The sequence below is a fragment of the Rhopalosiphum padi genome, chromosome 4, assembly GCF_020882245.1.
Source record: "Rhopalosiphum padi isolate XX-2018 chromosome 4, ASM2088224v1, whole genome shotgun sequence".
In the NCBI taxonomy this organism is placed as follows: Eukaryota; Metazoa; Arthropoda; class Insecta; order Hemiptera; family Aphididae; genus Rhopalosiphum; species Rhopalosiphum padi.
The window spans coordinates 21,936,629-22,144,441 of record NC_083600.1 but is presented as its reverse complement, the minus strand read 5'-3'; the positions used below and the strand labels follow the sequence as shown (position 1 = coordinate 22,144,441).

Below are 207,813 nucleotides of genomic sequence, written 5' to 3'. Positions count from 1 at the left end.
TATATACGTGTATTAGTCATATTATTATAGTCATTATAATTATTATACTCGTGCATTGTATTATTCCGGCCATTTCGTCGCGTGTCGCTTACAATATTATTTTGATTATTGTATTTTGTACTATATTATGAGTAGGCAAAGCATGCGTGTAGGTAGACACTAAACACAATATACGAATACAAGTGAAAACAGTAAAGACCGTGTAAAAGAGAAAAAATAATAATCTGACACGTCACAACATTTGTCCGAGTATAAAGGTTTGGATTGTGTGTGTATATATAGGTTATGTTTGACCGTCATCTATACCTCGACACCGAATTAAGTCAATTGAAATATATTTTAACGTGCGCGTATTAAACATATACCTATGAACTCCAGGTTGATGGTAATTTGTGTACCTGGAGCTCAGGTGATAAAAAAATAAAATAAACGAGGTTCACAGTAAAATTCGTGCGAAGCTGCACGCTGCTGTATATCAGATATCCATAGGTGTAGGAGGGATCATGCATAAATATCCGCTAGCATAAAACCTAGAGCTCGGTGTGCTTTACAATAAATTTACCAATAAAATAATTTTAACCGAAAAACTACATTCTTTCCTAATAATTAATTAAAAATATTATTAATATTTATTATTTAGTATAATTATAACACAATACAATCACTACTTTAAAATAATATTTGTTTTCTATAGTTAGAAAATGTTTAAAATTATTTTATCAGTAGACTCTATTCTAAAGAACCTGAAAATTTCTATTTGGCTCTGTTCAGAATATAATATTATTTTGAATATGATATGCCCCCGTAAACGTTTTTTTCCAGATCACCACCTATTGATCTATGCATTACGTATATCGTCATATCGATCAGGCTATCATCGTCGCTGTTTATCTTTGGGAATTTCTGTGAAGATTGTTTCAGGCACGTTAATTTGAAATAATAATATTCCTATAACTCGAGAAGTGGTGTATTTTAGATGATTTTGCAGAGGTTTCCAACATTTCCTTTTATGACCTGACAAAATTTGAATAATTCCTGGTTATTCTAGATAAACTGAAAATTTAGTTTAAAAATATACTTCAAAACATGTCGTCAAATCTAATAAAATTAGGGTATATTCTGTATTTACGGAAAATTGTTTTTACTTGATTAGAGTAATACATATGTAACCGTTCGTTGTTCACTTAAAAACAAATTGAGTTCCTATTTGAAAAACATATCGATTTAAATAGTGTAGGTAATACATATATTATATATTATAATAGGCTTTGAAATTATATACTCGAGTGAATTTCAGTTAACAGGTGTAATTATGTGTACAGCAGTATTCCTTTTTAGTAACAAAACCTATGTACTTACTTAACCTACTATCAGAGACTAAAATTGTGTGTAGTACAAAATTCTAAGTGTAAAATATTATGAAATTAAAAAATGTGTAATGGTCTAACTGTTTTTTTTATAGTTTTTCGATTAATTAATTTATATAATATAATATATATATATATATATATATCAATACATTTTGACATATTTTGTAAAAATATTTTTTTTTTCATAATAATATAATATATGTTAAAGAAAAAAATCAAAATCGGGCAAAGATCAGAAATGCCCGGTAAAAACGATAATTACTCGCGATATTTGGGAAAAATGTCATATTTCGGCTTTTTCCTTGATAAACCTAATTATGAATTATGACCAACCTTATTTGGGCAAAACCATAGTGACTTTTATCATAATAAGATTTTATTATGGTTATTAATGACCACTATCTATACTCTATAGTGATATTAATCTATGCGTATTATAATAAGTTGTTCAAATTTAAAACTATAGAAAATAGACAATTTATTTTTTAGACTTTAGAACAGAGATATAGGACCTATTATTATTTACGATACAGTCGATACACAATGAATTTAATTTAAAAAATATACGCACGGATATTGTAAAAACATAAGTTAGGTATAATATAAAACATATTATCTATCATTGACTACCTAGTTAAATGGCTAACATAAATTACGATTTATATAATAATTAGTAACTATACTTTCGCGGACATCAATTATTTATGAATAATGTTACATCGTATACATGTATAAAAACAGCTATATAGCTAAAAATATGTACCAATTCAACTAGTTAATAAGTAGGCGACAAGGAAGTAAGTGTACGCTGCATTAGGAGTCAAAATCTTCTCGACCCACCATTTACTACAGTGGATTACTGTTTTACATTTTGCATTAGAATTGCCTATATCAAACCCCTTAAAAACAATTATTGCCGTAAATTATTTTTTTTGTTAGTGATGACTGAGGCTACATATAAACTTCAAACTTGGAGATTAAAAAATTTTATTTTATACATATCACTTGAGTGTTTAAAATTTAGTCTTATGTATGGAAGAGGTACGATCATTGATCACGCATAATGAAGCGGAAGTGAGGATTTGAGGACTTATATAGGAATATGTATTAAATAAATAATTAACTGACACATGATGTTAAAGATAATAAAAAATATAGACTGGATAATTTTGTGATAAGTAAATATCCCATTGACACGACTGCAGTGCTGCACGAGAACAACTCGACATTTAACTAGTTGCGCCTTCGATAATTCAATATGTTTATGCTAATTATAGGTAATTTTGTCATTGATGATGATAACAAATCACAAATTATAGGAAATCGAAAATTATTCATGTGATAAAAAATAATACGGGCGATTAGTGTGACATCATATTATACGTTAACAATCCTTATCGAAATTTTATTTTGGATTTAAGCAAGACATAACACACATTTAAAATGTATATAAAATAAAATAAGTTCGTAAGTTATAGTCTTTTAAACAGCTATAAATCTATTAAATCTATTCACAAAATAAAAAAATGCATTAAACTGTTTTAAATTGTTTTAACATACAAAATTAATTTAATAATTTATTTTGTATACATTTTAAATACGCATCTTATAATTTGTTTGGTTCCAAATAACGTGTATGACGTAGGCACTAATCGAGCGTATTATTGACTTTATAAATTAGTGATATACTTGAGATTTAACATCAGCATTAATTTACTTTATGTTACTATGCCCCTTTTTCTCATGAGAAAAAAAAATTAACCTGTAACAGTCTGTATTAGCTACAAATTACAATATTTTACTTTTAGACTTCGATGATAATAATACTAATAATAATATTAATATTATAAAAATATGTCTGTAATAGTCATGAATTAAGATATTTATCTTAATTCGTAGTAATAGTTAATAAGTATTCAAATATAAAATACAGTGATGTAATAATAATGTCCAATAAAAAATATGTGTTCACTGTAGAATACGTATAGATAGCAGCTATAGTTTACTTTGATATTTCCTTGTTAGCCATAAATTGCCGAATTAATATCTTTGTATTTCGATATGCACCTCATGTATATATAAATACAATTATATCTATGTTGAGTATTAAAAAATTAAATAAGGTTTAAAAGTTTGTTGTAAATGAATTTATTTTTTGTATTTTAATGAAAATTTTTTTTTAAAATTTTGACTAAATAATTATAAGTGTTTTAAACTAAAAATGTGTGCTATTTAAACCGAAGTAACGATAGATTTATTCGCTGAAAAAGTATATTCCTGTTTGGAGACCTAATTTAAATTAACAGATTTTCAGATTTATAATAACAAATGTCAATGTGAGACGGTAAAGCCTCATTCATATGAAATATTCGAATTTAAACCATAATAGTATTCAAAGTTTATAAATATGTTGATACATGACTGTATGTATGAGTAAGTATAGTACATATAAAAACAATTACAATTATAATTTATAACACAAATGTCATAAATGGAGTAAAAAGACTCACGGAAAGAGGCGATAGATTTTCAGGTCATATTATTTTTTCAAAATCAGTTTTGCACAATGTTTAATGAAATTGAAAACGTCAAATCCTATCCTCCGCAAAACTATATGGTGTCATAACGATCCGAGGTTATTGCCCTTTACGTCTGGTATGTATCTGCCTAATATCCGTATCTTGTTCCGCTTTTTTAACACGACGACATGCTACTATAATTTCGACGACACTTGAAATCATTTTCAAGATAATATTTTAAAGTGTGCATTTAATAATTATAACTTGGTTATTCTTATTTATCGATTTGATATACTTATATAAATTATATTTTTGCGCAGATTACAATTAAATAAAAGTATTTTTTTTTTTTATATATATATATAACGTATATCTACTTTACCTATACATTTTACTGATAATTGAGTTTATTTGCTTTTTATTATTTTTTTCTTCGGTTTCATTGTAATTGAACCTAATAATGTAACGTCTAATTTCAACGTTTATGTTAAATTATCTATATTCTAAACAATACAGTCCATTAATAAACATATAATATTTGAAAACAACTCAATCGATAAGTCAAAGGTACGTAATAAACTAACACATTTAAACATATAAATGCGATATTGAATGTCAATAGGTATGAAATCAATATTGAATTTATATTTGTTATAATTTAATTATATTAATGCCTTACTAGTTATTACACTACCTACATATTAAATAAACTAAAAAGTAAATGTTAACATTTAGCATACTTGTATGATTTTATGTTTTTTAAATGTATTTACTATAATAATAATTCAGCGTTCGAGTATGTCGATTTCTTTTTTAACCGAGTAAAATTTGATTAATTATAAATTTTAAATAACACGGTATTGACTTTTACACAAAAACAGAATAGTGTCAAATTTTAATGGCCTTGTAATAATGATATTAATAAAAAATATAGTTTAAGGACATAGGGAAATAATTTATTTGAACAACAACTGCTTCTGCGAGTATATAACCTATGGATTGTAACATAATTTTGAATTTCGGTACAAGGTTTTTTTAAGGTCACTAAGAAAATAACAAAAATATATTATATATTTATTAGTGTTATGCTGCGACTTATAAATATAAAATTATAATAAAATATAAGTACCTACATCAAAAATATTATATTAGGTATGTCAAATGGTCTAAACATTAGAACATTTTTATTACTAAGACATTCAATTAAAATACGCATGTTATTTTATCAAAGGACTAAACATTCCAAAATATTAAATAATAATCAAATATAATACACCGTTATATACTTCATTGTTCTTTGAGAATATTATCTATGGCAGTTTCCAAAGTAATCATTTTATTTCAACACTACTATTTACTCAAAAAATGGGCGTATGTAATTTACGCCACATCTGAAAATTAATTTTTGTAATTTGCGCCACTTTTAAGGTTGTAGTTTGCGCTACATAAAACTAAATAAAAGGGCATTATGTAATCTACGTTATCTTGTACCTTCAAAAATGGTAATTTGTGCCATTATTCGCTTTATTCAAATTGTAATTTGCGCCACTTTTAAATAACTAAACAATTTTTTTTTACAGATTAACATATTGTATTTTTAATCATTGATCAATCAAGTTCATTTTAAGAGTTATACATTTCTCGAAAAATATTGAAAATAATTTGACTTGTATTTGTATTTACATTCAAATTATTCAAAAATAAAATGGAATAAAACTAGATATTTATATAATTTATATTAGGTATATCATTTTTATAGAGTTTTATTTAATTTAATAATAACATATCATAACATTATCATGACATTATATTCATAGGTAACAAATTATAAAATAATGTTATTAATTCAAATTTCAGCCTTGAACACCTAGTTATTGATTGTTTATTATCTCACTTAAAGACTTAATTATAGTCATGTGAATCGTGAATGTATTTATAGTTTATATAAATTACAAAGGATAAATTGTATGAGCGTATATGTGATTTTAATGATTATTGATAAGTATACAGGATGATTCATCACACATGCTCACCCTCATTTTTTTCTTTAATAAGGCAGTTATTCAAAATCCGATTTTTAGAATTTTTAAATATACTTACTGGCCGTATTTTCAAATTCTTGAGACTTTTTTTAGTCTTTTAGATTTAAGAATTGTCCTGTGGAGATATACATTATATATTATATATTATGTTTTTCAAATTACAACCCACTTTTCTACAATTTAATATTTAGTAGATAATTTTTCTGAAATTGTGGATACGTCATAATTAAAACCTGAACGAGTCGTTTTTGATTTTTAACTTTATATACTAAGAATGATTGGTCTATGTTCCAGTGGAGTTTCTACACCCTTAAACCCTTTTATAGAGTGAACAAACTTTATACGCAATATATAATATGTATATGTATATATAAACATACAAATTACTAGGTAGTGATATAAATTACGAAAAATTGAAGGAAATAAGCCCATGGGAGAAGTGACCACCCCTCTTGCCGAGAACGCCCCTACTATGTCCTAATGGGTTAGAAAATATGTGGGATATGCGGTAAATTGAAAATTTTTCTAATTTATAATAATCTATCAATATTTATAATTTATAAAAATGAGGTCCATGTATAATAAATATTATAGATCCGATATAACAGCATATTATGTACTTTATATTTTTGTAAAGCCATTTTTAAGAATTATTATACTTAATATAAACATATTTATGATTGAAAGACTACTGATTTGAATTTCGAATAAGAATTTTAAAATACATCAACATTTTTATGTTTCGAATAATGGTTACAGTGCAAGTATTAACCCGTTATTATACAGAAGGGATTCGAATTCAAGGTTGCGTCATCTACTATACGTTAATCGATTTAGGCCTTAGGGATATCTTGGTGTCATTTATGTATGCAATAAATCATCGTAAGAACGTGTTGGAATTCAAAAAATATACAATTTCATAGTATTGCGTCGTAAGTTTCGGGAGACTCGTAGTTTAATGGGACCGACGAAAAACACTTTTAATAAAAAATTACGTCTTGATATTACCTTCACAATAGTAATAAGCCGTTTTATCGCGCTATAAATATATATATATATATATATTACTGTATAAATCATGGAATACTATATGATATACGAATGTAGGTACTATATCGATGGAATACTTTTTACATTCGATCAGCCGTACAATGTAAAAACCTTTTAAATTTGTCTTTAAATGTCTTATCGAGTCAGTTGTATTATTCACTGTTTTTGTTGAAAAAATAACATATACACGCTATACACAAACATAACGGCTATACAAAGTTGAAGATTTGACTTGTGTGAAAAACAAAAATACCTTCTGGCCATCTGTATAGAGTTCAAATATATATTATAATGTCGAGCGTGCAGGTACAACAGTATAGACACTATTATATGGCGTATAAGAATGTTTACAATTGTCTGAAATAATAATTAAATAGCGAAGACCATAAGTTTTACGAACGGAACATCTGTATTATATTAAAATCCTATGAATTATTTAATCAGTTTTATACAAGTATAATATGAAGACAATTAAACACTTGCGGGTGATTATTTATGTGTACTCGCACCTACTCAATGGTTGTTTGTCAACATTGTCGTCGATTAAAAACGCAGTTTATTAGAGTTTTTTCTTTTTTTTTTTGATTATACTGATATAATGTATATGTTTATAGTAGACACAAAAATATGATTTCAATTTTGATGCCAGTTGGCAGTATACTAAGTTTAAGGCAGTAACACTTTAAATACCTTACTAGTATTGTACTGTAAAGTTAAAATAAAGAACGATGTTGGGCCACAATTCAACAATTTATAAAATTTTAAAATGTATACAAATTTAAATTAATATTATGTTGGAAAATAGAAACATAATTTCTTAAATGTATAGAAAAACCACACTTTAGAAAAATGTTATCGCATTAATGTGATTTCGTAATAAAAAAACAGAATTTAAATAGATAATTAAGTTGAATGTTTATGAGATAAAATATTAAAATATTTGTACAATAACAAGATATTACGTACTTACATGTAAACAAATAAAAACAATTTTTTTTTCTAAAAAACTGTATAACAAGTTCAACAAGTTCGTCACAATAATATATACTCACATACTACTCGCACAGATAGTTTTAAAATCGTTTTAATTAATAAAAAATATATACATATTGGTTATTAAATTGAACTATAAATTAAACATTAAACATTTAATTTTTCAAAAATGAACTAAAACCGGGAAGGAAAGATTAAAATTTAATAAAGTTAAGAAATATTTAGTCACCTGATATAGTGAGGTTTACGTTGAGGCTACAATTTCAATATAAACATAGACACGGAGTAGGTACACAGCACTACTACAGAACACAGCTAGCTTTATCATAAGAGGATATTATTATAACATTTTTTTTTTCATTATTATCTGTTAAGCTTCAACAACGATAGTTATTACTTTATTAGCATATTTTTAAATTAGATAAAGGTTATGAGTAAAACTAAAAAAAAAAAATTATGGGAAAATAAATATTATTATTATAACTTTTGTGTTTTCTTTATTAAGTGAATGTTCCAATAAGGCTTAATACAGATTTTTCATGCTTTGGTGTATTTTGTGCGTTTCGTTACAATGTGATTGGCTGTAGGTTTTCCTCATGTTGTGACTAGTTCTTTGATGATGTGGAAAGAATACGTTAAATGTGTGTATTTTATTCCGAATCGGGTGGTTATTAAAAAAAAAAATTGATTTGAAATACTCAATAACTTTTTAAATTATTTTAAATTTGTTTATAATATAATACTTATAATATATTATGTATATATTTTTAATATTCATGTTATTGAAACTATTTAAATTTTTAATGTATTGGTTTTATTAAATTTGAAGAATAGTTCTAAATACCTATTAAAATATGTAATTTTTACATTTAAATGCTGTGCAGTATAAAAAATTTTTCAAGAAATTAATGATATAATATTATGTCTTATATATGAAATATGAATATTTTTTATGTGGTCCATATAAAAATATTAGGAATTACATTAATAAAATTGGTACATTAAATCTTGTGCACCTTAGTTCCGATCATTTTTCGATTTTTATACTAAAATTATAATGATTATTACGATCAAATAATAAGTATTTTAAGTCTTACAACACACTTTTGGTTTTATTTTTATTGCCTTATTAGAATTTATACTTGAAAGTTCAATAACCCAATAGAATTTTAAAATCTTTGTATATTATTATATTTTATTTATCATTTAAACATTACCAAACTACTTTAAACTTAATATTTGAACTATTCCGATAAAATTTGGGAAACAACCAATATGATGTATTAGTCGTATTATAATATAATTTACAGTTGTTGAATTTTTAAAGTGACAATATTATTATATTAGCAAGCGAAGCGACCCGTAAATTATTTCACTTGTACACAATAAATGTGATGCAGCTTTAAGATTTTTTTAGCATAGGCTCTGGAATAATATCTCTTACTTAATTCCACGAAATATCACACAAATCACAAAAAGTATTGGGTACTTATTTATAATTAACAATTATTATGTATTTTGAAATACAATTAATATAAATATTAAATACATTACAAATAGGTACCTACTATATTTCTTTTTCACTGAAATGTTAAAATGTTAATTTGAATTTAATGTCACGCGAATAAAGGAAATCACATTATGAATGTTATGTTTGAATTGACTACGAATTCATGAATATGATGTTACTTGGTTTTTTTCCGGCAAAAATACTGAAAATACGGTTACAACAGCTGGTATACGCTCTATTTTGAATCGTTTCCCATTCTGGGATAATTTATGGCCTCAGATTTTAAATTTCAAACGACAACACACACCACAGCTTATATCTGCAGAAGGCAAAAACAATAGTTATTAATCATTGCCTAAAAAAATAGTGTGGCGTGAAACTATAATACCTACAGGTGAAGTATAGGTAGTTATATAATATGAGAGTCTTCCTGCACGTTCCCAGCCTTCGTCGTACAATGCGACCTAGCTAGGATTTATTTAAAAGCATATAAAAACTAATATCATATGTAATTACTAATTGGTATAATAACAATAAATAACAATTGATATTATGGTAAAATGTAATTTCAGAGCAATTATTCGTTTATCGTAAATATCTGTCACAAAAACACGCAAGTTCATTTAAAATCATTTGTTAAAAAAAAAAAATCAGTCGTAAACAGACGATTTCACTAGCGAAGGAGATTTTATATTTTGGGGTATACTTCATGTACATATATTTATACGCGGGTGTATAATAAATTTGGTGGAGGTATATTGTTTTGAATTCGAAAACAATGAATCATCGAGTTCGAAAAACTGTTCTGAACGGATCTTGTGTCGGCGCGGCGGGCGTGTAGTATTTATTTTAGTGTATGTTTAAAAGTATAAAATAATAATAAATTTTATTTTCAATTATACTTATGGTTGCCACTCAACTCGATTTCAAAAATATTTATGAATTAATGAACATAAAAATAAAATTTGACAAATTTCAGCCCCGAATAGCTCATATAAGCAAGTAGTATGATATAATATTTTTTAAATGTATATTTTTATACACTTTATACTTAAATAATTATTATTATTGAAAAATATATAGGTATTAATAGGTACTATTTACTTCAAAAGTAGTTTTGATTATAGTATGCACGCATTATAATCATAAATGTTTTTTTATTGAAATATAATAATTATAATATTCCACGCGCTATCGAAATATTCGTCTTATAATAAAAAAATTTTGCCCGTGGGAATTTTTATTGTGTATAGTGTACATAATATAATATAATATAATTTAATATTAGTATATATAATATTAATACACAACTATACGTCATATTATTATGTTATATGCGTATTGTTTCCATATTATTAGATGAGTTTCGTTTTTTTTTTTATTTATTCAAATTTCAATTTAACATTATATACTTATTGACATGCTTAAACCGTAATTTATTGACATACTGGAGTATCATATAGGCAGTTGTCAGAAATTTGCTAAAAATACATCTTCGCGAAACTCGAATATACACGTTGTTCTCGACGTTAATGAAATTTAACACTCGACCAAGCATATTTTTAACGCAATATCATATGGCGATGAATTATTGTGTGCGTTTTTTTTTTAAATTCTTTATAATAACACTGAATACTCAAACACTTTTTGATCGTCGGTCGTATTACATTTGAATACGTTATTTTGTTGTTATCAACCACGCAGTTCCATATTTTAGGATTTATAAGACATATTTTGTCGTTATTATGTCTGTTGCAACTTTGGATAATTATTTACGCGTTACATATTGTATTCTATTTTCTATAATCATCTGTAATAGGTACTGCAGTTCTATATAAATAGTAACATTAAACTTATATAAACGAGAGCATTAACGCGCGTGCAGGCATGTCGAATAATTGACGTACAGCTCATTTTATTCAAATCTGGCGTATAAAATGCTTTTGTTAAAAACGAGTTCTTGCGTTTACTCATCAGTTGTTTTTTTTTTTTTTTTAGTTTTTTTATGACTTTTTCGAAAACAATGAAAAAAACAAAAAATTATCTGCGCAATTCGCAGATGGTTTCTGAGGTACATGTGCTGTATTTAATGAGCATTTTATTACCACAAAAAAAAAAAAACGTTTTTGTGAAAATAAAATAAATAGTTATAAGGATAATATATTATATTATTGTACTTGCAGTAAAACGATAATTTTAGCTCCCTCGTTATATTCCAAATGTGATTGCGGACAGATGGGCGATCGTGTCCGCGGAGTAATCGGTGTAATTAGTAATCACAAATAACTTAACCCGTATAGTCTGTATACTTGCAGTATAGACATTTTTGAAGGTTGTGATTAAGCCGAATTGCCCGAATTAAAAAAAAATTGTCCAATCGTTGCTTGAATAGGTATATGCGAATAAATAGTGAATAATAATATCGTATAGGTACAAGCAATTCTATAAAAAAAAAACCAATTTTCAGCGCTTTCTTAAAATCTTAAAATCTCCATGAACGCGATCAATATAACTCTTAAATAACCATATTATATTGTTATAATATACCTAATAATAACTAATAAGACATTATGAGCAACGAAACGCACTTGATTTATTAGCACGAATAGAATTCTAAGCTTCGCCCAGAAGCTAAAACTTAAAATATAATGTAGTATTAGTATAATATACTTAGTATAATGCAATATAAACAGCGCTTATTATATACGCCGCGATAAGCTGAAATAATTTATTATAATATGTTCTTTTGTAAAGTTGTTAACATTAAGTCAACAGTTGTTTACGCTACTATTTTTATTGTCGGTGATTTTTCAAAAGCGCATTTTATATTTATCTATGTACGAATAACTGCAATACTCAATACGCAATACAAAATAATATTATAATGTAATATTGTCACGTCGGGACACGTCATATAATAATTGAATACGAAAAACAAAATCGATTAATATACGCTAAAATATAATTTAATATCGCGTAATAAAGTTACGAATAATAATAACAGTAATGCCGTATATACACCGGCCGTTGAGAAGTTTTACGAAGGGTCCCCGCGGTATAAATATTATTATAGAAGACATATTATTACTATTACACCCGTGTATGATGTGTATGCGTACAGAAGGGTGCCAAACCCTCCCCACAGTACATATAATAATAATCTTTAACGGACATTTTCCGTTTATTATTATTATTATTATAATTCCACGCACACAGCGACCCGGCTTGCAATAAAATTCAAACATCTAATTATTATAATATTATACAGTCGCGAAATCACTTTATCGTTAAATTTTTCAAAGCCGAGCAACATGTGGTCTGGTATCAGCACACACGATAATAATAATAATAATTTCTCACTAATCATTATAAATCGGATTTCGCACGTTTTTTAATATGTACATTGTACACACAGACGAAAATGTGGGTTTAGGACGCGTTTAGGTACTCTGTCCGGTATATTATGCTGTGTGTAGTGCAGTATATGTGTTATACTTGGCGGGACCATTATTTTTTCCAAAAATGAGATACTGTTTCCCACTAAATATTATAGTCATATATTAGTTTTTTTTAATATTAAAGTTATTTATTTTATGTAGAAAATGTTAAACGATAACAAATTATTTTATTTGTATCCTTATAATGTAAATGTATATAACACTCTTAATATTTATAATATATACCTGTACATAATTTATATAAATCGTCAATTAAACAATTGACGATAATTCGATAATATATATTTTTTGTATGACATAATATTTTAATTTGAAGTTACTAGTAATCTTAATTTTATTTTATCCAATTTGAATTGATTATTTGATGTTTCAAACTCGTTACTTGAACCCGCGGAGAGCAGCGTTGCGACAGGCAGTTATAATTAATCTATTGTGACTATAATTTCATATTAAATTATAGTTACCACAGAGACGTTTAAATTCTACCCATAATATCGCAGGTATACCGTATCCGATTTGGCTAAATGTACTTAAATGTTATACATTTTACTCCAATTTAAACAGTAAAAAAAAAACACTAAATCCAAATTATCGATTCATACGAAATTCTTGTTAGGATCTTTTTGGGCTTGTGGTATGCAAATGAGGTACAGCCCCAGGACGGTATCCTAAATCCATACCACTCAGTATTCACAATAATCAATCACTGCCCGTTTTATTTCCTCAGCTCCCTTGACATTAGGTATATACATGCGACTAATCACATGGTTCACTCAACACAGATTTACAAATAAAAATTGTAGATTAACTAGCCAAAAATGACTGGATCGATTTTCGTTTTAGATTTTATCTCCCTGCCCTTTATGTATAGTTGTTTGTCATCTATTCTCACTGTTTTCGGAAACCCGAATATAGCAAAAGGACAAGCTTGATTATGTGCAGATTAATAGTTCTTAAATATATGTGGACCTTGTTAGTTAAATAATGACACGCGTACGTGAAACTTTCGACTTATATGTTCGCGATTTTTACACGTTGCAGCGCGAGCAAAGGAATAATTCGTGGTGTATAAAACATAAAGCTAAACGCGAATTAACTTCTACAGAATATAATAAAATATGAAATAAGCTGTTCCAATCGCGCAGCGAGACTATAAAAATGTAAATACAGACGATATAAAATCAAATAAAAAACAAAACACGAAATATACGAAACGTTATAAGTAATTCGGAACGGGCGAAATTGTAACTATGAACACTTCGCGTACTGCATATATTCGTTGGCGACTATTTAATATTATTAATTACTAAATATTACACACGTACCGGTACGTCTTATTGCCAATTGGAACGTTCTACAAATGTGCACAATATTTTTATTAAAATTTAGGGCTTTGGCGTTATGTTCAGTCGAATTATACTCATTACTAGAAGGCCGCGAGTGACGTAAGTGATACGTTTTGAAACATTTAAAAAAAAAATCGCTCACATTTAACAGCTATACGCATACGTGATTATAATAATTGTCTATTGTAATAAATAATACCTACTATATAGTAGACGAGTCTGACGAGAACTAATTAAATCGGTAAATTATTGCAGGAAACATAATATTTGTTATAATGTTATTGACGTACGTGTCATCTACTCGTATCTAACTTAGAATCGATGGAAAAGTTAGCCGAATATTTTGAGATTAAAAAAATTGAAGAGACGAATATCAATATCCATTATTATGTACAAATATTGACACACGGATACTACACGTACTGAAGCAAATACACGTGTACACAGATTTCAACGTTCATTTACCCTCTAGTACCTCATCGGTGTAATGGTGTAGCCGCTGCATCCCATGCCTTTTTTATACTTTACTCTTATATCTAAATACTCGTCTTAAACAATATTCTACGAATCAAAGTTATCAGGTACAGAGAGAATGTCTGACAGCGGACAGTTATATCTTCTAACAAGTGAAACATATATTGAAAATGTCCACAAAATTAAAATGTATGTCCTCGACAGATATCCCATCCCATACTTTACATCAATGCAGTCCGAGACTGCAGGTAACGCAAATGCGAATCACATACTATAATTATATATATATATATATATATATATATACGCTATGCAGAGCCGGGTTTAAGGCTAATAACTTTACAAATATACATAATGCACATACTATAATTAACTTATACATATATATATCGTAATAACTATGGTATGATCGAACTTTGCAACACAAAGACTATTGTCGCCGCATTGTGTATTATATATATACATAGTATATACGTCATATATACACATATTATAAACGTGCACGGCTATCCGGCCTTGTCGTTGTAAAAATACTATGTAGATGTGTGTATAATTGTTGTCACGTGGAAATTACGGAACTATGTGTACGTTAAAACGAGCTTATACTAATCAGTGACCAGCGTGTTTACTTACTCATCCACCGCATTTACTCTTAGCAAAGCTACGATAACCTTATACACACGAATATTATGCGCGTATACCTATATACTCGCGAATAAGGTTTCGTATTTACGATGATAACGACTGTTATACGTGTCTATACACAAATAATAAATCACGATAAATAATAATTTAGCACTGTAAACAATGTAGTAAGTAATGATATCAATACATAGTTATTGTAATCAATATCATTGGTAAGCGCCAAGCATACTTTGATATTAATCGTCGTGCGTATACTGTTCTGACTCGAACATTTTGCACATACCTTCTCAATATTAATCTACATTTTGTGGTATGGTACACCTATCTCTGCAAATGATTATAATTTATAAATTTTATTTGAGCGTCAAATCACTACAGCAAATTTGAATAATTGCTATGTCAAATACCTATACTCATACACATTTAATATCTATACTCGAATGTATATATAAATTTCCTGAATGTTTTAGTAGATACTTTCCGGATTACCCCGTATTAATCACCATTAGAAAACGCAGCCCGAGGAAATTGTTGGCATATAAATTATTCGAGAAATATACAATGACTTTTTATATTAATTCAGCACTTGAAGTGGCTCAAAATAAATTGTGGGGGAGACGAGGAGTGGTAGCTAAAAATTTGATAAATATCAACAAATTGCTTCTTAAGTGCACTATATAACGTACTCGTATATAATTTATGTGTGTGATTTGTCTTATGACAGCTTAAACTTTGATCACAGGGTCTAAACGATAAATTTATAAGTATATTTTAATATCTGTTAAGTACCTATGTATACTATATTATAATTTTATAAAATAAACATAATTTATAGTTAATGGTATCTGAATTAATAGACGCATATAGATAACTGCATCGATTGAACATAAGACTTACTATGTACACACTGTATTACTCTATACCTACTTAAATACTACCAGAAGTCTTGCGCCTCAACGAGTATAATTTATAATTTATTATAATTTACAGATCTACGACACACACACAAACGTTTCGACATTTTGATGTAAATGGTCAATCAAATAACATACGTATCAATATATTAATTTATTATTATTGATTTCCATATCCATCGACCTTTTATGTTTTTCCTAGAATATGGTAGAGTAAACGATCACTGAATACATATTATTAATATATTAATGTAGACAATATAGTCATCCGGTATAATTCAATATATTATATATTAAACTATTTGAATCAAAAATATACCAAATAGACTGTCATTTTGGTGATATATTCTAAACTGAAAACATATTGAGGTGCCGAAATCGCATATAATAGTATCAAATATTTATACTTTACAACATAAACTTTTCAGCATTCAGCGCATTAAACGACGCGCGACACAATGCGTATATGAATATAATATGGTTAGTATTTACAGTTGTTATATTATATACTATTTAGTATATATAATATAGATAGTACAAGATTTCCTTAAAAAACGATTACTAAATACCATTGAAATGAGTAAGTAATATTTTATATTTCATTAAAACTAGTTCACGACAAAAAAAAAAAAAACCATATAAGGTCAAATTAATTAAAACATAATTGTTTTTATTTTTGTTAGAAACGCGTCCAATACAATATATAATATAATGTATGGTATTCGTATATCTAAATATACGAATACCATATTATTGTAAGTCTAGTCATTGCATTTTAGTGATAAGTTGTAAAGATGATAAGTTTCAAAGTTAAACGTACTATTTTTTCAAATTCTGTTTCTATAGTACTCCAGTCTCATTTCACTTTCTTTTTAGTTTTTTTTAAATTTAATATTACAAGATAGTTTCTTCTTTTTGTCTAATAATAATTGTATTCATTTTTCTCACTGTTTCGCGTTCAACATTTTGGAAAACACTGTCTCAAAATTATTTACATTTTATTTTTTCTTATAGTGTGTATGGAATTGGATTGTGACAATCTTGTCTGTGTATAAATCTGATATCGGAGTCTTTAACGGAAGTCATTATCTTTACGGACAATGTAATAAATTATTTTAGATGACGTGTGTTATCAATATAATTCGAAATTAAAATAATGTGAATATATTAATATAATATCAATTTATTTCAGTTATAGTACATCGTTCGCTTTTGTGCCAAATATTATACTTGCTTATTTTCTTTCCGTTGTTTTATGGTGATAATTTTACTAAAGACTAACAAAAAATATAAATTTACCCATCGGATATGTGTAACAAGGGCACGCAATGTACAAATTACACCGGATAAAAATAATGAATTTACTTCAGCAGTTGAAGACATAATCAAAATTAATTTTTCAATTAATAAATCGTATATTAAATTTAGAATGTATAAATAAAAATCTATTGAAAATATAAGAACAAACAAAATTATATTAAAATAAATTGTTCAAAACACTAATGTTAAGTAGCTTTGAGCAGTTTGAGCTGAATTTGAGGCATTACTTTCCGAAATGTTTAAAGTGAAATCTTGGACAAAATGAATGCAATTATTTTTAGGCAAAAAAAAAAAAACTATTTTATCATATTTGGATGAAATGATGACGAGGGCAAAAAGAGGAAAGTCGTTTTTGGATATAAAGATGAGTTATGTCCGAATAAAACGTTGTTTTTCAAAATAATCTAATCTGTTGGATTTATTATTAAAGCGAACTACTGCTTTAATGTAAATGCCGTATAGGGTGACGCAGCGTTTACAATTTATTTGAATATTTAAATTTTATTAAGTCTAAGAGTTTCATTTTTCATTTTTCCTAGTCGAGTCATGTATGTGGGCTAACGCATGATGCCGGTATATCGTATACATACATCAGGTGACACTGTGTAATAACTTTTTAAGACAATTATTAAAATTGTCAAGGGTAATTGTTCCCTACAATTTTCGGATCATTATTTTTTTGTGATAAAAATGGTTACTATGGTTCTTAAATTAAAATTTTAAAAATAATATGTTGAACAATAATTTTTAATTTTTTTATAAATGTACGGTTTAAACTTACTATACCGATAGTATTATACTCGTACTGTCTATACTGACTTTTTTTTGTACACAAACGGAGTTAATAATTTATGTAAATGTGTAAAAGTCGAATTATTCAGTTGCTTTAATTGCTGAAAAGTGATAATAATATGTTAGATTATCAGGACCCCTACCCTCCCTCCCCTAGAAAAATGTTTAAAATCCGCTACTGCTGCAGATTAGTGTATGCGATAATATATAGTGTCGTATCTGCCGGTTTAGTGACTAATTCTTTGTGCTCATTATAAATGCCAATATTATATTTATATTATCGCATCATTATTATAACGATATGCAGAAAACAATTAAAGAGACTGTTGAGTATCAGTGGACGGTGGTTGTTATCAGTAATGACGGTACGATATTATATTTCATGCGGCGGTTACTAAATGTCAACACGTAATCTCGGAATACTAAAAAATTTAATATCATAACAATACAGCATCGTTCACGAGAATATTAGCTCCAAAAGTCTACGCATATATCCGTGTACAAGATATTATAGCAAAACAGTCCCCCCCTACATTATAATGCAACACATAATATCGTTATAAATTGTATTATATATTATTATAATAATATTGACGGTGTTATTCAGGACGGATTTCACAATCAAAACGACGACGAGCAATACATGTTTGTGTATTATAATACCGATAAGTCGATAACCCAACCACGTAGACGGTGCACGATTAAAACGGTATTATTACTATCGGGTCCGACATGTGATGTATATATTACTATAAGCAATACGCATGTATATAGTTTAATAACACTATGGTAGTACGTGAAATATCAAAAACGTGTTAAATATTATTAAAAATAATAATAATATACCTATACGTCATAATGTAATACTGTAATAGTCCTGCAGGGATCCCCAATAGGAATTTGAGAAGTTTTTGGGTACCATAAAAATTGAATGTACCTATTTGTTTGTCCTAAGAAATAAAGACAAAATCAAAAAATAAAATGAAAACCTCATTTATTGATTTACAACAGAAAAATTATATTAAATATAATGTATATACTATCGATAGAAGGCCGTGGCTAAGACACGTCCTTACCTTAACACACTACCTATATATAATATAAAAACATAACGAAATTTCCAACGACTATCGCAATAATAATAATAAAAATTTTATATTTGTTCTATTATATGAATATATAATAATGACTATAGCTGACTCTGCAGCGGCAAAAGGGGAAGTCGCATGAGCAATACTCGCACATTTCGAATCGTCACGGTGAAATCGATGTACTTACCAATACTGTAATGGCACATGCACAAAAATATGTCGTCAGAATAAAATATAACAGACATTTAATTATAGTATAATAATGCATAATATACATAACTCGAATTCAATAATAATCAATATAATAGCTAGTAAACAATATGGTATAACAATTAATAATATAAAAATATAGCTGCAATATAAATATACTATATGAGTGTACAGTATACATAACTATAAAACTCAAGCATAATTATAATATTTAATAGTTACATTAATTATTTTTAATTTTAAACTCTAGAAATAATATTATTACTAATTTTATAATATTTGTATACTATTAAATATTAATTATACTTGAATTCGATTTATATATTATAATGATATCGCTGTTAAATTTAATACTGACGACATTTCGTTTACGCGTACTCACTACTCTGGCGTATCAAATTGTGGCGCCACGCGTTATACTGTAGTTGTTATTTGATAAATATTATATTATATTTAGAGCGATTTATTTATACGAGCTGCCGGTGTTTCGTGGATTTGATTTGAGATAGCTCTGAAGTTGCAATAAAAAAACCTAAGTTTTCTTTTGACTAGAGCTTAGATTTATATGTAAATACTCATACATATTTCTACTGTGACTTCATAAATTAATTTAGACACGTGATACATTCGTTCGTCATAAAATTCAATTTAATTAACTATATTTGATTTTACATTGTATCTTGTCATCAATACGTGACTTACATATATTACAATAATTCCGTTTTTTTAGGTATTTAGACGGGTTCTACAATTAAGACCAATATATTTTTATATATTTGTTAACTTATTTTTAGATAACACTTTATCGACTAAGATACTAACTATCTTATCGAAATTAAATTAATAATCAATGCATTGCAATCGAGATGACTAAATTGTATTTAATATGAATAAATGTGTATCTATTTTTTAGTATATTACTTTACCACTTTATCTTTGAATTTTAAGTTAAACATAAGAAAAATTTCAAATTCAATAAATGAATCATATTTTGGTAATTAGTATATTATTATTAGATATTTTTATTGTAAATTTATCAACACATATTTTGATATTAAATTATTAAATATTAATTGGTAGTAAAAATGTTAGAATACATTACAATTTCAGGACTATTTAAAACATTGATCGAATTAAATATTATCTCCACTACTTTAATCTAATTTATCTGTTAACTATGTATGTATATTCTTGAATTATTTTTGCTATTTAATTATATTGTCTTATGAATATTTTTTGTGTGGTAATCTATTGTTCCTAGATACTCACACACATCTAATTATAATTAGAACTATAACTTATTTGTTACTATAGAAAAGATTGTCGCTTGGCGTTTAATAAATAAATAAATATGGACATTCAATATATTATATATTCCGCAAAGCTACTTTTTGGTCTCTGGTTTCCTAATTATGCCGGTTTGCTTAATGTTAGGTAACAATATCCATTAATACAAGACTTCAGTTATGTGTTGAAACACTATAGATTCGAGCCCCGAGACCTATACATTTTGCTGTAGAATGATATCCATTATTCAGCTGGTCACAATGAGTGATGACACTTGTAAAATATAAACTACAGCAGTAAGGCAACATACGCATTACACGTAGATTATTATACTAAGATTATGAATTTACACGTGTACATTACTATATGAGCCGCAAATAGCAAGTCTACAGATTCTCTCTTGTATTTTTATATATACAGTAGTCTAGAATTGAGCATTTTATGTATGCATTGCAAAATAGGCTTTGTTTACAGAAAATAATATTCTGAAGTGTATACTGCATTTCACTATACCTGTTATTTTGTGTGGTTATGATGACTCCTGGATAATTTAAACTCCAGGATATTCGCTCAAAAGAAATAGTGGCCGTCTACTATTTTAAAGCCGCCTTGTCAACCACATCATGTCTAGACATCACTGTATAGGTAGTTACTAATTAGTTAAGGTTCATTTCGTGGCTAGACTCAATTAGTTTGTCTGTCGTCTGTGATCTAAACTACCTACATCGTTTTTGGAATCTACTAAAATATTATGATGTCTGCTGTGCACGCGAGTATTATATACGTTGTTATTACCATTCAACTCCGTTTCGTGGGTTTCCGATCTGATTATGTTTTCGAGTGCTAAGTTAAATAGTATATATACGAGATATTGCGTTTTCCTGTCCAAGTCCAGATTTAATCTCATATTATGATATCAACTTCTCTTAATATTTTACAATATGTGTTTGAATTATATATTTCAATTATTTTCACAATTTTTTTCGTAATTCTAAAGTTTCTTAACGATGTTTATACACATATATTAGTATTAGATGTCACATATATTTTTTCTCCACATATTCAGTAACAACACATAAAAAGTGACTATCACGCCTATATATAGGTAATATATAAATTAAAATGTCGTTTTTACAATGGTGGTTGATAACGAGTTGAATTACATATGTACAATGCAGTTGTAGATAACTATTACTTAGAATACCTACAAGATTAAATTCGTCGATATATGTACGAAATCATTAAAATTACAGCAGTTACGGCAATGACGAATTATTATATTTTCATCGATAGTCGTACATTTTTTAGATCCCGTAATAACGTATTTATAAAAATAGACATTGACCGTGTGAATCACATCGTCCGACTGATCGAATCATATTACGCGAGTGTAATACATATATGTGTATAGTAATACCATGAAGACAATATTATATACAGGTATATAATTATTATATTATAATACCTATGTATGTCGCGTGTGCACAACTCATTACGTCACTCTTGATACGTAAAAAAGTGTAGGTATATATACATATCACGACACAAATCAATTTGATGACCACGTCAACGGCTGACGACGAATGTCATATATAGTAATGAGAAATTTTTAACACGTAAAATAACAAATATTACGTACGCTAATGTACTCGTGTATGTTATGATATAATGCCGTGTGCGGTGTGCATTATACCTACATATAATATATATATAGTCATACGGATGATATTTGTAATATGGCACGTGTCTCGTTGGTCTTCGAAAAGTTTACATATGGCCGGACAGTCAACAATATATGTTTATATAGGTATGTATGTATAATGCATATTATATATATATATATAGGTGTATAGTATATTGTTATTGTATATAGTAATAATCTGAATATGTTTGCGTTTAAATATTTATAGTTTCAAATATCTAAGATATTACATATTTTATACACGAGGTGTCTATGGCGGATTGATGAGCGTCACAAAAAATATAGGTGGAAAAATGTGCTCGATGACGCCAACATTATTATTATAATAACGATTGAACACGATGGATAAATGATAATTTTTGCGCTCCGTACTACAGTATTGGGATTCTTTTCTTCATATCTACTATAAAACATTCCTGGCTTATGAGCAATTTACACCTGCGTTGTATATAAATATATAGACTCTATAGATAGAACCATAGTGGCGTTTGGTGAATATGCGATATAGGCACCTATTTATATAATTATTAAAAAAATTATGTCATTTTTTTCTTTACTAAACTGGTGGCCTAGTTAATTTAGGAACATTTTTTAATTATCATTTATGCATTATGCATGTGATTTTTTGCAATGGTTATTAAAAAACGTTTTAGAAATAATTATCAGTAATCTCGTAACATAAATATACCTAAATATATATACATATGTTTAAAAATATTTATGTTACCTTCTTCAAAATATAGTATTACAAAAAAAAATTTGATGACGAATACATTTGACTTTAGGGGTAGTAAAAAAACTATTTTCTAGGGGTGGATATCACGCCGTAAATCAGTCGATGTACATTGTATATTACATACGTATTATTATGGTCTAGCGCGTCCCGTGTACTAGAAATATTATATGCATATTACATTATTACATGTTATAGTCATCTAAGGCTTAAAGATACTCCGCTTGCAGAGAACTTGATACGTAACGTAATATAGCTGAGCAAAAGCTACTGTATTTTCGCGATTTTTAAACGGTCACGCGATCGCCGTACCGGTCGCCGCCATCGGTTCAGGTTCAAAAAATCCGAAAACAATAAAAAAAAAAAACATAATTAATATATCCGTTATCTAGAGAGAAGTCACGTATACATGTCGGAAAATATAATCTCGACACGGAATAATAACCATCAATCAAAAACCGATTAATTGTCGAAATATTAATACAACACCGTCGGTTTAAGGCCTTGGGTACGTTTATTTATGTGAGAAGACGAGCGCTGTACTATGCGACACACCAACGGCGTACGGTAATAAATTGACAGAACAACGTCCAAAACAATTAAATCTGTCGTGTTATTTTAATTTGTATTTATAGGTATATTTACGATTTGCACACCAAACGTAAACATTTTATTATTTTTATCTAAACGACGTAGTCATTTTTTTTTTTTTTTATATAACCATCGTAAGTCAATAATATAAGTAATATAACGTGACATATTATTAGGTCTAGGAACTTCCAGCATTTCCACGTTTTTTTGAATAGTTAAAAAATAATTTGAGTAAAAATAATCTTACTGTTAAGATACAAAGAATCTAAATCCAAAACTGTATTTCGCATATTTTTAAGTTTTCGTTTATTAGAGCATATTTACGTATTATTTTGCTTTTATCGCTTTTACTTTGACTACCTTGACTATTCTACTAGAAAAAAATTGTTTATATTATTTATAATAAATAAATAACAATTTAATATTAATAATAATTTTTTTTTTTAATTATTATTTTTACATTGCTATTGCCTATAGAATCCCAACATTGTGTAAATATTTATGTGCCCCTCACTGCTAATTGATTTGGAATAGTGATATATATAATTAAATAAAAAGAAAAAAATTAACAATACGAATAAATATGAAATACAAATTTCAATAATTTAGTGAACATTTTGTTTTTGTTTTAGTGCATATTTAAAATTTTGATTGAATTTTTTGGAGAATATATGTTTTCACCTTTTTAGAACTAATATATCCTTAATAATCCTACATATTATATTGTATTACGTTCGTATTATAAACTCGGGATAATATGTAATACCATCCTATATCTATAATCTATACCGATTGGTGTCAACCGATACAACATCGAATCAAAACGTATATCAAATATAGAAGTTTGTTTTTTGAATCAATTGAATATGAAAATATACGAACGTATAATAAATTATATGTAATAAAAATTATTAAGCCTCATGCGAGTATAATTTAATTGAATCCAATTAAGTTGTGTGTACTTAATAATAATTCGATGTACGCACAACCCACATTAAAAATTAGTCTAGTTATTAAATAAAATCACGTTCCTATTCATAGATGAAAGGCGAAGAAGGGTTTAAAATGTTTAGATGTCATAAGTTTTATTAAAGTGCGATTTCGAAGGGAAACCGGGCAAGTATATTATTATAGCTCTGCTGTGTAGTATGTCTCGAGTGCATACCTCATCGTCAGTCGTCATTGAGCAGTATTTACTGAAATGGATGTATTAAATTCAAATTCAACGACGAATCATTATATACAAAAAACGATTCTCAGCTACGATGACGATATGTCAACCTTGCTGATCTATCTAATTTTTTTTCGAGGACTTAGTAATGTTTTCCCGTCTCAAATTAAATCGTTTAGTTGAAAATTTTCATTTACCATAATATTTTACATTAGTACATATAGTATAGGTTTATATACATACAAGTATACAACTACTACATACTTAATATTATAAACACATATTATGTATATGTCGAATACATTTATTACGTAAAATGAAATTACACGAATTAGTTAATATTATATATTGCGCAATAATAATAAGAGAGTTTAGCCAACACGATAATTATTTAACGACCAGCACGACGCAATTTCCCTAGAACAACAGATTTGCCAACGTCGAAGTTGCTGCTGCACCGACATTATATTGCACTTGTGATTGTTGCCGCAGCTTACGAAAACGGCTTGGACACAGATATATTATATTGGTCGAGTGGCGGGGGGGGAGGTCTTCAATCGCCTCCCCGTGGAAGTTTCTAATCGATGAGCATATAATATAATAATAAGTAGTTACCTACTAAGATTAATTATATATAATTTGAACATCAAGATATTATATTATGTAGATATAACATACATAGTGTAAGGACAAGTTTTTCAACATAATACTAATACATCATGTATTTTTCGCTTTCCGATAAAAAAAAACCGGCTGCAGACTTACGCGTAGTATATACATATAATATTAGAATTGACAAAAATGGTGTAATGATAAATTTTGTCACGAAAAACGTAAAAGACGTAAAAATGATATATTATTAAAGATATATATCTGTCAACAGCTAAAATCGCAATTTATCGCAAGTACGCAGGCTCGTTTATAGGCATAACTAGCGTAACTGCACGTGTGACGCGGAACTGAAATTACTATTACGCGTATATTTTCAGCCCAATACGATGCAATAATACGAACGCGGATGGCGGCGCTTAAAGCGTATAATTTACGAGTAAAATGATTATTATTATTGATTTTTTTTTTTTTAAACGACACATTTTAGTTCTGTGACGTATTGACAACGACTTTTCGATATCGTTCACCGCGCACTGCGTGTATATACGAGGTATTGAGTAAACCTATACTTATACGTATATTAGTAGGTATAATATGCATCGTGTGATCAGTGGTGCACACTAAGTTTATGTGATGGCTGTATAGAACATTTTTCAAAGACATACACTCACGACACCCTACGCTTATGTACAGACAAATTAAGCCAACCATACTTTTTTCACTTTGGTTACATCGTTTTAAGTGGAATATATTATTATGAGCGTCGCAGTACGGGTTTTTTTTACGACATTCTATAATTTCACGCGTGGCACACCGAAAGTGAAGCCTAACATGTTTGACACATTACAAGTTTTTTGCTGTCTTTATTTGTCAAGAATAATAATTTAGGGACTGTTTTTTTTTAAATTGGTTTTTTCCCGTTATATACACATTAAAATCGTGTTTTGGTTTTCGGCAATATCGGTTAGACAGCTAGAGAACTTTGGCTACATAAAATCAGTTTTTTTATTCGCGCTGATGATTTTATACAAACATATCACTAATAATACTCGTAGTAATATATATACAATCGTATCCAATAAATTTGTAATTTATATGTTATTGTAATTTATATGGTAAAAGCATCACTATAACAGCCATAAGGAACCCTTGGGGGGGAGGGGGTGCAATTTCATTCGGGTATTAATGTATTATTATTTATTAGTTATTACTACAGTCTACACAGGCAGCTTTCCGCCACCCGATTCGCGCGTCGAATAAAGATCACGAGTGGTTTGTACAGATTGGACAAAGGAACCTGCGAATTCGTGTCTATTCCTATTACATCATAATATTATACTTTTACAATATTATTGCAGATACTGAACGATTATAATAGGTCGGGGGCAAGTCCATTCGCATAAAACGTTGTATTTTATTCGAATAACTGCCCTAAACTGGCGTAAACTATACGAAAGAAATTATTCAAGTCCATCCCAATAAACATTTTCTTGGCACCGCCGATTATTTATTATCCGATAGCGACACGCGCCTCAACGTTGTATTCTGTAGATTTACACAATAATTTACTGATACACTTTTTAGATTTTTAGATAATTGATAATTATATTATGACGTGTACATACCTAATATCCGCACAATACCGCGCATACACAGTCAGCGGCTTTAAGTCGGACCGTGTGTCAGTCTCTTGCGATTTATCGTCATTAGTCATATTATTTTCTTATGTATATTTTCGCCCTCCCGGCTTTGTACGCTGCAACACACACGCACACATAATATATCTACTGCATGCATGTAGTCGACGCGCGGCGGATGATGTCATTCAATCCGCTGCCCCGTATATACAACCGACTATATATATAATGCGCCGTTGAAGTGTACTCATAATAATAATAATAATAATAATAATAAAGAGGAAAGCTGCAAGATGACTAATAGCCCGTACAAAGGGTAAAAAATATAACGCCGCTCGCACGGTTGTTTGAAAAGGGATTTTTGGTTTGACTCATCATCTCCCCTGCAATGATTCGCCGCCGCAGACCCCCTCGCGGCGACGGCGGCGGCTGTGCACCGGCCTGTAAACGCGGGATTAAAACCTGTCGAAAATCAATCGCCGGGGACTTTTGTGTACGTATAATGTATAAATCCGCCGTGAAAATTCGGAGGGCCAAACATCGCTGACATTGTACACACACACAACTTAAATACTCGACATGTGATGTATATATTGTGTTTATTGCGGTGCGTTAAGGAAATGAATCGCGAATCGTGTATCATAATAATATATTATGCATCACGTGATACGTTAAGGTTAGCGTGTAAATCGGTTACTTATATGGGTACACTATATGTACACAATAATATTATGGTAGTTATGATGTAATATATTTTGTGGCTGAGTTCATTGTATAGTATAAATATATGACATATTATGCATACGTATAGTTCATTCAATATACGTGTGAGGTTGCTTTAAGTGCAAGGCTCGTATATTTTATTTTCGAAGCTAAGCCGTTACCATCTGAGGAGAGTTTCTATAGGCTTTCCAGACGATGGTACCTATGTCATACCGCCAGAAAATCGCACGAAGCATTTGTCAATGTTGTCCGGCTTATTTTTTATTTTAGCCGAAAGTTAATGATAATAATAGTCGAACCTATCACAGTAATGTTAACAAACTGTGTATAATATCTGTCAAACGACTAAAAATGTTCCGTGGTCAATTATATTATATAGGTTTAAGTACAAATAAACAATATAAAATATAGGAGTATAGATATTCAAAACTGTTAATTATCAACTAGGATGATTAATGCCATTCAAAACAAATTAAGCAATATCTATAATATACTCGTAGTATTATTTAACCGTTATTTGAAGTAATTATTTTTAGGAAATCATTCAAGGAACGCACCAGTGTGCCACATACAATTTTTCAAAGCAAGCTTTATTTTTTCCAATACCTATTTGTTTCTAAAATACTATAAAACCAATTTTGCCAAGACTGCACTCTCGGGAAAAATATATCGATAAACGACTACAAAGTACCAATAGTTATTATTACACGTAATAAGAGTATCTGCCCTTATTTGAATTTCCAAAATTCTTATTATGAGACATTCATAGTTTCTGTAAGTAATAGAAACTTTTAAATTATCAACACCTTCCCCCCAATTAATTATCTATACCTACGTCTCTAAGATACCCCAACAAGTTCAATCAAACAATTGTTGTGAAATAATGATATACTGATTCATGTAGGGGGCTTACACAGTTGCATAATGTAGTTGAAATATTAGATGATGCAAACTCTTTTTGTTATAATGTATGTGTATAAGATTCCCCTTTTCTGCCCTACAATGGCCTTAGTCATACCTATAATATAAAAATGTGTATATAGAGGCACCAATTTTTTTTTATAACAATATTGTTGAAACAAAAGCCAAGACTCATTCTGAACTGAATACAAATTAACTTAAACTAGTGTATAATTGTACCATAATACAATTACATTGATACAAATTAACTAATATAAAAAATTAAAATTAAATATAAACATTTTAAAACTGTAATATACTAATACTCGTATATACTTTTAAAACACCCCAATCAGGCCACTAGACTATAATATAAAAGAATTATAATAGTACAGATGATTTTAAAAATGCATGGGTACATGCGCTTTGTTAGAAAATTGTGAACAAGGATTTACTGTATCACGTGGGCGCGTTTTCGGGTAAAATGAAAAACTGGGCGGGATTTGCACGCGTCATGATGCGCGCGAATTTCTCCTGGAAACGTTCGGGGGCGGCGGAATATCGACTGCGACTGCCCACCACCACGAATCGCTTATAAATATTAATAAAGGCGCTCAAACGCTGAACAATTCTGTTTTATTTAAACTTTTGATACGTATAATTTATGGAAAAACTTTTTGTTTTATTTTAATAATTTTACATAATTCATATTTTTGAAAATTATTCCACCCCAGATTATGAAATTAAAATTATAGGTATACGAGTTGTAATTTGAAATATGGATAACAGTTTCAATTATACACGATTAAAGATAAAAAATTAAATAAATGCAGAATAAAATGTTCAATTTAAAGTAGGTACCTACTTACATCAGATATTTTTAATGTCCCAAAAAGTAAAAAAGTAAATTTCGAAAAAAATAACTGATATTTTTCGAAATAATTAATGGCGTTCGCTGCAGCAGTTGGTACTCGTATACTATATTAATACAAAGTATATACGATATAATATATACATTTTTATCATTTTATAATTTAAATAGGTAGGTATGAATTATTTAAAACAACATTTTAGTAGGTACACAACGTAATATGTTATAATGTGGTTGTATTAAGTTGTCATTACCGTTATCGGATTCGTAGCTGATTAAAAAAATTTTGAATAGATCTAGAATTCAATGTCCAAAAAGTAATCTTTTGGTGGTTTAGTTCCGCGATAATATATAATCTGTGACTTTTATCTCAATATCTCAACATTTTATTGCTGAGTGAGTCATAATGGACTTGCGGTGCAAATAATATGAGTATTGCTATATACGAGAAAATGGGTCTTAATCGCATAACCTTAAAAACTATTCTTCTCGCCGGATAATATGAATGTATAAGACTGTTAAGTCTCGTATTCATCCTGCAATGGGACGGTGACGGGATGAATCCGAGCCGAAATTGTATCCGTACACGCACTTGCATTCACGCTTACGTGAAGTTGGTAGAACTTAAAAAAAATAAGATATATATTTAGAAAAATCAAGTCAAAATATTTTTACTAAGGAATAGGTATTAATTGTGATTAAGTTTTCTTTCCATAGTCACATCGTATCCACACGCATATTATAACTTAATAGTATTACGTTAATAAATAGTACATATTACATTATTATCTACTGCACGGTAGCGCCAATATAGGTCACGATTGGCGTGTGTATGCGGTCCAATCACGATGTTGTATTGATGTAACCATAAGCGAACATACGCGCCGCGATAGAAGACAATCGTTCGTCACAAATTTGATTTTGATAAGTGAAAAGGGATACAGAGCCTCAACACGGACCATAATCACAAGGTTAGAGTTGTGTACTATAATAATTTACTCGTAAGCTAAATGATTTCGACGAAAAATTTCAACTGATGTCATCACTCGCTGCTCGAAGAAAAACTATGAATAATCTGCAACGTTGTAAATAACAATATTTATTATTACGACAATAAATTATAAAATATACGGCGTATCTTATTTGTTTAAGTTTACCGATTTGAATTGACGATTTCACGGGCATGTCCGATGTCAGTGTCAGTGTACCTCGTTTTATGGACAAATCCGACAGAGATTATTGGAAATTTGACAGCGGATTCATAATCTAATCGGCTTAGGCGTAGCTCCATCTGCGTATAAATAAACAATTTTAAAATACAAAAATATAGCACTTGTTTTAATTATTAGATTATATTTTAATATATGATATAATATGATCAACAAAAATATTTAAAAAACAACTTTCAACACCAACAAGGACGTATTTCTGTTACTCTCTACATTTTTATGGGTGACTCTTATAGAACGATCTTCGACATTTTTGTGTAAGTCGATCGAGTAGTTTTTGAGTCCATCGCAATAACTACACACACGTACACGTTGTTTTTTTATATATTAGAATACATAGACCGAATAAGCCACCCTTCTTCTCCCCGCACATAATAATCGGAGTAGCGATACCACTCGAACACAATATGACGACTATATTATTCTATTATATTATCTATAAGTTGTAACTGAATCAAAGTATTAAGTAGTAACTACAGACTACAGTGAGTAGGAATACGTATACCTATGTTTTTGATTTTTTGATCCATAATAAATTGTTATTGTAATTGTGCAATTGGTTCGTTAAGAGTAAACATTATTTATTATATACGAATATAGGTACCAATAATAATAATTATTTATACGAAAAATTGTTGTTTTTAAAAGTTAATGATTTATAATATTCAAGCGACACGATAATCCAATGTAAATTATGGATATTTTGCAGATTTAATGTACAATTAAAACAATAATAATAACACGTTCTTCATAATAGCGATTTAACTTAACAGTATATTATGTATACGGTTGTCCGACATTACTGTATCATATTCGCCGCGGATGTTTGGGCATGATTATTGCGCAAGATGTGTGTGACCGTCATCACAGCACGCGTCTCGAATAACCACAACGCATTGCGCGTTAAATATTGAAAATACGATTTTATCAATAACAAATAGAAAAAATATATATTTGTGCTCATTAAATTGTACGTATATGTATGTATAAGTGCATGCTTACCGAGTACCTTTTTATTTATACGCGTATTAAAATAAAATAAATAATTAGGTAACCGCTCTACTGTACAAATGGGTGTCGAGTGTACCTATATAGTCATTGAAGAGTAAGTCACAGTTATGTATATGTATTAATCGTTGCATACGAAAAACGCTGCTGAACAAAGACTAGCTATATATATTACGTACTAAGTATATTTTATGAACATATTGCTATTAAAGTAATAGAGTAATACGAACGATTGAATTAGATTTTGCCAAAAACATTGTAACGAATCCCATGAATTTCGCCAAAATACTAACTTTAAATGTTCGTAAAAGAATATTGTGGCTATTTGTACGTATTTTTGATATTTTAGTATGTTGTAAGTATGTGAAAAACTCTTGAAGAAATTTGCATTAAATTAATAAGTAACATTTAATTAAATAACGCCCAGCAAATTATTTTTTTATTGATATTAACAGAAAAAAAGAATAGAAAGAAATTTAAAATGTTAAATGTCTATGAATAGTTTTCTTACACAAAAAAAACAAAATCGATTTCGATTTTGAGTAAAAATCCCTGTTTTTTCTTAATATTTTTTTTTGCTTTTCTCGATTATTTTGAAAATGAATGGGAATTTATGACTTTTGATCCTTCAAAGTAGGTACCAACTAGCAACGTGATAAAATCCCGATATTTGAAAATAAAAGCATTTTTTCAGTTTCAAAAGATAACGACAGACGGAAAAACACACATCATATTCTCCGTTCAGAATAGGAAAATATTCACTATTTGTCATGCTAAAAAATTGCATATAATTGGTTACGTTAACAATTATTTTAAGTCTTTCATATGTTCATGTGATTATCCCACGTCATAATACTTGTAATTGTCTATTTAAATTATGTTTTAAAAATTATGCACGCAGTAATGAATTACTCGCCACCTCTATATTATCTAATACAAGTTCAATTTAATGCTTAAAAGATATCGTCATTAAATTGTATTAAAAGTATTTTGTGTTGTGTAAATTATGAAATGATTTTAATGAAATGTTATATAAAATTATTAATTAATAATTTTCATGAATAAATTATATAAACATGTTTACATATATACTTACTAGTTTCTATACCTACCTATATAGTACGATTCAGGATCATAACACACATGTATTACAATTACAATAATGTTCAAGATAAATGTGTATACTCTATAGTATTTTGTATAGACGCTTTATGTATACCAATCTAGACTAATAAAAATAGAAATATTATGAACGCTAAATGCTAACACATAGTCAAAGACAATAATATATACAAGGAATGATTATAAAAAACATTGTTTTTCGAAACTACCTATTCAAAACATCAGCGTGTTATGCAATATTATGAAATATATGCGTTTCAAATTTAAAAACCTTATTAATGTTGTCTGAAACTGCTCATGTCCGGTTGTGTGTTTTGTTTTTGTTTTTGGGAGTGCTATAATAATCGTCCATCTAACACACCTTTTACTAGTTCCTAGTTGAGTCCATCGTAGGGACTCTCAACGATTATATTGTTGTACAGCAGTACGTCGTACATCGTACATTATGAGTTACGAGTGTTACGACTAGGTATATCAAAAACGATAGGCGAACGAATAATGTAACGAAATAACGAATATGCTGTGCTATAGCCATCATGTATGAGAGAAGGGCAAAGGAACATGTTCTCCCACTATTATTTGTACTATGCCTACTGTATAGTAGGTACTATGTATCAAATTTAAAAAAGTTCATTCAAAAACTATAGAGAAGTATAGAGAAGTTCAGCAGTTGACCTTGATAAGTATAAGCTAAAAAATATCAGCGAACTAAAAATGATTCAAATTTTTGCCAAAAAAGCTCCAGCGTCTTCAATTTGTGGACCGAGAAAAAAAATCATAAAAATTAAAATCTTTTGACCAAACAACAAGTTGATACCATTATAGGTAACCTTTAGATTAAAAAAAAAACTATCAAAAAGAGATATAAAAAAGTAAAACTAAACACGAATAATGACTTGTTTACTACCGAGTATTTTATATTTCCCCCCTCACTGTTCCATTAAAAATTCTAACTACGCCGTTGAACGCGTACACACACACACACACACATATATATATATATATATTTACATAATATATTGAAATCATTACTCGTACACACTCAACCGTTCATACACACACGCAGTTTAAGGCGCCCCATTACGCACACCCATACATGTTATAACATTATTAATTATAATGTGATGCACACATATGATTCACCGTCTACGGAGTGATTGTGTGATTCATGCGCAGTTTGCGCATGCTTGTATGCGTGTTTTTCTCGCGGTGTTGTGCCGCGTGTATTGTGTAGACGTACCTATATATATTATTATAGAGGTACCTATTTAGACGACATCAGCGCGGTCGCGAAAAAAATAACAATAATTTCCAACGTAGTTCAATAATTTAACAACAATGCAATATATATTTTTGTTTTCAACGATTTCGTTTTGTATTTAGACGGTCAAATATAAAATACAAATCATTTTGCTACATATTGACTCAATTTTAAAAAATATGTGGGGGGGTACATGATCATCATCAGTTATAAATATTCTATGATTATATCTACAAACACAGCCTTTAATTTTTGTTAAAAAAAAAACATAATTTTTACATCAATTTTTCTTTTTACATTTCATACATAATATATATATATATATATATATATATACATATTATATATATATATAATAATAATAATAATAATTAAAATGGTGTAATTAAAAAAAAATAGTAGTCTCAGCGAGTAATAATACGTATATTATATCATACTATATCTTATGTACAAAGTTTGCAAGACTAGATAATGCTCGTTTTTTCGAATCGTGTCAAATCTGCACCAGTATATGATGCAGTGGTGTCATCACATCGTGTCTAAAAGTTTATATATATTTATATATATATATATTATACTATGCGTAGCTGCGAAGAAATCGCCGTACGATAATAATATTTGATGTACCTACCGCGAATTCACGCAGACAGTTCTTTAATTTTTTTATTTATAACATTACAAACAACAATATAATAATAATAATGATGATGATGATGATATTAATAATAATAATAGGCACATACGTTATAATATACAAACATATATGTATATATATACTTTCACATTCTTAAACGGATACGTACGCAAGTTTATATATACACATAGATATAGGTACTTTTATATTATTACTATCATTTCGTTTTAATCATTTATTTAATATATATAGATATTTTTTTTTTTTACATACATTTGCGCGAGAATGGAAAAACTAATTATTAGGAACACATTATATAGGTTGGAATATCTCGAACGCAATTGACACAAACAAATATTATACAGATACTTAATACGTATATATATATTATACATATACCAATATTATAATATTATCTTAGCATGCCCGAAGCGGGGACATGGTACCTTGTCTCTGTCCTGCGCACGCGCGCAAGCACACACGTACACACAAAAACCCGTAAACTTGAGCACGTGTGTGCGTGCGTACAGTCGTCGGGCGCGGCGGCCTTTTTTTTTTATGTACTACATCCGGGCGACAGTTCGTCTGCGGCGGATTGGGCGGTGACCCAAGACTGGCCGCAACGCGGTTGCTGTTGTTGCTGTTGCTGTTGTTGCTGTTGCTGCTGCTGGTGTTGCTGTTCGTACTGCTGCAAGCTCTGCTCGAGCTCCAACAGCTGGCCCATAAAGTTTAGGTTCGGCGATATGATCGGCCGGGCTGCTTTGACCATCTTGTATGCGTCCACCATGGACGTATTCCGGTGGCGCATCACGTACGCGATGGCTATGGTCGGCGACCGGGATATGCCGGCCTGGCAGTGTATCAGAACACTTCCGCCAGACTTCCGAGCGCCTTCTGTGAAAACCAAAAAAATAGATCGCGATCAGTACAAATAAACACGAAGGCACGACTATAACGGTCAGTGGTGATGGTGGAACTTGGGCGGGGTATTACCGGTGGTAGGTACGTGATTTATGCTATTATAATATATCGGTTTGCTGTCGATCAAACATATTTATATAACGTTGGCGCGTGGTTGTGTTGTACGTTTAATCCCGACAAATCAATATTGGCAGATATTATCAATATTTTTAACACACGGCAGTAGCCATCATTTGTACACAAACTACACCACATCCATCTCTGCGAGACATGACTCACCGTATCGATAAATGGCGTTATAGCGTGTGTTTTGAGGTTAATTTTAGCAGACAACCGAGCCAGAAATAAACAAGTCGCGAGCGGCACCCGAATTTGGCTATAAAAGTACAACCGCGGTCAGAGATCTGGTAGACGTCCAGCTTAAATCAAATCTCGGTGTGCGTCCAAACTGACGGTTTTAATTTTGGCTCTAGACGCACTTCTAAACGCGTGAGTCTATTTCGAGTTGTACGTACGTTATAACCAACATAACACACCTACACACTCATCCCCCTACCCGTCGCACGACACTTCGCTTATGGTGTCATAATCGTATGGGTCGCACAAGCGGACGATCTAATTTTGAAATTTCCACGCTCAAGTCGCCGCCACCACAGGATCCCACGGTTTTATTGAAATTAATAGTCCTGCAGGACTATATAGCTACTGCTGTATATTAAGCGTGAGGGCAACAGGAGAGCTTCCGTGACGTCATCTATTGTGACATCAACGGGTCTAGTACCCTCACAAATATCACATAGGGGTTGTCGCCGCGTGTGCACCGCAGAAAGGGGTGACAATCACGGGGCAATTACATTACGTCCAAGAACATATATGAGTCATTAGCAGTAATAGTTTTAGGGGGACAGGGGAAAGTGGTGCATCGATGACGGGTAATTGGGAATAACCTAATATATTTATAGATACGTAAACGTATATGGTTCACACAGCGAAAAACGATGACCAAAACATAACGAATAACGTTTATTTGTAGTCTGGACGTTCACAACTTCATAAGACGTACGGAAATATATTTTACGAGCGCGTGCAACTCGAATAATATCATAACAGCAGTGATATCGGTGTGAACAGCTCCGCCGCAAATACGGCGGATACGTCGTATATATATAATAACACGACGTGACTCACGCGAGAGGTCGTGCGCCGATGAGCTATAAATGGCTAAACACAACCGCACCGGTGCGCTCGTCTAGAAATCCGCTCGCACTAACATTTCCCCGGTCTCGTGTAAAAACAATATAAACATCACCGACGTGTGTCGGTCGTCGGAGGTTCCACTTATATGAAAAAGGGATTCTGGGCGCACCCTACAGTACACCTAATAATACACGTAATTGTGTTTGCCGTTAATAGTTTCCAAGTACGGGTTTTAAATACCGGTCGGACCGATGTTATTGTTTTGTCAAAATAGGAATCGGAAGGGCGGGGGTGGGTGGCGTGTTTCCGGACGGGTGTCCGCGGACGACGTCGTTGTCAACACGATACATAGAGGGAACCACCACCGCCGCTGTCGCTGAAAACAATACAAACAATAAAACTCGGTCAAACGCGGGCGATGACGTCATTCATACGTGTGCTATCGTTGAGTCTTGTACGATACAGCTGCCACCGTACTTTGACGTGACTCACAGGTCCACGGAAACATAGGGGAAACGGCTTCTGTTTTCCCGCCCTTTTTTCGCGGGAAAAAAAGCGACCCCCTATGAATATGACTACCTACAACCTATACCACTACCGTTTAACAACAATGACGAACACTGTGTATAGTATAAATTATATTCGTTTGATGCGCAATTACGTTTCACAAACGGCAGTATCCTGCAGCAGTTAAATACACAGCGAAAAGATAATTTAGATATCGATATGGACGGCGAATCGTTATGTCGAAAACTATACATTGATAATGAATTAGGTATAATAATAATCACATAAACCAGAGATGATGGGTATGTGTATAGGGCCCTGAATATTATATGGTAATCTGCAGTGACTTACCGATGAATTCGAACGCTTCCTCGAAGTACTGTTTAAGGTTGGCATGCCCGTTATCTAAGACGGAAAGCCGCTTATACACGACGCCGGAAGCGCGGTGGTCCATAGTCGGGGATGGTGACTGTTGGCTTGTAGTCACGTTCAACACACGTGTCACCCCGATGGCAGTCATACCATCCCGGTCGTCAGCATCCTTGCTGTTACCCAGGTACAAGAACGGCAGCACCTTGGTCAGAGGGTGGGTATCCATAGACTCTCGGTCCACATCTGGAGGACAGCTGGCGCTCAGCGGCGCCGGCAACAGGGAGTTCTCGCACATGTCCTTATGCCGGGAATGGAATTCTTTGTGGCCACCTAAATAGAAAAATAAACGTGTTAAAAAGACCATCTGATGCTTAATACCTCAAATGGTGGAACCGTTAAGACTGTTGAAAGCAATGATAATATTATTAGAATACGAGAAAATAATATTTCTGTTGGATTAGCGTGTATCGATTATAATAGGTAGGTTAAGTACACTATAGTGCTATAATAATACGGGATACGTATCATTTGCGGTGTCTATCAATAGACATAATACTAAATGTATAGCCAAATTTTATAACAATTGACTGATATATGTATATATATATATATATATATATATATATATATATATATCATTGATCGTTCGGATTGATCTGGATGATAATTATTGTGTATTCTATAAACAACATCGACATGTTTGTATACTCGATATAACATGGAATCGCTTTATTTACAAACACGGAATAAAAGTTTTAAAAACAATCAAGTAGTTAAAATATGTTTATGTAGAGTTAAAGTAAACAGTCTCGGTTTTCGAGTTATATTTCGTTTGGGTAAACAAGGAAATTGTAATTTGATTAGTCAAAAGAGTAACATTAAATATGTAATGGTATTAATAAGTAAAAGAGTTAATAAATATTTCAATATAAAACAAAGTATTATTATCTGTACATTATTTTTAGTGAAATACGAGTACTATTAATACTATAGTAACTATGAGTTGACTTGTAACTTTCTTTTTGATTATTTAAATTATCCTGCATGTGAAGTGTGTAAACAGTTCTAAATATATTTTCGTTTTATAATACCGTACACGATTACCCACTGATTACTAACCGTTGTTAGTGGTAAATACCTTCATAAAATACCAGTAAAATAAAAGAAATCAAACAGATTTATGTATTATCACTAGTCAGATGGGTTGAATAATATAAATATATATATATATATATATATTGCAATAGAATGCAATATGATAAGACCGTGATTACTCGCACATAACATTAGGGGGGGTGATTCGAAATGATCGTCGTCGATCCGTTATCACATAGTGATTTGCGTACCTGAACGGATTCTGCTCCAAGTGGGACAAGCGTCCAGGGAAAGCTTGAGCTTAAGCGTGAGTTTCTTGTGTCCTATTGCAGCGGTCATCTTTGCGCTTTTCCGTAAAAGTAGGTTGTAGACGATATTACAAAAATCGGAAACGCGAACACAAAATACTTATGATAGTATTATAATTATTGTTATTTTTAATTATCGTATTGTAAATAATCGTTGGTCGAAACACGAAACGGTATTCAATAAATATGACTGTTGATAATGTATATATGTAAACTTATTAAACGTGTACGATAATATTATAATATATTATTATATTATTATAAAAAAAAATATTACTGAGATGCACAATAACAATGTTTTTTTATTATATTATATTATATTAAACTGTGCGAAACCACCGGAAAAAGGTCGGGAACGAAGAAGGAAAACGTTTGCCCACGGAAGGCTACGCACGATATATTTGTACCACACACATTTTTTCGGATACGCGGTAAACGGTTACGATCAGCTACGTGCGACGCGTTACACGACTACGAGTCGAATGATGGCAACTAGCGACGTTCGGATCTGCGAGCGCGGTCGCACGCGGTCTCTGGAATACGGAAGGCGCACGGGCTGGGAGGGGCGAATAGTCACACGGTGAGGGACCAGAGAGGGGTAACGCATAAACACATCGTACTACGCGACGGACAAACCGGCTGGTATAATATAATATCGTATGCCTCTCTCGCTGTGCATTAGTCATCCGACCTTGTCTCCTCCCCTTCGGCTCGCCTTCCCCTCGGTCCCACCAACGCCGCCGCCGTCGTGAATGAGAGAGAGTGTACACATGACATCCCCCGCGCGCAAATTATATTATTATTATTATTATTATTATTATGCTTTTCGTAAACAAGCGCCACGCCGTCGCCGATATATTTTTCGCGTTTCAACCGCCGTAATTAAAATAATTAAATAATATTTCTATTAATTACTATGAATAATAATACTGCGTATTGCACGTTGCGCATGATGTATCACCGTCAAGATAGTACACTCATCAAATTCGAAAAAAAAAATCGTTTTCGCAATTCATTATTATTGTTATTAATAACATAATAATACAATGCCTATTACTGAAACTCGCTGCAATTCCGTGTGTAATATGTATTATAATACTACGATGATGATAGCACATATTATAAATAAGTTAAATGGTGAAAAATCCGAATAAATGGAAAAAAGTATTTAAAATGAATATTTTGTTTTATTATAAATTACGTACACAATTATTTGTTGTTAAGTCATTATTATTAATAACCAATTAACTGCAAAGGTAACAAATATGTCCCTTTAAATTCTTAGGTACCTATAATATAATTTTTATAGTCATGAAAAATATTTAGGACTTGGAAAAAAAACAATCATTGGCATCAGCGATAAAACGCATTGTCCAATACAAAAATAATCGTTCATTAGAGCTAAGTCCACTATAAAAAGGGTTGATTTTAAATCTAAGCCCTAGTATCAGTAATACTAAATTCAGGTTAACTTTTTAGGATATGCTCGATTTTTAAAATTCACAATTCGGCAAAAATGTTCTTTTTCCTCGTCAAACTTTTTTTTAGGTAAATATTTTGTCTAGAAATAGAAATGTTCAATGTTATATCAATGTTTCGATAGTCCGAATATATCGATGACTTGAGAATTTGAGAATACATTAATTTTTACTTACTATTTAGTATTTAGTATTTAATTTAATTTACTTGTTTAGTTTTATATGATATACCATATGGTACACACTACATACTACGAGTATTATAAATTATAATCGAGTATTATAATATTTAAATGTTTGCGTTATGTCTACTCTACTGTGTAAACTACTCGTATATTAAACTATTAACTACCTTTGTAATTTTTTTTTATTTTAATTCCATATTCATCACGCCCTACGGTGTAAATAATTGCTTACAAACATTATTGTATACTATGATAATATTAACTTACAATTTATTTAGGTATAAAATATATTTTTATCCACTGGACATTTTGTTAGTGTATCGTTACGAATGCACGCCAAAAACCGGGAACGATTTTTTGATTTTTCCGCCCTATTTGACAAACCGACGAAGTGTGAAATCAAATTTTGTCTGTAATGTCAAACGCCGCTGCCGCGTCATATCATAATTTAATATTATTATATTTGTGAAACAGATCGCCACCCTTCAACTTATTACCAGTTGTGTTCGCATAAGTGCAACGTATACGATACTATGGTCTGTTTCACTTATCGAAATTTGATCTTTATCGTGCGAAATGCGAATACGAATAATAATTAATAATCAAATCGACGAATGGACCGATATTCTGATTTTTAATCGAACCGTTTACACCATTCGTCGGCGTGGCACAAGGAAAGTACCTAAGAGATATACGCTAGTAAAACGATATTATTTATTTGTCGGGACAAAGTTTAATACTGTAATCGAATAATATATATACAACGACGATTTATGCATTACATTACTCGTCGGATATTTAATGGGCCTATATAATATATTGAATATACACGAATACGGGTACTTAACAACTGACGTTTTTTGATATATGAAACTACTTAACGATAAATAAAAATAAATTGGTATAGTATTTTCGTATAATATATTATATTGTTATAAAATAATATATCCTCTATATTATACGCGTCGAACCCTACAAATGACGACATCGTACTTAAAACACTGCGGTATTGGTTTTCATCTGGACTGTATAACGGCCATTGCATTGACGTATTTTATTTTCAATATAATATAATTTTTAGTCATTCTGAATTCGTTGTATTTAAATCATAATTTATAACATATTAATATACAAATGATCATTAATTAATAGATAATATCGATAAAATTAAATACTATTAAACGATTATACCATAACATACAATTATTTGAATTTCAGTAAACTAATTATAAAAACATAATAATCACAATAGTGCATAAAATGACGAATTCAAAAATATTAAGTATTTATCATAATATCAGTATGTTCCAGATATTTAGATAATATAATAATAAGACGATGACATTAAACAAATATTGTATCTTTATCTATATTATTGACAATTTAATCAGATTGAGTTCAATTATAATATTTGTCATTTACTGTACTTAATCAATTTATACATTAGGTACATTAAGTATGAGTCATTCAATTATGGATGAGACGTACTGCTTCAGTATAGGAACACACATATATACATAATATAACAATTATTTTCATATGAAGAAAAAAAAGTACTTGCGAGTTGCTTATATGATATTATTAATATTTTTCATTTTCGTCGTATGTCATGAAAATATTTCTCCCGAGCAAAATTATTAATTATCGCCGGCTGAGTAAACGCTAATATGCATCACTAAATCTCATCTCGCGTATATAATAGTATTAGTTAACAACGATCGAAAAACCGGTTATGCGATGGAATGACAAAATTGTTTGGCCTTGATATGCTGCGAGACCTTTATGATACGTGCGCGTTTCCTCATTTCTTCCTAGTTGAATCAGAATGACCAATCATATCGGAAGAACAACGAAACTAAATTTACTCAAAATATCAGCTATATACGGTACTAAGTACTAGTGTTGTGATACGGTGCGGAATCCTACCTAATATGTATTACGTGCCCGTATAAGCAGATTCCTGGGAAAATGGTTCGTATAACTTGTGAGCATTTATGTGTTTAGGAACGCAAGGAAAATATGACGAGGACTACGGCATAATATGATATGATGACATACGATATACTTTTTATTTATGGTATAAATATTATGTTATCTCAAAAACTTTCGATTGCAGTTCAAATAGTAAACTGCAGAACGAGAGAGTTGGCACAGGTAACTTGAGATAAAATTACGCATATTGACATGTTAAACGATGATTATAATATTTAAATAGTATCATACGATTTTATAAGAGCACAACGCAAAAGAAAATTCATCTAAAATTTATATATATTCTAAAAAAATGTATGAATGTGCACCACCAACTATATTTAATTCATGATCAACCACTTTGTACAACAATTATATTGTAATATTATATATTTATAGAGTGCAGTAAATCGATTGTGTGAAAATCATTGAAGTCGGGTGCGGCATTTCGCGTAATATTATTATTATTCAATCGAATTTACTATGGATAAATGTATTATGTATAATATATTGTTATTATATAACAATGTATTTTGCATACAACTATGATAAAATATTTTGAAATACGTTATTTTTTCCATAATTTATTATACCATCTAATTTAAATGCAAATTTATTTCTCAGACACTGACACGCGCTAGTATAATAGTTGATATCTATACCATATTATAGATCCGATCTAGTGTACCCAAGTTATACAATATAACATAACTATACCTATAACTTATAAGATATTATTTTCTTCGCTCGAGTAGCACAAATGATTCGTACGCTTAAGCATATTTGTGAGAAATTATCTATTAGACAACAGAGACTGAGCAGTCATCGCCCTCAAACGGAAAATGTCTATAGGCCACTATAGGTAGATACTATTCTTAAATTCATCAAAATAACTTGTAAAAAAAATTAAAATAATAATTATCGCTAAAATGTGTATGCATCGCAGGTATGTTTTTTTTACAGTGCACTTTTATAAATTAGGCTAAGGTATCTACAAATCACCTCGTATCGATACATATGGTTAATATATTGCGTTGCATACTTTATGTATAATGCATATTATTGCATACTAACATATCGATATATATTTGAAATATAAGCTCAATAAATATATGTTTTATGGTATATTTAAGCAAAATAAGTGTACAAGGCTAGATGACACATCATATTACGCTCATAATTTTAATTTCATTAAAAAATTATGTAAAATACCGGTAAATTAATATTTTATCTATATTCTATAATACCTATCTATATTTTATTATAATTTTTTTTGCATATTTTACCATACCTTTACAAAATTAAATACACGTATTTTATTATTTTATACAGTGCATATATAAATACTAGCCCCAATAAAAATCATTGTTATTAGTCCTTAATTATGGTTAATCTGACCAATCAAAAAACAAATACTAAACTTTAATCTTTAAAATATAAACTCATTGACTCATCGTACTCACTTTAATTGTTACTTTTTTCTTGGATACATCATCACCGCATGATATTATTTACAATAGTATGCATTGTTCGACTTCAACAACTACGAACCTACGATGATAATTGATAATTTGATATCGATTACGATTAGAAAATAATTTTCTATAGTTATAATTGTATAATTAATATATTACTGTAAATGTTTACTGTCCATAAGTACTACGTTGTCCATTATAGCCTATAGGTATATAACGTGTTATTTTTGAGCTGTAATACTTTAAAAGAGAATGGTTGTTATTATGGTTAATTTTTAATTTCGGCATAATATTAATATTAAGCCTTTAGTGTTTTGTGTTTTTAACTAATACTATGATTATATTCGATTTTAATAAAGATATTTACTTTATGTTATTAGGCAATGAATAAAAAATAAATCTAATTTATTCGATTTCTGTTATAATTCACGAGTCGACTGTTGTATATTTCCAAATAAAACTAAATAGAACTATAGAAAATATATATTATATAATGGTTAAAAATGTGGCATTATATTGACGTTTCGAGGACCGATATACTAATAAGTACAGCTGAGTATATGTCGACCCAAATAAAAAGTTTATTCGACAGAATGAACAATAGTGTTTGACGTATTGCAACAGGAAATAGGAAATCAACAAAAATTGCAAATATATAATATATGAATACTATAATATAAGGTGCTGCGTCTGAACTAAACGTAGAACGATTCAAACTGTACAGTGTAGGTACACATCACATATTTTATTTGATTTGAACAAAATATAGTGTGGGCGAAACTGGCGTAGAAAAAATATCATCAAAAATCTATGAGTGTGATTTTTCACACAGAAAAGTATAACTTACACGAGTGATTACAATAAAAATAATTTTTTCTAATTTGATTTTTCCCATGCAAAACTACTGCGACGGACGTAAAATTGAAAAAAGGTCGTTATTTTTCGTCTCACCAGCGTATTGTATTTTATAATGTGTGTATGTGTACAAAATTTGTAAAGAAGTTCCCTCATGACGTAATATTTCCAGCATGATATCATGTTCACTATTTTTACACCGTTACTGCATTTCATTATTTGCCACGATCGTCATTGTGTGTATAAGCGTGTATCTTTTATCAGTGTACTGAATGTATAGAGTACATCGCAGATATAGGTAAATATCCCGAATAAGAGTATTTTGACACTTTCGTTACCGAATTACCAAAATAATTTTACACACATAATTTATAAATGTCAAAAATCATAAATCTCTAAGCGATCACTATTGTTTGCACATGTGCAACCATTTGAATATAAATTTATTTTTCACGTATTTAATGTATCATTCGTTATATTTAGATAATGATTACATTTATATATATAAATAATAAAACAATTATGCATAGTAGTGTGGAAAAAAATGATGTCATCTAATAAAAAACAAATGAGTATTATTGACACTTTTTTTGAAGTGTTTACACGAATGACTGTTTTGGAACGGTTAGGAATAGACTACCTACATGTGATTATATGTTCTACTTGATTTTAAAAGGTAAATACCCAAACCCCAATTAAGAGGGATGGCCGATCTCTAGTTGTCAACCTAAAATTATATCATGTTCATTTTTTTAACAAAACAATTACTAAAAAATTAGTTAAAATTTTAAAATATATGTTAAATACAATATTATATAAAATAATGATGTTACCTATACATTTTATTTTAGGAAAAAAAAACTAAATGGGATTGAAATAAGTGGCCAAATTACACATGGTAAGGTTGATAGGTATTTGGTAACAGGCAATCGTAATAAATATAATACGTAATGTCGAATCTCGCGAATATACGAATCTTTAGGACCATCACTACGATTTGAAGTTTATAGTTTTTTTTTATATCGTCGTATGTAGAAGTAAAACTTTTGTTTTTCCTGTATTTGGTATTAAGTAAAACTATTTAAACGCGTTATAACCCAAATTTCTGAAAATTGCACCCACAGTATTTGTGAAAAACCATTTTCTGTGTTTGGCCTAGTGCACAGGTAATGTAGTACTTATAGAAAAAATGAATAATTAATATTTCTGAAGACATATTCGTAATATTTTAGTGTTTCACACAGCATTTTACCATCGAATATGGATGTCAATTGTTCGTTTACACAATAAATATGGTTGTAAAACATAAATTACTTAAATAATTATAATTGATTAAGTATTCTATTATTTTATTTAATGTAAGGGCTACAATTATTATCAACTTAAAGATTCATTTTTTACGACTATTTTAATTATACATCATATACATTCTGTACTCATTACTCAGCCATCAACCAAAATAAAAACGATGACTATTATTTTATTTATTATTTACCACATTTTGAGAAACTCCCAGAAAATATGTCAACGGAAATACGGATCTCCGGCTCCCAGATACAAACCCAACCTGACCTATAAATTGTAATTAATAAATATTTTTAATACGTCTACCCAAAATATACGTGCTTTAATATAAAAGTCATACACTCATCCGACGTTCTATTCTCAGGCTGCAAAACTTGTTACAGCGGTCATTCGATCGTACGGATACCGTGTACTTAAAACAATACGCACGCAGGAGACTGCAGGAGGTACAATAATGTAATAACATACACACACACACACACTATCTATATAATTTAATAGCCGTACTTGCGACTATTATTCTGTTCGTTCTTATTCGAACCGCTTTCACGACGCCGAGCGGCTATCGGTAACAGTAATAATAAGGATACTTTTGTAACAAACAGAGGTATGGTATATATACGAGTGTATGTATACAATAACCCTCGTTATTGAAAACACTACAGCCTTTCACCTCGATCCTCGCCGTGATTTACAAAATATTATTTACAATAATACACTGTAGCGTGGACCGAGTGGAAAGTGGAAACTGCAGGTATACACCTGTATGAGCATTATTCTACGCGTTAGATAGTGTTTATAGGTAGGCACTGATAAAGTGTATTGAAAAAAGAGCGAGTAATTATTGTCGTCTTAATAATCGGCGTTGTGCAGTAATATCGGGATAGTATGGTCATTTCCCAGAAAACCTATTAATACATAGACAGTCGTTTCATAGACAATTTCTTGCCACTCCTTGCAGTTCTGCGACACTGAATCATCCTTAGGTAATAATTTAATGTGGATAATAACGTATGAATCACAACGTTTGTCATTAATGATGTATATAGGTGTCCGCTGCAATGTAATAAACATTAACGACATAGGTATTTGTTACGACGTTAGACGCAAATATCACCTATGTTAAATCTGTACATACATAAAGCATACATAATATATTATTATATTAGATCTTATCGAATACAAAAAAACAAAAAAATGTAAAACAAAATCATTTGAAATCGCTCGACAATAGAACGGGGTTGAAAAAATTCAATTTCGAAACGAGCACATTATGTATAGAGAGGGCTTTCTTATTTCGTGTTTATATTCAATAATGTTATGGTAATTTTTTAACTCTTATACCTCATGTGATATACATATGACGTACGTATAATACCTTTCGTATATATTGTAGTATTGTACCTATATAGCTTTCGTGTTGAATCTGTTTTAGTCACTGTGCATAACAAAACGTCTACGTTTTGTTCAGCAAAAACCATTAGAATAAACACAAAACGTCTTTTTTTTTCTCACAATCTATAATCTGGAAAACATTATATTATGTCGTTTACAATAAACATGAGTCAACCGCGTGTTCGGTATATATTATATTATTCTTAAAGCATTTGGAGCACTCACAAAGCATGTAATATGAAAAGTCCGATAAATTTAAAATCTGTATGACTCATGCATGTTAATGAATCGATTAAAATGATTAACTCGGCAAACGCATTATGTGTTTAGGATAACCCTTCCGAGTCCGAGCAATAAAAAAATATAGAAATCTAAGATAGTTGAATTGCGTTTTAATGACATTATAATTAATTTGAATGACTGTGACTCTGTTGTACCAAACATTCATTCAAATTTTCATATTAAAAACTAATTTAAATATATCAATTTTGAATTCATACATAAAATATGAAAATCGGCTTTAATCAGTGATATTAAGAAACCATTAACATTGTGTGATGAATAATAAATTTAACAGTCGATACAGATTAGGTTAAGTAACAATAATGAGTACCTATTTTCAATATTATTTTTTAATTTTACAATTCATGCTTTATAGAAACGATAAATAAAGATGATTTTAGTTTCAAAATCAAATAGTATTTAAATAAATTCAAGTAAGTACATCAATGTTTATTTATTCGGACAGATTTATTTTAGTGCAGTCGTACGTGATTTGATTTCACATTAAATTATGTACCTATATATTATTATTATCATAGTTTATTATTAATGTGTAAATACTGTATAATTTACAGTACTGTTTTGATCCTGCTTATTATTTCACTTAAATACAAATAATAGTTTAATGATAATAATTCTGACCCGTTTAACGTTATTAATTGGCTCTATTGAAATAGATTTGGACGGTAGTTACTGGCTTTACCACATGATATAGTTAAGGGCAGAAAATAAAAGGGATACTGTATCGTTAGTCATCATTGTATACGTGAGAGTATAATCCATTGGGATTTTTCAATTAGGGACGCACACCACGAACGCGACAACCCTCGTACAACAAACCAGATGTTTTAAGTTATATAAAAGCCGATGGTTTGAATAATTTATAAATCTGAAACAACATTTTTCGCATAATAGTTGAATAGTATAATAGACCGTTCCCTTTCCCTCGATTATAATGCACTAATATCACGGTATCTATAACAATTTGGATTACATTTTTTTTTCAATAAATTTTATTGTCAACATTTTATAATATGTTCGATAGCAAATTTATTTATTTTCTAGTCGTAAATTGTAATTAGCATTATAGTTGTACGTATATTGCGTTTAGCTATTCAGAACACTGAATATTATAATTACTTGATAAAACAATAATAATGTCATCGTAGTCTAGGTTGTTTTAGACTAATAACTATATAGGTGGTGTAAAGTAATTATACGTTTCATGCTACCGAGCAATTTATTTATTTCAAGGATATTTAAATGATTCAGCTTTTTAAGGCGATACCCGTGCGCCTTGTGGATATAAAAATTGCAATTACCCAATCGGCCATTCTTCAAAAACAACATTAAATATAGTTAAATGCACATGTGGCAAAAGTATAACAACAATACGATGTATACCCTCCGCGAACACTCGATGACACATACACAACACTTGTAAGAAATCAGAAGGGTTGCTGGTTGGGTAACTATTGTTTATTGTTTCCAGAACAAAATACAGAGCACTCATCTAGGAAACCCCACGGCAAAAGAAAGCTACCCCCTAGGGTAGGTCTTTTTTATATTATTTCCCCTCAGTTTTTTTTCAAATAAATCTGTAACATTACGGAGATTAATATATTTAAATAGTCCGTGCTTCTAATACAAATAACATGGGGTATTACAGTAGCCTTTAGAAAAATAATGTAGTTAATACTTTTTTGAAAAATAATTGACGATTCTTCGCTGTTAAAAATGACCCTATATATATTATAATTATCTAGTGTTATTGTAATTTAATAGTAGGTATATGCTAATTAATTTTTTTTAAATATAGTTTAGTAACTTTACACGGTTTTGTATTTATGTCAATAATGATATGGATGAAAAAAAATAGCGTATAGTAACTACATACATCCGAAAACGTGTTCTTGTGCTCACTGCTCAGATTTACATATTACATAAATAATATTACAAATTATGAAACAGCTGATACTACTCAGCAGTCACGCGTTGGTGTGGATTTACAGGGACTGCAGTGTTGGGTATTATCTACGGAATTTCTTTGTACGATGGTAATATGAATAAGGTTATATATATATATGTATATATATATATACATATATATTATGTGTATCGCGTCGCGATGTCTGATGTTGTTCAAATCATATGTATTCCACCTGGTAAGGACGATCTTTGTCTGCGTACCGGATGGCAGATGCTTCACTTCGCTGTGACAATGGTTTCTCAAAATAAACCATATTTTAATTCAACTGTCAATATTGATGTCAAAGTGCGTAGACAACTAGTAGGTGCAAGTGGCAACAAAGTTCACTAAAATTTTTTTTTTTTTCATTTGGTCTTATTGCGCATACATATTAGGTAGTTTATGTTCATTATTCAATCACCACTAGTCTTTCGACCAAACTTGTAACGAAATTAATATGTGCAATCGCTTATGATAAGTAGTAAATATAATACATAACACGCGCGATGGTCCAACAAAAAACCACTGTTGTAGTAAGTTTATAAGTTTTAGGATTGTATCAGTTAAAGTTTTGCCTACAGGAAACAACGAAATAAAGTTCCTATCTACATAATATTATATAGCAAGTCATACCAATTACCTATAACGGCTATAGCTATAATAATCGATAATATTTTCAGTATTATGGGTTTGTCGAGAATATAAAGTTCAATATATTGATTCGTGTATAAACGCATAATGAACAATTACGTCATACTATATGTTTTTCACCTAAACATTATTTTATTACTATTTTTTTTTTTTTGTAATTATTACATATCATATGTTTGATTATACTGATAATTGTATGATGTTTTATTAAATTGTTAATATATTTATTAATAGGAAAAAATAATAAGATGTAAAATGTGAATGCGATAATATTGTTAATAAACAAATAAACTCAATTTCACAATTGTAAGTTGTAAATACATTTTTTATACGAATGATTATGTCATATTTTGATTTTATTCCAGACAATTTCTAGAGGTTGACTGATGATGTTAACAACTTCTATGCGACAATTTTTAGAACACAATTTACAGGTACGTATAATTTAAAAATATTTCTTCATAATTCATAATAATAAATTTGATAGAATGTAAGTATATGTAACTAAAATATATTAAGGATTGGCGAATATACCGCGAATAATGACCGAACACAGATTGACGAATATAATGACAGTATAATAATATAATATATATTCACCACTCCCACCATCCCCTAAGGCCTAAGAGGACGCAACACCAGCATGTGTTGTCTCCGTATGACACATACGAACAACAAGCACATTTATGTTTAAGCAATTGTGTAGTAATGGCTTTAATAACAGAGTGGATAAAAATAACACAATAATTATATTTATATGTATATATAAATATAATCTACTATCAAACTTAAAAATAAAAAAATTATCCGTGTTTTTTGTGGTTTTTTTAAGTTATTTTAATTTTTAAGCAAGTAAGCTATGAGAATTTTTAAATTTTAATATTTTACATACTCATAACTTGCTTAAAATTTGAATGTGTTATAAAACTCTCGGATTCTCTTATTAATATATAATTGAGATAGTAATTTGCTTTAATTTGCCTGATGCGTGTAGATTTATTATAATTTATATTCTATAAATCTACAACAAAACAAAATATTTTTAACAAAAGCTTAAGTAATTATCCATTATTAGTTCTCATAGCAATTCGGTAATTTTTAATAATTGTATTTATTGATCATAAAACGCAATGAAATATATTATTGTATTATTACGTGATAGAAATTAGGTCAAAGATAAAATTCAGTGACAATATACGAATAACTAAATTATAAACAATAATACAATATAGCATCATCATTCCACACTTCTATAATAAAGTTATATTATATTGTTCATTATTAGATCTCCCCAAGTTGTTTAATGCTATTAAAACAACAAACAATTTATTATATCTGTTAGGATGTTTAGTGCAAGGATACCCGCAGAAATACAAACGGGGGGGGAAGTCTAAAGTATAAATATTTAAGCCATGTAAGTAGGTAATAAAACAATTAATATTTAATATTAACTAAGATAGCAGAGATGCCCCCCCCCCCCCCCGAGCACCATTGGTTTAGTGTCAGAACTCAGTGAAATATTTTAATATATATAAATATTTATAATATATTTTAACAACAGTAGGTGCACATTACATAGTATAGTAGTTGATTATAACTTATAAGCAAGACCAAAATAACTAGTTATTTTCGTTCAAATATCTTATTTTGTCAAAATTTGAATTTGTAATGTCGTTTATACGTATTTTGGATATTTAAAATTTCTATAAGAATAATTTATAAGATGTTTTGTATTAAATTGTGAGCTTTTTATCTGAGTATAAACATTTTTATCGAATTTCGCAGAGAAGAAAATTGGAAATTTTCAAGTACGTATAAATACTCGTAGCTTAGTATTACTTTAAACACTTGGAAAATTGGATTTTGTACCTAAAGAAAATAATAATTTAAGAAATAGTGAAGTATTTTAGTATCTACGATTAATATTTTTTGAATCACAACTAATGAACCAAATAATAAAAATCATTTGAGGAAAACCCGTTATAAAAGCCTATGATTTATTATGAGGTACACTTGAAAATCTAATGCCAAAAATGTTATCTTCAAACGCCCATGAAAAATTATGAAGGTATGTGATTTTCCGTTTAATTGCTTCTATAACTACCGTAAAAAACTAATAAGAAATGTAGATACAATAGAAAATAGTAGAGTTAGATAGTTAGTGTATCTTATAGTAACAAACTTTTAATCTACGATATTTAATCTCGTATAGTGTAAAGCACGTTTATACAAAAAAATTATTATAACCATTCAGTGAGAAAAAAAATTTTTAGAAACTGTGGTCCTACGTGCGCCATTCCTATCTATGAACAATATTGTATATTTTGTGTGTTCACAAATATAAAAAATAGCATCATTAAATGAGTCTAGCTAAACACTCTATACGGTTTTACGGGTTAACACCTTTTAAATATAATCGTTTAAGCTAGGAGAAATCGTTATTTTATGCTTGAATATCCAATTTTATCTACATTTTAATTTTAAATGCACATAAAAAACCGTATTTGAATTGAAACGTCGAAATATTTAGTCAGAATTGTTATTAGTCATAATGTTGAAAAAATACATTAACATAAAAATCCTGACCCTAGATTATGTTTTTAAATTTTATATGAGCCGAATGGACTGGTAAGTGGCATACAGATACTCCACAAAATGGTCTACTACTCTGCTCGTCTAAATGTTAAATACTTATAATTGATTATTTTTTCAAAGTGAATTTATACTATTTTATGGTAATTTATGTTGTAAAAATGTCTTATATTTTTAAGAACTATTGTTTTCGAGTATTCATTCAAATTATTTAAAAATACAAGTAGTATTTTGAAAAACATTGATAATTTTGAGATTATGAGTATTAGTTGTTAAAAGAATCCCATTGTATATGTATAATTTTTTAATAATATTTTATCTAACAATCTAAGATCATTACTATAAATTAATAACCCTAAAGTACTAACCTAGTTAATATATATTTTTTTAATGATGGTATAAAATAGTTACAATAATAATTATCAAATTAACATAATACATATACACGTATATATGCATATATCTATTATATCCAAATACTATACACATATTGACAATAATGACAATTAATCATAATAATCATATAAATGTAGTATGTACTCAGAAAACCATTTAAATAAAAATGAAAACGTTGTAAAAATGTAAATGTTTGAATATTTTACTAGACAATTTTTTTTTAATTTAGGTAGTAGATTAAAATCATTTGTTTAAAGCAAAATATAAGACTCACGGGCAACATAGATAAAACGCATTTACATAAAATCATTTTTAATGATAAGTAATCTATGATAAGTAATATTAGAGTTAAATCACTTATCAAAAAAAATGATAGAGGATAATATTTTTAAGTTTTTTTTTAGTAAATTTAAATTGTTTTGAGACGACAATATTTATATAAACTATGTTTCCCTTAAAAATGTTATTCTTTTTAATTTTTGTAATGGTTAATTTAATTTTAAGATTATTTAAAAATGTAAACAAAATTATTTTGCGTGAACGCTTTTTGTCCATGTTGCACGTGGGCCAGTAAGAGAAAACAAACAGTGCGCTGATATCCTCACAACGATATCTTATGTTATACTCATACAATTTTTTTTTTTTTTTTTTTTTGATAAGTATAAATATTAATACAATATTAACTTATAATTAATAATAAGTCAAGATAGCTTAATTTAATGTGACTATTATTGCCACTTGTCAAGAGTTGATTTTAAATATATTTATTTGCTCTTCATATTTTATACTACCTACCTACGGCTCTTGTATTTATTTAATGTGTCGGTTTAGTATATTGAAACAGATAATTTCACGAATAGTTTATAATATAAAAATAACAAGTGTATAAAATCTTTACTCTTACAGGTGGGGTTTGAATTACAATGTATAGTGTATACACACAGGTGCATGCAATTTAAAATTATTCAAAATAAATATGTAATATACTATATAGTCTAAGTCCTCGAGACTCAAAGTCTTGTAACTATGCTTTACAGTTTAATGACTTACCGATAAGAAACGACGGTTCTCTTTCATCATCCACTAATGAAGCAAGGATTAGCATCAGAGGATGATTATGGGGCACTCTGTCTAAGTCTGTAGTCGAGTCATCATACACCACAATTTCTCTGTACCCACGCCTCCTTAGAGCGTCTTTGGCATCCCTGGAAGACGCCAACTCTACCAAAGTTGCTTTTCCTGTTTGCAATCTCCGTCTGTTAATCCGATCAGCAACGTTCACGTTCACAGCACCCCTGACATGGCTGACGTTGTAGCACACGAAAGACCGACAGTCAATGGCCAAGACCGCCGGACCAAAAAGTTCCAGTTTTTGTCTAAAATAATCACTGCTCATTCGTTTTACCTATATTATAATAATACAATAATTATCTCTGATACAAGCAACGATAATAACGATAATAAATAATTATAATAATACAAAATGTAATAGTAAATAAAAAACGAATGACGTGCCATTTTGCTGAGGTATAACATTGCAGCAGAAAGCAAATCTAACCCGACTAGATATATTCAACCTTTTGACATTATTATACAGAGATAACATAATAAAACGTTATATTATGATATAGCTAGGTGCCTAGAGGTATCAAGTTTTATAATATTTATAAATATGGCATATTAAGTCATTCCTCGGTGAGTCAGTTTATAGCTGTGGATATAGATCAGCGATTGGTCGGCAAGAATAAATACTTGATAAAATATAATATAATAGGTTTATATTATACCTACACGATTACTATATACAATATAAATGTATGCAATACTTGAATATACATACCTTGTTGAGTATTAGAGCACTGCTTAAATTTGTACCGTCAGAATTGGGGCTAGCAGGTAAACTAACGGGTAGACTAGGTATCGATTCCAATCGAAATCGTTTTGAGGTTGTTGGTGTAGAAACAGTAATTGGTGTTGCTGGGCCCGGCTCACTGATACTCCTGTTCAGGCTGAGCCTAAGCCCAGCTCGGGATCTACCGCCGACTCCACCCTCGTAACAAACGGCCGACATGGAGCAACGTTGTTGGTGAGCTTTCAAACTGCAAACTGATTCACAACAATTCACATAAATACTATAGTTTACTGAGTAGTATAATAAGCCTTAAACGTAATATTAAAAAATAACTATACGCTTGTAAAATGTTTGTATCTATTTACTCACACAGGCGATTATAATAATACCACAAATATATATTATTTTGAAGAAATCATTCAAATTGAATATATTAAATATGTGTACCCATGTATATTTACGATGCTTATATATTTACATGATAGAAAATTATAAATTGTAATTACGTCAACTACAAGGCATAAATTAGAATAAAATAACCATATAACATGTACTGTCAGTTTAAATGTTTTAAACTGTGGCATTAAAAATCAATATTACTTAAATTTCAAATAACATCTATAAAAATTAATTTTAAATAATAATAATTATTCAACAATTATGTATAATAAAAATTAATTAATTGATGCGTTAATGGGATAGCTCACAATAACCGACTTTGTTTTATATTTTCCTAATAAATATTGGTGTAAATGCACAAATATATGCAAAAAAATAATAATTTTCCAAAATTATAAACTTGCAATCAATTAACTATGTTGATAGAATATTTTTGATGAATATGAGAGCAGTGATTTGTATGTTTTAAAAATATAAACGTTTATTCTTAATATTATATATATAAATAAATAAAATAATAAATATATACATATAAATGATATAAACTATTACATTAAATTAGACACTTATAATTAATAATTTTAATATTAACTGTTAAGAATCGTGGTTAGACGACAGAAAAAAAATATTATATTTATATAAATGATTTATTGATTTGTAAAATTGAAAATTATCGTATTTTCAGAAAAAACTATGGTTAATTAATAAGCATTTTAATAATTCATTTTGAATTAAAGATATTTGTATTTTTGATTTAAGAGTAAGACTGTTAGTAGAAACGTGTTTAGATTACTTGTGTATTTTTATTTTTATTTTTATTTATTGTAACGCGGTTGTAATTTTTTTTTTTTTTTTTGTAAAATATACATACTTACAAAAGTAAGACGAAATAATGTTAATTACGTTTCAGATGATAACGACCGGTGAAGCGATGAACTTACTATCTTTGAAACAGAAAATATTTTATTTCTATACATAAATAAGAGTAAGTGTGGTATAAGTACTTGTACTTGAATGATTGGAGGGAGCAACTAATATAACTTAAATTTGGTGATATAGGTAATTATATAAATGACACCATAATAAATTATACATATTATGTACTTTTTCGAGATAACACACAATTCTCAACTTTTTATCTGCTTATTAATATTTTATTTTTTTTAAACAAAAAGTATTAATAAATGGATTAATCGTCAAATACATTTTATACTTTAAAACTTTAAAACAGTATTTTTACACTAAATTAAAATAAACCTATTGGTTCCGTCATTAGATACCATACTCCAATTTTTTATACGATTATTTTAATAATTTGCAAGAAAACCTAAATTATCAACAGTTTCTTACAGAGTTGGAATACAAATTAAAAGATCGAAGGAAAACTAGCAATGATTTAACCACTTAATTTCTTGTTAAATCTTATGTTATGTAATATATTATATAATAATGTTATTTTCATGTATAAATCAATAAATTATTGGCAATATTTTAATTTTTTGAGATATTAGCCTTATGCCTTATTGTTAACTTAATATTCTACTATATGTCTATATATTTAGCTTTGCACACTACTATCCCTTCTGATTTTAACTCCCATTCCACAAACAATACTCACCATCAAAGATCATAATTTAATTGTAACACAAGAATTTCGTTTTAAATTATTATTAATATTTTTAATTTCTACGCAAGTAAAAATGATATTTTATTGTTAAAAACATGAAAATAATCTTTTACTCATCGGTCATATCTACTATATACTTTATATAATGTAAAAATAATAATTAAACTATATAAACAAATAATTAATAGCGATAAATGCAATTACTGATTAGCAATTAGCTTATTAATACTGATAATTCAATGTATACATATATTAAACAGTATAATGTATTTATGATTATATTATATTTTATTAATATTTATCGGGTTCTAATTTTCAAAATGATCTGCAAAACTATAATATCATAATAATTATTAATTTTGCTGCTGATATTGCAAATGTTGAACATTTTGGTATGTATTGATTCAGAGTTATAATGCTGCGTGTTATATAAACGACCATTTCAAAACTCCTTCAAACGAAACACCTACACTAGAAATGTATGAGTCACCTTATTAATATAAATTATAACGTGTTGAGTGAAGTAAAAAATCATCCGATAAACAATAATAAAAAAATAAGATACTTAAGAAACCTGATGCACCGGACGATATCAGTTTTGTTCGAGTCGCAATTAAACAAAAATAATGAAAAATATGCAAATTTGTTTAAAATTGCACGGGTCACGTGAAAATTTTGAAATGTTGCCAACGGTTACTGCATGAACTTAACATATATGTGTAAGAGTATAAAAATAAAAACAGTTTGAAAATTCTCGAAGGCAAAGATAAGTGTATTATATTCACAGGTCGAGCGTTATTATTTGGTCAGTCGTCACAGCCGAAGAGATCGAGCGTGTTGCATCGGTTGTTGCAATAACGCAGAAACGTGAGGTTTACGTCGATCGACGGCCGTACCTATATAATAATAAATATATAGGTAGTGCAGGTGTACGCAGGTACAAAACGAAGAATCTGAGGAGGAGGCATACGATTTTTTTCTCGTGTCGTCCTAAAGAATTTCTATACGTACGTCGAATGTCATCGCATGGCGTGCGATTGCGTAAAAATCTAATGAAATATTTAAGCGAACGGACGACACCTGCAGTAGGTACCTGTACGACGGCAGCGTATAACACTATATTATTATTATATTATTATAACGACGTCGGGAGATTTCGCGGTGAAAGTCGACTGACCGAAAACCGTTTCGAAAAAAAAACATATCCTCACGCTAATGCAGGTACCTACGATTACACACTCGTACACGCACGCACACACGCACACACACACACACACACGCACGCACTCGTAGGCATACGTAGTGATATGGGCACACACGCTCAACGCACTTACCCCAGTCATCCGGTCAGTGGGAATTCGATCAGTTTCCATAGGAATATTCCCGGCAGCGGTCGACGGCACCCATCATGTCTCGTCGTGTGCGCTGGCCGATAGATAAATGATTTTGATATCGAATCGCGTATAAAACCGACAGCGAAGACTTACGAAAACGACAAACTGTTTACGGTGTTTGCGCGATGTTTACACACCAAAACTCACTAGATATAATATTGTGCGTGGGTCACAGCCGAGGGCCGGTGATAAAAATTCAAAAACCTTTTAAAATTTGTAACATCGTAATATACAATATCATGTACGTTGCGGTGCGCGGCGGACCTTACGCGACGAACCCGTGTGTGGATGGCGCGCACGAGTTTCGTACAGTGTCCGTGTATCGGTATTAGTCGTGGTCTCGGCGGCGGCGGCGGTGGTGGTAGTAGTAGTAGTATAGTAATAGTAGTGTTGTAGTAGTAGTAGTAGTAGTAGTGGTGGTGTAGTAGTGGTAGTAGTGGTAGTAGTGTGGCGGCGGTGTAAAAAAACTCGCCGAGAGCACGACGGCGCGGGCGCGCTCGCCATCAATCGATGTTACAGTCACGCTTGGCGTCGACGTCGATTTCGCGTCGTACGCGATTTAATATCATTATAACGACGCGGAAACAGTAATGCGGCGGCGATATCGTCGCGGCAAACATCGAGCGCGCACGCACTCGGCCAGGCACCACGATCAACCCCGCCACACGGGGCGGTCGTCTTCGACGGGGGTTGGCGTCTTGGTGGTGGATCGTCGTCGGATAAAAGGTGAAGGGGATGATTGGTACGTCGTGTATACGACGCTATTTACCCTTTTTGCCCGGGTCCCCCTCCTCCCCGTCCATTCTCGTTCGTCGTGTGCCGGCGACCCGAAAGGTATTTCGTCCACGGTCGACCGACGGCGGACAGGTGCGACAAACATCGATATCAATACTACGCGGTCACCGGCGGCGGCGGCGGCGGCGATAGTTGTGCGTCGTGACGATGCGGCAGAGCGAGGCGTACGGCGGCGGCGGCGGTCTCTACGATGAGTCATGCGATCACATGCCTATACACACACTCTCGCACACGGACACGCTCACGCAAACGCACACGCACACGCGGCCCGAATCGACCTTACGAAACCGCTGCGGTGGCACTATTATAATACAACTTTACGTGCACACGCGCACACAGAGCGGGTCGGATGGGGGGTGGGAGGGGTTGCGAGCGGGGGGACGGTCCGACTGCAACCTTGCTCACGGGCCGCCGTGCAATAGTGTGGTGCATTGTATAATAATGATAATAATAATAATAATAATAATATGCTAATGTATAAAAATAAATATTATGATTATTATTATTATTATTATGTAGCACGTAGCAGTCGAGCGGGAGGTTTTGCCGAATGAAAATTGTTCGAAAAAAAAAAAAACCGTATCCGCACTGTGGTTCGTATTATACAGGACGAGTTATGTGCTTATCGCATAACATAATAATCATAATGTTATATTGTAATATAATATTCGACGATTAGTCGAAAATATGAAATCATTCGGGAACATTAATTGTTGAACATTGTTGCTGCAAAACGCGGATAATTTTTTATTTAAACGGACTGGAAAAGTATATTTTCAAAAAAAGAAAAACCGGACTTAAAATATTATTATTTTGATGTGTGCAGTAAGCCTGCAAAGCGACGACGACGACGAATAATTTATAGACTTTTTATCGTGTTCAATCGCGAGTCACGAGACTATGTCTCATGCTAATGCATTATTATTTTTATACCGCCGAAGTACCGGGTGAAGTCGGCCGTTTCACAATGTTGTTTAATTCGTGCTATATACGTAATACGCGATGCTGTACCTAATTTCCCTCCGTATAGTATCGAATATTCGAATATTTTTCGTGACGATGATGGTTGTCGGCTGACTGTATAACACAGAAAATGTATTATTATTATTATTATTACCATTACTCGATTTATGATATAATATATCGTCGTTCAAGTACTCGTGTTCAACGTCCCTGCTCGTTTGTTTCGAATTTAAGTAGGTAGTGTTTATCTTATTTTTTTTTTATTAATATAGGTAAGGTGCCGTAAATGATGTCATCGGCCGTTATGAAATAGAAGTAAATCGTATAGGTACATTTAGATACGGTGGTAACATTAATTCAAGATTTATGACTATATATACAGTTTTTTCGTTCTTAATTCTTATCGAATGTATAAACAAAAGGTCAACAGTTCGTATAAATGACGATGCGAGACCACAACATTATACACGAGTAATGAATTTGTTCTATTCGCTAAACAATTTATTTTGATTATCATTTCCAATAAGTACTATTAATATCCTGCTACAATTCGAACACAAACGAGGTATTATTTTTTTGCTTACCACGCAAATTATTTCAAATAATTTGTTTTTTATGAACATTTATTTTTAGTAGATATTTTAATAACATTTTAGGTTAGTATGATATTGTAGTTTTATTAAAAAAAAAAAAAAAAGAAAGAAAAGATTATGAAAATAAATATCAACAAATTACTAGACAATAGACATAGATAAAGTTATGAATTTATTATGTATAATAATTATCAATAATTCAATATCAATGAATACATTAATTATTACATAATATAATACAACTGGTAGGTGGGTATGATGCTTAATAATAATTGTCTGTTATTAGGTTCCGTTATTTTATTAAAGAAGTTAAAGAATTTGAATTTTAGTAAATGATTAAATGTCGAATGACTTTAAATGTTCAAAAAAAAAAAAAAAATAAACAGTTTAAAATGAATATGAAAAATAATATTTAAAACAAATTAAAATTGGTTTTAAAAATAACCTAATTTATGTATTATTTTATGATTCAATAAAATAAGTATAGAATTTTACGTTTTATAGGTGATAACATCTATTAAAACAAAATCAAAAAATGTTTTAGACGTTTTTGAAAATTCGACAAACATAAATGTTAAATAATATTATACATTTGAGCGCGTATATTGTAAAAGCAGCATATGACGGTCATAAAGGGGGTAAGAGAATATGGCGCATGACTCACCTGTGACTGTGTATATTGATCTTTTGTTTTGGGGAGGTGTCTTTTTGGGTTTCTCTCTATCGTATCGTCAGACGATTGGTAAACTTTTACATATTACCCCGTGTAATATAATGGATTAAATAGCGTATATGGACGTACAAATTGTATGAACGCGTACAATAATTTTAAATACAACGCAAAATATGTACTTTATTGTAGCAGACACAAGCGACAAAATACTAGCGAATTTTCAAGGTCCAACTTTACATTATATACTCATGCCGTTACGCTGCAGCAGTGTATACTGTACAAACCTCGTTTGTATATATGAATTTGAACGTATAAATTATGACTCACACCAAGAACTGACGTACAGCGGGTAACTTCTGATTGGTCGATAAAATACGTACAAAATTAAAAAAAAAAAAATAATAAAGATGAACATCGTAAGTTATTGCATTTTGAAAGTTTGATCCTAATTTTATCATCTTACGGCAGACTCGTACTCTTAAAGGGGTATTGTGTATGCAATTTAATAGCACGACGATGGTGTTTTTTTTTAATTCAAAGCATGAACTGTTATTTATTCAAACGATTATGTTTTCACGTATAAAAATTATCGTGTTCTCTTACATTAAAATAAATTGAGATATAAAATTTTACGACTTCAAAAATCACACTTAAAACATATACTTCAACAAAAAGTACTTAAATTACTATAATTTTAAATTGAAAAGTTTCATATGACCGAGCATACACACGTACGCTATCATATAACCACAGTAAGTTAGCTATGTGTATAATGTAGAACAATTTGAAATACACAATAATTAAATTTAAAATCAGATACCTAATATTATATGATACTATTTATAGCAACACGAAACATTAGAGCCACTCTGCTATATAATATAATACGAGATCAGCTCTAAAACAATAATATATAGTAATTAACTCACTATGTATTATATTTGCCACGGTGCACCACAATTATACCCATTACACCACATTATATTGTATAATATATATGAGACTCTGAAGTCTCACTATGTTATACATTTATACGTAATAGTTTTAGTAAAATTATAATTTCAAATGAATTGAATACATAATTTATACCAAAATATTTTACTTACAGCGGTCGTGCGTACCGTTGGTAGTTGGCATGGAACGTTTTCTGGATGGCGAACGAACATTTAATCTAGGTACGGCTATTCCCATCATGCTCAAGTCTGAAAATATTTACAATAACTGAATAACGGTGGTTTAAAAATTGCCACTTTATTAAAATACAAAATGTGCTAGAAAAAGGGATTTATTAAAATAATAGAATTTATAACGTTAATCGATGTTATTATAATATTAAGTATAAATAGTATAATATATGGTAAATAATAATGAATGCGATATGGCCACATTAGATTGAATTACTTACTATAATTATTAATTAACTATACAATAAAAATCATCATCAAAACTTAAAAATACCTGCTTTTGCCAAATTAGCTAAAACACAATATTCTTCATTTCATATTAAATAAAACTTTTATAGAAACTCGTCAATAAAACAATCATTCTCCTTCTCTAATTTTTTTTTTTTATATATATATAATGTACAGATAGTAAATATATAATATTAAGAGAATGGAGGATGACTACCTGTATGTACTTATCATTGTCTTGAAATGTAATTATATTTTGTCACTTGAACGGAAACACTCAATATGATTTATTTTTAGTTATAATTTTATTAATTTGTTCAATAGTCTTAATTCTAATTGAATATAATATGTTTTTAAAAAAATTGGTTAGATAAATATTAAAGCAAGTAGATATAGGTACATAGATAATTTTAAAGTTGATAAACAATGAAATATTTATGTAATTCAAAAAGTTAAAAAGTTAAAATTAAAACTATATTTTATTGTTCAGATATTAAATTAATGCAAGAAAACAGAATAATTCAAATTAGTTTGTGAGATTTCAGTTTTATTATTTTAGAATTCTAGAATTTGTTTTACGATTGTGAGCCATACTATAATAGCTCGCATAAGAAACCTTATAAATGGAAAAAGGTCATAATGCACTTTAGGTCCAGTATTATTGATTTCTATTACTGGTCGATATTTATTATAACCCTATTTTATTATTACTATAACAGTTTTAACAAACGTATAAGTATGACACATAAATAATAAAATTATAACAAAAAAAAAATAATAATAATAAACTTATTTATAAACTATTATAAATTATAATAGAAAGATCAAACGCATAATTAAATTGTTACCGTCAAAATGAAGAAAAATTTTCAAGCATATAATTTTGAGCCAAATTGTAGTTTAGCTTAAAAAAGCCGTAAATATGTAGATACAATCATTGGGTTGACGTTTCACCCTACGCATTCACTCATGTTCGAAGTCAAGGACGTTCGTTTTTTAAATAGAACAGACAGAAAATGTGTTTGAATTTGTAACACAAGATAAATTTACACTTAAATTTTTTGTACAGAATTATACAATGACTTAATTTTAAAATCATATTCATTTTATTATTGAATGTTAGTTGTATTCATGAATAGAATATAATAACATTTAGTATTATAGTAATAATACTATTTATGCATAATTTTGTTTTTCGCCATAATACAATACCAATAAAATATAATAAGTATAAATAAATGTGATTCAATAGGAATGGAATTTTAAGCTGGAACTGGAATATATTACTTTTAGTCTTATAGAACATACGAACGATGTGTCGATACGCGTATGCATTCCTTTTATATTAGTGTCGTACATTGTTCATACTTATTATTATAAATCAACTAATCGATCAAAGAACTATAGCAACCCTTTACAGAAAATCCATAAGCTAAGTAAATACACTAAAATAAACAAAAAGTTAATTAAAAATCAAATAGGTACCATAATCTTAATTCTTCTTAGTCCATAAAATATTCGATTTTGAGTAAAATAAAAATAAAAATCATGATACATTTTAGTTAAATTATAATATTTTTATGGGTAAGAAACTCTGGAGTAACTAAAAACACGGGGTGAAAAGTTGAACGTACAAACAAATTGTATCTTATTGAATGATACTTTAAATTTTTATACTTGATAATTAATAAGTAAAATTATTTTGTAATTAAACATGAATATTTTATTTCGTGTTAAATGTGTATCGTTTTGCTTCTATGGCTATTTTTAACAGTTTTATAACGGTTTATTATAAATACATTTCATATTTATGTTAAAAATAAGTTAAAATAAACTAGTTAGAACAAAAATTTACATAATTTACTATTGATATTCTCATTATCAGTACGCGTGGTTATTTATAAGTGTTTACCTAGTAGGTATACCTTTTTTTAGATAAAAAAAATCGACGACATTCAATTATTTTTAATCATGAATAAGAATGTTGTCATACTTTAAAATTATTTTTAAAAGTTTATAATAATTCTTCAAAATAAAATCAATAAAAGTTAGTTGAAACTTGAATTATAATATTGCTAAGTACACTAAACTAAAAGGCATAAGAATAACTTTGGGTCAAAAATAAATTATTATTTAGTTCTTACTTTAGTTTGACTGGTAACTGGTTTGAGATGCACTCAAATAAAACCAATAGGGATCGCGGTGGATTGAATGACGTGATGAAGAATATATCACAAGACACAAACAATAATTATTGCACTTTACTAAAACATTAACCCGTCCGGCAGTCACTGTAGTGTTTAACAGCATAAAAAGAAATGACGCTGATTTTTCCGTCACCATTACCGCGTGAATACGCGGACTAGTCTATAATAACCTTGAGACGACTGCACCACAGTAATAATTGACCTTATTGTTATAAAAATAAGATTGTTAATATTATAACCATATTAAAGGCGGAAGGACGAGCTTTATTTAAACACAATATTCATACGTAATATAGTCTTTCGTTTTTATTCCCTTTTTTCCTTTTTTTGCTGTCATACTTAAATCTGAGCACAATCTAATTTCGTCCAAGTAGTATAATAATAATATGTGGAGGGTGCTTAGAACGTCATAACATGTATATATTTCGAAAAAGAGTAGAAATCATAAAAAAAAAATACCTAATAATATAATAATATATAGCATACACACCGTGTATTACACAGTATCGCCTAAATTTCGTGTGACAAATATCGTGTGGATAATGTGTTAGATTCACGCGATCCGCACCATTTTGTCACACAACATTTGAAAGACCCTATATAACAGCATTATATATTTATTTTAATATTTAACGGGCAAACGCCCAGATACATAAAGTATATATACATTACATAATAGATGCCTATAACAGTTATGTAACAATTTTAAACATTATATGTATACATTTATTTTTTAAACTTAAATCTATTACACTATACGTATAGGTACTTAAAACAGTATCTCTCAATATCCGATAACTAGCTCACGTTAAAAAATATACGAGTGTATTCTGTTGAATTAGACGAATGGAAACAAACGGTAATGCAAACATGATACATTTAAAATTTGAATAGATCCACTGTCCACAACAATATAATAATATAATATTTTTAGTTGAATTTAATACTTAATAAATTATTAATACATCTTTTGATCGTAATACTTTGCACAATACTAATATTTACCAATAATAAATGTTTGTGTTTAATATATTCCATGTTCTAGTATATCAATATTTGATGAAAAGCAATTTTACGTAATAATGTGTAATTGTATTCGTGATTACATACTCATTACCGTAAGCTATTTACTACAATAATATTACAGTATATTACTCTGGCTATATACACAATATAATAATATTATATTAGATAGTACGGCTGCGTGTGTCGTTTAACTCATGCGCGTCTATTTATGTCTCGTATTAGGTACTGATTCTCACGCAATTTGACATGTATAGGTACGCAAATAATATTAATCGGTATTCTAATACGCTAGGAATATCGTGTCATTAACCTTACAAGTTGTACCCAATATAAAATAATGAATTAGGTAATTTACAAGTATTATTTTTTTTCTAAATAATAGTAGACCAACATAATGCATCTTGTTCCGTGTAGTGTTTATTGTTATTATCATTATACTAAATGTACCGATTTAAGACAATTTATTTAATGTTAAATAATAATAATAATATTCGATTTTGTATATTATATAAGCTAAAAAATTTGAATGAAACCAAGAAGGAAATCACACTCCATATGCATAATGTAATAATATTAACTTCCAGGTTTATTTATACACAAGTAATTAATGAGTCTTTAATGGAATACCTGTGTAGTGTGTATGTAAATAAACCTATAATCGTCATAAGTCATAACCAATTCCATCCAAGCCTAATCGAGTTCAGATTTGTTCAAAATAATATTACAGTAGTATTACAGTAAAGCGGTTACTGCTAAGTATTAACCTTCACGTTGAAATAACGCTAGATAAATACCTGCTATATGTATATCATATACATGATGTATATTGTATACACATTATATTTCATGAAGTGGTGTGATATACCTACTAGTATGGCGTATACATTTATGAACATTGGTGGTTATAATTAACTATGTATTATATTAATTCAAATTTCAATAACGACAATAAAATAGTAAATTACAAATAATGATACGAATCATGAAGTGAATAATCAACAAATAATAACTGTATGAAAATCAATGCAATATTGCAATGGTATTGATACATTTATTTGCATGTAGATACAAACTTTCAAGTGGAAACCACTAAATTATTAAAATATACTGTAGAATGTTAAGGTATTATTTATACGAAACTACCTAATTGTATGAAAGCCAGCTAACATTATTCTTTTACGACCACAAGCAGTCCCCATTTAACAACTTAACAAAAACAATTGAAAATATCTTTAAATTTAGAATATTTAGATTACTACACCTGTTGAAAATATTAACATGGTAAAAAATATTACGTTTATTGTATTATCTCTGTTTTCTATATACTATATAGTATAACTAAAATATGAATTCAGATTGTCCCCAAACCATTCGCATAATGTCTTATAGACTGGAAATTCATAAATATTTGTAACTTAATTTATTATAAACTATCAACCTAAATAAAACATTAAAACAACATCGAATTCAAATATCATTGATTCAAAAAAAAATATTATCCGATGATTCATAATATAAGTTATACTAATGACATTGATTAATCATTATTCATTAGGCTTATTCATATAGTCTAATAATTATTGTCTATAAAAGGTAAAGCGAATATAATATATATATATATATATATATATGCATTGCGATAAAAATATCGTTTTAAATATTTTTATTTTTTACACAATTTTAAGACGATAAGATTTTTTTTAGTCTTTATTTGAAGATTGACAGATTTTGTTGTCAATATTTCATTGCTCAACTTTCGTAACAATAATACTTGTGTTATTTTAAATAATTACACATCATTCGGTGATGCAACGATTTATAAACAATAACATCGCATGCTATACATAGAAACAATATTTATTATACATCATAGTCCATATGATTATACATATTGAATAATATATATTTTTATCCAATAAAACAAATAAATTAATAAATAATAATTAAATAATTACTCTTTACACAAGTTATGTAAAACCAAAATACCCGAAAAAAATATATTTCAATCATATTTAAAAACATAGAAGTTAACAATAGAAAATAAATAAATGGGTAACAACCGACCAATATTTAATATTTTGTTTTATAAGTTTAATAAGGGAATAATATTAATATCGGTTAAATATTTTAGAATTCATCAAGTTTCAGTATTATATAAATCTGAATGATAATAAACCTACACTTTGATAGCTTATTAGAAAAATGTATCTATTACCCCACCTAAATTTGAAATTTGGAAACTTAACAGTCAACATTAAATTTAAAAAAAACCTATGAAATTAATTACTAATTAGTATATTATTATTTTTAATTTAAACTTGACGATAGTTGATTCATCACTAAAAATACATCACATTTTTTATATTTGCTATTTTATACAACCTGTTTAAGTAATTGGTCACACCCCCATGTGTTGTCTCCGTCTTACAAATGTACACATAGTTAATTTACGTTCGACAGAATTTCGTGTTGTTAGTTTTCATACAAGAATGAATTGACCTATTATAATATTAAAATACATACTTATAAAATATTACATCTGTGTTTGTAAGACGGTGACAACATATGCGGGCAAGACATTAAGACGTCATATAACGTAAAATTAAAAAAACAAATAACTTTATTTGAAGTCAAGACAAAAGCAATATTGTAATAAGCATCTTCCATAAATAAACAAGTAAATAATTGTTTTCTCCTTCAAGTGTTATAAATAATTGATAATACGCATTGTATATTTAAATAATTATAGCGTATATCATCAAAATTAAAAGAACTAATAAATTAATAATACGATGACTATTTAAATTAAGACTATATTACTATTATTATTATTAATTACTATTTACCTTTAAATATTCAAAAAGTATGATTTCGAATCCTTCAGGATCTTTAATATTAAACTTGATAGCAATTTTTCAATTTCTATTCATTAAATTATTAGTATATTATATTATTACCTATTATAATTATAATTTGTTATTCTAAATCGGTCGAAATACTCAAAATGTTATACATTTATAATCAATGAACAATTTGTCAACAATCAATATTACATTTTTTCTATAGCCAAATTGTATAATGTAGTATGGTATCGTTCATGCATTCGTGGTAGCTATAAATAATAATTCAATAACATATATAACAACTATAACAATAATCGTATTTCAATGTATGTAAAATATTTCAATATTTAAATTATTATATACCTTTGTAACATTTGGATAATTGATTGTTTAAATCAGTGTTTAAAATTCATTAATTAATATTAATCACATTATTTTACACATGAGAGACCATAATATATAACAATAAACTTTCACGGTTATTAAGATAATTCAATTTTTCATTATAAATATGATGTATTATTATTATTATTACCTTGTTCAATAGTTTCACGTGGTTTTAAACGACTCTTGCCAAAACACATTTTTAACGTCTTCATTCCCCAAGTATTTCTGTGCTTATTTCGAATTGTACACGGTGCATCACAATGCATTTTCATGAAAAAAAAAGTTATTATAATCTGTGTTTATTCTCAACGACGCAATAACATACGTAGTAAGGTCATATATGTAAATAATATCTTAGAAAAAAAACTTTGTAAAAAATTACAAAAGAAAAAAAAGGAACGTTCATGCGTTCTAAAGTCGGTTAGGTTAAGTTTTTAAATCGGTTTTAGCTAAACGTTGTAAAGACAAACCGGCACGATTCACTTCTCATCGTGCTGACTGTTCGATCCACATTAAGCTATTATAATTTCACGTACCCACCTATCTACCTAACAAATTTAACCAGTCTATAAATTAGCGATAAGATAACACTACAAGAAGATTAATAAAATTACCCAGATTATTTAGGTTTTTATTCAGGTGTTAAAAATAAGTTTTAATAGAAAACAAATTTGTTGGATACTTTTAAAAGTTTAAAATGTTATAGTATTATAGTCTATATAAAATATTGTGGCTATGATATACCTAGGTAAATATGGCCAGTTTAGTAATATTTTTATAATTAATTAGTTAAAATATTTATCGTTCAAACATATGTTTATTTTATATGTTTATTTGTTTATTTTACTTTTAATGAACTGTGGTAAATTGTATAACATTCAATTTCAAAATAAGTGTAGTATTAGTGGTAATATTCTGTTTGGTGGGTAACTGGAATGAGTTGAATGGTTGTATTATTAAATTTAAAAGCAAAAATAAAGCACTATTTTTGGAAAAATGATTCGAAAATTAGAAAAAGAATTAGCATCATTCAAAATGTTGGTTTTAGTATAGATTTATAGAAAAACAATATATAATTTGAAAACCAATAATACTAAGAGTCTAAAATAAAATAATATACCTAATATAATTTAAAATATTTCAATCAATATTTTATTGACAAAATATGTATATATTTTTATTTACATTTGATTATTGTATAGTGAACAGTAACTAACGAGCAATTAGCTCTCCTAATTTACCATTATATATGAACACGAAACTAAAGAATTTTTAAAGAGAACAAAAAAAGACTTGTGTACATAAATTAATAACCATATATCTTCCCTTGTCATTATAAGTCACTGCAGATGGTAATTTTCAACCAGTTATGTTTTATGTATCTACATTAGCCGAGATAATAATTAGTATACCTATGTTTAATAATATTTGTACCAATGTGCCTGTAAAATAGAAAACTAAACCAATTGTATGGTACCTATATAAATATATAATATTATTTAAAAATATATTGTTAATTATGATAAATAACATTTAATAATTAAATAATTTAATAAAGTAATATAGTTGTTTGATTGATAAAAACGAAATTGTTAAAATAAAAAGTAGTCAATAAAGGTAAATATTAATAATATTATAATCCAATAAAACTTTAATATTTAGAAACTATTTAATTGCATCAATTTGTATGTAAATATATATTATACAACATATCTTGACGAATATAGCCCAGTAAAATTATTAAATAGATTTTGATATAAAATTGTATTGTTCAAAATTACAAAATTAAAGCGTGCGTCTATACATATTCATAATTATTTATTTTGTTTTTGGGTTTATTAGTCATCTGTATTTTCCATATATTTAGGTATTAGGTGTAAGCGCAGAGATAATTAATCAATAATACATAACGTCAAATTTAATAATTATAATTCAAATATTAATGTTTCGTGAACAGTGCATTATCAACCGATAAAAGATAAAAACTATGGAATTCACTTTGCTGTATCAACTAAATGGGTTCTTAAATGACGTAGTAACAAAAAAATATGATTTTTCTGACGTAGTAGATTCTAGAAGCATTATTTTATTATTAATTAAGATTTTGAGAAGTTTGAATATTACCTATTTGATTCATATATACTTCTGTATTTGTAAGGGAATAAAAATCCCTAGTATTTATTCTTTTTTTCGGTAGGTATAGATTTTTGAACCCCACCTTGGACATAAAATATAATTTTGAAAATTGTAAACTTTATTATTGTTTAAACAAACATTTCATTGATATAATTTTGACTATTTTATTTTGTAGTGTAATTTTCACCTTTATTTTGTAGTTGGTAAATAATAAACTGTCTTAGTACATTTTTTTACGTTTAATTTGATTATGCCTCTTTCTGGTACATTTATCGCGGGCGGACATAATATGGGTAGAGTATTGCTAATGTATTGTATTATATTATATGATTCATACAACTATATAAGTCTAATTCTCCTAATACTAAAATAATGTTTTTGAATTATAAGAAAATAATGAATATCGTTATCCAAAGTTCCAACTATGAATTTCAAATGCTTACATATTTTTTGTTTGTTTTTCCAATTATTAAGTAAAGTAATAAAAATTGTTTAATTTTGAATCCCCCCTCCCTCATTAAAGATTACCTAAAAAGATTAATTAAATTCACTTTTCTACTATAGATACAAGACGAAGTTAAAAATCTAAACATTTTTATTACTCCAAAATATGATGACGTAGAAAAATAAAGGAACACAAATTATTGTAAATAAAATACATATATTGTCTTTCCACTTAAAATCCAAAATTAATATTTTAAATTTTCACTAAGGCACTAGGGACACTCAACCCTAACGTGAGACTTCTGGACTCTGGGCGGTAGTATCATATTATGGATATATTGTGCGTTACGTACAAATCATTATAAATTATAATACAACGTTCGTACAGCTTAAGGCGACGTTTAAAAATTAGAATGACAAACGAAAATCGCACTCGAAGGGTATGCTAACCTATATACATATTATATAGTATATGGGGGGAAACATATTTAAGCTTAATGCGCTGTGTTTATCTTTAACCGGCGGCAGTCGGCGGTGTTGTTGTTTTTCCAGCCCCTTGTTTTCCGCGGGATCAGATCGCGGATTTGGGAGGGATGGTTGTTGTGTGATACACTTTATATAGCCGTGCGCGTGTGTATACGATAAAAAAAACGACACCGGCAGAGAGGGGTGGACGTCCAAAATAAGATGGAAATATCGTGAGTCATCGAACGCTGTGCCGACGGCCTGCCGGTCTGCGTATTAATAGAGAGCGAGCGCGCAGGGACCTCCCACACACGTACATGCATACTACGCAAGACACAGTGCGACGTGCACATAAATGGACCTCTTCCGGCCGGTCCCTCGGTGACAAAAACAAAAGGTTTTCACAGCCGGACAACAATGTTTTCTACTTTTCTGTTTAGATCCCTATTCACACGCCCCATTTATATTATTTTAGCAATATATGGTTATTGGTCACCGTACGTATTAATATTTATTTGAGCGTGATTAATCTACATACTGCAGTATAGAGTTCGGAAGCAGCTGCCCTATAAAACACGTCCTCAGTCTAAAAATACAAAAAATTTCATAATAATTTAATACAGAAATTCCCTTAAAAAACTATTTAATGATCTAAGAACATTAAAAAAATACTTTTAAGGTTTTAAAATTATTATACTCCAGTTATTTGTTTATTCGTGTTTTTAATTAATAATAATTGACACTTGTGAACATACACGATATATGCAAAGAAAATTTTTGGGTGAGTAAACAATCTTCGAGAAAACTTTTGAAATTTAATTAGTCCGATCTGTAACTATAATGGTTAAATTTAAACAGTTATTTAGAAAACGGTACCTATATAAAAACATTTATTTGTATGTTTGTTATTTTCTTAAAACATCTGCTTTCAAATAAATAAAATTAAATATACATGATAATCTAATACAAATAACAACCAAACAGATATTTCAGACTACTGAGCACTAGGTATCACATACGTTCTATAGGAATACGTAATATATATCTACCTATATATTATGAAGAGATAGCTTAGCTACTTTGGTTCGCGTTATTTAGGAGAATAAAAATCAGATCATAACATTCATAGAGCTTGTGTGAAATATCTACACCCGTTCTAATAATTGAGTCACCTATATTATTATAGTATTGTTTATATTTGTAGGTATCAATGTATTACGTTTACAATTAAATTAATGTTTAAAAAGTTTTTGAAAAAAGTAATATTATGGGAAATTAAATGTAAATTAATATAATGTTTGCTTTACACTTTTACAGTCTTAAGCAACATAATATGTTTTTTAATATGAAAAATCTGAACCAAAATGTTGTACAAAGATAAAAAAAAATTGTATGATATAATATATTATATTCATTACAAATAGACAAATAAACATCCAATATCTATAGTAGTATTGCAATATTTATATAATAATATTATGTATAGTTATAGTACACAGTTAGTTGGTGTATAGAGTGTAATTATTAGTTTGTACAGTTTGTCGATGTGTCACTCTCATTGTTTTATTTTAATAAATTCTGAGAATAGAACATTCGTTATTGGTTATAATTAAGTAGGTATTTAGAAATTATGCGTATGTAAACGTTAATAGTATGGTTATTATTTATTAAGTTATTTCTGCAACGTAGGTATTATAAATTATAAGCTAGATTAATACTTTTTTTTCCTATTAATTCGACTACATTTCGAAAACTGCTTGCACATTACTTCCACAACTTACAAGTTAGGCTAATAAATACTACTATAAGTACTTATAAATTATAATTACAACTTAAATAAAATATTACTCTAATAGTATTTAACTTTTTAATTTATAGATATTTTTAACTGTTTAATAACTTGATTATTTTTTCTTGATCATACTCAATTACGTGTTTGACAATTTCTGAATCTTTGCAATCAAAAATCACATTTAAAAAACAAACATAACAATATAAAACTAATTCGTTAAAAACACCCAGAAGTCAAAAAAATTTAAGTATTTTTAAACATTACTTATAACTTTATAAGTAATCACTTTTTGCCATGAACATGAATACAAGTAGGTATAGATTAATACGATATATTGTATTGAATTATATTACTCTTATAAAAAATTTCTGAAACGAATCGAGGGAGACACGAGTCTGCACTTAACACCAACCCCAACTCTTACTTGTATCTAATTGAATCGTTGGACGGAAAACTCCCATAAGCGATTTTTTCATCTCAGTGGTTTTAAAATTTTAAAGAGAACCTTTAGGAATTTGATTTGATACTAATGAGCTATGGATTGTATTAAAATGTATTATATTATGTTATTATAGTTATTATTTATTACATACATATTATTTTTTTCCATACATAATTCATGTTTAAATTTTTAATAATGTAATATTTTTATTACATAAACAAATCCCATTACTCTATAATAAAACTGTAAAATTATTTGAGTTTTTTATTTAGCTCAGTAAGGTTAAGAGTGATTCAGAATCTTAAATAATAGATATAAATTAAAACATAGCTTTTACAAAAATTTAGGCAGATACCTACGTATTGATAACTATTTAATACTATATTTATCTTGCTCAACGTTGTCACAAACTTAAAGGTTAAAATATATTTACCTACCTATTGGCTACAACGCATAATTTAACATAAATGTGTATCTTATATATATATACTCTTATCAACTTCTATGCATTACAAAATAACTACATATAAATATTGTAATGTATCTTGTAGTGTTATTATAAATATTTTATTACATTTTCATGAAAGTTTATTGACCATATTCTAGGTCATACAGGCTATATAGGCTATAGACATAAAGCTAAAGACTAAAGTGAAACTAATTAATTTGAGTAGATTACTAAACATATAATTGAACAAAAGTAACACTTTTTATTTTTTATTATTAAACTTAAATACCAATGAACTCATTTAATGCATTAATAATTAATTTGATTTTAATGAAATGGATTAAGAAATGTCATTAAACTTAGATGTTTTAGGAGGCGGGTTGAGTAATATTATAATGTCTTGCTACGGCGAGAAAAAAATTCTTTGGCGCCTGTGTGCCCGCGGGTATGTTACAAATATCAAAATTAAAACAGTTATCGGAAGTCAACAAAATAATATAACAAGCGCTCAACCATGCCCATCATGCGTGGACTGCGTTTTTAATCGAATTATTCCCTCTACGCACTATGCATAATATTATCTACTATTTTACAACAATAATATATATATTTTTATCCCCGGTGAAGTGTGCGCAGACTCGTATTTATACGAAATGCGCAATACATGCAGAAAAAATGTACCTATATATCGTGTGTGTGTTTATCTGCGGTCGGATAAAACATTAAAGTGACACGACAGCTTTTTATCGCAAATCGTTCTTTGTGTACACCGGCGGCGGTGGTGTTGAATACACGCGCACGTGCCAGTTTGTCTGCACGTGTAAGCTCTTCGCCGCCAGGCGACAAATAATACGAGCCAGCCGATGATAATGAGTCATCCTGCACACTGCTGGGTGTGTGTAAATAGGGAGGTTCGACTTTTAAAAATATCCTCAGCGCATGTGGCATGTAAAATATAATTGTTGTATATAATATATATATATATATATATTTATAACATCCTAGTTAGGTTGAAAGGAAACGTGTGTATAATAATGAATAATGATATATATATTATTAATATGTTATATTGTTTCGAATACGATTGAAAAATTTCTTCCTTATGTCGGACTCTGAAATCTATTTTTCGACTGCAAGTCTGCAGTTCTATATTTGAAATAAGTTGAATACTGTAACGATAAGTGCAGCGATGTTGGCCGAAAAAAATTATGAGATTTCCAATCCGCTATATGTTCTAGTTAAATATGTACAAAGGAGTAGCTAGGTAAGTTAGTTTAAAAAAAATAATAACTTGAATTTGTTAAGTTAACTTTCCGTGCGTTAAGTTAATAATTAATAAATAATAATATACGTATATCGTATATTATTTAACTAAGAATTTAAAGATAATACAGAGAAAATATATTATTAACTTTATTCAGTTAAAATAAAGTTTATCGGTTTTTTCGTGATCAAGCAACTCAAAATTATTTTTTTTTAATAACTTACAGTTTTATTAAAAATTTATCCTACTATTCCTTCTTAGTAATTTTAGAATACACGAGTAGAATATTATAAATTACTTTATTTAAACTTTACAAAGGAGTATCTACCCAATATTGGCTGGGTATATTAAAAGCATAATATGTATTTCCAATATAATTCATAAACTAAGCTAAAGAATGTTGTTTATAATGATAATAGTTAGAAGTTTCAAGTTGCTAATAATATAGGTATACTCACAGAATATATTGCGATTATTAAAAATGTAATACCATACATAATAACGTTCCAACAAAAAGATACCTTAGATATATAACAGTGATTAATTTTATAACTACCATTACTCGGAGTACTCGGACTTTCTCAAGTACTCTATCAAGTAAAGGTTAGCTGCTATACTCCTACACACACACACATACACACACAAAGGTTGTCATTAACTAAGTAAACATTGATTACTATAAACTTTTTAATTTATCTAGTTAATGCAATTAATTTTCTAATTAACTTAATAACTTATAACTATAGATTAATATTGTCTATCATTAAAATAACTTGAGTTTTTTTCTATTAGATTAAAAAATAATAATAGCAACTATACTAAGTTAAAAATTTAAATTATGTTCATAAAAAAATCTGTAACTATGTTTAAAGATAAAAAAACGAATGCTATATTATTTTATTTTATATTTTCTCAGTATTAAATTTAAATTGTTAAAGTTAAATATATTGATATTTGGTAACCATAAACTTAAAACTTAACGTCCAATTTATTGAGAAAAATACTGGAAATTTCCCATTTTTGTCTCTCTTTGCTACCAAAAACTACCTTCAATACGTCTAAAATTAAAGTATATTTTCTTCTCCAAAACGTGATGACTCCAGATAAAAAGACATATTATTAAAAAAACATGACTAATCCTGCTCAAAATCTAAACATTTAAACAATTTATATCTATAGGTTATTAAAACATACTTTACTATATAATACTACGATTTACGAAGTTACGACTATTATAGGTACGAGCGTTGATTTAGTCATTTAGATGATATTTTGTTAAAGTTACTAAACTGCAAACAATTTAGTCGAAAACAAGCGATTTAAAGGTTGAACGATCATTTTAATGTAAATACAAATATTTTCGATTTTATAAATAATGTAATAATAAAAAAATTGTTTAAAACTGTATTATAAATACCTATATATATTTTTGGAAAACTAAGATAGAAATCTACTTATAAAGTCGATAGAGTTAATCCAAAATTATATAAATCATAACTAATTTTGCTAAGTATACAGTATATCGCGTTTTTTGCTGGTAATTCCAAGGTTAACCAGTAACGCTCATATCATATAAACAAGATTATTTCATATTTATCTATTAAAATCTTAAAATTTATAACATAATATATAATAATTCAACCTAAGAATTTAACAATTACATAATGTTATGAAATTCTCGATCTACACCTAATTGTTAGACTATTTGTTAAGCCCGCAATCTATACAGCTCGGTAAAATATGTTGTTCAAGCGTTCAGAAATCCTTTAATATTTAGGTACGCGTATCATATGCTAGTAATCAAGTGTAATCAATGCTCCTTTGGTAGATTATAGAGCACTTATATTTTTATTATTTTATTTTTTCCGCGCCATCTCCCTATTGCTTTACTGCTTGTCCATTAATCATATATACGTTTCTGTGGTTGATTTTTTGTAATTTAAAAGCTGTACATTTTTTTACGAGCACCATATCTTTCTTTATATATAGCTCGGGGGTCATAATTCTATTATGAAGTCATCCACCCCTTCTATTCGATGGTGCCATAGTTTGATAAGGGTGAATAATCCCGCGAAGCAAGGCATATGACTAATGGGCTATGTTAACACCCACGAAACCCCAACAACTGAGCCCTAATTTTTAAACACTCCATTAATATGGCCGAACTATATAGCGGTGCATATCTCTTACCACCGGGAATCATCCCTGGAGAATTGAACCATTTATTCAACATACGAATACCGGATTTGTTTGCATGGAATATAATCTGGACATTTAAATGTAGATTTATGCATATGCAAAATACACTGTCCCAATTATTTAGGTACATTAATTCTTTACATTATTTTAAGTTTATAAAGTTATTTCATTTGACTGTATATTACATTTTTATTTTTTTTATATAATTGAATATTTAGTTTCAATTAAAAATTATAATTGCATTCGTATAACTTTTATGTATTATACTTATACTAAATAATAGTTAACTTTATATAATTATATTTTAATATTGTTGTTTATTGTATACTAATGCAGTAATGCCACAACAGCTTATTCGTTGTATTTTTTATGTATACCTACATAGTATATAACTATTATAATATCGCCAAACATAACATTACATAACATCTAAAAAATTGTTTTATTAATTTTAAAAGCACATTGGTGGAGTCCACGTGCTACCATGGATACAGGGATTGCCACACATAAAAAAAACTTATAATGGGCAGTGTCCACAGCGGAACACTGCTTATAAATCAATTAAATAATTATCAATAATCTCACTTAAAAGGGAAATTGTGTGATAAATCTCTCAGAGTAATGTTATCAATTAAAAAATAATTGCATATTGAAAGTAAATTTTCATTTACAAAACATTTTGGCTTTCACATTTTTTTTGCACAATATTACTTCTATAATAAATTATAAGTTACAAGACCATGTTATATATCTAAATTATATGAAAAAATATGAATTATATATATATAGCTAGATTTTTTCAATAATGTAAATTATAAAAAAAAATATTTGGGGATAAATTGACTATTATTTACAAAATTCGTCAAAATCACAAAAAATCACAAAAAATTACAAACTATTTTGTAGTTAAAAATTAATAAAAACTTTTCATTTTGTATCTAAGTTTTGAAAAATGAATGCAAGATTCTTCATAAATTCTACAATTATTTTAGACGTTTTACTTAAAAAATAGTTATTGCAATAAGTAACCACATATTAATTAATTTGTTATAATTTAAAAACACGATTCGTGGAAACCTAAACTTTTATGTATTTTAGGTTATTATACATTTTAATAATTTAATAAAATGTTTGATTTATTTTAAAATATGATATGATCTATTTGTAAGTTACTATAAAAATCTGTTTTTATTGTTTTACAGTATTTACGGAAAGATGTTATTAAATTTTGAATTATATAAGTTGATATAATATAGTATAAATATATATTATTTTAATAATTTTATTTAATATTAATAAATAATAATATAAAATATGCAATATTCTCTGCAAAAATTACATCAACTTACTACCGTGTGTTTCTAAACTCAGAAGATTGGTCAGTCGTTAGAATCAACTGAATCAAGACGTGTTCTTAATTTCAACTTTCTTAAGTCCAGTGGAGGGTATAGGTTACTATTTACTTTATCAGGAATCCGTAATTATCCGGCTGAACAAGTAAAAAGCCAGACGGATTTGTCGGATTTGATAAATACTCTATTTAACCATAATACCATAATAATTATTGATATTGAATATTTATACAAGACATATCACATATTCATACTATCGTGTTAGTCGACTGCGTTGTTGAGATATAGTTTTTTCATTATTTTTTGTATTACAGTTTTTATTTGTTTTGTTTAATTTATTGCAACTTTGAATTATAATGTATATTTCAGTTCGAAAATGATGATCCGGGAGAGCTATTACCATCGGGAGAGTTTACTATTTTTAAAAATCGGGAGAGTTTACCACTACCCAAAAAAATATGCAATGAGATAGGTCTTGAAGATTTAATTCACAATTTTCAAAAATAATAATAATAAATTAACTTTTAAAGCAGTCTTTATTCAATAATTAATAATTACAATTTACATTTGGTAAATAAGTTAATTCGTATAGGTAATCTACCGATTCTACTGTAATAAAAAATATATGATTAAATGTAATTCATGGTTGTTTGATAAAAAAAAATAATTCTACCCGTGATGGATTTTATTATACCAAACAACCTTTTTCGATATTATATTAAATTAACCGTTACTAAACTCCAATCAATCTGCCGGATAAGCCACTGGATTGGGTGATGAATTTAGGAACACTGCACGGTTATACTACTAAAAGTAAAATGATTAGCTTTAATAACTATATCAAAAAAAAAACATTATCACTTGGTAGTTGGTGACATTGACTGATTGATCGTTTCCGCTCAGAATCATTTTTCGTGATGTATAATGGTGTATCATATAGAATTCAAATTTAACCCACCCACTCGACACCTAATGTACAGTAGAACGGTACTCAATTACCTACCATTTTTAATATTAAAATTAATTTTCTGTTATTAAAAAAAAATGCAGTTACATATTTTTGCGCATATTTTGGTTATTTTATTTTTACTACGTACCTAAGTACTTATTTTTGAGTTTTATAATTTTATGGTTTTAATATATTTTATTTTAAGAAATAAAATAAAATATTAGTTACATATTTTTAATCATATTTTGATCATCTTTAATGCAACAAGTCCCGAACCTTACTGATAAGTGATACTGCCAGAGAAGCAGAGACTCTCCTAATTGTAATTACATTACGTTTTTCCCTTAATTCCCTAGATAATAAATGGGTAATCCAATCAGAAAAATTATGTAGTAGTTTTTAGTAATAAACTGATAATAAATAAATATATACATATTATTTGTCTAACTTATTACTTTCATAATACACGTCAAATGGTTAAAATGCTTTTTATAATTTCAAAACGTTAACATAATATTACATCCAATCGTCATTCGTCATAAACACAGATTTAAATCAAATTGCTTGTTACTAATTAATTTTTATTCTATAATATAATGTTAAACTTTGACCTTAAAAATTAATATACATATGCGAGTACATAACTATATATTGACTAAATATAATTTTTTTTTAAATAGTAATGTATATTGTATTTGTATATATTATACATATTATTTAGTTTTTTTAAAATATAATTGAACACGGCTTCAGCTTAGTGCCCGAAAAAAAATTAAATTTTTTCCAAAATAAATTATAATATATTGTTGTTCCGATTTATGTAAAATAGCATTTAGTTTAGAGATGTATATTATTAGATATTAATAGATATTTTTTTGAAAATCTATATAATAATTCGAAACTGAACATTAAATTATTGAATAAAAAATAAATAGTAATAAGTAATTTAAATTAAATCAGAACTTATAGCCACTGACTTGTACTTGGTATATGTATGAATATAACTATGAAATTTAAACATAAAACAAATGTAACCTGTTAGCTATTAGGTATATTTTAAGTTGAAACCTTCACACATGACTGATAATTTTCTATCTATAAATAGTATGTCATATTATTAAATATTATTAAAAACTTGTTTAGTAATAACAAAAAGGTAATAACCGGACAAAATTAAATTAATTTTAAATTTCAGCGTACTTAAAATAGACTATATATAGTATTTACTACAGTTTCATTGTATCTCTAATTACTGATTCATAATTTTGAGTAACTAGATTTGAGGAACGGCAAACAATTAATAGAAACACTGGCCTTCGAAAAGTTTTTACATGGGAATATTACACTTAATTATCCTAAAATATCATTTCAAATGTATAATGACTTAACAAATAGACAGATTATAATATTTACAACAGTATTAATTATAATAAAACTACAGGTCCAAAAATATGCAAACACGCGATCAGTTTGTCTATAAATATGTAGGTTGTTTCAAATTTTCATACAGTTTCAATTTTCGTACAGTTACTCGTAAGATTTTTGAACGTTTGCAAAAATGGCATTCAATATACACATATCTGGACCAAAAATCATTATGCATAATAAAACAATAGCAGAAATGTTTGTAGATCAATTGAATAACAATGAAGGTCTTTTTGGTGTAAGATATTTGATATTGTACGATGATGCTTATACGCATCATGTACAGTTGTTTACATACATTAATAATATAATATAATATATTCCTATTATCATGTATTTTAGTATTAATATATTTATCAAATCCATGTATACAGATCGACTGTTCTACCGGTAAAGAGTATGGTTATCCAAAATTGAAAAAAGACGTTTTAGCAATGGCTACTGCATTTAAAAAACATGATCTTGGACACGGAGACGTCGTGATGATTACAGACTACGGCTCGTACGAAGCGCAAGTAGTTCTGTTAGCTGGGATTTTGATCGGAGCAACTATAGCTGCGCTGGATCACAGTTTAAGAAAAAGTAATAGTAATGATTTGATTCCGTACAATATTATAGCTTTATTTGTTTCGTTTTATTTATCATTAACGATGTTTTATAGGTGTCTTGATAGCGCTAATTGACGAGTCCAAACCAAGCGTATTATTTTGTAATACGTTGAGTATAAGTACAATAACAGATGCTTTAAATAATATTACGCATCAACCGATATTGAAGATTTCTACTATGATTCGTGACGGCTTTACTACCTATTCGAGTATCGTTGTTGCGGCGGAAGAAATTTTGTTTGTCCGTCCGATAAAATCAAAAAATCCAATTGGCCCATGTGCTATTATATATTCGAGTGGTACTACAGGAACTCCGAAAGGAATTTATTTGTCGGACGACGCTTTAAAATCAGCTTTAATATCGTTCAAGCAGTGAGTACTTAAATTAAATAACTCGGTCGATCAGTGCATCAGTTTAAAAAAAAATATTGTTAAAATGTAACGCGGTTAGGTGATTTATCATGATTATATGATAACATTAAATGTTTTAAGGTCATTAATGGAAGAACCTATTGAAAACAAATTTATGATGACTTCTCCTATATTTTGGTACACGGGAATTTTATTAATGATGCTCGGTATTCATTTTGGCAAACCAAGACTATTTTTTTCGACAAAATCGACCACTGAACAAATACTTAGTTCAATAGACAAATTTAAAGTAAACAGTAAACACTATTATTTTTTCTTACTAAACTATAAATATTATTTGAATGCTTATATTTTTTAAGTTATAAAATATATTTAACTATAAACTTATAACTTATAGATTACGCTAAATCAAATACATACTATATATCAGTGGCGTAGACATGATTTCTGAAAGGGGGAGGATCAAAAAAAAAAAAAGCTAAATGGGAGGTGAAAATTGAAAATGCCTTCCTAAATGTAAGTTTTTTTTTTAGCCCTTGTTTCATATTTTGAACAGATACTTATTTTTAAGGTACTTATTTTTACCTATATTTTTATTGTCATATCCCCCTGACACCCCCCCCCCCCCTTGCGTACGCCGCTGCGTGAGTGTCTTTTTTTATATTTCAGATAAATAAATAGTAGGTACGTACTATGTACTAGTGTACTACGTATACGCGGTGAACTAAACCCGTAGCGATAATGATCTCATTAGTCATTTATCAAAATTTAATAACAACGATAATATATGATAATATTTTAAACACAGGCTCACAGTGGAAGCATAGACCATTTAGTCGAGCCTACATACATATTATTATATATAAAGTATTGTGTCTATAAAAAATAAGATAAGGTATAATAAAGACAATAAATTATAAACATAGTCGTCATTGACCATTTCGACTAAATAAACATTACTTTGCTACAAACAAAAAAAAATAAAATTATAATGATATTTAGTATTTACAAAATTGTCAAAATTCAATAGATCTTAATATCACAAAACATTACATTATAATGCATATTGCATATTGTAAGCAAAAACAAAAAAATAATAAAAAACCAATGGAAAGAATCTGACCCGCACGTTGCTCCTTGTATACGCCACTGCTATATATACAAGATTAAACGCATAGTATAATATAATAGTGCATTATAGAATATATCATATTAAACAATATGATTTACCTAGCTAATTTGATGTGATATAGCCAACATTTTTGATGACTGGTGTAGCTGCAATCAATGAAATGATGTCCTGTCAAATGGCAAATGGCCACAAGTATAATATCCAGAGTTTAAGGACATGCGTAGTTGGTGGGTCTCCGATGAGAGCTGATTTACAAAAGACAGTGGTAAGCAATTTACTGCGGGGAAAGATACCGATCAAACAAGGGTACGGTGCATCTGAACAAGGTATTATAGCGGTTTGGTCGATGGATTCGGGTATAGGTACCGTCAGAGACGGATCTGTCGGTAGACCAGCAGCTGGTATAAAAATCAAAGTTAGTCCAATAAAAAATTGTTTGTCATGGTTTTTACTAAATAATTATATTTAAACATCGTTTTTAGATCGTTAGTTTGGAAACTGGCGAATGTGTTGGCCCCAATACTGAAGGCGAAATTCGTATTAAATCGGTGTCCAACATGATGGGATATGTCAACGATATGAAAAAAACGATTTGTTCGTACGACGAGGACGGTTGGTTCAGGAGCGGTGATGTTGGATACTATACGGACGATTGCTGTTTGTTCATTGTCGGTCGGATTAAAGAGCTGATGATTTACAAGGACCAGAGGGTACGATGAGATATTCGATTTAGTGTTTTGATCGAAAAACCGTTTGATATTCTTAACATCACTCTATTACATGTATAAATACATAATAATTAATAATATATATTATATAAATGTTCATAGATCGCTCCGATCGACATAGAAACTGTTTTATTAAGTCATCCTGCCGTACTCGATGCCGGAGTTACGGGTAAATACAGTGTTCACGGAGATTTGTTGGTAGGAGTTGTCAAAGTCAAATCTGGTCAAAATGTCGCACCCGACGTACTCGTATCGTATGTCAATGGTAAGATTCTACAGTCATGGATAATAATATGTTCCGCTGAAATGTGTTTATAGCTTCTTGTTGTCAAGATTTTGGTAAATATTTTTCAGATAGAGTGAAAGACCACGAGAAACTGCGTGGCGGTATTATATTCGTAAACGATGTGCCTAGATCTCCGGCCGGTAAATTGAAACGAGAAGAACTTCTTAAGCTCGTACAGTAAATGTATTAGCATACAATTCAATATTATCAATAAAAAGAACATAACAGTATATATAAATATTAATATATATAAGTTTAATAAATTTTAATTTTGAGGTAAACCTATACAATTATTTTGAAGTCTAATTTAGTTTAAAAATGTATTGTTTTATGTTAATCATATTATTTTGAATGTTTTTATAAAAATTTTACTAATAATATTCGAAAAAAAAACTTTATTAATGTATAAAAATTGTATAATAGTCATAAAGTCTGAAAAAGAACTTAAAATGTCCTAAATAATGTTTTATCATTATTCAATATAGTATATAAGTTGTATCATGTCCAAAAATATTACCATTTAGTAAAAAGATTAGTGATGTTTAACATAAAACTTATTTTGTACAAAAATATCTTGTATCCATTAAAATGGTTTTTTTATTGACTTGTCTTGGTTAACTAGTAGTTTACTTTTGACTCTTCCCCTCCTATACTACCTATAAACTAGATCCTGTTTTTGACCCAAATCACTCTCAAAATTGAATATTGAAGTATTTTTACTAATTCAAAAGGTGATGACAAGGGTTTGGAAGTTGATGACCTTAAAAACCTTAAAAAAATGGCCTAAAAAAAAATGCAAATATTTGTTTTGAATTACCATGACCATTATTACTGCATTGTTAACTATCATAGTATCATCAGTTATCATATTGACGCATAATTTCCCACAGACAAGGATGAAATAATAATTTATTTCATCATGACTAGGGCTCGGAAGTTCATGCACTAAAAACTATCAAAATATGAATGCAAATATGTGCTTAAAATCATTAAAATATACTCTAATTATAAATTAAATTTTTTTTTACGTTAAGTTTCTTTTGTTTTTGGTAAAAATAATACTTAAAATTAAAAAATGGGGAAAAATATGCACAATTTTAGTATGAAATATTTTTTATTATTTACTTCAAGAATTAAAATTTACAACTAAGGATTTGGATAGGTTTTCAAGAATAAATGAACGGCAATTATCAGTCCGATCAAGTAACGACCTTTAATTTTAATCAAGTTTTATTTTATATTGGCAACGTCTTTTAAGGACATATTTTTCAACGAATACATTTTGAAATATATTCAAAATTCGACATTATTATGGAATATTAATAAAAAAAATAATTAAATAATACACTAAAATGCAATTTTATTTTAAAATATGCATACCTTTTAAAAAAATTCAAAATATACAAAAATATGCTAACATTTAATTTTTGAAGTCGTTAGATTGTGATTCGAATGTTTTTATCACATCCAGCAACTTTTTGATGAACTCTGAAAAAACTTGCAAAGTTATGGACTTCCTGGCCCTAATTCATAACTCAATACGGATAATACGAATTAAACATCTTAAAATCGATGAAAATAAAATTATAAATATAACTATATATATATAACATAAAATAAGTATTATCAATACTACATAAATTTAAAAAAAAAACTATACGTAAAAACTATCAAAATCAATAAATTAATATTAATATCGAAAAATAAAAAATTTTACACATTGTTCTATTACACACACGTATATAGGTATAACACGTATGTATATTGTATATATTACGATGTTTATATCACTTAGAACAATTCTTAATTTACTATAGTGAAATCATGTATCTGGAATATTGGATTACATTTGGTTACAAAATAGTTACAAAATTTTGTGAAAATTTTGAATCAATCGAATCAATTTGAACGGTACCAGGGTGCTGGCATGATATCATGCTAGCGCCTGGAATTAAAGTTTGAAATTCTGAACTTCCTTGTAAGTTACAAAAAAAGTTTTTGTGGTTACATTTCGTTACATAATGATTACATAATCTTGTGAAATTTTTGTGTAAAAAACACAACCTGGGGTGCTGGGTTGACGGACCTGGGAAAATGACTTGAAAAGTAATACACCAAAAAATACAAAAAAATGCAAAATAAAAATTAGTTGTTCTGATGCACATGCTAATGAAACACATTTGTGGCCAAGAAAGCATAGTCTAAAAATTTCCAAAAAAATTTGCAAACCGCATCAACTACCAAGCCCTAATTATAATTAATATTGTTGCAAATATTTGAATCTGTCTATTTGTTAAGTCATTATACATTTACAAAAATTTTACTTTTAGTAGTAATCAGATTCTGCAGAGCAAAGTAACGAATGTATTGATTTTATAATGATGTTCTTTTTTAGTTTTTACGTGTCTGTCATCATCATTAAGGCTCGGAAGTGGATGCATTTTGCATTTTTTTTTGGAACTTTTTAGACGATGCTTTCCTGGTCACAAATGTGTTTCATTAGCATGTGAATCTGATCAATTAATTTTTATTTTGCATTTTTTTTTTTTTGGATTTTATGGTGTATTACTTTTTAAGACATTTTTTGACATTTTTAGGTCATTTTCCCACATTTTTAGTCATTTTTACTGACTTCACATTAGTTCACTTCTTATTATATCTTGTCGATTGCTATTATGCCAATAACTTACTTAAAACCTTGAAATTACAACGGACTAATCTTAGTAACTATCCGATTTTATCTCACCGATTACAGTCGTCGTTGTTGTGTTGTAGTGAATTTTATTGTACCTAAATTTTATTATTTTTTTCGTAATATTTTCATAATGCCCAAATTAAAACTAGGTTTATGCTCATCTACGTCTACTATATTTGTAAATTTTTTATTTAATTTTTAAGGTAATTTTTTAGTCATTTTTGAGTAATTTGTAAGCTTTGATAAATGTATACAGAATTTTATAGTAAAAAAAAAACAATTTAAAAAAAAATTTATTTTAATTAATTCAAAACAAATATTCGCATTTTTTTTTTAGGTCATATTTTAAGGACTTTCTAAGTCATATTTGCATGTTATTTTTATCATATTTTTATGTTTTTAAGGTCATCAACTTCCGAACTCTAATAATAATAAAACTACAGATTCAATAATGTATAAACAAGCGATCAGTTTGTCTATAAATATGTAAGTTGTTTCAAATTTTCGCACAGTTACTCGTAAGCTTTTTGAACGTTTGCAAAAATGGCATTCAATATACACATATCTGGACCGAAAATGATTATGCATAATAAAACAATAGCAGAAATGTTTGAAGATCAATTGAATAACAATGAAGGTCTTTTTGGTGTAAGATATTTGATATTGTACGATGATGCTTATACGCATCATGTACAGTTGTTTACATACATTAATAATATAATATAATATATTCCTATTATCATGTATTTTAGTATTAATATATTTATCAAATCCATGTATACAGATCGACTGTTCTACCGGTAAAGAGTTCGGTTATCCAAAATTGAAAAAAGACGTTTTAGCAATGGCTACTGCATTTAAAAAACATGATCTTGGACTCGGAGACGTCGTGATGATTACAGACAATGGCTCATACGAAGCGCAAGTAGTTCTATTAGCTGGGATTTTGATCGGAGCAACTATAGCTGCGTTGGATCACACTTTAAGAAAAAGTAAGAGTAATGATTTGAATTCGAACAATATTATAGCTTTATTTGTTTCGTTTTATTTATCATTAACGATGTTTTATAGGTGTCTTGATAGCGCTAATTGACGAGTCCAAACCAAGCGTATTATTTTGTAATACGTTGAGTATAAGTACAATAACAGATGTTTTAAATAATATTACGCATCAACCGATATTGAAGATTTCTACTATGGTTCGTGACGGCTTTACTACCTATTCGAGTATCGTTGTTGCGGCGGAAGAAATTTTGTTTGTCCGTCCGATAAAATCAAAAAATCCAATTGGACCATGTGCTATTATATATTCGAGTGGTACTACCGGAACCCCGAAAGGAATTTATTTGTCGGACGACGCTTTAAAATCAGCTTTAATATCGTTCAAACAGTGAGTACTTAAATTAAATAACTAGGTCGATCAGTGCATCAGTTTAAAAAAAAAATATTGTTAAAATGTTACGCGGTTAGGTGATTTATCATGAATATATGATGACATTAAATGTTTTAAGGTCATTTATGGAAGAACCTATTGAAAACAAATTTATGACGACTTCTCCTATATTTTGGTACGGGGGAATTTTATTTATGATGATCGGTATTCATTTTGGCAAACCAAGACTATTTTTTTCGACAAAACCGACCACTGAACAAATACTTAGTTCAATAGACAAATTTAAAGTAAACAGTAAACACTATTATTTTTTCTTACTAAACTATAAATATTATATGACTGCTTATATTTTTTAAGATACAATATATTTTATGTGTAAAATTAAGTTATACATAACGCTAATTCAAATACATACTATATATACAAGACTAAACGCAAAATATAATAGTGTGCTATAATGTAGTATACGATAGGTTTTAGCTAATTTTATGTGTCATAGCCAACATTTTTGACGACTGGTGTAGCTGCAATCAATGATATGATGACTTATCAAATGGCAAATGACCATAAGTATAATATCCAGGGTTTAACGACATGCGTAATTAGTGGGTCTTCGATGCGAGCTGATTTACAAAAGACAGTGGTAAACAATTTACTGCAGGGAAGGATACCTATCAAACAAGGGTACGGTGCATCTGAACAGGGTGTTATAGCGGTTTGTTCGATGGATTCGGGTATAGGTACCATCAGAGACGGATCTGTCGGTAGACCAGCAGCTGGTATAAAAATCAAAGTAAGTCGAATAACAAAGTGTTTGTCGTGGTTTTTACTTAATAATTATTAATAATTTTAAACATCATTTTTAGATCGTTAGCTTGGAAACTGGCGAATGTGTTGGCCCCAATACTGAAGGCGAAATTCGTATTAAATCGGTGTCCAACATGATGGGATATGTCAACGATATGAAAAAAACGATTTGTTCGTACGACGAGGACGGTTGGTTCAGGAGCGGTGATGTTGGATACTATACGGACGATTGCTGTTTGTTCATTGTCGGTCGGATTAAAGAGCTGATGATTTACAAGGACCAGAGGGTACGATGAGATATTCGATTTAGAGTTTTGATCGAAAAACCGTTTGATATTCTTAACATCACTCTATTACATGTATAAATACATAATAATTAATAATATATATTATATAAATGTTCATAGATCGCTCCGATCGACATAGAAACTGTTTTATTAAGTCATCCTGCCGTACTCGATGCCGGAGTTACGGGTAAATACAGTGTTCACGGAGATTTGTTGGTAGGAGTTGTCAAAGTCAAATCTGGTCAAAATGTCGCACCCGACGTACTCGTATCGTATGTCAATGGTAAGATTCTACAGTCATGGATAATAATATGTTCCGCTGAAATGTGTTTATAGCTTCTTGTTGTCAAGATTTTGGTAAATATTTTTCAGATAGAGTGAAAGACCACGAGAAACTGCGTGGCGGTATTATATTCGTAAACGATGTGCCTAGATCTCCGGCCGGTAAATTGAAACGAGAAGAACTTCTTAAGCTCGTACAGTAAATGTATTAGCATACAATTCAATATTATCAATAAAAAGAACATAACAGTATATAATATGAAATTTTTTACGCGGTTCATAGATAGTTAACAGTTTACGTATATACACACAAATAAAAAGAATATAGGTAGTCTTGACAGTCCTGTACGATTATACGAACTGTAGGTATTAAGTAGATATACTGAATAATAAACTGAATATAGTATAAGTATTCCATACTTGTATTTTCATATTTTAGTGGAGTAATTAAAAAAATACAAGCCCAAAAGTGTAAGAAAATTCAACATTGTAGAAAGTCTATGATATTGGTCTTAAAACAATTTATTAATTTAGTAAAAAAGAAACAAAATTAAATAATTAAATATACATTAGTAAGTTATAACTGGAGTATGTAGTTTGGTGGTAGTGAAAATATAAGACGATTCATTAAAAATTAAGCAACATTTAACCAAGTTAAAAAAAGCGATATTTGCACATTTGTGGATATTTCAGGGGTTAGGGAATACTATATGTACTTAGCATAGTATCTTGGAATATTTTATAAATTTTGACAAGAAAATTATAATTAATTTTAATTTTAATTAATATTTAATATTATAAATTTAATAAATTTTAATTTTGAGGTATACCTATACAATTATTTTGAAGTCTAATTTAGTTTAAAAATGTATTGTTTTATGTTAAACATATTATTTTGAATGTTTTTATAAAAATGTTACTAATAATATTCGAAAAAAAAACTTTATAAATGTATAAAAATTGTATAATAGTCATAAAGTCTGAAAAAGAACTTAAAATGTCCTAAATAATGTTTTATCATTATTCAATATAGTATATAAGTTGTATCATGTCCAAAAATATTAACATTTAGTAAAAAGATTAGTGATGTTTAACATAAAACTTATTTTGTACAACAATATCTTGTATCCATTAAAATGGTTTTTTTGTTGTTTTGTCTTGCTTAACTAGTAGTTTACTTTTGACTTTTCCCCTCCTATACTACCTATAAACTAGATCCTGTTTTTGACCCAAACCACTCTCAAAATTGAATATTGAAGTATTTTTACTAATTCAAAAGGTGATGACAAGGGTTTGGAAGTTGATGACCTTAAAAACCTTTAAAAAAAATGGCCTAAAAAAAATGCAAACATTTGTTTTGAATTAATTAATATAAATTGTTTTAAAATGGAAGTTGATGTGTTTTGTAATTTTTTTTGGAAATTTTTAGACTATGCTTTCTTGGCCACAAATGTGTTTCATTAGCATGTGCATCAGAACAACTAATTTTTATTTGCATTTTTTTGTATTTTTTGGTGTATTACTTTTTAAGTCATTTTTTGACATTTTTAGGTCATTTTCCCAGGTCCGTCAACCCAGCATCCCAGGTTGTGATTTTTTACACAAAAATTTCACAAGATTATGTAATCATTATGTAACGAAATGTAACCACAAAAACTTTTTTTGTAACTTACAAGGAAGTTCAGAATTTCAAACTTTAATTCCAGGCGCTGGCATGATATCATACCCTGGTACCGTTCAAATTGATTCGATTGATTCGAAATTTTCACAAAATTTTGTAACTATTTTGTAACCAAATGTAACCAATATTCCAGATACATGATTTCACTATAGTAAATTAAGAATTGTTCTAAGTGATATAAACATCGTAATATATACAATATACATACGTGTTATACCTATATACGTGTGTATAATAGAACAATGTGTAAAATTTTTTATTTTTCGATATTAATATTAATTTATTGATTTTGATAGTTTTTACGTATAGTTTTTTTTTTAAATTTATGTAGTATTGATAATACTTATTTTATGTTATATATATATAGTTATATTTATAATTTTATTTTCATCGATTTTAAGATGTTTAATTCGTATTATCCGTATTGAGTTATAAATTAGGGCCAGGAAGTCCATAACTTTGCAAGTTTTTTCAGAGTTCATCAAAAAGTTGCTGGATGTGATAAAAACATTCGAATCACAATCTAACGACTTCAAAAATTAAATGTTAGCATATTTTTGTATATTTTGAATTTTTTTAAAAGGTATGCATATTTTAAAATAAAATTGCATTTTAGTGTATTATTTAATTATTTTTTTTATTAATATTCCATAATAATGTCGAATTTTGAATATATTTCAAAATGTATTCGTTGAAAAATATGTCCTTAAAAGACGTTGCCAATATAAAATAAAACTTGATTAAAATTAAAGGTCGTTACTTGATCGGACTGATAATTGCCGTTCATTTATTCTTGAAAACCTATCCAAATCCTTAGTTGTAAATTTTAATTCTTGAAGTAAATAATAAAAAATATTTCATACTAAAATTGTGCATATTTTTCCCCATTTTTTAATTTTAAGTATTATTTTTACCAAAAACAAAAGAAACTTAACGTAAAAAAAAATTTAATTTATAATTAGAGTATATTTTAATGATTTTAAGCACATATTTGCATTCATATTTTGATAGTTTTTAGTGCATGAACTTCCGAGCCCTAGTCATGATGAAATAAATTATTATTTCATCCTTGTCTGTGGGAAATTATGCGTCAATATGATAACTGATGATACTATGATAGTTAATAATGCAGTAATAATGGTCATGGTAATTCAAAACAAATATTTGCATTTTTTTTTAGGCCATTTTTTTAAGGTTTTTAAGGTCATCAACTTCCAAACCCTTGTCATCACCTTTTGAATTAGTAAAAATACTTCAATATTCAATTTTGAGAGTGATTTGGGTCAAAAACAGGATCTAGTTTATAGGTAGTATAGGAGGGGAAGAGTCAAAAGTAAACTACTAGTTAACCAAGACAAGTCAATAAAAAAACCATTTTAATGGATACAAGATATTTTTGTACAAAATAAGTTTTATGTTAAACATCACTAATCTTTTTACTAAATGGTAATATTTTTGGACATGATACAACTTATATACTATATTGAATAATGATAAAACATTATTTAGGACATTTTAAGTTCTTTTTCAGACTTTATGACTATTATACAATTTTTATACATTAATAAAGTTTTTTTTTCGAATATTATTAGTAAAATTTTTATAAAAACATTCAAAATAATATGATTAACATAAAACAATACATTTTTAAACTAAATTAGACTTCAAAATAATTGTATAGGTTTACCTCAAAATTAAAATTTATTAAACTTATATATATTAATATTTATATATACTGTTATGTTCTTTTTATTGATAATATTGAATTGTATGCTAATACATTTACTGTACGAGCTTAAGAAGTTCTTCTCGTTTCAATTTACCGGTCGGAGATCTAGGCACATCGTCTACGAATATAATACTGCCACGCAGTTTCTCGTGGTCTTTCACTCTATCTGAAAAATATTTACCAAAATCTTGACAACAAGAAACTACAAACACATTTCGGCGGAACATATTATTATCCATGACTGTAGAATCTTACCATTGACATACGATACGAGTACGTCGAGTGTGACATTTTGACCAGATTTGACTTCGACAACTCCTACCAACAAATCTCCGTAACTCCGGCATCGAGCACGGCAGGATGACTTAATAAAACGGTTTCTTTGGCGACCGGAGAAATCTATGAACATTTATATAATATTTATTATTATGTAATTATATATGAAATAGCGTGATGTTAAGAATATCACAAGGTTTTTCTATTGTAATTCTTATTCGAATATCGTACCTGCTCGTCCATGTAAATCATCATCTTTTTATTCCGACCGACAATGAACAAACAGCAATCGTCCGTATAGTATCCAACATCACCGCTCCTGAACCAACCGTCCTCGTCGTACGAACAAATCGTTTTTTTCAATTCGTTGACATATCCCTTTATATTAGACACCGATTTAATAAGGATTTCGCCTTCAATATTGGGGCTAACACATTCGCAGTTTCCAAGCTAACGATCTAAAAACGATGTTTAAAATACATATAATTATTAAGTAAAAACAACGACAAACACTTTTTTATTCGAATAACTTTTATTTTTATTACCTAACCGCATAACATTTTAACAATATTTTTTTTTAAACTGATGCACTGATCGACCGAGTTATTTAATTTAAGTACTCACTGTTTGAACGATATTAAAGCTGATTTTAAAGCGTTGTTCGACAAATAAATTCCTTTCGGGGTTCCTGTAGTACCACTCGAATATATAATAGCACATGGTCCAATTGGATTTTTTGATTTTATCGGACGGACAAACAAAATTTCTTCCGCCGCAACAACGATACTCGAATAGGTAGTAAAGCCGTCACGAACCATAGTAGAAATCTTCAATATCGGTTGATGCGTAATATTATTTAAAACATCTGTTATTGTACTTATACTCAACGTATTACAAAATAATACGCTTGGTTTGGACTCGTCAATTAGCGCTATCAAGACACCTATAAAACATCGTTAATGATAAATAAAACGAAACAAATAAAGCTATAATATTGTTCGAATTCAAATCATTACTCTTACTTTTTCTTAAAGTGTGATCCAACGCAGCTATAGTTGCCCAGCTAATAGAACTACTTGCGCTTCGTACGAGCCATTGTCTGTAATCATCACGACGTCTCCGAGTCCAAGATCATGTTTTTTAAATGCAGTAGCCATTGCTAAAACGTCTTTTTTCAATTTAGGATAACCATACTCTTTACCGGTAGAACAGTCGATCTGTATACATGGATTTGATAAATATATTAATACTAAAATACATGATAATAGGTATATATTATATTATATTACTAATGTATGTAAACAACTGTATATGATGCGAATATCAAATATCTTACACCACAGTTTATAATATAGTTTATATAATCATCGATTTTAAGATGTTTAATACCTATTGAGTCATGAATAACCTTGGGGAGTTTTTCGGCATAAAATATATATTATAGTATATGGCAGGGCATTTAAATATTTTTATACTAAAAAAAAAAATCATATAATATATGATACAAAATAATGTTGTAGTGCAAGAATAGTAAAATATTTACATGTGTGTGTCACAGTGATGTGTGGAAAAATAATTAAAAGTATTGAAAACATAGGTACTGCAGATGACCATTATTACTACATTATTAACTATCATAGTATCATCAGTTATCATATTGACGCATAATTTCCCACAGACAAGGATGAAATAATAATTTATTTCATCATGACTAGGGCTCGGAAGTTCATGCACTAAAAACTATCAAAATATGAATGCAAATATGTGCTTAAAATCATTAAAATATACTCTAATTATAAATTAAATTTTTTTTTACGTTAAGTTTCTTTTGTTTTTGGTAAAAATAATACTTAAAATTAAAAAATGGGGAAAAATATGCACAATTTTAGTATGAAATATTTTTTATTATTTACTTCAAGAATTAAAATTTACAACTAAGGATTTGGATAGGTTTTCAAGAACAAATGAACGGCAATTATCAGTCCGATCAAGTAACGACCTTTAATTTTAATCAAGTTTTATTTTATATTGGCAACGTCTTTTAAGGACATATTTTTCAACGAATACATTTTGAAATATATTCAAAATTCGACATTTTTATGGAATATTAATAAAAAAAATAAATAAATAATACACTAAAATGCAATTTTATTTTAAAATATGCATACCTTTTAAAAAAAGTTCAAAATATACGAAAATATGCTAACATTTAATTTTTGAAGTCGTTAGATTGTGATTCAAATGTTTATATCACATTGTGACGTCTCGCACAATCTTGTACCCAGGTTCGGCTTGTGGAGCGTCCATTATTGACGTGGTAAGGTCGCCAACCCACAGCCGAGATTTTTAAACCGGAGCGTGTGGGATTTTATAATATTAGATGGATGAAGAAAATAAAACAAATAAGGAAGAATAAATAATCATGAACGCATTGTTTTTGGGGATAGTTATTTTTGCGGAATTTATTATTAATTAAAAGAATAAGATGTAAGTTATGGCCAAGAAAAGCTATACGGCATAAAAACATCGCCCCAAATAAAGGTCACACCAAAATAATAATAATAATAATAATAGTAAAAAGGCACTACGGCATAATAATAATTCAATAAGGCACGGCTCCGGTCATCAGTTACCGGCACGTATACCAATAATAATAAATAATAAATATATATATATATATCACAATATTTAATGCCTGTTGGGCAACAACAATATGATTACTCTGTGCATAAATGTAGTGCCATTGAGCACCAGCATCATAGAATAATATAATATATAATAACACCAATAGATAATAATGAAAAAATATAAAATAATAATAGTTATATAAAAATATAACTTAACAATTTATACCGGCCAAGGCATTTGTTGGTAACATACGTACGCTCTAATATAAAACATATTACCAAATTTATTGCGTTATGGTCCGGAGCGCCGTCCCCGAGACGCCCTCGGCGATCGGTTTTTTTCTCTACTCCGATATGTTGTCCGGTGAAGTGGAAAAACAAAAGTGAAGAGGTATAAGGCTGTTGGACATATCATATCGGACAAAGTACGTCGACGACGTTACCTAATGGTTATATTATAATATTGTTGGCCGGTATAAAATGTTATATTTATATTTTAATTGGTGGCATCTAATTAATATCTTAACGTCCGATCACTCCGGACCACAGGTACTGGGAAATAGATGGTGTGTGTGTGTGCACGTCCTTGTAGATTGGTGTCGTCTTCGGGCTGTGGCAGAGGGGCCCACGGGTCAGAGAGCACAATCGCATCATATAATATATTAGAAAATAAAAATATTTGACATACAATACAAATATTTGTCCGATACAACACAACATAAATTAAAAAAAAAAAAACTCTATACGTAAAAACTATCAAAATTAATAAATTAATATTAATATCGAAAAATAAAAAAATTTACACATTGTACTATTTACAGACATATAGGTATAACACGTATATATATTGTATATATTACGATGTTTAGGTCATTTAGAACAATTCTTAATTGATTAAAGTGAAATCAGGTATCTGGAATATTGGTTACATTTGGTTACAAAATAGTTACAAAATTTTGTGAAAATTTCGAATCAATCGAATGAATTTGAAGGGTACCGGGGTGATGGCGTGATATCTCGCCAGCACCCGGAATTAAAGTTTGAAATTCTGAACTTCCTTGTAAGTTACAAAAAAAGTTTTTGTGGTTACATTTCGTTACATAATGATAACATAATCTTGTGAAATTTTTGTGTAAAAAATCACAACCTGGGGTGCTGGTGTGACGGACCTGGGAAAATGAGCTAAAAATGTCTTAAAAAGTAATATACCAAAAATAAAAATAAATGCAAAATAAAAATTAGTTGTTCTGATGCACATGCTAATGAAACACATTTGTGGCCAAGAAAGCATAGTCTAAAAATTTCCAAAAAAATTTGCAAACCGCATCAACTACCAAGCCCTAATTATAATTAATATTGTTGCAAATATTTGAATCTGTCTATTTGTTAAGTCATTATACATTTACAAAAATTTTACTTTTAGTAGTAATCAGATTCTGCAGAGCAAAGTAACGAATGTATTGATTTTATAATGATGTTCTTTTTTAGTTTTTACGTGTCTGTCATCATTAAGGATCGGAAGTGGATGCATTTTGCATTTTGCATTTTTGGAACTTTTTAGACGATGCTTTCCTGGTCACAAATGTGTTTCATTAGCATGTGAATCTGATCAATTAATTTTTATTTTGCATTTTTTTTTTTTGCATTTTATGGTGTATTACTATTTAAGACATTTTTTGACATTTTTAGGTCATTTTCTTACATTTTTAGTCATTTTTACCGATTTCACATTAGTTCACTTCTTATTGTTTCTTGTCGATTGCTATTATGTCAATAACTTACTTAAAACTTTGAAATTACCACGGAAGAATCTTAGTAACTATCCGATTTTATCTCACCGATTATAGTCGTCGTTATCGTGTTGTAGTGAATATTATTGTACCTAAATTTTATTGTTTTTTCATAATATTTTCGAAATGCCAAAATTAAAACTCGTTAATGCTTGTCTACGTATATTTTATTAGTAATTTTTTAATTTAACTTTAAGGACATTTTTGAGTAATTTGTAAGCTTTGATAAATGTATATAGAATTTTAGTAAAATAGAGTACAATTTAAAAAAAAATTTATTTTAATTAATTTAAAACAAAGTTTTGTAATTTTTTAGGTCATTTATAAAGGACTTTTTAAGTCATATTTGCATATTTTTTTTGTCATTTTTTTTTATGTTTTTAAGGTCATCAACTTCCGAACTCTAATAATAATAAAACTATAGATTCAATAATGAGTAAACACGCGATCAGTTTGTCTATAAATATGTAAGTTGTTTCAAATTTTCGTACAGTTACTTGTAAGCTTTTTGAACGTTTGCAAAAATGGCATTCAATATACACATATCTGGACCGAAAATTATTATGCATAATAAAACAATAGCAGAAATGTTTGAAGATCAATTGAATAACAATAAAGGTCTTTTTGGTGTAAGATATTTGATATTGTACTATGATGCATATACGCATCATATACAGTTCTTTACATACATTATATAATATATACTTATTATCATGTATTTTAGTATTAATATATTTATCAAATCCATGTATACAGATCGACTGTTCTACCGGTAATGAGTACGGTTATCCAAAATTGAAAAAAGACGTTTTAGCAATGGCTACTGCATTTAAAAAACATGATCTTGGACTCGGAGACGTCGTGATGATTACAGACAATGGCTCATACGAAGCGCAAGTAGTTCTGTTAGCTGGGATTTTGATCGGAGCAACTATCGCTGCGTTGGATCACACTTTAAGAAAAAGTAATAATAATGATTTGAATTCGTACAATATTATAGCTTTATTTGTTTCGTTTTATTTATCATTAACGATGTTATATAGGTGTCTTGATAGCGCTAATTGACGAGTCCAAACCAAGCGTATTGTTTTGTAATACGTGTAGTATAAGTACAATAACAGATGTTTTAAATAATATTACGCATCAACCGATATTGAAGATTTCTACTATGGTTCGTGATGGCTTTACTACCTATTCGAGTATCGTTGTTGCGGCGGAAGAAATTTTGTTTGTCCGTCCGATAAAATCAAAAAATCCAATTGGCCCATGTGCTATTATATATTCGAGTGGTACTACAGGAACCCCGAAAGGAATTTATTTGTCGGACGACGCTTTAAAATCAGCTTTAATATCGTTCAAGCAGTGAGTACTTAAATTAAATAACTCGGTCAATCAGTGCATCAGTTTATAAAAAATATTGTTAAAATTTAACGCGGTTACATGATTTATCATGATTATATCATTACATTGAATGTTTTAAGGTCATTAATGGAAGAACCTATTGAAAACAAATTTATGACGGCTTCTGCTATATGTTGGTACACGGGAATTTTATTAATGATGCTCGGTATTCATTTTGGCAAACCAAGACTATTTTTTTCGACAATACCGACCAGTGAACAAATACTTAGTTCAATAGACAAATTTAAAGTAAACAATAAAATAAACACTATAATATTTTTTCTTACTAAACTATAAATATTATATGACTGCTTATATTTTTTAAGTTACAATATATTTTATATTTAAAATTAGGTATTTAGGTTATAGATAACGCTAAATCAAATACATACTATTACTATATACACAAGACTAAACGCACATAATATAATAGAGCGTTATAGAATGTATCATATTATACGATATTATTTAGCTAATTTTACGTGATATAGCCAACATTTTTAATGACTGGAGTAGCTGTAATCAATGAAATGATGTCCTGTCAAATGGCAAATGGGCACAAGTATAATATCCAGAGTTTAAAGACATGCAGAGTTAGTGGGTCTCCGATGCGGGCTGATTTACAAAAGACAGTGGTAAACAATTTACTGCAGGGAAGGATACCGATCAAACAAGGGTACGGTGCAACTGAACAGGGTATGATAGCGGTTTGGTCGATGGATTCGGGTATAGGTACAGTCAGAGACGGATCTGTCGGGAGACCAGCAGCTGGTATAAAAATCAAAGTTAGTCGAATAAAAAATTGTTTGTCGTGGTTTTTACTTAATAATTATATTTTAAACATCATTTTTAGATCGTTAGCTTGGAAACTGGCGAATGTGTTGGCCCCAATATTGAAGGCGAAATTCGTATTAAATCGGTGTCCAACATGATGGGATATGTCAACGACATGAAAAAAACGATTTGTTCGTATGACGAGGACGGTTGGTTCAGGAGCGGTGATGTCGGATACTATACGGACGATTGCTGTTTATTCATTGTCGGTCGGATTAAAGAGCTGTTGATTTACAAGGACGAGCATGTACGATATTCGATTTAGAATTTTGATAGAAAAACCTTGTGATATTCTTAACATCACGCTATTACATATATAAATACATAATAATATATATTATATAAATGTTCATAGATCGCTCCGGTCGACATAGAAACCGTTTTATTATGTCATCCTGCCGTTCTCGATGCCGGAGTTACGGGTAAATACAGTGTTCACGGAGATTTGTTGGTAGGAGTTGTCAAAGTCAAATCTGGTCAAAATGTCGCACCCGACGTACTCGTATCGTATGTCAATGGTAAGATTCTACGGTCATGGATAATAATATGTTCCGCTGAAATGTGTTTGTAGTTTCTTGTTGTAAAAATTCTGGTAAATATTTTTCAGATAGAGTGAAAGACTACGAGAAACTGCGTGGTGGTATTATCTTCGTAGATGATGTGCCTAGATCTCCGGCCGGTAAATTGAAACGAAAAGAACTTCTTAAGCTCGTACAGTAATTGTATTAGCATACAATTCAATATTATCAATAAAAAGAACATAACAGTATATTATATGGAATTTTTTACGCGATTCACAGATAGGTAACGGTTTACGTATATACACAAAAATAAAAAGAATATAGGTAGTCTTGACAGTCCTGTACGGTTATAAGAACTGTAGGTATTAAGTAGATATACTGAATTATAAACTGAATATAGTATAAGTATTCCATATTTGTATTTTCATATTTTAGTGGAGTAAATACTAAGCAATACTCAAATTTTGAATTCAAAAACAATTAAAAAAATAAAAGCGCAAAAGTGTAAGAAAATTCAACAATGTAGAAAGTCTATGATATTGGTCTTAAAACAATTTATTAATTAAGTAAAAAAGAAATAAAATTAAATAATTAAATATACATTAGTAAGTTATAACTGGAGTATGTAGTTTGGTGGTAGTGAAAATATAAGACAATTCATTAAAAATTAAGCAACATTTAACCAAGTTAAAAAAAGCGATATTTGCACATTTGTGGATATTTCAGGGGTTAGGGAATACTATGTGTACTTAGCATAGTATCTTGGAATATTTTATAAATTTTGACAAGAAAATTATAATTAATTTTAATTTTAATTAATATTTAATATTATAAATTTAATAAATTTTAATTTTGAGGTATACCTATATAATTATTTTGAAGTCTAATTTAGTTTAAAAATGTATTGTTTTATGTTAATCATATTATTTTGAATGTTTTTATAAAAATGTTACTAATAATATTCGAAAAAAAAACTTTAAAAATGTTTAAAAATTGTAATACTCAAAAAGTTTCAAAAAGAACTTAAAATGTCCTAAATAATGTTTTATCATTATTCAATAAAGTATATAAATTGTATCATGTCCAAAAATATTAACATTTTGTAAAAAGATTAGTGATGTACTGATGTTTAACATAAAACTTATTTTGTAAAAAAATATCTTGTATCCATAAAAATGGTTTTTTTTATTGACTTGAAGAACATCATTGTAAAATCAATACATTCGTTGTTTTGCTCATAATCTGAATTCAATAAAAAATCCAATATTGTATATAGCTATGCCATCTAGCGACGAAAGTCTACAACCTGCGATATGAAAATCCAAAACCGTACTAGGTTTGAAACATCTCAATATCGTACAATATAACAGTTGTTAGGACCAGGGGTGTAATTTATGTAGGGGCTATGGATCCCGTTGCCCAGAGCGGCAAATTTTTATAGATTTAGAGGGGTGGCAAATTTTTATTTCGTATTTTACATACTGAGTACTGACGTCAATCACTAAGAGTGTTGAAAGCATGTCGTTTTTTCGTCATTTTTTCGTGCGTTTAGACCAATAAGCGAAAGTAAAATTCACCCAGTACCAAAAGTCCAATTTTAATTTTAAAAACATATTTGAATTCCTTATTCTCTTTTCTAGGTTATGTAGGAAATAGATTTAAATTTTTTTTTAGTAACACTAAAGTAAGGTGAATTTTGAAAAAAATGTATATATAAATATAATTCATTTGTTACTATATAGTAATTAAGAGGACGCTCTACCCGCATGTGTTGTCTCTGTCTTATACATAGTTAAAAACTATTTTGCGCGGGACAACTTTACTCCCTCGATATTTATATCAAAATTACCAACATTTTAAATCGCATTGAGAAGAACTTTACCTGTGTTGTAGCATTTTAATTTTGTTGATAGTGGTAACCAATAATTTTTAATAATTAAATGAAAAAAACCTAAAGTTCTCAAACCGATAACTTTAATTGCATATGCATTCATGTTATCAAAAAAATTAAAATGCTACGACAGTACGACATAGGTAAAGTTCTTCCCAATGGGATTTATAATTTTGGTTGTTTTGATTAAAATATCGAGGGAGTAAAGTGGTCCCGCGCAAAACAGTTTTTAACTGTTACGCGTGTATAAGACAGAGACAACACATGCGGTTATAGCGTCCTCTTAAACAATACAATAAATCGAAAATCCATTTCCTACATAATCTAGAAAAGAGAATAATGAATTCAAATATGTTTTTAAAATTAAAAACGACTTTTGGTACTAGGTGATTTTTCTTCCTCTTTTTGGGATTTTTATGTAAAAAGTAAAAACTTTTTTTAATCGTAAAATGTAGTGACGTGTGACTGCGCGTATGTACGATATTGATTTCCAAAAATCTTCGCCGTAGTTTATTTTCATAAAATGTACAACATAATTCCTCAACACTTAACAGGATATCCAATACTCAATAGGATGTTATGTGAACGTTTAAATTTCATGTAAGATTTTTGTATTGTAAATTTATAATAAAATTAATTTAAAATGATTGAGTTATACGATGATATTTTATAGCGACAACGTTTTGTATATGCCGTTAAATAATTTTAAAGTGTTTATATACATCTTTTTTAATAAATATTACAATAAAAGTGTAAGCAGGTAGCGAAACCAAGGAGGTGCAGGTAGCGAAACCCTCTGAAAGTCGATAATTACTGTTTTTTATTATGAAGTAACTACATATTATTTTGAATTTTGATAAGTATATTCTACGTCATTTACATTTCTCTCTGGACAACATGAATGGTCAGAGGTCAACTGATCTATTAGTTATTACTTATTACTATGCGTAACCAAGGTCCAAGATGTAACATAACGATCTGATTCAAATAAATTAACTCAAAAACCAATATAGTGTCTTATATAAGATGTAACATAAAATTATACAGTGAGTTTTGCTTAATGTAATCACATTGGTTCAGATCATTTTGGTTCTATTAACCAGTTGATTCCATAAAACATTTTATTTTTATTGATGAGTTTATATTTGTATGTATGTTTAAAATAAAGTTAAGAAACTAGCTTTTTTTTATTGTACTTGAGAATTTACTAATTTCATTTTCATATTAGCCTGAAATTAAAATTCATACTCAATTAATATAATATATACATAATTTTTAATTATTTAGGTAGATTGAGGCATGGGGCGCTTTGGCCCATGAAAAATCACAGGTCGTGCTAGGGCACACCCTGTGCGCACGCCTATGAACATTAGTAACATAAGATCTGGTTTGGGATTTTCAATTTTGATTCCAATAAACAGTTGATTCTATAAACCAGCGATCACATTAAACGGAACTCACTGTATTAAAATAAATATTAACGTGACATAATTTGATAAATATAAGAGAATGATGATTTAATCTTAGTAATCAATGTAATAAAATGTAAATTGTAATACATGAACGCATATTACAACAAAATGATATATTACTACACTAGTTTTGTCCCAAAGATAGCAGAAACAGAGTGTGTACATCCAATATTCAACATTAGGTATTTATTTTTTTAATTTACTATTGTCATACCTATAATATATACAAACATTTTTTCTAAAAGTTCACATTTACCTACGATAAATTAATCACATTTTATATTGCCTGGGCAATAAAGAAATTGTTTAAATAATTATTTATATTAGTAAAAAATGATTCCACATTATTGTATCTTAATAATAACAGTGGTAATTAAAAAAATTCATAAATGTATTTAAAAATAAAATTACAGTACTAGTGTAGACGTGTAGTATGATTGAAATGTATAATTTTCATATTATGATATTACACATTTTTAATATTATGTTATGTAATATTTTTATTTCATTTTATTATGAAAAAGTACTTGCTATTTGAGTCATTGTGATAAACAACATTAACGGTTATATAATACAATGCTATATAGTAAATGGATAATAGTAATTTTATTATGATACCTGATAATTGATAAATATCCATCATGATTGACGCACTATACTAAGACGTAACTATACTTTTAGATTTGTGTTAAATATATTCAAGTAATAATTGTTAAACTTGTGGCTGTAATTTGACAGTTGTTCTAAATTACATGATGTTTGCTTTTATATGTAAACCAGAAGCATATTGAAATAATATAAAAAAAATAAATCACTAAGACTCAAACACTATTCTATTAAGAACTATTCATTTACGATGTCAAAAATTTTCATTTTTTTTTAAATATATTACGATAAAATCGACAAAAGTTTATGCAAAAATTAGTATTTTTATTAGAAATTGAAGAACTATTATGTATTGTGATTCATTTATCAGTTTTAATGACCAGAACATTGTAATAACTTTCCTCTATTTTTTATGAATCGTGATTAAAATAACTCTAAAATTATTCTTTTAACAAATTTTATAATTCACTCATTTATTAAAAAAAAAATCACAAAATAACTTATTAGTTTTGTTAAGATTCAGTAATATTTTATATACAATTATACAATTGATTTTTTGTTTAGGGCTAAAAACTACATAACAAAATTGCATATTTTAAATAAATCAAGAAAACAATTTTTAGAAATAAAAATCTGAAGTGTTGCTTATATTTTGAATCGTAGAATAGGCATAATAATTATTTTTATTCTAATAAAGCTTAAAATTCATATTTAGTTTATTTAACTATTTTTGGATAATGTATGAAGTTTATTCCTATATACAGGATGTAACAGATACTTGACAAAAAAAAAAAAAAAATTATGCTTCTAAAACGTATGACAAAAATTGTTAATATTATATGATGAATTGATGAGTAAATAATTTAAGAAATATACTCATGTCAGCAAATTCTCAAAAATCATATTTTTAAAAATGTTATTATGTTCCAAATTAAATTAATCGAAAAATATTGATATTTTTAAAAAAATCTAAAAAATAAACTACTTGACTTAGGAAACCCTTTTTACCATCAAAATTGTTCTTATAATCAGATTCACAAATTGGGCTATTTAAATTTATTTAAGAAAATTAAATTTTTTTTTTTTAGTACTAAAAAATAAACATAAAAATTATATTATACATGTAGCGCTTGGGTCTCTTATTGATAAATAAAAAAAGAATTGAAAATATTAATTAGAACAAAAGTTATTCCAAAAGTCAGTTCTATCTGTTACCTGTATATTTTGTAAAGAACAAATTGCATATTTTGATGATGTTTTTAGTGCATCAATTTTTAAGGGCTGGTCACATATATTGTTTTTTTTATATCTTATCAATGAGCAAAAATAATATGTTTTTCTATATTCAATTTTCATTAAAACTATGATTCATTTTTTTAAAGGAAGAAATTAGTGTTTCAAACATAAGATCAAAATCAAAATTTCAAGAAGTTAAATATATAAAATCAGCAATAATATGTACTAATCCGTCTAATCTGGATTGGAGTCCTAACCTTGATAAATAACTAACATGTAATACAATTCAAATTCTTTTTGAAAATATTGACAGTTTTAAACCATAACACAAAACTATGTTTTAGTTCTTTTGAATTATAATCGGCCTTACAATGAAATAGTTAAAAAAAGTAATTTTAATTCTTTAAAGTGAAATAAATGAAATATTATTACACAACAAATGAATCAAACAATAAATTTATATTATTTCAAATGTACAAAAATAGATGTTTTTAAACAAATAATTACTTCCTTTTCTTTTTTAGTTTATTCATTTTCCTATTTTCTTTTCTTATTTTAGATGCCATTTTAGGATTAGCCATTAATATATTCTTGTAACGTTTTTTAGTAGTTTGCTTGAATTCTGCATCTGCTAAAAGTTCATCGACCATTGTATGTTTTCGTTCCTTATTAGTGAGACGACCAGATTTACTTTCAAATGGTGAATCTACTACAGTACCAATCTAAAAGTAAATAACAAAAATCCATTTGAGAAAAAATAATTTTTGAAATAAATATTTTATAAATTTACTTGGAAATATTTGGGATATGCTTCAGTTTCATTCTTCTTATAAAAACGTTTAGTATCTAATGCTGATCTCATACGGATTAAGTCGAGATCGTGTCGAACATTGTCAGTCAATTTAGTTGCTGGTAAATTAAACCAACCTTTGCCTTTAGTTTTTGCTTCTTCTTTCTAAACAAAAAATATATAATATACATGTAATTATAAATTTTAGCAAAATAAAGTATTTTTTATAAATAGTAAATGCATTTTATTATATACAATTTTCTACCCATTAATTGAATATTATTTAAATATTAATTGTAGTAAATTTTAAGATCAGGTACTAACAATATGTTAGTTGATGTCATACTACCATACTTTCTATCACTCAATTTAAAGTATAAAGTGAAACTGCTGTAAAATGTTTAATGGAAGATCTAAAAAATAAAAGCCTTCTGCAATACAGGATTAGAGAATATTATATTAATATTACAATGTTTTTAACTTTTAGATACAAGCTTTTTTTGTTGATTATAAATTACAAATAGTCTTTAATTTATATTACAATATGTTATAATAGGAATTTAACTTTATAATATATTTTTTAAAATATGATGAGTATAATACCAACAAATAACACAATCATAGACCATAATCAATACAAATATAATTGATTAAGTGTATATATTTATTAAGTCATTAAATTATTATTAATTGTGAGTACTGAGTTTTTAAAATGAATGGCATTATTGATTTCAATTTTTCAAACCAACGTTGTATTGAATTTTTAAGTAGATTATTAATTATTAAATTAACGAAACCATACGACCATATGCAATAAACAACTGAAATACCTTTTTATTTCTTTTGATGACCTTTGAGCTTTTTTCATTAACTGGAACCTTGTAATTTTTTTGGAAACCAGGTTTCAAAACGCTCTGACTCAGCAGTGCGTCGACAGCATCCATGGTTTTATCAAAATAACGACTATCTGTTGTAATAATGTTGTAAATAACAATAATTATTTGATTTTACTACTAAATAGAAATCATTTTAATTTCTATACTATAGTATGGTTTGGGTCTATACTCTATACACTATACAGTAAGTTAGTACTGCCTTTGTAGTCACATACTCACATGTCGGAAAATCAGTATTATTGTTTTTGGATTTTGTGATAACTGATAACGATAAGAGCTAACTACATAGACCACGGTTGATATATAATATTATTCTAACCAAAGACCTTCAAATACAAAACTACGAATTGTTGTATGCACGGCATGGTTTAAGATATATCTACAACCATGATGCACGGTAAACAGAAAGTTGTTGTCGAAGCACTGCAGCTAACCTAACCTATAGCTGTGATCGAAACATTGAGTAACTATGGTAACTTAGTACTTACTCTATAGGTCGAAAGATATTGTATATTAATGTGTTTTTCGAGGAAGGTAACACTTTTTATTTTCTCGTTTCCATTTATTCAGCTAAATAGGGAGACTTTTGGGCGCGAATTAAAAAACAAAAACAAGATATGCGCCGAAACAAGAATAATTGCCAATTAAAATGTTGTTTTTATACTACCAATTTGTATAATTAATACATAGTTCAATCACGATTTAAGGTATATAAACATACAGACATAAAAGACCGTGGCACAAATTAAGATCTACCTTTTTTCAAGTATTTACTTATACTTAATTCTGTTTTATAAATTACTCATTTAAAGCATTTGATTATAACGGCCGGGTTCGATATTTTTCTTAGTCCGTGGGTTTATTTTAAATCGTAATTTCAATACTATTATTTTATATTTTTAAGCAAAAATATAGTATGGTAATACCTTGACAAACAATTAGTTTGTTTCCTCCATGGTTAGGAAACAAAATGGTAGACCAGTCAGACCAGTCACCGGTGTATTCGGTGTAATAATTTTGTCAATTTTTTTAAAAAACTTATAACAATAAAATATGCAAACCATTTATGATCCTCGTTTCTTTTTAGTACTTCAGACCTAATTATATCAATTTTTCATCCTACTTCCGATTAAATTACTTAATATATAATGAGTAATGAATAGCAAGATATCAATTTTAGGAAATTTTGAACGTTATTACAATTAATCGCCTATCGGCTATCATAACGGTTAGGTAAATACTATGAAAACGATTAATTTAATGATGTATTTCAAATATAATAGTCTTTCACCATAGAACTGCAAAAAATCAATAATTCAGTCTATAGACTAACTCGAACGTCCAGCCCGAAAATATTCAGTTAGATGAAAACGTAAATATTTTGTGTATTGAATAAATATTTTTTGTACCTATTAATTTATATAAATTAATTTTTCAAACTGATTAATACATTAATATATTTTTGGTATTAAACGCGCGATATAATTTAATAGTAATAAAGTATACAATAGTCTATAATAATGAAGAATGCCTTTATTGTGAATTTGTGTTAGTCACGACTCACGAGTAGTGGCGACCATAGAAAAATAATATAATAATATATTGGTATGCTTCAGCATGAAATCTTCTTGTCGCCGATAGGCGATAACGCCGCACTCTGTCAGCACCGTCTAATAATATGATCTATATAGAATCGCTATAGTATTATTAATTATTATTCTTGCTTACGACGTGAAAATAAAATGCGATTACAACTACACATCTTATGTCAACCGTTCTTCTGCCGATACGATTATAAATTATAATGATATAATACCTTTAAGTAATATGTGTTCGAAAAAATATGAAACATTTTCTCGCTAAACGCTGCCAAGGCGTGATCCGAACCAAGTCTGACGGTCTCGTTGCGTCGGCGTGTCAGGATCACATAAATTGTGGAACGTCGAGCGTACTTCAATAAATATATAATATTATTTTATTATAAATTTAAACATTAACATTACGTGTTGCCTAATGCAATTACAGTCAAGTAAAAAAAACTTGTGGAATGTGGGCGTTTAAAGAATATGCCGAACATTGTCAGAATATGATTGAAGGGTTTTGGAGAGAAAATAACTAAAAACAAAACCAAAATACCAAATCGGAAGAATAGCGCTTACATAGTTGTGTGGAGACCGATATTTGATATTCGTCGAGAAAATATTTAGTCGAAATACGTATAAAATATATTTATAATTATAATGCAACATGGATCTAGATACAATTCTGAGAATCGTATTCTCTTCGATTTGATTTTTTGTGCTGTTCCATTTATGTATACTATAAGGTATACAACTGAGTAATGTACCGACGCACAATGGCCGCGTAATCGTCGTCGTTCTCCTCAATGGATTTCTATGCCATTGTGCACCTACTATTCTATATATTTTATACTTATATAGTTATGAATACACTTTCGTGAACTCTATTCTCTAAATTGTTAAAACACATACATTTCGTTAATTTTGTTCATCAGACAGTCCAGTATATTATATTACCATTATATTGTACAAGTTAACAATGAATTCTTTTCGTTTGCCAGTCAACTGTCCGCGTCATACCGTGTGAGATACTTTGGTTTATTCTGTTTATTACGTTAAATGAATTATTAATATGCTTCTGAGTACTAAGACTAACTACCAACCCCGCTACATTTTATAGTTTTATACGTATGAAAATGGAAATTGTGTAGTGTAATATTATTTTGTACTTCGTAGGTTAGGAATTAGGATACAAAAATGTGTTTCACCGTTTCAGCTTTCGGGGAGGGTGCTCTGTAGTCTGTACGGGCAGAGCACCCTCTATCAGTTAATCAGTTGTCGGCACCCCTCGAAAACGTGCTGAACTTGTACTATACTGTATTTATTTGTATAGCCGTAATATAGGTATAATATTTTCGGTATTAGATGATAATATTCGTTTGAAACAGCATTTCAGTCGGAGAATCGCATTTCTTTGCTCGAAAAATTGGAATTATCAAGACGCAGAAAAAATACCCTATCTTCCGGGTTTTCCGAATTATTATTTTTACTTTTGAGGAATAATATAATTGTAGCAGTCATCAATGATCATCACAACATTTTTTGATTTTCTTATCTGAATAGTTAATAATCTAATGGCATAATATTGAAATATAGCCGCCTAGCGTAGTAGCCTAAAATAATAATATAATAATGTTTGGTTATTTCCGTTAATAAATCGATCGTCGGCGTTCATGTGGCGTCCTTTGTGGTTTTTATATTATTATTACACCGCCGGCATCTGGCACGCGTCCTGCAGCTGCTCTGCCAAAGAACACGGTGTCGGTGTGTGTCACGAACACTTGAAAGACGAAAAAAAATTTATTAAAAATATTGTAGATGTTACGACGATCGTGTGTCGAATAATCGGCAGCACAGTGGGGATGGGCAGGAGGATATTTACTTTCTCGTTCGTTTCGTTATTTTGTATACCATACAAGCATTAACGTATACGGTTACTGTAGGTATCAACATCAATTACCAATATAATTGAAACAGTGAGCAACAGATTAGCTTGAACTCGGGAGTTCCGAACAAAACTTTAAACTACCTATTTAATAGCTAGTCAATAGAAAAACGCGTTCGGTTATCAAAGTATTAGGAACTATATTATAAGATGCTAATAACTAATAATTTTGTACAAACTATAAAATAATAACATATATTTATTGGAAGTGACTGAGGATGCAAAAGTTGTGAAAATTCGTCATGTTTTGAATTATCCTAGCATCCACTAACAATACTTTAAAACTACAGAACACTGAACAGGTACGAACTACGAATGTACGATGAAAAGCGCCAATTTCGGCCTTAATATCGTTATTATCACGACACGATGACCGTTCCTGCTTTTTTTCACCGTGCGATACTGCGATCGATGATTCGTAACCATCAACGCGCAAAATAATATAATATAAAACATATTCCGATCTTTTGGATGGAAGAAGAGATAGGTATAGCCGTAAAGGCAACCGCTTTCGTATTTCTCACATAGTTTTTAAGAATATTTTCTGAATTATATTTTACGGCGATTGCGAAAAAAGGTATGAACGGGTGATGAGGCGGCGGTGGACGACCAAAATATATATAACATGAGTCAAATGGCAAATACCATAATAAACGTTATATTGTTGGTTTTTCCTTTCCGTCATTATGGGTCGTAAACCTGTCATAAAGACCTCGATATTGTAATGTATTATTATCAGTTTATAAACGTTGAAATCGTAGGTATACATATAAATGTATAATGTACGGCTAAATAATGTGGTGAGAAAAAGAGATATGTAAAAAGCGAGCGAAATCGTCGGTTGACGGCGGAGGTGGGCGGTTGTGAACTCATGATGGTCGGAGGGGTTGCGGGTGTCGTAAAAAAATAAAAGCCGACTGGAGTTGCCAACCGTAGTGTTGTTTACCGGGCAGCCCATAAAGTTGGTCACGCTGCCCGGATGTCGCTAGTCGGATTGGCCCGACCGATCGAGGTCACTGCGCGTGCGCTCTGCCGGTTCAACGGTTTTCACCCACGCCGACCTGACCAGCGGAATCGCGATCGATAGCCGTTCGATTTTGGTGATTAGCGGCACAAAAAAATTGGCCAAAACGAAATTTTTAACGACGAAAGCCATCCAGAAGTCCATTTCCATATTCCTGAGGTGTTTGTGGTATTTTCGTTCTCCGAAACCGGCCGAATCACCGGCGGACGCGGTCCGCCGGGATATCGATAGTTTTGGAGTGATGTCGATAGTGACGGGTAAGCGTCGCGGTTGGCGTCCGGCGGCATTCCCTCCATTGTTGCCGCCGCTACCGACGCTTCTTCTCATTCGCGAAATCAAACGCCGCGTCTCTTCCCTTTGTCGTGCTCGCTCTACGGTTTATTTATTCCGAGTCCGTTACCAAACGCACAACACAGTTCCTATTCGCTTTTCGCTTGCCCTTCTGTCTACGAACTCTAAAAATACCGCACACAATGGCCGACGTTGTAGCTGATGTTAGGTAAGTCTTTATTAGCATTATTAATTATTGTTAATATTATTATTACTTACAACTATTATTACGATTATTATTATTATTATTATTATTAAGAGTTTATGTATACTATTGTTATGTATTGTCACTGCATTCGCGCCGACGCGTTGTGGCCGCGGGTGCTAACGTCGCCGCCACCAGTCGTGGGGGGGCCGTTTTTTCCCCGTTCGCCGCGATTACGCGCATACTTCGTTGGACGCCGACGCCAATGCCGCGCCGAGACGTTGGCTCGCCGCGAGTCTTTGACCGCTGTCGACGATCATCGTCTCCCTTGACCCGTGACGACTCCCTGCGCGGAGGACTCAAATCGTCTACCCACCCTACTGGTTGAACTAGGTTTACTGTTTCAACTAAAACTATTTCCAATCGGACATCCGGCTTTTAGCGGTTGTCACGGACAGGCGTGGGAATCACATGGTCGGGTGGCGTACGCGGTTGTTAATCCGAAATACATCGCTTTTCGACCTTGCCGATAGACGCCGAATCGTTTTTTTTTCTGAATCGCTAGGCGTCTGTTTGAAGCGGTTCGCTTATCTCACTATGTCGCCATCCTCGCTCATGTCAGGACCCTCGCGAAAAAAACATTTAATTTATCGATAACGTATGATGTTTTTTGCTTATGCAGTTACGCTCCATCAAATTACAATTAACAGAGGTCAGTCATGTAGCACGTTGACCCCTCATTCTTATAATCATTGCCCCTGTAATTGGCCCATTAGTCGGTGTCAATATTAGTACAGTAGTAGACAATAAAATGTTGCCCTCATATTGTGTTCACTCTTCCCTGTTTGTTATGTAAACAAATTCAATACTTGTTATAAAGTTAATGCATTTGTTGGGTATAGTATAAATTTATTATTATTTTCAAAACTAGTTAAATGAATAAAGCAGTTAAAAATAATAAAAAATAATAATAATAATAAGAATAATTCAGTTTCAACTGTGCTGTAAACACCTGGACTATATATTGTACAGTCACTGCCCACCTGCTAGAATTCTTTTATCACTTATTATAATTTCTATATCTTATTTGCTTGTAGATATATAATAATAATTGTATCAGTATGATGTTCAGTCAAATTAATGCTGTAATCATCTATATTATAGCTTTTGTAATTAGTAAACAATTTTTAAATGTTTTTTTATTTTCTTTAGTGAATCAATCACCACCCCAGAAAAGAAAGTAGTAGAATCGCCAGTGAAAGATAAGAAGGTGCCAGATTCTCCAGCCAAGAAAGTTGAATCTCCAGTGAAAGAAAAGGCTGCTGAAAATGGATCCGCAAAAGCTGAAGAGGAAGACGATGAAGTAAAAGAAAATGGTGCTTCAGAAGAAGAAGAAGAGGATGTTGAGAAAGAACAGAATGGTGACACCAAAGGTATGTGTTTTAGTTAATATATATTATATATGTATATTTGATTGAATAAAATTTATGAACTTATATTATATATATTTATTTTAGACGAAGAAGAAACTGACAGTTGTCAAAAGGGTGTTAAGAGGAAATCTGGTGCTTCTGAAGCAGCAGTTGAATCTGAAGACAGCGAGAAAAAGGCTAAATTAGAAGAAGCTGAAGAAGATCCAGCTACTGCAGAGCCCCAATTTGTCGAAGCGTAAACATATGTCCATGACATTAAATTATTCTAGACCCTGCCCTCCTTTTGTTATAATGATAACTACCATTTTGACTTCGAAGCAGATCTCTTTGATACATGAATTATAAACTCTCCATGTTCAATTTGTTAACTGCTCCAAATTATAATATGACGTACAAAATGTTTCCTTTTCTCAAAACTCGACAGCTCCGCGGTACTTTGATAATTAATTAATTTTAAACTTAATTTTAAGTTAATGGTTTTTTTTACGTCTTAATGAACTTGGTCAATTTTTATTTTATATCTTTTTACTATAGGATATGGTAAAATTATATTATACAAAAGTATAGTTTTAGACAAGGGATGGTTTCTTTTTAATATTAATATTGAAAACTATCAATATTTCTTTAAACTACAATGTAAGTAGCTAGAAAATTAGTAATACCTGTTATGGTCCCACTAGTAAGGTTTTTGTATTATATTCTACTTTAAATTTAAATAAACAATTTATCTATAAGTTCAAAGTGGAATACATTTTTAAAACTATGGTTGTAATTACAATTTACCTATTTAGGATAATACAGTTCTAGTATTAAATATATTTACCTATGGTAATTATATATATTATATAGTCTATAAAGTCCTACCTACTTTATTTTTTTTACCCTTGTATACATCCTATTTCATTCAATTTTTCTTTGCATAAAATAGGTGTAATTTTTATGATTATTTAAAAATATTTTTCAATGTCCTGTTTTGGTAATACTAAAAATTGTGTATCTTACACAGTCATAAATTGTACTGTACTGTATCTGTTTTAATTAATAAATTGTCTAGAATGTATACCTGGCATTTGTGATTTACTATATTAACTAAAATCCTATTCAACATCATTTTTTTTATTTCATAAAAATGTTTACATTAGCTATAATTTTTGATTATTAATTAATATTTAAAAAAAGGGGTAATAACAAGTTCTGCAATTAACATACTATAATTTTACTTTTTCAATCATAATTGTTTTGTCTAGTGTTATATTTTAGTTTCACTTGTAAATTAGTCAATTGTTTTTTGAAATTACATCTGTAATGAATTACATTAATGTAATTAATATTTACTTGTTAGTGTCCACTAAGTTCATTAGTATCATAATGGACTTTTTTTTTTGCATAATGCAATTATAATTGGTTAAAGATTAATCAGAAAAGGTTTTGAAGATTTATTTTTCATTAACAGTATTATTGATGAAAAAATTCATTTATAATTGTAAGCTTTTCTTACATTTTTTATTTTGCATATGGTAATTAATTTAATTGTCTGTTACTAGTTATTAACACAATAACTTTTCAATCTATTTGAAGTATAACAAATTATTGTTATTTATTATTATTATTCCACAATAGTAGAATTTCAATGTATTTAGTATTTTTTTTCTAATGATGCATTCTTGTTATAGTACAAATTTTTTTCATATCTGTTTTTAAAATGATAAATTTAATTTATTTTTATTTTGTATGATTATAAGGGTAATTTTCCAGAGTTAAATTTAAGAAAATATTTCAAGGTTCCATTGATCTATTAGAATTTTAAATATGTTCTTCCAATAAAAACAATTGCAATTGATCTTGCATTTGAAGTTTTGTGTCCAACTTATAAAATCAATGTAGGTAACATATAAATCAGTGAATATAATATATTAGAATAATACTTTTATAACAGTAGAACACAAATAAACCAAATTCGTCAAATCAAATCATTATGTATACTAGTATACTATAAGTAATTAAGATAAATTATTTCTAACTTGTATGTGTAATATAACAGGTTATGTTAAATTATAGATTTTTATACCCTATATTTTTGTTGTAATTTAAATGTTGACTGAATTATTTTAAATAGTTATATTAGTGTTATGAATTTTTTGTAGGATTTTCTCAGTTTGTTTAAGACATCAAATTTCTTGCCTTTTAATTTTTTTAAATATTTATCGTTCATTAAAATATAGTAATTGTTTTATTTTTTCGTAATTAAGTTAACTAGTTATATTGCATTGATTATTACAACATACCGCCTTAAATGTGAATTTATTAGTCTTGTAGATAATTCACTTTGTGAGTAATTTTGTATTACTGTATATTGTGTTAGTATGTATGTTCCACTTGACACTTACAGAATAATTTGAAAACAAATTAAACTATTTAATTCATCTATTATTCAAACTATGCAATTTTAAAACAATTAGGTAATAGCTATACTTAAATTATAAATATAATATGAAATTTAAATATTTAAATATTTAACAATTGATAATATTTGTATGTATATATTTTTTTCTGAAGTAATAACGTAAACATCAATTACAATAATTACATGTTAGTGGCCACTGTTTAGTGCTCAATATTTGCCACAATGAAACTTTATAATAATATAATTGTCATTTCAAAAGTTACATTAAAATGATGTCAATTAAGAAAACAATTAGTGCTACAATTTTTTTCGGAAATCTAGGTACTAGAAGTGTGCTTTAAATGCTGATTTATTTTATTTTATAAATGTAATACATTTTTATCGTGTTGACTAAAATGAAGAAAACGTACTATGCTTTGCCGATTAGTCAAGGTATGATGTCATGGAATATATTATAATGTTGTGTGTTCATTTCGAGACAAGAGCTTAGGGCCTTAGACGATATTATTATATTTACTTAATTCTTGTTAATCTCAATTTTCGATATAAGTCAGGATAAATATTGTACGTGCGTCAATACGCTGAACAACGGGTAATACTCCGCCACTCGACCGTATTATATTTTATACTTGGGCATATTTTATATTGTTGTTAGGCAATTATGTTTTATTATTATTACCAACGCTTAATCTTATAAGTCGTGTGTATGGGACACGTCAATTGCACCGGTTTTCGGGAAGACACAGAAAGATCGACGGACAAGTCTAGAGTAGCGGAGTGTGGACAGAGTAATAACTAAAAAACTGTATACAAGTACTTTTTATTTTGTTATCATAATTCTTATTTTTTTTAACACTGAACGAACTCGGTACGAGACCGGTCGCCATTATTGTCCTTGTTGTTGTTGCTATTCGGCTTTCGCCGGCGTTGGTGACGTATCACGAACGTTTAGTACTATCGTCGTGGTCGGTGGTGGGCTGGTGGCAAACGGGCGACAGCAAGTTGTTGTGCTCTCAGATGGCGGTGTGTGGAGAATTTGTGTGGTGGCGGTGCAATGCGCATTTTTTCTTCCCGGCCCCGGGACTCGTCTCTTCCACGGTTAGCCCGCAGCTGGTCGATCGGCCATTTTGAGAATTTTTGGTCGGGGGAAAAGGAAAAATTCTTTTCCTATCAATTTTTTTTATTGACCATTTTGTTTATGTATTTTCGAGATTTTAATCCCTTTACCGATTCCCGTAAGTCGTCGATTAAACAATAAATTATGACAGTGCTCGATCGTTTGCGAATATCGCCGTCGTTCCGCCGAACCAGCCTCGTCCGATTTTGAGGTAAGCCCGTGATGATACACTACAAGGCTTGATTAACTTGGCAGTACAGAGACGGTTTTGATTAAAACTTAGAGTTGACCGTGCAGCGAACGTTCGGCGCAGCACGCTAAAAAATCTGCTGTACGTCGTTGGTTAATGACAACTCGTTCGTTGGGAGCCCTGGAAGGTAAAAAAGCGAACGCAATGGGCAACGCCGCGACGGCTAACAAGAAAGGCGACTCGGCTGAGAGCGTCAAAGAGTTCCTCGACCAGGCCAAAGAGGACTTCGAGGAGAAGTGGAAAAAGAACCCTACGAATACGGCGGCCCTTGAAGACTTCGACCGTATCAAGACGTTGGGTACGGGTTCGTTTGGCCGTGTCATGATTGTACAACATAAGGCTTCCAAGGAGTATTATGCTATGAAAATACTTGACAAACAGAAAGTGGTGAAGTTGAAACAGGTAGAACACACGTTGAACGAAAAGAGAATTTTACAAGCAATTAGTTTCCCGTTCCTCGTCAGTTTGAAATACCACTTCAAGGACAATTCCAATTTATATATGGTGCTTGAATATGTGCCGGGAGGTGAAATGTTCTCTCACCTGCGAAAGGTTGGCCGTTTCAGCGAGCCACATTCGCGTTTTTACGCGGCTCAAATAGTGCTAGCATTCGAGTACCTACACTATCTTGACCTAATCTACAGAGATCTCAAGCCAGAAAACTTGCTGATCGATTCGCAGGGCTATTTGAAAGTGACTGACTTTGGTTTTGCGAAACGTGTCAAAGGGCGAACATGGACCCTGTGTGGTACGCCTGAATATTTGGCGCCCGAAATTATATTAAGCAAGGGATATAACAAAGCCGTCGACTGGTGGGCTCTTGGAGTTCTAGTATACGAGATGGCTGCTGGTTACCCACCATTCTTTGCCGACCAACCTATACAGATATACGAGAAAATTGTCTCGGGCAAAGTACGTTTCCCATCACATTTTGGTTCTGACCTAAAAGACCTACTGAGGAACTTGCTGCAAGTGGATCTAACCAAACGATTTGGAAACCTGAAGAATGGTGTCAACGATATCAAAGGACACAAGTGGTTTGCATCAACAGATTGGATTGCCGTGTTTCAGAAGAAAATTGAAGCTCCGTTCATTCCTAGGTGCAAAGGACCAGGAGATACAAGCAATTTTGATGAATATGAGGAAGAAGCATTGAGAATCTCTTCAACAGAAAAATGCGCCAAAGAGTTTGCCGAGTTTTAAGGTACGCAAACTGTCTATTTTATTTAGATACATTTATACATTTTGTTTTTGCAACCTCAGTACACAATTAATAATAAAATAGGAGGACCAAACTGTTTATGAGAAATTCTGCTTGTATCAATATTATTATGATTTAGTAGGTTTTTACTAAGATGGCTTTGTTTAGCCAGTGGCGTTCGCAGGAAATCAATTTTGTTCAAGAGTCAGAAAACTCAGAAATATTGTTATTACATCACTGTGTGAATATATATACCATGCTGAACTAAAATGACAATGGTACATTTCATACATATAAATATACTTAGGTATATTTATACAATATCAAAATCTTGCTCTACCTTAGATAAGATACAATCTCTTTTTACATTGATTATGTTCTTTTGTTAACTTGTTTACAAAATCTGAATTCATATATTTCTTTTGATCCTTTCTTGTTGTTAGATTTTGACAAATTGGGACTTTAGAGACATAATAGATAATTGAAGTATAGTTATTTGTAAAAAAATAAACATATATATATATATATATATAATATATTATAACAATAATAATAATAAAAATAAAAATAATTATTAATAATTAACTAAATTAAAATATTACTAGTTGTTACTTATATCATATTATTATTATATAGTGTATTCTGACCTCTGCGTACACCACTGCCTAAGTTTTCTCAAACCTTTTTATTTACTCAAAATAATCAAATATGGTTTAATCAACTATTAAAATGAATAGAACAATTTTTTTAGCCAATAATTTAAGTGTATACGTAAAAAATTTTCCTCATCATAATGTATTATTTTATGTTTAAAATCGGTGCCATTTGTATTGTACCACCATTTGAACAACAGGTATCTGATTTCTTTGCTTTTATTATCTGTTTAAACATTTTAAAGAGCTTGTCTAATATTAATTACTGTATAGTAATTATTATTGTTAATAATTTTTTTGTTTTTGTTTTTTTTTCGGAATCGGATAGTTCCTAGTGAAGTCACATTTTAAATCTCCAATGTTAATGCAATTTTTTGTTCATGTAATGTTGACAAAAAAAAAATTAAAAATTATTCTATGTTCTGAATGATTAAATCTATTGTGTAAAATGCTAAAATGTTGAAAACAAATTGCATTTAAATAATATAATATTTACTTTTATGTTTAGTTTAAATGTAAAGTTTCTTAAAAACAAATTTGAGTAATTGTTAATTTTTGTATAGACATTTAAAGAATTTTTTTTAACTTGTTATATGTTATCTACACTTGGATATTTTTGATGTTTTATTTGGAATTCACTAAGAACTATTCATTTTGTATTCTGTTTTGTTTTTCTTTATACATATGTATGTATTTATTTATTTATTTTTATTTTCATGTCGAGTGCAATGCTATAATGTGTTAAGTGGTTTTTTTTAATGTAGAATTCACACTGAAAATATACTACATAATATACAATAATAATTAATATAATTATAATTATAGACTTAAACAGTTAACGATATTCTAGATATTAATATTTTATTAGGTTTCTTTAAAAAAAAAAACCATTTTGTCCCATTTATTATACCTGTTTGATACATATTGTTAAATTGGCTTCCCAACATTTTGTGACAGAATACTAATATCCATGTATGTATTTTTTGTTTATATATATACTAAGCTCTAACTGATATTTCATTTTTCGTGCGGAGTTCAGGGTATGTTTCCCGGAGTTAGAAGCATCTACATATTACAACTTGTACTTAACTTAAAATTATGTTTTTCTTTAGGTATCAGTCTTGAAATGGTGTCAGCTCTTATGATTTTAAGTTATAATAAAACTAAAAATAATTTTATTAATAATCGCTTTACTTATCTACTTATTTATTACACACCTACAGTCTTTTTGTGATTTCTCCTTAATTAATTACATTAATTATGTTTTATTTTAATTATTTGTTTGTCATTTTGTAAGAAGCACAATCTATGAAATCATATTCTTGTTACCAATATTTACCATGTTTAGATTTTAAATGTGTAATAATTTAAAACTTAGTCTAAATGAGCATAAAAGATCCCTAGTCAGTATTTCAAACTAAAATAATAATTATTGTTTTATAATCTTTCACTTTATTATTGTTTAACTTTTGTTTTTCAATTGTCTATTTTTAGTTACAATTGATGAGTATTATTTTAAATTATTATGTTTTTATTATTATTAATTGTGATGTTTTTGTTTTGTGTTTTAACAAATCATTAGGCTATATGATAAAATTAAAAATAATATTTCTAATATTTTAGATGGCATTTAATATTAGGTATTGTTTGTGTATGAATTTATGTTGGTTTTATTTATATTTTATTTTGTAGTGTTCTTTTAGATCTATCATAATAATAATTATTATTATAATACTATGCTGTATATATATTATATTTTATTAAAATTATTTAAAAATAATATTTTTGTTGTTTTTATATATACAATTGTAAACATATGTGTTGTTAACCTTGTTACACTGTTAACATAGGTAGATACATCATAGTTTACTAGAAACTCAGATATTTAAGGTGTTTAATTTTAAAAACACTATTTAAAACAGGAATGTGCTGTATTTCGACATAAAATAAAATATGAGTTAAACATTTTAAGTCATTGAGTTTACAATTCAAATAGTCTAATTAAAAGAAATACGTACAGTAAGCAATTATGCTAATCTATAACATTTTATAATCTGTTAACATTCTACTGAAGGTGGGATAACATTCACAAAACAATGGATGGATTATGCTTAAAATAATCATTGACTTGTAATATGGCTATATATATATATATATATATATTTATTTATTTATTTATATTATTATATATATATAATTCATATATTTATATAATATTTAGTATATATTTGAATGTAATAGTTTGTAAATATAATTTATAACAAACTAAAAGTTTAAGGTGTAAGAAGCTTAGGAAGCATATCACTGCGACGTCGACGTCCTGGACCACCAGCAAAATTAGCTGCTGCCATGCCCATTAAATGTTTTGCCGCTTGTGTGCCTGAATAGCCTCGGCTTAAGCCCAAATCAAGCCCACGCTTATTACTGAAAAACAATTAAAATTTTTTTAAAAATTGAATTTTTACAATTTATTTTTATTAAACGTTTGAAGAGCTCAAATTGATTCACTATAGTATTGAAAGGTCAAAGTATATAACTTAGCCTTTAGAATAACTTATTATTAGTGAAATTTGCTCAACACAGGTTTCACAGGTAAGTTATATAATTATATTGTTATAAACTTTGGTTTATGGATAAAGTTGTTGTATCCCCTCAGGAAGTTTAAAAGTGTATCAATGTTATGCAATGTTGGACAATAACTGTGTACCAACCTTTGATATAACATTCAATATCTGTGTTGATTCTATACTATATACCTTGTTTTTTCTTACTTGAATATTTGAAGATACAATATAAAAGGTTTAAATAAAAAAATGTAATTCGCATATCATTTATTTAACCAAAGTAAGCATTTTTATGCATATATTTATATAGTTATATGTATCAGTTAATTAATTGTATTATATAGTCATATTAAGTTAATTTTTTTATTTTGAAACTTTAGTTGGCCTTCCTTTCTGTTATTTTCCTATACATTTCTCAAACATGCATAATTTTTAACTGTATTATATTTTTGTTTATTTTTATATTTTTATTGCATTTGCCTATTATTATACATTTGGTATAGATAGTAAATATTTAGTAAAAGAAAAAAAAATAGAACTGATTTTTAATCAAGTTGAGTGCCTTTTTTTCAATTTAACTTATAACATACAAGTTAAATACAGATAAGTAACTTTTAACTATAAACTCAACTTATAATTATTCTTATATTAATTTAACTTAATGAGTTAATAAAATAATTGATTAGTTAACTTGCCTAATGCCTAGGCTTGAGAAATAATACTTACAGATTATGATTTTGTGATTATTATAAAATTATACTTTTTAATAAATTGACAAATTGTTAAATATTTTAATCAATGTATAAAAATAAATAATAATATTAATAAACTATTTATTTTTATTTTATTAATTAGATATTGCATTTGAGTAATCGACGAAATGTAATTTATGGACAGGGAATATTGAAGGTAGGTAGGTAATAGGTGGTAGTGTAGTACTACACAATTACAATTAGGTACTTCTGCATATTTTGTGATTTGGATATTTTATACTTAGTCATGTACAGTGATTTTTATAATTTGTTTTCATGTTTAAATTAATTTTTTTTTTTAATTGTGTACCTATGTGATTTTTAGATTCGTTGTGGGAAGGGGGAGTGTTTAAATTTAATTAGTATTCACTTCAAAGTTTTTGTTTTTGCCGCATGAGTGTTGATTTGCAATCTGATTATTTGTTATTATTGCAATGAGAAAGTATGACTGAAATTGTATACTATGTTGTTAGGTACTATTGATCAGTTTATAGTTTGAGACTATGACTTATGATTGTGAGTAGTTTTAAAAAAAATATTAATTCACATAATATATTACTTGCTTACACAACTTAAATTAATGTTAATGAGCCAGAAAGTACTTTATATTTACAATTCTTATTATTGACTATGTAGATTTTTTATTATTTAATCAAGAAAAAACCGTTTACCTATATATTCTTAACAAATAATATATAGGAATACCTCTATAATATAAATTATACTATAATATATATCTATATATAGGTATACAGTCATTAATGTCTATACATACACACATTGCGTCATCACTCATGTATTTTTTACTATGTACTATTATAATGGTACCTACCTATTATAAAAACTAACAAAGCATATAAAAACAGAATATAAAAATTGTTAGCAAAAAACTATTAACTATTAGGTACCTACTCGGTAGTAAGTACTAGCATTGGTTATAGAATAGATTATTATCGTTTAACTTATATACCTAGGTAACTATTTAGAACGCTTAGTTATAACTATTTAATATTTATCATAAATGTAGTTAATAAATTATTAATTTAATGCGCTTATAATATAAGTATTAAACCTTATTATTTTTATTGGATTCAATAAACTTGATTTTTTCCGTTTGAACATTTAGGACTTCAGAAGAAAAACTCAAAAAATTGTATTTTATTTCGTAATCAATCTCAATAGATTGAAAATCAATTTATACTTTTTGAGAAATACCACAATCAACGAATAATGTACTAATGACTCAATTTTAATCCCATTTCATATATTTTTAAATACCTACCTACTCTTATATTTATTTAAATTTTAAAAGTAACGTGTAATAATATTGTTCTTGAGAATTAATTTTTTTTTAAAGGAAATAATATTTTAATTTGTTTTATGATTTATTGGTATTACATGATTTTTTCATCTTTCAATTATTTTCATTTATGTTATAGACTTACAATACATTTTTCATAATGTTAATTTATAATATTATGTTTTGCGATATTTCATGAATATTAATATATTATATTAAAGAACTGAACAGTCAACATGGAGTAATAATATTCCCGTTATGGATATTGCAAAATTGAATAGACATCTTAGTTGTTGAAGGTTAGTTGTAGATGTCTATCTGCGAAATGTAACTTTTAATGATTGACCAAACTAAGTAATTTTTCCATATAAGATAAAAATCATATTTTTCTATAAATGCTACCTATAATAACTACCTAGTTATAAGTCTATAGTACCTACTTTTTTTCCTCCGTTTGAATCGCGAAGCAATGAGGGAAATATAGAAGTCTATAGTATCTATAATTACCTACATATATTATGATATGCATTTGGCATCTGTCTAGTATTTAAGTATTTAAGCAGTATGCTTTCATAAAAAAAAAATAATAAAAATAGCCGAGTAGGTGATACCTTATACGTTTTAGCTGTAGACTTAAATTTTTTTGTAAATGTCAATTTTCAATTTTGTAAAAATAAATTAAAAAATTAGAATATTAAATGTTATTTTTTTTTAAATTTATCTCGAAATTCTTGATGTGGAGTCACGAAAACGCCAAGAAAATTAATAATAAATGTTGCTATTATATTTAGCAATATAATATATTATAATCGTTTAATCTTGAGATTTTGTTTTTTAAATAAGGTCAATGTTTTGGAACTAGGTTGGTGAATTACATGTGGTAAATTGGACCAAGTTCAATCTAAACTTAACTGGGATTCTCGTCAAGAAAAACAAGAGAAAAAAATCAAAAACTTCGGTTTAGCAAAGCTTAACTTTTTATTCTTAACCTGATAATCGAGCTAAATTGTGCTTTTACGAAATAAATGTTTAAGTTTGTGTTGAACTGATGGGAACAAGTACCTACTGAAATCATTTATTGAAAATATTTTTCTTAACTGGAACCACTACTTTATTATTATATTAGGTAATAGATTTACTGCAGTTTTTTGATTTGCATTATCTTGTAGGTACTATTTGATTAGTTCTCTTGGCGGAGAGAGTTTAGTAGATTATGTATTATAATTCACTTACCTACAATATAAAAATGATGACCAGGTGTACAATACCAATTCGCACTTAAGCTTATTTCTTAATTAATATTACTAGTTAGTAGGTAGTTTCTAATAAAACTTTTAAGTGTGTTATTTTAGATATCACGAAATATTAAAATATGATTTAAAGATATGAATATGTATTTTACGTGTGAGCTTACTTTTAAGTAGATAGGTAGATATTACCTCTACTGTTTACGATCTATACTACTTTCTATACATTCTAACATTTCTAACTATTAGTAGGTAGGTACTTTATAAAATAAAAAATTTTCAAATATACTCTGTAAGTACGATTTTAAAACTAAAACAAACCATAATTGATAATTAAAAACAAAAATTTAAAGTTGGTACCAACTACCAAGCTTTTTTTTTTATTAAATATTAAAAGATAATGGTCATTCTCAGTTGGACTGTTGTCTGTTGATACCATATATTATGTTTGCAAAGGTAATTTTTCATATCTAAGCTTTTATTAATTTAAATAGCAAGGCCGTAACTGGAAATTAATTTCGGAGGGGGGGGGGGGTAAGCTAAAAAAATTGTGGAATCATTAAATAGTAGGTGTATTAATAAATAATATTATTTTATTTTATTATAAAAAATTGATTTCGATTTGGAATTTTTAGCGTCTACAATAATTGTTACTTCTTAGTATCTCAATTTATTTAAATCGAATTTTAAACGTATACTAACTATAGTTATATAACTTATAAGTAGATACAACTAATAGCTAATATATTTGATTAGCAGAATGAAGTGGCACAATAGTACCCCGTAAAATGTTAGTCTACATATTTGCTCATATATATTTTAAATATTTTTAAGTTATAACTTATAACTAATTCACTAGTCTAGTAAATTTATTATTTTATTATGAAATCCTCAGAAAAAAGTTTTTGCTTTAGAATATGAAATTAAACAGGTCCATTGTTATACTTGTCATTGAAAAATTAAATGAATTAAAATAAAACTTTATAAATGATAACAATAAAATATAGTTATATAGGTAGGCGCAGGTAGCTACGCCCTATTTATTATTTATATTTAATAATTTAATGAGTATTATGATTGAAAATCCATAGTCATATCTTAAAATAAAAATTATTTAGGTACATAAACCAACCATATTCAATTGTATATTTAAAAAAAAAAAAAACATAAAAATGTACTGAAAAATAATATGAACTTGCTATACCCTAGGGAATAGCGCCTATTCGAATAAGTAATAATTTCATTATATCATGTCATGCTTTCCAGTTTTTTCACCGTTATTAACATGTTAATATTTTATTTTATAGTCGATCAATAATAAAAAATAACAAAAAGTTTTATTTTTTGTGTCTATTACATTCTTGGAAATATTTATGGGATATATATATATATATATATGCAGATTGTAGATTATAATATACGTTCGATTATTTCAATAATAATATTTTATTTATTTTCAAAATACTCTCAGCATTTGTATTTCCAGTAGGCAAGTATAAATACAATCTCAACGATAATAATTTTACGTCGTTGATAACTGATAAACTATTGCTGTCGAGGAGTCCATTTGTGTTGGAATTCTACTGAAATGACTTGCGTCGTATATATTATAATATACAATATAACTTCCGTGGTCCCGTTACCACGGGCGCAAATGCGCCTGAACCGTATACCGTATTAATAGAACCATATGACATATGAAACACACCCCTCAGACAACACTTTGTCAACGATGTTCACATGCAATCATCAATTGGGACACGACGTGACAACTATGCAACAATACCTTTAAATAATTTATTTGAAGTTTAGACAAGCGGGAGCAACACTGTGCACGGGGGGGGGGGGCATCCCTGTACCACTCCTTTCAAACATCAAAATTCACGAAAAAATATTCCGTTTAGCCCTTAGGTGTATGAAATTCGATATTTTTATTATCGTTTAAAAGAGAAAAAAATACTTGTAATTATTAACGCATAAAACTCGCTTAACAATTATTATACAATTATATTCAACTTTATAAAATAAAAATTAAATTATTATACATAATAATCGTGATGATAAAATACCTACCTACATAATTTTAACATTATTATCTGTTGAAGAACTTACCGATCACGCTCCGCTGTTTATTCATTTTTTGATTTTAGAAACTTCAGTTTACTTTAACTTGGTATTTTAAAATACCAGCTACAATTGTTATATAATTTAAGTAGTGTAGTCCCCGTACTACACTACTTAAATTTATGATTATCAATAAAAATTAGAACAAATAGTTACTGAATTATTAAACTTTATTTCGAGCTAAGAATAATAGTTTTTTTAAAGATCTGAGGGCTATGATGATTTTCAAAAATCGCACGCATATATAATATGTAAATAATATGTATATTTAGTAATTAATAATTTACATTAAATAATAAAAGTATAAATATTTTACGTTTGTAAAAATTATCCGAGTATAATTATTGTTGTATTACATGTATTTTATATTTGATAAAAAATATTATTACGGATTATATTATATTGTTTAATAAATCAGATATAACTTTGAATTTGAATGGAAATATATACACGGAGTAAAAAATATATATGAACCGCACGAAGTAGATAATTTAAGCAAACTAAGGACTAAGTTATGGTTTACGAGTTATCCTAAGGAGAGGATGATTGAAATCGAAGGTTGTAGAATGGTATGTGTGACGCAAAAAAAGAAAAGATAGATTAATTTAATTCCTTAGTTAATCGTAATCATAGGTAGTATTAAATATATAATCTAACTATATGTGCTGAGAAAAGGAAATGAATTGGTTTTGTACATGTTTCAATCTAATTTTGCCTTTTGTGAGCTATAGATGGCACACCACAACACCGAGCTCTAGAATTTATCACACAGGAGCGAAGTAACGAGGACGGGTAAGAGAAGATAATAACTATTAATGTTACGTTTGACAAATCCAAGTACTTTAAGGGCACGTGACACCGTGAAGTAAGTTTATGTATCTACATAACGAAAGAGAAGATGCGTAATGGATTCCCAAGTCTTTTATTTGTGTAACACGAGCAACCGAGAAGCCATATTAATATAATACGCTCGATTAGAAAGAGTATGAGATCTAGAAAAAGTAATTGAATGGTATCAGTCTAGGCGAATCCCGGATCAGTAATCCGGGCGGAGAATAAATTTAGTCCGTCCTGCGGAACAGCAGAACCAGTCGGTGACTTGATCCTGTGAAATATTTTGTTATCGTCTGCTAAAAGAATATATTTAGTCTTGCTTAAGCGCTGCGTGAAGAAATTAATAAGAAGAGCAGAGGACCGAGAACGTCCACCTCTAGGGACGCCCGAAGGGACTTCGACGACGCGACCATCGACACCAAATACCTTGACAGATTGCCTGCTGTTTATTGTGCAGGATTTAAACCGTCCGAGTGATGTGTTACTAACACCGAAATATTTTAGTTCATCGACGTGAGCAGTGATTGGTCGACAATGTCGAATGCTCTTGTAAAATCTACAGTGATAATGACGTCTAATTGATGAACAGATTCGCGCTTTAATTTTTGTACGAGTAGAAAGATACACCACTATAGTGACAGTCGATTAACTAGACCAAAAGCCGCGCTGTTCATCAATCAGAACGTGATTAAAGCCAGGTTACGTTTGATGTACAGGTAACACCAGCCTTAGACTCGACACATATCTTGGCAATACGTACAGGATAACGGAAAAAAGTCTTTAGTTGTTCATATTTTTATTTTCTGAAATGCCACCAACTGTGTTCGGGTTAAAAACGTGTAAATTATTATTATTTACTCTTACTCACTTGTAATCAATATAATGACGTAAAATTATAATGTACTTTATTCTAATGACAATATTGTAGGTGACAATCTTGTACTGCTAAAATAGTTACAAACGGTCGGTAGGTATAGGCATATCCCTACCTATCTACCACTCACTCGGTTAGAATTTGGTATCGTCACGTATTATTATAGCAGGTATCTATTATAGGTGTAGGTATATATTATTAAATCCTATTAGTATGTATTTATCAGGATGTAGTGTTAAATCAAATTTAATTGTGGGCGTAGCTGTTGAAAGTATAAGACTCGAAGATTTTTTTATATTTGTTTTGAATCCGTTAAACTAAATGTATTTGATTCTCATCGCTCGGTATACCAATTTGGCCATCTATGATTTAAGCATTATTTTAATTATAGTATTTATTATTTTCTTTATCAGTGTAGGAATCATATACTATAGGAGAGTGACGGATGTCAAAACTATAGTTTTCAAAGTCTGTATAAATGCGTTGTGTTGTAATAAGAAAATGTATTTTTGTGTTTATATACGAGTACAAAGCGATTGACCAAGTATGCTCACCATTTTTTATCCTTAATTTATTAACATTTCGATCTTAAAAATTTTTAAGTACACTTATTTAAGGACCAAGTACTAAGATTTTTATACCTTTAAAAAGGAATGTCCTGTGGTAATAAAAATTTATTATTTTTTTATGATAACCACCCCTCTTCACTATAAACTGTTTATAAAATTATTTTTATAAAAATTTATGTTTTTAAATCAAAATTAAAATAAATAGTTTTTAAGTTATTCAACTTAACGTACTTTGTATAGGTAATAGTACTATATATTAAACATAAAATAACAAAAAAAGTCTAATAGTCTAATGCTTTGATAATTTGTACAAACTACATATTTTTAATAAATTAACATTAATTATTATTATTTTAAAATCGTCATAATCCCTACACATTTCAATCATATTGTCTTAAATAAATTAAGGTTAATAACGTAGAATGTATTTTTTCGAATTTCGATTTATATCATACATAAACATTTGAATTCTCTTTGATAATGGTATAAAAAAAATCTAAGAACTTGAAAATATGTTTTTAAAGTAAAATAATAATTTAAAAAGCAAGAATTTGAATAAACGCAGTATTTAATAAAAAAAAAACAGGGTTGAGCGTACTTGACGAATCGCCCTTGCTCTGTATATATACTTTGTATGACGTTTTAGTAGCGTATACGTTGCGATATATATATTTTTTGGGGAAACCGCTTTTTAGAGCGATCGTAAACTTTTTTTTATCCATTTGACTGATGGATATTGAACACCAATATAATAAATACCAGTGACTTTACTGCAGCAGCAGAGCACATTACGTATGTCCGCATAGAGAAACGCGTGCAGGTGTGAACATATTATTATATTATATCATAGGTTTTTCGTTTGATCATAGCAGATAATATAATTGGTGAAACTCAGCTATTCCAAGTTTCTCACTCTAGTCTTACTCGGGATTAAAGGTCTGGAGGCACACACTTAGTAAAAAAAATATAAAAAAAAATATTTCGTCATTGAATTGTTGAAAAATTATTCCTGAATATCGTCAGAAAACTAATTTAAAATAAAGTAAAATTTAAATTTAAATTGAAGAAATCTAATGAAATGCCCGCGTTTGTTACATAAAATATCTGTACAACTATACTTTATTATTTTTTTTTTGTAATAAACAAATCTTTTATTTTATATTGTTACGGTTATCTGGAAACTAACAATTTGATCAAATAATATTATTCGCGTAGTGCCCTGCGGCCAGTGTTGGTATATATTATATTTTCAGTGCCCACAGTATAGAGCTATATTACCTATTTCTTTTGTACTCTTAAGATTGAAAAATAAATTCGTTTTGGCAAAAAACAAACGAATTCCACAACGTCGAAGTCTTAATACTTAATGTTGGCCTTACTTTTCCAATTCATTTGCTCTCATGATATTTTGGCCTATTCGGGCCAATAATTCCAACATGACTTCAGGGTCTCCGTCGTTTTCTGATGACAAATACGCGTTATTTTGCCTGAAATAAACAAAACGGACTGTTATAAAATATATTATTTTACGCCACAAGTTAAAAACCTAAAACTTTTAAAACAAAAAAAATAAAAAAGAAACAACAACAAAATAATATTTACATTTTATTTTTTATTATACATACATTTTCACAAAACAGACAATACTTAAGTTTTGCAAATCCACGTGCTATAAAATATGTTTCAATGCATTGCAATATCTACTCAATGATCTCGTTGTGTTCTATTAGTGAAAAGGTAGGTAATAACTACTGTAGCTTTACTGACATAACTAGTTAACTATTTATTTGACGCCGGACAAACTTTCTACGTTTTAATTGTACGGAAAAATGATCAGGGTCATGGCTGTTAGTAATTAAAAATTGAAAGTTTGCTTAGTTTCTTAGTTTGTACCAAGAAAGGCAACTGTTTCGAAAATATGAAAATAAAATGAAATAAACAAATAACGAGTCGGTAGAAAATATAAAATCTCCACGAGAAAATGTTGTTTAACTAAAAATAATGTTAGTGAATACTGATTACATTTAAAAAAGTTACCATGTATTGTATATATTTTATCATAATTTATGTTATAAATAGTATAAATATTATATTATGTACTCTTACCGTATTATAAAATATAACATTAAATTATAATTTGCGTACGTACATTTAATTTAAAATAATATTTTGTTTTTATGCGATATTTTTTGTCATGTTTTTATTATTTATTTATATCGGTGTGAGCTATTATTTTTTTTCTATGATAAAGTGTAGATAGATATCTATAGTTATTTTCTCAATATTTATGCACGTGTGTGTTTTAACTGTTTCGAGACTTCAAGAAGACAATTTTCGATTCATCGTCTGTCAGGTTATAATATGATATCTGAAGTAAACATTCAAACTGTCGAAACATTGATATTGGTCTCACGAGTTAATATATTTTATAGATTGTGTATTCAATAAATGTAAAAGAAAAAAATATTAAATAGGTAGGTAGTAAAAAGTAAAAACTTTTTAATTCTATTCATATTTAAGTTTTTATAAGATTTTTAATCATAAATTCATAATATGTTTAAAAACTTAATGTTTTAAAAAAAGCTTAGGGAAAGAAAGGTTTTTATAAGGTTTAGCGCCATGTAGGTATTATATAGATATAGGCAATTTTACACTTGATGTCGGACGAAAGTATTGGGCCAAAAACTGTAGATGGTTAACCTTCAATGATTAAATTTTGTAAGGATTGTATAGGTAATAAAGCCGTTAATTTTAATAAATATAATATTAGTGATTTTGTCACTATCTATATGGGTAAATAGAATATAATAATATTTTAAAATATATTTTATGACTAATAAAAATATATAACTAAACCAAATGAATCATCGTTAATGATTGAATTGTTTATCACGGGGTTTGATCGAGTTACACGATAATAATTATAGAAGGTTACGTACTAATCTCTGTTACGGTGCATCAGTGAAAGATTAATATCAAACGTAGGAATACGAAGGGATTTTAGTGTTTATTAAGACACTTGGTTACCTATATCGAGTAAAATGTAACGTATATATATTGAAATAAAATGGTAATATAATATATTTTACTTTACCGATAACCCGGTAGCAATACGTGGAGCAACGTGTGATGAAACGATTATTTCGGTTATGATGCTCATGTTGCAGGCCGAAAGATCATTATTTTACGTTTTGTAAAGTAATCGAAAATAGTTATAGATACCTATACAATATGCGGAGGACTCCGTGATAATACAAAACCAATGTACGATAACACACGCGTTTAGGGTATATATTATAAATCATAATAATAATATGTTCATTATATAATAATAAAAAATAAAATAGTGTAATGGTGTGAAAACGCCATTATAACAGATTTCACCGAATAGCTGTTTTCGAGTAAAATTGTGTGTCGTACCTATACCTAACCGGCTATACCTAACGTCCTATCAATCCATTTTTATATCGCAATATTCGATGAATGTTTATCTATTGAGATTTTTATCGATAATTTTAAATTAACATTGTAGCGGGTACCTCATCTCCCTATTACTTTTAATCGAATTCGGGTGATTGATTATTAACCGTCAGATTTTCCCGTTGACACGGCCTACAGCGGCAACGGCGGCAGTAAACAAACGGACGATAATAATTCACAACTTCTGATATCACGGCCAATTTCGCCCTCCCCCCGCGCGCTCTACCATCCGCGGAGGACTTCATCCCCCCCACCCCACTGCGAGCAGCGTCAAGCGATCGCAGGGCAGCGGTTCGACCCGCAGCACACGTATATTATTGGCTTATTTCCGAGTGTGGCGCGTATACACACGGCACATACGATTTGGTACTCACATAGTCAGGAAATAAATTTACAGCGCTGTTTTGCGGGCAACGGTTTGGGCCCCCGACACGCGTTATTATTGTGGACCAGAGCCATTTCCGTGATACACACACACACACACATATATATTATATATATACGCGTGTGCGACGTATACGCACGTAGTACTACTGTATATTATTATAATATCGTATCACGGTCCAGACTGCCGTGTGTGGTCGTGGTAGACTTTTAACAAAATCCGGTGACGCCCGGTGGATCGGCAATAGTTTTTCGAAACACGCCGTTGTATGGTTTTATATTAATTATACAGAATAAAAAGTTTTTTTTTTAAATTTCAAACTGTAATCTATTCATATATCTTGTATATGTACCTATATATGTTGTTTATGTCTCGATTAACCTACCTAGTTCATTATTGTATAGTGCAGGGATGGGCAACTGAAAGTTATTAGAGGACCAATTTTTAGAAAATTAAAATTTAGTGGGTCAAAGTATAGAGAGCAAAAAAAAGGTCATTCAAAATATGTATTTTAATTTAGCATAGACGTAGCATAGAGTAGGTATATAGACTTTGAAATTGTACGATGTAATTTGAAAATGTAGCGCGGGCCAGATGCCAGATTTAAAGCGGGGTAAATTTAGTTTGTAGTGATAGTACTCCAGGTATGTTATATAGTCATTTTTCTACACAATCGCCGTTCAAATCGATTGGTTGAAAAGTTAATGTACCGATTCCGTAAGCCGCTTTATCCACTCTTCATAGTTGGAAAAATATTTTGCATCTATAAACTTCTAGAATCCAATGAAAATGTGATAATTATTGCAGGGTGCATGATCTGAACTGCTTTGTGGCGGGTTTCTTTTCTTTATACGAGGTGAACAAGCGGCGATGTCACGCCGACACAAATTACATCTATTTAATCGGCGATGATGCACAAAAAAAAAACTTAATACTTGTGGACTATGGTACAATTTCTATAAATTTTACGAAAATATAATAACGTGCACTGGTTGATTTAGAACAAAAAAAATTATTGCAATTGGTACACAGTAATAATTACTATCCGGACGATCCTCATCGTGTATTCACGAATTGTTTTATAGTGGGTTATCTGTCCGTTTCGATTTCTAACATTCAAAAATCCGGAATAATCACGGTGACACGGGTATTGGTCACTCCATTTACCTCGTATGCAAAACGGTGATAACATTTTTGTCATAAACCTGAGAGATTATACTACTTATATTCTTTACGATTTATAAAAAAAAAAAAACACTAAGGTTATCGGAAAATGATTTTGTGCGTAGCTATAGTTTTGCTTTATCGTCTATAATATGCTAATTTGTTAATCGCACACGGTAATGAATTATGTATATAAATTCGAATTAAATTAAACAAGTCTTTACACATTGTAAAACGTATAAAAGCGTTCAGTTTCACTTATTTAGTCTGCGTTATATATTTGTGTATATTATAATGTTTCTTTTTTTCGTTTGTTGTTTTTTTTTTTACATTTTGTATATTTAAAAAATTGCGGTTACCCTTGTAACACTGGATAAGGTGCAGATAATGATGCTGGGATAGTGCACACAAGTATCACGACCAACAAGCCACACGCCACCGAAGCTCCCATCATCATGTTTCCTGCGAACATACTGTAAATAAATAGGTTTTATTAAGTATTCTGTAGTAAATATAATTTGACAAAATACAGTAAATAAAAACATGTGTATATTTGTATTTAAAAACTAAAATAAGTGTCAAAAGAAAGTAGAAAGTTAAATGTTATTATGCTTTACATAATACGAGTATATATGACAATGAAAAGGTAAGGAAATATAATATCTCATGGTAAATATGAAGATGAAAAATGTCATGCACATCGAAATATAACTTGGTATGCTTCGTTTTTTTTTTATATAATAATATTGTCATAGTCAATAATGACAACGTTATGCAGAAAGTAGCCACGATTTTCGTGTTTGTATTAAATAAAATATTGAAGTTTTACAAACATCATTAGAAAAAATGTTTTATGTACATACATGCATTGAAGTTTAAGTGTTTCATCTATTTTTATTTATTCGATACAATGTTTATGTTATTATTACGTATTTGAAGTATATTGTAAATTAAAATAATAAAATAGTTAAACGCGAGGTAGGATCGTTGTTTCCGCATTCGTCGTCGCGTCCGTGTAAGTGTATCACATTTGCCTATTCATGACGCCGTCTAACTTTTGTTACGAACTATTATTATTATTCATAATATCTATATTATAATAATAATATCATTATTATTCAGTTACACATACACTTTTTAGGAAAAGGTCATATTTTTATATTATAGTTGCGGCGAAGTCGAATATATTCGTTTGAAACTACTGTAGTAGAACATCGTAATTTTTTTTCTACCGTAGGTTTTAGTCTGTTTGATGTTTTTTTTGTACATAAATACATAATATATGTATATAAAAATCAATTTATACCGTTCTTCAATAAAGCGATCCCGAATACAGAAAATATGAGTTTTATACCAAACACGTACTCATACAACTTTTGAGTATATTTTAATATGTTGATGGCGTATTTTGCATAAATTTGTAATATAGAATACAGCATCATAATCACAAGCTGAAGTGGCATTTATTAAGTTAAAACTACGTATTAAATTTATGTTAAGAAATAAATCAATTAATAAATCTTAATCTAAATTCGATAAAAAAAAAAAATGCTACGTAAATTATATGCATAGCGATTCTTATAAAGTAACATTAGTTTTGTCAAAAAGTATTAACACTATATTTTTATAATAACTGAAGTCATTATAAAACAACATTTATAAAATATTTATATTATTTTGTTTTTTTAAAGTTTTACTTTTTTGAATGCCAGCATTTAATTTAGTATTTAATATTTCACAGTAAAATATATTTTTGAGAATTAAAAAAACAAAATAGAATTTTGAACGAGTATTTAATAAGTTAAGAAAATTTAAAGTTTTGAAGAACGGAGTGTTTTGATGGGTACAGTGTACTCTTGAGCCCTTCGATTCAGCTCATTTAAACTTTAAATACTTATAACTTGTAAGGTGTAAGTCTTAAGTCATAACTCATTAAATACTCGTCCAAAATTTGATTTTTATATTTTGTAATTCGTAGTATCGTAGTTATTATGTCGTTATATAAGTTTACTTGGTAAAATTGTTATTCGATATTAATGGGAAGATCTAAAGTGTTTTAGAAGTAAAATATTAATTATTATATGGTACACGATTTTTAAGAATTATTAATAGTTGGTAACTTGTATACATAATTTTGATGTACTAGTTATCTACAGTAATTTTTACCGATATACGAAATTTTGCTACAAACAATTAATAATTATTATAGTTATTACATTTATTAAATCGAGTGACAATATTACAGCATAGGTATCTATTACCTATGTATTATATTAAAATATCAAAATCTTTTTGTAATGGCCAATGGGTTGTAGTAGTTTTTTATATTGATATTATAATCTTTTTAAATTAAATTTTATAAAGTTTTGGTGACTATGACTATTGACTCTAACTATTTAACATAAGTTTACACTTTATCTTGAATTACATTATGTATATATACAAATTACAATTTATTAATTAAATTAGACTTAAATAAATTTATTATATAATGATGATTAGTGTATAAACTATAAAGTAAGAGGTTAACAATATTTTTTTCAATAAGACTAGGATCGTTAATATGAAATAGGTGATAAGACTTCAGTAAAAACTAGAAATATATTATAATATGACATGGTATTAGTCCAAAACACGCAATGAATTTATACTATTATTACGTATAAATTATAATAACATTAAAATATGACGTATTTGTTCTTAGCATTTATTTTAAAACTTTAATTAATTATTATTATTTTTTAAAGTTTCTTCAACAATACCATCCGAACTTTTAAATTTTAGTTATTAATAAAATTCTCATCTAAATTCATATGGACCTACGAACATTCAAAACAGCCCCATTTTTCACTTATAACCCGTAATACGTTTAATCAAATTTAGTTTACGAGATACTTTACTATTTAATAAGCCAAGTGGCAGTTCTACATTTTTATTTTTAAATAAAAATTAGGTACCTTTTTTATTATATATTATAATTGTTATGGAGATGATTTTTGTTGAAAACGTTGGAGGATTTAAACCGAAATATAAAGGACTAGTTTTTGAGTAGGTACTTTATTATACAACTACAAGTATTATAGATCTATATGATTGTTATACGGTGGACGGTAATTATATAGTTTAATAAGTCTGAAACTACTTATTAAAATTTCGATTTAAATATCTGAAAATGTTTAAAAAAATGAAATAAAATAAAATAAAAAATAATCTGCTTTACAACTTACACTTTAAAAAGGCAGTTCGTTAAAAATATACGAGTTTTTATTGCCACAGTACATTCTTTAAATGGTAATAAATCTAAATATTTGAAAATGATCTTTAATAGTATATTTAAAACTCTAAGAATCGTAATTTTAATGAATACATTATTTAATGATAAGATGAAGACGAACATGCCGGGTTAGTGGTTAATCACCCTGCACTCGGTTGATTGGATAAAAAATACCACCGTGGTGGTCTGAGCGCTTTGTAAATATTTATAGTGTTCATTGCGCTAATAACGTGTATAATTAGGCGATCATCAAAACTGGTGTCATATTATTTTATTCGTAATCATTATCAAAGGATTTAATATTATTCATAATATTAACGTAGGCGCACCTAATATATATCCATCGCGCTGCTCTGCTGGGTTCCGAGGGGGTCATATTTCCGAATAATTATATTTGAAGTTCGTGATTCACACGTGTACCTACCACAGCAGTTATTGCGCGTTAAACTATTGAAAAGTAAACGCGCGTAGCCGACGCATTGCACAAAGGCTTAGTCAATATCGCAGAATAATAATAATAATAATAATATTATATAATACGTCTCATGTGTTTTCCCGTTGCGCGGTTAGGCGTCTGAAAACAAAGGTCCGCTGGCTAATAACATTGTAAATATTAAAGAGCCCGAGGGATCAGTGCCGGCCACATTCGAATAATTAATATTCCGTGCAACGTATAGCTGGCTCGAAACCAGAGAGTCTGTAGATAATGTAACATTATTATATTATTACATCACACATTTTGTTGACAATATGGCTATGGTGTACTCATACGTTAAAATACGGTTGCACAGGTAGGTGGATGATGGTAATATTATTGTAAAAGATCGGATTTCATGTATAATAAAGCATTCGTGCGTTCTTAGAATTACACACCAAGAGATAATTACGCGTCTTAGTTGTATGAGCAAAAGATCAGTTTGTTCGAGGGAAAAAAATTACAATTTTAAATTTTCGATTTGTTTTTCGTAATTTCACATCAAATACAAATTTATTGGTCGCATAATTCAAGAATTTACAATTTCGTAATTTTGTATCTCGTTTTTTTCTGATTACTTATACATAAAAAAATTATTCTGTTTGTATTGTTTTTAACTTTAACCGTCAACTATCGAGCTGTTCACGCAATTGTTTAATCTATTTTTAAATACTTATATAATGTACAATTGAATTGAATTTCGTATTTTCCATTTAACTTACCGCTTATATAATTTTTATTTATTTTATTTCTATTATTTTTTCTTTTAAAAGAAATTGTTAATTTATATGTTTTGTATTTTTTATATAACTCGATAATTTTTGGAGAACATTTTTAATATTCTTATTGCGTGTTTATTATTTTTTTTATTCATACGTTAATTTGGTATGTACAAATACAACTAACATTAAGTTATTTTTACATCTTGATAAATAAAAGCTATCAAAACATATTTTCTATTCATATATATAAGTGACTCACAAAAATTAATTATTATGATACACATATCAAGCTTTCATATGACATCAGTTATTTACAACTATTTCCTCTCAAGAGTACATGCCGTTGCTTACTTGGTCTGGGTACCTCTGTGTTTAACGTGCAAAAAAGCCACTAAAGATTATGTGAAATAAGAAGGAACATAGTGTAGAAAGCATTTTTAACAAAATACTAAGTCACCGTACAATATTAATGCGTTACTTAGATTGTAATAATAAAAAAAAAAAAAATAATTAACAATTTCTTAACTCAATTAAGTTAAATTGTTTTCCATAGAAACTGTCTAATAATGTATTAAATAATTTCTAACTTTTTGAATTAAATATATAATTAATTATTGAATAATTACTGAACTCAAATGAATTGAAGTTAATGAAAATAAATTAACTTACCCACCTTCGAATTTATGCATATGAGTAGGTAACTGTATAATAATATGCATATATTGCAACATTTTTTCTTGTTACAACGATAATATGATATCAAATTGTTGTGTATGTGTAATGTTAATGACATTTGAAATGAGTATTATTTCAACAAAAGATCGTTTGGTGGCAAGTCCTTTTGTTTTATCTTATTATTTATAATATGTATTCCCTACTAAGAGAAAATAGTTGTCTTGTAAATGTTCAATGAGTAATCAAAAAGTCAACACCAACAACATAGATGTTTAATAATAATAAAGTTTTTAAAAACTAGACAACTAAAAAAATGTAGTTTTTATAATCTAGTATTGTGTTACCGATATAATTGTATATAAACAAATTAGGTCATCAATGAATAAAATGATTCACGTTGTGTATGTTTGAATATACCTACCTATGAAATGATGGAATAAAATAAAATAGATTAAAATTGAAAAACCCTGCCATAATATTTAATCGTAAATGACTGTTTTTAATTAGAATTTTAAATATTCCTATCTAAACCACATCGATATCTGATTGTTTTAAATATTTTGTTTGTATTTTAAATTTTAATACGAGTTTAAGTTATAAAAACAATTTTTATCAAAACGCATAATATTAATGAAAATCAAGTAAATGTAACGACAGAGTTATTGGTGAGGAATTACAATAGTGGTGTATATTACTTTCATATCTGTGATTAGATTTGACGTGAGTTACAACGAATTGCAGTGCAAAAAATAGTTGTGTACGGTTTACTCGGGTCAGTAAAAAAACCGAAATGTAAGTCAAACGGGACTAATAGAACATAAAAATTTAATATTAATTGAATAATTAAAAACGATTGCAGTGACTTATATTAAATGTACCTACTAATAAATTAATTGTGTAAATTATAGCAATAGATCAAATGACTACCACACGAGAGAATTAAGAGGATTATTAAGAACTTCGGAGTGCAATGTTTATTGTCGGCTTTTGTTGTAAGCATACCATGAAAACCGTGAATTAATTAGTTCTGCATTATACATATAATATATCAGTGGCGAAACCAAATGCCAAGAGAACAACCGTACCAAAGGTAGTATTATTTAAAGCTGTTACTACACGCTTGCTAGTTTGTTCACCACGCAGATAGGGTATAATATCTCTCGGAAAACAAAATAATAGGTACGTAATATTGTTGGTGTAGGTACATAGAATATTATTTTACGTTATAATTTTGCGAGAGTGGAAAAAATATCGTACAAGAACGTTTCATAAGCTGTTTAATCTTATTCGTTCATTTAAAGTACGAGTATTATAATAATAAATACTATTATAAAAGCTCGCTATTGTGTGATATTGCCCACATTACGTTTTTATGTTGTTAATAACAAAACATTTTTTTTTCTGAAACACGATTTGATAATATCTTACAAAACAATTAAGTAAACACTTTATTTATTAAATACTATTAATATTAAGTATATTATTTTAATATAACAATTTGCATACTAAAGGGATAGCTCTAAAATTTTTTTTAAATAATTAATTATAATTTGTTCTGTAGACATCAGGTTTTTTTTTTTTAAATTAAGACAAAATAAAGGTGGTGATTAATAATTTGAAACATTATAGCTTCTGTATTATTATGAATGCATATTAATATACTGCAGGACTAATGGCTTAAGAAGTTAACATTATTATTATAAATTAAAATTAAATTTATTACAATTATGATTTTTGGAATTTTGAAGTACATATGAAGATCATATTTTTAAATACTTGCTACTTTTTATACCACTTATACTCTCTGTACCTGTGCTTATACAGGCGAGTCGCGATAACTCGAAGTTAAAGGGATATGAAAATTCGCTTCGAGATATGTATTATTCGAAATATCTAATTCGAATTTATATTTATATTTCTATAAATATAAATATAACAATTTATTTTAATAAATAATTATAAATATAATTCTATAAATTATTTAATAAATAAAAATCGAATTGTCAAGTATTTTAAGTTATCGAGATTTGAGTTATCATCGTAACTCGGCTGTATGAAGTTTTTTTTTTAAATAAAGACTACACTTGTTCAATGTTTCTTATTGAGAAGATGTTGCACCCAAATCGAAATTTTTGTATGATATTTTTGAAATTTTAATACAGGTATTTCATTATTTCACTGAGAACGAGTAGTTTGTTTTTGATAAAAAAATTAAAATTTAAAAATATTACATCACAGCGCTTAACTTAAATCTAGTTTTGTGTAAGTGTGCAAACTTTATAATCACATAAAACTTAATAATCATGCGATTTAGCAATTGCGTTAATTTATCAAAGTCAATCATCGGATAATGTAGATTGACTACATTTAATTTGCTTTAGACTCTCAAACGAGTTTGACATTATTCATGTCAGATGAGATGTTTTTGACAATTTATTCACAACGAAATTACTATTGGAAATAATGTCTCGCAAGAATTTTCTTGAATACAGGTAATCCCGAGAATAATAATACTCTAAAAAACTCTTTAAATGATTTAACTAGGTATTTAGTCTCTTGTACAGAGTGGTTTGTGCTGTAATAATGATTATATTTACAGTGTCAGTAATAAATCCTTCTTGTATGTATATATATATGCATACATTTTTACACATTTAGTCTTTGTCTTGTGCCCAGTATTGAGTACTTATATTGTTTACAATTGTTGTTAGCGTGTCTTTATTTTTTTTACATTGCATTGTTAATTAATTTCTTAGACGATAGTAATAATTATTTCACTGCACCTTTCGTGAGTTAGACATGTTAAACCTTAAGTCTTACAGTATATAACATCTACATAAATAACTGTAATTTTACTTAAGTTAAAATATTCGAATATATAAATCAATTACCATTAAGTCATTTATTTTCCCAACCCTCCCTAAATAAAATATAAATGAATATTATATTATATAGCATTGATATATCATAGAAAGATTTATTACTGTTTTAAGTTATTTATAAATTTAATTTTGCTTTTGTCTCTTCTTGTAGTATTTATTTTTGGTCCTATCCGGGAGATGAAAATACATTTTTTAGAAAATAGTCTATATTTGATTATTTAACTATCATTTATGTCTTATACTTTTACGAATAAAAATACCTAAGTATTAAAACATATTTTATAATGCTCATTGTGGTTATGCGATTTTTTTTACTTATTCAAAATGCTTAATATTTAGGTGCTTATAAATAAATAGGAAACATCACCAAGCTAAAATTCGACCAAATATTCGCCTACGCATGTTGTATGCGTTATGCTTATCAACAATAATATTATATGATCGTTGTTTATAATATGTATTACTATAATACCATACTATTTAATATTTAAAATCAATAATGAACATGCGGGGCCGTTGCAGCGAAGAACATTGACGATAATAACTTTTTGAACACAAAGTACTGCGCAAATATATATAACCGACAATCATATATATTAAAACCAACGTTGTTCCACTATTATAATAATATATGGATGTATTATATCGTTTCGGAATTGTGTTTCAGACATTATTCGTACAAGCGAAATTGGTTGCTCACAATATATAGGTATATGTCTATATTAATATAATATATTATGCACGCACGCTTGCAAGAGTATCATAAACCACGTTACTTAGCTTCAATGGTATTTGAATTTTGAAATGCGCGTCCGTATGTAATAATGGACAGAAGCCGTGATCACATGACATTCTACTGATACATTTAAATTTATAAAATGCTTTTGATGTTCGATACGTATTATTTGTTATTTTATTTCAATATCTATATTTAAATTTTTTTTATCAATAATTTTAATAATTTTCATACTTTTCCTTTTGATAGTACCTTATTCATTGATAGAGAAAATTGTTCAAAATTATATTTCCGGACATTTTGCTTTGGAATAATATATTAAAAATAACTTCTGTCATTAAAGAAAGTAATAAAAAACTTAAAATTGTTAATGAAAAAAAATATTAAAAAATATAATTTTAAAATTTCGTTTTGTAAGGATTTTATATTATATTCCTAAAATAGTAATAAAGTATCGATACAATACTGTCTTAGTGTGTAAAAACAAATATGGTATCCTTTTCGTAATAATTTAATAAAAAAAATATCGAATTTATCAGCTAATTTTTAGCAATATGGATATAAACCACTTCATTTAAATGTAGTATACTAGTATATTAGGTATACGGTTTCTTTAAAACTAAAAGAATATTTAATTAATTTTTAACTAACTTACAGTTTATTATTAAATATATATTTATATAAATATAATTTTATTTAACCCAATCCAACTGAAATAGGCATCTATAATATCATCTTATTTTTAAACTTTAAACCTGCAGTTCTTCCTTTTCATCATCATAGCAATATTAGCAATATTAGCAATATAATTAGCGAGTTTTGGTTCAATATCAACCAATAATTAATTGTCGTTAATAAAATAACTATGCATGCATTGTGTGCCTAGTCTATCAGGTATCTATATAGTTATATTATACCTAGTAAACTTAACACTAATCCTCAGTTTATTGTTTCTGGTATGGTATTTGTGTAGTTTATATTGTGTTCTAAAAACTGCAGTATGCACAGTGTTTTACTCTTTATAATACCGTATTATATCGATAATATTTAAAAAATATACTCTTTCTTTTGGGTTTTTTTTTTATTATTATTAGGATAAGCTTCGGCTCCTAAGCTATTGGCTTTATTTTTTATTTTACTGACTTATATATTACATGGAAACGATTATGATACCTGTATTAACGTAATATTATTTCCATATAGGAGAGATATTATTAAAACCATACGTGATCGAGATTTTTTTTATAGTTGTGAAACGCGATGAAAAAAACAATATTGTGTAAATATAATCCCGTATTATAGTCAGTGATTGGGGAGGGGGTAGTTTGTGTGACTATTGTTAGATGATAGTAAAAACTAAATTTATATAATACAAGTATTATTCAGTAATTGCAGCAAAATACCTTCCTTCTTAAGGGGATGTAATTTTGATTGTTATTTATTAAAAGGTAAATAACTTCTACATAATTTTATATTATTTTATCAATGATGTTTGATTTCGTGTTAAAAAAACATAAGATCAATGTTTAATTTAAAAAATATTTTTAATTTATTTAATTTTTGTTCGATGTTCAAATTGCATTTTTCATGTAATTTATATAATTTCTAAACAGATGCTTGAAGATTTATTATAAATATTTTAAAACGAAAATTTTGAAATGAGTACCTACCTAGTGACCACAGCTTGTTTAATATATTATTATAGGTGGATTATCAATTATTTGTGCTTGTATCATATTAAGTTTAATACCGTATATAATTTGATCTTATCATATTATTAATAATAATCGAAGGACGGTAAAATAATACAAAGGTACTTCAGACTATTTAATGTGGAGTTTCCGTTTACCATCTTCAGGACAATATAATTTATTAAATTAATTACAATGTCTATCAAGTAGAGTCGTCCGACGTGAATTTGTATCTATTCAAATGAATGTTTTACACAACTAACTACTGTATGCCGACAAAATAATCTGATAAAAAAAAAATAAATGAAAAAAATAACATTTGCTGTCTGATTCAAATAATATTATGATACGGCGATACCTATCTATACTTATAACAGGTGTAAAAGTTTAATAATTATCGGTTTGTGTAAAATTGTACGAGTAGTGGTATTGTGGTAAGCGTTTGAAGTCTTTGGAGCATACGAAGTTTAAATGGATTTTTGCACCCGCAGAAAAGCGGCAAATCCGGTGAAAGTTTTTCGAAAATAAGTACACGCATAAGGCGGAAAACATAAGAAAACCACTGCCACAAGAACTACAGGTTCCAACCACACCGAACGAAAACCGACCGGAATTGATGTGGCCAGCTCCCCGCAGATATATACGTATTATAATATAATAGTTGTGGCCGCGTGAGTTCTCGTTGGCATTGAGGGCTTATTCTCGGACATCACAACTAGTATTTCGATTTCAGCGGCGATATTTGTTTACGCCATCCGTGATTCGGCGGTGTTTTTTTTTTTGTTCCCGAATTTTAGAACACGCCGATTTTTATCCCTCGGGATTGGCCCCGATTGTCATTGACTGATGTACCGAAAAAAGACAATACGTACCTATACGAGATATATAGAGCCCTAAAAGAAACGAAAAAAAAAAAAACAAACGTAATATGCACTGTTATTGTACTGCTGTATGTGTTCACGTAAGTACGACTGCGGTACATATATTTTCATCATCCCACCGAAAGTTTGTATTACAGAAAACTTGCCACTACAATAATGGTCGTAGAGATTTTTCTTCGATATTGTACGCGTCCGCCGATTTCGGGGTTTGTCGTGGAATTGAACGCTTATACGGATGCTGTGACCGGAATTATTTTCACACGTCATGAAAAACCATTTTTTCTCCATTATACTACGCGCGGGGGCACACATATCAAAAGTCAACGAGAAATATTACTTAAACATTGAGTTTGTTAATTTACGTCAAAGTTTAGAACATGATAAGTATTAGGTTGAAGTTCGGAGTTAATAAATATATAGTATTTTACTAAAAGCTTCAAGTTAATATGGAAAAAAATATTGACTTAACTCAGTTAAAAAAAGTTGATTGGTTTTATTTTTTATCAGAAACATCAATGAATGTGCAACTTTCAAGTTACTTAAATAATTTAACATTTCGTTAAAAATATATCCTAATATTCCTTCTAATTACAAACTGTAATGACTTAGGTAATTATAAGTTTATATTATAATATAGTATATAAGTTTATATTTATATTGTTTATAGCTCAATTGAATAAAAAACACTAAATTTAATTTTGCCCGAAGTTATAAATTTGTATTAATATATTTTTTAACTTAATACATACCTACTTGTATTATATTTTAAAATGAATTGAAAAAGACTCAGTTTAGACAATGAACAATTAATCTAGTAAAGTTATTGAGTTTATTAAAATAGAAAATAACTCGAGTAAGATGAAAAGCTTAAAAAACATTAGCTTTTTAACTTAGTTTTGACTTATGCTCACTTCTATTATCATCTCACAGAGAATTGTTTTATTTTCAGTGGCTTATACTGCTGTTTATTTTTTGATGGCTTGAATACGTTTGGTATATTGTACGTATAATATGATATTGTTGACTAAAGATACTTAAGTATCTAGTACTTTTGGTTAGGTTACTTTTCTACTTAAGTTAATGTTGTAAGTACTAATTATACAGTTCTACAATTTAAATTTATTTGCATATTCGAAGATAGTTTAAATTACTAAAATTAAAACATTTCAAAACATTTTTGTAAATGTTCTGTAGTTCTGTAGTAATGTATTATGAATAATTTTATGTATTTTTTTTTAAATTTTTATCTTTTGTTTAAAATAACCATATTTTATTTTGAATTTATAACATTGTGATGCGGTGCATATATAACCATGATAAATTATTCAAAAGTTTCTAAATCCAAGTTAAATTAAATTGACATGAAATGTTTTGAAAAATCTATCAGACCTCTAGCCTTTAAAAACACAAACATCAAACAGGAAACCTCGTAGAAGTTACTCTTCTCAGAGAACTTTAACTTTTCAGAACAGTTATTACCCGAAAACTTTTTCAATTCGCTGATGATAATTTATTTAGACGTACAATATGAAGTAAATAATTTTTACTTAAATATAAGACTGTTATTGATAACAATACGTATATGAATTGTAGCGTTCAGAACGTGACCTAACTTCTATTCCAAATTTTAATATCAATTTATTATATTAAAAAGTTGTCTTATGCATGTGAAATTAATTAAATTTAATCAACTTCAAGCCAAAGTGTTTTTTTAAATCATAACGACAAAAATAAGTCAATTATGTTTAGAATTTTTATATAAATATAGTGTAAAGATATAGATTGATACGAAGTCAAACAGTAAAACGTATTGTAATACTTGTATCTTCGTTATCGTTATCTAAAAAAACAGCAGTGGAGTGTTGACAGCAAAAAACACACAAACCATACAAAAAAAAAAATTCTCAAAATAAAATATCACTGTTCAATTTGAAATATATATTTATGTATTTTATTTAACGTTCACTTTTTATTTTGCATAATATTAAATGAAAATATGATTTATAGTGTAAATATAATTTCAATAATAATTATAGTCACAACTGAATGCATTACATATTTACATGTGGTCGTATAATTTGATTAAAAAGAAAAATTAAACTGTACAGTCATTCAATGCATTTAAATTAATAAAGTTATTCATCAAGCAATGGCTTATCTGAATTTTTAATTTAATAATTAATTTATTAAAATTTTGATATACCTATGGAGTTTGTAAAATATATGCTTAAAGACCATTTTTTAAAATTCTTGGTAGTTTTTGAACTATTCAAGGAGTGTCCTGTGACGATACAAATTTCTGCTTTTCAAACGAATATCCTATCCTTTTTACTTCAAAATATTGAGAAAATAATTTTTTTTTTATATTTGTATGTATCTTTTTAAATATATTCGAACAAATTGGTTTTCAGTTATTATTATATTACTAAGAAAAAATTGTCTTTAAAAATAGTTTAATAAATATATATTATAATTGATGTAATATTGGATAAAATATTTATTATACTTAGACAATTTAAAAAAATTTATAAATGTCAACACTTAGCTCGTCTAATATTAATAACTAGAAAATTTAAAATTACCATAGATTCTATATCTTAAAATTCCATTACCATGGGTCTATTATCCTTAATACACAAATAAATACATAACATTAATACATAAATAAATAACTCAAAAACTACTCGTTTGAATTTTGGTTTCAAATATTCTCAATATTTTAAGAAAATGTATTTGTTAAATAATTTACAGCAGAAAAAAGCAATTGTCATTTGAAAACAGAAGTTTGTACCTCCGCAGAAAACTCTTTAAGTAATACAAAAAAAAAACAGATATTAAATAATTGCATTATTAACTGTATTGTACACTATATTGTACTTTATATAGGTACGTTATTATTGTTCATTCATATATAAAGTTATTAAAAATATAGGAAACTATGTAATTAAAAGCTAATGACAAAGTCCAATTAAAGAACAAATAAAAAAAAACTGTAAGAATGTAAACTTTTTAAAAAAATATATTTTTTTCTATATTGAAAATAAAAGTTTATTTTTAATGGTCTTATTAAATTATTATAATTTTCTTTGTTATAATTTATAAATCATCTGAGTACAACAGAAAAACGAACATTCTTTTCTATTTTATGGGTAGTATGTACTAATTTAACGTTATAGAATTATTTTTAAAGTAACAAAATTAATTCTGGAAATAAATTTTATATTTAAATTTGTTTGGTATAAATTTGGTAATTGTGGATTTTCAATTAATAATTTGACGTTATCGTTACTTTGTTAACAGTCTTATAGGAATATGAGATAAGTAAGTTTAGAACGGAAGTTTTAAAATGTGTTCGTTTAATTTTGATTAAGTTTGCACTCGTGTCGTCTTTCTAAATTTTACTTCTTTTAAGTATTAACTTGTTAAAGCTCAAGACGTAAACGAAATTTTAATTAAACTACACTGTTGACTCTTTAAGTTATTTTCGATATTCAAAAAAATTAATTAGGAAGATTATATTTATTTGTTATGCGAATTAATATTGGTGTGAGCATGATGTGATGTTGGAAATTGGAATAAACGAAATTCGATTGATTATTAAATTGTTAACATGATAGAATATTGTTTCTTAAAGTTTTACAGTAATAAAAATAAAATGGAGAGACATGACATATGACGCTGTCTTACTTGATAAGCGTTTATAAATTCAAATTGTCCATCTCTTTTGCTCAGAATCATTTTTTTTAGTATACGAGTACAACAATTTATCATCGAAGTCAAAACTATACTATGCAACAAAAGCGAATTCTTCGGTTTTATAATTTATTTTTAAAATAATGACAGGCGGTTACCGTCCACTGAAGCATTTCGTGGAAAATGATGAATTTTTTTTTTTGCTCAAAATATTTCCACCTTTACCATGAACATATTCCATGTACGTAGTGGTTTCTTTGGATATTTCGTACAATATTCTTAAAGAAAAATATAACAGTTATTTTTTCATTCGTTATCAGACGGCATAGGAAGACTTACAAGCTCCCGATTTCTATAGAACGTGGCATGCAATCCACTGGTTTATGGGTAAAAACTGGTCCAGACGTTTTCTAACGAAAGACACGGCGAACACGATTTGTGTAACAAGAATAGATTAAGGATCGATGATAAAATTGTATTGTACACAACGGCAGTACCGCTGTCGTCGTTTCGTTTTATTTGATGTTTTATTCAAACGGTTACGCGTGAGTTCGTCGTCAAAAAGGTTGCCGGCTTTACTATTAAGCTATATATGTGGTACAGAATCGTTCTCGGCGCGCGCGAACGAAATTGGATTTGAGTCGGGCGCGAAAAACAAGAAAATATATTAACTATAACTACTATACAAACGGGGGAGGAGTGCTTCTGCTATATATCCGTGCAATATGAAACGTTGGCGATCATTCGAAATACAATTTATCGGACGTTTTGCAGACTACCACCTATCACGTTACACTCGCATTATATAGTAGGTAATTCCCTTTTCAGTTTACATTCTTTTTTAATTTTTGTTTGTAAATTTACGTCTTTTTAAAATTTTATATACAATTTGTAGTCATATATTACAACATAACATTTTTGAAAAAAATTCCATTTTTATCGTTATACTCTGATTCACATTTTTAAATAATAATGCGTCATACATTTTTAATATAGTACTCCGGAGTAGCACATTTTTCTGAGGATTTTGATTTATTATTCAAATCGAATTTCAAACCACTATAGTTAATTAGTTGTGTTATTTATGACCAGAATAGTATTTTGTGGGGGATAATAAAAATTTAATTTGTTTTATTAAAAATGTTGTTTTAGGAAAAATGTAAAAAATCCTTAATACCAATTTTATATAAAAAAAATATAATAATAGTTACTGTACTCACAAATTACATATATATATAATTATCTCATGATAACAGCATTAAATCAGGATAATTTTTTTTTTTTTAAATTCTCTTCTCTTTAAGCTATAGAAATTAAATTATTTCTAAGTTTTCGAATTTTAAGTCGAATAAAGACATTAAAAGATTTTTCACGACATTTTAATGATTGTTTTCTGAGTTATTTCGCTTGTATATACGTACTAACAACAATTTGTATCTTACTGAATATATAATAACATAACAATAATTTATAGTATAAGTAGTATAGCGTAGGTTAGGTATTGTATTATGTTCATGATGCTTACGGTGGACAAGAAGAGATCTTGTTGTTTCTGTAAGTTCTATTAAGTCTTTATGATAGTAATGCTTCCTCAATAGAGATAGACTAAAATGGGACCACAATAAGTGATTATTTGTTTTCTATAAAACGTGATTCAATTCTCTTTCAGTCATTGTAATAATAATAATAGATTTATAAATGCAGTGTGCACCCATTATTATTAATAATTGTAATTCGCATTATTTGCGTTGGTAAATTTGAAGTTTCGGACTGATGGGATTTGCGTGACATCTTCAAAACCGGAAGTAATAGGTTTCGATAATTGACAGATGATATATCCAGTAATAGACATTTTTTTTAAGTGTAAAAATAAAAGTAGGTACTCATCTACCAACAAAGGCAGCACCCACACATTTAGTTGTAATCACTGATTAAACTGATCAAAGCAAAAAATTAACCGATTTAGTAAAACGTTTCGTTTTTACTGAATTTAGCCTATGGTTTAACTTTGAAAATGCGGACGCCATCAAACCCATCATTAATTGCGTATATACATCGGCGTGTAGCGAAATTAAATAACAAAAATCAGACTAAAAAGCTCGTCACGTTTTACATTATTTGTAAATATTTCTCGTTATACATTATAAATTGGTTTGGGTTTTCCGTAAACGTCGCATAAATTTACTTCTACAAAATTTAAACCCAATTCGATCTTTTAATCTTTCAGATTATATTATGTTTGGTCTGATTAACACAGATCGTGTGTTCATCAGCGATATGCCAATACGAAAATCGTTACAAAATATAACGAGCAAAGAGACGTACCCAATATTATTCAGAATGAATTTTCAGCATTAATGTTTCGTTTTACCATCTCTCCATATAAATGTCGACTATTGAATATAGAAAGTTAATCGAATAAACAAATTCAACACAGAAAAATTTAAAATATTATCAACCACGTTTCAACAAGAAATAGAAATAATTATAATAACTATTGAAAAGCAGAAACAATAAAAACAATTAATGTGGTAAGAATGTATTTTCTAAAGACTAGAAAATAATATGTTTGGACTTGAACGAAGGTTAAACACTACCTTTGTATTTTATTAATATTTATTACGATAATTAAAAACACAAATATTAGATAAAAATGCAGTCAGTGTTGATAAGCCCCCACCCACAACTACTCTTAAAAACGTATATCAGGACATGCGATATAATATGTCGTATACAGTTATGTGATTGTTTTCTCACTCAAACAGTTATTTATGCACGTAATCTTACAGAAAATAATCTTGTGTGGTGCATGTTCGAAATTAAAAACGTATGTCTACATTTAAAAATCGACGAAAATTCGAGACACGATTAACGATAGTGAATATCATAATAATTATTTGCTCTCAAAATATCGATTTATCTAGAAAATATTTTAAGTAAGTGCTATTCATATAGTGACCGAAAAATCACGTAAACGGTGTACTCGCATACTATACAGAATTTCTATAATGCAATATAAGTGATGCCGCCACAACGGTGGTAAAGCCCCGAGTGAATAGTTTCGTTGTTCGAAAAATAAACTATTTTCGGCCGTTCACACGTTTTCGAAGAGGAGTCAGTCACACGTAAGTACGCACGATACGTATACACTAAATGTGTGCACATATATATACGTCTATATAAATATATATATATATATTATGTTAGGCGCGCGCGGTCCGCAGTAGGGTCGTTACCGGAAAATCTCTGGGGACCGTAAAGTGCGCACTTAGACGATCCGGTACAGACATTTTCGGTGCGATTCGCAAGCCATCGTTTAATACCGGCGGACGCGCGTATAATATTATGATATTGTAATAATATTATTATTATTACTGTATATTCGTGCCTCGGGGCCCGGGGCAAAAAAAAGATGCTCGAACACTTTGGGGGTGAGTAAAGAGGGGGTTTACGGGGAAGGAATAAACCATTTAAGACGCGCGGAATTGATTGACGGGCCTTTTAATTGGTTTCTGCAGTATAATTATACAATATGCTATGCAATTATACAGAGTCCCACGCTTGTTGCGATGCGTATGCGATTCATATCCGTACCTGTACAATATAATGTTATATAATATCATAACACGACAAATGTGCGTGGCTAAAGAGCGTATTTACCGTGTTTCGACCATCGCGCCGTGGACGCCGATAAATGTTTATGCCTTGCCCCGTCTCTCTCAAACTTGGTGGAAAATAATGTTATTTCGATTATTCAAATATTATGCGTTCCTATTATAAATCGGGTCCGACGCGAAATCTGCGCGTATTCGGACAGCTTAATCGAAAACCGCTGTGGCGTCCGTCTCCATTTGCATAATATAATACTACGTTTGACGTTCATAATATATAACGGCGATACAACACCTCGTTATAATTTAGGTAAAAAATATAATAATAGATATGTGGAATAGGTACTAAAGTAACTGAATTTTTTATACAAACACTTGCAGTAGATAGTGATATACTTATATAATAATAATGTAATATATATTATGAAAAACACTGACGAATCCTCGTCGGCAGTACCGCTGTAAATATACCAAAAATTAAATATGAAAAAAACAAATTCAATCCACATATATTATTGTTATACGTATTATACGTTGGTATAATCCGATATATTTGATTTTATCGTTTTAGACATTTCTACATAAGATTAAAAATAAATGCAAATGTGCTAATAATTGTAATTTTAATTAAATTTTTTTATAACCGTTTAAAATATAAACATAATATAATGTACTTACTTGAATTATCTACAACAATATTTAAGTCGAGTAAATATAAGTCATTGAAAAAAAATGTCTTAGACGGTGTAGAACACATAAAGCAAACTGGAAATGTAGTACAACCAAAAGTCATATCCGATTTAACCCAAAATATTAAATATGTTATTGTAATAGAAATTATTGAAAGCACAGTTCACATCGTTCGAGTCTTTAACGAAGACAGTCTATAAAAAAGTACTAACTAAACGTATGGTCTTTTATCTATTCGATGTAGTATAATATCTCCTCTCCATGTGTTTCATATAATTGTTTTTGAACTTATTATGTTATCTATGTTACTTATTGTTTATCCATGTACAACATATTGTAATATATATTTTAATGATAATAATGATAAAACAAATATATAGAATATACGATGTATCTACAGACCTTCTATCAATATTCGTATATTAAGGGTAGATAAGTACGTGAAGCTATACAGCTAAAGTAATCAACATCCATTGGTCATATATAGTTAATGTAAAGAATAGCATTTTCAAACGGTAAATTGATATGGATCACGTCTTTCGTCGACCAACTAAGTGCCTTGTAGCGAACTTTTTTGAGAATCAGGTAATAGTTAAAAATCGATATTTTATAAAAACCAAAACTTAATCTGCTAAATTATTTTATCTATATGATAATTTTTAAAACTAATCTATAAAAGAGACCAAATTATTTTCGTGAATAAAGAAAAAACAAACTGTACATTTCATAGGATACCGGATAGAATAGGTTATTTAATTTTCGAGTAAAATCATTTCTACAGCTAAAAAGATTACTTAAAAAAAGAAAACTTATTCGGCAATCTAATTATTCTGGAAAATTTAATTAAGTTCATAAACATATAATTAATGAGTTTTGAAACAGTAAATAGGTACTTTTTTTTATAATAGTGATATCAAAAAATATGAAAATTACGACAGTGTTAATACTCTCTATAACAGTGGTTGTTTCTCGAGCGGAACAGTTTTACGGAAATAATTTTTATTTAGTGTACGAAACACTACGTTATTAATAGCTATCTGCCGAGCGTGTTACAAGTGTCTAAAATTTTGCACGATTTCAAATAAATAACCAAGTTATGGAATTTAATCAGAGTTTATTACACCCTAATTTATTATGATAGTTTATAATTAATGTTTGAAAGAAATTGATTTTTTTTTTTGCAAATATAACGAATTAAACGAAATATTGCACAGGATAAGGTGGGTAAGATTATTCAAACAGACAGTGAATATTATGGTGGATTGAATGGAAATATGGATCACATATTTTGTAGTAATTGCTTACATTACCGATTAGTCCTCAAAAAGTAGAAAAAAAAAAAATATGTGTAAAATAACCGTAATACTATCACGTAAAATTCGGAATAACTCAATTATACATACCACGTGGTTGATTTGATTTTGAAAATATAATTAAAAAATAATAAAAAATGCTAAATGCTAAAACAAAAAAAAAAGCCAAAACAAAACATCTGAAATGAATAATATCCAACAACGACGGTATCAGCCTATACGAGTGTATGTTTGCATTATACAATACAATATGTACATATTTATCATAATATTTCTCCGCCATCTGACGTTTACGTTGTACAGCATCAATTCACACGCGTATAATGTAGAGGTACCTACATAATATTTGGATTCACTTCGTCTATTCCTTTATTATGCGGATTATAATAAAAAAAAAAAAATGCCAAATGTTCAAATTTATTTCGATGTTTCGGGTATAGTCGCGCATTTTATATTATAACCCGTGATCAGCCATTTATTACGACCACGAGTTTTAACATTACAATTTATAACGTTGAATTTACCATATTTAAATTAAACGGCACCGTATATAATACTGCTACGTAACTATGAACTACCGCGGTACACTACGTAGAACAAATACGAATGAATAATTCATCGGCGAGCGCACATTTCTATTCATTCAACTACGAAACATTCGTGTTGCACTTGACCCTCCGAAGATGGTTTATGATTTTTTTGATATTTTTCAATAATTTAATAAAATATTCGTCGTGCGTATAATATTTAAAATGTATATTATAATAGTACTGCTTATGTAGGAATTTTCGAAGTGACACTATGAAATATGTTTTGTATTTCGACGGTGTAATAGACTCGTTCACTGTAACTATATGTTGTATACTATATATGTAACTACGACAGATTTGTACTTTGTGAGTTTAATGTGTGCGCGAAAATAGCTTAGTAATACAAGTTAACGTAATAATAATATAATGATATAATAATATAGTTGATAATTACACTAACTAACCAACTCGCTTACACACTGCATAATATATTATATAATATAGTATCGCCCGTGCAACTAAAACACTTATAATTTTTTATTTATCTACCGATACCGTTTCCGCGGCAAGTTCAATACCACGGTTAGCTAACTATGGGGATTATATTTTCTACATTGTTCAACCCATAGACTTAGAATGTTTTAGTGTTATATATTTAATACGGTTGTTCACCAAATCAATTGATAACACGATTTTACACAAAACGCCTGTGATGTAAGTGATAAAAAATCACAGATTGAACATAGAAATAATGTATATGCAAAAAAAATGAATTTTCAATATTTATATGTAGGTGATTTAAAATAAAAATCATATACCTTTACAATATAGTATTATAAAATAATTATGATGTTAAGAGTACCACCTATCTACCTACCTACCTGTACGAGTTTAGTTATTGAAAATTATTATAATAAGTTAATTTTGTTTATCTCCGGCAAAAGGTTATATAATTACATTATACAGCCGTAAAAACTAATAACACGTTTTACATAATTACAACCCGAGCATCGCGGGTCTCTTGGAAAATGGAAAAAAAAATATATATTATATATATATATATTTATTATATTTCGAAAGTTCGGTAACAGCTTATTACTCAATAGACTAATAATAATTAATAAAATATATCCACGAAAAATCGCCTCTTTGATATTTAAAAAAATAACGCACACGCGCAAATTATGTTGGACTTTCTGCAAACATTTTTAATTACAGACTGAAACACTATACTACGGATTGATATATTTTCATAATAACGTTTTAAGCTAAACTCTAACGACATCTGCGATGTAAATATAACGATGTAAATGTGCAAAACGCTTAAATAAAATTCAGCACGAGTGGATCCTCTATCTCTCTCTCTCTCCGTCTCTCTCATTTTTCAAAAACAAATGCTTAACTAGACAGTAGATATTTTATTTTAAAAGTTCAGATTAGTTTTTTTTTACACCAAACGCACTTTTTAATCACGACGCGTTGAGTCCAATTTAATTTTGTTTATAGTTTAAATAAATGAAAACTAATGTTTGTTATTATATATACGTGTATCAGAGAAAATTTAAACGCGTGTGGAAAACTTTACCATTTAAGTCCATTGGTTTTTGTTTTCGCAAAGACTCAGACGCATCGCATATATTATTTTATGCGCATTATTGTTAGTATAATAAATTCAGATTTATTTCGGTCAACAAACTTATGCGTCTTATATCGTTTTAATCTCATAGCAATATGTTTTCTCTACTAGTGGAAAATATGTAAGATGATTAGAACCGTTCAAACTTATGAGATTAGATTTCGGAAAACAAAAACATTATGACGCTAAGGGAGTTGGATAGGAAGAAAGTTTCGAAGATCGAACGACAATGTTGACGAGAAGAGCGATTTTAGTCAAAAATATAATGTCGACCGTTTCCGCCAAAAAATGTGTGGAAACCAATGATTTTAATTTTTAGCCAATGTATAATATATTATGTCAGTCAATAGTATAAGAATGCTTTGAAATATGTAAATAATTGCAAAGTCCGTACAATAATGTAGGTACAGCGAGTCAGCGATAACCACCGATTAATTTTTGTCAGTATTAGATTATTTATCACGATCGATATCTGATTTTTTTTAAAATAATAATTTAGACATTTAGTTGTATGATATATCATGTATGCACCTATTTGAATATTAATTTCAGTGCTGTTAACTAATACTGTACTGTAATACTATTAAGATTTATTTTTATATCCATTATTATTATTTTTTCATGTTGTATTTAAAAATCCACACATGATAATGTTACATTTTTGCGCTTTAATACGATTTTCAAACATTATTTTGGTGTTAACATCTTGTAATAATAAAAAAAAAAAAATGGTTAAATTTTTGCGGAAACGGCATACTTGTAAATTAGGGAACTGGTTTTGATCCAGAAAACTTAAAGGGCTGTAATTATTAACTGAGTTATTAAACAAATTTAATAAAATATGTTATTTTTTTTACTGCACAGCTGATGCTCCGAGTTTAAGTTAATTGCAAATATTAATATTCAGTAACAAATTAGTTTATTTTTTGTAGTGTTTTAAGTGGGTGTAAAGTGTATAACTGGTATATTACATTTTTTTACTCCTGAATAAAAATTATCTGCTACTACAAATTATATTATAGTAATTTGTGCTGAAAAATAACCGCTTTCAACATGTTTTTTAAATTTAAATTTATATAATTGATAAATAAAAACAAAATAATCTCAAACGATTATTTTGGTACATAACTATTTGATTTTAGGATTTTTTTTATCACAAAATTAACTTACATTTTATCTATTATAGAATTGTATGTATAATATTATATTTTATTAATTATTATAGAAACTATTCGTTGCGAGTCTACGGATTAAATATTTATTTTTGAGTCCGGTCAAAATGTAAACTTATTTGATATATGCGCGTAAACAACTATAAATCAATTAATTAATTAATAATTAACTTCCGTCGGGCTACCTAGATCAACCTTCCTAGATTTCATTTAAATATTAACTTAGGTGAATTCTGTGTATTAAGATTGAACAGGTATGTATAATATATTATTTAAAAAATTTATGTTCGTTCAAAATCGTGTTATTATCGAGTGGTTTATTGTCGCTTTATAATTTCAACGGTAGAAGCAAAAATATGATATATATATGTATTTTTTTTAAACAGCGAGCGAGTCGTATTATAATTTCCGGCGATTATCACTCAAAATCCGAAGACTTACGGTTCATAAATACAATACGCCTAACGTTATATTTCTTAGATTTACGGCGGTGATGAGGAAATTCAATAGATCATATCATCATTATGTGATTACGACACTGTATGTTCGACAGGATAAATTATGTATTTTTGTCGATTCATCTCGATTTAGGTGTATTAATAATGTTGTCGGGACAAGTAACACATTAATCGCATACGCCCTCACATGGTTCTATAATATGCGTTTATACACGTCTAATGTTGTCGCGTCTGTCACGATTATAACGATTCAGTAAATCAAAAATCGTAACTTTACTACGAAATTATTATTATTGTTTATATAAGTATGTAGTATATATATATATATATATATATATGTTGTGTATATTGTAAAACTTAATCTTACCAAACGTTATTATGATAACTACCAAGGGATGACAACGATGCGGCAAAATCAAATTAATCGAACATAGCTGTTTTAAATAAATTAAATGCATAGAATTTAAGATTGAATTTTAGCATATTCTACACGCTATATATACAGAATTTTCTTCATAACAACTCGCAAGTTATAACTCATAGGGCGGTGGTTGTTTTATATTATTTAAAACCATTTTTTTAATAATCTAAAGATCTACACGTTTTATGCTGTAAACAAAATTGTTTTTTGTTCTCGCACGTTTTAATTCGGTTTTACGTTTTATTTTTAAAAATGTTCAATCCCAGCGTTGTACAGTGATTAGTCCAGCAATCAAACACTCGAGTCACGATCATCCGCCGTTGATTGCTGTCCTGCAGTAATTAAGCTGTAGCTGAAAAATACAAGGGATTTCCATCGTGAGTTCCGTGCGCTAGTGGCATATTATACAACCGTACAAAATGGTAAATTGAAATTTTAAGTTCACCTCCGTCAAAAATACTAAATTCAATCGGGGCGTTAATAATATTTTAGTATCATATACAATTGCGTTTTATAGCTTTTCGTGTAGAAATCGAATCCATGACCTTAAAAGCTGTCGGCTTCAGGCATCAAATGCGGACGATGTGTACTCGCTTTTATTTCTCGGACGAATATGTTGTGATTAATTTTACGATAGAAATATAATATTTTTTTTTCGTTAGTAAAAACATACAATTTTCAGCTATTTTTTAGCTATTCGTAAGACACTTATTCCACAGCAATTTATAACGCAATACAATGTGTAGAACTTATCGGTGTAGTTATGTTTAAAATGCGATATGCATATTTTTTATTTAAGCCATCTATTGCATTGGCGGTCGATGTACTATAGTCGATCTGCCGTATGGACATGGTTTTTCTGATATACCTGTATAGTAGTACACTAGCAGAAAAAAAACGAACGAAACGGTCCTCGTTCATTTTTTCCACATTGCTGCAATAATGCTTGAAAGGATTACGCGCGTGTATATGTACCATATGGCAAAATATTTTTGTCCTTTTGCCCGGAATAAATACAGCACACGTTGAATGTCATATTATTATTATTATTATAATAAAAGTTTGCCTCTCTTGTTTGACGAAATTCTTGTGAGATAACCATAGGAATGTTGCCGGTGTAGAGATCCCTCAACTACGCTTTATACATTTCTGAGGCTCTGCAGCGTGGTGGTCTCCGTGGTCTCACGTTTGGACTGTTGGTCGGTTTTTCAGAAAGAAAAAAAACGGTTGACGTCGAGTTACTTAAAATTTAATGTAGGTATTTATTAAAGCTTTTAAAATTAGTGGACAGATTCGAATTCTTATATACTCGAGGTTATAGTTAAGTCGTAATATGTACCTATCTGAACATATAACACAATATTGGCGATGGTAGGGCGTGGCTCGACGGCCAAACAAAGCCCTACAAGCTGTGATATCAAAGGCAGTCAACCAGGCGGTGTTGTTGTAAAATATCCTTCGGCTTCTTTGTGGCTCGAATTGTTATTGACGTCGAAATCGAATTTGCCAATTCTCGTAATTTATGAGCAGCGTGTTTGCTGCGAATGTTTTGTTTTTGGCAATCTGTTTTAATTCCCTAGTTAAATAGCAGGTACTGGATTCCAGGAATCTACGAGCAAGTCGTTTGCGAATGTGTTATAATAAAATAAAAGTTAAACGACACCGTTGATTTACTACACTGGGAGTACGTATTTTATGTGTGGGGAAATCCTTAAAACTTATTGGAACAACCTTGTTTCGACTGTTGTTTACATGGTTGACTTTTGTTTAAACTTACTCGTCTCACGTTTCCGTACGGGTAAATAAAATTTTTTAACTTTTGTATTGATATAAAACTCCAAATTAAAATGGTTAGGTAAACCAAAGTCTAGGTAAAATCGATGAAAAAATTTCGAATAGAATAAAATTCTACAAATAATATGTGATAACTTAAAAAAACACAAATTAACTTTAACATTTTACCGAAACCGATATTATGTGTGAATGTGTTTGTTATTAGCGTTAGGGACTTCTAGAAATTTGCATATTTATATTTTATACATATTCATAATTCCAGGGTATTAAAGTTAAACTTTTTTTTATTAAAAGTACATATTTAGTTAAAAATGCATAAACCATATTTTGTTCTATTAATTGATATTTACTATACAACCACAAAGGCTATGTATAATTTAATTTTAATTGTATTCTACGTCGGTTAGATCGGTTATTTAGAATTTCGAAGGTTCAAAATATAAATTAATAAAAATATATTAAAAATCATTAGTATAGTACAATAGTTACTATTGTTCTTGACGGGTGTACAGGAAAATAATAAATAGTTAAATGTATAATTATTAATTATTATTAAAATAAAAATAAAATATTCGATTAAACTTCGAAGACGAGGGCTGTATATTTGGAATGTAACCATAGCTCTGTATTTCGAGAAAATTTTTGATTACTTTTCTGTTTTAAAGCAAGTGCGATTTCGTTTTGAATTAGATTCTAAATGAATAACGATGTTTTAGACAAAATAATTAGACTTAAGAATTTCTGTTATAAAAATTGCGTTTCGCCCATTCGAGATTTGAGATCCAAAAATCTATTATAATAATAATAGTGTTTAGTAGTTAAACCTATTGCATCACAATAACTCTGAGTTTGAAAGTCCATATCTTCCATTATTATTTTTTTATTCAATCCAAGACATCCAACAGAAGTATACTACCCTGCGTGATAGTATTGCGAAACTTTCGATATTGTAGCAACGTTCAAATGTTAAGCGCGTTTGGATATTAACGCACCGAAATTCGACGATTCGTCCGTACCACTGTACTAATTCGGTTAACATATAGTGTAGTACGTTGTAAAAAAATAACGACCTTATGGTGATAAAATGACTATAATAGTATGTATCAGTATTTTTGCTGCTCAACTGGTTAGGTATTCCAAAAGCATTATTGTTGTTATTAATTATTATTATTATTTGTGACGACTAATGAGTATATAAACTGAATACAATAATCATATTAATATGTTGTTCGGATGAGAATTACACACACCAACATACAACTATCGCGTCACCGAATATTCAATTAAACGTTAAACTGTAATAATGATTTGGCTTCGCAGTATGTGCACAGTGGTACAGGCTGCGTAGATTTTCCCACTCTACGTACATCACGATCTCACCGCAGAGTGTCATTTCAAAAATAATCATTTCGCGCCAAAACCATTACTAAGGCACGTATCCGTGATCCCGACGAACCAATAGTATAAACAATTTCCTAAGCCGTTATACTATGTTATTAGATGGCAGATACTGCGTGCTAGTGTGCTTGTGTGTGTGTCTCGTGCGTGTGGTGTGTGCAATGTGCAATGTGCAATGTGCACGGTGCACACCAAATCCGTGTGCCTATAACAGGTTAACTTAGGTTATGCCATATCTGTATAGCACATAAATATGCACAAAATAAACAATAAATAAAGGTACCGCAATGACTTTAAAATATTTTTTATTGAAATACCTATCTAAGGTGCTGCGAAGTTACCTAAATATTTATTTGTCAGAATAAAATAATATACACTGTCGATTATTTAGCACGGAAAACGATAATATTTAAAATATGTGCAAAAGTGTACACTCCAGTCTTTAAATATTGAGCTGATCATTGGTCATAATTACGATTAATATTTCAATGAACTTGCGTCTTTTTGTTTTTGGAACGTTTAACACGTTTTTAATCAATCTACAAATGTGTTTCAAGTGCATATTATAAATTAATAACAAATACATTTTAAGTTTCCGGGTATTCTTAATATTTTTATGGATTTTTTTAATTTTTAGATATTTTTAAGAACACGACAAAAATGATGTATTTTTAAAGTATTCTTTAAAATTGAAACGTAATAGTCAAAAAACATATTTTTAGTTCAAGTTCCAAATGTACCAATTATTACCTCACTTATATCCTTCATCAACCAGACTGGTTTAAAAATTTAATTTATTTGTAATATTATTTTTGTTGTTAATATTGTTTTCTATGTAATATTTATAATCATAATTGTCGAAGCTAATTGTTTACAAAGTTTCTTTTAATAAAAAAAAAAAAAAAAATAGTTCAAGTTGTGCAATATTGTTTTAATAAAATATAATAGTGAAATTATTGAAGTATTAAAATAAAAATATATTTCTAGTTCATTTTATTTAGTGGAATTATTTGGAGTTAAGGTCATAAATGAGTTTTTTATGGGAATTAAAATTGTTTAAAGCATTAAAATTTAATCCCTAGTCATAGCATACCCTTTTTTTTTTATAAATTCACAATAGTCGATTAATAAAACTGCCTGTCGATTGGTAATAAATAGGGTTTGGAATTTGAATTAATATAAGTTAAAAAAAAACCCCTTTAATGTAAAATAAAAATATTATTTTTATTTATTTAATTCTTTAGTAACCTCAATTGTTAAAAAAAATTGTATACTTATACCTATATTTTGATAAACTGTTTTCCAAAGAACATTGATGATTAGCTGCTAAAATATTTTTATACATGCAAATATACCTTTAAAATACACTCTTGTTACCGATGTATATTTCATAGACAAATAATTATCTATTTTACCAGTAAAATATTACCATAAAAAATACGTTACCGTGAGTACATATAGGTATATCACATTTATATTTTACATGAACTATATTATATTATATGAAAAAATATCAAGATAAAAAAGATAAATTAAGATTATTTAATCAAAATTAAGTTAAATATATCTGTAGGTATATTATAATAATATATTAAATTTCCATATAAATATATATTTCGAAAAACAAATACTTTCAAATCAGCCCTATTAATAAATAATTAAGTGCTGCTTATACTTAAATACTGTTACTCGATTAAAGTAAACGCTGGATTAAGAATACTTTAATCTATACCCATTTTAAAAGAAGTATAATATAAAAAAGAAATATGTATTGATTATATTGTACCCAGTAATATCATTTAACGGATCAAAACACGCGATGTAGTGATCGTCTAAGAAAAATATTTTTCTAGTCGAATTTCAACAGAATGAAATATGTTTTGGTCGATCGAATATATAGACAAAACGTCTATATCTCTTTCAGTTCAAGCATTGCGAAAATAACATACTCGAGAAATATCACATTTTTATTTGATTAAAAATACCTACTGTTTTTTAATTAATGATTTTTGTTTTTGTTGAAACGTATTTTGGTAGTTTCTCGGAGATATATTCCCCAATTATATTATACCTAATATATATTATAAAGCCATAGAATTCAACACACTGTTAAGTTCCAAACAGTATATTATCTCATTTGATCTTTTCTAATTACAAACATTTAACGTACCTATCCAAAGCATTTATGAATTAGTGAATTACATCGAAACATTGAATACTGACTACTGAGCTTACAACGTTAATTGAAAATAACTAATTAAAAACCAAAAATCCTCACTGTTATTATATTATTATATCTCGCGTATTGTTTATTAAAATCTATTATTGAAACAAAATTCCTAAAACTTAAATTCTTATTTCAATATCTTTGTTCGTGGATTATTTTTCCAACGATATTAATGATTTTTTATACTCATACGGGCAAGCTCTACCCAATATAATATTTTTTCAGGATGTGAAATATTTTGATAAGATTTACAATATTTAGATTTACGATTCAAACTGTTATAAATTATGATATTATGTATGCGTGAAGGTAGTATAAATTGTAGGAAACCTTTATCGGGGCCGCACTTAATGAGTAAATTATTAATTTATGTACCGGAATATATAATATAATTATTATTTATACACGCGTATTGTTACGCCCGTGTGGATTTAATTCGATAGCGAAATCTGTTCACCAGGGATTTTGATTACTTTCTAATACATAGGTAATAATAACACTGACCCACTGTCTCTTTAACAGTATACTAAAAATCTTTGAAAATAAAATGTTAACGTTATTATCGTTGTTTGTGATAATTTATTCGTTCGTTTTAATAAGTTTTGCTCGATTATAATTTGTAATTTAATGAAACCCCAACAAATATCCAAAATCAATTGACCGCGCTCACTCGGCCGGCACACTTATAATTTTAAATGTACATTTATATATTTACCACTGTTCAAATGTAATTTTAATCGAATAATATACATTTGAGCATGTAATACTTGTATGAAATCTGAATCAACCACACAAATATTATTATTCCTGTGAATTATAAACGAAAAATTAACACCATCATACAAATAATTAAAGATTTCTACGTATTTTCTTTTATGTAACTGAAACACAGGTATAAACAGGCGATCCATTCATGTTTGTACAATAAATAGTATATATTATACACCGTTAGCAAAAATTTTGTTTGGCTGTTTTTAATCACAAACAAAACAATTTAAAATATAAAAATAATAAATTTAACAATCGGTCAAAATATTAAGAGCTAATTTAGCTCTTTGACTAATACAATATATAGCTGTTTATGTTTTTGTTTTATTAAATTATAATTAATTGTATTATACAAAAAAGTACACGGAATTCTATTTTATGTCTATTTATAATCGGTAACTAAAAATATTTTAATTGCGTAAAAAATTAAATTAAACATTTTTTTTTTTTTTATAATAGACTTTTTTTTGCCAGATTAATTGAGAGAATTTATTTTAACAGTGGTTTTTTGTGTGATTTACAATGTGATATAAGACGTAAAATTAAAGTATTTTTATTATATAATACATTTGAGTATTGTACATATAAATTATTGTATATGGACATGAAAATAAAAATATATTGGATGCTTGACGGTAAATAATTTATATTTCTAGTAAAAATGAGGTAGAAAAATTGGTTTGATTTATAACACAAAGTCATGAAATCGTAGATTTTATAAAATGACTAAACAATATTAAATACATCCTAAGAAAAATTCGGAAACACGTCTCTACTAGATAATCTTCTATACTTTAATAATTTCTATAATCTGATGTCTGTAATAATACTATATAATAATAATTATTATCGGTTAATGTATTTATGTATTTAGATACAAAAATACTTTTCAAACACTTTTTTTAAAGTAGCATGTATTTTCAGCTTTTTAATGTAACATAAAGGTAAAAATATTAAAATAATCTAATATCGATAATTCTTAGACTACCTATCTCTATTAAAACTAGTTCTAATATAAAAATACTTATGCAATGTTCCAATTTTGTGTATTAATCTAAGTACATTATTATCATGCAATAAAATCATACTAGAAAAACTAATGATAATAACGGAGCCACAATATGTCTATACTTGGATGTCACATGGCCAAATATTTAAATGTATATTTGGTTTAAGAATTATTTTAATACAATCACTCGAATACTTTACATGGCTAATAACAATATCGAAACGTAAAATATAATTTGTTGGGTCATCTTCATGATGGTCATAGCGTTTTTTTTTTTGTAAGTATAGTAGTTTTATATTATTATCTATAAGTTGGGAAGATATGGCTTTGCATATTATTTGATTGATTAACAGAAAAGATAATTCATACAAAATTATATTCTGTGATCTAACGACCAAGTATGTACAATTTCAATTTTAATATTTAGTATTTGAAATTGAGTACTAAAAGAAATACAAATTTAAGCGTTTTGAAAAATATCATTAAACGTTCTATTTAATTTTTGGATTAAAAAAGCACAACTTACTAGACGCCGAAGAAGTATTTTTACTTAGGGTACTTATTATTTCGGTTTTTATTCTAAAAATGACATTTTTAGTGAATGTACGACACGAGTTATAAATATCTATTTCAAAACTATATCATTTAATGTCAAAATTTGGTTTTAAAATACCGTAGCTACTACGCGACAATTCATTTCCGTCCTCGAGAGCATATCATATTGTTTATTTTTTGTTCGTCACGACGTCATCATTCAGCATGTACATGATAATATTATATTTTATTTGGCTTTCTGGGTGCACGATTACCTGTCTTAGCTATGTAATATATACAGAAGCGGGTACTTACCGATGATATCCCGACTGAAAGCGAAGTCCGCTGCAGTAGGAGGTATACGTGGTACAGTGGCTGTTGCTCCAACGACCGTGATACTTGTGAAATGCCGATCAACTTGTGGCGCTCGTTTATACTCCGCGCGCTGAAACTCGATGGGACTTCGGGGGGTCGGTCGGGCGGACCGTCCGCGGCGGTCGGGTAGCGATTGCAGGGGGGGATGCTTTTCGTCTACGCCACAACGACAACGCCGCCCGACCAATCGGAAACCGTTGTCGGACGATTCATCCGCACCCGCGTACAACACGTTAAACCTCCTACACTCGGGTACGCGTCTACGTCACCGGTCGACTCGGCTAATAATAATTATATATTAATATTTTTTTTATCGTATTATAACGGTACATAGGTACCCGATAAATAAATGAGGACAAATAATACACGGTCTGCATTTGAATTCGTTAAGGAAGAAAAAAGAATGTATTTATATAATCAAAATATACTAAAATTAAAATATATAAACAATTGTTTTTAAGTGCTCCGATATTATTTTATGTTTAAAAATAGTTTTAAAAATTTAAAACAATATTATGATTTAATTATTATTATTATTATTCGCCGTATTGAATCACTATTACCGTGGTTTATGGCAGCTATATAGGCTATAACTAAAGACTAAACACTAGTGGAAATTGCGGATACGTTTTGATTTTTATGCAAGACTTGTGAAAATATTATAGTAAACGATACCTTAAGAGTTAAGAAATAGAAGTTCACGTTTTAAATCCTCTGACGAGTTGAATAATTTTTTCATTTTAAAAATATGTATGTTATAATAATACCTATATATTATACGATATAATATGTACAAAGCTTACATATATTACTTACTATATTATTATGTTTACAAAGATAAATTAGAAAAATGTTAATACTTTTGGTAATAAGGCAATATCATAAAAAATAAAATCCGTGCCTTATCTTAAAAAAAATTATATTGTGCTCGTCCTTAACTTCGTTGTACACATTCATTATTGCAGCTCGAGACGTTTCTTGGGGAGTGCAGAGGCGCCTCGTAACCTTCCAGGTGTTATATCGCACGCGATTTTTTGTGAATTGCGTCAAAAACTATTGTTTTCTTTCCATTAACTCGTGTTTACACGTATTAGACATTTAATACGCCTACTCGACGGGCAAGAAAGTATTCCACAGTATATACATACATGACATGTTTATTGTCGTATACTTACCTGATGTAAAGTGCTTTAATCCTATCGGGGATCATATGTATATATTGTATGTACAAGATTATCGCTGCAATACGAAAACATGATTCTGCCGCTATATTATTGTAGCGAGTGTTGTCGAGGATTTCCAAAAACATACTTATTGTATAATGTATACAATTATTGTATAATGTAACAGTTAACTGCTAATAATGAGTCCCCTGTATGTTTCATATAACATAAGTAATTAATTACAATTTTTTTTTACCTATAATGGTAGTAATTATTAGTGTGTGCTGTTATACGAATAAAATAATTTATCACAAATTATAAAAAAAAAAAAAAAATAAAGAAAGTAATTGATATTTATTCCTTTCAAAACTTATCATTACGGCTATAAATTTGTAAAAAATATCATTTTTAAAGCTTATTGTATAGCATAATATTTGATAACATAATTTGAATAATGTAACAATGGATTATATTATATAATTATATATATATATATATATATATGTGTGTGTATTTTTTTCTTTTCAATAAGACTCGATAGTTTTAGAAATTTTTAAAAATATTGAATGATAGTATAGTGCATTGGTGAGAATTATTTTAAACTGAGTTTTTTTAGAATTTTTAATACATTTTTTTAAGGTTTGAAATTGATTGGTAGTTTATAATTTTGTATCAATTGATATTTTAAAGCATATGACGTGTATAAAGATACAATAATTACAGTATATTGTGCTTTAACATACCTATTTTAACTTTTAACCATTAAAGTAAATAAATTAATATATTAACAATTTTCATATTTATGTATATACGAGTACTTACACAGGAATACATGAAATTTTAAAACCGAGAATTCGAAATAATTATTACCTTTACATTAAACATTTTTAATTTAAATATAATCAATAGTACGAAATGTATTACATTTAAAACTAATTAAAACTATTAATTTAGCTTTTATAATTTTGTCTTTTAGTGCTGAAAGCAAAAATTAAGACGAACAGATAATATAGTGAACACACATAACACGCATAACACACTTAATAACTATACGAACAATAGCATATAGCGCTGTATGAACACTTATTTTAGAAAAATGTATTTAGGTGAAATCTTTGTTCAATATTCTATTTATCTTTAAATAATTAAATATGATCTATTTGAATAATATAAACTAATTTTAACGATTTGGAAATCAGCTGACTGCGCGAGCATAATCTAATCTAATAAAATATATACAAGTATGGCGTTGAAAAAATATAAAAACACAATCGCTAAGCAAATAGGTAGGTGCTTATTCACTTGGAACGACAAAAATCGATTGAAAAAATTCTTATACATGTAAGTTACTTTTAAGATATTACATTAAGAGCGATATATTTTCAAAATTCCAAACGTTGTTTAATATTTATTATTTTTATTATTACAAAGTTCAATATAATCAATAGTACAAAAAAAAAAAATAAGGTTCAAATGCAAAAATGCACTCATAAGTAGGCAGAGTTTTGATTATCAGTTACTCTGTGATTTGCTTTAGTATTGTATTAATAAATACAATAAAGATATTGTATGTTAATATTATGTAATCTATGTAAATAATTATTGGTATTTGTATGTCAACAATTTTAGTTTATGTGTGAGACTACGTAGTAGTACCTAAAAAAAATCTTTATTAAGATGGAAGCTTCCCCTTAAAAAAAAAAAAAAAATAATGTTGGCTATACTAATGGTGAACCGTGTACGAGTCGTTTAATTTAATAACAGTTCATTGTGTTCAACTGTTGACCCAGAGTTTTGCGGAAGGATTAAGTTTCGGGTAGAATAAAATGTTATTATGATTTCGGACTAGGGCCTGAATAAATTCACTTAATATTTATATAATAATTCAAATAATAATAATACTATAAACTATACGCCAAACGCGTCTGATTCACACGGGTCGCCTGATATTATCGTCGTGAAAAGGATACGTTGTATTACGAGCTGCAGACTACAGCGATGTATCGAAGTGTTACAATAATTCTTATTTACTGAGTGAAAACGTCTACAGACAATAAGTTTAATTGTACGATGAGAAGAATAACGCATATGCATGTATGACGAATTTTATCACTTGTATTAAAATAATATAATATTACAATCAAACTGTTATCGATGTATCGTACGAACATTTATTACGTCTATAGATAAATACGACATAATAGTTACTATCGTTAATCAGATTTTATTACATAGAACAAATGAAACAAAATAAAAACACTAAAATTGATCGTGAGAAAGTTAAACCAATAACTCGGATAAAACACCGTAATATATATTAATGTTATACATAATATTAAAAGGAATTTTATTATAGGTAAAAACTATTTTTCTCGAATAGCTTATTGAAATATATTTTTATTTACATGATTTAAAGTCATTACAAAATAACAGTTTTAAAAAGAAATTATAGTTTTTTACCGGTTTATTATTAATTTTTTAGTTTTTACATTTTTGAATGAATATTTTCCTAATAATTTTATTAATATATAAAAATCGATTTTTTAATGAGTTATTAATAAGTTTATAAGTTATATTTTAAGTTTAGATGTGTAGAGAGGAGCGTGTCTCTGGGGTGTGCTGCAAAATTTAAATTCACTACTTTGCTCATCTAAATTTGAAATAACTATTATCTAATTAACAGCAACACGATCACTCATATACATGTATAACTAGGTCTGAAGATCAATATAATTATAATATAATACTAGAAATTCTCTAAAATATTCCGTGAATTACTTAAAAAAATTGATAACGATATAAATAGTAAATAATTTATTTTTAAGAATATTGTAAATAATATGTTTTGCACACACACACACACACACACACACACACATATATATATATATATATATATATATATATTGAAATATCTCAACAATATATTAGTGTTATAGACTTATAAATAACTATTAAATGCTTTTTTTCTCGTTTTATATTATCCGTTATTCATACGGCTGCAATAATTGATAGCTTATTAATAATTTAATATTATTATTAAAATTAAAATGTAACTTTATGCAGTAGCAGTATTAAATCGTGTATGTTATAGTTATAGTAATATCAAAGTGTTTACGTATTGTTCAATAATTATTAAAAGGAATCTATATAGTATTTATTATTTTATTATCCATAAATTTGTATAAACTCTATTTCCTCAGTCGTAAAATAATTGAATATAATAATATAATTATAACACAACACTAAACATGTTATTTTGTGTTCACAAATAGAAGTATTTAAAGATCGTGGTTACAATTAAATAAAACTGATATGAATATTACATAATGTGAGTGACACCGACAAACAAAAGATAATGAGGAATTATATTTATAATAAAAATGTCATAATTAGAGATCTTATTTATATTTTTACTTTTGATTGAAAATTATTAAAATTGATTAAATATAGTGTCAATATTCAACATAAATATCTATGATCATAGACAGTGTAATAATAATTGAAGATTATTTTTCTATATCGTTTTTTTATTATATTAAACGATTAAATGACAGAAAAATAAACAGTAACTTCTATTATTTGTATACTATTTTATCATCATGTATTTGGATATTTTTATTAATATAAATCGGAGGTCAGAAACAAATTTAAAATTTAATTTTGTATTATTTTGTAATGACGAGGATTTGAGTGGAATATCGATGTAGGGTTGACATGGGGTGTATAATAGACACAAGCGAGACTGATCTCATTGGTCAATTTAAATTGGCAATATGTAGTTAGCGTTGGCTGTGGTCCATGAGAATGTTTTTTTGTTCGTGATGTACAAAATATCGTTACATTAAATTGTATTATTTACACGTTTAATAAAAGTTTTAAATATATTTAAAAAAAATCAAGGGAATTTTTGTGCTGTATCGTAGGTATCGTCGTCAGTAGTGACTAGGTCGTTAGGTAAATGTAATCATTATTGTGTAATGGACGTTAATTATACTATAATAGTGATCCTACTGTTCCACTGAATGATTAGTTATGTTTACGTACAATCAAAATTTATTAAAGAGTAGATCAACATAATTTCCTTGGTTATAAAATATCGTATTAAACGAAGTCGGAAGTACCTATTATCAAATATCAATTAAATGATGAACATCGTCGATTTAAATAATATTAAGCATATAATATTATGTATTTATGCATATAAGTATATTTTGGTTTAAATTTATTTGACATTTTCAAATAAATATAAAAACATTTAAATCTATAGTATCATTTGTAGTATATATATAAACATTTTAGATAAATTATTATAGTATTATTTCCCGTAAGAAAAACGTGTGAACTTGTATCAATTTTTCAAGTTTTAAGCTTAAAAATTAAAAAATGTATGAATTTTTATAGAAAAATAATTGATATCTTTTCGTAGATTTTATGAATTTCATAAACATGTTAACTTTAAACGCTTTTCGTCAAAAATAAACCTATATCGGCTATATCTATATAAATAGAGTCACAAAGAGTCAAAATACCACAAAAATAATTTTAAATTGTACGATATTTAATATAATGCTATTTGTTGAAAATTTCAAGTATCTACGGACTACGGTTATTGAATTCCAACAAAATAACAGAAAAATTGTTATTGCGTGAATATTCCATTTTTCCATATTTTTTTCAATTGCTGAAAGAAGTATGGGGACTATTTGACCTCAAAAAGTAGACAAATTAGATCCAATTTGCTACATACGTAAAACCACTCTCAAGGTGAAAATTAGAGAAATTTTACTGCTTCAAAAGGTAATGATAGTGATAGAAACAAAAAAGTAATATGTATCATTGATTTTACATCAATACATTTAAAATTTCGTCAGAATCCAAAATAAATATAGTAGATACAATAAGATCTCGCTAGACTGACAACCTCAGTAATCTGACATTTTTTTTACCTTCTTCTTTCTCAAAGTGCCATTTGTAAACTTGACTTTACAACGTACACTTTATTATGGTTTGAAAACAAAAGTGATAAAAAATTTACAAACTAAAAAAGGAAAAGAAAATCATATATTATTACCGTTATATTTTTTATGAACTATAAATTAAATATACAAACATATTTTTACATTAATAATATATTTTCTTTTCTTTTTCAAGCACACAATAATTCGATAAACACTTTCAATCTGATAATTCCTAGTAGCCTAGTCGCATACAAATAGGACTGGCGAAGCCTTAACCTTAGTAAATAAAACAAATATATATATACATATGTAGTTTGTATGAAAATGACATTTTTAAAGATAATTAAAAGGTCTCTCTGTATATTAAATTGTCAAACGAAATCAACATATTATCTAATTATACGTATGTATAGTACAATTTTTGAATAATAATGATGTAGATATTTATAAATAATTTTACATACTTGTCAGATACGCGAACTGTGGACGTCTAAGGATGTCATTCATCTCTCGGAAGACTTTATTTTTCAATTAAATATATTTGTCTATTAAAGACGAAGTTCGTAATAGGTAATAATTTATTAAAATTTAAACTTAGGTATGTTTACTGTAGCAATACCGTAGCCGAAATTATAGAAAACATTAATGTTTAATATCTTTGCTCAAAATCGAGATATCTAATAATTTGAATTTAAAAAGCAAAGACAAATATTCTGGGACTCCAAAGTTTGTATAGGTAATTTAATATTACACAGTATTGAATTTTACTCGAGATTATACGAATTGCCAGTATATAATACTGGTTAATAATAATAACAGAGATTATAGGAAACAATATTATTTGTGAATGTGTAATTAAATTTATTGTGTACCTAATTCAACTATACAGTAACACGTGAACGGTAATAATAAACCCTAAATTTATAACAAATGGCGTATAAAGGTTATGTTATAAGCTTTAGAATATACGATATATTATAAATTATATAATTGTATAAATCAAGAATTCATCCAGCCTTTGAACCAGCGTGCACTTTTGGAATTTTAATGTAGCTCATATCATCAGTTTTATAACAAGTATAATTTATTATTTTATGTATTTATTAATTACTTACTTCAAGTATCTGATTAAAATAATATTAGATCTGAGAACCAAGATGTTTGCTATTAATTAACCTATGGTTATCACCGGGATTAGTCTTTTTTTTTGCACGTATTTAAGTTTTATAATGTATAGATATATATACATATAAATTGATATAATGTTTACACATACATATTTTTTTTAATGATTGGTAGGGCACTTGAACTTATGTCGTGATCCAGTACCAATTAAATTTAAATACTCATTATATTAAAACGCACGCATTACGTATTATTAAAACAATTTTCGATAATTTTCGACAATTTTCATTCATCATTATTTCGTTTCATGCAAATTTAAAATGATTATACTATTATGTACATACAGTAGTAAACAACAGTCTTAAAGCTTGAATGAAACGAAACGACGTTTCAATATTCAGTATCTGTATCCTTTCTGTAATATTTTCATCGTACTTGTAGTGTTATTTTTTTTGTTTTTCATGTGTATGAACATATTTTTACCATATTATGTTTTTTACTTTATTAAATATTAAAAGTCTACTTCAAAACTTAAATTATGTAAAGATCGCGTCGCCAACAATGGTTTTTTCTTTGACACAATAATTTAATTCTTGTATATATCATAGTATTATATACCTGTAGATACCTGTGTCGTATCCGACGGTGTATTATGATATGTATCAACTTGGGATTTAAATTTTTTAAGAAGATTTATTATTAAAATCTCTAGAGAAATACATTTTTTTCATACAATTTAACAAAATGTAAAGCAACATGTGTCAATCAGAACTACAAAAACTTTCACGGGTTATCGAATTGTTTTTGTTAATTTACACAAAATAATATAATATTTATATTCACATGCTATCTGCGTGTATAATATTATTGTATTTTAAAAAATTGATAATATTCGTTTAACCCATCTTTGCACATATTTACTGAAAAAAAAGAAACCTTGTCGAAGGAATAAGACATTCGAGTTACAGCTTCAACAGATCTAGATGTATTATTAAGTTGAACGCTAAATTACAAATACTGCTCGTCGGTTCATATCTAAGTTACAATATTCCGGTGCATTTAACTTTTGAAATAGCGTTTAAGCCAAACGGGTTTATCAATCGTTGTTATGAAATTAAAACGGGATACGACATATTTAGTGTTAAAATTAAAATAAGTTGATAAAAAAAAAAAAAAAAAAAACAGCGTATTAGTCTAATATTTATGATCGTTAAACTATTTATTACAAATTATTCTGTACGTTTCGTAATAACACCATGTATTGGTGGTTTGCTATTCACACAATATATAAATTATAATATAAACATTTACAGTTATTACTTCGAAAATTACATTACCAAACATTTGTGTCAAACCCTCCTAATTAATAGACATTATTTGTGCGCTGTATAAATTATTGTGGTGCTACAAACGCGTATGAATATGCACTCATTTTTACTGCTTTCCGGCGGCTTAACACGGTCACCGCTGTATCGTAAGGCCATTATGCTCTATACGCTCCCGTTTTCGGATATATCTAAACGAGTCAATATACATAACATACCTACCCATAATAACTCGTAGATCTGAGTAAGTCGGACGAGTTTTAATCGTCTCACCGGTCTATTATAATATGTATAATATTATTATGACCACGCGCCTACAAATGCTTATTACTGGTAATTTATTACGTGATTTTAATGTATACGTATGTGTTTACATACAATGTACGATTGGTCGCCGCGGTGCCGAACGATAATCGGTTACGCGCATATTATTTATAACGCGCCCCTAAACGGCCTAAGCACGTCATACTTCATTCACCAAGTACACGATCCATCCGGTTTTTTTTTTAATGTGCGTTTAGTACAATTCTGATTTTGGAAATTTTCAAATTAATTCAAAGAGTTAAAGGACCATATTTTAAAATATTTCGATGATTTTAAAACGAACGTTCATAATTAATATTAATCGTTGACGTAGCATTATTTATAAAAGTTATTCGACGGTTTTAAGACTGAGTATTTATGTTTATTTTATGTTTTATGTAAAACCATAGACGATAGGCTATTTTACTTAAAAATGTTATCCTTATTTAATAATTTAGAAACTAATTGTTTTTTTTTTCGATGAAGATAAATCAACATCTTTGAAAAAAACATCTGCCTTAAAGCTTGGGTACATTATAAAAAGGAAATTCGTAATTTAAAAAGGTAATTTTTATCAACACAGGACATTTTTTTAATGTTAGTACCTATTTATTTTAAAATATAGTTTTAAAGTAATCTTAGAAATTCAAACACTATATATTATTGAATAAATGCACAATTAAAGGATAAATTAGGTATGAGTGCTGTTTAGTGAATCACTTTATATATTGTAAAGTATTAAACATAGGCGCATAGCAGGATGAAGTGTAACGGACCAAAGTTTAATCGTCTGCCAACCCAGTTCAGTTTCATATCTTCAGTCGTATATTATATGAACATAATATTTATACATTAGGCTAGGTCAGGTGCAATGATGAACTTCAAACTTAAATATGTATTGAAAATAATATCAATCAATATGTGATTACCTATTGCAACACATTGTAAATAGTACAAACTGATTGCCACATAACTGTATAAGACTCGTATTAATAATTATATATAATATATTAAAATCAGTTGAAAAAATATGACTTTTTGTTCGAGGCTAAATAGGTGAGTAATATTTTTGAACGGTTTTCAATTATTTAATTTTTGATAATTAATTCACGTTCAACACGAGCGAAATCTTTAAAATGTTATTCAATATAAAATTACGTATTTAAATTATTTGTAATTTCTAACATACTTTATTGCACTCTGCAATACTACAGATATGTGTCCAACCCAAATCACACGAGTCACGTACCCCGAGTTTTAGTGTTTATAATCGTTTGGTATTTTTTTTTTTCGTACAGTTTCGCTTGTTTGATCGTGTGCGATGGTAATAAACAACGGATATTCACACCGGACATACATTTTTAAGCATAAAAGTTTATAACGCCATTCCGGAAAAACACACAAAATGATTTAGCGAGTGTACCTACTCAAGGAGGGAAAATCACTCGTTCCTAAAGTGTTGGTCCTTATATTATATAGTTATATATATCGTGTGTGTAATGCACACTAGTAGAGTTATTATAATTATATGTGATAACGGACGGCCTGTGTTTATTGCATGGTGACGTGCGTGCAATGCGCTCTTTCCTTGCTGTACATGCTTTCATGATAATAGATGTGGCGTGTTGATAATGTTTTACGCTGTTGCGTTGTCCAGACTCCAGAACAATGGTTTAGACAATGAAGTCGGCTAGGATGGTAGAAACTGCAGTTAATAATAAATACCAAAAACGTTATTTTAATATTTTTTACGGCACAGTAGTACATGGTTGTCCGTGATCACTGATAAAATAGTTCCAAGAATATTTTTACCTTTGTCTTTTAATTAGTTAATTATTGTCGACAATTGCAATGCTTTTACGATTTAAAATTAATTTATTTACTTGAGATACTATGATTTTGAGATCAAACACAATATATCTCTAGGTTAGGTTAAGTTTTCAGAGCACGCTCACTCATATCGTTTTACAATTATGTAGTTATTCAAATCTGATTTTTGGAACATTTAAACATACCTACTTAAAGATCGTATATTTTTAAATTCTTGAGATTTTTTTTGTGTTATTTATAGATTGCTCTGTGAAGATATAAACTTCTATTTTTCAAATAAAAAAATCCTCTTTCGACTGTAAATTATTTAGTAAATATTTTTCCTGAAAATTGTTATGTATCAAAATCAAAATTCGATTAGTTATTTATAATTGTATAAAAAGAATAATAAAGTCTATGGTAATGAGCTTAAAAAAAGATATGGGGGCTATGGTGATTTAAATATTTTAGTGATTAATATTATCTATTAATATAATCAACATTAATAATATGTAAAATGGCCCAAATATACTACATCCAGTATTATATATATTTTATGTTTTTGTAAAATAATTTTTAAAGACTATTATTTTTAATAATTAAGATACCACTAAGACTAAGTACTAGTTTGAATAAGGCACATCAAAATGTTCAACAAAAAAAAAAATAATAACTACTAAATAATTTATAGTGAAAAATCAGGATTTTCATTTGAAAACAGATATTTCAATATTTGTTTCTCTAAATGATACTCATTAAGCAAAAATTTGAAATTTTGTCTTTGTGAATATTTATAAATTATAAAAATTATAATTTGAATAAACTTTTTATTTAAGGAAAAAATGGTGAACGAACATGCTAAGTGAATCTACCTGTTCGTTGGTGGTATATTTATTACTTATGGGGTACATAATAAATCATATGAAATTATGTTTCAAATAATTTGCATTAAATACGGTTCTATAATATTTTTAGTAATTATTTTATTAAACTTTTAAATTCAACAATTTTAAGACTAATTTGTTTGTTATTTTCGTTCATAAATTGCGTTTCCTTTGTTTTCAATAAATGGTCGATTAATTTTCCAACAATGACACTACATAAAATTATTAGCAACCAACAATAGCTAAGTCAATAAATATTAAATTTGTTTCCGTTTCATTAATAATTGGATGGACAATTTAGAGATTTTATATATAGAGTAATTAATTAGGTAGGTAATCATATTTGGTCACTCATCACATCAATTTCACTCAAATGATTTTCACTGGTCCTATTGAAGCATGTTTTAGAGTAGGATTTAAAATATTATTCTAAGTTCTGATGCTTCTGAAAATAATCAAAGTGATTTACCTATCTATTTCAACAATTTGTCTTTGTATTAGAGTTACTTAAAAACATATTTAGTGGTTTATTTGTTACAACTTTGTTTTCAGTTATCGGAATACAGTAAATAATAGTACATATAACGTCATATATGCGTAAAAATTAATTTTTAATTATATTCGTATAATTATTACATTGTTATAAGTTTATAACTAATATATTTTATTTTCCACAGTAATTTCACGACGTTGTTAACGAAAACAGTTCAAAAAAATCTAAAAATAAAATACTAATAAATAATAATAAATACACATAATAAATGGCACCTATAAGGAAGTATTTAATAAAATAAATTGTGTATATACGTACTCAACCATTTTATTTTAATCGTGTTATTTCAATGAAAATATTCCATAATAATTATATTTGTTTTTACACACTATGTGTAATTTTACCAATCAAATCAGTTTAAATTTAATTTAAACTCTTAAATAATAAATACTCAATCATATAGAAATATGAAGAAAAATAAAAAAAATCAATTTGTATTATTAGTGAAAATATATACAAATACAATCGAACTATTTATAGTTAATATTTTGATTCTTCTATTTTTCTTTCTTTTTTTTTTTGATAAAAAAATTGATTCCGTTATGCTCATTGATATGGAAAGAATTATTAAAATAAACTATCCTTGTTGATATACAAATTATATGCACATTTCCAAAATCTTGAAACTATTGTAATTGCGTTAAGTAATTAGTAATAATTAAATTGTGGATACGAAGTGATCGTTAAAATAATAAAATTACTTTATGGGTCTTAAAGTCACATCGTATTTTAATTTAAAATGAATAAAGTAACCGGTATACATTTTGGGTTACTGTATGGAGTTTATTGAGTGAAAGAAAGCGTTGAAAAATACCTACATACGTATTACTATAGGATTTTATATTTAAGAAAACTGCCGAAATCAGACTAAATGTACACATTAGACTAGGTTTTTATACTTTATATAGTAAATATGAACTATATTAACCAAATAAATGTCAATCGATCTTATTACAGCGATAAACCGGTAGATACAATTTTATTATATGTAAAATTATAAAATAACATACAGAAACCGAATAATCTGAAGAGCACCCTTTTTTTAAATCGTCTCTTTTTAAAAAAACACGGGAATAACGTGTCGCCGTGGTATACGTATTACATAGGTATTATATTTTAAAAGGGCTCTGCTTCGAATCGCAGACAGGGATTTATCTTGGACCATTATTTGTTTAATTAATTTAGCGTCTTAGTATAATCGTATATATCCTCGTATACTCCATAAAGGAAATTTGTAAGCCGAGCACTCTTTCACGGCGCTACTGCAGCAGGCTGAGCGCATTATATAAGCAATTCGAAAAACGTAGGTACTTGACGTAATTACTCGGTTATTTCATTTAGTATGAAACAAACGTATACGGTACATTTGTAAAGAATATTATATTCAACTTAAATTCAACGCTATCTCACGACATTAGATAAAATATTAATAATTACAGTTGTTTTGTATTTGTGTTATATTTAAATATGTATTATTTGAATATTATCAAGTATAAATTAATATTTCTGGAATTTAGAGTTATATATTTTGTTACTGATTGAAAGTTGAACTCTAAACTTTTTAAGTATCACGTACAATTAATTTTAAATTTTTACATACATTATTCGAATCGTACGAGTATAGTGAAAATGATAAAAAAAAAAAATATACAAATATAAATAATATGTGTATGACATTTTCATATTAATTCAGAGTTGCCAAAATACGTAAAATCATATCGTATTGATGTGTTTATAAAATATATTTGTACACTTTGAACTGTACAAAATTAACAAATAAAATATAAGTCGGTATTAAATATATACTAAAAGTATCTACAACATAATAAAATACTAATTTTTACAAATCTTTAACTTGTTATATATTATTGTTTTTTTTTAAACATTCACCTTTTTGAATATAATATTTAGCTATTTTATGAGCATCGATATATCATTTTTTTTTATACATTTTTGGATATATTTATAGTATGTCTTATCTGATAGTAACTTATTCTATGTTGGATACGTGTTTGGAGTTATCCTTTGCACATAGGCCATATTGTGTCCATAGCCAATATTTTAAAAATAATTTTAAAGTAAAGATTAGCATTTTCTCATATAGTAATTTTTCACTAATTATAAAATAAATATTTTTGCTCAGTGAACTGTATTTTTCAAAAGAGGTTTATAATATGTGCCACATAGAAATTCTTAGAATTCTTGTATTTCATCTTCGAAGAGTTTGAATTGAACCTATATGACCAACTGTACTTGAGATACTTCAATATCCTTGAACAAATTAAAGTCTGCTAAGTACTGATGAAAATTTGATATCATCCGTGGGCTGCGTAAAGTTAATTTTCCTTAAAATAGAAAAAAATTCTTACTTCGAAAATCAGAATTTAAAAATGTTTAATTAGATTTAAAATATTACAATTGTTTTCAAAGTATTGGAAAAGATTAGATGTTAATCGAATAACACGGAAGTGGAGTGGAATTAGTAGAAACTTCATTCAAGTGTGCAGGAAACGTAGAATCACATTGTAGATGCATCAATAGAAATCGTTGTAATATTTTTTATTAATAAGTCTATAATGCAATGTGTTATTTTGTTTAATCAAGACATTTTTACTATTTTTTTTTCGTATATTTTATGAATTGCAAGGAACCCGCCTTGAGTCCCTAAAATATATAGTCGAATTTTTTTTTTTTTTAATTAATCGTAAATAAATAAATAATATAGTGTATATTGAAGAATAGAACTTATTATTTAAATATAGATAATATTTACGCAAAAATATATCTAGATAAATTACAGTAGATGACTGAAGTTTTCATCTAAGTCAAACTAATATTGATAACGAGTAGGTTTTTATCTAGATAAGTCTCAACGCTGTTTGTTTATAGGAATTTGAGTGTAATGTTGTATGAGTACCCGCGTCTAATGCACGGAGAGTGCGTCAAAGAGTATATCAAAGTCGACCTAAAGTCAGCTTACATTTGGCGCAAAACTTTTTACTTTACCGTTCGCAGACCCTCGAGCTGTCTCTTTAATCCACCGGATGACAGTGGTTATGCGCGCATCTAAAGTTTTGTTACTGCTGTGCGTTATTTTCGGACAAAGAGTGAAACATTTTGGCGGTTATGTAGCAAAACGCACACATAATAATATATTGCACTCAAAAAGGTCTAACACGCGAGCTTGTTCACAATAAGATTATTACCCGCAAATTTTGTCTCGCGTGTTTATGTTGTAGCGGCCTATTATTATACATTATACAGATAAACCGAATATATATATTTTATATCAAAGAACGTAATACAAAAAAAAAAAAAATATAGTTTTAATATAATAATAAATCACATAGCCTAAGTATCTGTTATGATATTAGAGTATGTGTTGTAGTTGATCCTCAAAAGTATATAATGGAATTGAAAATATTATATTCTCTCCACTTATATTTAAGATATTTAAATAATAATAATCATATTATTATGATGGTTAATTCTTTTAAAACGGATACGAAAATAAAACACTGTGCGATAGATGTTTATATTTAACAAGAAATTGAAATAGTAAGTCAAGTACATATATTAAATAACTTTGAAAAAAACCCATTTTCTCCTCAAGTTCAATACTAGATTTTTCATCGTTTGCATAACCTTATAAATAGGTAAAAAACCGTACAAATAATATATTCTATAGAATAAACTAGATTATCATGTTAACACGAGATATTAAATATTTCACATGTTATACATAATTTATATTACTTTTGCCTTCATACATTTGTAATAAAAATTAAATTAATGTTAAGAAGCCATTTTCATAATCATAAGTACAATATATATATACTTAATTTAACTATATCGTTATACGATATGCCTATGTAGTATAATTATACAATAACCACTACAGTGTTTTTTATTTTAAATATTAATAATACATTTTTATGTTATCGCGTTATGTTTATTTATCATGTATTAATGCCAAGGTAAATCATATTATTCATGGTCAGTATAGGAATAATATTTAAAAATCTCTGGTTGTCTTTGGAAATTCAGTGTATAGAATAGCTCAAGCGTTTGTTATAAGCGTTAAATACTAAGGTAATCGATTCTTGATTTTAGAGAGATTATTAATTTATCGTTCGATGTTTGTTAATTAAATATAGTAATCCACTTTAACTTACCTTGGTTGGTGGAAGCTTCGATCTCACTGTTGGATTAAGTTAGTTTAGATTATGGTCAGTGTTTGGCAAAACAAATCATCTATAATTAACGGATAATTGAAGTTTAGTAAGATAATATCAATAACTTAAAGTTCATAAATTTCAATAAATATACTAATAATATTGGTTAATATTATACTATAATATGTACATTTTAATGGCCAAGGGGTAACTTCTGGAGCCATCTCAAAAGTCTCACAAACAATTTTTCTGCTATATCTATCTGTCTCAAAAATCTTTTATTCTGATCCACTAAAGATTTCACATTAACATTTACTACATATTTCCGCCTCAGTCTTTTAAACAGTATTTTCTTATCGGATTCTGTTTTGGCAACGTGTGCAGTATCTACTATATAGTAATTTTTGGCTTCTTCAGGCCACAGTACTGACATTGTTTTCGATAAAATCTTTTTTCATCTACCTATATCTACATTATATTTAGCTTTCTTTTTTTTCTTCGGTTTATATTTTGATGTAATAAAATAACGACTAAAAATATATTGTATTATTAATACAAATAAAGCTAATCGAAATAAATTCTTTATAATGATTGAATTTAGAATTGTGAAGTATGAGTACTCAAACTCTGTATATCACTGACTTATACCAACGAATAATTTTCATGTTTTTTACAACAAACCTGTTGCATAACCGTTCACAATCAATATACTATTAATAAACAAATATGTATAGTCAACTATAGCAATATATAGCAATTTTCACTCAGATTATACACTATAATAGAACTGTAACATTATTAAGTCTACCGTGACTGTTGAAATATGTCACGATAATTATGATCAATGGTCAAATGGTCAAATGTCTAAGTGCATCATGAACTTCATCAATAACAATGCATAATAGTTAACGTTTGTTAATTTTTTTAATAGGCACATTTTTATATGATATTTTTGAACTTGAACCAATATTTATACGCAATGCATACAAAATTATCTTAAAAAATCAGTTAAGATTCATTCCCCGATTTCAGCTACATTGAAGCTTAAAACAAATTGTTTGGTAGTTAAAACCTATGTAATATACAAATTTAAATATGGTTCTCGGTTTTAAACCAAATTGAAATAATAAAAAAAAATTAAATTAATTAATACCTCTTACCTGCTAAAAATAAAAACGAGGTAATTATTTAGAGTGATTTTTTAAGTATACCTAATCCATTTATTTTTCGACGAGGTTATAGCGGTTACTTAGTTTATCATTATTCTGCCACAAAAGGTCTGACGCACTTTATGAACAGCACTTTATATATTTTATAGTAGATAATTTATATCATAATGTATCTAAATGATAGAAAATGTATATTTATTTTCACGTGTATGCTTGTTAAAAAAATGTTCTACAATCAAGGTTTCACGAAATATTTTAAACACACGTCTTTAAATTTGACATGAATTTTTTTTTACTACATAAGGACTAAATATTACATGTAAATTACTAGGAAAGTTTAAATCATTAACCTTTTTCTGTGTTGCAATCCCTTCTTCGAGTTAAAATGTAGTATTTTTTGTGTTAAGAATGTACAAATTAAGAATTAGTTTAACTTTAAATGTATATGAACGTATTTATTTACTATAGTAATTTTTTACTGTTAACTTACGATTTTAAAAATTTCAATGCGATTTAATATGATCTATTGAAATTTTCACGCTCTTAAGCAATTTTTAAACTTAAATTTGTTTAAAAAATAATACTATTACCCAAACTCATATTATTGTATAAAGTATTTAACCGTCTTTTAAAATCAGAATACTTAATAAAATTAAATTCTTTTGAGTTTAAATTTAATATTTTTGTAAATCATATACCTATATATATATATATATATTATAAATAATGATACATATTTTGTTGTTTGTGTTTTTAGTACCCAAACTTGTTGTATTTTTTTTTATTTCAATTTTATACAACGTACCTACTATGTATCATTTCAGTTTATCAAGTTATTTCATATTTTAAAAAATGAACATACAACTACAAATCTTTTATTATCTAAACTGAAATGAACCACTGCATGAGATTATAATAAATACATTTTTTAAAGTATAAATTTAGGTTTATAAATTATATTTTGGTAATTTGTATACCATTAGTTGTTTTTGTAGGTTTTATTTAAAAATCGAGACATAAAAAAAACAAAAATAAATATGCCATATTATTTCTAAAGCAAGTACATTTATTTTTTCTATACATTCTTTCCTTAAAAATCTTCGACTTTTCTTACTCTCGTGAAATTGCATGTTGCAGTTGATAAAAAAATGAAAATACATACAAATCGGACTCTATAATAGCATAAATATATGCTACTTTTTTATGCCTCGATATTGTGTATATTTTATTCACCATTTTTTAATGTTTAATTTTATGAATTCTATAGTTTTGCTAAGAAATATTAAAATAGAAAAAACTACCAAAACGACAGAACAAAAGAACATGGTAGGTATTTTTATAGATTCAACCCCACGAACCCTAGAAAAACCTAAAATTTATTGTACTACTCCAAGAGTTAATGTATTGTGTATGAAATACACAATAGTTATGGAACAATATTACAGTGAATCGTGACATTTCGTATAACTAAAATTTTGTCACAGATCCGACCCGCAGGATTTTGTCATCATTTTTTATATAAATAAAAAAACACCAGAGTTTAAATAACGTCAAATATTGAATCCAATGACGACGAGAACACGTGCCATCAAACAATTTTTGGTATTCAATTTTAGTAGTTATCCATCATTCTAGACACTCCGCCGACTGCATGGTTTCGGGATTATTATATCTCGTGATCAAAGGTTTCTGGTGAAATATTTCTAGCTGTCGTCGGATTTTCTTCTTTTTTTTATCTAGGATCTACTCCATTTAATCAGTGTCCAATGTGGCAATGTATATGTATATATATGTGGATAATAGAATGGTCGTTTCTCTAAAAAGAGACAGGGAGGTCCAATCAAATCACTTAAAGCACGCCAAAACGATTATTGAATTTTAGAACTATACATTAACGGTGGATATATTAATCTCCCTTAGTTATCTGACTTTCTTCTCTTTCCTTTTGCTTTTGTGATTTATTCGTTCTCATCAATAGTGTGCCAATATATTATTGTTTTTCTAGCAGTATAAATTCGACGTAACCCTAACGACATTTTGAGTGAGTTTCATTTAGATAATGTGGTAGGTATGTATTACTGTAACTGTACAGTATTATTGTACAACATATTATTATTTTACGTAATAAAATCGTGATTTACCGATTATCAAAACGCATTACACAATTTATGTTCAAGACACATTAACAGCACACGGATGACTATTATAGAGTTGCCTTACAATCGTAATATTATATTATACCTACAAATGATCGACATAGATTATCATTAGCAAATTATACGCTGAAGGTATAGAATAGTACGGACCTACAATTTTATAGTTATCAGAAATTATACTGCGCGTAAAAACCAAATAGGAAAGTAATATCGTGTTTCAGGTACCTACCTATCTATAAATTGGTATTTTGTATTACTGCAAACGGCGCAACTAAAATTATACTAATAGGAGGTAGGTCTGCAGGTACCGTATGTGTATTGTGCGGTATATGTGCACTCTGAAACATTAACGTCATCGTAAATTAAGTTACCCGAAGACCGAAGGTTTCACATATTATATATTACACTGTATATATATATATATATATATATATGAATACAACACGTATTATTATATTAAAGGTAGATAGTGGCTGCGTATATATGTATTGACTATTGGAAAACCATACGTTGGAAGTAATCTGCAGCAATGCGTCGGATGCGCGGTGTGTCGGTCGAGTTCTGTACCCGTTTATAGGTATTTGCAACACTGTAAATATCGAAATGTCACATATAGTATGATTTTTGCACTGGAAATAGAACACAGTATTGGGGATTTTTTAAATTTTAGACACAGCTACAACTGTTAAACGACTTAGGCGGTAGTCGTATACAGAACATCATAAAACGGTATACGTTTGCAATAATCAAAAAACTCGGTTGTGTTTAGCGACATATTGGCCGGTTCACCACATATAAAATAACTTCGCCCTGTGTACATACCAGACAGTAAACTGCCGTATTAGATTGACGGCAATATATACTACGAGAACGGACGCATCGACCGAGCGCAGACACGTATATTCCAACGCCCACCGACGTTCTAATATTTTCGGTACACATGCGGAATAATATTATGACGTATAACAATATTATTATTTTTATTGCTTATTATATTTGTTTGTGTATACCTATGAAAATCGTACTTACGCGTAATATATAATATAATATATATTACATGACGTACGTATAAAATATATGAGTGATACGGCGCGGGGCGGATTTTGTTTTATTGACTTTGTGGAAATATGGTCTGTTACTCGCGGTCATAGCTGCAGCATATTATTAATATAATATATTATTGTTCAATACGTGCGAGGCCACGTGGAAATGATTTAGGTACGGATTTTTTTTCCACCAACCTATCGTTTGCAAACTTGGTTTTCAATGCTTTCATGTGCATTTAATTCAAAAATTGCTCAATTTAGGGTATTTATATACATCGTGATATGATGATTTTAATATTATAATATTATAGATTGCAATGAGCCCGCGAAAGTTACACCAGTAAATGAGTTGTTTCCAATAAACTGCTAGTATAAGGAAATATATATTTTTTGTAATAACTGATTTATTAAAAAAAAAAAATTAATATCTTAAGTTAGTTAGGTAGTTAAAATACATAAGTTATTTAGTTATTGAACATTGAACATTTAGATAATATATAATACAATAAACGCATTAATGTTGTTCCGTTAACACATATGCATAAATGTTCACTATAAACTTATTTCTATATTATCTGCTAAAAACTCGTTGACATTGAAGATCGAACTGCATAATATTAAAAAAAATATATAAAAATACATATGAACAGAGACTTTATAATTTTCATAATTTTAAAATACTTCTTAGTGTTTCCGATATTCGATAATATTTATGTACCCCTGTTTAATGTTCGATTTGATCGGACCTGTTGTTATTTTAAGAAAATAAAATAGAAAAATCTACTCATCTTATAGGTATTTAGATTATACTAGTTAGTTTAAAATATTCAGGCTGGACATAATATAATAAGAATAAGTATGAATACAATATTATAAAATACAAGACTATTGCCCACTTCACTTTCCACTATTTTTTTTTCTGTAATATAATTATCTGATAATATTTCTGAGATAAAATTGTTAATACTTAACGAAAATTACCTAAAAACGACTTATTCTTACATTTTTAATCTAATAAAGTTCAATATAAAGTACAATTTAAAATTCTTAGTACATATTAAAAATTTGAAAAATGAAATAGTTGCTTCCAAATTAGCTTCCGAGATGAATTCAAATATTTTCAGAAGTTTTATCCGATTATTAAAACAGTTGGTGGTCATAAGATAGACATATTTTGGCAAAAAAACGATGTTAAAATTATCGAATCTCATAATACAATATTAATACATACTTATTATAGGTATCGAAGTAGGTAATATATAACTATAATATTGTAATAATACTAATTAACAAATATTTTTTTTTGATCGATAACAGTGGTGATTGTAGATATTATTATAAATAAAGTCTAAAGCTGGTGCTAAAATTATAACTTATGTGTAAACAATAAAATTATACCCAAATCAAAACGCCGCTCAATCTTCATAGCTAAACAGTAATATTTAAGCATATAATATTTTTAATTTTTATTTAAGAGCATTTTGGCAATAAACAATAATCATAAACAGCTGGATCATTAATAAAATACTACTAAAAGGTAAGGTATAAAAACATAAAATTATTAATTACTAAAGTTAGTATAATATTATAATGTATATTGTACATTGTATAATATGCATAATGTAATCGAGATTGCCCATCGTGGCCGTGGGAGTGAAACAATTAATTCTAATTTTATTTTTATTTGAATTTAGCGTTATTGCTATTATATTCTTTTACAGTTATTACGGCCGGATTATATACTTATCCGATAATGGAATTCATACAGAGCGATGTGGTGCATCTTGTATATCGGATGGATATTCGGAGTAGATATACATTTTATTTCTTTTTTTTCACCAAAGGTTTCTTATTGTATTGCATAAAATTATAAATGTTAACATTTTTTTTTATGCATGGCGTCGAATTTAAATAGTAACGATTCTCGTAACCGTTTCCAACTTGTGGTTTTAACATAATTATAAAAATATAATAACTAGATTTAGTCAATTATTACAAGAGAATTAAAATGTATTTTAAAAATTATGGAAAAAATATTTTAAAATGCATTTTTAATCAAAAAGATATATTTAAAAAAAAAATTCAAAAATAGTGCGGTTAATTAAAAAATGTAATGTGTATATTAATTTTACCCCTTCTCATGTGAAAATTTAAGTGTGTACGATAAGTGTGACTTAAAAAAATATTAAATTTGAAAAGTTTTATTGGATTTTATGTATATTATAATATGTATTTTAATTAATCATTTTTTAAATGTTATTAAAAAGTTTAATTCATTAAAATAATTCAATTTAATAGAATATAAAAAATAAGTTAAAAAAAAATCCGTCGAGTCGGTAACCACTCTACTATGCAATAGGTGTTGAGTGAACTTTATTCTTGAGTAGGTTACTGTAATGGCATATGTAAAACTTAAATTCAATGATTTATTGTATACGATGAAAAATGATTCAATGATACGATGGTATAACTTTTTGTTTATCAAGGTTTGCTTCCAAAAATCTCCATCGAACTTTATGATCAGAACATTTTTTTCTGCTAAAAAGTGTTTTCGAAAACAAAAATTCATTTAAAATAAACCATCATTGTAAAATCAATAGATTCTTCGCTTCACAAGAATCTAAAATAAGTTATTTATTACCGCACAGATTTGTCATCTGAGAACATAATGTTTACTGACAATATTACTGGTCAGATAAATTAATGGGATTGCTATTAGGTATAACACTATATTTATATTTCCACAAATTTCACTTAATCAAAATCGATTTCTCGTATGTGACAATAAAAATGCTTTACGACTCGCGTCCGTTTTATGTTGACGTGTATTGACATGCATAAATTCAACAGGAAATCGTCAACGTACGTCATTATATTATATACGTATTGACACAATTATAATATAACGACTGACGCTTGGCGATGTGCAATTACACACGGGTACACGCAAATTAGGTACTCTTCTGCTGTGCTCTGGGGCAGCGTGGCCTCTCCAGTGGAAGTGTATTGTTCTATACGTGCCGGCAACGATAACAATAAATAATGATGTATAGTCTCCGGAAGTTTTGTCTATGTCACATTAAGTTTCGCGCTGTCGGTTATACGCACTCGAACAACGACGACGGTCGAATCTACGAACTCGTACCTAACGTGGGAAGTACACGGCACCTCGACGGAGTCTGTTCGACGATAATCGAGTGTTGATAAACAGATACACGCGACGAGAAACAGATAGATGGGTACATAATAATATTCTACGAAAACGGAAATCGAAAAGAATAAATCATTCGTCTTGACGTTTTCGACAGTTTCCGAGTGGTGCCTATTTAACTACTATACTATTATTCTCATGGGACATTTCGAATTTGTTTTTTAGTTTATAAAAAACCGAGTAGGAATTGATGCTGCGGAGGAGAAAATAGGAAATTAATTTTTAAACTATTATTACATTTCAATACCGAATTGCGATTTTACCGAAAGTTATACTACGCTTATAATACGATCGAAACTTTATTTTTTTTTCAATTCGCCTGCAGCTGTACACGTATCGTTCTATGCTGAAATTTCATGGTAACAGTAAGTTTTTCACAAAAGTTTTCCGATTGCGTGGTGGATTTCATATTTTCATTTTGACCTCAACTTATATGCTTGTTCGCTCTCATTGTACCGGGTGATCATTTCAAAAGTAAATACGTATAATTTTTTTAAATACTCTTTGTTGACATTTTTCAAAATAATAATAAAAAAATTAAATATAATATTATGAGAATTTAGAATTTATTTTTATTTGTATTTTTTTTTTTTTGCTATGCTTGATAAATCAAAATCTATAAAATAATATTGTACATTGGAATATGAAATTGAAAATTTATGTTATTTAATTTAAAGTATTTACAAACTTAAGAAACTATAATAATAGTGAACAAAAAGAGTAAAAACAATTATTTTCAAAAATAAATACTTTTCGAGATAAAGAATATATTTTATTGTCAAAATACACATCACCCTATATAATAATTTTTACAAGAGTTTTGCACGAGTCAAAAACCGTGACGCTTAACGAAACCGTCGATGTAATATTTTTATATGACATGCGAGAGCGATCAGTGCTACGTGATATTTCCCAGGTGGAAACTCTTATAAAACAATACCAATAAATATAGATATCGGCATTTCGCCATTTCAAGTTGTTCGGGGTTTCAAGTGGATTCTGTAGAAAATTGTAAATTGCATGGTATTATAAAAGGCGGTTTTTTTATCACTAAAACAGTAATTTTCTAGACGAATTTCTGTGTTTTGTTTTGGAAATAAAAACAATTATGTATGGCCATAATATCGATTTTTATCGTTATTTGTTATCTATATAAATGACCACATACAATTATAATTTCAAAAAATTACTTTAGTGATCAAAAATTACAGAGTTATGGTAGCATTTTCATACACACTCTCTGATAGCATTTCGGCCATCATATACACTGCGTATAGTACGAGTATCGGCTAAAACTTGAAAGAAGAAAAAATATAATATATTTTCTGAACCGATGATTCGTAACGTGAAAATAACATAGGTACGTACGCGTTGCCGCAAAGTCTTACATTTTTATTGATGGTTAAATTTTAACACTGTTGATGTTATTCACGGACACGCATAAGCAATAAAAAAAAAGTATACAAATATATAAAATACTTTATACCATATTATACGAAACAACTTAAGATAACATTTTATTACAAACCTTAAAATGTAGTTTTTTAATTATTTCTATAGACCTTTAAAAAAATGTATAACTTAGCTTTAAACGCGAGTTTATTACACCTATTCATTTTAATAACAGATATGATTACAATTATATGTACAATGCACATATTTATAATATTCTATCGCGAATTATGAGAACTGCTTGTGAAAAGTATAGTAAACATCGTGTGGCGCGTAGGTATATGAAATCGTTTTTCCGTGTGACAAATATACACACAAAAACAAAAATATAAATTGAATAAATAAATTGAAAATGTAAATAAACAAGTAATTAAATCACAAATTAGTTTAGAAAAATGATTTTTTTTACAGTTTTATAAATAAATTGAAACCGAATGAAAATTGATTGATTGATATTCACAATCAAAATAAAAAAAAAATAAATACGCAATACGCAATTCATTCATATACAATAACTATAAACATATTTTAGTTTGATTTTATAATTATATAAAATATAAGGAAGCATAAACGTGTTTATACGAGTGAAATAATCGACCGTATGACAATAATAATTTTTTTGATTGATTTATGTTTGAAACGAGTGTTAAGTGTTTTTAATAATATTGCATAATGTAAATAATACGAACGGACATAAAATATAAAATATTTGATGGAAAATATTTTATTTCAAAATTATTTGATAATAATCATAATATACCAATGTGTAATATTTTATTAAACCATTGCTCTACAGATTCTTTTAAGTACTTTCAATAATATATTAAGTTTTAATTTTTAGACACTTACCATGGTTTGGCCACTTTTATATTTCAAAAGCCATGCAGCCTAGTAGTTATTTTCTTTAGTTTTCGCCTTGAATACATATTAATATAATTTTATTTTGATCTTTAACGATAAATCATTATCAAAATATAATATAATCGCCATCACTCATCTCATACCGCTTATCAGAATAAATGTAGGTATATGTTATACATAATATATTATAGATTATTGTAATGCTAACGACTGCATCTTTGTGACGAGTTCATAATATTATGATATTCTGCGTAATATAGTAAAACGTGATCTGCTGCGATTTTTGAATATTTATTATTTTCATCTATGTATTTTTTTTTTTAAGTTGTGCAGGGTTTTCTGTATAATTTTGCTAGGAGTATTACAAATAAAATGTTTAATGTATAGTAAGTTATATTAAATAGTATCTTAGAAAAAGTAAAATTTATATAAATAATGCATTTTTATTTACAAAATATAGTTGAAATTATTTTATCGACCCCTCTCATCACGTAAACCAATTTTTTGTTAGTTTATTATTGTTATCATAAAATGTATTTATTGTATTGAATTTTTAGATTTTTAAATTTATATTTATCTATTTATATATATAAAAAAACATTATTTTTACAATAACTTAAATTAAATAGAAGAAAATAAATTTAAACAAGCAATTCTACAGGGCTATTTCTTACAGTACATAACGTACGTTTTTCTAGCTTCCCCATAAAATTGTATAATGATTTTGATTACTATATATTTAAATAAACTTACAACTTAACTGTTTGTATGAAAATTATATATTTATATATAATATTAGATTAAATAAGTAAGATTTATTATTAAACAAAGTCTTTATGTGCGAGGTTAAAATAAAATTAATTTTTAAAAACGAAGCATAAACGTTTTTATACGAGTGAAATAATATACCGTATGACAATAATAATTTTTCTGATTAATTTATGTTTGAAACTAGTGATTGGTATATAGTATAGAATATGAATGGACATAAAATATAATGAAAATTGTATGATAATAATCATAATATAATAATCTGTAATCTTGCATTATACTATTGTACTACAGATTCTTTTAGGTACTTTCTATAATAGGTATATTAAAACTTAATTTTTAGGTAGCTCCCATGGTCTTACCGCTTCTACTTCATAAGCCATGCAGCCTAGTAGTCTATTTTCTTTGGTTTTCGCCTTGACAACAAATTTATATTTTCCATAAAAGTACACTTTAGGGAATTTAATGTCATCCAGAAATCTTGTGTCCGATGTTAAATAATTTCCCTGTAAATATTTATTAATAATTAAAAAAAATTCAGCAACACATATTATTATTTTTTTAAGATTATGCGACTTATTTGTATTTTAATATATTAAATTATTATTGGCTTTATTAATTTATATTATTTGGATTTACCACATTTGTAAATACTAAATATTACCATTAGTATTGGACAGTTTACGTTTGAAACATTGAAAGCTTTAAAAAATGTATACCAAGCATTTCCCGTGAGTAATTTCACTTTTGAACAGGCATTATTGGTTACGTAAATATTAGAATTTGGTATCCAGCCACCAGATAAGCTCCAAGATGCTAAATTTGCATCAAACTAGGTACCCAATAATAAAAAGACATATGCAATAATATAATAATACAATAAATACTTAATAAAATATGTTTAAGGTTAAATTGAAAATAATTAAAAAATAATACTTATAAACTTACAAAATAATTTTAAAGTTGCGTGTTCATGCTTATATAATTGTATTACAATTCATAATTTACTATTAAAATTTACTTACTATTAAAGAATCGTCAATAGGTGTTACAAGTGTGACATTACCCTTGAATTATGTGATTGTGGATGACTTTTTATTCAAATATATATTCACTTTAATTGATAGATTTTTTGAGTTCTCACAATGGCAAATTGCGTTTATTATTAACCGAAATGGTCCCTGTAATTAAACAATTTATGCATCATAATAATATAACACAAATTATCAATAATTTTGAATAAATAAATAAGTCATTAAAAAAAAATGGAATTAATTTTTAATATACCAATGGTAAGTTAGGCATAAAATTAGTTTGTGCATTTGAGACGAAAAAATATCCAATAAAAATATATACTTAAGTTAGAATCATTTTAGTATTTCACTAATATTACAACTTAAACTAATAATAAGTTTGATATATTTTTAAAGTGAAAATGAAAATAAAGTTATAAAGTAAAATAAATAGTAATATGTTATTGATGTATTCAAAATATTGATCTTTTATACACAAGTAGCAGCCCCAATTATTGTTGTATAATTATTGTATTAATGACTGTTCAGCATTGTATTGTATTACAAATGTAAAAATTACAGTAGGATTATGTGTGTGATAAGTAAGAATCGTTACGTTATTAAAATAATCACACACCATTGTATAATATTCAAAACCGTCTAGCAATAAAAACACCACAAAAATATATAATAATAATAAAAAAACTTTTTGCATAAATGCATAATACAAAAGAATGGTGGGCAAGTGGGTATTGATCTGCTGTATAGTAGAGATTTAGAGTTGGTCACTATAATGGATGTGTTAAATTTGAATGCAATATTAAGTAACAGTGTATACGAAAAACAATTCTGAACGGAGATTTTTTGTCGGTCTAGGATATATTATATTATTACCTATATTTAAATTGTAATATATCGTTATTTTACGCGATATTGTAAAAAATTAAATTTCATACGCTCATAAAATTTTTTTATATTTGTCACTAGAGTTTTTTTTTGCAGTTATTTGAAAAATAATTTATGAAGAACCTTGTATTAAGTTTTTTAACCTTAGGTATAAATCACAAAAATTTTAAGAATTTTCAACTTCAAAATTCCCTGCAAATTTTTGAGATTTCGACATATTTTGTAAACATTTAAACTTTAAATTTTAATGTGTATAGAAAAAGATAATAAAAGTGGAATGTTTCAAGTTTCTTTGTATTCCTAATACTTTGAAGAGAAATCGTTATTTTATATTTGAACCAATACTTGAATTTCTGTCGCTCATAAAACATATTTGTGGAACAACGTTTAACTTTTTTCTATAATTCTGGTAAGTAAAATTTATATGGAGCCGTATATTACATTTCAAACTTAATAAAGTATACATATTATAAAAAAAAGTATTTATAAGTATGATGTTACAACATTAATTTCATCTTTGTTATTATATCTAGTCAAAAAACATGTTACAAGTATATTATAATGTTATAATGATTAATGTAATGTATTATTAATCATTTTTAGAACCACAAAAATATGTTAATGTAGAACAGTATATACAATATGCGTTATTCGTTTTGAGGTATATCGCAAAACTCAAATTTGTTTTTATTTTCATATAGCCGATAAATTATTCCGTATACCTATGATAAATTAAATATATAATGAGCTATCACGAACTTTTGTTTTTCAGTGACTGTTGTATCAATGTCTGCAAAACGCCAAACCGTGGCCCGCATCTTGTACATTAGCCTTTACTGATTAGTGGATTTTATCGAAGTTGCTTACGTAGTTAGTTTAAAAAAATTGAAAATGGAATTTGATGGTAGTGAGAACAAAACACTTTTAGTATTCAATTTTAGTAGTTTTCAATATCGTTATCTCATAAATCATTATATTACTTAATATTTTATAGATTTTTTTTATGATCACTATTAGCATTGTTGAAACATTAAAATATATAAATAGTAAGAATTAATATTTACTGATCTACACTAAAAAATTATGTGATGATTTATTGATACTTTCTAATTTAAAAATATTATAAATTTAGCATTGGTTTGCAATAAGAAAATCGAAGTGACCTATGCTGAGTTTCTGTATTTGGTGAGCACTGGGCACATTAAAAAAAAATGTAACATATTATGTACTTACTTCTTAGAAGATCTAAATGTTTCTAAATTTGAATTTAATAAAATATTATATATAATTTGAAACACAACCAAAATAAACAGTATTGATAATGTGAAATAAACGTTTGATATATTTTCAAGATATTATATTATTATAATATTATACAGAGAAACTAAACATTTGGTGACAATATCGACGTAAACGTACGCTGTTTTACGAATTCTCAAATTTTGAACGCTACTGCTGAAATAAAACAATAAAACTATAGGTTTTTAGGTAAATTACTAGGTAAATTTTATCTTAGGTAATGTTTCAAATATATGCGGACACTTGTGTCGTAGCTTGTATAAAAAAAATAATAATAATTTAACTCGTCGTGATATTTTATCTCCATTTGGAAAAAAACATTTGTAATTTCCATTTTAAGTTTGTATTTAAACAAATTTAACATTTATTCTTACTCCTGAGAAGAAATACATAAATGTATACAGTCTTGCTCTTGGTCTATATTATATAATTAGCCGGTCGCGTTTTTAATTAGGTTTATGCGTGCTGTCGAGCGCTGTTCAGAATTTAAGTAAACCTTAAATAGATTTTTAACACGGAAACTTGTGAACGCGGAAGGTTAGGCTAGGTTTTTGGTCATGAAACAAATACATAATATTATACGTGCTAAGAATCGGAAACGGCTAAGTACAATAAACAGCGTGAGGTATTTAAAAAACGAATCAAAAATTTTAACTCAATTAGCGAGAAATTTAACGTCGATATTAATTACTTAACACAAAGATAAAATCTCAGTGACGTGTTTCCTTGAAGAGAAACTTTGCCGATTATATTTTAATTACTCTGCAATAGTATAAGATATTCAATCATTAATACCGAACTACGTGTTCCAATTATCTATACATACGTACACACACATATATTATTATAATATTAAAGAGAAGTAAATCGTGATTAAATTAAGGTTGTTGTGAAACGGAAACGAGTTTGGATTTACAAACCAAACTTTAATATAATATATGATTTCACTTATTGTTATACGCTTCATGTAAGTTACACGGAGAAACGATTCTACTGGCATGATAGTAGATAATTAATTTTACTAGTCACTGTATGTTGTATCGATTACGTCTTAAACATATCTTTTTGTAAAATATTATTATTTATTACTATACAATAGGTATTACAGAGTATGATAATTTAATATAAAATTATCAGATCATCCAGAAACATTTTCTACATAGTATTATATTTGAATAGCGATAAGGGCCAAAATATAATATTTTTTACTGTAGTTGTATTATATGAAATATCGATTTACAGCTGATAATTATTTGCAAAAAACGTTAGACTAGAATATAAAAAATAGTTTAATAATATTAAATTGTTGTTGTAATCGTAAATTCGTAACGACAAATGGAAATTAGCGATTGGTCTGCTTATCGTTAACAGTACCTACTAGAAATTAGTAAAATGTAAAAATCGATAACGATTATTTTTATTTACTTCATTTGAAACTGGCCGTGTTACGATGAAATCGCTCAGTGTCTTGTTCCCGTAAATCATCGCGAAAAGTTCAAATCACTATTACGTAATCCTTCTTCATACGTCACTCTAGTTTCATTTTTTATTTATTTTTTTTGATCTTTAACGATAAATCATTATCAAAATATAATATAATCGCCATCACTCATCTCATATCGCGTATCAAAATAAATGTACATGTAATACATGTATTATAGATTATTGTAATGCTAACGACTGCATCTTTGTGACGAGTTCATAATATGATATTCTGCGTATTATAGTAAAACATGTTCTTCTGCGATTTTATTATTTCCATCTATAGGGGTAGCCATACTCTTTTAAACAAAAATCTACCGAAAATAAATGATTTCTTTAGATAAAAATTGTACGTCAGGACAAGACGTGACTGCCTTTATCACCAAGAATTGCAAATGTAATGTTTAATGGATAGTAAGTTATAGGAAATAGTATCTTAGAAAAAGTAAAATGTATATAAATAACGCATTTTTATTTACAAAAAAAAGAGTTGAAATTATTTTATCGACCCCTCTCATCACGTAAACCAATTTTTTGTTAGTTTATTATTGTTATCATAAAATGTATTTATTGTATTTAAATTTTAGATTTTCATATTTTCATATTATTTTAGAAATTCATATTTATCTATTTTTATATATAAAAAACATTATTTTACAGTTACTTAAATTAAATAGAAGAAAATAAATTTAAACAAGCAATTCTACAGGACTATTTCTTACAGTACATAACGTACGTTTTTCTAGCTTCCCCATAAAATTGTATAATGATTTTGATTACTATATATTTAAATAAACGTACACAATGTATACATTATATATTATATATTTCACCTATCAGATTCACAAACGATGTTGTCTGAAATGTAAGTCTGCTAGTTGCCACGTGGGTGGTTACCAACGGGAATAATTGTATAATAATAGTTTAACTGTTTATAACAAAATCTTTGTACAAAATGATAATATAATGTAATAATAAATTCAACATTGATCGATTCTCAATAAAACAAAAAAATTAAAAACAAATATTTTTGATTGGTTTATGTTTGAAACAAGTGTTAAATATTTTTTAATAATATTGGTATATTGTATATAATATGAATGTACATAAAATATAATCAAAATTATTTGATAATAATCATATTATACTAATGTGTAATCTTTTAATATACTATTGCACTACAGATAGATTCTTTTAAGTACTTTCCATAATATATTAAGTTTTAATTTTTAGATATCTCCCGTAATCTTGCCACTTCTATTTCATAAGCCATGCAGCTTAGTAGTTTATTTCCTTTGGTTTTCACCTTGATAACAAATTTATATTTTCCATAAAAGTACACTTTAGGGAAGTTATTGTCTTCCATAAGTGTTGTGTCAAACACCGTTAATGAATAAGTTACCTGTAAATATTTAATTATAATTAAAACACTTTCAGAAACACATCATATTTTATTTTAAGATTATGCAAGTAATTTGTATTTTAATGTATTAAATTATTATTAACTTTGCTTTCTGGGTTAAATTAATCAAGTTTAAAATTTTCATATAGTATGTAATAATAATAGGTAATGCATAATTTTGATCCAATAAAAAAATAAATAAAAACTTTACTAATTAATATTATTTGGATTTACCACGTTTATAAATACTAAATATTACCATTGGTATTGGACAGTTAACGGTTGGAAAATTTAAAGCTTTTAAAAATGCATACCAAGAGTTTCCCGCGATCAATTTTAGTTTAGAACAGGCATTATTGGTTATGTAAACATTAGCATTTGCATTTAATTTCCAGCCACCAGTTAATCTCCAATATGAAAAATTTGCATCCAACTAGGTACCCAACAATAAAAAGACATATCCAATAATATTATAAATACTTAGTGAAACATGTTTAAGGTTAAATTGAAAATAATTAAACAATAATACCTAAACTTAACTACTTACAAAATAATTTTAAAGTTACGTTTTCATAACTTATATACCTAATTGTATTACAATTCATAATTTATACATAATAATATGAACTGTTGGTTAAAAATTAAATAAATAAATAAATAAAATAAATACTGATAGAAGTTTTATATTATCTTAAAATATTTAAATACCTATGTATAATATTCTTTTAAAAGATATAATTCCAAAACAAATTAAGAAAATATCTGAATTTTAGCAGAAGAATACATTCTTATTATTTTTAAAGTTTCATATTGTATATAATACGTATAAGACGTGACATTTTTTACAAGCCTATAACTTTATAATTTCATTAATATAATGAATTATTATATATACTCAATACTGTGTTTTATAAAAAATTAACTTCGGATGCTGACCGATTTTTTTCCAGTTTGGTTGTACCGCACCACTCAATTAAATTGGTTTTTATCGTTAGTTTATAATATTGATCTTAGCATTATTCGCACATTAGTACAACTTGTAGATGAGCTTGGTTAATCGTTACGTTATTAAAATAATCACACACCATTGTAATGTTCAAAACCGTCTAGCAATTAAAACACCACAAAAATGTATAATAACACAAAAAAAAACTTTTTACATCAATGCATAAGACAATAAAATTAAATATATTTAATAATCATTCTTTGTATCAATTTAAACATTTTAAATACTAATAAGCTAAATTATAATCTTGTATCGAGTTTTTAACTTTAGGTATAAATCGCAAACATTTTATGAATTTTCAACTTCAAAATTCCTTGTATATTTTTGCGATTTTGGCATATTTTAAAATGTTTTACTTGCTTTTATGCAAAAATGGTAGCCTAAAATAATTGGTCAACGTACTTTTCAATGGATAAAACATCGTACTTATAATATGAGTACCTAGAAAAAAATTTTGATTTTATTTATAATAATTATGAATTATAATAGATTATTACTGTTTGTATCAAAATAACCGTTTCATTGAAGCATTTTATAGTTTGGTGAGTTAGGACCTGATGCATTGACCTCACGTCCTGACAAATTATTCGTAGAAAACATCAGCATATTGACATAAAATTAATTTAACACTTACACTATTCTCTCCTTCTGGTAATCGTACTTATTTCTTTGGTGATTGAAGTTACTAAATTTTTGAAACTCATAGATAAATGCTTTTTCTTCTTAGAGTGTGGGTTATATGACCACTATATATCTATAGTCCCACGCAACTTGTTGCTTCATAAGGAAATTATAGCCCATAACATATTTTCGATTTATTGTTGAACATTAATTCTTAAACAATAAATCTAAGTATCGATATATGTTATCAGTTTGAATCGAAACAAAGTTGAAGATGTTGAAACAAACATTTTAAAAAGAAAAAAATTTGAGAATTTATTATACTATTTTTGGAATTATTGTATATTTTTACAATTTTGTATAAAGATAAACATTTTCAATTATCAACCAAAATTGTATAATTTAAATTCACTTACTTTAATTGAATCGTCAAAAGGCGCTTGTACTCAACAGTTACCCTTGAATTCAGATAATATAGATAACTTCATACTCAAATGTAGGATTGTCCTGATTATTATCCAACTTTTTTCCAACGGACAAAGAGGTAGATCTTTTGAGTTTTCACATTGATAAATTGCGTAGCAAAATAACTACAAAAGTGTTCAATAATATTTAAAACATTAAATACAATTTTATTTGAAAAAAAAAATGTAAGAACTTTTAATTTATCAAAAGCAAATTCGGTTTACGTACAATTGGTTTATGTCTTTGAGACAAAAAAACAACCAACAAAAATGTATGCTTTAATTAGACTTATTTCGATATATCACTTATATTAAATCAACAGGCCATATTGAGTTTGATAGTTTTATTAAGCGTAAATTAAATCAAGTTACGATGTAAAATACGATATTATTATTGGTACATTTTAAGTATTCATATAGAGTATAGACTATTATTATTTATTATTCATGAGTAATAACACCAAATGATAGACTAACATTGTGTTGTATTAAAAATGTTAAAATTTACTATAGGATTTTATTTGTGATAAACTTACTGATAATCGTATTATTTATTGTATTATTACACTATTAAAATAACCTACAGTTGTATTCTTCAAGAATCTACTAGCAATATAATATAATATAAATATCATAAAAAAAAAATAATGTTTTACCACAAAAATTATGTTTCATGTAATACAACAAAATTAATATTAGGAATTGACTATAATCATAATTTTTCCTTTCCATGTCATTATTATTTTATCTTTAATATACTAATTTATGTGTACCTCAATGTAAAATAATATTTTTTCGTTAGTAGTATTTATCGGTTAGGAATAAATACAGCTTTTTAATTTTTATTACAGAGCGAATTTATTCGTCTAAAAACGACGCATATTTTTGTATTGTGAATAAAATGCACAAATCTTCAGTTTTGAAAGTGGTAAAAAATTGGACCTACTTAATCGATACTTTGGATAGTAAAAAGTAAAAATTTACAATTACTTTTCAATAAGAATAGAAAAAAAATAAAATACCTGGGAATTCAAAAGCAAAATTGAATTCTGATAAAATCTTGTTACACCGACTTTCACAAATTGATTTTTTTTTTTATCAAAAATTGGTTTTACATAAAAATTCAATTTTTCCAATTTTTTTTTTTTTTTTGTTATTCACGGATATTTTTAAAAGTACTGAAAGTTTTTATTTTTTAGTCTTTAAAGTATCAACTAGATCCAATTTTCAATTCAAAATTATCCTCAAAGTGAAAGATTGAAACATAGGTAATTGTTATGCTTTAAATTGTGACGACAAGCAATACATTCATCTCTCCGCTCTGAATAAAAAACTTTTATGTATTTATATATATATTTTAAGTGATTTTCGTTTTAATTTCTGTTTGTTTCGAATTATAGAACTCACGTCGAGTACCACCTATGTCCTCTATGCGATTATGTATAGTGTGATTTTATTTATTATACATAATTTACAAATCATGTAGGTATATTTAATATAGTAATATTACATTATTATTTTTATGTTTCAGAGCGCAAAACATATTTTTTACGAGATTCACATATATATTATGCGAGTAGATGTAGGTAGGCTTTATTGTGTAACCTGCTTATGGCGAGCGTTGTAAATGCGTCATAAATATATCTAATAAAAGTTTCATCATAAATTTCAAATAAAACTAAGAAATTATAACTTTCTACTTACCTGCAGCTGCATCATAATATTATATTGCTAACGCATTATTATATTGTAATGAATAATAACTAATAAATTATAGGACAATTATTGAGTTATTGTTCACAATTAGACTAAATTTATTTAAAAATAAATAGTTTTCAAATTGGTATTTCGTACGTGAATCCTGCAATCCTAAAAGTGTCACGTGTCATCTAAAATAAACAAAATAAATATTAATAATAAATCCATTCGACTTTTCCGTTCATTGTTATAATATACTTAATGAATGACCTGTAGTTGTTTGTTACCTATACAAAAGGTCGGCATCCTCTTCGCAGGAAAAGTTACAAAACCATGGTGTCTAAAAAATTGTACAGGTTTGAACAATTGAAAAACCTTTTTATTTTATTATAGTTCCTCTACAGTCTACACTCTTAACTCGATATTTTAATGCAAATAATATTATTGATTTTACTGCGATTTGTAATTTATGATTAATTAATCGTAATTAGTGTCGCAACTTTGGACTTATACTCCGGCTATCATAACCATTCACATGATCAACCATGTCAATGATCATAACACCGCTAGCGCTCTCTAACATAGATCTAACTTTTTTACGAGGCAGGTCGGTCGCGACACATTTAACAAAATTCATCTCATCACCGAGTACAAACTATGAGTTAGAAATTCATGAGCTATTAATCGTATTAAATCCACATCCGGTGTATAGTTGTTTTTGTTCTTTTTTCATCCCTTATATGAAATTTGAAACATTGTGATTATCAAAAAATGAATACATTTAACATAGACTTAATAACTAGTTAATAGATCTATGGCCTGTGTCATAGACTCTATGACATTCAATACGTATTTTTTAGAAAAAATATTTTTTTTTTTTTTTTATGAACAAACTAATTTTAGTTTGTATACTAAAGTATTTACTTTAAATATGTCTAAAATTTATAAAAGGAAAGATTAAAAAATATTTAGTAAGTATTATTTTGGATCATAATAATAACAAATATATCATAAATTTATCA

General features: G+C 28.2%; 9 protein-coding genes and 1 long non-coding RNA gene across 15 annotated transcripts; 5 read left to right on the top strand and 5 right to left on the bottom strand.

The window, feature by feature from the left end:
* Positions 1-30,627: 30,627 nt before the first annotated feature.
* On the bottom strand, positions 30,628-31,248 carry LOC132928606 (uncharacterized). The gene is made up of 2 exons (XR_009662050.1): positions 31,119-31,248; positions 30,628-31,036 (listed from the first exon to the last, which is right to left on the bottom strand). It is a non-coding gene; the product is annotated as an uncharacterized LOC132928606 (long non-coding RNA).
* Positions 31,249-34,668: 3,420 nt separating this feature from the next.
* LOC132928605 (dual specificity protein phosphatase 10) lies at positions 34,669-70,846 on the bottom strand. 5 transcript variants are annotated; one of them, XM_060993399.1, is made up of 7 exons: positions 70,666-70,846; positions 70,489-70,565; positions 63,572-63,667; positions 56,010-56,275; positions 55,220-55,574; positions 38,192-38,542; positions 34,669-36,109 (listed from the first exon to the last, which is right to left on the bottom strand). In XM_060993399.1, the coding sequence occupies exons 2-7, from the start codon at positions 70,550-70,552 to the stop codon at positions 35,772-35,774; spliced, it is 1,470 nt and encodes a 489-aa protein (XP_060849382.1). In that variant the 5' UTR covers positions 70,553-70,565; positions 70,666-70,846; the 3' UTR covers positions 34,669-35,771. The 5 variants fall into 5 exon arrangements, with proteins under 5 accessions (XP_060849382.1, XP_060849381.1, XP_060849383.1 ...); XM_060993398.1 differs by having other exon boundaries at positions 70,489-70,846; XM_060993400.1 differs by lacking the exons at positions 70,489-70,565; positions 70,666-70,846 and adding an exon at positions 66,022-66,169.
* Positions 70,847-83,352: 12,506 nt separating this feature from the next.
* LOC132930100 (uncharacterized) lies at positions 83,353-86,609 on the top strand. The gene is made up of 8 exons (XM_060995773.1): positions 83,353-83,494; positions 83,631-83,838; positions 83,918-84,236; positions 84,357-84,525; positions 85,490-85,783; positions 85,851-86,078; positions 86,199-86,361; positions 86,451-86,609. Exons 1-8 carry the CDS (start codon positions 83,390-83,392, stop codon positions 86,561-86,563), a joined length of 1,599 nt encoding a protein of 532 aa, XP_060851756.1. The 5' UTR covers positions 83,353-83,389; the 3' UTR covers positions 86,564-86,609.
* A 2,954-nt stretch (positions 86,610-89,563) lies between these two features.
* LOC132930099 (uncharacterized) lies at positions 89,564-92,095 on the top strand. Its single transcript, XM_060995772.1, has 8 exons — positions 89,564-89,725; positions 89,862-90,069; positions 90,149-90,467; positions 90,589-90,757; positions 90,970-91,263; positions 91,337-91,564; positions 91,685-91,847; positions 91,937-92,095. Exons 1-8 carry the CDS (start codon positions 89,621-89,623, stop codon positions 92,047-92,049), a joined length of 1,599 nt encoding a protein of 532 aa, XP_060851755.1. The 5' UTR covers positions 89,564-89,620; the 3' UTR covers positions 92,050-92,095.
* Positions 92,096-94,715: 2,620 nt separating this feature from the next.
* Positions 94,716-97,839, bottom strand: LOC132928811 (probable 4-coumarate--CoA ligase 2). The gene is given in 10 exon segments (XM_060993706.1): positions 94,716-95,422; positions 95,512-95,592; positions 95,595-95,655; positions 95,764-95,972; positions 95,975-95,990; positions 96,099-96,114; positions 96,157-96,475; positions 96,555-96,590; positions 96,593-96,749; positions 97,804-97,839. Coding segments are annotated over 10 exon segments (1,044 nt in total). The 3' UTR covers positions 94,716-95,309.
* A 2,546-nt stretch (positions 97,840-100,385) lies between these two features.
* LOC132930640 (uncharacterized) lies at positions 100,386-102,953 on the top strand. Its single transcript, XM_060996620.1, has 8 exons — positions 100,386-100,578; positions 100,706-100,913; positions 100,993-101,311; positions 101,431-101,599; positions 101,842-102,135; positions 102,204-102,431; positions 102,540-102,702; positions 102,792-102,953. The coding sequence occupies exons 1-8, from the start codon at positions 100,474-100,476 to the stop codon at positions 102,902-102,904; spliced, it is 1,599 nt and encodes a 532-aa protein (XP_060852603.1). The 5' UTR covers positions 100,386-100,473; the 3' UTR covers positions 102,905-102,953.
* Positions 102,954-108,350: 5,397 nt separating this feature from the next.
* LOC132930516 (deoxynucleotidyltransferase terminal-interacting protein 2) lies at positions 108,351-109,955 on the bottom strand. 2 transcript variants are annotated; one of them, XM_060996441.1, is made up of 4 exons: positions 109,816-109,955; positions 109,531-109,667; positions 108,701-108,865; positions 108,351-108,632 (listed from the first exon to the last, which is right to left on the bottom strand). In XM_060996441.1, exons 2-4 carry the CDS (start codon positions 109,642-109,644, stop codon positions 108,414-108,416), a joined length of 498 nt encoding a protein of 165 aa, XP_060852424.1. In that variant the 5' UTR covers positions 109,645-109,667; positions 109,816-109,955; the 3' UTR covers positions 108,351-108,413. The 2 variants fall into 2 exon arrangements, with proteins under 2 accessions (XP_060852424.1, XP_060852423.1); XM_060996440.1 differs by lacking the exon at positions 109,816-109,955 and having other exon boundaries at positions 109,531-109,809.
* A 4,476-nt stretch (positions 109,956-114,431) lies between these two features.
* Positions 114,432-117,113, top strand: LOC132928726 (prothymosin alpha-like). Its single transcript, XM_060993585.1, has 3 exons — positions 114,432-114,644; positions 115,833-116,053; positions 116,138-117,113. Exons 1-3 carry the CDS (start codon positions 114,619-114,621, stop codon positions 116,290-116,292), a joined length of 402 nt encoding a protein of 133 aa, XP_060849568.1. The 5' UTR covers positions 114,432-114,618; the 3' UTR covers positions 116,293-117,113.
* Positions 117,114-119,424: 2,311 nt separating this feature from the next.
* LOC132928724 (cAMP-dependent protein kinase catalytic subunit 1) lies at positions 119,425-123,458 on the top strand. Its single transcript, XM_060993582.1, has 2 exons — positions 119,425-121,028; positions 122,007-123,458. Exon 1 carries the CDS (start codon positions 119,921-119,923, stop codon positions 121,025-121,027), a length of 1,107 nt encoding a protein of 368 aa, XP_060849565.1. The 5' UTR covers positions 119,425-119,920; the 3' UTR covers position 121,028; positions 122,007-123,458.
* A 132-nt stretch (positions 123,459-123,590) lies between these two features.
* Positions 123,591-170,035, bottom strand: LOC132928727 (diuretic hormone class 2). The gene is made up of 4 exons (XM_060993586.1): positions 169,877-170,035; positions 137,331-137,444; positions 133,322-133,429; positions 123,591-124,102 (listed from the first exon to the last, which is right to left on the bottom strand). The coding sequence occupies exons 2-4, from the start codon at positions 137,441-137,443 to the stop codon at positions 123,952-123,954; spliced, it is 372 nt and encodes a 123-aa protein (XP_060849569.1). The 5' UTR covers position 137,444; positions 169,877-170,035; the 3' UTR covers positions 123,591-123,951.
* Between the last annotated feature and the right edge of the window lie 37,778 nt (positions 170,036-207,813).

Bases quoted from the DNA above. Each gene is read 5' to 3' on its own strand.
- LOC132930099 (XM_060995772.1), top strand. From the start codon at position 89,621: ATGGCATTCAATATACACATATCTGGACCGAAAATGATTATGCATAAT. The intron at 90,070-90,148 runs GTAAGAGTAATG...GATGTTTTATAG, and splicing joins GGATCACACTTTAAGAAAAA to GTGTCTTGATAGCGCTAATT. The intron at 91,264-91,336 runs GTAAGTCGAATA...CATCATTTTTAG, and splicing joins CAGCTGGTATAAAAATCAAA to ATCGTTAGCTTGGAAACTGG.
- LOC132928726 (XM_060993585.1), top strand. From the start codon at position 114,619: ATGGCCGACGTTGTAGCTGATGTTAG. The intron at 114,645-115,832 runs GTAAGTCTTTAT...TATTTTCTTTAG, and splicing joins GACGTTGTAGCTGATGTTAG to TGAATCAATCACCACCCCAG. The intron at 116,054-116,137 runs GTATGTGTTTTA...TATTTATTTTAG, and splicing joins ACAGAATGGTGACACCAAAG to ACGAAGAAGAAACTGACAGT.
- LOC132928605 (XM_060993398.1), bottom strand. From the start codon at position 70,612: ATGAAAATGCATTGTGATGCACCGTGTACAATTCGAAATAAGCACAGA. The intron at 63,668-70,488 runs GTAATAATAATA...AAATATTTTCAG, and splicing joins ACGTGAAACTATTGAACAAG to ACTTGAGCATGATGGGAATA. The intron at 56,276-63,571 runs GTAAGTAAAATA...GTTGTGAATCAG, and splicing joins CAACGGTACGCACGACCGCT to TTTGCAGTTTGAAAGCTCAC.
- LOC132928724 (XM_060993582.1), top strand. From the start codon at position 119,921: ATGACAACTCGTTCGTTGGGAGCCCTGGAAGGTAAAAAAGCGAACGCA.
- LOC132930516 (XM_060996441.1), bottom strand. From the start codon at position 109,644: ATGGATGCTGTCGACGCACTGCTGAGTCAGAGCGTTTTGAAACCTGGT. The intron at 108,866-109,530 runs GTATTTCAGTTG...TTTTTTGTTTAG, and splicing joins TCATCAAAAGAAATAAAAAG to AAAGAAGAAGCAAAAACTAA. The intron at 108,633-108,700 runs GTAAATTTATAA...ATTTACTTTTAG, and splicing joins CATATCCCAAATATTTCCAA to ATTGGTACTGTAGTAGATTC.
- LOC132928727 (XM_060993586.1), bottom strand. From the start codon at position 137,443: ATGTTCGCAGGAAACATGATGATGGGAGCTTCGGTGGCGTGTGGCTTG. The intron at 133,430-137,330 runs GTAACCGCAATT...TGTTTATTTCAG, and splicing joins CCTTATCCAGTGTTACAAGG to GCAAAATAACGCGTATTTGT. The intron at 124,103-133,321 runs GTAAGGCCAACA...ATTGTTTTTCAG, and splicing joins AGAGCAAATGAATTGGAAAA to TAATAAGCGTGGGCTTGATT.
- LOC132930640 (XM_060996620.1), top strand. From the start codon at position 100,474: ATGGCATTCAATATACACATATCTGGACCGAAAATTATTATGCATAAT. The intron at 101,312-101,430 runs GTGAGTACTTAA...GAATGTTTTAAG, and splicing joins GCTTTAATATCGTTCAAGCA to GTCATTAATGGAAGAACCTA. The intron at 102,136-102,203 runs GTTAGTCGAATA...CATCATTTTTAG, and splicing joins CAGCTGGTATAAAAATCAAA to ATCGTTAGCTTGGAAACTGG.
- LOC132930100 (XM_060995773.1), top strand. From the start codon at position 83,390: ATGGCATTCAATATACACATATCTGGACCAAAAATCATTATGCATAAT. The intron at 83,839-83,917 runs GTAATAGTAATG...GATGTTTTATAG, and splicing joins GGATCACAGTTTAAGAAAAA to GTGTCTTGATAGCGCTAATT. The intron at 85,784-85,850 runs GTTAGTCCAATA...CATCGTTTTTAG, and splicing joins CAGCTGGTATAAAAATCAAA to ATCGTTAGTTTGGAAACTGG.